The sequence below is a fragment of the Lissotriton vulgaris genome, chromosome 2_1 (genome assembly GCF_964263255.1).
Source record: "Lissotriton vulgaris chromosome 2_1, aLisVul1.2, whole genome shotgun sequence".
Classification (NCBI taxonomy): Eukaryota; Metazoa; Chordata; class Amphibia; order Caudata; family Salamandridae; genus Lissotriton; species Lissotriton vulgaris.
The window spans coordinates 353,628,298-353,916,655 of record NC_141687.1 but is presented as its reverse complement, the minus strand read 5'-3'; the positions used below and the strand labels follow the sequence as shown (position 1 = coordinate 353,916,655).

The window sequence follows — 288,358 nt, the reverse complement described above, 5'->3', positions numbered from 1 at the left end:
TTATCCGCTTTCTCTAACTCATCATTACGCCTATTCTCATAGTACTGGGCCGTAGCTAAAATCTGTGCTGACGTGGAAACAGCCCAGGCACTCTCAGAATCCTTCAACTTATTACATAATTCAGGAAGCAAATTATGTACAAATTTGTCAACAAACAATCTCTGGCCACCCTCAGTAGACATATCCTGACCACTATGATCTACGAAGGTCTCTTCAAACCGCTTGAAAAAGTCAGACACAGTCTCATCTTTCTTCTGTTTGCACGCAGACAACTTGTCCCAATTAACACGCAATTCGGGCATTAAAGTCTTCATATACGTAATAATCCTATCAGGAAGTTCTGCTACTAAAGGCTCGGGCTTAGCACCACCAACTTGTCTAGCATTAGCAGCGGCAATATTAACCCATGTGTCGCCTAACTCTTGATCATGATCCGCATGACGAATCTTTCCCATAAAGGCTGTGGAAAAACATTTCCAAACAACATGTCTATATCGGCTAAATTCATGATGCAGGAGCCTGCAGTCTGTGATAATTCCTTGTAATATCCTGCAAGATTTTTACGGGGATCAGGCAATGTCTGCTTAAGAGCCAAAACTTCGGCTCGCTTCCATGGAACATGTACCCACACACGCTGAAAATGTGGCGGGATGGCGGGATTGGCATTTGCGTCTCCTTCCCTCCAAACTGGGGGAACCTCTCTCATGGGATATTGTCTTGCCTTCCGCTTAACCTCAGAGTCAAACAACGACTGAGAAACACTCTCACTCCTAAACGATAACAATGTTGCAACTGCTTTCTCAACATCAGAACCTACAATTGTGCCTTTTGCAAATTAGAACCGTACACGATACAACTCAGACATATTGCGTTCTGAATTATCTTCCTCCAATTCCTCGCAGAGGAAAACACACATTTTCTCAAAGACGTATCTCTGCTTCGATGCTTCCCACTGATGGAAGACATCCATAATAGATTCTAAGTCATATCGTATCGGATCTGTAACCCATTTATGTGCCAAACGATCCAATATCTCTTTCCCTCTAGAATCAGGCAATTGACTGCGTGACTGTCTACGCTCTGTAGCAGGGGACATACCCAATTGTCCCAACCAAGGAGAAAAGAAACCAGAAAAGGCAGCAGTCATTCGTTGTCTGGTAGAAGGAGAAGAAGAAAGAATAAGGGAAGAATCCAGAGTCGGAGCAGGAGGAGCATTAGGAACAGACGTAGAAGTAGCAGGCAAAGGCAAAGTTGGCGGCCCCTGAGGAGGCTGCGCCAAAGGAACGGTAACCAACGGAAGAGGGGCTGGTTGTGGAGGAATCACAGGAGGCATAACAATCGGAGGTTGTACAGCCACAACTGGTGGCGGTGGTGCCGTAGCATTTTGCGCATAAGGGGGTGGTGAACTCAAGAGATGTGACATTAACGGATCTTTCTCAAGATCGTTCCTTGCTTCCTGTTCTTTAGTTGGCAAGGCTGGGTAGCATCTATCTACCGCTAACTTCTTTACTCGTTTCATCTGTTCACTTTCTTGCTCTTCTTCGTTATCCCTAAATGCAACAGCAGCTTGTACCATTGACATACCTGGTTCTCGTTTACTTTTCTTCGCTAATTTCATTTCTCTCTGTTTGGCTTCTTTGCGCCATAGGCGAAAAGAGTCAAACATCGCCGGCCGGGGGAGGAGCCAAGATGGCGACCTGAACGGACGTGTGGTCGCTCGGCTCCACCAGCTCTGAAGACCCGCGCCTACATCCTGCCTGTAATCCTGGGGGTTTTTCGCCCGACAAAGCGCGGGACACGGAGCCGATCCTGACGGTGTCCCTCTGACCTCTCCGCCCGCCCGGAGTCGTGAGCTCTGGGAGAATCGTCTCTGCCCCGGACCTCCGCCCGCTCCTTGGAGCCTGCCGGACCTCGCAAGTCTCGAAGGGATACTCTGTTGCGGTGGCTGCCTGTACCGAGGGAGTGCTCTCGCCCGTCTGCAGCCTGGCCCATGCCCTGCGCTCACTGCCCTGCCGAGACCACACGGAGCAGCTCCGGCACGCATATGTGAGGGCTCGCACGGATTCCTTTGTTTGTGGCCGCCATGTTGCCGGTCGGCTTTCTTCCCAGCTGCGCTGATTGCCGGTAAGCTCGAACTGCCCTGGCTGCCTACCACACCACCGGATGCCCCTTGCTTATGCAGCGCACAGGAGGGGGTGTAGAGTGTTGTAGGGCAAACATCCATTTCCCTGTCGGGGACTGTGACCCCCGTTTCTCCCCCCTCCCAGCACCCCGTGGACTGCTGCTAAGATGGCGATGCCTGATCACCAACGGGGCGGAAATGGCGCTGGGACCTCTTTCTGGGGTGACATGTGTGCATTGGTACAGGGGACCGTGTTTGAGCCTTCCACTGTGACTGGAGAGCCTCGAGTATCGCAGCCGGACTGCACCTACAGGGATGTGTTGAATATCCTGGATGAGGTACGGTTGGAGATGCGGCGTACCTATGCTGTGCTGTTTGAGAAACTTGATGCATGTATCCCTGCTGAGAGCCGACCGCAGGGGGTTCACTCCCGACAGGACCCAGGTCTGACTTTGTTGCAGCTTGCCAGCCCCTCGCTACCTCCTGTTACTATTGTGTCGACCGATAGAACAACTGCTGGAGCCTCTGAAGATTTGTTGCCGCTAGTCGACACTGCTGTTGCAACAGTGTTTCCCCTTTGTTCTTCGACTGGCTGCCTGCCTCGTGTACCAGCCTGGCTGCGTAGTGCATCGCTAGCCTGTTCTCCTGCCCTGTCCCCTGCTCCTTCCTTGACTAGTTCCATCTCGTCGTTCAGTGGATTTTGTCACCTATACGCTCTGGAAGTACATTTTGTTGTTGGACTACTATCTACGGGGGACGGGCGAAGCTCCCTCGGCGCTGGTGCGCCTCCCCCATCCTCGAGGCGGCCATGTTTCCACGTCGAGACGGACTGTAGCGGACTGCCAAGTTGGTTGGGTGACAAAGTGCCTCCTAGATCGGGCCAGGGCTAGACGATCCCCTGGTTGCATTCATATACTGGCGGGTGGAGGCTAAGTCAGACTTGATTTGTGTGTGGGACACTGGGTATTATTTGCTGTCTCTCCCCAATGATTATATCTCGGGTGAAGTTCTCTGTAATTGATATTGGGGTGTAGGATGCTTAATGTGCCGGCGGTGTCCGAGCGTTTACAATGTGGCTTTCCTCCTCGACTGTTTCTTTATGGGAGTCCAGGGATGGACTTTCCTCCTTGCTCCCTATATCACTGGTGAATTTTTTCTTCTTTTCCTTCTTTCCTTTCTCTATTTCTCTTCTCTTCCTATATTTCGGGTTTTTTGGGGCGACAGACACTCTGCTGGGGGGGGGGGGCAGGCCGTAGCCTCTGCATGTGTGTAGGGTGGGGGGTTATATTTAGTTTTAGTTAAGTTTCTATGGTGCCTATGTATGATCTTCTTTTATGATTTTTCCTTTTTCTGTCCTGAGTCTGCGATAGGGGTTTAGGGGGTACGGGTAGTACTTGGGGTGGTGCGTAAATGCTAGCTGACTCTCCTGTTGCTACGTACTGTACTGCCGAATTGGTGGGAGATTCCTTATTATTGTTGTTCCTTTTTGATGCTGCCTGCCCATGTGGTGAAGTAACTGTACGGACTCAGTACTCCTTGGTTCTATTCTTCACTGAGTTATCTTTGGACTAAAATCTTAAAAATTTAACCTCACTGCTCCTTTCCCTAGCGTCAGGATTCTACTCAGTATACCTGCTGTTAATTGATGACATATTGCTGACCGGCGCTGGGGGACCGTATACTTTGCTTTATGTGCATGACCGTATTGTGGCCGGCCGGACGGTTGTAGGCCCGTATTTGTATCATCCTTACTGCACAATAAAGGTTTTCAAAAATTTTAAAAAAAAAAAAACATCGCCGGCCGGGCTTTCTTCTTAAAAAGTTTAACCTCTAGATTATCCAAAATCTCTGTGTCAAAACTACCATATTGGGGCCACTTTAAAACACCATCCTTTCTGGTGTATCGGATCCATACTTCGTTATATGTGATAGGGCCTACGCCATGTTTCACATATAATTCATAGGTCTGAGTTCCAATCGGAGGAACCGGACACGAATCCTCCAATCGGGAATCCCTACTACAACCAAGACAAAACAAATTTCCAAGTCTGCTAAGACCAGGCATCTTCGCTCTCTCTAGTCTAGCTTCAAACTTCAAAGGATTATCGAATACGATAGTCTTGTGAATACACGAGTCCTTCGGCTTTGGCACTTGCAAGTTCCAAATCAAAGCGATCCCAAAGGGATACCAAACTAAGAACCAAACTAAGGACTGGGAGACGCTCCACTTATACTTAACTGAGGTATCGATGACGTCACCAGAAGACTCGTCTATCGTTTCGCTCTACCAATCATCAAGGGTCCAAAACAGGGCGATAGTCAGGGCAGCAGTCCTTCGTAGCCGTCGGGACGCGGGGAACCTCGCAGCAAAGACTTTCGGACCACGTCGACATACAGGGGTCGATGAAGTGGCTGGCCTTCCTCCAGAATTTTCACACGAAGCTCCTCACGAACCTCTGGCTTAGACCGGTACCGCTGATACAGCGCCACGTTGGGCGCCAAATGAAGTACCGGGTTTTTAAGAACCCAGCGATGACAGGGAGAACACCCAAAGACTTCGAGTCCTTCTTGTTTCAGACTACAGAAACACAGAGTCTTCTAGATGAAGTCAAAGATAGTATTTATTGGCTGCACCCAGTAACAGGTATCCTATAAGTACAACAGCATGTATGTTCTCAGGAGACTGCTCACATTTACAAAGCCAGCCTTCTCTTTTATACAAAATAATAAGCTTCAGGCAAACATTCCTTATTTTACAGTTGACCATACACATATTTTCACTACAAAGAAAAAGCAGAGTCATGATGACAAGCCCACATTTCAGTTTGTCCAGTCCATAATAAATTACCCGGCAATGCCCAGAACTTTCATCAGATATCGACGGACCCCTAATAAAAACGGGCACCTCCTCCTCGTAAAACAGGTCATAAAGAAGAAACAGGGACAGGTGTGTGTAAGATTAAACATGGTTTGTGTGTGATGAACGGTTTATGACATGTTGGGCCTTGATGTTAATCTCATTCGGCCACTGGGAAAGGAGCTGACCGAACAGGTTTGGCTTCGGGCAGTGGAGTCAGCTCGCCCAGGTCACAGAGGAGTCAGCAAAGGTGTACGTGTCCTTCAGATCGTATTCGGCCTTAGTTATTTGGCTATGAGAGGGCAATCACAAAATGGCTGCCGCTCACAAAATGGAACCGGGGGTTCAGGACGAAAACTTCGATTTAAGGGTGTTTCCTACTCAAAAGTGACGAAAATGCTTATGTATAATATTTAAGTCATTACCGGTCTGATAGTACCAAAATCGTCATGATACGACGATGTTTTATGACACGAGTCCAGTGGTTCAGTACCACAGACACCCGAGTCCAGAATTTTCAGTACCACAGACTAAGTAGTCGACCGATGAGATGGGAGGGGTCGATAGCAACTGAAAGTGAAGTTCAGATCGAGCAATCAGTGCAACGCCACCACCAACTTTCCCCATGGGTCGATCAGTGCGGAGAGCATAGTAGGACGAGGGAAGGGCCGCTAAAATAGTGGGCAGAGAATCCGGGCCAAACCAGGTCTCTGTGAGGAATAGAAGATCCGGTTTGTGAGTGTCGAGCAGAACAAATAATTCATGGTAATGTTTGACGGCAGACCTGGTGTTCAGGAGGCAGACCAAGATGTCCGGGACGACACAGGAAGGGGAGAGCTGCTCCAGTGAGGAAAAGTGAGGGGAGGGCGGGTAAGGCAGATGGGGTGTAAGTGAGGGAATGGGAGGTATCTGTCTAAGACCGAGGGTAGCAATATGGGTGATGATCGAGAATGCCAGTGGCCACGAACCTTGGAAGGAGTGTAACTGGGCTGAAGAGTAAGTGTAAAAACCGGCATAGTGGGGTGCCCCTAGCCCCGGCCGGGCGCAGACGGGCTGCCTTAGGTGCGCCCGCTGGGCCCGTCCGCTGCGCGCTCGAATGGGGCGTCTCTTTTCAAGAACTAGGTGCGGAATGACTAGTGCGCTGACCTGTAGGCCACCACTGCCCCTCCTAAGATGGCGCCCGTAACCCCGTCAGCCCTCCAGAACAAGCGGCACTCAGCCGTGCCGGACCGGGGCTAGGAGAGCGGGAAAAAGGACAAGGAGGACAGGCAGCGGCAGAAGGTAGGAGGAACACAAATAGGGATTAAAATTGTCCAACAGTTAAAAATTAGCGAGGCAAGCCCACACGCGACTACAGCATCCTCGAACCCACTGCCACTGAGTGTTCAGCGTCCGCTGCGTGCTTGCATGGGGCGTCTCTTTTCAAGAACTAGGTGCACAATGACTAGTGCGCTGACCTGTAGGCCACCACTGCCCCTCCTAAGATGGCGCCCGCAACCCCGTCAGCCCTCCGGAACAAGCGGCACTCAGCCGTGCCGGACCGAGGCTAAGGGAACGGGAAAAAGGACAAGGAGAACAGGCAGCGGCAGAAGGTAGGAGGAACACAAATAGGGATTAAAATTGTCCAACAGTTAAAAATTAGTGAGGCAAGCCCACACACGACCACAGCAGCCTCAAACCCACTGCCACTGGGTGTTCAGCGTCCGCTGCGCGCTCGCATGGGGCGTCTCTTTTCAAGAACTAGGTGCACAATGACTAGTGCTTCATGCAAGAAACAGCGGATGATGGCTTGACAAGGGTAGCTAAGATTAACCATATATTTGCAACTGGAATTAGTATGGAAGAATTTCATGACTCCCTGGCAACAATCAATTCTGCTGTCTCTTCAATCAATCTGAAGCTGCATCATCATCGTATTATGTTCATGCTGTATTATATGCCGCAGTTAATTTCAAAATGGGCACACTCCCAGGGTTCTTTGAAATCCTTTTGCCCTAAGTGTAATTTGTACGCTGCTGATCTTAGACATATGTTTATTTTATGCCCATGTCTAAATACATTCTGGTTTGAGATTGCCTCGGTGCTGAGTAGGCTATCAGGTACACCAATTCATATAACGGAAAGAGAAATAATTTTGGGCTCGGTTAGCGAGTCAGGTAAACTATCTAAATCGTTAGTCTCCATTATTATTATTGCGGCACGGCTCAGCATTGCCAGGGCCTGGATTGAGGCAGCTAGTCCCAAGATCAGTGACTTCTGGTTGTTACTTAGGGGAGTTTTTGAAATGGAATTGGCGCTAGCAAAAGCACGGGGCCTACGCTTAAGGGTTACATTTGGGAAGGTGTGTTCTAGCTTGCAATGGGATTAATTGCTGCTGTTTGCTCTAATTCTTTTGTAACATTCTTTATATATTGGGGGTGTTAATTTATTATAATTTATGTTGGTTCCATGCATTATTTTAATAAATTTGTATGTTTTCTTCTTTTATTTTCCCAATCAGCCCTGATTCAGACTATTATTCGCTTAACTGCCGTATTGGATATATATGAATATTTTTGATTAATTAATTTCAGATGTTCTGGTTATTCCATCTATACTTGTGCTATATATGTTTGGTTGCTTTTTTTGTTATGTTTGTGACAATAAAAAAAAAAAGAATTTTAATAAAGCCCATACCTTTCACCCCTGAGTGTGCCGCGCTTTTTCCTACTTTGGAGGAGGCTTTGGTTTTATGTGTTGTCAGCAAGCAGGTCGCTGACTAACGGTACACTCTCTCGGTCTGGTACACCGTGTAATGACTAGCAACTCCTTTGGAATACTTGCATGAACTGCAAACTACACAGAGCCCCCCCTAGCGGCGTGGACTGCCACCAAGGTGCAATATGGCTGCAATGGGGAGAGAGGAGGCAACAGTGCTCGCCTGAGTAAGGAGAAAGGCTTTTGGTCATCCTGCTGGGCACTCAAGCTGGGGTGCGGCCCATTTCTAAAACGTTGGGACATCACTAGGTGTGAAGAGTGCCTTGTCACTGTACAGACACCCCTATGGACTGCAATTACCAGCATGCATCTGCCTGGCAGGAGGAAAGCGTGAGTGACCAGTATAATATCCATTGGAGGAGCGCAACAACGACATTAAGGGAGCGGTTTCCAATCACCTGCACCTTGTTTCACCACCAACAGAGAGCGCAGAGCCCCAGGAACAAGCACTGATGAAAGCCATTGGAAGGCTTGAAACGCGTCTCCCATAGCGTTTCGAGGGACTGCCGGCACTACGCACATTGAATTTAAATAAAGCCCATACCTTTAACCCCGGAGTGTGCCGTGCTTTTTTCTACTTTGGAAGAGGCGTTGGGTATATATATATGTGCTCAAGGCTACCGTGACGTAGCCGAAACGCGCCATGCTGGTGACAGAGGAACAATAAACCACCTTTGAAGAAAATGCGAGCGCTGTTTTGTGGTCTGTACCTACGTTTGCAGAATCGGAGTCTAGTGCCGATTAGTAGGAGTGTGGAACGGATATATATATGTATATATATATATATATTCACTGAAAAAACCATAGGTTTCACACCAGTTATAGTTACCTGGAAATTTTACTGACATAAAACCATTGAAATTACACGTTATAGTTAGTTGGAATGCAATGCACTGCTGATGACGTCACATATTACATCACTCATGACATGGTCAGTGACATCACTCATGACATCACTGTTGAGACCATCCAGTGAATGTGTGTATTTTTAAAAAATAAATATGTGTTATATATGTATATGTAAAAGTTGCTTGAAGAATAAATGTTTTAAAAAGAGTTTACATGGATGTTTAAAAAAAAAATTGATTGGTTAACTGGCTTATTAAGTGTATCTTAGTGAATACATCTATTAACAAGTAATGTTTAAATATTTAAATATATGTATTTGTGTTTCAATTTGTGTATAAGTGGCTGCATGGGTTGGTGATTAGCTACATGTGTGTGTATATGGGTTATTAGATGTTTGTTTTAATATCATTATGAGTGTCTATATGGTTTGGTGGGGGTATTCCTTAGCACATAGATGCATGAGTGACTGACTCTCTGCTTGTATGTGTTTTGAAGACAGCATTTGTGCAGGACTGTATGGGTGGATGAGTGTGTATATGTGTGTGTTAGTGAGTGAATGACTGTCTCACTAGAGTCTTTATCAGTAACTACATATGACTTAATCTACTATATGTGAATATTGATGTATATAAGTGAATATATGTGAGAGTGAGGGATTGTAAGAGTTCCTGTTTAAATAAGTATGTTTTCTATAAATGATTGTTTTAGAGAGTCAGTATGTGTAAGTTTCCTTAGAAGTAAGGTGGTAGTGTGGGGCGCTAGAGGGCGCCGGGCAAGATGGCCGCACGCCAGTGAGGCTCTGCCAAGACCATTCAAAATTCGCCCATTTATCCTGCATTAACCAGCACCTTCGCCCTGTACTTCGGCTGAGCACACCCCGCTGACATCGGGGGCCTGCTGAGGCGTTTTGCTCTTAGACAGCGGCTGAGCGGAGCGCACCCGGAGCCGGACTGCCCTGTGCCGGGACAACGCCAGCGGAAACTTCGGCACTTGAGGAGGAGCCGTCCCGCTGCAGCCCGGGCTATCAACTCCGCTGCTGCCTGCGGGAGTGGATCTAGAGACGCGGCGCCTTGTACCTGCGGTGGCGGAGTGGCGGCGGTGCCTGCGGGATCTCCCCGGAGCGGCACCAAGACATCGGGCGGCCTGGACTCGGCCCTACTGGTCTCGGTGAGTGGGGCGGGGCGCTACGCAAGCCCGGGGCTGCGGAGGTGGCGCCGGGCCGCGCTAGGCCGCGCCGCGCGAGCTGGGGCCGGCGGGAGCGGGAGGAAGGGGCCTGCTGCGAGGCGGAGTGGCGGGACCGGACCTCTGAGCACAGCGGGAACTCGATCGGAGCTGCGAGGGTGTAGTCTCCCTACTGCGGACATTTGGCTGAGGTGCCTGGGTACGCTGGGAATTTGCGGGCCTCCGGTGCGCCCGCCATTTTGTGGCCTCATCCCCCCGGACCCTTGGTGATTGAGCTCCGGTGATCGGCGCGCTCCCAGTGCTCACAATCCTGTACGTAGGCGCTGCCAGGAAGAGGATACAGGGGCTGTAGTCCTCTCAACGTGGCCACTTCACTGCTTTTGGGACTGACACATCACTGTCCATAACTGAGCTGAGTGACTGCTCGGAGAACGATTTGGCGCGCTTTTTCCGCCGAGACCTGCCTGACCTGAGTTGGAGGTGACTGTGGGGGCCTGGGCCTACTCCATGGTGTGGAGCAACTGGTGTGTACTCTGTGACAGATTTGGGAGCCTCGCCTGGAGTATCTGCTCTGCATAGCTGTACCTTAGCCTGGGCTTATCTAGCTCGCCGTCATGGGCAGGCCGGAGAGAAACCAACCTAAAATCACCTTTGAGGCGAAGAAGACTGCGCTCATAACTTCCCAGGCACCCACTGAATCTGACCAGGGGGGGGCTGTTGGGGGTGCCCCGAATTTGGAGTCTACGCTGGTGGCTATGCAGAAGACTCTTCAATCAATTGAAGGCACCATGGAGTCAGTAAATCACCGCCTTGACCAAATGGCGACGCAATTTGACCGCCAGAACGAACGGATGGGGGAGGTGGAGCAGAGAGTATCCGCCACGGAGGATGGCCTAGCCACGGTCTCGTCTAAAGTATTCAGTATGGAAAGGGTGCTGGCGGTCATACAAGCGAAGAATGAGGAGTTGGAAGGGAGGTCCAGAAGGAACAACGTTCGCGTCACGGGACTGCCGGAATCCACGAATGTTGGGCGAATGGAGGATTACATGGAACGCATGCTCATCGACATCTTTGGGGCTGACCAACTGTCTCGTGTCTTTATAGTGGAGCGTGCCCATCGCTCTCTGGCTAAACGGCCTCCGCCGGGGGCGACGCCGCGACCAATCATGGCCAGGATCCTAAACTATAGAGACCGGGATACTATTCTACGTCTTGCCAGGGAAAAGGGCTCCATAGAATACCAGGGTAACAAACTTGAGTTCTATCCTGACTTCACCATGGCAGTGCAGACTGCTCGTAAAGAATTCGCCGCGGTGAAACAGCTCTTGAGAACTGAAGACATTGCATATGCCATGTTGTATCCAGCACGCCTTCGTACTGGGCCTCCTTCGGATAACAAGATTTTCTCTTCGCCCAAGGCGGCCATGGACTACGCTAAAAAACTGAAAAAACGTGCTAAAGAGCCGAATGGACGTCGAGATGGCGATGATGAGAGGCAGGACGAGGTTGCCTGAACTGCTTTGCGCTGCTAGCTGCGGTAGGGGTGCAACTGCGGAGTACTACACTGGGTTACCTCCATTATTGTACAAATATTGCTCGCTGTCCGCCATCCGGGCATTTTAGTGCCTGGCCCGCTTTGTACTGCTGCTGTGTCTACTATGGGGGGAAAGGTTGCTCTGGCCAGCGATGACTCTACTGATGTTGACATGTTGATATGGTTGGGCTATTCCTCATTTGGGCTCAGTGGGGGGCCTGGCTAGATGGGCATGGACCGGGGGGGCTTTGCGCGCCTGTCGCGCTGGCCACTGAGGTCATTCTTGGCTTCAATTGCTGCTCTATTGGTTGCGTACACCTCCCGGGGTGCCCAGTGCAATGTACTGTTATTTGATTGCTAAATGTTTATTCCTTTGACCACGAGTATGGGGTTGAAGGGTTGGGGTTATTGTTAATGACAATGGTCTGCGCTCTCGTCAGTTCTGGCGAGAGTGGTGTGCCACTACGCCCCCAGACATGGGAGATCCCCACATACGGTTGTTTGCATTGTTGGGGGTTGCAAAGGGGGGGGGACACGGGGTGGCTTTGGCAAATTGGGAGTGCTGAAGTGGGTGGTGGGATGGGGGAGGGGATGTTGGGGTTTGTTGGGGGGCTGTTTTTTTTCCTGGTCAAAGGGGAGGAGTCTGAGAAGTCTATGGGCTGTGTTTGGAGCTTCTGGTGGAGGTTTGGGATTGGTCACAGTGGAGCTCATGTTACTACCAGGTCGATGAGCGAGGAGGGTTGGTCTAGTGGGTGGGAGCTGGTGAGGATAAATTGGCTTTTGGGTTGCTTGAAGCTTTGGCGATATGGATAGGGGGGGTACTCTCACCTGTGTCACATGGAATGTGCGGGGGCTCAATAAGCCGCAAAAGACTCGACAAATGCTTGCCTTTTTGAACAGACATGGTACACAGGTGGTGTTTCTTCAAGAAACGCACCTTAAGGGTAAGGCGGCTGAAATGGTGGGCAAACAGTGGGCGGGGGTGCGACTGGCCACGGCATACTCTTCCTATGCCCGTGGGGTGATGATTCTGATAAAAAGGAATGTCCCGTTTGAAGTGATTCATGAGGAGATTGACCAGGATGGTAGATATATCATTGTACAGGGTAAATTGTGTGGTACGCTGATCACTCTTCTAAATGTCTATGGTCCAAATGTAGATGACCCTGATTTCTTTGCTACACTCTGGAACAAACTTTATAGCCTCCCACCATCGGCTATTCTCTGTGGGGGGGACTGGAATGTCACATTAGATTCCGAATTGGACAAGAAACACGACCGACCCTATGAGCGCAAGAAAGCGGCGGATGCGGTATGCGAGGGTATGAGTGGGCTGCAACTGTTGGATGTCTGGCGATTGCGGAATCCGGGCAAACGGGCAGGAAATTGTTATACATCGGCGCATGATACATGGTCGAGATTGGATTACTGGCTATTGACCCGTGATGTGAGTGGATGGGTGATGGGTACTGAACATCTGCCTCGCACGATTTCCGACCATGCGCCTGTTACGCTGGTGCTGCAGATACCAACGCATGCTCCTGCTCCTTTTACTTGGCGACTCTCCCCTGGGGTGTTGACTGTTCAGGTGTTGTGTGAACGTCTGAGACAAATAATTGAGGAGCTTTTCGTGAACAATGTGGGATCTGTTGACAATATGAGCACGGTGTGGGTGGCCTTTAAGGTGACAGTGAGAGGGGCGTGTATTGGGCTAAGGTCGGGGGTACTCACGTCCATCAGGGACTCTATGTCCAGGCTTGAAAGAGAGTTGTCGGTTCTGGAGCGACGTCTGGAGGAGGGGGCGGAGGTCACGTTACTGGCTAACATTAGATCAAAAGTCACTGAATATAACGACTTGGCCGACCAGGAGGTGAAATTCCTGTCCAAACGTGCTACAGCCAGGTATTATGGAGAAGGGGGTAGGCCAGGAAAGGGGCTTGCGGATCGGATTAGGGACCCTTGGGCACGCCACTGCACGGTATTAGAGATTGAGGATCAGGGGACCGTGGTGACTACATCGGATGGTATACTCGCCTGCTTTTCGAAACATTATGCACAGCTCTATGAGCAAAGGGACACGGCGGATGAGGAGGACGTGAATCGGTATTTGGAGGATGTGGCGCTGGTGTGGCTTTCCAGGGGTCAACAGGAATTCCTAATGCATCATGTTACTGAGGCGGAGTTTAGGGATGCCATAGCGGCTCTCCCGAATGGGAAGGCGGCTGGCACGGATGGCTTGCCCTCCGAATTCTATAAAACGTATGCAGATTTGTTGATTCCGCACTTGGCAATGGTCTTGGAGGAGGCATTTGAGTGCGGACGGCTTCCAGCGACTATGAGAGAGGCGCTGTTGGTAGCACTGCCTAAACCAGGGAAACCTCCGAACAAGTGCGATTCGTACCGTCCCCTTTCACTCATGAACACTGATGTTAAAATAATTGCTAAAGTGTTAGCCACGAGATTGCGTTTACTCCTGCCGGCTATGGTACTGCCGGATCAATCGGGATTTGTCCCCCTCAGGTCCACCACTCACAATCTGAGGTCGCTGTTTGCTGTGCTACATCTCCTTAACCCAGAACTGGCTGCAGTGGCAGTCATGCTTGATGCCGCCAAGGCCTTTGATTCAGTAGCATGGAAGTACATGTTGGCTGTCCTACACCGGATGGGGGTGCCTTTCTTTTTCACGTCGCTGATTGCCCTGTTGTATACTGCGCCCACGGCGAGAGTTAGAGTCAACGGTCATGTCTCCTCCTCATTTCCGATACAGAGGGGGACGAGGCAGGGTTGCCCTCTCTCGCCCCTGCTTTTTGCCATCATGATGGAGTCGTTGGCCTGTATTTTGCGGCAGAGGTATGCGGAAGCAGCGTTGAAGTTCCCTCTTAGATCGTTGGCTGTGTCAATGTATGCTGACGACATGGTCCTATATGTCAGGGACCCGGTGCTCCATCTAGAAAACATTCTCCGAGAATTCATTAAGTTTGGTCGCCACTCTGGACTGACCATAAATTGGGACAAATCCGTAGTGTTACCTCTCACGGATGCAACGCACCAGGTTCCATTGGATTTCCGCTGGAATGGGCGACAGAGTCGCTTCGATATCTGGGCATCTGGGTACATAGGGACTGTCAGGAAGTCATACGGGCCAACTATGGCGTTGCCGTCTCTAACTTGGAGGACCAGGTGGCGCGATGGTCTCGTCTTCCACTGACCCTGGCGGATCGCGTGTCCTTGATAAAAATGGTAGTGCTGCCGAAATTTCTTTATCTTTTTACGAACATTCCTGTCCCGCTGAAATCGCATTTCTTTGCAAGGATGCGGTCCCTTTTGATATCTCTCACCTGGGCCGGCAAGAAGCCACGGGTAACTTGGGAGGTGCTGATCAAGCCATATGAACTGGGAGGGTTCGCCCTGCCGGACATGAGGCTTTATTATCTTTGCGCGCAAGCACACTTCGCGATTTACTGGATGAATGCTCCACCATATACCCCGCACGTAGCACTAGAGGCAAGTGCGGTTCTGCCGTATCCACTGAGGGCCATGATTGTCAACGAACATTCGGTGTTTGAAAAGGGGGAGATTGATACCGTGCGACTCACAGCGACCGCATGGGAGTGCCTGGGTAAACGAGCTGCCAGGTTGCCGTTATACGCCCCGGCTATGCCACTACTTTATCCCTCGGCTATTTCCGTGTCGGGCGAGATCGGAGGATTACAGGTTCTGCGGGAAGCTGGGCTACAAACAATGGGGGACCTCTTTCCAGGAGCGTCGTTTCTCTCCTCCCAGGCGATGACAGCCCGTTCGACAAATGCTGCTATGTCTACCTTCGTTTATGTCAGGCTTCGGGCTGCCGTGCGTGATTTATATCCGACGTACCCGGGGGAGCCGTTGGCACTCAGGGCCTTACAATTGCTCTACACGGCTAAGGACAGGACTAAATTACTATCTAAACTATATAGAGCTGCGCAGGAAGATGAAGGAGGGGGTGCGGTCCTGGCTAGGGCGCGGTGGGATAGGAGTCTCCCAGAACCATTGAGTGATGACGAATGGACCGAATGTTGTGCTATGACCGGGGGGTATGTGATCAACGGCAATTTCCGCCTTCTGCATTATAAGTTTCTACAACAATGGTATTACACGCCGGTTCAACTGGTTCGATATGGTCTTCGGTCTACTGGTCAGTGTGTCCGGTGCGGTGCTGAGGACGCTGACTTTGTGCACCTGGCCTGGGGATGCTCGCGTGTCTATGACTTCTGGAAGGAGGTGACTGAAAGGCTGACTGCCATGACGTCGACTGAAGTAAAGCTGGATGTGCGCCTATGTCTTTTGGGAATTGCTTCTGGTGTGGCAGCGCCGTCGCGACGGCTGGTGGTACTGGCGCTTCAATTAGCTAAAAGAAGGGTTGCTATGGGATGGGGCGGGAGGAGAGCGCCTGATGTGCAGCTGTGGCTGAATGATATGGCTTACTGCAGGGACCAACTGAATTGTTACTATGAGGGACTGCCAGCGGAATCTCGCCCGGGGGACGTGTGGGCTCCGTTTACGCTCTATATGTCCATGGCTGACACTGACAGCGAAAGGAGTGCGATTGATGCATTGTCAGAAGGAGAGGGTGGATCTGCCTGAGTGGTGCCTGAGAGCGGGAGACATGACTGACTTGTGTGGAGTGTCTGCACTGTGGAACTAGTAGGGGGTTTAACGTGGGCTATAAAGGATTGGCGTGGCATGGCTGCCTTGCAGAGCCCCACTGTGGCTTATGATCGGCTGCGGAGTATGAGTACAGGTTGCCTACCCTGGTGCTGATCTTCTAGACATCTGTTGAATCGGCTGCCTCTTTCACACTATGCCTACCGGACTCGGGCTGTTCACTGGGACCAGGATCAGAAGGGTGGGGGGGGGTTGAGGTTTGTTGTTGCTTACCTTTCTTTCTGCAAAACTTGAAAATTAGACCGAGATCACATGGGGGCGATACAGCCACAATTTACGGGTGTGCTATGAACATTGCATTTAGATCAACTGTGGTGCCTTCGTGAGCTGTACTTTTCTGGTTCATGCACTTGTGCTACTGGAGTATGATATCTGGCTCATATATCTCGTATGGTACACTGATTGCGGCCGGCCCTAACAGTGGGTTGTAGGCACACCGCTGTGTATATGAATAATGTACAATAAAGGTCTTCCAAACAAAAAAAAATAAAAAAGTAAGGTGGTAGTGTGTGTATAGCTGTATATGCAAATAAATGGATGTTCAATAGTTTATTTGCATGTGTGAGTATGTGTGAGAGTATCTTTTGGATGATTGTCGGTGTGTAACAGGATGTATAGGTGTATCACTACATATGATGAGTGAGTATATGTATGAGTGACTATATAGAGCTGTTGGTCAATGAGTGGATGTGTATATAGATGGTGGAATTATTGAATTGGTTGTTGTAACTGGTATGGGTATCTCCATTTTTAAAAAAATGTTTCTATTTTGGAATATGTGTTTCCAGGGTTACATTACAGTGAAAGGAGGTCTGTCACTCTGTCACAAGGATGGTCTCATCAGTGATGTCATGAGTGATGTCACTGACCATGTCATGAGTGATGTAATATGTGACGTCATCAGCAGTGCATTGCACGCGCAAGTTATAGTGAGTCCAACTAACTATAACGTGTAATTTCAATGGTTTTATGTCAGTAAAATTTCCAGCTAACTATAACTGGTGTGAAACCTATGGTTTTTTCAGTGAATTTAATAGGTTTTTTAAATGCTAATTCCTAACTATAACTGGTGCGAAACCTATGGTTTTTTCAGTGAATTTCAATGGTTTTTTAATAGCAAATATTTATAGGTATAAAAAGTGTAACATTTTAAAACGAATTTTATATTGTATAAATATGTTAATTTTTTGTGATTTTTTTTAATTTTTGACCCCGAGGCGCTCCCGGGGCGCGTACCGGTGAACGCACTGGTAAGCGCAATGTTACGGCGCGCCCCGGGGCGCGTACCGGTGAGCGTCCGGATAGCGCTATTGCTGCGAACGAAAACCACATCGTGACGTATCGCGTAGCCGCCACGCCAAGCCTTGCGTCATAAGACACGTATCGCGTAGCCGCGAGATGCATCTTATGATGCACCGCGTAAGCGCACGAGCGTATACGATCGCGCAACGTAAGCACCCCGACGCGCTTATGCTACGTGCCCCGGAACACGCCCAAGGGCGCGTAGCGTAAGCACGTCAAGCTATGTGACTTTAAAATAACACTTTTCATTGGTTCCGAAGTTTTTTTTTTCAAAATTTTGAGAAACCCACCCATTTCTCTCACTATTGATTTGCACTTGGAGAGAGCAAGAGGTGTTCTGTGTATTTTCTCATAATTTTCCTGATCTACAGCAATGGCTGCAAGGGAGTCATCCAGCAGTGATTCAGATGCTTTTTTGCCCGAGGACCCTCCTCTCCAGAAAAAAAACCCCACTTCATCTGGAAATTTTATGACATCCCTGAAGGACAAAAAAAAGTTAATGCTGGTAAAGTAACCTGCAAAATATGTGGCAGTATTTTATCCAGAGGCAATCCTAAAAAAAAATATAGCTTTAGAAATGCCAATTTAATTAGACATGTCAAAAGAAGACACCCAAATAATTATTCCAGGGAGAGTGTCAGGGAGCTGGCACGGAATTTACCAAGAGATGGCGGCAGCACCTCCACTGGTGGAACAACACCTTCAGGAACAACACGTGAAGGAATGGTCCCTAACGTACAGCCGGTCTTTGCAGGCATTAAATTTCTATGCGTGGACTGTGACGAACTGATCTGTTATAGGGAGCTGAGCGTTGAACTCATTGCTATAAAGAGACAGGAACACCGCTGCTCTCCCAGACCCTAAATTTAAAATTTTTTTTGCTCCTGTTGAGCAGTTTTTGAATCCCTGTTTTTGTTATTCCCCTGAAAAAAATCCCAAAAAAGATAAAATTGTTTTAAAAAGTATAATAAAAATATAAAACAACAAAAACAAAAAAAAGTTCTTTTCAGAACTACCTCCAATTTATAAAAAAATGCTTTTTTTTAAAAAAAAGTGTCATTCTTTTTTCTCCATGTTACGCTCCCTGGTACGCGTACCGGGCGCTCCCCCCGTGAAAATCGAAAAATGTTATTTGTCCTACGGGACCCTTTTTTTGCCCCCACATCAAACCTAGGGGGTCGGGGGGGTGTACCCTGCCCCCTTTTGCTCATTTCCCCCTTTGATTTTTGCCACCTCTTGTGTCTCAATCCTACCGAGACACAAGATGGCGCAGCTCCGGACTGTTTCGAATGTTTACAGACACCAGTGAGCCAATCAGCTTTCGGACCGCAAGTCGCGTGGCGCGCCCGGTGCGCGCCTATAGATATATATATTTTTTGAACCTAAATTACTCAAAATCCACTGGAGCACATATCTTGAGACATAGCGATGGCACATCGGGCTACCAGTCCCTACAATTTTGCAAAATTTGATGGAAATCCATTCAGCCGTTCGGGCTAAAAGTGAGGTCGACCGCCCTATGGAAATTAACATGGGGAAAACGCGTTTTGGGACCCCCCTTTTATCTCGGCCCCCGCTTGACACATCCCCCCCAAACTTTCAGGGAAGGACCGGAGCTCGACGAGGCCATTTTGGGGAAATTTTCAGGCAGATTCGTCAACCGGCGCCAAAGTTATTCCAAATAGAATTTTGAGATTTAACATTGAAAGAAATCCTAACTATAACTACCTACTGGAAATCGCCAGTAGGTAATATATATATACATATATATATATATATATATATATATATATATATATATATATATATATATACCTATGTTTGAAAATAACTTTTTTCTATGCACTAACCAGTTGTTCCAGCAGGTCAGGGGTGTGGCTATGGGGGACTGTTTCTCCACCAGTTATGCCTGTCTGCATATGGGATACTGGGAGGAACAGGTCCTCATACCCAACTACCCGATAATCATGTGTTCAAAAGTCGTCAAATGGATAAGATACATCGACGACCTCTTGATTGTTTGGGATGGTGTGGAAAGCGAAGCTGTTCAGTTCATAGATAATCTTAATGACAACAATCTTATTCTTGGGTTTACCAACCAAATTAGCACCAAATCAATATGCTTTTTGGATGTAGAGATTTTTATTCGAAATGGACAATTGGAAACCAAACTGTTTAGGAAGCCCACAGCTGGCAACGCCGTGCTACATGCTTCAAGTCATCATCCTGCCCATCTCATACGAAGTATACTGTACGGAGAAATGCTCAGCATCAGGAGAATATGTAGTACTGACCTTGACTGTAGAGAGGCCCAGATAGCATGTAAGGCCAGATTTTTGAGAAGAGGTTACAAATTTGATCTCTTAGACAAGGCAATGAGTAGAGCCAATTCACAGGGTAGGTTACAGCTATTGACCAGTAGCATTTGCATTAATAGGAAAAGAGCCAGCAGTGAACAAACTAAGACCAGGCTGATTTTCACATACAGTTGCCAACACCAAACTATTCGCAGTATTGTGAAAATAAATTGGGCTCTCATTACTAGTGACCCAGTGCTGGGCAATCAGGTAACTTGCTCTCGTAGTATTGTTTACAAAAGAGCTAGATCCATGAATAATTGTTTGGTATCTAGTAGCCCAGAAGTTAGAACTACTGGCTCTTGGTTAAATAACAGTAACGGCTTCCTCAAGTGTTCAACATGTAAGGCATGCAGGAATGGAATCAGCAAAACTGAATATAAGACCCCTTTCAGTGAGAAACCTGTATGTATCAAATATAAGCTGACATGTAGGACTGAGTACGCGTTGTATGTGCTGGAGTGTCCCTGTGGCCTGCGCTACGTGGGTAGTACCAGGCTACAGGTGTACAAGAGAATACTCCAGCACTTACTGCCATTACAAACGGCGACACCGCGTACCCAGTCGCACAACATTTTAAGGAAAAACATAACAAAAACCCAACGGATCTCAGGTATTTTGTAATTGATACAGTTCCTCCCCAGAGGAGAGGTGGTGACCGAGTGGCATTACTACAAAAATTAGAGACTGGACACATTATTCTCTTTGATTGCAAGACACCTAATGGATTGAATACTAGTGAGGACTGTTTTACTTACCTGTGAACAATAATCAATTGTGCTTGTTACACTGTACACAGAATTAGCTGCTTCTTTATTTGACCATTTTGGTCAATTTTAATATTTTTGTATGAATTGCATTTGTCACTTTTTTCACAGGGTTTTTACTGTAATTCATGATTGTATTTATTTGCGTAATTTGCACATTGTCTTTGAATACCAATATGTTAACAAGGACTTGCCCACTTCAGCTATTTTCCATACTGTTCTTTCTATATTAAGTTAGAACAAGGTTGCTTTAGATCTGCCTGATGACACTACCCAGTCTGAGCCCGAGACCGCAGACCAGAGCCAGCCGAGCCGAGGCTGTAGCCGTAGCTGTGTCGGCGTTGGCTGACCGCCGGGAAAGAACTCTGAAAAGAACGTTGGGAGATCAGGAGCCACCAACCTCCGAAGAGCTGCACGGTAGAGCGGTAGAGCCTTGGGTCCCGCTCCCGTCAAGCTCCCGCCCCTGCTCCCGTTCCACTCTGCTCTGGTTCCCTGCAGCCGCCATAGTCGGCGCCAGCCTGCCTTGGACCCGAGAAGCGAGAAGTGTTGAGGGGCAGAGCAGCGGAGCAGCCGAGTTCCGGTCCCCCTGCAGGTAGGCTCCTGCTACCGCTGGCCCACACGTTGATCCTAGCGCCTCGCAGCACTTTGCAGCTTTGCAGGCTCGGAGTAGGCCAAGTTTTTTTACTGAACATTGATCATTGAGACAGCTTCCTGCCGTCTGTGAGTGCCTCTACCACTTGGTGAAGGGACCCAGGACTCGGAGTGCTTTCAACGGAAGCCGGAAGCTGTAGAGAGCAGAGGAGCAGAGGAGCAAAGGTGGAGCACGATCGGGTGAGCAGGGAGTCAGCGAGTACACCTCTCCCGCCACCCGCCATCCGCCACCCGCCACAGCTGGGCCAAAGCTCAGCTCAGCTACAACTGCAGAACCACCGTCCCCCCCACATCGCATTGCCACCGCTACCGCCGCAGCCGCTGCAGACAAGCAAAGGGAAGGCTTGCGCGGCGGAAGGCAGCCGGGCACGAGCCGCAGGCTGTGAGGGAGAAGCGCGGTGCAGGGCAGGGCACCGGTGGAGGCTGCCGCGATTGGGGTTGAGAGCTGTGTGCTGCCGCAGCAACGAGATTCACCAGGACCATCGCAGTCGGGTCCTCTAGCCACACCTGCCACCACCATTACTGGAACGCCGCCGCCGTCGCCGCAGGGAGAGTGATCGCGGCTGGAGGTGAGGCGAGGTGGGGGGCGTGCTGTGGGACAACCACGGGTCGAAGACAACCTGCAAGTGGAGTTGGGAGTGGAGTTGGAAGCACAGAGGGGGATGTGAAGAGGGATTGAAGAGGGATTGAGCCGGTCAAATTGCTCAGGATAGCGCCTGCTCTCCCACCCTGACCACCCCCACCCTTCCCCCCACACCACCAAATAAAATAAAAAAATTAACTAATAAATAAATAATAAAATAATCAAACAAGAACAACAGAATAAGCAGAGCCTCACACCACAATGCGGTCTGGTAGGCTTAAAAAAGAAGCAGCAAAAACGTGTAAGAAGACGAACAAAGACCTCATAGAATCACCGGGGGAGCAGGAGACGTTGCAGGTGCTATCTCCACCCTCTTCACAGCACCATGGTTACGAATCTGGCCCTTCTGGCCATACCACTAAGATGGAAACTTCAATTCCCCCTGCGACTTCCTTCAAACATCCCAATACGCAGGAACAAACTACCAATGACGCAAGAAAGAGGACTCTCAGAGACTTTTTTAAGAAACTAGGACTCAAAGTCCAAACTTTAACTAACCACAAAGAATTATCGCCTTTACCAGCTCAGTCCTTTCAAAAACCTCTTGACGCTACTCCTGTTCAGATTGAAGTACAGGTACAGATCCACGAACAGTCTTATATTCCGGGTACCATCATATCCCTAGACAGTGACTATGCAAGAGACGAACCCTGCACGTCAGAACAAAAGGGGTCAACACCAGCTACTCAGCCCGTTGGCATATTCTCCACTAAACAACAAGCCCATCAACCAAACAAGGATCAATGCCTATCGCCAATATCAATTTCAAGTGAAGACGCCCCAAGCAACACCGGATCACCCCTGCAGCAGGAAGCCAATCTACACGTAGATATCCCCTTATCTTTAAAAAACAAAATACAACTCACTCCACAAGCAGCACAGTGGACCAGGACAATTCCGGGCACTATCAAACCGTTAACCCCAACGACACCACTAGTTCAGGTCCTTCAAGAATCACCAATAGGCAAGAAAGGAGAGCCTAACGATCGCTCCATGTTAGACCTATCCTTTTTTAAAACAGAAGCAAACAAAACAAAAAATTGAGACTGAAGGCTGCGATCCCACAGCGGTTGACTGCATTACCGTCTGGCCCCAGCTTCTGCAAACCCTACAATCTACAGTATCCGCATTAAACTACCACTCAGATAAACTTGATTTACAAGTCGACCTTTTAAACACATTAGCTGTTTACACAGCAGGGATCGACAACAAACTGGAAGGCCTGAATGCCCTAATCACAAAAGCACAATCCAAAGTTAACCTGACCCAAGCGAAATGCTGCTGCTCTCCAATTATAGACAGCTTGTCTATGCTTCCCCAGTTTCTCACCATGGTATTGACAGAAATAATTTATTTATTTAAACTTATAAAGCGCGCAGCTACCCGCAGTGGGTTTCCCGGCGCTCAGGGACAGACTAAAGAAGAAGAACTTGCATGCTAGTTTTACTGATAAGAAACTTCTATTCACTGCTGAAAAAGCCAAGTTTTAATTCCCTTATGGAAACGAAAGAGATTAGTTTCCGTCTTCATGGTCACAGGAAGAGCGTTCCAGAATTTAGGACCCAGATGGGCAAAAGAGCGGCCTCCCATTTTTGCTAGCCTAAATCTGGGAACGGAAAAATCACCATTCCCTGAGGATCGCAGAGTTCGGCTTGGCTTATTAGCCTGGATGAGGCCCTGAAGGTATTTGGGGGCTGAGCCTTGTTTGATTTTGAAAACGTGACAGAGGGCTTTGAATATTAATTCGGCTCTGGATTTGAGCCAGTGAAGGTCACAAAGTGCAAGAGAGGCGGATGTTCTCCTGGGAACATTGCGGAGGAGCCGAGCAGCTGCATTCTGAACAATAAGGAAATTACCATCAGGTGCACATGAGACATCACATCGGACACGTTCGCCCACAAATAGCGTAAGCAGCCAAAAAATTTCGGACCAGAGCACAAGCGGGAAAAAAACAAGTAACGGCATCAAAGACCTACGAGCAAAATCCGATATTCAATCGACTCACGTTTCAGCTTCAGTAACATCTTCAGATAAGCGATTGGCTCCTAAAGAGTTTAGTATCTTTCATACCATCAAACCAAATAATAAAAACCATATTATGTCAATAACAGAAACAACGCCTACGTCTGAGACAAAGTTAGACAATGACACCGGAGACATGGTCCCGCGACTGCGTATAACGACTAAACCTCCTCAAAATCATCATCTAAGCAAAAGGGAAAGGAAGAAACTAAGGAAAAAACATAATAGACACAGTATAGAGGTTCCCCATTACGTCGAAAAAGACATTACACGTCGCAGCTCAACCAATTCAGTGAGCCTAGACAGCACTCTTTTACCATCACAAAATTCCCCTTTGCAGGCGAATACTGTGGCAACCAGTAAGACGCTATTGTCACCCATCCACAGCAAAACCCATAAGGACTTATCGGCAGCTAGGGGCGAGGTCCCAGTAAAGTCTCTACACCCCCGACGTCAGACAACCTTGAAAGAACCATCAAACCAGAAACACTGCCCTATACGGTCATAATCAAGCAAGAAGAAATGACAGCTACTACAAACATGGCCAATACATTAAGGGAGAACAAAAACAGGGCAACGATAGCCCAGCACGAGGATGAGCACAGGTCAATACGTAAAGAGAACTTTCAAATAACGCTATTCAAGAAACGGGACACAATACAAATAGGTAAATACCACCCAAGAATTGAGGACCCACAACCCCAACAAGTGGGCCAGAAGCAACAGTTACTCCATACCCGAAGAACAGTTGATTCACCACTGGTAATAGTCAAACAGGATTATAAGACCCCAGGTCAGGTCTCTACAACCACAACCCCAAACACGAAATTGTTATTCATTCCTGAATACTACACCAAAGGACCTCACGACATCTTGAATAGAGGGAACATTCTGAAACTTTTTAAAAATATTCCCGAACTTCACCATATTGAATCCAATGACATACTCTCAATTGAATTCACACCTACTGAAGGTAACTAATCCTCTGAATCAACGTTAATCACTTTTTCATCTACAGCAATCATGGAGCAAGTCTTATCAATGTCTGACCTATTCAATTCATGGGGAATTAAAATAGTCCAACAGCCTGAACCACAGTATCCGTCAGTCCTTGCAAAACCACCGGCCATATCAGATCGACCAGGCTCTTCAACTATCTCAATACTACGATATGCAAAAAGCCGATCCCCAGGAAAGGCAATACGCATTGGAACCGAGGAGGTTAAAACGACGGTGCCTGACTGGGGATGGTTGCCAGGGGCTCTGAACAGGGGTAACCAAAATTGAACCAGTACCCAGTCCGGTCTCTCAATATGTTCATGGAACATCAGTGATCTTACCCCGAAACTCCAATCCATCGACGTGATAAAATTCTTAAAAAACCATGAGATCATACTACTGCAGGAAACATGGTCCATGGTTAGCCTCCCAATAGAAGGATACCTGGAATACAGAGTCCCAGCCCAGAAGCTGCACAAACCCGGTCGACCCAGCGGTGGTCTCACCATCTACATCTCAGTTAAGCGAAACGTTAACATCGTAAAAATGACACTTAAGGAAGACTGGATCCTCGGGATAAGGATAGATAACACAGAACACACCGATACTCTGTTCTTGATCAACGTTTACATTTCACCAAGCACCCAGGATAAAAAACCGAAGTTTAATAATCTAATACAGACTTTGTGTGACCTGGAAAGCAATTACAACAGCCCGGCCTGTCTAGTATCCAGCGACTATAACACAAATCTTTTTCAAGAACTCCCAGAAGACCATGTAGCTCCGTGGCCCGACATCCTTGAACAAACAAAACCCCCTGGCACCAAACATAGCAAAATTGGTGAATACATGGTTCTTCAATTCAGTGCCATAGGCTACACAGTCTTGAATTGTCGCTGCCCTAAGGACAATCCACCGAACTGGACAAGGTCAAACGGGCGCATCCACTCCTTCCTAGACTACACAGTTTGCAACAAGGGAATCCTCCCCCTGATCGAGAATTATACCATCGCCGCTCGAGGTGACAGTGACCATCGTCCCCAAGTGATCACAATGTCATTTAATCCAGCATATCACGCTACAATCAGCCAAACTTCAAGAGGAGACCACTCTGAAAACCTCAAAAGTCTGAAATGGTCAGATCCAATAATACCGGCAATAATGACAAAATGTAGAGACCTGCAAAATCAAAGGATCACTAACGAACTACCACCAGTTATGGCATGGGCTCATTTCTCCGAGGAACTGCTTAAAAAGTTTCCCCGCACCTCGGGAAACACCACAAAATGCAATCTAGCAATAACAACAGATGAAATCAAGGAACTAAAATCAAAACGTAATAGCACGCTAAGACAAGTCTGTAGGTACCCCAGGGAAGCGCATAAATTTAATAAGTACAAAGCCGCCCAGAAATCACTTTGACAGGCAATATTTCCCGAAAAAAATAAACGCTCTGAACAGTTCTGGGAAAAATTGTTGCACGCGAACAAAAGTCATAATCCAAAAGCTTTCTGGTCAATCCTCAATTCCAAAATACACAAGCAAGGAGGACTAAGCAGCGCCAACATCTCTGAAGCCGATTGGGTACTTTATTTAACAGCGCACTTTGAAGAGCAAGAGATAAAAGCCGGCTCACTCGTCAACTTACCGGCAATGGCTCAACAACTCAATCGCTACCGAGCGCTGGACATTACAGAAGCGGTTCAATCAAACAAATTAGTTGAATGTAACTCAAGAATTCCGCAGGGATTCAACACTAAATCCTCGTTTCAGATTTTAGAACTATTGGACAACGCATTTACAAATCCGAGAATTACGAGGGACAAAACAGCCCGAGCTATAACAGAGGGTCGTGCTGACGGAGCACCAGGGCCGAATGGCCTACCACAGGCGCTGTTTAAGCAAGACACGGAATTCTGGGCCCATCAACTGGCATCCCTTTTTTCCCCACTGCTGGTCTAATTCCGAACTACCCAATATCCAATTTTCAAGGGAGGTAAGAGATCAGACCCAAAAAACTACAGGATGATCACCCTATTGGATGTAGAATCGAAATACTACGCCAAACTGCTCCTTCACGACCTGGCATCCTGAGCAACAAAAAACCACTGAATACCTTTTAACGAGACAGGATTCGTGCAAAAATCAGGCACAATAACCAACTAACTCGCAATATCGATCCTGGTGGACAAAACGGCTGCCTCCGAAATGTTCATGCATGCCTGTTTCGTGGACTTTAAGGCCGTCTTCAATCGTGTGCCTCGAAGCCTATTATGGCTCAAACTACGGAAATGGGGGATTCCTCCAATACTGCTACGAGCCATAATTGCGCTCCACACCAATACCTTGATCCGCATAAAACTTGGGGACGGATCACACACATCAAGAAAAGTACTAACATCACGCAGAGTGAAACAAGGCTGCGTGTTAGCGCCTCTTCTTTTCAACCTCTTAATTTCTGATCTGTCAAAGTCACTCGATGAGGTTAACTCTCATCCACCAAAACTCGCTGGGGTAAGAGTTAGTAATATATTGTATGCAGACGACCTGGTTCTGCTGAGCCACACCAGGGTTGGCTTACAAAGACTCCTCGATCAATTGTCCCTTTACACCATCAGAAACAAATTAGAACTGAATCTAACGAAGACAAGGGCAATCACTTTTGGGTCAAGGAAATACAGAGGCGGCGGTTGGTTATACAATGGTAAAAAGGTAGAAAAAGCAAACACTTATAAGTACCTGGGGGTCCACATGGACAGAAGGGGCTCCTTCCCTAAACATAGAGATGAGGTAGAAGCCAAAGCTCTGTCTATCCAGGTTGCATTCAAGACACTCGCCAGACAACTCTCAGGGCCATCCCTGACCCCTCTCATAACTGTCATGAAGGCAAAAATCACTGGCTTTCTTACCTACGGCCAGGAGATCATGCAAGGGAAGGACAACAGTCTCGTGAATAAAATAACAACAAGAATATTCAAACAAGCGTTGAACCTGCCGAAATCCTCATCCCCTGCTCAAATACGCCTTGAGTTCGGCCTTCAAGACCACCACGCGGTAGGGCCAGGAGTATTCATTAGGCTGTGTAATAAGCTGCGTAGTTCAAGAAAAGGAAGCCTGGAGGCCCTCCTGTGGCAGCAAATTTCCGTTGGTCAGCTAGGTGGCGCTATTTACATGATTCATTAAAACTTCTGGACTCGGAGGAAATTTGGAATTTGAATTCATCACAGCAGGCACTCAAATCTATATAAAGAGGAATGTTCGCCTCTGGTACTTTCACTCGGACAGAGCTCAACTTGCTAAACGTAAGCACGCCTGGACAATCATTCCATGGTTTAAGCCAGGGGTCATGGCCCCATACCTGTCATACACATGCTCCGTGTTATGGAAAAAAAGATTCATGGCCCTCAGAATGGGCAAATTGCCATTCTTGTACCATCTGCCGAGTTGGAAACGTGCAAACACCGAGGTAGCAACGTCCAAACACCGAGGTAGCGTGCAGGGGGTGTGGTAGTGACAAGGAATCAATCGAGCATGTGGCATGTCACTGTCCAGTCCTTCTCGACGACCTGAAGTCCATGGTAAAAAGCGAATGGAACAAACTGGGCATACGTACATGCAGACAAGCCATACTCGCATCAATGAACCCGGACAACCCAATGCTTAACAATCGGTTTACTAAGTTCATGACAAGAGCAGCAATAAGATTTTCAACCGGAAATGCCAACAAGTAAACATTAAATGGGATGATCTACCCCTTTGTACCGTGAAATAGCAGCCGCTCAAGGCTGCATTCTTTCTTTATATAGACAATTTACGGACACTATGCGTCTCGGGATCATTAAGTCATCATACGTAGTGTTCTTACTGTTTCAACAGATTCGTATTTTTAGCAGTACCAACTATGTACCTCCATAATCCTGGCTTTCGCCTTGTGTTCATTTTTTAGTAGACGCTAACTCATACGGGACAATAACAGCTCCTAAGTGTCCTTTTTTAACATGACTAATAAGTTGCTAAAATCATGTGAATTAATTTTATATCTTTTTTTTATAACCTCAAATGAATGCTACTTTTTATATTCTGTGATGCTACAAACGGGTGATTGTAATGATTTTAATTAATCAAACAATAAAGTTTTACTTACTCTACTCACTACCCATATGCATTTTTAAAAGCTTGAGAGATGCCTGTATATCCTAGTTATTTATTGGTTTTAACAGGATTTTATTGTTCTCACTTTTTATTAATATGAGGTCTGGTTTGGTTTTACAGCTTAGAGTTTTTTAACAGCAATATCCAGGAATATTTATATTTTAAACATATATATTTATTTATTTGTTCTATATTTATTCTAAATTGCTGTTATTTGTGATATTATTCACTCGACTCAATGGCCATTTGATTAACTGAATGTTTAAATCAATTTTGATACATTGCAATTTACGCTTTTACAAGTACTCACTGCAGTATGTTTTCTATGTTCATGCTGCAGCTGTTGTAATTACATGTCATGATTGGTTACACTTGAAAAGGAGTGTCCAGCCTTTTCAACATTGTCATGTGATCAAGGCCTCCTCAGGCTGAAACGCGTTATGGCGGTTTTGGTGTTGGGCATTTAATAAATCTAAAACGCACCAATTCCTGGGTTCGCCTCGTCCTTTGCCTACCTGTGGGAAGACGTTCTTCTGCCACATATATATATATATATATAGATAGATATCTATATATATATATATTCCACTTCCTCTGTACATCCAAATACGCGATGCACTCCGAACAAGACTTCACGCAATCCCAGAAGCTTGAAATGTTTATTTATGCATCGAGCCAAAACAAAACCCAACGCATTTCGGCGGGCACCGCCTTGGTCACGGGTAAATTAGTTAATGGCATTCAAACATTTAAACTTACGTTCATCATTACGTGAAAAGTAAACATTGTGAAATAAACAAAGAAAGTGCACTATTCGCACCATTCTTGTCGGCCATCTTTAACTAGTAAATACGAAAAGGACATACAACAGTCCTACATCCGTAGTTCTTAATCACTTAAATAGCGGTAACGTGTTGCTTTTCAAATTTATATAAGATGTCATATTTTACTTAGAAAAATCAATACATTTGTAAATTTCAGAATAGTATATCCTAATCTAATTTGCAACCAGGTACCCACGTAAGTAATATTAAAAATCATTATGGCATTCTCGTCACTTTGAAGACTGGAACATATTATTCTTCCAACAATATCCAAAATATTCAAGGGTGGATTGTATTCGTTTTGCAGGCAATACTCAATTCCTTCCAAAACAGTGTAGACACATCAATTTATATTTTATCATCATCGAATAACAACGCTCCCTTTTCTGAGACAAACCTGCAGTCTCAATCCACTTATCTATAGTGTTTACCCTAGATCCCAGCCTAATACACTGGCAAATACATTATTCGAAATTACGATATTTTCTAACATACAGTACTACCCAAGTGGGTTATTCCTTTGGTCCGATTAGCCAACTGTAATTTCAATACATCCTATATCCCAAGTGGGCATACCGCAGTGTATCAAACTGTTAACAAAATAGGCATTGGCACTATTCAAAATCACATTTCTCAATTATGGGTAAAAAACACTGAGGCTTGCATCATTCAAAATTGTACTAATACAACATATCCTACTACAATTGGTTTGTATATTAGGTCTAAATATCGACATCAAAAAAAGTCTCATATATAATTAATATCCCAAGTGGGCAAAAAACATCTTCCACAAGTAGTATTCAATCTATTATGAACATTGATATTCATGGTCGTTGCCTGTTTCCTAGTATGTATGTATGTATGTGCATTCTTATATAGCGCTCGACTTACCCTTGGGCATCTCGGCGCTTGCCTTGGGAACCCGTCCTGGCTTTTCCCTGTGAGATATCCCGTACTGGGCATCCCCAAGGTGAAAGCCAGGCATCCCGCCGCGGAGGGCCGTTGTGGAGATTAAGCAAGCTTATTTGCCAGAGCTGCATAGTGTGAACTCGTGCTTAGAGTGGGCACCGAAGCGAGAATTATCGAGTCCGTGGACAATTGGGCTCGGGACCCTGCCGCGTCGGGAATCGAACCCTGGTCCCGGGTCTGACCTCTGCTTCAGGGTATGCCTCCTCTAACCAGTGAGCCACACTTCTCCACCTACAAAGAAAGACAGATATAATGTATGGCTCAGACAGAATGTTAGCAACATTTCTTCAAACAACAGTGACAGTGAATTAAAAACACTTAAAATCAGCAGAAGCAGTGTATTAGGAGGCTGAGACAACATTACATTTGTGAAATAATCTCAACTAGGAGAGGCCATGCTTTAAGACTAAAGCACTGGATTTAGTCTCCCAGGAACCAGGACAGTTCCTCTTCGGAATTAAGGCCACCAGGGACTTTCGTATCTAGCTCTAAGATATACTTAGACTCCAACTGGTGCAATCTATGAATTCTATCTCCACCCCTACCAGAGGAAGGCACTCAATCAATCACAAAAAAGCGTAATAAGTTTTGATTGCTGTTATGCACTCCTTCAAAGTGTTGCGCTATTGGGGACAACCTATCCTTATTTTGAATTGCCCTCATATGTTCGAGAATGCGCTTCTTGGCAGCAAACATAGTACTCCCCACATATTTCTTAGTACATGGGCATATTAAAAATGCACACAATGGTCAGATAAACATGTTAAATGTTTTTCAATATTTCTTTCACAATCGACAATGTGATAATACACACTTTTAACATTCGAACTGTATTTGCACGCTTTGCACGACATGCATACATAGAAACCCTGAAAATCTCCCAGATTAAATTTAGGTTATACAATTTCATTTCTACATAATCTGTCTTTTAAAGAATTGGCTTTCCTATATGTGATATTAGGGGAATATTTAACTACATCAACCAATGTTGATTCAGTGCCCAAGATTTTCCAATGTTTTTTCAGACATTTGCGTACATTTACAGAGTTAGAGTTAAAAGTGGTAATGTACCTGATGACATTATCATCCTCCCCAGTTCTCTTCTCTTTAGGGGTTAACAGCTCACTATGGGTGAAATTAGCGGCTTTGGTGTATGCGTCTTGAATGGAATTGGGGCTATACCCCCTTTCCTGAAATCTCTGTGTCATACATTGACACTCCTTCTCAAAACTCGATTCACTGTTACAGTTTCTCCACTCCCGGAGAAACTCCTCATAGGGGATGCTGCGAATCAGTGCTCTGTGATGACTGCCTTCAGTGTGCAGCAAAGTATTGCCCGCTGTTTTCTTACGATACAAACTTGATGTTAATTTTTTGTCAACTATATTAATTTCCAGATCCAAAAATTCAATTTTGGAATCACTCATTTTACTTTCAAATTGTAGATTTATTTCATTGCTGTTGAGAATTGCAATGAACTCAGTTGCCTCCTCCTGGCTACCTTTCCAGATGATAAAAAGATCACCTATATACCGCAGCCAAGAAATTACATGGCTGCGGGATTGGCCATACAGCTGGGGCACCTGCCGCTCCCACCACCCCATAAAGAGATTGGCGTAGCTTCGAGTGAAGCAGGTGCCCATCGCTGTGCCCTGTTTTTGCCAAAAAAACAACCTCATTAAAAATAAAAAAGATTTCAAAAAGTGTTGGCACGCTTGTATGCCATCCTCATACTTTATAGACGTATATAGACTTTGCACGTCTAATGTCAAAAGTAAGAAACCTTCCTCCCACACAATGCCTCTGATTTTACTAAGAAAGTCCCTGCTATTGTTCAAATAGGAGGGCAGATTCTCTACATAAGGGCATAAAAAGAAGTCAATGTATTGTGATGTGTTCTCCAAAAGGGAACCCATGGAGGAAACAATCAGTCTCCCTGGGGGTTTCTGAGGATTTTTGTGCAATTTGGGCAAAAGATATAAAATTACTGCTTTCAGTGTACAGTTGAGAAGGAAAGAGTATTCGTCCCACTCCAAGAGACCTCCTGAGTGCCATTCTTTAAGCATCTTATGGTATAAAAGATTAGACTCTTCCACCTTGCTTTTTGATGTTTCCTCATAACAATCAGAACACTCAAGCGGTCGTGTCCCTTCCTGAATATAATCCTCTACTTTTAAAACCACGACATTCCCTCCTTTGTCAGATTGGCGGATAACAATACTATGATCCAATTGTAGTGTTTTAACCACCAATCTTTGTTGTTTAGTTAAATTGTCATGGTTTCTTTTTTTCGCCCAGTTTTTCAAATCATTAATCATTAAAGTTTCAAAAACATCAATACCACAAGGGGGCAAGGTAGGATTGAAACTAGATTTTGATTTAAAATTATTGGATGACTTAAATTGACAGTGTAGCCCAATGAACAAGCATTAATCGGTGTAGAGTCTTTATTGTCCTGTTCTAATTCTTTTAGAGCAATTAGAGTGTCAACTTCATTAATAGATTCTTCCATAGGTGCAGCTGTTACATTAACCCTTGGAAGGGATGTGCCCTTAACCTTTAATTTGTGCCATTTGCGGAGTCTTAGCTTCCTGGTAAAATGATACAAGTCAATTCTTTCTTAGGGATAGGAAAACGCAGTGGTGGGACAAAAAGAAAGCCCAAAACATAGTACATCTAGTTCAAGTGTGTCTCATTGGTTAGAGGAGGCAGACCCTGATGCAGAGGTCAGACCCGGGACCAGGGTTCAATTCCCGACGCGGCAGGGTCTTGAGCTCAAAATGTCCACGGACTCGATAATTCTCGCCTCGGTGCCTACTCGAATCATGGGTTCACACTCTGCAACTCTGGGCAATAGCTTGCTTAATCTCCACTACGGCCCTACCGCGATGGGATGCCTGGTCTTCACCTTGGGGATGCCCAGTAGGGGTTATCTCGCAGGGAAAGCCAGGACGGGTTCCCAAAGCAAGCGCTAAGAGACCTGTCGGTGATTTGGCGCTATATAAATCGAAATTAACATAACATAACATAACCGTAGTCAAAGCACGATTAGAAAGGTTTACCACACTTTTGCCGTTCTTCATTTCCCTTGTCTTTTCTGGCCCCTTGTTTCCACTCCCACAGGGATTATTGTTGCTCTTCCTTCATTCGCCCCTCCTGACTTGTTTGCAGTTGGTGGTGTTTCTCCAGTGGATATTCCTCTTCCTCTGCCTCGGCCGGTATATCCCCTTCCTCATCCTCGGCCCGATCTATCTGCCAGTTTTGCTGGCTCTGAGTTTTGTTCATTAGTTGAAATTCTACCGATGTTACTGGGGTTTTCTCGGTTAGAAGGGTTCCATCTTCTGAGATGTTACTCTCATTGACATCACTTTCAGCACCACCACTTGCCTGTGTCGTTACCAGATTCCTAGAGGCCACCTTCCGACTTGCATAGTCATATTTCCATCTAAAGGTAAGTATTCTACCCGACTGGTAGTCTATTGTATCCCTGAGAAACTTCCTTTCCTTTTTTGCAATAATTTCTTCCTCGTGTTTGTCAATTCTTTTGCGGATTTCCTCCATTTTGCTAGGGAAGGTCTCTGCATTTTCATCTTTCTGAATTTCCTCTTTTAGCTCAGCAATTGTTTTCAACACAGAGGCATGCTCCTTCCAAGCAAACTTGATGAGTATAGACAGCATCCGATTGGAACAGTCCATCAGATTATGAGCCCATTCATCTGCTAGATCCGGATCCTCATAGGAGGGAGCGATCAGGATTCTAAGCCCCCTTGGGACTCGTTTCTCCTCTTGATATTTTTCTGAAGTAATCGCTTCCCACCATTTGGAAATTTCTTTCCTCATTAGTTTCTCTAGCTTCAGGTATTTTTGATGCAAGGAGGAAGGTACTTCTGAACAGAAAGAAGAGCATTTGGCTGAATACGGTAGTGTATCTCACCAAATTCAAAAGGCCTCATTTTACAGAGGTCAAGAGGAAGAGGAAAAAGGATGAGAGAGTAGTCGTACATGAGAAGAGGATAGAGAAGAAAGGAAGAGAAGAGAAAGGAGAAGGAAAAGGAAAGGAAAGGAGTGTGCCACCATGGGATAGGCAGTTCCGACCATTCCAGTGTTACCCGGCATGTGTATGTCCTGATCGGTTTGAGAAGGACTTCGTGGGTTACAAGTGGTCAGGAGAAGTGGCTATTCATGGCGGTTTATTAGTGTCAAAGTAGATATCAAGTGATTTCCACATTCTCCTTTGTGGGGGTCGCCACGGTGTGGTCTGGAGCATGATGTTGTCAGCCCATCGGAGGTTAATCACCCAGTTTAACCAACAGGCATAGCTTGCTTTTTTGTGTCTTTCCAATTGTTTAGGATGACCTTAATGGCCCCCATGAGCAGGAGGTCTAGTAGGGCTCTGTCCGGTTCAGGGAGTTGTGTTCTTTTAACAGAGCCAAAAACAAGATAGGGGAGTTCCTTGGGCGGTGTAATGTTGAACAGTTTGTGGATGAACATAAACACTTTGTCCCAGTAGGATGAGACGCAGACGCATTGGAGGATAAGGTGGTCCAAATCACCTTCAGCATTCTTGCAGTTCCAACAAAAGCGTCAGGGCTAATTTTGTGAGAATAGAGGCGAGCGGGTGTCCAGAAGACCCTATGCATGAGGCAGTATTTCGTTTGTGATAATGTAGGGCTTATTTTGTGGCTCATACAGGATTTCCAAGTTGCGGACACTCCAGCTCAATGATGGGGAAAGAGGCAACAGAGGACCAAAAATTGTGTAGTTTTTTCATTTAGCCTGGAGGACTGCGGGCTCAGTAATTTGTACGTCCTAGAAACCTTGGTGGCCTAGTCGATTTATGCGATTTATGCTGGAGAAGAAAGAGAGAAGAGCTGGAGGTATGGGGGACAAGTCCGCTTTTGTAATGGCAGACTTAATATTTAGAAATAAATAGAAATCGGAAGCATTAATCCTAAATTTCGCCTGGATTCCTGCAAAGAGCAAGGGATATGCTCCCTCGTATAGTTGGTGGGGGAAAAGGACGCCACTCTTAATCCAAGTGGGGTTATACAACGACTTGCCGTTATATGTGATGTTAGGGTTCTTCCAAATCGACTCCCATCTGGATCTTCTTATCGTTGTGTCTAGCAATTTGTTGATTTTAAGCAGGGCCAGTTTGGTGTTAATAAATATGGATTTTGAGCACAGGATTTGGTTCGCCTTCATTGATAGGATTGAGATGGGATGAATGTCTCCCAGTACCGCTGTTTCTATATCTAACCACACAGGTGAATAGCCCGCAGGAGGGGACAGCCAATAAGAGCCTTGCTTAGCTAAGAAGGCTAATTGGTATCTCTTGAAGTCAGGAAGGTTGACTCCTCCTATGGCTTTATCTAGTCTAAGTTTCTGAAGGCTGATGCGTGCTTTTTTGCCTTTCCAGAGAAAGTTAGTAATGGCCTGGTCCACTTTATGGTGGAATTCCTGTGACAGCAACAGGGGGAGCATGGTGACCAGATAATTTACCAATGGTGTGATCATCATCTTGATGGTCTCGACCCTACCCCACCAAGTGATGAAACGGGGAGACTACCCATCTAGTTGCTTTTTGATTTTTTCGAGGGTAAGGTTTTCGTTGTGCCGGAGGGTCTCGATAATAGAGCTGCTGAATTCTACACCCAAGTATTTTATGTAGTTACTTTGCCAGACGAGTCCCGATTCTCCCAGCACCTCTTTATTGGTGAATATGTTAAGAGGTTTAACCTCTGATTTGTCGCGATTTAGCTTGTATCCCGAGTGTTTGGAGTATGATACAATAGAGTCCATTAGTGCAGCTATAGAAATCTCTGGCTGTCGCACCGTTCTTGTCGGCCATCTTAAACTAGTAAATACGAAAATGACATACAACAGTACTACATCCGTAGTTCTTAATCACTTAAATAGCGGTAACTTGTTGCTTTTCAAATTTATATAAGATGTCATATTTTGACTTGGAAAAATCAATACATTTGTAAATTTCAAAATAGAATGTCCTAATCTAATTTGCAACCACATACCCACGTAAGTAATATTAAAAATCATTATGGCATTTTCGTCACTTTAAAGACCGGAACATATTATTCTTCCACCAATATCCAAAATATTCAAGGGTGGATTATATTCGTTTTGCAGGCAATACTCAATAGCTTCCAAAACAATGTACACACATAAATTTATATTTTATCATCATAGAATAACAACGCTCCCTTTTCTGAGACAAACCTGCAGACTCAATCCACTTATCTATAGTGTTTACCCCAGATCCCAGCCTAATACAGTGGCGAATACATTATTCGAAGTTACAATATTTTCTAACATACAGTACAACACAAGTGGATCATTTGAGAGACTGTTATTCAGCATGGAAAGACTGCAGTATCCATACAGGACTTTAACCAAGGACTCCATTTCCCTGAATCCTAACGTGTTAATTCTCACTGCCCATTGGGGCACATGATGTTGCTAAATGACTGGAGATTGGGGTATTTCAATACTGTCCTGACCTGTAAGCCTATGCGGAAGATTAATTATCGAAACGCGTTGGCAAGGTCAGCTGCTTTATATATATCTGACAGCGCGTTTGCCTGTAACGATAAAAGCAAATGGGAAAGCTCCTTCACCTGAGTGCGTCTCGCTATTTGGACACAACCCCAACGAGCTGGATATATATATATATATATATATACACATATATATATATATATATATATATATATATATATATCAATGAACATTTCTTCCATATATATATGAACGTGGGGTCATGGGACTAAAAACCCACTCGCATCCCTAGACAGGGATAACAATATTTGAAACAACTCACATATACCTCATTAGAAAAACACAATGCTTCTTTTTTTTTTTAGACTGTGTGACACCACACACATTTTGTCTGTACTGAAAGTCAAAAACATACATATAATATGCTTAAAGTTAGTTCTATAACACTAAAATATGCTCGGTAAGCAAAACATTTCCTAAAAATAAAAAAAAAGTCATTGGTGTGCTTGTCACCGCGATATTAAGGGACAGGCGTTGAACAACTCCAGGAGACTAAATAAAATGTTACTGATGTGCCTATCACCGCGAAATTGAAGGACAGGCGTGGAACAGCTCCAGGAGACTTGCCACAAGAAAATACTATGCAGGTCATGCCCAGTGAAGACCGAAGAACACTCATTACTTGGCAACCAGTAAAATTCGACCAGCAGTCCGCAAGAAACAGGAAGTCCACCACAAGAGTTGTAAGTCGCAAAAATGGTGTCCAAAAGTAGAACTTACAACGGAAGGGTTGTGACTGTAGATGCACTTACTTGAATGGCTGTGCAACGTAATCCATGTAGAGGGCAAAATATCCAACTCGCTGTGTGCGCAAACTTGAGAAGTGTCAGAAACCATTATGAGTGAGCAAACTCATATTTTTCTTGTGTGCAGACACATGTTTGGGAAAGTGGTCATGACGAAGCAACATTCGTCGTACATTTGAAATCAATGCATGGTTGGCAGACCAGAGCATGATAGACAAAACGAACCAAACCCAAAATGGCGGCACGCTCAGGAGACGTACGTCATGTGGCTTACGGCACGCTCCTGCTTCAAAACGTCCAGAGGCAGGATTGCGAACTTCGCGATACAGGAGACGTCATGGAAGATCAGGAGATGATCCTCGCGACACCACGGACCAGATGAGACGCATGAGCCATGTTTGAATTTTAAAATGAAGCGCAACTGTAATCTCTACCAGCCATGCAGAAGAGAATACAAGACAAACATTTAAACAGTATAGGAAATGTATTCTCCTCACCCAGATGGCTTTCAAGTGGCAGTTTAACCAAAATCAGGCAATATGAGGTCATATTTTTTTTCTTACATCACTCGCTTGCTTAAAACTAGGCGGTTAGCATTCTACCAAATCCATTAAAATGTCTTTGTAATGGGCAAGGAAAAATGCAATTACATCAATATTGGGCACGAAGTAGCACATGATGATTGAAACAGTAAGTCCCATCAACACGAATCTGTAGAAAACACTTCCAGAGCCCATGCAGTATTAAAGTCTATAGCGAGTGCACAGCCACAAATGAAAAACTGGAAGTCTTTCGCCAAACAGATCATTTTAACCCTGCACTGAGGGCAAAACCATAAGTAGCCACAGATTACCTTGTATTGTGATGAGAAGTATACATTTGTTATGGCAGCATAGGCTTTTGTTGTGGCTTTGTAGACTTCAGAAGAGGCGACAGCATAGACAGCTTGATGACTTATTACCAGCAGATGAGAGTACACAAATACAAACACAGCACACCTGGTCTTGGGCTGTCTGGTGAAGTGGACACTGGTGGGGCAGTCAGGCATGCTTGAAATGTTTCTATACTTCAGTTGTGTCCCTTGACAGGTTTCTTATACTTTTCTTTGCTTGTAACATGTTTTCAAAGTTCATGCTTCTTTTGTCCATCAGCTATATCTTAAGTCCTCTTACTTGGCACGTTGAGTTGAAGAAAAATCCCATTAAGATCAGCGCTAAAAATGTAGTGGGCTGGTCCCACATGTTCAGGAATCACAAGTAGACGCTGCATGTGTGGCCAGGTAGAAGTAGATGAAGTTTATTAAGTTCTTAGAAGTAGATACAGTAAGCCCCACCAGGAGCAGCCTCCTAGCTGCTCAGCCCATCTCCCAACTGACAACACTCACACAAAGGCATCCAAGCATTCCACTCACACTAACATTCTAACTGGAACACACACACTGGCTGAGCAGCTAGGTACAGAGAACATAATGACATGACCTGAGGATATTACACACCTTATACAGCAAACTCCTTTTTTTTTTTTTTTTGTCCTCATCTTGCGATTACTGTTATGCTTATGGAGTGTTAGGTGTCTGCCTCATTACATTTTTCCGACACTGCCCCTAGTTCTCTCTTGATTGGGGAGTTTTGACCATTCGTTTTTTTGAGGAGTTTCCTTTACTCGTCGCATATCAATGCCTCTGGCTTGGATCGAGGGGAGCTAGCCAGCTTGGCTACTCGGCAAGTACCTTACTTGTCCACCAGAAGATAAATCGCCTTAATCATAGGACTTAAGTTTATTCTTATTTGGGGTTTAAGAAAGATTCAAAAATATCCCAAAACTTAAATCTTTTCCTTGCACTTCCTAGCTTATCAAGTTTATTGATTCTTATAGCCGAGTTTAGCCATTCTGCATGAGTTGGGCAAGAGGCTCCTATCCATTTAATGCATATTTCTCTCCTTGCGAGAGCTATTAATACAAAGAGGAGATTTTCCTGCTCTTTCGTAAGACCCCCTTCATTACCTGAGTCCAAAATCCCAAAAAGAATAAGAGTTGTACTTACAGTAAGTTGTTTGGACAGGATAGTGCTCAGGGTCTTACCGACTTGATTCCAAAATTCCTTCAAATGGGGACAACTTTTAAACATATGGATATCGTCTGACTTTTCATCCCCACATTTAGGGCATTTCCTTATTCCAGCATTTTTGAATTTGGACAGTTTTTTAGGAGTCCAATATGCCCGATGGATTGTATACAGGTGATTCATCTTCAAGGCCGCGGATTTCAAGGTTGACCAGCATTTAGCTACAGATTTTTCCCATATTAGATCTAAATCTGTTATTACAATGTCTTTCCATATTTGAGTTTCCATGTTAACACTGACATCGTTGGCGGTTATCAGCGCCCAATACCACTTAGCCACTTCTTTCGGTAGTCTCGTTGTTGTAATCATGTCATCTTCCAATTTTTCATTACCTTGTATACTGGGTAAAGTTCTGGACCAACTTAACATTTGATAATATTTAAATTTAGATAAGGTGTTATTCGACAGTTCTTGAAGTTCTAACCAAGTTTTTAAATTTGGGCCATCTAATATTTGTCCCCAGTATTTGATGTCGGCTCTTTTCAATGCTAGTGCAAGAGTGTCTTTTAGGCATTCTGGAGTTCCGGGAGATTCCCAAATAGGAGCCCACTTACTGTAGTAAGATATATGTAGAATGCCTCTAATTTGTGTCCACATCTTTGCTGCATCTCTCAGTATCTTAAGCTTTATTTTTTTGAAGTATTTAGGGTGTCCATACTTAAACAGCGCGTGATCCTCTGAATTTGTGATTGCTTGTAAGTAGGCTGAGTGGTATTCATGGTTTTTCAGTAGTGGTTTGATGTTTTTAAATTGAAAGGCTCTGCAATATTCCACCAGGTCTGGGCTGGCCAACCCGCCGTCCTTTTTGCTCCTCCTGATCTTTTTCCATGCAATCCTCGTGCCTTTTGCTGCCCAGATGAAGCTTGTTATGTCCCTTTGTACTCGAGCTAGTTCCGCTTTTCCGAACTCCATTGGAATCGTGTTGAATAAAAAGGTAAACTTTGGCAAGATGGTCATCTTGATTATATTCGATCTCCCAATAAGGCTTAATGGTAAAGAGGTCAATTCTGATATATTCTAAGATTTTATTCCTCCTGCTTTTTGTCCTTAACCCATTCACATTCCAGGATAGAATATTTACACCTCTACTTTCACTCCCCATTTGTCTTGTTCAGTAGTTTTGATTTTCTTTTTAATATACTTCACTCCCTGTTGTTTTGATTTCCTAGATTTTCGCAGATGAGGAATTTTTTGTTTTTTTTCCCTATTTTGCACCCCACCCTTTTTCGTGTTGTTACGTACTTTCTGATTTGTGCTTTACAGTTACCCTCCCCGGGGAAGCCTCCATCTTCTTCTCCTTCGGTTATCTTCGTAACCTTTTTGGCCTCCCGTCCCCACCCCCGTGATTCTTGTGTATATACATTTAGAAGGTGAAAAAATTGGGTTGGATTTTAGCTCCTACATACTATTATACATTTGTCCTTGCGTATGAGTTGAATTTGGTTGAATTATATCTGTTTTCCTTAGAGAATTGTTTTTTTAACACATTTCTTTTTTTTTTTTTTTTAGTGTGAACAATTTAGCATTTCTAACTTAGAGGTTCCTCTGATCGTATTTGATCTCTGATTAGTTCTATCAAGTTTTTCACCTCTTCAGGCTCTCTTAAATTTCGCATTTTATTTCTCCACATAATGCGTAATGAGGGGGGAAATTTCATTTGTACTGTGGCACCTAGTTGTTGCAATTCGGACATCAGATTTCCCAGTTCCCATTGTCTGGTCTGAGAAGCTTTTGACATATCAGATCTTATTTTAAAGTTCCAACTGTCTTTGCTATACGTTCCTTTTTTCAGTGCCTCTCCCAAGATCCTATCCTTCAGCATATACGTTTTGAAGTTTACTAGAATCTTCCTGGGGGTTTTCCTTTCCCTGCTCTTTCCATAGGGATCTCTGTGCACCCTCTGTATATCCTCGTTCAAAACCTCTTTGTCCGCCCATGGGAAATGTTCCATCAATAGTGCCACAACGAATGCTTTTACATCTTTACCCTCTTGATTCTCCGGCACATTTAAAATCCTTATGTTGTTTTTCCTGGCTTGATTTTCTAAAGATTCCAATTTTTCATTTATGTTTTTGCTCTCCAATCTTAAGGAATTTATTTCCTTTCTATTTTTCTCTAACCTTTTGTCCAAGCCAGTAACTTCATTTTCAACTGCCGTGACTCTGTCTGCTAGGGCGTTTAGCTTGCTATCCAATTTCTCGCAAACCTCCTGTATTTTGTTTTGTTTTGATTCAGAAATGGAGAATTTTTCTTTCATTTCTATCCATATTTTTTCCAGAAGTTCGTCTGTATGAGTTTTAGCTGGGTTCTTATTATATTCTATAGACCTTGAGTCATCGTCCTCTTTATCTCCAACCTCTTCCGTCATATTTACAGTTTCATTTACTACTGCTATGGCAGCAGGATCAGCACCCCCCTCAGCCATATGGATTTCTGTTACTTCTTCTGTACTGATTTCCTTGATTTTCCAAAGTTCTTCTAAACTCTTGTTTTCCACCAAGTTACTTTTCTTGGTTCGAGGTTTTCTCCCTTTCTTTATCTTGCTTGGACTCGGTTTTCCAGCTAGGAGGGGAATTCCTCGTTGATAACCTTTTCTCAGGGAAGGAGTATCTGTAGATTTGGTTATTTCTTCTTTCTCACTTCCCCAAGCTTCTAATGATTTTTCTGGTTGTATGGCGCTAGAAGGACCCGGGTTTAACTCTTGTTGCTGAATTTTAAAGTAAGACCTAAGAGAGGGAGTAACTTTTACTTTCACTTTTGATTTTTCCTCCTTCTCTAATTTGTTCTTTAAGAAGTCTCTAAGTTTAGGCTTTTGTTTTTTCCTGCTCACTCTCGGTGTGATGCCTTTTGGGAACTGCTCCTGACTCAGAAATTTTCTATTGCGTAGACTGTAAAAGGATTTCGCAGTGTTAGGCTGAGTTTCTTGTTGCCGAGGCTCTGATTCTATTTCTAATTTAGATTCAACTTGATTCGTTAGAAGGTTTTTTGAGTCTTGAGGTATTTTCTCTTTAGAAACCTCCTGCGTTGATTCGGTGACTTTACTCATGTGCTGATTGTTTGTGGAGTTTTCCTTTTCCGTTTTTGTGATTTGGCACGGTTGAAAATATTTATATGTCTGACCCAGCAAAAAATGTTTACAAAGTTGACAAGGTTGACTGTCAATACTGTTACCGCTGTTTAGATTATAGTATGTTTTATTGTGTAAATTCGTTTTTTGTACTTGCTGTGCTTGTAAAGCTTGTAAAGCTTTGTGAGGCGGTTTATCCAAAATCCAGATTTTTTCAATACTTTTGGTACTTAAATGCTTATTTCTCTCTTTCTCCTTGTATTTAGGGCTTGTTTCCTCTAGTCTTGCCTCTTTGTATTCCCTTGTTCTGCTGAGCGTATCACCATAAACTTTCCTCGCCTCTACCACATTACCCAGTTCTTTCCTTGTTATGCTCGTTATTGAGTCATAGTCAGAGTCCGATTCTGATCCTTCCGATCCCTCCCTACTGACCCCTTTGAGCAGCCGCTTCTCTTCTCCGGCTCGATTCTGCAGCTCGCACCCCGGAACTGAGAGCTCAGTCTTCCGGAGGCGCGGCGGCAGTGCAAACTTGCTCTCAGCGCGGCGCTCCACTTGCCTGTCTCCGCTGTGCCACGAGCTCCGAAGCTCCTCTCCGCATCACTCGCTCCCCGGCGCCCACACGCTCCGTCAACAGCCCTCGGGAATCCACGACCAAAAGTGCGCTCTCTGCCACAAAAGCGCCGTGTGTGGGACAGCGAGTCTCAGCCTCCCAGACGCCGCAGGGGAAACAACAAACCTCACCCTTCTCACCACTGCACAGCGAGGAAGAGGCGGCCCCGGGAAAAAACACCATACCAGGTACAATCCGTAGTTCAGATAAGAATGTCTTCCAAGCACTTGTTTGGTTCGGATTCAACCTCCGCTTTGCATCGCCTTCTAGCTAATTCATCTCGGGTCTAGTCGCAGGAGCCATTGCCCCAACCTCTGCACTGTTGAATCACGGGTGAACGGGAGCTCTCCGACCGAGCTTCCTACTCGGCCGCCATCTTCCCCCCCACCCCCAAACTCCTTACATATAATGTCTGCACTAAGGCAAATGGGGTTGAAAGGCTCAGAATTACACTCCCTCTATGGGACTCCATACCTCTGCTTTTTTGAAGAATAATTCAACTCAAGTTCAGTGCTAGCAAAACTCCCCAGTTGCTGCTACAGAAAAGGACATTTATTTACATTCTTTCACCCTGCCAACTATTTATTTCTTCAAACCGCCAAGTTACAGGGCTCAAAGTCTCTTAGTTGAAAGTCCAGAGGAAAAGCTGTGTTCTTTTGCAATGACACAAACACCAAACATTTCCAAAGAATGAAAAATGTCCTAGCTTCCGTAGCGGAACGTTTAACTCAGAGGCTACCATTATGCTTTCCTTCCTTCGCTTTTATTACATTATTTCAAAACAGCAGCCATTTTAGCATTCAATAATAATAAAGTAACATGCCCAGAAACACTAGGGAACCACAACATGAGTAACAGCTAATCATGTCAACAGCCCCAATAAAGTCCTTTGTCACTGTTGAAGCTCTTTCTTCGCTCAGATCACGCCACTGCACAACGTTCATGCGTCCTGTTTGGAACCATAAGCCTTTACAAAGAGATTGAAACCCGTAAATAACTGTTTTCAGGGAACAACTATCTTCCAGCTTAAACTTGATCATCAGCACTGTAACTTCAGCATAAACTGTAGCACTACACAATAACCAGCTGTAAATGTAACATTACAATCAATATTGAACTTCATAGAAACAAGCATGAATTTGGCTTACTTATCCAAAACGTGGAAAGGAGCGCAGCTGATACTGTAAGCCAGGTGGGATAATTCTGGCCTCTGAGTCCTTCATAGAATTGAAACATTCTGGTATGGAAGCTAGGAATTTTTTCATTCTATGTCAGGGCTGGAGGCGAGGCTTATGATATTTTAAAGCTTGCTTCAGCCACATCCAGCACTGGCTTAAAATAGACTCTCCTAAAGGTGGAATCTGTGGACATATCCGTAGCATTCATAATGTCCTCCAACCGGGCGCCTAAGGTGAATGCCTTCGAGTCCATTGCTCCTTTTGCTGAAGGTTCCCCCAACACCCTGGAGTCTATACCAGCTTCTTGCATGACCCAACATACCCACAGGGATATTGTGGGTGACGAAACCATCTTATGCGGTTTACATAATGCGATGAGTTGTCACTCGCCCAGCGGGTGAGTATCCTCAGTCATCTCCTCATAAGCTTTGAGGCACTATACCACACTCAGCTTGGGGACATTCAGGAATGCTGGGTAAGAGATAATCCTAGTATTAGACTTAGTTCGTCTACTGACTGTAAAGGAGACCTTGTCCGGTTAAACCACCCTGCCTTTAAGGTCAACGGGTCTCACGTCTGAGACCCATCTGCAGGACACCAGACATAGAAGCATCGCCAATTTGGCTGAAAGTTCATTCTGTGACAGAAATCTGTTACCGTGCCAAGACAGGAATAGCTGAAGAACCGAATTAGTTTCCCAATGGACCGAGTAGAGAGGTTCAGGGGGAAGCTAGAGATGGATATGTCGGAGCAATCTGCAGACAAAAGGATGCTCTCTCACCAGGGAACCATCAATCAGAGCATGACCAGCCAAAATAGTGGACCGAAAGGCATTAATAGACGAGTAGGCAAGCTCATCTGAAGCCAGGTTGGACAACAAATTTAGCACCTGAACTAAATTGCCACCCAGGGGATCCACACCACATTGTAGATATTAATGCATCCATCTCTACAACACACCATATCCAACAGCCTATGTTTATGTTTAGGTGCAGAGTGCTTTATTCAGTTCCTGGCAGCTGTCGTTTTGCTAGCAATAGTGCCACTGCGACAAACTTGTGCCCTGAAGGCTGAAACTTCTTGACCAGACCCAGCAAGCACAACTTGAGGGTACAGTCTACTGAGTCTGATGTCGGGGATCTCAGCTCCTGTACCACATGTATCCAAAACTGCTGGACCAGCCACAGTACCAGGCCAGATGCAGAAAATCTGTGTCTGACATCCTACATCTCACGTATCTTGCGTCCCCTTTCAACCCATATCTGAACAGTCTGGCAGATGTATCCTACATTTGCTGCAAATATTTGAAATGGATAATGCTTAGGTTGCAGTTTGATGTCAGCATCCTAGTCAGTGTACAACAGAATCCCCTGTCTTCCAGCATTAAAGGAGGGTCTGGGGGGGTATTCCATCGATCTAACACCTTGTTTGGTAGCGGCGGTCTATCCCCTTGAGCCGCATTGTAGAGTCTACTGATCAAATGGCAGGGAGTGGGGCTACTGAGTAAGGTCCGTAGGGTGCATAGCATATGGGGCATTTCCGGAAACAAAGCAAATAATTCCCTAATAGCTGCACGGAGACTGTAGTATGTGAATGTACAAAGTGGTGTTGCATTCTGTATGCATGTCAGGTCTGTGGAATCGATAATTTTCCCCTCAGGGTATATATCATTCATTGTCTCGATCCCTACTTGTGTAAATAGTGCATGTGCACTGACCTCTTGAGTAACTGATAGGGTTGGGGGATGACCCAGGAAAAGCGCAGGGGCATACACGGGAAGTTTATGAGCTCTTGCACTGAGAGCCTGCCAGGCCGAAGTTGTGCAGTGTATTGGGTTGATTTCGGTTTGCAGTACATTCATGCGCTTATGTGTCAAAACACATTTAAGCAGGATTAGATGGCCGTCCTCTGCCTCAACCGCCACATGGGATGTGGATGTGTGTGGATAGACTAATAATGCAGGAATTGATCTTGGGCACAAAGATGATATAAATGCAGATCTGGCACAGCGAAGCCCCCTGCGCTTATGGCAATGTCATAGTGTTGCAATCAATGCAGGGTTGTTTGACCGCCCATGCCAGCGTTATCATGTGTGTGCATATCCTTTTAGAAAAACGTTAGGGAGCACAATGGGTATATTGCTAAATAGGTATAGAAACCATGGCAGTATGATCATTTTCATGATTGCTACATGGTCAGCAAAGTACACTAACATCCTGAACCATCTCACCACCTGATCTTTCATTTTCGCTATCACCCTGCTATTGTTCTCCCTGATCACCAGGTCTGGGTCTCTATGTATCCATACCTCAGGTACTTCACAGGATCTGTGCTCCATTTTAAAGGATATTATGAAGTATGTGGTGTTGTTCTAGGTGTGAGCAGTAGTATCACTGACTTCACACAATTTATGCCCAGGTCTGAGTGTCCTTCAAACCAGATACACTCCCTGAGAAGTGGCGCTATGTGTCTTGTGGGGACATTCAGGACCCCACGCTTCCTCCCCCCTTTCACCATCCAAAACAAAGTTAATAACTTTATTCACATCAGAGCAAGCTAAAACAAAATATCAAGGAATATGTAAAACCCAACATCAGAAATGTATGACAAAAAGGCACATAAATCAAGAGACTTAAGAAACAAAATCTTGCAGTTAACGAGGAGTACGTTTCAATCAACAAGGTCTATCACCCCTTTCATTCGCAATGGCAGCTTCTTAAACAGAACTTTGATTCCCAGTGCGGGCAGTAAAAACACTGATGGTGGTGAATTTCGCCACTCTTCCCAAATTCCAGATTTTATGGTCACTGGTCTTTACTGCATTTTTTAACACTTTGATTACCTTAAAAGGTTTACCAAACTTGAAAGTACCACTACCCATCCTGGGAGACTTGATTTTTACCCAATCACCCACATTGACAACCGTACTCTTCAAACAGTTTCTCTCATCAAACCAAACTTTCCTTTTAAACATAACTTCTTTTTCTTTTTCCTTCCAGCCTTCATTCCTTCCCGCATCACTGTCCACTAGCAACCTCTTAGTGGTAACCCATGACGGAACAACTTCAATGTTAGAAACCCTTCCTTTAAACAAACGAAAGGGAGCTACTCCAATGGAAGAATGGGATGTGAATCTATACTCACACACTTTTTTCTTCATTGCTAACTCCCTCCCAGCTCTCACCACAGGTAACAGCTTGTTGCATGGTGTCTTTAAGACCCGCTCCTGAGTCTTAAGTCGCACAGGACCTAAAATGTCTATGGAAATATCTATCCATGGACCAGTGGCTTGCTCCTTAATAACCATGGGCTGTGTTCTACATTTAAGAACCCTGTCAGAAAATGCACACTCTGAACATACACGTACTAATCTTTCCACATGCACATCCACAGCAGGCCACCAATATGCCTCTCTGGTCTTTTCTTTTGTTTTTTGCAATACCCACGTGAGACGCACTTTCAATCAACGTGTCTCTTAAGACATGTGATGGTACAAGTTTGCTACCACGCATGTGGAGAGCGTCTACAACAGAAAGGTCCTCTCAAACATTCCAAAAACCCTTGAGTACTTCCTCACTTTCTTTCTTCTAACACCAAAACAGCATCTCCTGCCAGACTTTCTCTCCAAAGACTCCCAAAAATAAGTCCCTTGCTGATAACACACATATTGACTTCCTCTTCAAACTCCTCACCACCAAAACGCTCAACTTCATCTGTCAAATCATCATCTTCACCACCCAGCCTAGAATGGCAGTCTGCCAAAACATTGCTAGAACGAGACAAGTACATGTCAAAATTAAACTCTTGTAAGGTCACCACCCATTTTCTAATGCGATTTGAAACAAAGTCAATCCCCTTCTTTGAGAAGACATCCTTGAGAGGTTTGTGGTCCGTAAGAATGTTCAATTTCTTACCCCACAAAAACGTCCTCATTTTACGCACGGCCCAGAATACACCAAGTGCCTCCTTCCCCACTACAGAATAATTGCCTTCCGCACCACTCAAAGGTCTGGAGATAAACAAAACTGTTTTCTCCTCTTCATTCACCTTCTGCAACAGAACAGCAGCCAAACCAGTGGAACTTGCATCAGTCATAACATAAGAGACTTTCTTGGGGTCAAAACTACTTAAGCAAGGGGCATTGCTGAGGTGTTTCTTAATACATAGAAATTCATCCTGACCAGACTTTGACCAAACAAATTTGCATCCCTTTTTCAACAATGCTCTTAGACTCAACGTCTTCCCAGCAAAATTGGGAAAACATTTGTGGTAGAACTCAGACATGCCAAGAAATTGGACCACTTCTTCCTTGTTCGTTGGAGCCCTCAGACTGTTGATAGAACTTACCAAGGACGCTTTAGACTTAATACCTGGGGAGGAAACGGAGTGACCAAGATGTTCTATTTCTTACACATCAAATTTGCACTTGTCAGCCTGCATCATGAAGTTTTTTCAAAACTGACTTAAGTCTTGTGTCATGTAGTTCTAAATCCACACCAAAGTTGAGAACATCATCTTGGTAAACCTTGACACCATGGATGCCTCTAAGAATGCCTTCCATTGCTCTCTCAAATACTGACGCAGCAGAAAAGTGGCCAAAGGGCATTCTCAGAAATCTAAAAGTGCCAAAAGGTGTGACAAAGGCAGTCAGATCTTGGGAAGTAGGGTGAAGCTTGACCTGGTGGTAAGCGGAGGTAAGATCTAATTAACTGGAATGTTTTGCCCCTTCAAGTGAACACAACATCTCAGTTATATTAGGCAAAGGGTAGTGATCAACAATGACAGCTCAACTGGGTTATGCAAAAACAACAATTGATGGACAGAATGCAGAACAATGTCATAGAGAGAGATCTGGGCCTAAATCCATCGTTTTTTTTTGCACTCCACACCACCCCAGTTCAGACATGGCCATATGCAAATCAGCCGTGACCCTGTGCCTCATGGGAGAAGACCAGCCCGAACTGCCAACCCATGTCTTTCCTGGACCGGAATCAAGCATCCTAGGACTGGTTTCTGGCTATCAGCCGTCTTCAGCCAGGATAGCTTGACTCCAGTGGTGTGGAGAGCATGGGACTCACGTCTGAGCATACCCATCCCACTCGGGGTGACAAATGCAAAAACAACAATTGATGGACAGAATGCAGAACAATGTCATACATTCACCCCAGTACAGAGATCTGGACCTAAATCCATCGTTTTTTTGCACTCCACACCACCCCAGTTCAGACATGGCCATATGTAAATCAGCCTTGACCCTGTGCCTAATGGGAACAGTCCAGCCCGAACTGCCAAGCCATGTCTTTCCCGGACCGGAATCAAGCATACTAGGACCGGTTTCTGGCTATCAGCCGTCTTTAGCCAGGATAGCTTGGCTCCAGTGGTGTGGAGAGCATGGGACTCACGTCTGAGCATACCCATCCCACTCGGGGTGACAAATGCAAAAACAACAATTGATAGACAGAATGCAGAACAATGTCATACATTCACCCCAGTACAGAGATCTGGACCTAAAGCCATCGTTTTTTTGCACTCCACACCACCCGAGTTCAGACATGGCCATATGCAAATCAGCCTTGACCCTGTGCCTCATTGGAACAGTCCAGCCCGAACTGCCAAGCCATGTCTTTCCTGGACCGGAATCAAGCATCCTAGGACCGGTTTCTGGCTATCAGCCATCTTCAGCCAGGATAGCTTGATGCCAGTGGTGTGGAGAGCATGGGACTCACGTCTGAGCATACCCATCCCACTCGGGGTGACAAATGCAAAAACAACAATTGATGGACAGAATGCAGAACAATGTCATACATTCACCCCAGTACAGAGATCTGGGCCTAAATCCATCGTTTTTTTGCACTCCACACCACCCCAGTTCAGAGCTCAACGGAGTTCTCTTAAATCAACACAGAGCCGGGCCGCTCCATTGGCTTTACGGGCCATTATTACTGGAGAGACCCACTCTGTTGCTTCCACTTCTTGAAGTATCCCTTTGGATAAGAGTTTATACCAACTCGTTCGTCATGCTCTCTCTAACCAATAGAGGCACATTTCTTACTTTGGCAACCTTGGGAATTGCACTAGACTTTAACTTTATATGATGCACATAGTTCTTTAAACAAGCAGGATCATTTTCAAAAACAGAGGGCAACTCCTTGATACAGTCACGGTTTGAATTGTCCACCATGCTCACCGGAGTTTCTTCTTTTTTTTTTTTAAATTATTTTTATTGACACAACATAAAATAAAAGGGGGAGCAGCTATATAGAGAAATGAAAGTATATGCATTGAATGGACCATGTGAGCAAAACAGGCTTATCTGTTACACAAATTATCTATACAGAATACATTAGTGGACACACCAAAAAACATAATCTCCACATGTCTAAACATTATTAGTCCGAGTCACTATCATTTCCTGTGGTATCTGGAGGCTCACAAATATTACCACAAAACTTATTCCAAGCCCCCCAAATTTTTTCCCACTTCTTGGGGCATCCCCGGTGCAGGAATACCGCCTTCTCCGCTGCCATCATTTCGTCCATGTCTTTGCACCACTTACGGAGGGTAGGCAGTGTCTCTGAGCCCCAAAGTAAGGCAATGTTACGTTTTGCCACCATCAGGCCCAACATGACCCAATCCTGCTGACGGTGATTTAAGTTGTTTGGCTCCCACACATTCAGTAAACAGCGACGAGGCTCAGGCAAAAGGGAAACATCCATAGCCTAGGAGATTGTACGCATGACTGCCGTCCAGTATGCTTCTATGTGCTTGCAGTCCCATATGGTGTGATAAAACGTCCCCTCATCCCCACAATGTCGTAAGCAATATTTATGTGAGGTTAATCCTATCTTGAATAATGTTGTTCTTGTATAATATGTACGGTGTAATATTTTGAGTTGGACCAGTTGTAACCTCGAGGGGATGGCTGTTTCCCGGGGGGACGACAGGGCTTCCTGCCACTCAGACTCATCAAATTCACCTACGTCACCAGACCAATGCAGCCGCAGTGTGGACGTCACCTCAGGAAGGTTGTTTATCAATTTCCGGTAAGTCAGGGAAGTGGCTCTATCTGGCATGTGTTCCATCAGAAGTCTATCTTCTAGAGGGGAGGATTCCTGTAACTCAGTATCAGCCGGTATAACTGACTGGAGTGCATGTCTAATTTGGAGGTATCTAAATTTGTTGTTCTGAGTCATGTCGTACTGTGTTCATAGATAGGAGAAGTCTACTATCTTGCCTCTCTTACAAAGGTCACCCAACACTGAAATGCCTATGTTGTCCCAGTTGCGGAATCCCGCGCTGCTGCAGAGGGAGCCCAACCTGTAGGAGTCCCATAGCGGTGTCATCAGTGTGATCTTCCCTTCGCAGTGGAGGCGTCTATTCGCCTTATAACATAGTTGTACCGAGTGTCGCGTGGGCTCAATTAGATCCGGGGGCATGCGGCGGCTATAGAGGTGGAGTTTCTTCTTTTAAACAAACAGAAGGAGATTCGTTAGGATCGAGAAACGCATGCAGATCTCTTTGGTACCAGCTTATAAGTGAATCTTCTTTAATCGAGACATAAACTTTGCCAGGAATACCTCTTCCCTTGAAGTCAACTGTGTCCCAAAAGTAACCAAGCAGTTGTATAGTTACTCCCCCATAAACTTTCGGTCTAATGTCTGGCTTTAAAAGGACAACCTTGCCCAAAAGATTAGTTTCATAAAAGTGTTTTGGTACAAGAGTAATTTTTGCACCGGTGTCAAAGAGCATTTTTACAGGTGCATTGTTGACCAAGACAAACTCATGTGGACCATCACTGGTATCACCTGTAAATTGAAGAATTAAAATGTCCTCCAAATCTTCGTCGTAGAGATCAACTTCACTGATTTCTTATGACCCTTGCTTGAACGACAACATTTAGAGACACGTCTTTTTCTACCACAAACCTTACAAACAGCTTTGAGTCCTGGACATCCTTTAAAATTCGGCAAGTGACCAGGTTTACCACACCTGAAACATTTTCCTTAAAAGATTTTTGGAGGCAATGTCTTCTGAGTGGAAATGAGCTTGGGTTAAGTGGAACGATCCACAACTACTTTAACATCAGAATTCTCCTTCTTATCATTTGAGGAGTCTTTACGTATAGTATCAATACTAGCTTCAGAGTGTTCGTGCTTCTTGGCTATCGTGAGAACTTTTTGAAGTGAAGGAGAGTCTTTTTTGCCATAAAGCATCTCTTGTTCTGTCTAGCATACATCCCAACATGAATTGGTCTCTCTAATGTTCTTCCAAGGTTGAGCCAAAATTACAGGTGGAAGCCAATTTGTGTAAAATTGTTACATATTGTTCAACTGTTTCATCCTGCCTTTTCATTCTTCTTCCGAAGTGGTAACGTTCTAGAACTGTGCCTACTTCAGGAAGAAAGTGCAGGTCTAACTTCTTTTTGCAAATCTCATATTCATTTAGTGAAGCAGCCTCATCATTAGATAAATCTGGAAGATTCCCAAACGTTTTCTGTCCTTCTGACCCTAAACAATGTAGAAACAAAGAAGTGTGTCTCTCCGCACTCAAGAAAGTACCACAAACATGGGCATAATGTGAAAATACTTTCTTCCATTTGAGCCAGGAGAGTGGTGGATCACCATGGGTGGTCAGAAAGAATGGAGGAGCAGTAACATTCTGCATGGTGAAAAAAATCAATGAAGGGAAGTGCAAAATAAAAGAAAGAACAACATATAACGTAAATAATACAGCTTTATCAAAATGTGGAATGAAGTATCATTGAAACTGTGCACATAAGAATAAAAGTAAATAAACTTTTAAACAGCTGTGCGGGTTAGCGAGTAATAAGTTGGCTGTGTGCAAAACTTTCACCTTTGTTAATAGCTGTGTGCATCAGCGACTGAAAAGTTGAGTGCGCGCACTTGTAGATAGCTGTGTGCATCAGCGATGTAAGATAAAATCAGCGGTGTACTGTTATTGTAAGTATTGTCTTTAATAAGATACGTTAATGGCTGTGCGCATCAGCGACTGAAAACGCTGCAAACCCTTTGAATACTTTCACACGTGTAGATAGCTGTGCGCATCAGCGATGTAAGGTAAAATCAGCTGTGCACTGTTATTGTAAATATTGAATGTAGTAAGTATCTTATTGGCTTGTGCATCAGCGACAAATAAATTAGCTGTGCACTGCGGTTCTTTGAGTGACGTCAAGGCAACACTGGGATTACATCGACAATGCCCCTTCAAAATGGCCGCCAAGTGCGTGGTTATGCACTGTGTATAAAACGACAGGCAAGTCAAATCAAATCAAATCAAGCTTTATTCAGTCGATAAAAGCATACTGTGATATAGGAAGCATTACATCATACACCAAAATACATTTATGTACAATTATTCCTAAAAATTACTTTAAAAAAAGGCATTTGAATCTAATTTTTACATTTGTAAGATGGCACTTAACAAGTGTTTTCTATTCAGTTTCATAATTAAAATTTTCCCAATAGGCAAGATCCTTTCTTTGTTTAATGGCCGGCAATATAAAGCAAATTGCCGCATTACAAGTTGATAAGCAGAAAATGGAGAGTAGTATGAAGAGATCTACCATCACACGGACATTTTGGTAAATTGGTGCTCCACTTACTCATCATTCAGCCTTAATCTAGTTCAATAAAATCTATGTTGTGTATCTATACTAATATAATAAAGAGAGAGCCCAAACCTTTGAGGCGGGTAATCTCAGGAACCACAGCACCAATCACAACACCCAATACAGCGTTAGAAACGGCAGTTACAGCAGAAGGACATAGGCTATGTAGACGCCCACCATATACATTTAAAAGGTAAAAGAACCGTGCCAGCAAAGTAGTCCCTTGTAGGCATGTCTGCGTTGTGCTATGGGCGTGTGCTGGGGGCGTGACAAACACCGGGGGCGTGTGGTACGTTCCGCCCTACATGCCATGTCGCATATCGTGTGCTGTGGGCATGTGCTGGGGGCGTGGGCGGGGCGCGGGATTACGGAAAAAAAAGCAAGCGTTGTGCCCAATATTTCATTGTTTTTTCTTCCCAGGTTCTGTACATTCCAGCTCCGGGTGTCCACCCTGCTCCCTTTAAATACCCCTGCACCCCATAATCATAACCCACCCTTACTCCGTAAAATACCCCAACACCCTTAAACACTAACCCATCTTAACCCTATAAATATACCCTGTACCCCAAAACCCAAACCTATCCATAAACCCTAAAAATACCCCTGTACCCCAAAACCCAAACCTAGCCGTGAACCCTATAAATACCCCTGTACCTCAAAACCCAAACCTAGCCCTGAACCCTAAAAATACCCCTGGACCCCAAAACCCAAACCTAGCCCTGAACCCTAAAAATACCCCTGTGCCCCAAAACCCAAACCTACCCCTGAACCCTAAAATACCCCTGTACCCCAAACCCAAACCTAGCCCTGAACCCTTAAAATAACCCTGTACCCCAAATCCCAAACCTACCCCTGAACCCTAAAAATACCCCTGTACCCCAAAATCCAAACCTAGCTCTGAACCATAAAAATAACTCTGTACCCCAAAACCCAAACCTACCCCTGAACCCTAAAATACCCCTGTACCCCAAAATCCACACCTAGCCCTGAACCCTAAAAATACCCCTGTACCCCAAAACCCAAACCTAGCCCTGAACCCTTAAAATAACCCTGTACCCCAAATCCCAAACCTACCCCTGAACCCTAAAAATACCCATATACCCCAAAACCCCAACCTAGCCCTGAACCCTAAAAATACCCCTGTACCCCAAAACCAATACCTATCCCTAAACCCTAAAACTACCCCTGTAACCCATAACCCAAAACTATATCTGAACCCTTAAAATACCCAAACACCCCAAAACATATACCTCAGTACCCCAAAACATATACCCCTATACCCATACTTACCTTATCCAAACATTAAAAAAAACATGCTTTTACTATTCATGCATTTACAACGAATTTCGTTGTAAATGTATGCGTGGTAAAAGCATATAAAATTAATGCCATGCGTTATAATGGCATTGCGGAGTCATGGTACTATCGTAATGAAAGTATGCGGAGTGATGGTATGCGGAAAGAAAGTTGCGGAATAATGGGTGTTTATCCTCCCCAGGTAAGTACATTGGTGGCACGGCTCCCCACATCTCCAGCAACATACTCATATTTTTTCACCACCGATTTGAAAAATGCACAGGTCTCTCTCATTGATGGCCAGCACCGACATACACTTTTAGACACACCTCCCGCCACAAGTTCTAGAATTGCGAACTTTAGAGCTGGGGAGCTACGTTCGAATCTCAGCATCAGCTCAACATCCTGTGATTCCAGTCAAATTGCTTTGTTCCCCCGTGCCTACCACAAATGAATGTGTTCTTCTGTAATGTAAATTGTGCTCATGCCATGTTGTCGAGTTCGCGCTATATAATATTGCAAGGGAAACTTGAGTTCACACACTACTGAACGCGCACTCTTAAGTGCATCGGCAGTGCACTGTGAATCGGAGCGTTTCACAGGCCTGTCACAGATAAGGAATGCTATCAAAACGAAATCCTAAAAAACAATATACTACTGGCCAACAGCAATTCATACCTGGACAACGTCGGGACGGGCGGCTAGTTAGTTATAAAAATAAGATACGGCTGAATACCCAATGATAAGGGTCCTTCTAGATAGAAGTTTGTACATGATTTGGTGCTCAGAACAACATCCCTTGATGAAGCCCTAGCATTAAAAAACCTCTTATTTCTTTTTTACTAACATTTTGAATATCCTCAGGGATCTTGAGATTCGCAGCCAAAATACATTCATATAAAAGAACACACATATAGTTTAACCATGTTATTTTCTTACAATGATCCTGAGTGAGACAATCCAGTATAATATCCCTTGTGAAATGTGTCTCCTCCCTGGTCCAAATGCGATGCCACAAAGTTAGAGTGGCTGTACTAATCGGGTCATTTATATATGGTGTATCAGTCTCCCTATGCAGTATAAAAGTGGGGGTAGAAGTTGGTACTGGTAACAATATTCTTAGAAAATGCCAGCTTCCACACCACAACGGCACCGACTACGCCAGACTCCACCTCCCCTGCGAATACCACCAGCGCCATCCGCCTGACCTCCTGGTCCAACGTCAACGACGACGACGTGACACGCAAGGTCATAATCTCCATCAACTCAGGATCTCCGTCAGACCCGTGCCCACACCACGTATTCAACAAAGCAGAGCAGCCATCGCACCCCAACTACGGAAGTTCATCAACATCTCCTTTGAAACAGCGACATTCCCGGAAAGCTGGAAGCATGCCGAAATCAATGCCCTCTTCAAGAAGCCCAAGGCGGGCTCCAAGGATCTCAAGAACTTCCTGCCCATCTCCCTGCTCCCATTCCCAGCAAAGGTCATCGAGAAAATCCTCAACAGGCAATTGGCCCGCCACCTGAAAGACAACATCTTGGACCCGTCCCAGTCCGGATTCAGGCGAAACCACAGCACCGAGACAGCCCTCATCGCCGCCACAGACGACATCAGGTGCCAACTACACAACGGCGAAACATCAGCCCTCATCCTCCTGGACCTGTCGGCCGCCTTCAACGCGGTCTGCCATCGCACTCTAAAGACACACCTCCTAGAAGCCGGAATCCAAGAGAAGGCCCTTGACTGGACCACGTCTTTCCTCTCAGGCAGAACCCAGAGTGTCCGCCTCCCACCCTTCCGATCTGAAGCCACCGACATCATCTGCGGTGTCCCCCAGGGCTCATCCCTCAGCCCGACTGTTCAACATCTACATGGCCCCCCTCGCACAAGTGGCCCGCCAGCACGACCTCAACATCATCTCCTACGCCGATGACACCTAGCTCATCCTCTCCCTCACCAAGGACCCACACACCGCCAAAACCAACCTCCACGAGGGAATGAAGGCCATCGCCGACTGGATGAGGAGCAACCGTCTGAAGCTGAACTCAGAAAGGATGGAGGTACTCATCCTTGGACCCACCCCATCAGCCTGGGAGGACTCCTGGTGGCCAACCACACTGGGAACAGCACCTATACCCACCAACCATGCACGCAACCTAGGATTCATCCTCAACTCCTCCCTCTCCATGGCTATGCAGGTCAACGCCGTCTCCTCCTCCTGCTGCTACAACACCCTCCGCATGCTTTGCAGGATCTACAAGTGGATCCCGACCGAAACAAGGACGGTGACACAGGCCATCGTCAGAAGCAGACTGGACTACAGCAGCGCACTCTACGCAGGAATCCCAGCCAAACACCTACAACGACTACAACGCATCCAAAACGCCTCTGCCCGACTAATCGTCAACGTCCCCCGCCGCAGCCACATCACCCCCCACCTGAGAGACCTACACTGGCTCCCCGTCGACAAGAGGATCACCAAGCAGACTCAGCTTCTATACCCCCACATGCCAGCTCCACGCCGCCAGCCTCGCTGCGGTCCCCCGCATCCAACGAACGACCTCCGGCGGCAGATCCTTCTCCTACCTCACCGCTAAGACCTGGAACACCCTCCCTACCCACATACGGCAGACCCAAGAACTACTCGCCTTCAGAAGATTCCTCAAGACCTGGCTCTTCAAGCAGTTGCAGCACCCCCCTCCCCTCAGCGCCGTGAGACCCTCACAGGTAAGTAGCATGCTCTACAACTACTCTGATTGATTGATTGATACCTCACAGGGCTCTTCCGAAACAAGTCCTGGTGATATACTTCGACCCATATTATTTTAAGATTTCCTGTACAGGTTTTTTACCAATTTTTTGTGAGAATCTAAAAATGGCCTCAACCGATTTCACAAATTTCGATTTACATAAATTAATGTGAGTTCCATGTACCCTTACTATTAAAAAGTATCCCCAGATACGAAAAGGTAGAAGTCCTCTCTAGAGATACGCCATCGATATAATGTGTTCTATTCCTAATTTTCCTTTTCCCGCTTGACATGACTAGGGTTTTACTCAAATACATTTTTAGGTGTTTTTCTGTCATGAAGGTGGTAAAATTATCCATCAGTAATTGCAGGCCGTTTGCTGTCCTAGAAATTAGGACAGCAGCATCGGCATTTAATAATAATGGGTTAACCCGCTAACCAACCTTAGGGGCATCAGCTCTTAGATTCTGTAGTAACGAGTCAACCCCGTTAATATGTGTGTGATGTGATGTGAAGCAGATTTATATAGCGCACTACCACTCCAAGGAGCATCTTGGCGCTTAGACTCATGTATTGAAAGATGGTAACATTTCCTGTTCTCATGCTGCTGATAGAAATTTTACACAAGTGTTTTGCAGGTTGAGTCTGCCATGTTGTAGATCCATGTTTTAAGGGACTTTCTGAACTTCTGCTCGGAAGTGATTGCACGAAGTTGATAAGGCATCTTGTTCCAAGCCTTAGCACCTATTACTAGGATTTTCCCCCTTTTGTCACCAATCTAAATTTTGGGATAATCATCAGGTTGGCTTTTGAGGATCTAAGATCTCGAATGGGGTGATATTGGTGAAAGTTTTTAAACAAGTATTGTGGGCCATGCTTGTGAAAGGCCCTAAAGACAATCGTCAGGACCTTAAACAAGATGCGCTTTTGAATAGGGAGCCAATGGTGCGCATCCAGTGCTGCAGAGGCTGAAGATTTCCTTGGCCATCTAAGAACCAGCCTTGCTGCAGCATTTTGGACCATCTGCAGCCTATGCAGGGCATTTTTGTTTGCTCCGGCATAGAGGCTGTTACAATAATCCAACCTGGATGTGCTTAGCGCCACTGTCACAGTGCGTCTGGCTGGTGATGGAAGAAGATCGAAAAATCTCCTAAGACCTTTATTATATTAAAGCATGAGCCAGCAACTTCTCTTGTCTGTTGTTTGAAAGATAAAGTCTCGTCAAATTTAATTCCTAAATTTCGTGCAGCCACGATGGTGTTTGGCGGGGCCTCTGCTTCTTTTGGCCAACAGGTCCGGGGGGGAGAAGAGGTTGTTCTGACCAAACGGCAAAATTTCTGTTTTAGCAGAGTTGCATTTAAGGTGATTGTTGTTGATCCAGGCAACAGTTGCAGTCAAACACTCCTTCAGGGTCTGTTCTGCAATAGCTGTGTCTTCATCCAGGACAAGGACTAGTTGCGTATCATCGGCGTACGCTATTGTGCTGATGTTAAAAGAGGAAATGAGTTCAATCAGGAGGACCATATAAAGATTAAATAAAATGGGGCTGAGAGTAGAGCCCTGAGGCACCCCTGACTGCACCACCTTCTCCTCGGAGCGGAATTGGCCTAACATGGTGATCTGCCGTCTTTGCATCAAGAAGTTTTTGAACCATTTTAACACGGTGCCCCCTATGCCTGCATTTATCAGGCGATGTAAAAGAATAGCATGGGACACTGTGTCAAAGGCTGCGGATAGGTCTAACAGGATCAGGACTGCCCTCTTGCCCTGATCCAATGCTGCTCTGATTGTTTCTGTGGAACACAGTAGAGCAGATTCCGTGGAATGGTGGGCTCTAAAACCCGCTTGATTTGGATAGAGAATATTATTTTCCTCCAGGCAGACCGTAAGCCGCTTATTGACACAGGCTTCTGCTAATTTACAGACGGCTGGAAGAAGTGAGATAGGCCGTAAGTTAGATAGAACTGTGGGGTCCTGTAGCGCTTTTTTCTGTAAGGGTTTAACAGCTGCATCTTTCCAGTATGCTGGGACCTCTCCTGTTAGAAGAGATGAGTTGAGAATGGAGTTGATCATTGGGTTAACCTCCTCTTTAATGACTTTTAACAGTGCAGGCGGGCATGGATCGAAAGGTGAGCCTGAATTAATTAAGGAAATGGCCTGGGAGGACTCCTCCAGGCTAATCGAGGCAAAGGTTTCCCACCTTGCAACGCACGGCTTCGTATTTGGAGCGTTATGTTCTTCTTCTAACTCCCCCTGATTGATCTGAGGGAAATCTTTCGTGAGATTAGTTATTTTCTGATCGAAGAAGGTTGCTATCTCATTGCAGAAGGTCTGAGAAGGCGTCATTTCCTAGGAGAGTATTTTGGGGTTCCGAAAACTATTGACAATTTGAAATTTTTGTTTGTTTCTAGAGGCTTCAATCAAATTTGTATAGTAGGTTGCTTTGGCGCGTTTGATTGAGGCATGGTAATCCCTCCTAGCCCTTTTGATAGGTCTCCTGATCGTCATTGTTATAATGTCGGCTCCATCTCCGCTCTAATGTTCTCACTTCTCCTAAGATTGTTTTTAGTGAGCTTGTGAACCAAGGAGCGGATTTTTTCCCCTGCCTCGATTGAGGTTTTATCCCCGGGTTTTCATCTTTTGCCCAATAGTTCTCATCCACCCCTCATAGCGTTGGTTGTCAATGGTCACATTGCCTGATAGTAGTGGTCTACTCTCCTTCACCCAGCTGTCGAGGTCTGGATGTTCAATGATTTTCCCCCAGCATGGGGTAGATGCCCCATTACCTGATATCATAGTCTTTGTTGCCTTTTGTCCATCGACTTCAAAACTGAAACCGATAAACGTGTGGTCCGACCAAGTCTGAGTCAATGGGGGTTCGATCTTGATAGTGTCCACATTTGAGCTAATGCAGTCCAAGATGTGCCCAGCTTTGTGTGTGGGTTCTCCTGTTTGTATTGTCAGTCCTAAAACTTGTAGGATTTCTTTAAAACATAGCACATTGGGATCACTGACGCTATCCAGATGGAGGTTAACGTCTCCCAATAAGGTAAAGTTAGCAAATCTAAGAGTTAGATTGGTCAGGACTTCACCCACACTTTCCAGGAATTGAGTGAGAATAAGAGAGGGGCTAGGGTACAGCCTTGTCTTATCCCACAAGTAATACTAAAGTGCTTTGTGCATTCCCTAATTTCCCCAAAACGTATCTTTGACGTCAGGTGAGCATAAATTTGTGATAAACTAATAATATCCAGTGGGCACCCATCCCTTGAAGCATCTGCCATAACTTAGAATGATTTACCAAATCAAAAGCACTTGATAAATCAACAAAACAAAGGTGAAGGGAGCCATCCCTAGCGAGGGTGCATTTTCCTATCAGCAGCTCGAGATTCAAACACTGCTCTATTGTTCCAACACTCCTTCTAAAACCATCCTGGGGTACAGACAAGATGTTTTTTTCCTTTACCCAGCGTTCAATCTGGCCAGTATCATTCTGCCCATTACCTTAGATGTTGAGTCGAGAAGGAATATTGGACGATAGCAGCTTGCGCTGCCTCGATCACCTTTTTTAAATATGGGGTCTATCACACTCTCAGCCCAGGTTGCAGGTATCACCCCATTAATAGTTTCGTTAGTTTCGTTAAAAATGTATATAGGATGGGTACCCAAAAATTCATATTGTGCTTAAAAACGTCAATTGGGACCACATCCGGGCCTGCCGCTTTCTCACTGGCACTATTCGTGAGAGCTGTTCTAATCTCCTCATGGGTAATACTTTCTAGTTTAGTATTATTTAATGAAATAATGCTACTATTCTCACCTATTGTACTACACTGTTGTGTCACATTAAAAATGGCTTCAAAGTGAGTTAGCCAGTTATCGGCGTCACCAATTTATCAACTTTAGCGGATTGAGCATCTTTGAATAAAGGCTGGTTCAAAGTTTTCCAAAAAAGTATAGCGTTTTTAGTCTCAGTAGCTTTGATCAAATTGTCCCAGCCATCATCTCTAATTTCCATTTTCTTTGATTTATTGCTTGTTTATATAATTTCCGTAGGGTACTAATATCTTCCCTATTCCTAGGGATTGCTTTCAATGCTACCTTTAGATCCCTATTTAATCTAGAAAACTGATGATTAAACCATCTTGGACAATATTACCCGTTTATTCTAGGCTTACATTTTAGATCTTAAGAGATTTCAGCCAAAATATTTAAGAAGGCCATAACTATATCAGTGCTACTAGATGAGCTATATAGACATGTTACTATATGGTGATTAGTTTTTTGGACTATCCTTTCTGAAAAAACAGTAGGGTCCATTCCCGACCATTTTATAGAGATCCCATTTTTACCCTGAGTCTTTATATCAGCAGCATGGAAGCATGAATTTGCTATTCGAAATATAGCGGATTTTAATATTAGTAAAAGAGGATGATGATCACTAAGCAAGCTGGGCTGTACACTACATTTATATACAAGGGGCCTACAATTCCTTGAAATTAAAAAGTGATCAATGCATGAAGATGACCTAGCTCCCTCAAATGTGTAAATAGGACACGTTCCCTCACAGGCATCCGTCTCCATAATTTCCAAATTGTATTTATACATAATATGGTTAATAATTTCTCCATAGTTATTGTGTGAACCCTATAATGAGAAGGGTTATCACCTATCTCATCCTCATAACCGCATTGAATCCCTGGTGCAAATTTATAAAGTTCGATGTTAAAATCCCCCGCCCAGATTAAAATACAATCTGCCCCTGCAGTCTTTACGAAATTAACCAGCTCTTCCTCCATTACGAAGATGATCTCATGTCTTGAAGCGTTAAAAATATTGTTATAAAAGTTAATCCTGTTTTCCTTTCACTGAAAAAAGTAAAAACTGGAAATGTTGTGCTTTAATAAATGTTTTCTTTAAGACCAGAGGGGAAGATACTGATAATAGTACTGCCAAACCTCTGCTCGCTCTACCAGCCTTTGATGGGTTTGCTTTAGTGAAAATTGTCTTAAAGACATTAATGAAAAAGATTTCTTCAAGCCATGTTTCTTGTATTAATACTAAATCACAGTTTTGGATGCTTTTAAGCCAATTTATATCATGCAATTTGCTCTTTACCCCTGCGACGTGCCATGTCATAATATGTAGTGAATCCTGCAGTGTACGGCTGGTTAGGTTACAGTCAGCTAAGCTTGTAGGCAAGGTATTTTCGTTTCTAGGGCTTTGTATTGCTGTTTCTACAGAGGTTACACAATCACTACTAAGGCGGGACATGATTTCATTGCCTTCATAAGTTTGTGCCTGGTCCATATGAGCTATTTCTTCCGATTTACTAGGCTGTGATGTGGCTTGAGCTCTATCATCTTGATCGTCTATTTTTTAGCATACTCTATTTCGTCCCAGTCAGTCCACTCCTTAGAGGTGCAAATCTATTTGGCATAGATGGTATCATGTATTGAATTTGATTACTGGTACTAACTTGGGCTCTACCAAAAGGGTGGGACTGCTCCATTCTGGGTCTATAAAAGTATCCAAGGGGTAATGCTGTAATAGTTTCTTCATTACTATTAAATTGTAGATCCTTATTAATTGCAACCTCTCCAATAAAGAGCCCACCACATGGGACCGGCTAAAATTTACATTTTACAACTACACAGTCCCCCTCACATGCCTTTGCTGTTTTTCCCACCCAACTCACTCTTCTTACCATAATTATTTCCTGTGATAGGCGCCTAGTGCTACAAGACGTATTTACAGAATACCAATGTATCACCCTATTTTTCAAGGAATCCCAAGTTTCTTTACAGTTTCCAGACAATTTAGGTACATTTTTTAAAACAATCACATATGGTGTGGCTTGTGGGGGTAATCTATGAGAGACATCCTGCTGCATCCCGTTTTGAACCTGGCCTCCATTTTTCCTATTACCATTCCCTGCAGTTACCGCAGGATTTTGTAGAGGTGGACCATGTGCTTCCTTTCCATATATGACAGTAGGTTGTAAAAAACTGTCCCTTTCTGGTCTATTCATATTGTTTAAGCCAAATTGTACATCACTTTTGATTTTTGGTATGGCATTCTGTAACTTATTAAATATAAGGTGGCTGTAAGGCAGTAACCAGTTCCTACAATTTTGAAATGTCCTTTTGCACCATTTTTACTTCATTCAGGACCCGCCTTTCGATGGTGTCAATTTTCCCGTGCAGTTCTTTGAAGAGAGCATGTTTATCGTATGGTAACTCTACAGGTTTGAGTCCTTGTCCATTGCCAGCTAATTTTGTAGGTTTTCCCTTTTTGTGCGCGATTCTTGAAGGACTAGACCTCCTTAATACTACGCTTTGTTGAAATTTTTTCACAGGTGGCGAGTTCAATTCAAGTGTGTCCGAAACATTTGTAAATTCAAGGGGGTTGTTGATACGCAAGGGCCTGGTTTGATCACATGATCAGACTTAGTATTATTTGGGCTATTACTTATGACGATACCATTACTCTGTTCCAGGGCATAGATATGGGGGCTGAGAGTATTGCTACGTTCATGCTCTTCCACAACAGACTTGGCCTCCCTTTGGGCAGCATCTAAAGCCGTTTTCGCAGCTGCCAGTTGTTCCTCCACTTGCACAATCTCATTATTTATAATAGCCATTGCGCTTGGTGGTGACAGGTGCTGTTTTTTCAACAGTCTTTTCTTTACCTGTTGCCAGTTTACTTTTCCCCATTTTCAATTTACACCTCGGGATGCCTCACAACGATGAGTAAATATAGTATGCTCAGCTTACCTGTATTCCTCAGATCAGCATTTGAAGCAACCAAGGGGGGTGGCCCTGCCCGGCCTCTATCGGTCTCGGACGGGCCCAGCCTTGGCCCGGGCTTTGCCCGGCAGGCGGCCGCATGCCTTCTGTGCAGCAGATCCCGCGAGTTGTTAAATACGCCCCCTGGGCGCTCAGCAACGGCATCGGCGCCTCAATGCGCAAAGGACAAGGCTTTATGGGACTTAGATTCCCCTTCTGTATCCCGCAGTCGGTTGTGTTGGAGGCGATGCGGCTCCCGCGATGCTGGTGCTGCGAGCTGTTAAATACGCCCCACGGCGCTCAGCAACAGCGTCAGCGACTCCAGGCGCAAAGGGCAAGGCTTTCTGGGGCTTAGAGTCCCCTTCTGTATCCTGCAGTCGGTTGTGTTGGTGGCGATGCGGCTCCCGCGAAGTGGGAGCCACTAACTGTTAAATACCCCCCTGGGCCCTCAGCAACGGTGTTGGCACAAAGGGCAAAGCTTTCTGGGGCTTAGAGTCCCCTTCTGTATTCCACAGTCGGTTGTGTTGGTGGCGATGCGGCTCTTGTGAAGCGGGTGCCGCGAGCTGTTAAATACGCCCCCTGGGCGCTCAGCAACAGGGTCGGCGCCTCCAGGCGCAAAGGGCAAGGCTTTCTGGGGCTTAGAGTCTTCTTCTGTATCCCGCAGTCGGTTGTGTTGGTGTCGATGCGGCTCCATCAAGAAAGTGATGGGGGTAGCAGAAGAAGTCGCGTGGCAACTCGCACGAGAAACCTTGCAAGTGAGGCGGTGATGTAAAATGCAGCAGGGTATTTGCAAGCACAGCAGCGGGTCTCGTGCTTGAGTATACAGGAAGCTCGTGCATGGGTCTTGTGGGTATTTTCCCTCAGGCAGTACCCGGGGGACTCACAAAGTTAGTTAATTCGGAGTGCCATAAAGAAACCCTTCCTTTAAACCTCTAAAACAAAACAGAATCTTGAGGGTTGTGGATCTCGTCACCGCCCGTTAACAGCAGGGATGCGTAACAGAGGGAAAAGAGTCCAGGCAAAACCGGCAACCCCGATCCTCCTTACTTGTTTCGAACAGAAGAGAGATGATGATCCTTCACAATGTCAAACAAACTGAGTCACTGCGTGTCGCTTTGTAGAGATGATAACAGTTGGGGTCTCGTAGTATGTGTCAGCTTCTTGAAGATGTTGATTGGAGAGCATGGGTAAATCATCGCCAAAATGTAGAGGTGACTCTCTTCAGCAATGAGTGATGAGTGGACCCAGGTAGATGTTGAAGCAGGTTTATTCAAGAGAAAACGTAGATGAGATCCTATACAGTCAGACACCCAGTGAAACTGCCACACAAGCAATTCAATCCAGTGCCCGGCAAAAGACCCTACATTCTAGAACAATAGGAATGTAGGCCTCGGGAACATTCAGGATACCACACAGGTTTGCGTACTCCTTTAATAATTCACTATTTAGGCCATCCTGTCCTGGTTCTTTGCCATTTGGGAGTGACCGGATAGCCTCACACACCTCCATCACCTCTATGGGCTGCGTCAGATATTCCTGTTGTCCAAGTGATAGCCACACCAGCGCAATATCATCGAGGTAGGTAGCTATCTCTGTCTCTGTGGACGTCTCGCGGGATGCATAAAGGCAGGTGTAGAAGTAAGAAAAGGCTGACAGGAGCCCTGGTATACCATAGCGATCCATCCCATCCCAGTCCGTGATTTTTATCACATGATTTTGTACCCAGGGGGGTTTTAGCCTTTTGGCCAGAGTGCGACCTGGTTGCCCTCCCTCCCAGGATGTCTGGCCACGTGTTGGCAGGAGATGCAGTGCAGTTCCCATTCTGCCATGTTGTTATAATTTGTCATTTGTTCTCTAAGTTTGGACAGGGTGGCAGCGCGGGCATGTGTTCATAATCTCTTTCTAGTGCCTGCAATATTTGTTGAATTTTGTGCAGTTGCGTACACAGGTCTTGGAGTATTCCTGCATTTGTACTTATGCAAATCCCCGTATTTTGCCGGTAAATGCCTCCCAGACGGTATCTACCCCATTGACAAGATCCTCATTTGTATCAAAGTACTCTACAATAGTTAGACGCAGACTCTCTTTATATACTGGATTTAACAGTGCAGTAATGTTGAATTTCCAGATAAATTGTGTTGAGACGGGCATTGTGATAGCTATGTGTAACTTAACTGGTTTATGATCCGATTGGGTTCTGGCAATGTGTTGTATGTCTGTCATCCAGGTGTCACCTCCTTGGTCGCCAGCAACAGTCTAGCCGAGACCAGGAGGTATGCACTGAGGAGGTGAAAGTGTCCAGGCCAGCCGGGTTTCTCTGCATCCAAAGATCCACCATGTCATAGTCTTCGATGCCGTCCCTCACCACCTTGCTAGATTTCCGATCATGTCAGATTGCATGTTTCGAACTAGCTTGCATTGGATCAAGGGAGGTGTTTAGATCCCCTACCCATATCATTGGGGACTGTGGCATGGAGTGTAGTCTATTCCAATATTGAATGTAGAATTCAGGGTCTTCTATGTTTAGCCATGTGACTAGCGTGCCATAAAAATCACCCTGCAATATTACATATCTCCAATGACCGCCTGCCACTGTTTGAGTAACATTGAATGGCACTCCTCTATTGACAAGAATCAACCACCTCTAGACTATGAGGAGGCCTGACTGCATCCCATCTCGCCCCACAGCATCTTCTGTCCATTTTGTGGAATGTGCATCTTGGAGGAGAGCAATTTGTATATGGGGTCCGTCTAAGTAGGCCAACACTACCAGCGTGTTTTACGGTGGTTATTGAGCCCTCTTACATTCCAGTTTTATAGAAGACTAGCAGCCCATCCCGACGTTGTCCGGGTATGAATTGCTGCCGGCCAGTAGTATATTGTTTTGTAGGATTTCGTTTTGATAGCATTTCTTATCTGTGACGCGCTCCGATTCACAGTGCACTGCTGATGCACTTAAGAGTGCGCGTTTAGTAGTGTGTAAACTCGAGTTTCCCTACTTTATTTTTCCTTGCAATATTATATAGCGCAAACTCAACAACATGGCATGAGCACAATATACATTACAGAAGAACACATTCATTTGTGGTAGGCACGGGGAGACAAAGCGATTTGCCTGGAATCACAGGATGTTGAGCTGATGCCGAGATTCGAACGTAGCTACCCAGCTCTAAAGTTCGCAATTCTAGAACTTGTGGCGGGAGGTTTGTCTAAAAGTGTCTGTCGGTGCTTGCCATCAATAAGAGAGACCTGTGCATTTTTCAAATCGGTGGTGAAAAAATATGAGTATGTTGCTGGAGATGTGGGCCGCCGTGCCACCAAAGTACTTACCGGGGGAGGGTAAACACCCATTATTCCGCAACTTTCTTTCCGCATACCATCACTCCGGATACTTTCATTACGATAGTACCATGACTCCGCAATGCCATTATAACGCATGGCATTACATTTTATATGCTTTTACCACGCATACATTTACAACGAAATTCGTTGTAAATGCATGAATGGTAAAAGCATGTTTTTTTTAATGTTTGGATAAGGTAAGTAGGGGTATATGTTTTGAGGTACTGATGTATATGTTTTGGGGTGTTTGGGTATTTTAAGGGTTCAGATATAGTTTTGGGTTATGGGGTACAGGGGTAGTTTTAGGGTTTAGGGATAGGTATTGGTTTGGGGTACAGGGGCATTTTTAGGGTTCAGGGCTAGGTTTGGGTTTTGGGGTATAGGGGTATTTTTAGGGTTCAGGGGTAGGTTTGGGATTTGGGGTACAGGGGTATTTTAAGGGTTCAGGGCTAGGTTTGTGTTTTGGGGTACAGGGGTATTTTAGGGTTCAGGGGTAGGTTTGGGTTTTGGGGTACAGAGTTATTTTTATGGTTCAGAGCTAGGTTTGGGTTTTGGGGTACAGGGGTATTTTTAGGGTTCAGGGGTAGGTTTGGGTTTTGGGGTACAGGGGTCTTTTAAGGGTTCAGGGCTAGGTTTGAGTTTTGGGGTTCAGGGGTATTTTAGGGTTCAGGGGTAGGTTTGGGTTTTGGGGTACAGGGGTATTTTTAGGGTTCAGGGCTAGGTTTGGGTTTGGGGTACAAGTGTATTTTTAGGGTTAAGGGATAGGTTTGGGTTTTGGGGTACAGGGTATATTTATAGGGTTAAGATGGGTTAGTGTTTAAGGGTGTTGGGGTATTTTAAGGAGTAAGGGTGGGTTATGATTATGGGGTGCAGGGGTATTTAAAGGGAGCAGGGTGGACACCCGGAGCTGGAATGTACAGAACCTGGGAAGAAAAAACAATGAAATATTGGGCACAACGCTCGCTTTTTTTTCCGTAATCCCACGCCCGCACACGCCCACGCCCCCAGCACACAATATGAGACATGGCATGAAGGGCGGAATGTAGCACACGCCCCCAGCGTTTGTCACGCCCCCAGCACACACCCATAGCACAACGCAGACACGCCCACAAGGGACTACTTTGCTGGCACGGTTCTTTTACCTTTTAAATGTATATGGTGGCCGTCTACATAGCCTATGTCCTTCTGCTGCAACTGCACTTTCCAACACTGTATTGGGTGTTGTGATTGGTGCTGTGGTTCCTGAGATTACCCGCCTCAAAGATTTGGGCTCTCTCTTTATTATATTAGTATAGATATAGATGCACTTCCTAGTGGTTAAGACCTATCCCTTCATCTCGTGTAGGGAGGATTGAAACTGATGTGGAAAACAATATATCAGTGTGTGTGTTAGTTTCAGCAAAACATTTTAGGTTGTGGCAACCACATTTCAAAACATGTACCCCGCCCCGCCCAATTCAGCATCCCAAATATGCCAAAGACCTCCCTGTAATGACAAGATCAATACAAACAATGTCAGAAACCAGCGTCAGAAGTCAGAAGTAGATGCCGATGCAGCACAGTTAGAACTAATTTGGGGCAGGCAGAGTCCCAGTAACCCACCCGGTGGTTGGGAGACATGTGAATGCCTGGATTATAGGAAGAACTCAAATAGAGTGGAGTAAATACTAGCAGCGGAGCAGAGCATACATGACAGCTCTCAGGACAGTGTGCTCATGGTCAGGTTATGTGGGACGTCATCACATTGTTACAAAGTCGTCAGAAGTCTGTTGGCCTGAGTGGTCACTCCCTACTCCGGGCCATCTAAAATGTTCGAATGATGTTCGAGTCACCTGATGCATCATCACAGATACCTATAAAGGGGAAACATAATCATTAGGAGCTAACAGCAGCGCTGTTCATTGGGTGTGTGCCCAATCCCCTCCATATTCCTCTGTTTGGGTGTCAGGATTCGAACCCCGGTAAGCGCTGACCTGCTTCACTCGGAGGTTCGCGATCTAAAAACTACAATTCCCAGCAGGCTTGGGAATCACGTCGTGCGTACGACGCGTTACGCAGCAACAGGAAACAAAGCTCCTGTCGGGGGAAACATCGCAGACGATTATTCAGTGCCCTGAAACTCTGAGCGGTTGGTATAAGGAAAGGCGGTAAGCGACCCCTTTGATTTTGTGGCCAAATTCTTGCCGTACCTTGTTCCTTGTGGGTATGCGGTACTGTTTGTAGTCTTGTTCTGGATTGAGACGCGAGTGCCGGACCGGCTTGCGTCTGTGTGTTTAAAGCAACTTTGGCATCACAAGCTCTCTCGGCGGAGTGAGCTTATCTTTCCCCGTTGGAAGAGACCGGCATTTCCGCCGTCTTATTGCGGGGAAAGATTACGCTATTGCTTTATTCCTCTGTTTGAAGGAGACATTAATTTCCAGTTTTTTTGGGAGGAATTTGTATTCTTTGTGCTATCTAACAAAGGGCCAAACTTGGGCTCATATTTGTCTATTGGATGTAACTCGGAGCACTTGGTGTCTAGGCCATCCCTGCGGTTGCTGGGAACATTTCAGACAACAAGAACTGTAAAGTGGCGCAGACATCGTTAAGAGGCATTGATCTTGTCTGCTGTTTATGTTTGATTTCCCTCCACAATCCTTTGCATTTATCCTATCACAGGAAAGATAGAGAGATAAGGGTGAAATATCGGTGGGACCTTACTGATCAAGGACCAAACACAGATAGTGTTGAGTATGTTTTGGAACTTAGTTCTTAGAGTGAAATAATAGGTACAGAGTCAGAAATTTCCAATGTGTTCTTTTGTTTCCTATTACAGTTGGTAGACACCTGGTATCACCTTATTCTCTTCCTGTGTTTTGAGGCAACAGTATTTTTCTTTACAGGTAGGAGTGTGGGATAATGAATGTGCATACCATGAGGGAGGGACAAAGATAATCCTGTTGTACATGAATACTTATAGTGTGTCCCTGGTGTCTTTTGTTGTCTTTACAGATCTCCCTCCCTGCTGTCCCCATCCTTTCCTTTCCTCGCTTGACTATCCCGGCAGTCTGTGTATTACTACTTCAGACTCTGGGGCTGTCGAAAGGTGGAGCCTATATAGCATCGGCACAGTCCTGAAGATGATATCAAACAAGGGGAAAAAGGGAGGACGATTTTTAGTGGGGTCCAATGTACTTGTCCTGAAACGCAATAAACAACAATCGGTGTACAGAGTTCCCCCAGGAGAGCTTAAGAATTTTAGCTCAACCAGTATTCTCTCTCACTCAATTAGACAAGGGGTGAAGTGAGGGTCTAGAGTGCATGGTGTAGACCCATATTCCAGAATGTAAGGATACCTCACACAGGCTACCGGCAGGACTACAACTGTAGCCCCAGCCGATAGTCGTCCAGCGTCATCATCGGTATCCTGCTCCTTCGGCAGGCTGGCGGTGCAATGCCCGTCGGGCAGCGATGGGAGCTGCACTTTTGGTGGAGATCTTCTATTCTGGGCCAGCGGGTGTGTGTGTGTGAGGGGCCTAAGGGAGTGCAATCGTGAGCATGGTGGTGAAGTTAAAAGAAGTCAGTGAAGTCCTGTTGGTGATTATTTTAATAGTCAGGCTTCCTGCTTCAATTAAAAGTTACAGGGGTACTAAGGGGTGGTAAGCAATGAGACCAACCCTTACTCAACCCTTGAAGTGCAAGAAACGGTCAACATGTTTCACGCCCTAAGGGCGATTCATCAGGACCTGGGTGCTCATAAATTGCTCGGATCCTCTAAATTTAGGAGGACACCAGTATACGACCTGTGAGAGTGTCGTACCGAACTGGTTCCACACAGGGGACCTCCTGGGAACCTTACTGTTTCCTCTTGGAAACCTCACGAGCTGTCCAGGTGGGGCCGGCAGCGAGTGAGGAGATCCTCAAACGTCGCTGCAGGCGCGCGCCTCTCCCTCATTTAACCCAGAAACTTTCTGACTACCGTGCCGGCTGTCCAGATAATTGGTTTCCAGTGGGAGGGGTAGGTGCAGAGAAGCCTGCCTGCAGCGACGTTTGAGGATCTCCTCACTCGCTGCCGGCCCCACCTGGACAGCTCGTGAGGTTTCCAAGAGGAAACAGTAAGGTTCCCAGGAGGTCCCCTGTGTGGAACCATTTCGGTACGACACTCTCACAGGTCGTATACTGGTGTCCTCCTAAATTTAGAGGATCCGAGCAATTTATGAGCACCCAGGTCCTGATGAATCGCCCTTAGGGCGTGAAACATGTTGACCGTTTCTTGCACTTCAAGGGTTGATTAAGGGTTGGTCTCATTGCTTACCACCCCTTAGTACCCCTGTAACTTTTAATTGAAGCAGGAAGCCTGACTATTAAAATAATCACCAACAGGACTTCACTGACTTCTTTTAACTTCACCACCATGCTCACGATTGCACTCCCTTAGGCCCCTCACACACACACACCCGCTGGCCCAGAATAGAAGATCTCCACCAAAAGTGCAGCTCCCATCGCTGCCCGACGGGCATTGCACCGCCAGCCTGCCGAAGGAGCAGGATACCGATGATGACGCTGGACGACTATCGGCTGGGGCTACAGTTGTAGTCCTTCCGGTAGCCTGTGTGAGGTATCCTTACATTCTGGAATATGGGTCTACACCATGCACTCTAGACCCTCACTTCACCCCTTGTCTAATTGAGTGAGAGAGAATACTGGTTGAGCTAAAATTCTTAAGCTCTCCTGGGGGAACTCTGTACACCGATTGTTGTTTATTACAGTCCTGAAGATATCAGGAAGACGGAGCCTGACATTGGTTATGGCCTGTTCGCCTGAGTGGGGAGAGCTTGTTAATGTATTCCTTCACTTCCTTAGGTGTTGTAAAAACATTCATTTTGCTCTGATGGTCTATTCGCAGTCTAGCTGGGTAGAGCATTTCATATGGAATTTCCGCTTTTTGTTGATTGGTAGGTACTGTTTCTGTTCAGCCTGTGCATACGCTGTGAAATCTGGGAAAAACGCCACAGTATTACCTTTACGAGTAATGTCTCTTTTTTTGCATGCTAATCTGAGCACTGTATCATGGTTGCGACAATTTAGGAGTCCGGGATTATTGGTCATGGGGTGGCTCCCAGGGGCCGTTTTGCCGCTAAAGACCGATGAGCTCGCTCTACCACTAGCAGCTGGCGGAGGTGTTCAGAGCCAAAGGACTCTATTTTACAAGTGTTCGGTTCCAGAATCCCTCTTATTCTCAAGTTGTTACTGCGAGAGCGAGCCTCTGAATCTTCGTTTTTTTATTACGTTACTCTATTTTCTATTTTCATTAACGGGATTGCAAAATTTCTGGAAGCGAATTCAATGGATGCTCCTATACTGGCGGGTGTGAAAATCCCCATCCTCATATTCGCTGGCGATACGCTGTTAATTGCCAAAACACCGAGCGGTTTACAGCGAGCCCTCTCTCTCTTTGAGGAATGTTTCCATCTGCGGGGTTTGGAGATAAACATGTCCAAAACAAAGCTTATGACATTTAACCCCCACAGATCCTATAGAGGAGTGATGGTGCTGAATAAGTGACCCCTAGAGCAGGTAGAAGATTTTACATGTCTTGGGGTCATCATACAGGGTGACATGAGGTGGGGTAAGCAAGTAGACATGGCCACACTGAAACATCGGCAGTTGGCAGGAACTCTACTGGCTAAGTTTAATGAATCATTTACAAAACCAGCCAGTCCTGTCTTGAACATCTATATTATGAACGTTGTTAGTGCAGTATTGTATGGGGCAGAGCTCTGGGGTTTTAAAAATCTCTCAAAATTGACCTTAGCTGAATATACTTTTTTACGTAAAATCAACAACCTTCCACAAGTACACCAGTGCGGCCATTACTCTATGACATAGGCAGGAAGGCTTTGGCTGACAGTGCCAGATTACGTCCTTTGTTGTACTGGCGGAGAATCTGGTCAACTCCTGAATTGACACCTTATGTTGAGGGCCTAAAAGATTTAATAAGAGTAGATCGTTTTAAGAAAATTCAATGGCTACAGGAAGTCAGATCTATCCTAGTACGTATTGGCATGGCCGCCCTTTGGGAGAATCCTGAAAATACGCGGTTTCCCTAGAAAAAAGAACTGAAGGAAAGATACTGGGGTTGGGTGGCTGGTAACCTCTTTAGAAATAGTGATCCTTTGACATTAACAGGACAATTCTTGGATGTTAAACCAGTGCAAAAGTTAGAACCATATTGGGACACCATAGCGAAGTCTCAGGATAGAAAGTTCAATTTATAACTTAGAGTGGGCACATTACCTGTCAAATCATTCACTGAAAGATGGGACACAGCAGATGACACTTCTTGTCCCATTTGTCAAGCAAATTTGAAGTCTCTGGTCCACTTATTATTTGTGTGTCCCGCTTATAAGGTTCCACAGTGTATATGGTTGGCCCCAATCTGTAGAGTTCTGGGTACTGGAAAATGTGAGGTAGCACTCAGATTAAATCGCTCTGAAACTTGGTTACCCCTTGTCATATCTTTAGCTAAATGTAGCTACATTTCTAGGCTGGGCATGGGTTATTAGATCAAAAGAGATTGCTATATTGTAATAATTGTGTATTCCGAGCCGAACCTTCACTTTCTGGCTGTTTAAAATGATGTTGGGGCTTCTGTGTTTTTAAAAAAGACTCCTTTGTATATATCCTTGAGAGGAGATTAGAAATTCGTATTGCTGTTTTTATATAGTGGGAAATTTCATATTTTAACTGTTTTTAATATTCTGGTCATACATTTTGTATTGGATTCAGCTTTTATGACTATTTGTCGGATAAAACTATTATGACTGACTGACTGGCTTACATTATCACCAGCACGTTTTCCTTGTTGAGATATTTATTGTTCATAGATTGCATGGTGTCTTCCGTGTTGAATATACGTTGTTCTGCTTCCATCAGCCTTGTCACATGCTTGTCTAGCTTAGTTGTGAGGTGGTACATTCGCATATTAAGATGGTCGATTTTGCCATCTATGGACTGCAGGCTCTGATGCATCGCCAGCAAAGTACTTTCCAGAACAGTAGTGCCCTTACTTGAGTTATCCATGTTGTGTTTTGCATGCCCTTCTGGTGAGGTAATTGTGCCTTTTCTGGTCTCAAAGGTTACTCGTGATCGAGACTTATCTTTTATCCCCATTGGAGACATTGGTCATTGCATTGGCTTTGTGGAAGGGGATTCTCTGCGCATTTAATGCCCCAGTAGCTGCCCAGCTCACAGGGCCATGGTGTCACTCTGGGCACGAGTCTCGTTTACTCTTTTGACATCTGCTTTGTGCCCCGCTATCTGTATGCTCTGTGTTGTGGTGCTCAGTGCTGCGTGTGTGTTCCCTGCACAAGACCATGTCTCATGAGCGGGTATCTCCTACCGGGGGAGGCACCTCATGTGCGTGTTTCTCACCTATAGCCATTACTGTCCAGATTGGTGAGTACCAAGCAATGGAATCACACCAGGCTCACTAGTTTTCCCCAAAACCAGCATGCATTGGCCTTAATTATTGAATGGCAGTGCAGTCCCCAGCGTGTAGGCCCAGTTGGCAGAATCTGTTTTGGTTACTATAGACCGCTCTATAGGGTTTCACTACATATGTACATTTTCATACAGGCCTCGGGCTTTGGCGCACTTCAGGCAACTCGTGCGTGGTCCAGTTGTTAGGACATCGCAGGGGTGAGAGGGCCCGGCTCACCTTTCTTGTCATTCGCCCAGTAGGGCATGTTCACAAGCCTCACGCGCAGTGCTCTCATGAGCAGTTCCTTTGCAATCAGGCGGGCACCACACAGCTCCATAGGAGCTCATCCCCCCCCCCAGTCACGCCGGATCTCTCTCACTCAAGGGCAGGCAGCCCTTACTGTATTATGCATTCAGTGGTTCACGGCAGGCCCATCTCAGAGTTCTCTAATCCCTGCACTACTCTGCTATTTCTCTGCTAACAGCGGTTTGGTCGTTGTCTTGCTGGATCTCCTGCCCAGCCTCGGCAGATCGCAGCGTCCTAGTCAGTTTGTGTGCATGGAATATCGTGCCAACAGCAAGCCTTCACAGGTCCCCTTTCCAAGGCTCTCCGTTTACGACAGGCTGCAGCCGCACTGTACTACCATGTTCCTGACGAGCCTCACATAGTAGGCACAGTCAAACTGGATTACATTCTCAATGGTAGCCTCAGCCTTATATATCAGTAGAGCGCTGGGCTTACTGTGCTGTTGTAGTAGTTTTATAGCACTTCGTGGGCTTGGTCATATGCCACAGTTAGGCGGTTGCCTCTCACATCAAGCGCCCACCATCTTGTGAGTTACAGAGCGGTGGGCAAGCATGCTAACATGTAGGATTTCTTGCATCTCCACTATAAGCAATTCATTACTTTCACCTTGCATTCGTAGGCTCGCTCTCCACCACACCAAATTAATAATTTTTGTAGCCGATTACAGCCAGATTGCAGGATTCTGAAACAATTTTGGCTCACGGCCGGCGAAGCTGCACTAAGGTGCATCATCTTGCTGTGGACTCTCTAGTGCCCTCTTGGACAGAAGGATCTCAGCTTGTCTAAAAAACCCTGGGCTCGGCAAGCATCACTAGTAATCCACCATGCTATCAGGGCAATGAACCCTCTAACACCATCTGGTGTGGAATTTGGTCCGGAGTCAGAAGAAGATTCTGGAAGAGGGGGGAGATGGACTGGAGAATCTCAAGAAAGTTCCATCAAAACTGAAATCCAAATTTGAGATCTACAAATGGAAGTTACCAGTACCACCTCTACTTGTTGTCACCTCACCTGGGCCAACACTGATTGACAGGGGAAATGCGTAGCCCTTTTCCTGACTCCAAACTTGGAGAAATGCATCGGTCACCACTGCTTGTGGCTCTGGTCTCCAACCAAAGAACCTGACTATCTGACGGTCCAGACAGGAGACAAACCGGTGCATCTAGAACGGACACCACTTGTCGGAGAGCATGAAGAAAACCAGAGGATCAAATTTCCACAGGCTCGATTCCTGGAATTGGAGCGAATGCCAATCCGCCACCAGGTTCGCTTGGCCAGGAACATACGCCTCTGTGACCAATATGTGATGTCCTAGGCAGAAATGCCAAAAGTTCTTTGCCCGATCTGAAAAAGCTTCAAACTTCATCCTTGCCAGATGGCTGATGTCGAGCATCGCCGATACATTGTCCATCTTGAGGAGGACACAGGATCCTGTCTTTGGTCCAACACCGAACTGTGAGGAAGCTGGCAAAGAGCTCCAAACATTTGATATGGAACCTCTGTGCTTGTTGTGACCAACTTCCTCCTGTGGAGAAGTCCCCACACCTTGCACCTCAGACTGACCTGGTGGCATCTGATTCTAGAACAAGGTTTAGAGTAGAACGGAAGATTGCTCTCATTCCAGGTCTCCATGTGGGAAAACCACCAGAATGTTTGGAGACGCCACACAAACTGGTGAAACTGACGGTGAGGAAAGAAGACCGTGGTTGTTAAGTAAGCATAATTTAGACCAAGATGTACCATCCAGTCGAATGGTTGCAAGACATCCTGGAGGAGATGTATGCCCTTCGTTTTGAAGTGGCAATAAACCAGCCACTTGTTGAACTCCCTGAGGTAGATAACAGGTCTCTGGCTACCATTGCTTTTGTCGAAAAAGAACAGGTTGCTAATAAACCCGCTGGGATGCGTCACTGATGGGCAAAAGGCCCCTTTTGCTAAGAGGGTTTAGACTTCCTCATCGATGATTCTGGCAACTTGCCTGGAGAAGCACATCGGACACGGAAGAAACTCATGGTCTGAAATCCCCGGACCGAGTATAGGACCCAGGCGTCTGTTGCAATGGAGACCCAGTCCGGGAAATAATTTGCCGGTTGGCCCCTTACTCTTTGTCCGGTAGAAGAGAGAACACTCACCGTTGGTGAAGGTGTGGCTGGCTTGTCCCCTGAAGCCGCCTCAGCTGCGTAACCAATGGCCTCTGGTCAGGTAGAATGACGTCAAGCGAGTGCTGTCCTGTCATTGGCCATGCTTGAAGCCTTGTCCCATGGAGAGGTTCTGGGAGAGGAGAAACGGCTGGTAGAGCAGTGAGTGCAGCGCGCAGTTGGCGTTACCTCAAAATATAACCGCACATTGCGTTCTTCAGGAGAGGACATCAAGAGGAATTAGGGACCCCAGTGCCTTTGCTTCCTCTGCCATGTCTAAGATCTTGGTAATGAAGCCTACAGCTTCTAGAAACTTGCCTTGGCAGGAGCTCCAAGACCTAATGGCCATCCTGGGATCAATGTCGGGGGTGAGGGCAACCAGTCCATTCAAAGAGGGGCGAGGGAAATCTGTCCATCCAAAGAGGGGCGAGGTCACTCTGTCCATAGACGTCTGCAAGCTTCTTTTTCTAGGGGTTTCTGCAAGCACCCTGCCACATACATTGCAACCTTATTCAAAGGGGCTCAGTCTGCTGTCCTACAGTGTTAGATGGTGTCAGGATCTAACATATCTGACACAGAATACAAATGTCCCACGAAGAGGACAGCATCAGGTGCACGGCACCAGGGCATGGAGCGCCTGCCTCGCTGTTACAATACGCAACTAGATCCTCCCCCTCTGGGTTATCCAGTGAGCCGGGCTGTGAAAGACTTGGAAAAACATCAGAAATCTTAAGGGGCCTTTCCGGGGGTGCAGCCAGGGGCAGGAAGGCCTTCTTTAGGCATGCAAACTCATGGTCCACTTTTGTGTCACGTTTCCTCTTTGGTGCAGGGGGTCTGGTCCCGGGGGGACCTGATGAGAAGCTGGGGACCCAGAAGGCCCCAAAGCTGTCAGGTCAGGTCTAGGCACCTTTGCGCATTCATGCGTAATCTGCCTTGAGAGGAGTTGTTCGAGGGGGTACTTAGCCTCAGAGACTGCCCAGTAAATGGGGGCAAACAACTCCTCTTAAAAATACTTTTCACACTGCAAAAAGGACAGGACATATTCCTCAGCATAAGAGTTCTGAGCCACCTGCATGTCGCTTCCTTTAGAGTTAAATCAGCAGAGGCAGCACTGCTACTTGTGGTACTGGCAGTCACAGTAAATATGGGACCAACGGCCTCACATGTTTGAAGGGTTTAAGCCCTGGTGGTACTATCACGCAATGCGTTTTGGCTTTGGTACTGGGGAGCCAGTGGATATGGAGGGGCCAGGTGCCTCACAATTTTAATGGGAATAGAACTAGGGACACACACCCAATTTGTTAACCTAGGGATGCCTGGGACTATGTCTCCACAAAAGGCCTGCACAACTGTGCACAATTATACAGACCTTGTCTAAGAGCTTTTAGTGATACCGACTCCAGGGGGGTGTCAAAACAATGGGGGGGGGAGGATGATTTTATAGACCCCCAGTCGCCAGGCAAGGACAATGCTCATAAAGCTCTTGTGGCACGTATCTGAACAACTGTTTAAAGAAATCTGAGTGACGCACTCCTCAGAGCCACAGAGCTGTGCTGTTGACAGCGCCCTCTAGCAGGCAGAGGACTGCACCACAGTGTTCAATACTGAGAAAATGAACCAATTGATAAGATGCACATTAGCGGTTCCGCGACACACAGAAAAAATCCCTGAGAAGCACAATGGGCACCAATTACAGAAGTATCACATCATTACATTGTAAACACAAAGAGAGAGCATGAAGCATGACTTAATTGAAGCTGCTGAGTAGCGAAGAAAGAGGGCGCCCCAACAGTGACAAAGGACTCTATTTGGACTGTTGACATGTGATTGGCTGTTAATGATGTTGTGGTTCCCTAGTGTTTCTGGTTATGTAAGTGTATTTTAGTTGAATATAAAAGCGAAGGAAGTAAAGCATAATTCTTATCTTCAGTCCCGACAGAGAACCTCGTTTAAACTTGTGGCACCGCGAAAATATATGCTGATGACACTCATTTCTAGTGCATATATTGCCTGCATCCTGATTAAGTATTACAGGACTGGGATATTGGTAACATTTTCTCAACCAGGACCCTAACAGACAGGGAAACATATGTGGTTTTCACCCTTATTCTGGTGAAAACTCACCCCATTGTGTCTCTTTGCGTCTTCCTCTGAAAGCATGAAAAACAAGAGCATTTGCTAGAGGAAGGTGGAGGGAATAAAAAAGTGATGGCCAAAGAGCTCACCCGGGCCTCCTCTATTAAGATTTTGCTCTCCCTGACTGATGAAACGGCTGGAAAAATCTTGAAAACTGAAATTCCTCTTGTCCCTTGGCTTCTACTCACTATGAAGATGTAGAGAAGCACTCTCATGCTAACCGCATCAGCTTGCACTGGCAGTTCAGGATCATGGACCTGTGTAAGATGTGTGTAATCAACCCGATCTCCCTCAGTCGCTGACAAACGTCAGTTTTTTACGCAGATTATCTGATGCAGATCTACAGCCCTTCTTCAGCATTTACCAAATTCATCATCTATTCCATAACATACTAGGTCAAATGTCTCTTTCTAAGGTCATGCTGTTCAAATCCCATCAACAATGTTCAGAAAAGAGGACTGTCCGATCCCCCTGGGATTTGCATTGGTGTCAGGTGCCCATGATCCTTTAGTCTGTGCTTCTTGCCCCTCTAATAATAATAATAATAATAATAATAATAATAAAACATTTGTAAAGCGCCTGGCTGCACAAAACTGTGTGTCCCCGCGCTAACTGCTTACAAATCAATCTAGAGGAGTGGAGACATACGGGAAGTGCGATCAGTGATTATTTCGTGAATAAGAGAGTTTTCAGTTTTGCCCTGAATAGTATTTCGGAAGGTTCCATCCGCAATTGGAGTGGAAGGGCATTCCAATATTTAGTAGCCAAAAAACGGAAGGATTTACCTCCCATTTTAGCTCTAGTAATACGGGGTAGTTTGAATTGCATCATGCCTGATGATCTTAAGTCTCTGGTCGGGCGGTGGATGGTCAGGAGACTTCTAAGATAGATGGGGCCTTTATTGTGAGCTATTCGATGGGCATAGCAAAGGCTTTTGAATCGGATTCTCTCCTTAACAGGAAGCCAATGCAGCTTGGCTAGGGCTGCTTTGGTGGATGTTTTTCTCGAAAGACCTAGTACCCATATGCTATCAGGGAGCAGGAAGACAAACTATATCTGGATAAGGTAGGTAGACACACTCCAAAACGATCCCTCTCTACTCTTTCAGATAAGTCTCCCGAGTTATCCTCTAGGGTGTCCTCTTGCAAAAAAAAAAATAACTCAGGAAGGAGAAATACTCTTACTGCCTAAAGAAATGCTCTAGGACCACTCAGAGAATAACCACCATCTTCAGAGTCGATCCTGCTCCTCCAGAAACTTACATTTAAGTTCCTGTTTCATCTGCTGATCCATTGCAGGTGGAAATCTTTCAATACACCATGCAGGATATCTACAGGACTGGCCATTCTCCCCTTGGGTGAGTGCTCATGGGTAGGTCAGATTCCACTTGCTCTGTGATTCCAGCAGCTTCGACACAACCTGACTCTGTAGTTCCATAAGCTGCAGCCTAGCCATGGATTTCATTGAAGCTCCTGGTCCATCTGTCTTCAATGCAGCTTTCAATGTTGTTCCCTTTGCTGCCTCTGGAATAGTTTTCGTAGCCATCTCAGCTCTTAAAAGCCTGTAGGAATTAGCAGCGTCACTAGTGAAATGGATCAAGATTTCTTCAAGGACCAGCATCTTGCTGACCCTCTTCCCAGAGTGCAGAGGTTCACAGAAACTGGAAAAATCTTTGGCTAGGATTCAGATGCCCTGTTCATACCGTAACTGGATTTTAGGCATATGGAGAAAGCAGATTCAGAGGTATGCAAACTTCTCCCCTTTTCTCACAAAGATAATGGGCTCTTCTGGTATCTTTAAAATGCTAGAGGATTTAATATTTCTCTAAAAGGCGATATCCTTAATTCTTTGGGCCCTCCTTCTGAGAACGATTCCTCATTTACATCAGTTGTGTGCAAGCACATCTTAAATTGCCACTTCTGGAACCAAAATCCAACATCATTATGGAAATCCTACAACTGTCTTTGGCTGCCCCAGACCCCCTCCTCTGTTAAACAAAGTTCAATTACTAGGACCAAGACTGGCTACCTGAGAAAAGCACTTATTTGGAATGCTATAACTAATAATTGCTGGCTCGTGGTCGGGCTGAATATGATGGTCTCAGGAGTCTGTGAGTGACATTTGGGGGGGATATGGGGAAGTCCTGTAACTAGCACGGATGGTGTCGTTAGTATGGGCGCTACTTCTACTATAAATCACCCTTCCATGCTTAGCTGGCCTGTTGTGCATCACTAGCTAACTTAACTGAATTGTTAGGCATAACTTATATTGCCTGACTCACATTTCCAACTAATTCAAGCGAAATGGCTTGTGGAACAATTGCTATTGCAAGATGCCATCTTACCCAGGAGGATCATGACCGTTCTTACAGTTGGCAGGTGAGTAGATTGAAAAAGAGGAGCAACTGTTGAAATGTCACTACTCTCTGCAGGTTCTGGTATGCTTACCCCATGACAGCATGTGAGATTGTTCCTAGGCGAGGCTGAATATGTCGAGGCTGGGGGTGGGACTTCTTTACATTTACTGGAGCAGGGTTAGAGCTATAGGAGTGTGTGCTAATTCCCTATATTATGGGCTACCAAAACAATCCTTGGCCTGGCTACAAGTCGTTATGAACGACGCAGCCAGACTAATTTTTTTTTAAAACGAGGCGGACCCGCGCTACTCCTCTGTTGCAGGACCTACACTGGCTTCCTATACTACAGAGATCCAAATTTAAAGGCCTCTGCATCGTTCACAAAGCCATCTATGGCTCAGCCCCGAGCTATATCAAGGGCAGACAGACCAAATACATACCTAGCAGGAGGCTCCGGTCAACAGAAGCGTGTCATCTGGTATGCCCGTGTTTCAAGCGGTCATCGATGGGGGGGGGAGAGCTTTTTCAACCGCAATACCACCAGTTTGGAACAGGCTTCCGGAAATTTTGCGTAAAGAAACCAACCACCTTACATTCAGGAGGAGGCTAAAAACTGTCCTCTTCATGGAAGCCTGGAGTTCCCCTTAAAGCACCCCTCATGGCTTTTTCTTTTCTTTATGGGCTCCTCTCTGACAGCGCTTAGAGACCGCTTGGTGATAATGCACTATACAAATTCCCCATAACATAACATAACATAACATAACATAACATAACATAACATAACATTGCTTCTTGCGGTTGCTCTTGATCAGCCAGTCGTCGAGATATGGGAAGACATGGATGCCTATTCTGCTTAGATGAGCGGCCTCCACTGCTAAACACTTGGAGATCCTTGGAGCAGTAGTGACTCTGAAGGATAATACAGTGAATTGGTAGTACTGTTCACTTACCACACATGGAAGGTACTGGTGATGAGTGGTGTTTATGAACATGTGAAAGTAGAAGTCCTTGAGGTATAATAGCATCATGAAGTCCTATTGTCGGAGCAACGGGAGGAGGGTCCCCAAGGTTGTCATTTGGAAGTGAGTGGTTTGATATCCAAGATGGACTAAAGGGGCACCATTATTCTCTGGTATAAGGAAGTACAGTGAGAAACGCCCATTCCCTTGGTCGGGGGGAGGTACTGGATGGATCACACCTTTTGGTAGGAGCGATTGAACCTACTCTTGAGAGTAAGGAGATGTTGACTGAGAGTGTGTTGTGATGGTATGATTTGTGGGGTTGATACACAATTCTAATTAGTAGCCCCGTTGGACTAGTAGCACCCACTGACTGGAGGTCATTTTCACCCAACATGAGTGGAAATACTCTTGTTTCCTCCCAACAGGTGTTATATGATCGGCAAGTGTGTGCAAGTCAGTGTTTGGCAGTTGATGCTCCCTTTCCAGAGCCTCTTTTGCCCCTGCCCTTGCCATTGCTGCCCTTGTAACTCCCTCTTAAATAACCCTACCTGGCTGGGAGTTATAGAAAGTCTGCTGCTGGCGGAGGTATGTTTGGGGCCTCTCTAGCAGGTGTGCTCCTGCCCCTGCCCCTGCCCCTGGATTGTTGCCTGTGAAAGGATCCCTTGGAGTGGCAGACTACAGAACACCTAGACTTTGCAATCTCTGTATCCTTTGGGGTCTAATAAGAGGTTTACCATTAAATGGGATGCTGAGTATGAGTTGCTCGGCCTACTGACGAGGATTTACCTGAGGGTAAACTGGAGGGTCCCCCTGCCTTTCATCACATCATGGCCTGTACACCTGAAGAAAGAAAAGTAAACAAAGCATTAGAAAGAGAAGAAAGACTATGAGAAGGAAGTGACAGAGAAAGGAAGAACAAACTAGGAAAAGACACTTACTCACACACACACACACACCCGCACACGCACGCACACACACCCGCACACGCACGCACACACACACACACACACACACACACACACACACACACACACACACACACACACACACACACACACACACACACACACACACACACACAAAAAGACTATAAAAACTGGTCCTTAGGACTGCAGGATAAGAAGGAGGAAGGAGCCAAAGGCACCACCTCAGCTCGACTAATGTGCAGCCAGAGAGGACCTTTGACTGGAAAGCATGGACCAGGGAGTACGCTATACAGAGTACTAGGAGGAAGAGAAAGTTGCGACCACGGATTAGCCTCAAGAAGTCCCAGTCCCGCCACGACCAGGGGAGGGCTACGACTCCGCAGGTGCTTTTCACGGTTTGAACTAAGGGGGTGGGTGGGGCAGTCCTGAGGATAAACTTACATCAGACTTTCGGCCAAAGGCAAAAGCTCACAGCAGTTTTAAAAAGTGGAGGGTAGGGCGAGAAAAACGCTACAGTTGTACAGGGAGGAAGACAGGGAAAAAAGTAAGAGGTGGAAGCGAGGGGAGGCACTGCAAATAAGGGAGAAATTCAGGCAGAAAACCAGAATTGCTTGATTAAAATATTAAACACCACAAGTATCCCCAAACTGCCAAAGAAAGAAATAAAGCACGATCAATAGAAAGAGAGTGAAACAAAATCTGTATTAGATTTTGTTTTCCTTATTTTACTATTTACATTTACCTTCTCCTTTGTTCCAAGGGCTCTATAGCCTAAGGTGGTGCCAGGAGGGAACGAGTCAATCATGGAAGTCGGAGGTAAATCCTGTGGAGTTTTTTTATGATTAAATTGCCCAAAAGACAACCAGATTGCCAATAAAACCCTTCTTCTCTAAAATACCTCATCCTGATGTGTTGGCCTTAATTCTACTAAATTCAGTTCCCTTGCATCAAAGACCTCTAGTTAAAACCATGTCATGCATATCTGCAGAGCAGGACATTGCTATTCACGCTGGAGGAGGTGGTGTCCGCTCTATCCAGGAAACAGTAGATATTTGCATTGTAGATAATGTTCCCCTCTCTAACAAGCTTCTCTTTGCTCTACCTGTGTCAGGAAGTGCTCTACGAGCGCCCCCTTCTCCTATCAATGAAACCAGTTATACCTTGACAAAAACCGACCGAATTGACTGTGCACCACTTGGGAGGTTGTGCCAACTGCTTCACATTTGCTAGCGGTGCAGTGGCGCTTGCTTTCTTTCCTAGGCATTGCCTGAGCTGAGACACTCCCTTTGGTGGTATGAATCACTATGGAGTCTGGGAGAACTTGAACTCTAAGGTAGAGAAGGTCATTGGGAGAAGCCTTGCGCACACATTGTGTGATGACCTTTGCCCTGCCTGATTGAGTCTTTAAAATTGTCAGTGGCCAACTTGAGCACACTCTTGAGTGGCAAGAATTGCACACTACATTCGGTCTTTGAGAGGGTCTTCACCAGAAAGTTATCTTTGTCTTGTAGGACTTGTATGTCGACTTTGCGGTGGTGAGTCGGTCTCTCAATAACTGCATGATACGCCATTATATTGTGTAATGTTCTTCTTATGTTTAGAATGCTAGTTGTGTCATGTTCTAACCTGTAGCATTCTAAAGAGAATCTTGGTTTTAAAAACGAGTAAGTTACTGTTGCCAGCCGGCTGCTGCGCAGCACCTGTGTCAAGAATAAACATTTATTTCTACTCTCATTACGATTGTGGACTTAATTACTACAAAAAAACATGGCGGCGAGCGACAGGTGTCTGCAGGACCCACGGAAAAAGATAAGGAATCAGCTGTTACCTGAATTGATTCGGTAAAATTCCAGCGTCACATGAGCGGTATGTTCATTCACAGTTTGTCAAAGTGAATAAGTGCTCAAGACGGTCAAGAAGCAACGGAGGAAAATCGCTAAGGTACTGTACTTGTTGTTGTAGAATTGCAGCAGCAGTGGTAAGCGGCAAGAGGAGAGTTACGTGTGTTCTCCAAGTCACAGCGTGGAGAACAGAGTCAGCGTTCCAGTTTATTTTCATAACAAGCTGCCATCTTTGATGTACACGCTTGCGTGCAAGAGAGTCACTTCAAAGCAGCGTGTAAAAACTAGATGCATCATTCACGTTCAGCGTCAGCAGCGTCAGCGCCATCTTGAGAGTGGCATTACTTCTTGTCTATGGGCAGTAGTGCGGAGCGTCACTGCTAGGTAATTTGGAAACAGACGGAAGTGAAGTCTGCGCAATAAAAATCAAGCGTGCGCATTATCGGTGACACACACACCACTTGTCTTGGCAGCGGAGATGCAGCTTTACTGAGAGCGTTTAAGTGAAGTAAGCTGTTTAAATACTTTTAGAGAGGGCCAGTTATCCTGCGTGTTTGTTATCAGTGACACGCACACCTTTTCATCAATTTCAATCCAGTTTAAACATATGGCAGATCTGCATGTCTATTGTCGGTGACACGCACACCTTTCCATTAATCTCCATAAAGTTAAGTAGGAGGAAGAAGTAATATTTTGCTTTATTACTGTGTGCACTTTGTCGGTGACACGCACACCTCTCTGACTTCATAGAGTTTCGATAGGCGGAAGAAAATAAATTTTGATTTATGCTTGCGTGCACTTAGTGACACACACATTTTTTTCTTCGACTGATTTGTTTATTGAAGATTGTTTTTTCCAGTGAAGAGCACATTCTTAATCTACCTTCACATTACATTTTATTGTAATTTTCTTTTCATTGTGTAACATGCAGTCTGTTTCTCCACCTCCGCCTTTCCTTGAGATGCCAGGGGAACCTCCCATCTCATGGAAAAAGTGGCATGATGCTTTTGTCACCTATCTTGGTGCTATTGGTGCATCATGTTACAGAGCAGAGAGAAAAAAATATCTTTTGTTACATGCACTTGGGTTTGAAGGGAGATCAATATTTAAACATTTACCACCTTTAGTACGTGCCTCAGAAGAAGAAGACATTGATGAATTTGTTGAAACAGTAAAGATGTTAGAACTACGTTTTGACATACAGCCCAGTTTAGTCGTAGTTAGGCATAAGTTCTTTAAGCGAGAACAAAGACATGGAGAGAACGTGGAAGATTTTATTTCTGCCCTGCAAATGTTCAGTGCGGAATGTCAATTTGAGGCATTTAGAGATCAACTGATAAGAGACCAGTATGTCTAGGCGTCCTTGCCCTGCAAAAAATGCCACTTGTAGGATGTGTGGAAGGTTAGGACACTTTGCCAAAGTTTGTCAGAATGGGAAGCGCAATTTTGCTCATCCTCAGGACAACAAACAAGGCACAGGTTTTCCTTCTCCTGCTGCAAATGTCTCTGTGTCTGAATACAAGTTGGATGATTTTAGCAACATCCAGGATGATTTAAGAGACATGGTTGTTGTTGTTGGAGATATGTATGATGATGCTGATGTGTTTTCTGAATGTGTGGATCCTTACATCAATATTGAAATTGGTGGAAAGAAAGTTTGTTTGTTGGTTGTCTCTGGTGCGAGGATAACCATGTTAACACAAGAATTGTTTCAAGAGGTTTGGGGCTGTCATGAGTTACAACCTCCAGATAGATCCCTTGTTTCTTATGAGAGTAGAAGTATTGAACTAGCAGGGTATTTTGAAGACACTCTTGAATTTAGAGTCAGGAAAATCTTTGGTAAAATATATGTGGCCATCAAAGGTTTAGACATTTTCGGGTGATTTCACCAGGGTCTCTTTAAGATGGTACTTCGGCCAGGCACAAAAGATCCGGTGTCTGTTGTTCATACTGATGATTTTGTTGACAAATTAGTTGAACGTTTTCCTTCGGTATTTGGTGATGAACTTGGAGAAGTAAAGGGTTTCACTCATACTATCAGGGTCAAAGACAATGCCATACCGGTTAACCACAGGATGAGAAATGTTCCTTTTAGCGTTAGAGATCAGTTGGAACAGGAACTCAACAGTCTTTGCAAGAAAGGAATAACTGAACCGATCGAATCGTCCCTTTGGCTTTCTCCCTTGGTTGTCGCCAAGAAAAAAAATGGAGATCTTCGTGTCTGCGTTGATTTACGCAGCCTTAACAGAAATATCTGGGTTGATTCTCATCCTCTCCCTAAGATCTCTGATATGTTGTTTCTGATTGACGGTTCCAAGTGGTTTAGCAAGCTGGACTTCGCTTCCGCGTATCAGCAAGTGGTTCTAGAGCCTTCCTCTAGGCATCTCACTGCTTTTGTCTCTCATGTTGGATCCTTCCAGTATTGCAGCATGCCATTTGGGTTGGCCTCTGCGGAAGCAGTTTTTCAGAGGATAATGTCTAATCTCCTCAAAAACATAAAAGGCGTGGTTGTGTTTCAGGATTACCTGTTAGTACATGGTGCATCATGCGACTCACATGATGATACATTTTTACAAGTACTAGAAGCTTTGCATGATGGTGGTGTTGTCCTGAAGAGAGAAAAATGTGTTTTCAGTGTACAGAAAGTGGAATACCTTGGTCATGTTTTATCTGAACATGGGGTTGAACCCAGGCCGGGCTTAGTCAAGGCCATAGTGGATAGTCCTCCTCCCAAGGACAAAGTAGGCCTTAAGTCATTCATTGGTCTATGTGAGTTCTACTCACGGTTTATACCAGACTATGCCTCCAAAGTACAACCTTTATCTAATATACTCAAGAGTGATATTCCATTTCTTTGGGACTCTCGCTGCGATTCCGTTTTTGTATGGATAAAATAGCAATTGGTTAGTCCAAAGATACTTAAACCTTTCAATCCCAACGCTAAGTGCACCATTACTGTTGATGCAAGTGGTCTAGGTTTGGGTGCTGTCCTCACCCAAAATGTCAGTGGACATGAGCATACTCTTGGATATGCTTCCAGAGAACTACGTGGTTCAGAATTCAATTTTGCGGTCATTGAAAGGAACTGTTGGCCTGTTGGTGGGCCATAAGGAAGTTTAGCCCTTACATTTGGGGAAAACATTTCCAATTATGAACTGATCACATCCCTTTAGTTTCCATTCTGTCGGGTGATAGATTGAAGGAACATTTCCCAAGAATTGCTCGATTATCTACAAAGTTATTGCAATATGATTTTGAGATCTCATATATATTCCAGGCAACAAGGATATGAGAGCTGATTATTTCTTAGACATCCTGTGGAATGTGATAGTAAAAATGATTGTGATGAAGAATATGATGAGGATTGTTTTGTTGCTTCCCTAGGGTTGGATAACATGTGTGCCATTAGTGAAGCTGAATGGAGAGATCAACTTTCCAAGGACATTTTACTTGGTGAGGTTATCAATTGTGTGAAGAATGGATGGCCAAGGGAGAAGAATTCTCACTATTCTTTGCAAACCTTTGTGTAGGTCTGTCATGAACTCTCTGTTGAGGATGGACTCTTAGTACGTGGTGATAGATTGGTACCTCCAGATGTGCTTAGAGTTAGGATTGTCAAAGGGGCACACGAAGGTCATCTGGGTAAGACTCTTACTAAGAGAAGAGTACGTGAACACTTCTGGTGGCCGCAAATGGATAAGGATGTTGATGTGGTTGTTGAAGAGTGTGTTGTATGCTCTAATGTGGAGAAGGTTCGCTCACCTCTTCAACCTATTGAGTTACCCAACAGACCTTGGGAGAAAATTGGTATTGATCTAGTTGGACCTTTTTATATGCTTCCATCCACTTCTAGATTTGCTATTGTGGCCGTAGACTACTACTCTAAATGGCCGGAAATACGTTTCATTAACAAACCTAATTCAAGAAATGTCATTGATTTTTTGAAGGATCTCTTTTTGCGAGAGGGTTTTCCCTCCACAATTGTGAGTGATAAGGGGGTCCAATTTGTTAGTCAGAAGTTTAATTGTTTTCTAGACCAAAGTGGTATAACACATTCCAAAAGTGCACTCTATCACCCACAGGCCAATGGGTTGGTAGAGCGCATGAATAGAGTGCTCAACAATTGGGTGCAAATGGGCTCTTGCGGAGAAGTGTAATGTCCAAAATGCGGTTGGATCCATGTTATGGTTCTATAACCACCACGCCCCACTCGTCCACAAAAGTGTCACCTTATGAACTGTTGCGAGGGAGAAAACCTTGTTCAAAGATCTGTCCTGGAGGGATGTGCAAATGGGTGAAATTAGATATTTTGATTGATGTGGATGAGTTTGTGAGACATAATGTGACTCAAACTCAATCTAAGCAGAAATTGGATTTCGACTCCAGGAAAAGATCTGTCTCACAATCTTTTGTTGTTGGTGACTCAGTTCGCATTAAAATCCCTGTTCAAAGTAGGAAAGGCAGCTCTAAATTCTCTGAACCTTTCACTGTGGATAACGTTTGTGGTAATGCTATAAGAGTCAACTTCAAGAACTGGTGAAACGTCTCTAGGGTGGTAAAAGTTGCTAGACGTTCCAGTCAGATTTCTGATCCGGTTTGTGATGAAGAATTGTCTTCTTCATCTTCTTCTCTTCCCTCTGTGGAGGTTTTATGCAGGAGTTGTTGTCAACGTTTTATTTCTGCTAGGTATTGTTAAAATGTTTCTTTTATCATTGTATTTTATTGGAACTTAAACTTTACTGTTAGAATAATTTTGTACTTCATGTTGGAACAATATTGTACTTTCTTTCTTATTCTCTCTTCATCCCTATCTTCCTTTTTCTTTCTTTTTTGTACGCTTTTCTTTTTCCGCTATTTGTAAGAAGAGGATAATGTAATGTTCTTCTCATGCTTAGAATGCTGGTTGTGTCATGTTCTAACCTGTGGAATTCTAAAGAGAATCTTGGTTTTAAAAACAAGTCAGTTACAGCACCTGTGTCAAGAATAAATATCTATTTCTACTCTCATTACGATTGTGGACTTAATTACTAAATATTGTCAATGATTTGACGAGGTAGGGCTCTACATCCTGGTTGTCAGGAGGGTCAACATTATAGTCATTCCAGGGGTCATCCCTGCACCCAGCACCAGTGGGCTAGTCATCTTTGTCTCTCTCCGTATGGGCTGCCTCACTCCAAAAAAGAGGGGAGTGACCTTTTCAGGAATTCAGGTGGAGGTGGTGGGGAGTCTGAAAAAAGCGGTGGATGGTGGGTGTGCGAGGCTGGGGATGAGGGTTTGTTGCTTGATCCCTACACTTCCTGAGCACTGGGTGTTGGGGTGTTTCAAAGGCAAGCTCATCTTTGTTTTTTTCGAATCGGGTAACATGCTGCATGGCTTTGCTTCAGGCAGTTTAGCCGAAATCCTGCATGATTGGGGATAGATTAACAGGCGCCTTTGTCTGACATTGAGTTATTTGGCCGGTCTCTCAAAGGAGGAAGCATTTGAGGTTGGAGTTGAAAAGGTCCTCAGCATCGTCCTGGTGTTAGATTTCTGATGTGCTTTTGGAGCAGATTTTGGCTCCAAGGAGGCTCTATGCTTTTTGGGTGGGGGCGGTGCAGAGCGATGTGGCTCCACATCCTTTAGAGGGTGGTAATGGCTCGGCTCAAAACCTTGTCTCTAGGTAAACTGGAACCAGAGAATGGCGGTAGATCGGAGGAACACCTTTTCCTTGGCTTGCTCTAGCCTCGTTGACCAACTGTTGGGAAAGCGATGCTCTTCCTTAGTATAAGGGTGTGTGACTGGTTGGGGCTTTGCCCTGTGGGATGGGGTAGTGCTTATACCCATCAGGTTCTTCTTCATTCATGGTCCTGTAGGTGTTGTTCCAGTAGGATTCACCTCCTCTCCCTCGGAGGCACTTGAGGATAACGTCTTTGCAGCTTGGCGTTTGTTGGGCCCCCGGCTTCTGCAGGGGTCCACTACCTCCTTTGCTAAGTCTAACGAGCCCTGCCTGCTGAATATGTATGGGGTGCGGATAACGACCCCTGCTGCACTTGTAGGTGTGCCCAGCACCTTTCTTTGTGGTATCTTAGTGTCTTCATGCACTAAAAGGTGAGACAGAAGTTGTATGTGGACTCCTGATTAGAGGAGAAACAAAGATTACAGTTGTCGTGTTGGTCCACCTAAAGATACTTGGCATTGCACGGTGGGCAAAACTGAAAAGGTGCGCGTTTCATCTTGCAACACTCACAGAGACTCGACCCGTCAAAGTCCAGGCATCTTCCAATTGGGTAATGAGTTGACAGAGTGTAGAAGAGCTTTGTACCACACTGAGAAAAAAAACAGGTGAAGGTAATTTTCCTGGTTGCTGGAGACGAAGAGTTGTAGTCCGGCCTGAAGTTGCAGCGTGAAATGTTGGTCTTGGTCCTGTAACTAAAAATCTCCAAATGCAGTGATGGGAAAAATACAATGGAAAGTCATGCCCATGTGTATTGAGGACCAAGGAAGGAGTCACAGGACATCCTGTGACTCAAAACTTTATCTATGAAAAACAAGTTCTAATGTTTGAACCCCAAACTAGAGGGCAAGAGGATTCAAAGCATGTGTATCTACAGATGAAGGTAATTCTTTCTTAGCGCTGAATCTCAAAACTCAACTAAAATTTCTACCTTGAAAAACACTCTTCCTGCTGGCACTAACCTCTGGTAGGTTGGTGGGTGAGACAGGCCTTTTTAAGTAAAAAGCCTTAAAATCCCAATAAGACAAGGTTATTCTGATAACACAGCACTATTATATAGCAAAGTGCATACAAGTATTCATTTAAATGAATAAGATCTGCTCCAAACATTTTTTGTAAAACTGGAGACCTTACTGTACATAATGGACTTCACAAGATCTTTAAAATTCTATTTAGAGAGAACCAAGGGCCAGATATACTTAGGAAATTAATTGAGACTACCAAATAGTGAATTTTTGTGATTTGGTTTTTGGTAATCTCAAACACCAATGAAAAAAATGTCTTTATGACATATTTTGCGATTGTCGTTGTGTTGTAAATAGTCCTGCATTAATATTCATGATGTAGGTCTCAGTTTGTGGCCCATTGGGAATCACAAAAATCACAGGGATAGTGGCCTGCTGGGGTCAGTGGACCGCCACAACTTCGATTGCTTTTCAATAAAGCAATATTTTTCTTTTGAAATTCAGACCGTTACTTAAGGAAAATAGGATGCAGTGCAAAATGAAAAATGTGAAGTTTTCTTTAAATTTTTTAAGAGTAGACAGTGTTCTGTGGGACCACTGCCTGCTCTTAAAAAGGAATATATTACTTACCCTGTAAGCATATGTTCGTAGTATGTAGTGCTGTAGATCCATTGCTCTGCTTACTCCTGCCATCTATTATTGGTTCTGTAGTTGTGCAATTTGTTTTTTTTCGAAGAGGTGTTTTGAGTCACAAAGTAAAGTGACTTCTCCTTTTGGTGATGGCATCAACTCCATTGTTAGACTGTTTTTGTGCAGCCGGGTGAGAAAGGAGTGTATAGTATTTGTCAGTAATGAGATGACCATGCTAAATGCCTGTATAGAGAAAACAGTAAATGGAAAAAACTGCAATGGCCACAGGTGTCCAGGGAGGAGGGTGGGAACATGTGACTCTACAGCACTACATGCCATTAAAGGGTAAGTAACATATTCTGCTCGATGGCATGTGTGGCTGTAGATACACATGCTCTGCATAGACTGTAAGGTAGTACCCCTCAGAAGTGGTGGCTAACCTGTGGGTGTTGCAGTTGTTTGGAGAAGGGTACGTAGCACTGCCTGGACTACATTGACTTGCTGGTGTGCTAACACATCCACACAAAAATTGTTTAGTGAAGGTGTGTGGTGTTGATCATGTAGCTGCCTTACATATGTCAGCTATGGGAATGTTTTAGAAGAAGGCCATGGTTGCTCGCTTTTTCCGAGTAGAGTGCACTCTGGGAGGAACAGGTAAAGGTCTTTTAGCCTTAGCAAAGCACGTTTGAATGCATTTTACTATCCATCTGGCTATGCCAGATTTGGATAATGGGTTGCCTTTGTGGGGAGGTGAAAAAGCAACAAAAAGTTGTTTAGATTTTCTGAAAGTTTTAATTCTATTAATATAGAACATAAGTGCTCTTTTAACATCTAATGTTTCAAGTGCCCTTAATGCAACAGAATCTGGTCATAGGGAAAAAAACGGCAATTCAATGGATTGACAGAGGTGAAATTGAGATACCACTTTAGGAAAAAATTTAGGGTTGGTGCGAAGAACCGCTTTGTCTCTATGCAGTTGAAAGAAAGGTTCTTCCCAGGTTAACGCCTGGAGCGCACTAACACGCTGAAGTGAAAGGATGGAGAGTAAAAATGCCACCTTCCAAGAAAGAAATTGAATGGGGGCATGAGTTTAGGGGTTCACTTGGGGGCCCATGAGTCTTGCGAGTATGTAATTGCTTCCAGGAAGGTGCTGCTGGAACTCTTGGTAGAATAACTCGTATGAGCTCCGGCATGAAGTCTTTAATCACTGGAACCTTGTACAAAGAAAGGTGCAGTCTATTTTTGAGATAAGCAGCCATTGTCGCAAGATGTAACCATATAGATTTGAGTGCTAACCCAGTCTTTTGTAAGTGAAGTAGGTAGCACACAATGTCTTGCACCATGGCTTTAAAAAGCTCATTTAGGTTTGAGTGACACTAGCAGCCAAAACATTTTCACTTTGCTGCATAGCAAGCTCTAGTGGTGGGTCTACACATTTCTTTCAGAAGTTTCATACCTTCTGATGGTACGTTAAGGTAACAAAACTCTATGACCTCAGGAGCCAAATTGCTAGGTTGAGAGTTTTGGGATCTGGGTGTCTGATTTGTCTATGGTTCGGAGTGAGGTGGTCCGGCCTGTTGGGGGGCTTCTCATGTGGAACCACAATGAAGTCTAGTAGTGTTGTTAGCCAGGGTTGATGAACCTATCTGGCTGCTACTGGGATCATTGTTAGAGACATCTGCCTGAGCTTCCGAACTAGAAATGGAAGGAGAGGAAGAGGTGAAAAAGCATAGGCAAATATGCCTGACTAACTCATCCATAGCGCGTTGCCCTTGGATAATGGGTGTGGGAAGCTGGAGATAAAGTTTGGATGTTTTGTATTTTCTGCGGTGGCGAAAAGGTCTATATGAGGGAACCTCCACTTGTGGAAATAAGGTAACAAAACTCTATGACCTCAGGAGCCAAATTGCTAAGTTGAGAGTTTTGGGATCTGGGTGCCTGATTTGTCTATGGTCCGAGTGAGGTGGTCCAGCCTGTTGGGGGGCTTCTCATGTGGAACCACAGAGAGGTCTAGTAGTGTTGTGAGCTAGGGTTGATTAACCTATCTGGCTGCTAATGGGATAATTGTAAGAGACATCTGCCTGAGCTTCCGAACTAGAAATGGAAGGAGAGGAAGAGGAGGAAAAGCATAGTCAAATATGCATGATGAACTCATCCATAGTGCGTTGCCCTTGGATAATGGGTGTGGGAACCTGGAGATAAAGTTTGGAAATTTTCCTTTTTTCTGCGGTGGCGAAAAGGTCTATATGAGGGAAACTCCACTTGTGGAAATATGAGAGGAGGACTTGTAGGACGAGTTCCAATTTGTGGGCTTGTTGCTGCATCCTGCTGAGCAGGTATGTAAAGTTGGTGCCTGTTCATGGAAGATATTCCGCCAACAGGTTAATGTTGTGATGTACAGCCACTTCCAGATGGTCTGAGACACGTGAGACAACTGTGGAGACCGTGTCCCCACCTTTCTGTAGTAAGGATCTCCGTACACACAGGAATGGAACTTGATGTATCAAATAATAATCTAATCAAATATGCTCTGCAGTAAATAAAGATTTATTCCAAGTTGTTGACCCACGACCAGTACAGCAGAGATCTCAGGCAAGAATGACAAGAGTTACCTTCAATTCTATAATTACCTAAGTCATATAGAACATTACACAGAAGTACAAGCAAATAAAATAATTAAACATACATAAGTTGCCTACTACACATCTCCCTTTTTTTAATGAAAAGAAAAGAGAAAACAAAAAAATATATATAAAATAGAAATAGCTAACTGCAAACTATACAAATCATATTCTATTAATGCATAACAAAATCTTGAAAACGAGAAGGTACGTGTTGAACTCTACACACTCTATGTAAACCGCACCCATCCCCCTTCTCATTATGAGTTGTTACAGGAGATTGAAAGGAACACAGCACAATTTTAGATGAATCACCATCAGCAAGAACAGCCCTTGAGTTATCTGATGATATTTGATGTTCACGAGAAATTACACTAAAATTCTCACAACCCCAAACCAATCAGAATCAGAATCTCTAGAAACACCAAAATCATGTTTACTCTTGCAAATAATATCAGCTTGTTCAGGTGTAGCTTTGATAAGAGCGTTTTTGTTCCGCCAGCCTCTGTCCTTAAGAAGAGCAGCAGCACGTGAGGCTTTTAACACTTGCACAGGAGCTGAAAATTTCGACTGTCCCTTCGAAATTTTCCCTGGTTTCCGGATGATTACCCAATCTCCAGCAAATAATGGTTTATCACAGACATGCATACGTTTGTCATAATTCTGTTTGTAATGCCTTGTTTTCTTTTCACCTGATCACGCACTTTGTTCAAATCAACAGGTAACTGAGAATCATTTTCCAATAACCTTGCAGGACTAAGTTTAGAAGTAGGAGTGCGACCCCTAAGTAAAATAAAAGGTGAAACACCGGTTGTGCTGTGAGGTGTACAATTATAATTCCAAACTTTTTTGCACAAAAATGTTGGAATATTCAACCCACTGGCACAAGCTTCTTTCAGTAATCTATTGGCCCGCTCTACAAGACCATTTGAAGATGGACTGTAAAGTGGAACCAACGTGTGTTTGACATCAGACTTACTCAAAAAAACATCAACATCTTTAGCAACAAAATGAGACCCATTATCTCTTACAATTTCTTGTGGTGCACCTTCAGAATAGAATAACCTCTGTAGAAATAATATAACAGACATAGCATCGGGACTTTTAACAAAAGCAAAATAGATCCACTTCGAGAAGTAGTATATGGCAACAATAATATACTTTTTCTCAGAACTAAAAACAGAAAAAGGACCCGCAAAGTCCAACGCAATTTTCTTCAAGGCTCCATTAGGCCACTCCACTGGATTAAGAGGTAAGTTGGAAGACTTCCAATGTTTGTCTGAACAAAGACACTGGGTACATTGATTGACAAAAGATTTAACTTGACTATCGATACCTGGCCACCAATAGGTTTGTTTTATCTTATTAACAGTAGCGGTGGGGCCCGGATGTCCTTCATGTGCCAACGAAATTATACGGTCTCTGATACCTTTAGGAGGAAGAAATTTATCTTGTCGTACTAAAATGTTATTGGAAAAAGACAATTCAGAAGCTACCTGCGCAAAATATCTTTCTTCTATGGACACATTTTTTACTTTTTGTAAACAATCATCCAGCTCAAAATTGCTTAACCAATCTTCCTTGGTAATCTTGAAGTCTTGTACAACATCATCAATAGTGAAAACACATTCAACCTCAGAATTACACAGTTCATGAACAGGAAGTGGAATACGTGACAAGCAATCAGCTCTTATATTTTTCCCACCGGGTAGATATTTGATTTCAAAATTAAACTCTTGAAGTCTGGCCAGCAATCTAACCAAACGAGAAGATGCTTTGTTTGAAGAGCTTTAACCTAGCATATAAATTAGGGGTTTATGATCAGTTAACAACTGAAACTTAGAGCCTCAAATATACATGCAGAATTTTTCAACAGACCAGGTACAGGCCAAAGCCTCTTGCTCGATTGTGCTATAATTTAATTCAGCAGGAGACAAAGTGCGTGAGGCAAAGGTTATGGTACATTCCTCACCTTTGATCATCTGGCTGAGCACAGCTCCCAAACCTTTAGAGCTGGCATCGACTGTTATAATACTTTGAATACCATGAGTAAACGGTTTAATAGCTGGAGCTGTAATAATCACATTCTTAATGTCCTCAAAAGCTGTTTGAGTTTCAGAAGACCACAGGAATCTAACATGTTTCTTTAAAATATTCCTAAGAGGTTGAATAGCAAAAGCATACCCCCTCACAAATCTCGCATAGTACTCACCTAAACCCAGAAATGCCCTTAAAGAATCCTTATCAGTAGGACAAGGGGCATTTTTAATAGCATCCAACAAGGAGATCTTGGGTTTAATACCTGCAGCAGACAAATTGTGACCCAAATAATCGACATCATTGGCTAAAAAATTACATTTCTTGATATTGACAGTGAGAACCTGAACTTGTAATTTGTTCAAAACCCTCAATCAATATATAATGTTGATCTATGGCTACAGAATGGATCAAAATATCGTCCTGAAATTCTTGAATACCAGGACAATCGTCAAAAATAGTATCCATCAGCCTTTGAAAAATACTGGCTGCGGAAGCAAGACCAAAGGGGAGTCTTTTATGCATGTATACACCGAAAGGCGTAACAAAAGTAGTCAGATGCTGAGATTTTTAAGCTAAAGGAATTTGGTGGTACGTAGAGCGTAAGTCTATGGTAGAAAAGAACTTACTTGAACCTATATTAGATAGCAAATCGTGAATTTTAGGTAACGGATGTGCATCTACAACTATATTACGAATCTCGCCTGAAGGTTTACGTGCGACTACCGCTGCCGAAACCCATTCAGACGAATCCACAGGACAAATAATATCTTGAGCAACCAATAGATCAATGTGTTTTTTAAGATCATGTCGTACAGATAGTGGTACAGGCCTTACTTTTTGAACCACAGGAGAAACCTTATCTTTTAATTTGATTGTGTGTTCAAAATTTTTGACCAACCCAATTTCCTCCCGAAAAACATTTTTATATTTTTTAAAAATCTTAGATAAAGTAGGATCTTGTGAGACACTCTCCTGAATAGCCAAAAGAGGTAATTCACCTAATACTACTGGCTCAGGATGACCAGGTTTTAAATATATGCCTAAACTAGCCTGATCAATCCAACCTAATATGTCTCTGCCATTAAGTGCCACATACACTTTAGTATAAATGATTCTGCCTTTAAAATTAATAGAGTCTGAAAAATACCCACGCATTATAATGTCAAAAACGCCAAAAGCTTTTGGGTTGACATCAGTAGGAAATAGTTGAGTATTTAACCACAACCTAAAAAATGTTTTCTCATCCAGAATTGTGATGGGCGAACCGGAATCCGCCATCACTTCCATACTGATATTCCCAATTAAAACACTACAAATAGGACCTTTAACTTTGTGATCATCAAGAGCACTTATTTGAATAGACAAAGATGAAACATTCAGGGCATCACACAATTCATCTTCTGTATATATCATATTAACCTTTGTCTTATCCTTAGGTGCATGACGAACACTATAGAAATGTCCAATTTTTTTGCAATTGGTACACCTTTTACCTTGTGCAGGACATTTTGGATTGTTGCTGACATGAAAACTGGACCCACACCTAAAACAGAAAATATTAGGTTTACGTTCAAATGCTTTCTTATCTTTATATTGTGAAGAAACAGCATTAATGTTGCAATCAGTATCATTTCCTTGTGTAATATTTGCAACAGTGGAAGAAGTAGTGATAGGTGTTGATTCCGCTAAATTTTTTGAAGAACAAACAGAACATTCAATACTTTTAGCTATAACCATTACTTCCTCTAAATTCGGATTTTTGCAAGTCAAAATTCGTTCTTGAATCTTTTTGTTGTAACAATTGAAGACAAGTTGGTCATAAAGAGCAGTGTCAATGTAAGATCCAAATTCACATTTAGAAGCTAAAACACGCAAAGTTGCCAAATAATCTTCAATTGATTCTTCTTGTGACTGCTTTCTTTTTAAAAAAACATGACGCTCAACCATGACTGATGGTTCATCCTTATATTGTTTACCTAAACGTGCTAATGCTTCACTGTACACATTCCAGGATTCATCATCAGTAGGATTTCGAACCACAGCTAAATTGTCAAACAATTGTTGGCCAGCGTCACCTAGATGATTGAATAAAATAGCTCTTTTTCTGGATGCTGAGTAATCCAATGCATCGATTGCCTCTAAATAGTTGGTAAACACACGAAGCCACTTATGCCAAGGAGTGGGAGGTTTTCCATGTATATTCAAAAACGAAGGTGCTGCAACAATGCCATTGCTTGAATTTGAATTCGCCATGTTTTCTAAAAGAATAAAATTATAAAGCAATATAAATCTTACTTATTAATTCAAATGACCATGTCCAATACAGCTGTCCAGATAATAAAATCGATGTGAGAAGAATGAAAGAAAACCGCTGAAAATGCCTTAACTGAAATTGCTTACTGCACTAGTAAATCAATGCAGACAAACCCAAAGAGTTAAAAATGGCCGCCAACGTGATGACGAGATCACGTGTTTTACGCTGAATGCGACGCAACAAACACAACGTCATACGCTATTGCAAAAAAAAAAAAAACACTTGCGCATATAAACGAGAGTTGCATGCGCACAGAATGGAGGTCTCGTTTAAAGAATGCAGGTAAGCCGTTGTTTAACTTGACGGTTAACTTTCAGTAGAGATTGTCATTGAAACAAATAACTCACATTTTCCGTATCTCCATATGTTGAAATTGAAAGAACTCCTCTGGCAAAGTCGAAATATATCTTACTTGTCGGTGGGTCCAATTTTCACAATGGTTCCAAGTATTAAAAAGGAAATCCGCTAAACCCGATCGTTGTCATATAATGTAGTAAGGATCTCCGTACACACAGGAATGGAACTTAATGTATCAAATAATAATCCAATCAAATATGCTCTGCAGTAAATAAAGATTTATTCCAAGTTGTGGACCCACGACCAGTACAGCAGAGATCTCAGGCAAGAATGATGAGTTACCTTCAATTCTAGAATTACCTAAGTCATATAGAACATTACTCAGAAAACATTCTTTAAAGAAGTACAATCAAATAAAATAATTAAACATACATAAGTTACCTACTACATTCCCCCCCTGTTTTTGTAGGAATACATGGCTGTCAGTCTCCGTGCAGACTAGGACAACCTTGTGAGTGAGGTGAGGTAGGAATGCTTTCAATGCTAGGTGAAGAGTTTGAAGCTCTAGATTGTTAATATGGAGACTCCGGTGCTTGGCATCCCAGAGACCCTGCACTGTGAGGTGTTGGAGGTGTGCACCCAACCGTTTTGTGATGCGTCCACTGTGATATAGATATGGGGAACAGGGTGAGAAAAGGCCATCCTTTCAACAGATTGGTGGTATTCCATCATTACGGAGAGCAGTGAGTGTGGCAGTATATCAACACTAAATCATGTAATTGACCCTGTGACTGAAACCATTGTTGAGCTAAACACTCGTGTAATGGATGCATGAATAGGCATGAATGGGGTAATATGAAATTGCAGGAAGCCATCATTCCTAAAAGATGCATGACCGTCCTCACTGTGAGCAGTTGGCTTTCCTGAAACTGAGGTAATATTGCTTAGAAGTTCTGGATTCTTGCAGGACTGAGATATGCTAATCCTGTTTGTGTATTTAGGATTGCCACTAAGTATGACTGAATCTGTAATGGATGCAGGTGAGACTTGAGAATGTTGACAGTGAATCCTAAACTGTAAAGTAAATCTATTGTCATTTAAGTGTGTTGATACTGGTCGGGAGAGTTGGCTTTGATAATCCAACCATCTGTATATGGGAAAAACATGGATGTTTGTCTGCGTAGATGAGTTGCTACCACTGCTAGGCACTTGCTGGTGAACACTTGGGGTGTGGTGGTCACCCCAAAGGAGAGAACCTTGAACTGGTAGTGTTTGCCACTATGACGAATCATTAGCATTTGGATGAGCTGGGTGTATGGTTGGGTGTATGGTTGGTGCATCCTTTAGGTCTGGTGTTGCCATAAAGTCCCCCTGTTGCAGAAGCGGAATGACATCTTGTCAGGTGTTCAAGTGGATGTGTTCTGATAGAATGTATTTATTTAATGGCCTGAGGTCTAAGATTGGCAGTAAGGACCTGTCCTTTTTGGGGATTAGGAAGTAAAGCGAGTATACCCCTGTACCCTGATGTTGAGGATGGAAGGGCTCTATAGCATCTTTGAGGTGAAGAGCTTGAACTTATTGTTTGAGTAATGTTTGAAGCTCGTGATAACCTGTGAACGATATTGGGTGGTGTGGTAATGAGCTCTATGCAATAGCCATTTTGGATAATGGATAATACCCATTGGTCTGATGTGATAGATTGACATGTGGGTAAGAAATTTTGAATTTTCCACCCAACAGGTGTTATGTGATCTTGGGAAGAAGAAGGTAGTCACTGCTTGGTGGAGTGTGTTGTTCCACGGGGAAAGGCATCCTTACCTCCACCTCTGGCATTGCTACCTCTATAGGAACCACAATAGTAGCCCTTTGAGTATGAGCCCTGACCTTGCTGTTTTTGTTGGGAGATGGATTTTGAGGCTCCACAGAAACCTGGATGACGAACGAAACCACGAATAACATTGCTTTGGCCATCTCAAAATCCTTAGATATCTTTTCTAATGTGGAGTCCACCTGAGGACCAAAAAGATGTTCCTAATCAAAGGGCATGTTTAACACAGCAGGGTGAACTGCAGGTTTAAACCCAGAGATTCTAAGCCAAGCGTGACACCGAAGTAAAATACTAGTGTTGACTCCTCTTCATCATCTAGTGTACACCATATTGAGGGGTTAGAAATAATTTTCCTCTCAGACACTAACTGTTGGCCATGTTTTTTAAGTTCCTCCGGGACATATTAGAGTAGATCTACCATTTTGTCCTAGTGGGCACGGACCTAGTGTGCTAGGAGAGCTAGCGTTTGGCAATACGCCAATGGTTGGCAGCCCTAAGCTGTAACCCTATTTTACCGCAACATCTATTCTTTTCCTCTCCTTATCAGGAGGTGGGGTGTCTCCAGTGGTCTGAGAGTTAGCATGCTTAAGTGCTGTGGTGGTAACTAGGGAGTCTAGCAGTAACTGTCCTTTAATGTAAATAAGGTCAGATGGTACGGGTTAATATTATTTTTATCTACCCAACGTGTTACAACGTAGCCCGAATAGGATCTTTAAACATGTCACCAATATGTCTAAGCATGCCTTTTAACATGGGCAGGTACTGGGTTGCCCATCGTGTAGTGGAAAGTCTGTTGAAGAGGAAGTCATCTTCTAAAGGCTCTTTACGTAGCTACACATTATGAAATGCAGCAGCCTTTGCTATAAGCTCCTGGTAAGAGGTAATATTTTCAGGAGAAGAAGGGTGCACAGGATAAAGATCAGGATCAGTGTCAGCATGGGGATCAGTGCCATAGGTTTCCCAGGGGTCATCACCCTATGACCCCCAAGCCCACGAGTATCTGACAGTGGAGACCCTTGTGGTTTGTCATCTAGTGGCTCTCCTGTAGGAGATGGTGTGGAGGGTTCTACCCAACGTGTTACAACGTAGCCCGAATAGGATCTTTAAACATGTCACCAATATGTCTAAGCATGCCTTTTAACATGGGCAGGTACTGGGTTGCCCATCGTGTAGTGGAAAGTCTGTTGAAGAGGAAGTCATCTTCTAAAGGCTCTTTACGTAGCTACACATTATGAAATGCAGCAGCCTTTGCTATAAGCTCCTGGTAAGAGGTAATATTTTCAGGAGAAGAAGGGTGCACAGGATAAAGATCAGGATCAGTGTCAGCATGGGGATCAGTGCCATAGGTTTCCCAGGGGTCATCACCCTATGACCCCCAAGCCCACGAGTATCTGACAGTGGAGACCCTTGTGGTTTGTCATCTAGTGGCTCTCCTGTAGGAGATGGTGTGGAGGGTTCGAAGCGTTTTCCATAATCTTCCTTTTAGGAGGAATTGGCATGTCCAGACCTTCTTCAAAGGTAAGCATCTTTTAGGTGGTGGAGGAAAGCAAGCTGTGGCCTGTATTCATCCAGTATCATCCTGGAAATGATTTTCTTCTGGCATGTGTCCATTTTTTCCTGTAACTTATGCAGGATTGGTTCGACTTATGGTTGGGAACTGGGCTTAGAGCTCAGCTTCGACTTCTTTGACTCCGAAGCTTTCAGCTTTGAGGTGGAAGATGTACTCCTTGTCAAGGTGGTTGATGTTGACTGCCAGCTCGGCACTGAAAATCGACCCGGTGCCGGTTGCTGTTCTTGGTCCGATGAAGTCAAAGTAGATGGTCTCGGCTTCGTATGTGCTTTCGGAGCCGTGCCTGAAGGAGGGGCACCGTATTGGTTTTTCAGTGCTGACCATGGCTAGAAAGCAGTGGTAACCCTGGGATTCTGAGACTGGAAGTGCAGAATGATTTTTGGGCCTGGTTGGGCTGGTGGGTATAAGCCGGGGGAGCCATACTCACATATTGTTGAGCTGGCATAATATCCTCCATTTCAAAGTCAATTTCTAGCTCGGAGCCGGAATTTTCATAGACGGAGAAGGTTGCCTCCTCTCCGACGATGGCTGCTCCTGGGCATGCTCCTCACCAAATATGTAGGGAGTATCATTGGTGGCTCTGTAGGACATCTTGAGGCAACGAGCGCTACAATCCTAAAGGGTCTTTTTAATGCGAAATGGCCTGCACGCAGTGCAGACCACTTTTGAGTGCTCGGGGGATAAGCACCAGTTGCACACCGTAGGCTGATCTGTATGAGGATACTTTGAGTGGCAACACGGGCAGAACAGAAAGGACATGCCTTCCATTATCAGCCGAGCATTGTCGGAAAAATTGGTATGGATGTTGAAGGTAGGCTCAAAGGGCGGCGCCCCGACTTTGGTCAAACAGAGTTAAACAGGTGCGATTGTCAAAAGGCAGAAGTAAGAAACGCCAACGGTAACACTACTAACAAAAGGATAGGAAAAAAGACCAAAGGCCAAACCGTAATGGAGATGAATACAGAGCAAAGGCCAACAAGTCCGCGCCTGACGGCAGAGAGAAAACAATCTACAAATGGAGTTGATGCCCATGAGCATTATCACTGAGGATGAGTCACTGCATCTGGTGACTTGAAACACTAATTCTAAGAAAAATACATTGCACAACTCCAGACCCAACAATAGATGGGAGGAGTATGCAGAGCATGTGTATCTACACCCAGATAGGCCATTGAATATGCTTTTACAAACATTCATAAAGGGTAAGGAGTGCCCTGGAGACCCCTTCCTATTTGGAAATGGGTTACCACCTACTTAAAGAAGGTGGGAAAAAGCGAATGTTTTGCAACTGCATTTCAATTGCAAAACATTCACACATACCACTGTAATTAGGAAGGGATGCCCTAAACACATCCCTTCCTAATACCGCATCGTAAACCCAATTTTCAATTCGATAATGGGTTACCAAATCTCAAACTGGGCCTTTGTACATTGACAAATGCCCTTTTTGTTCGCAAATGGCCCGAATCACAGAATTGTTTGCAAGTGAAAAAAAGCTTTGTACATCTGGCACCAAGTTCTTCCATGAGTCTGATGAGATTTGTAAGGCATTTGGAAATTCCATAAAAAAGGAGAAATTGTCCAACTATGGTACTACTCTCTGAATATTGTCAGCGTTTGCTTTGAGCTACTCCAAGCTAAGGAAGGAAAGCAGTGGAGGCCCATTCAACAAAAGAAATTTTCCATATAGCAATGACAGTATTACTCTTAGCCTGGATGTATTTGCAGGCATCTGCAAGGCCAGAAAGTGGACATCCTGTTACGCCTTAACTTGGATGTATGCTCCAGCCTTTTTCCTTCCGTTGCTTTGTAATTCATTCTCACCTTCCGCTGCTTCTTTAGTTGTAATTAAGACATGTGCAACTAAGAAAGATATAATACTTGGGGAAGAAAAAGCTGCTTCTCTGTAACTTCACCACGGATGTGAGTTATAGATTTGCATGCGACATGCCCTATCTAGCCATTTGTGTGGCTCAACTATTAACTTCCACCTTTGGTGACAAGAAATTATAATCTATATAAGATCTTATGGGGCTTGAGGTTCACAGCCTGTACACCTCATTTGCCCTACTTTGAGCCTTCTGATGAGGTGCACTGGCAGTTCATTGTATCATGTTATATGCAAGTATTTTCTTAATGCTAATTTAACGTTCTCATGGAGGATTGCCAGCCACAGGGAATAATTCAAGTCTGTAACATTAAAACGAATAAATAATCATCATTGTTTTAAAGTAAAGTATAATGTCCTAATGTTTTGTCTGTTTTTACCCTTCCTTGTACATTTTGTTTGTTAATAGTTTTGAAGGAAAGTTTAATTTAATAGAGAAAATCTGATATGGTATTGTTACTGTAATCAAATAAGGAACAAATGCATGCATGCAATCCGTGTATTCATTTTGTTGTTCTTTTAATATTACAGTACTGTAACTAGTGACATCATTGTGAATACCTTGAAATCAAGGAGAGGGGCTCAGTGTATCCAAAGGACAAGAGCACCTATACTGACAACGTCAAAATTCAAATTCCCTTTGGATTTTCAGCTTTCTATAGAACTCACCATTGACACACTTCTATTATTCAAAATATATTCAAGCTAGGAACACCCTCATAGGAATACACAACCACAAATTAAAAAAAAAATACAAAATCTATTTAATATGACAACAAGAAATAAGTGCATTTAGAAATACATCATATGGTTAAAAACAATTCACATAATAAAAAACATTACATAAAAATCAATCTGACAATGAAAAGATCACCAAGTATTAATTAGCTTGAATATATTGTAATTTTGACGTTATCATTGTGCATACAACACAGACTAGTGCTCCAGAAACAAAGGTATATTTTCCATATAGCAATGACAGAAAATCTAGGCTGTAAAATATTTCTCCTAAGGCAATCACCCATTTCTATAGTGGATTATTGTATAACAATTTAGGCACTTTAGGACGAATTGTAATTATTAGGAATGTGTATATTTCATTTATTAATTTACTGGGGTGGAATGTAATAACATGTATTATGATAAGAAGAAATTAAGGTGGCGGACTGAAGACACCACAGAGCAGAAGCTAGAAGGAGCTCCCCACTCACCCTACTCAATAGACTTACTTGACAGACTCTCTGTTTCCTACGCTTGTTTTTTATTTATGGACTAACACAGATTACACGGAGTAATGGTTTTCTGAACTCACAGACTTTACATTAAGTTGCCGCTGATCGCATTAAACTTTTTTTGCCTCGCGCTCTCCCTCGACGCCAGGCTGGGACCCGGAGGAATTTAGCTGTGGCTCCCGCGGGGGTTGCGGACGCCGAACTTGGGACATACCGTGAATGCAGCGGCTGCTTCAGATCTCTCTGCTGACCGCCCGGCAAACAGCTCGTCGGCGGCTCGATATTTGGCTGGTCTGGTCTTTGGTGCCTTATGGCTCTGTTTGTTCCAGCAGCGGAGGGCTTAGTGAAGGACATATCAAGGGTGTTCTGGGGGCTACTAGCACCAATGGCTCCCAAAAATGTGCCATGGTCCACTCGCGCAAACAACAAGAATGCCGCGGTGGTACCATCTACTACAACAGCAATGGCGGTGACGGTGACGGCGGTTGCTGCCAGTTCAATAAGTGCTACCAAACCAGGCTCTACGGCTCCCGCTTCTCAAACGGGGACCTCAGGGGTCCTGGACACATCCGGAGGAGGAACCACTCTAACTCTAACTCCATCAGGTAAGCAGATGTTGCCACCACCCACGCTTGTCGTTTCTGGGGCTACCAACATGCTACCAACATCCATAAGGCTGGGACTCTGAAAAAGGGGCCGGATACAGATACAGAGACTATTGATCAGGTTAATAGGGATATTGAGACTGAGGGTGAGACTGAGGGTGAGGTTGAGGCTGAGACAGATGGTATGATTTTGGATAGCAGTATCTGCCTTCTTCATTCAACTGAACCAGCGCATCACGCTTTTTGTACCTTAGAGAAACCTAAGCACTATAACAACCAGCCAGAGACTACCCCTCAGTCGGAGGTTATATCTCAGTGGGAGAGTACTTCTGATGTGTTACTAAATTCGGGCGATACGAGCATAACGAGCTAGAGCGTAGTAGCTGTAGCTGATCATACTATCCCAGAGGACGCATGGGCAGGTGTGGCAGCCGAATCTGCAGAACCTTCTGATATACTGACCAATACATCTGCTGAGACACCTGCCGATCCTCCTGATGGCCCGTTGACCACAGGAGCTGATACCTCTACTGAGGAACATGAGGAATGCGAAGAATTTGAGGATTTAGCTGACTCTGGCTCTCCATTAAATACAGCCAAATATCTGACTGATAGAAGAGATCAAGCCAAACTTAAGTCGAAATCCAAGAGTAAAAAAGGGAAACCACTTGGTTTAGCAAATGCACCATCTTTATCAACTCTAATTACTGCCCCACTTCGCAGAGAATAGCCCCCTTAGGAAATGGATACAAGCAAAAGGGATGGTGAAAAATATGACCCTGACCCTGAGACCTTCCGGTTCGAGCCCATCCGATCACGACTCCACCACAGATTCCTCTGCCTCACAAGGCGATATCTCTTCTACTGGCATTATATTGCAGCTACCAACTACCAATCCTCCTTCCTCAATGGTATCTCCTGATGTTGCTCCAAGAGAGACTATACCATTAAGTCAGGCACTCCCAAATGATACTAACCCCCCCCCTCCAGTTTAATCACTTCAACCTTTTTGACTTCAACCTCATTAACCTCTGTGGTAGAAAACTCTCCATTTACCGCTTAAGGTTCAGCTAAACCGAGGGCACAAGAAGCAGTCAGTTCTTCTCTGGATATTGTCCTACAGACCCTAACTAATCACCGACAAGAAGCACAAGAACATTTTTTACAATTGCGAGATAATAACAGCAAGCTGCAGAACTCTTTGCAAGAGATCACACAGAAAATGGGGGGGGATCTCCCAAGAAATGGAGGACCTGCAATGCAGGGTGGTCAGCATTGAAGAAGGCTCTTCTCGTTCTGAAGCTACTGTGGATCAACACGAGGCCCAGATTGAGTCTCTACAATTAAAAATTGAGGATTTAGAAAAATCGCCAAAGACGATCTAACTTGCGTTTATTTGGTATTCCCGAGGGGGCGGAGGGATCTTACCCGAGGGCATTCGTGGTTAATCTATTTCAGAAAGCATTCCCGGATCTAGCTGACTGAGACTCCCAACTCCAGAGAGTTCACAGATTGCCACTTGTTCTAAGGAACAAAGAAAGTAAATTTCCCCGCCCTTTTCTTGTTTACTTCGGGAACTTTTTTCTGAGACAGGCTGCCTCCTTTAAAAGTAGGTCTAACTCCCCTGTTACAACGGAATCTCTATCTTTCTTTGTGCAATCTGATCTCAGTAAATCTACCATGTATAGGCGTTGGAAGCTGCGAAAACGTATTGATCCATTTAAATCTCTTGGTGGGCAAGTGTTCCTGCAGGTACCTGCCAGCCTAAAAGTTATTAAGGGGGGGGCGTACGTACTACCTCACTGATGAAAAGGAGGCTGAGAGTCTGCTCTCTTCATTTACTTAATTCAGAGTATGAATAATTGAACTTTCTAATAGTGAATGTTACCTGGGTTTTTCTCTTTTGATTTGTTCTTCTTTTTTTTTTCTCTGAATATATATTTTCGGGTAGGGTTGGGTAGCAGGTTGAGCCCCTTGCTGCTCCTAGGGTAGCTGCCAAGTCAGCGTCAGCGGTTCACGGAGGGGTGTTCCCTCCTGAGGGAGGTGAGGGAGTCAGGGGAGGGGGGGTGGTTTCTCAGTGGAAGGTTGGGTGGGCTGGATTTAAAAGAAAAAACGACTCGGTCAGGGGTTTGGTGTGATGTCTCAGTGAGAGGTTTATCCGTTTTATTTTTGCAGAATGAAAAGAGACATTTAAAAACATTTGAATGTTGTTGCTAAAATGTCTGGCTTGGAACGTTGCAGGTCTCAATAATAGAAATAAAAGACGTTTAGTTTGTGAAGAGTTAGCACTGTACGACCCGCATTTTATTTTTCTATCTGAGACCCATATTGCTTACAAAGACAGGAAGCTACTGGGGCAACTCGGCTATGAGTCTATTATTTGTTCTACTTTCAATGCCTCAACTAGGGGGGGTCTCTATTCTTAAAGACCGACGCCTTAGAGTAGAAACCCTTAAAACTATCTCTGATAAAAGTGGGCGATGGGCTATTGTGCAACTATCAATTGAAAGATGTAAGCTCATATTTTGTGTGGTTTAAGGCTCTAATTTTGATGATTCTTATTTGTTTGATCAACTGAATATTGAACTTTTGGATTTGGAGGGGGAACTAGTCATCATGGGGATTTTAATTGTATTATGGACTATCAATTGGATACTACTAGACACGGTTCCTTTCAACGCATGCACAGATCTTGGAAATAGGGCGTATTCATAATATTAGAGATGTTTGGCGCAGCATCCACCCTAATTTGGCCGGCTATACTTACTATTCTGCCCCTCACAAATTGTGCTCTCGCATTGATATGGCCTGGGCATCTGAGAATATACTAAATACTAGCTCTATTGCGTTATGCCCCCGAGTTACTTTGGACCATAATCCTATTTTGCTCTCGTTTACTATTCTTCAAATCCATATTATCCCTAGGATGTTCTCCTTCCCCAGGCACTTATTTACTAATACAGAATTTATTTCTCAACTCAAGACTCATATTTTAGACTTTATCCAAAATAATCTCAACTTGACTTCCTGTATTATTGTGTGGGATGCCTGTAAAGCTAGTATCCGGGGGTTTACCCAGCAATTTCTTTTTAGACAAAATTCTGAACGCCGAGAAATTAATAAAAACCTAGCTAATAACATTCTCTCAGCCGAACTTTTATTGGCTGACGCTCTACGTACAGGTTCCCCCAACGTGCTTGAACTCTGACTTAATCTAGGACACTTAAAAGCTGCTCTAAAATCTATACTTCGGGAAAAAAGCAGTATAAAGTTACATAAATCTCATATTGCGCAATATGAAAGTGGAGACAAAGTAGGGAAACTCCTAGCTTATAAGGTTGCTGACGAGAGAGCTAATAATCTGATTAAAAGCTTAAAAGGTCCTAATAATACTATACTTGATCAACCCTTACAGATAATAGAACAATTTGGGGATTTTTATAAGAAATTATATACGCCAGAAAACTTCCCTACTCCGGCTAGTATCCAGGCTTATTTGGATCGCCACATTCTAGAAAAATTCGATCATTTAGGACTTAACCAACTTTCTGATCCTGTCAGCCTATTAGAGATTCAACAAGCAATTTTGGCTCTACCAGCAGGAAAAGCAGGTGGGGAGGACGCTCTACCTTTAGAGGTTTATAAAACCTGTATTGATGAGTTAGCCCCACTCTTTCATCAAGTTATTTGCTACATCGGAGAGAATGAGAAGGCAACTAACTCCTGGAACACCGCCAAGCTAATTTTCTTTTTGAAAAAGGATAAGCCGGATAATGAATGCGGTTCTTACCGCCCCATTTCGCTTATAAATACAGACGCAAATGTATTTGCAAAAGTACTGGCCACACGGTTGGCTCCATTGATCCCTAAGATAGTCAACACACAGCAGCACCGGTTTGTAATCGGCAGAGACACAACAGCTCATATTAACATGGCTATTACTGCCTTCGATATAGCAGGGACAAATCCCTCCCCACTCGGTATGATCCTTCTGGACGAGGAGAAGGCTTTCGACCGAGTGGGGTGGGATTATCTCTGGTCAGTAATTACAACCATGGGCTTTAGCGGTCATTTTGTATTGTGGATTCAATCCCTATATGACAACCCTACTGCGAGAATCAGCTATGCGGGCTTGACATCAACTATCTTTTCCATACACAGGGGTACACGCCAAGGGTGTCCCTTGTCGCCTTTATTATTCGCTCTTATAATGGAGCAATTTTTTCACGCTCTGCAATCACAATCTTGTATAATACCTTTCAGCTTTGACCCCCACTCACTGAAAATTACGGCGTATGCCGATGATATTGCTATTTATTCCACGGATATTGTGAAGGCTTTACGTGAAATAACTTTGGAGGCAAGTGGGTTCGGCGCGGTCTCTGGTTATAAATTAAATTTAAATAAAACTCAAGTCATTGCTAACTACAAACCATCAAGTACAGTGTCGGGTTTATGTCATACTTCTACATATTTAGGCGTCAAACTATCAGCAAAAATTACCGGGATAATCACAATTACCTATGACACTTTGGTACAATCTACTATTTTGGAACTAAAAAAATGGCACAAACTCCCCTTAAATATCATTAGTCGAATTAATCTAATTAAAATGAAAATACTCCGCAAATTTCTTTATTTATTTCGGTCAATCCCCCTCTCCTTTAGCAATCTTTTTTTCAGGAAACTCGACGGAATTTTTAGTAGCTTTATATGGGGATATCGCAAAGCCCGTCGCTCTATGTCACTACTTAAAAATTCCTTAGATGACGGGGGACTTAACTTCCTGGATTTTAAATTATATTTTTGGGCAACTTTCATCAGTCGCTTACGTTGCTTACTCAACACTGATAATCAATCTTATTTTTATATTTTTATGTTAAATTCGGACGCTAATATGTTTCTTTTAAGAGTCAATGACCCCAAATACTTTAAAAGAGTCAAATTTAAGACTGCCAGGGATTCGGTTAAGATATGGCTCAATATATTGGCCTTTTGTAAAACTTATTTTTTTCACTCTATATTGGTTCTGTGGGGTAATCCCGGACTCCCTGGGATATTCAGTGATAACTTGACAAATACAAGGCGCACCCATGGTATAAAGGTACTTGAGGATCTATTTGGCACCCGTGTTTTTTTAAGCTTTGAGACACTAACATTTATATAAAATCACAGAAACCATGAGATTTAAATATATGCAAATTTATGATTTTTTTATTCGTAAAATGAGATTACAAGAAGTATTTGATTCTGATATTTGGGATTAAATGAATCCTTAATTAGTATAGCTTACAGTTGTCTCATTACCTACAAAACCAATGACTGTTCTAAACTAGCTTTAAAATGGAATGCCATGTTGGGGCTTAATATTACCCCTTCCATGATTACCGCATCTCTCCATAACATTAATCATTTAGTTCAGTCCTCAAGTTTAAGGCTACAGCAATTCAAAACTACCTGCATGCTTTACCATACACCGGATGGGATATCCAAATATGCTAATAATACCTTGTATAGCGATCGAACCAAATGCCCGAAATGTAGTCTTGCTGCAGCAGATCTGGAACATATGTTGATGTCTTGTCCCGTGCTATCGGAGTTCTGGTCTGCATTGGATAAAATTCTGAAATTAAAACTGATTCGCCCCCTCCCTCCTCACAGCATCCTCTGTATTACTTGATATTCATACTACATCTATTTCACAGCAAGCCATAGTCACTATTGCATTATCGTGCGCCAAATTAGCTGTTGTACGGGCGTGGATTTCCCCTAAACCCCCACATATCATGGAATGGTGGACAATGATTAACGATATATACTCCATGGAATTGGCCTTGGCTAAAACAAGAGGCACTCGCTCTTTAATGACATGTGAAAGAATTTGGGGTACATTTAATATTTGAATGTCTGGTATTTATCCTGATGAATGTATCTGCAGCGATATTGGTCTTTCATTATTGCTATGTTTTTGTATCTGTTTTTATTGCTCCATTCTGCCAGTTAGTTCTTCATTTTTTTTATTTGTTATGGACCAAATACCATTTTGCATTTTGTTTTTTTCTTCTCTGTTTCCTCTGTACCGAATTGTGCAATAAAAAATGTTAAATAAAAAAAAACATGTATTATGATAACGTTTTTATATAGGTTATAGCAGATTCAAAAATAATATTTAGATTTCCGCAGAAAGTCATGAAGAGGCCTGAAAACAGCAGAGAGAACGATGAAGATCATTATAAAGAGATACACACTTTGATTTCTGTGTTTGGTGGCACTATTGCTTCAAACACTATGCTCCTTGTTCTACGTATTCCTCTAACCCGCCCATTAAATCCGTCTCATCCCTAATTACTGATACCTGGAGTTACCGTGGGATTACAAGTAGGGCCTTTAACGTCCACTCAGAAATTAAAAATTACTAGAAGAATTTGTAATTCTATGTCCAATTCCGCGAGTAAATATTCATAGTATTTCCCCAGCAGAGTGCTTCAGGAGAAACAAAAGAACTTTTATGATGGTCACATAAGAATTACAGGTGCATTTATAATTGGTTCTTACGAAGTAACTGCAAAACTTGCCTTTTGATGAGACTTTCAAGTATAGCCTTTGTAACTGGGCTTTATTCGCGTAAAATAAGCTCACATTTCTAATGCTATCTCTCTGTTGATATGTTGCCATTCCTTATTATGCAAAAACAAAATGTTCAACATACATTTCTGCATTATTTCGAGACGAACAGTCATGGATAATTTCTCTCCACTACGTAGATACCACATGCAAATCTGTGATAAAAGACTATGGGTCAGATATGCTAAACAATGGTACCAATTTGTGAGCAGTGTTTTTGCAATCAGTGTGGTATTTTGCGGACAAACCTATGTACTAAACCTCGAATCAAAAGACAACCAAGTTGCACAAGCACCCTCCACAAAGTCAATTTTCAAAGACGCATTTCCATAGGATAATGGTATTGTTCCAAGGTTGTTACACCAACTTCAACCGTAGATTCAATAGGAGCTTCAAAATATGGATCCAAAAACAAATGTTTTACTTCAAGTTCTTTATTAGTCAAACATAGTAAAAGTTTTCCAGCTTTACACTGCCGACACGTGTTTCGCCCTCTCCAGGGCTTTTTCAAGGCTATCTTTGTTAGTCTATACAGGTCTGGCGTCGGAGAGGTCTATGTTTCAAAAGATACAAGTATGAAGCGTCGATATTAAAGATCCTATTAGGTGTGGTGATCACAGCGAGCTATTTCAGATATAAGTTCCACCTTTGTGCCTTCAGAATATTAGGCCCCACGAAGAGTGTTATAAGACATAGGGACAGTTGTAGAGATATGCCCTTTACGTTCGTTCTCACCAGCGTCACGTCTCCACTGCCGGGCACTTGCATTAAGTTGCATTGTTCAAACACCCCTGGTGGTGGGTGTTTTATCAAGTTCGCAGTGCACCTCTTTCTGATACTTCATGCATAATATGTTCAGTGAGAATAATCTTTACAGAAGGTGCGGACGTTTTCTCTGAGTGAGGAACACTACCACTAAGTTTTGTTGTATAACTATGTACTAAACCTGTCCCTCCCAAATAGTGATTCGTATGTAGTTGCATACGCAAACTGCGATTCGGTAACGTGCTACTGAATCACAATTCGATTTGGGACATACCAAAAATCTATTTTACTGTAAAAAAGGGTCTAATTTTGTACCTTGGATCCTTTGCAACTGTAAATACCTTAGTACATTTGCTCTAGATTCTAAGAAAGGATCTCAGTGGTGATCGGGAAAACGGTATTGAACTACTTTGTCTGCCAAAAGTGGCTTACGACTAATATCAATCAAGAAATTGGCTGGATTGGATACTCGAGCTCCATACGTCTGCAGAAGTACTTTACTAACATCGTTAATGTTCCACTCAAAGATAAAGCACAGAATAATCTTTGAATATTGGTATTTGTAGTCCATATAGATGGAATCCAAGGTAAGGGAAGGCGTTTCTGCATAGTGAACAGCACTGGCAATCTCACTCTCCCGCAGATTTATTCAGTTAAGCCCACCAACGCCTCGCTGACTTCCCAGAGTTTTCTGGCGACTGCGTCATCTCTGGCATGGCTCTGCACCTCCGTCACTTGGCAGTTGGCAAAGTAGCGCCCACTGAATGGTTCGATTCCCTCTTGCACGGCGCAGTGGATTGATGTCTGGGCTCCGTTCTCACTGTCTCGGAAGAAGAGACGGCAAATGGCACCAATGAAAACTTTCAACAACCAGGGATTCACGTAGCGTAATAGGTCGGTCTTGACTGCCCCTGCCAGAGAAAACACACGGTCAATTGGGAGGCACATTGAACAAATTACTTACTTTCGGTAATGATGTGTCTGGCAGAGACATACTCTAATTGTAGATTCCTTACCTTGGAATTTCGGCCAGGCGTCAGTCTGGATCAGGAGATCTTTAATTAGCAGTACCCCTGCGTGTCGGTAGGTGGCATCAGTTGACTCCGCGTCTTGTCATCAGCTTCGTGAGTGCCAGAATGATGTTGCTAGACCTACATAGATGTTCCCCGGGAGCGCTGACGTACGTTCTTAACATGACTTTCCACGCCAGAAGCGCACAGCCATGAAAGACACTAAACCCTGATGCGTCAAAACTATGGCTCTTCAGCGGATCCCGAGAAATAAGTTGGCAGAGCGGGAGGATGGAGGGGCGGTAAGGAATCTACAGCTATATCTCTACCATACCCCAGCAAAGCCAACCCAGGAAGAGGGTCTGAGAACCAAGATCACACATGTGAGTCTTGGAGGACTAAAGAGGCAAAGTCCCCGTCCCTCCGGAATTGGCTGTCCAGGCAGTATGGTCTCGTAAACATGTGCAGGGATGCCAACGTTGCCCCCAACAGATATCCGGGACTGGGACTCTGCGTGCTAACGCAATGGTTGCCGCTGTTGCTCTTGGGATCCTCACGGTTGAGTAGCGCGCTTTATAAACCCCCTGATTGATTGATTGATTGATTGAGTAGAGAGCACGTAACCCCACAGGAGGTTCCTTTTTTGTCAATGCGTAGCACAATTTAATGCAGAGGACAAACCGTCAAAAGATGGTCTTTTCTGTACTGCCCGACCTTTCTTGGCACACACATAGCCAATAAAGAGTTGATCATCCCCCCCAAAGTCTTTGGTATGATCAAGATAAAGAGACATCGCACGTTTTGGGTCCAAGCAGTGGAGTCTCTCCTATTCCTTGGAGGGATGCAGGAGTGGGTAAAATGTGGGCAGCGTAATTGATTGTCCCACATGAAATGGATTGACCACTTTAGGGAGTAACAAAGTCTTTGTTTGAAGCACCACTTTATTTGGATGGACAGACATATAGGGAGGCTTGTAAGACAGAGCTTGGAGCTTGAGAAGAGGTGATGGCAATGAGGAAAGCAGTCTAAAGGGTTAGAAGCCTGAGAGGGCAATTATGAAGAGGATCAAAGGGAGTACACTTAAGAAAAGTCAAAACCAAATTTAAATCCCATTGGGGCATTACGAAAGGAGACTGAGGAAACAAGTGAGTACGGCCCTTAAGAAACCTATTAACAATGGGAGATTTGAACAAAGAGGGCTGATCTGGAAGTATCAGAAAGTTCGATATAGCTAAAAAATAATTCTTAAGGGTGCCCATAGCAGAGCCCTGCTGGGCCAAAGAGAGTATGTACAACAGAACTTCTCAAAGAGGGGCAGAAAGGGGATCAAGAACCTTTGCTGTGCACCATGCCACAAATTTGTTCCATCTACAGGCATATACCGTATCAGTGGAGGGACACCTGGCTGCCAAGATGACATCACAGAATTCGGGTGGAAGGTTGAAAGCAGTCAACTGCTTCCACTCAGTCTGTACGCAAGGAGGTGGAGACTGGGCAGGTTGGAGTGAACAACCATCCTCTTCTACTGCAACAGAAGATCCTCCCAAAAGGAAAGCCTGATCGTAGGATCGATGGCCATGCCGAAAAGGTCAGAATACCAGACTCTTCATGCCCAATCTGGAGGCACAAGAATGACTTGAGCCTGGTCATGCTTTATCTTCCTAAGCACTCTGGGCAGAAGAAGTATAGATATAAATGCGTAGAGGAGGCCAAAGCACCACTCGCGATGAAAATCGTCGTCGAGCGAGCGCCGCCTTGGAAACTCCAGAGCGCAATACTGCTGACACTGCGTGTTCTCTTCAGAGGCCAATAGATCTAACCAAGGCTCTAGCCACCGCTGAAAGAGACCTTGTGCCTCTTTCGAATGGAGAACCTATTTGTTATTGACCGGGCACCGACAGCTGAGTTTGTTCACTCTGGCATTCAGAGAACCCACCAGGTGGAGAACAACCAGGGATATGCCCTGATGTTCCAGCCGTGTCCAGAGGCAGAGTCTCCTGATAAAGGGTCCACGACTCCACCGTGCCATATTTGTTGCAGTACACATGGCAATGGTGTTGTCTGTGAACACCTGCACCACTTTCCCTTTGAAAGAGAGAAGGAATGCCTTCAGTGCGTGTCTGATCAGTCTGATTACCCAGAGCTCCCAATGGTTGATATGGAGACCCAACTCCGCCGGAGACCAGACGCCTATGATTTTCACCTCTCCCGAGTGGCAGCCCCATTCCAGTAGTGACGCATCAGTCACCACCGTCCGATCTGGTTGGGGAAGGGAGAGGGATCAGCCTCTGACCCAATCTTGGTTCGTTAATCATCACTGCAGTTGGTGCGCAGTTCCTTCCGAGATCTGGACATAGTCTGAAAGATTCCCCTAATGCTGCACCCACTGGATTCTCAGGTCCTACTGCAGAGCCTGCATATACCATCTGGTATGATCCACCAGCAGGATGCAAGAGACGATTAGGCCCAGCAGCCTCAGAATAATTCTCACCAAAATCCAGGATAGAGGCTGAAACATCGGTATCATAGCCCGAAAATCGCGGACTCGCTGGTCGGGAAGATAGGCCCGAAACTGCATCGTGTCCGGAATCGCTACGATGAAAGGGAGTGTCAGGTGTGACTTCGGCATGTTGATAGTGAACCCCAGCAAGTGTAGGAGGCCCGCCGTAGTTTTGAGGTGGGAGATGGCAGCCTGGGGCAAGCCTGCCTTGAACAGAAAGTCGGCGAGATAGAGGAAGACTGGTAACCCTGATCTATGCAGATGAATTGCGACCACCGCCATCACTTTTGTGAACACCGGATGGGTAGTGGTAAGGCCAAAGGGGAGCACGGTGAACTGAAAAAGCTTGTAGCCCACCGTGAACCGTAAGTAACATCTGTGAGTAGGCAAGACAGGGATATGGAAATAAGAATCCTGCAAGTCCAACGCTAACATCCAGTTTCCTAGGTCGAGGGCAGAAAGGACCTGGGCCAAAGAGAGCATTTTGAACTTCTCTTTCCGAAGAAAGAAGTTGAGGGTCCGGAGGTCTAGGCAGGCCTTCCTCCTTTTTGGGCACCAAAAAGTAGCAGAATTAACAACCATGTCCTACTTCTGGAACAGGGACCCCCTCTATGGCGCCATTGGCCAAGAGAGCTGCATCTTCATTGCGGAGAAGCGCCATATGATCCTCTGACATAAGGTCATAGGAGGGGGGCTTGGACAGAGGATAGCCTCGAAGAGACGGGAGTAGCCCTATCGGACTATCTGCAGAACCCACCTGTCCGGCTTGATGGACTGCCAGCAGAGGAGGTGATGGCGAATCCTGCCTTTGGCTGGTCCAAGATGGGCCTGAAATGTCCGACTAAGAGGGTTCAGAGGAAGTAGCAGAGGGGGAAAGGGTGGACTGGCCCTCCCGCTGGCTCTCTGACCACAAACACCCTGGGTTCCACATCCGCGGCCAGGCAGAAGCTGGACAGCTTGCATGACTTGGTAGCTGGGCTGGACAGGACATGGCTAGGCACTCATTCTGTAGCCACGAAAGGGACCAAAGGCAGACTGAGGGGGACGGATGGTAGACATGAGCCCCAAGGATCTGGCCGTAGCTCGAGATTCCTTGAAGAGCTCAAGTGCAGAGTTTGCGTTGGTGCCAAAAAGGCAAGTGCCATCAAAGGGCATGTCAATCATGGTAGATTGGACATCCCCTGAAAAGCCAGAAGTCCTCAAACCGCTGTAGAGTCGTAAGGCTACAGACGAGGCAACCATTCTGCCCAGTGGGTTGGTGGTGTCCAGTCAACGACAAATGGTGAATTTCGCTGAGTATCTCCCGTCCGCAACTGCCTGGGAGAGAACAGCCCGGACCTCCTACGGGCACTGAGGCAGCATCATGCAACCGTATCCCAGATGGTGTGGTAGTATCGGCCGAAGAGGCAAGTGGTATTCACCGACCGCAATGTCAAACTGGAGGAAGTAAACATCCTCTTTTCAAGATGGTCCAACTTCTTGGAATCCCTATCGGAGGTTGCAGAAGGGAATGCACCTTTGGAAGATGAGGCTTGGACAACCAAGCTCTCAGGGGAAGGATGCAGCTTAAGGAACGCAGGGTCGCTGGGCATCAGCAGTGGGCGATAGTCCTGTCCAAAGGAGCCCCTGTGCTGGGTTTGGACCAAGCGCCCATCAGTTAGGATTCATTAAATGACGGAAGAGGTTCGTAGGTAGAGGCCGCAGGCTGAAGCACCTCGGTCAGGAGATTAGCCCCGACTTCCACCGAAGGGAGCTCAAGGATAAGGAGCTCAGCTGCCCTTCTCAGCACCACTGCGTAGGAAGCGCCCTACTACGTAGCCACAGTAGGGGGATAAAGCAAGCCAGTGTCAGGGGACGTGTCTAACCCACTGGCCTCACCCAGGTCCATCTGCCATTCCATGGGGTCTTCAAGTGTGGTCTGTTAAAAGGTCCAGCTGCCTCTCCCAGTCCTCTTCACCACCTCTTGGCACAAAATAAATACCAGGGATGAACACAGGGACAAAAGTTCCTTCCGTCGTTAGAATCAATGTCAGTCCGGCTCCATATTCAGGGACGAGAATGAGATCGACGCCGACCGGGGGCACGGTTGGACGGTTGGACGGTTGGCGTCTGGAGTGTCGCCACTAGGATCGACAGTAACGGATCCATGTGGGCCCACTGGAGCCAGGGCTCAAGGCGCCTATATCAAAGGCCTGGGGCCCCCAATCGACGTCACAGAGCCAGAAAGCGCACCAGCGGAAGCAGGGTGCCCAAAGATGAGGTGCGGGGCCTCATAAAACATTTGGAATTGGGCAGGAGACGCTCCGGCTCCTGGAAAAGTGAGGGGGCGCAAAGGCATCTCAGAAACATGCTCCAGGGACGAAGGCCTAGAGCTTTGATGCTCTGTGTTCTGTGTCGCATCAGCCGTTAGACAGGGTGAAGTCGAAGAACAGCTATGCTTCTTTGACTTCTTCTAGTGCTTACCTGTGCACACTGAAGATCTCAAATGGGGATAAGGAGTGCAGGCTCCGTGGCCATTCTCTGGACCTTCCTCTTGATCAAGAACGGGAGCCACGCGGAGCTGAGCACCAGGCCGCCAGACAGCTTTTGGGATAGCTCCCGCAAAGTCTTCGGATTCATGTCTTGGCACTCAGAGCACGACTACGAGTCATGGTCAGGCTTCAAGCACCAGAGTCACATGAGGTGCGGATCCATCACAGACATCATCCGATTATAGGATTTGCAGGGCTTGAATCTGGCCCTATGTTGGGATATCTCCACAACACCAGGAGCCCAAGACTCAGAAAAAATCTCGACAAAAGTTGCAAAGAGGTGAGCCAAAAAACGGCAAAGAGCTAGATCTGTGCTCAGGCTGGCACAGAAAACGAAGGAACGGATGTCAGCACACCAGGTCGGCATCTATGTAGGTCCCGTAACATAATTTCAACATGCACAACGCCGATGATGTACGCAGAGCCAACCAATGCAACCTTCCGACGCGCAGGGGTACAGCTATTATAACATTTCTGGATCCAGACTGATGTTTGGGGAAAATTCTAAGGTAAGGAATCTACACCTGGAAGTCTTTATCAGGTACAGATTTAAAAGGAAAAAACAGGGGCAGAGTGCATCATCATAAAGCAAAAAGACACATAGAAAACTACATGTGTATACAACACATAAGCATAGCTCCTGTAGATTTATCCAGTCAAGCCCACCTTCTAATATGTACATTGTTCCATGGTTGACCCAATTTAGTCTCCAGTGCCCTCTTTGCTCATGCACCAGGATTATGCTGCTGTGTCTGCCCCAAGGTTTTTTCCACTATTGCTTTTGCCCCAGCTACCCATGCTGATCTGTCTTTTCTGTTTTTTATTTTTTTATTTATTATCTTCACAGCAGCAAAAAAAAATAACACATAATGCAAAAGAAGAAGAGAGTTTGAGAGAATACACAATTAAAATCCAATTCACATGTTAATACCTATCTGTTGTTTTTTTAACCCTTTAACCGTAAATAAACTCCATTCTAACTTGTATTAATTATACATTTTAGCCCGCCAGTACTCAAAAGCAGGAGGATCTTTCTGCAACCATTCCGTGGCAATGCAAAGACAGCCTACAGTCATAGAAAAGAATATCAATTGTCGATGCTTATATAATGCAGTCACTTGATTATTAGATGTAGGCATCCCCAATAACATAATGACGGGAGTCATTATCAGCCGAAAATTCATTACATAGGACAAAAATTGCTCTATATACCAAATAAATCTAGAACAACTAAAACAAATATGAACTTTATCTGCATTATCCTCCCCACAACGGAAACATTTTCCATCAAATCCAGCCCTCCATTTAGACATTTGTGCGGTGTGTAATATAAATCGAACATTGTTTTAAAACATTGTACTTTCAAATTGGCTGGCATTAATATCTCCATGGAACTCACTATAATCTTCTCCATAGAGATATTTTGTTCTCCCAAAATCGTAGACCATTTAACATTGTATTTTTCAAAATCATCTGGTTTAAATGACAATAATAGCTGATATAGCGCACCAATTCTCGCCTGTCTTCGCACCAATTCTCACCTGTCTTCTTACCAACTCTGTAACGGAATGGGATATGATGTGCTATTTTTTGTACGAGATAAAAAATCCTGAATCTGCAAGAATTTAAAAAACTGCACCTTAGGTACATCATATTGTTTAGCTACTTCATCAAAAGATTTACATACCCCCTCAGCTGAGAAAAAATCACCTAACATAATAATACCTTTCCTTCTCCAACCATATATTATATTATCACTAAATATAGAAGGCAAAATCTTACCAGCATTCAAGGGGCTATAGTATGATATTGTACCCAAAGGTTCCATTTTTTTAATTCTTTTCCATACTCTATACGCACTATGTAGAGCCTTAAATCGAGTACGCTTGAAATAACTCCCATCATGATCTGTCTTTTCTGTTAGGAATAACTATTACTCCTGGGCCTTCTCGTTCAAGGATTACCTAATGGACACTTGCTATAAAGCCACAATTCCAGTGGAATATTCTTGCTTACTCACTGGTCATATCCTGTCCCCCTCTTCAATTAGATTTTAACCCACCGAGGTATTTAAAAGTTTCTACCACATCTCTTTTCTTTTGTCTCTATCTCAGACTAAGAATGAAGTCTAGCTTCAGCATATTTAGGTGATCATTTCTCCAGGTGCTTCCACTGTTTTCAACTTTTGAGCTTTGGCCTCCGGTTATGGACAATGCTTTATGTAATGCCATAATTGGGCAACAATTGCTAGAGGGGACTTTTAGAAATACATGTATTGTTCCAGCCAGACATGGTAACCAGAAATGGCCATAATGCTACAGCATAGCTGGCCTCCACAACTGGATATAATGATACACGCCTGCAAGAACAAAGTGCTTAAAATATTCCAGGTGTTCCCCCACTCCCACCCTAATAATCTCCAGAACTGGGTCCTCAGAAATGGACATAATACACCAGAAGCAGACTCTGTAGTGAACTCAATAGTTCAGATGTGGTACCAGTAACTCTGGAAAGACCTTACTAAAGAAAGCTATATTTTATGGCACTAAGTATTAACAATATCGGTCCGGTGTCTCAAGTATATTAAAGTTTTCTTGGGTTAACGGGTGGGTAGTGAGCAGACTTTGAATCCCTGCCATGGCGTTAGTAAGCACGAAGGCCCTAGTATGATAGACTAATGTCAGGTGACGCAATAGATGGAAAATTCCCCAAATGCCAACTCTTCTCACAGTCATGTGAATGTCTGAAGGAATGCAGCGCTCATGTTACGAAAAGATATAATAACATGAGTACCGGGAACAGAGACCGTGCAAACCCAAAACAACCTGCCTAACAGGATTCCGCAATTTCAAATACTCTTCTTATGCAGGATCAAAAGTGCACAAGCACAGAAACATACACTTTCTACGCATGCATACAGAAAATATAAAAACAAGAACAAAATAAACACATTACACAAATTGCACACACCAACTACCTTACACATATGGACACAAAAAGACACAAAATACACATCCAATGCTTTATGTAATGCCACAAATGGGCAACAATTGTCGGAGGTAGTCTTCAGAAATATATCCATTATTCCAGCCAGACATGGTACCCAGAAATAGTCATAATGCTGGAGTATCTGACCTTCACAACTGGACATAATGTTCCACACTGCCTGTAGAAAAGTAGGATCTGCTTTCATGGTTACTTCCACTTTTTGCTGGTGTCACTCTGTTTTATGACTAGTCTGACTGGGATCCTGCTAATCAGGACCCTAGTCACTGTGCTTTCTCCCTAAATAGGACAGTGGTAAGTACTTTAGGACCTTACCAATGGGCTACTGGTGACTCCTTCTAAGTCCCTAGTATATGGTACTAAGGTACGCTGAGCATAGATACACCAGGGGTCTCCCAGGGGCTGCAGCACGTATTGTGCCACCCATGAGAGACCACTCAAACTGTGTCTACAGGCCTGCCTTGGCAGCTTATGTAAGCTGGTGCTAGCACCACTTAAGACAGATATAAGTTTTCTTATATCTAAGGTCACTACATTTAACACCTATACGTCACCCCAAAGGTAAGCCTTTGAATCTTAAAGGCAGAGTGGCAGGTAATAAGTGTGAGGGTGTCCTGCACGAGCAGGACACCCCCTACAAACCCCGGAGTCAATTCTACAGGCTTTGTAAGTGTGGTCAGCCATTTTGATACATATAGTGGCCATGCGTTATTATGCGGTGGCTAACTATATATTGGCTCTGCCAAACCTGGGCATGTTTGTTATCAAACATGTTGGAATCATACCCTCAACACCGTTACCAGTGTTGGAGGTATGATACAATGCAGAAGGAGGCTTCTACGGGAAGCCTCCAGTGCACTTGGTACCAGCCTTCCAGGGTCTACCAGCAAGCTAGTGTTGCTGCAGACCCCAGACACGATTCTGCCCTTCTGCTGCTGAGCTGAGCTCAAGCAGGGGAAGGTAGAACAATAGGTTTCCGGTCATAGGGCGGTATGACCACATTTCAGACAGGACTTAGTGTATTGGGATGGGGCGCTTGCCAGTGCCACCAGACTACTTTGAAGGACGCATTTACTGCCCTCCTTGCATAGTCCAATTGGAACCAGTACAGGAAGCCCTTGGCTCCCGCTCCGGCACAAAACTGGACAAAGGACATGGGAGTTTCCTCCCCTCTGTCCAGCCCCTCCTCTGGGAGGGAACCTTGAATCATCCCAACCCTTTACCTAGGGTACTTCAGGGCTTACCTGTGAGTGGCTTTTCAGATTCAAATTCGAAACCACTTCAACTTCGACTGTCTGGGCACCTTGGACTTCGCCTGGAACCGAGACTGCACCAAGGAAGACTCCTGCTTCTCCTGGTCTCACTGTTCTGCAAGTCTTCTTCATCATCTGTGCCTGTGCTTCATCCAGGTTCCTCCCAAGGCCTGCAGGCATCAAAGAATCTCCCTTGCACTCTCCTGCATCTGCAGGTACTCCCACGAAGCTGACCGGTCTCCGAAAGGCTCAGCAACACAGGTGGTGGTTCTGGAGCTCCCTTGAGGCCTGGCGTGTCTCTTCCTGCCAAGATCTACGTCTTCACCGAATACTCCACACCGTGGACCTGCATCTTTGGTGAGCTGCTCGAGATCCTCTTGCGCTTCCTGTGTCTTCAGCCTATGGGTTCTCTTGAGGGTCTTCTTTGGCTTCAGTGGGCTCCCCTGCTTGCTCTGGGCCTGTTCTGACTCTCCTGCAATTGGTGAGTCCCTTAGACCTTGCTGGTCCCAACGTTTGCCCCCTTTTCATTTACCATGTCTGTTGCTGCTGCCAAGGTTAGTTGGTGCTCCGGCCAGACACTGACCCCCTGGTGCTTGACTTCCGACTTGTGATAGTTTTGACACACTCTTGGTCTTCCACAGCGTTACCTGGTCCTTACAGCTGCAGCAACAAGGTCACGGTCAACACTCTTGCATCATCCTTCATCGGTGGGCATTGCTCTTCAGTGCCTCCTGATCACCTCCGAGTGGCATAGACTATATTCCCTCTGCTTGTAAGTCCTTCTCGTCAAGAATCCATCCTTGGATTCCACCAGACTCTTCCACCTTCTTCACTGTGGCATCTTTTCCGAAGTCCTCCATTGTGGTCTATGGCGGTATCTGACGTCACTTCACACCTTTGCACCCAGCTTTCCTGGTGTAGGTATCCTGGTTCCTGGGGGTTCCATTGGTGTTTTCCACAGAGTATCTTCAGGACCACTGGGAAGGGTCCTTCTTCTCGAAAACTGCAACTGTAACTTTCCCATTCTCTTGCATTAAGTACGCAGCTATGTTTCCACTCTGCACACAGCCTCCATGGGGTTCCTGGGTACTTACCTCGGGTGGTTCCTTGTGTCCTCATCTCTTCTAAGTTTTCTGGTCCAAGTCCCAACCTCAGTTGCAGTTCGCATTCCACTTCTTTAGCATATGATTTGATCTCCCCCTGGAGAACACTGTGTATTTGTGCTTACTTACCTGTTTACATTTAAAGTATTGTGTGTATTGTGTTTATATCTCCAGATAGGAGATATACCAATGTGTTGCTGAGTGTGTATAATAAATAGACATTTTAAAACTACACTGTGAGGTTCTTTTTCATTTAACCTACACTACATTATTAGATCTGGTACAACAAGCTGGTTAACACTCCTTCTGGACTAAGCCTGAAGGCTGCTCTCCATAGCTACCACTTAGAGAGCTTTCTATGGTTGTCTAAGACCACTAAAATTCCCATAAGGGTTGCCTGGGTTAGTGCAGGGTGCTTCGCTTAAAAAAGTGTGCACCATATACTAAGCCAGCCTCCTACACTGCCCTACTCACCACCACTGCGTAGGAAGCCTCCTTCTCCATAGCCACGAAGTGCGATAAAGCAAGCCAGTGTCAGGAGAAGTGTCCAATCCACTGGCCTCACACAGGTCCATCCGCCAGTCCATGGGTTCTTCAAGCTTGTCTGTTAAACGGTTCAGCTGCCTCTCCCAGTCCTCTTCACCACCTCCTGGCACAAAATCAACAAAAGGGATGAATACAGGGACAAAAGTCCCTTCCTGCGTCAGAACCGGCGTCGATCCGTCTCAGTGTACACATTGGGGTTGAGAATTGGGTCGAAGCCGATCAAGGGCATGGTCAGTGTCGGAAGCGCCGCTGCCAGGATTGACGATAATGGATTCATACGGGCCCTCTGGAGCGGGGGCTGAAGCCGCTGGCGTTGAAGGCCTGGGACCCCCAACCAACTCCATGGGGCCTGAAGGTGCCCAGCGGAGCCTGGCTGCACAAAGATGAGGTGCAGGGCCTCATAAAACATTCGTAATTGGGCAGGAGATGCTCCGGCTCCCGGAAAAGGGGAGATGCGCAACAGCGTCTCAGAAAGATGATCAGGGGACGAAGACTTAGAGCGGCGACGTTCTATGACCTGTGTTGCGTCGGCTGTCAGACGGGGTGAAGTCGAAGAACGGCTATGCTTTTGTTACTTCTTCTAGAGTTTACCTGAGCACCCTGAAGGTTTTGAATGGGGTGATGAGTGCGGGCATCACGACCATTCTCGGGACTTTCCTCTTGACCGAGAACTGGAGCGACGCGGAGTCGAGCACCGGGCCTCCAGAGAGCTTTCAACACCGCTCCCTCAAAGCATTTGGATTTATGGCCCAGCACTCAGAGGACGACTTCGAGTCATGGTCGCGCTCCAAGCATCAGAGGTACACAAGGGGTGGATCCATCAAGGACATCATCTGATGACAGGATCCGCAGGTCTTGAAACGGTCCTACGTTGGGACATCTCGACCAGACTAGGAGTCCAAGACTCCGAAAAAATTTAGACAAAAGTTGAAAAAAGGTTAGCCAAAAAACAGCAAAGTGGTAGCTCTCTCCAGATCTGCACTTAGGCTGGCGCTGAAAAAAAAAGAACGGACGTCAGCGCACCCAGTTGGCGTCTATGTAGGTCCTGCGATATCATTCCGGTGCACACAATGCCGATGACAGACGCGGACGCGTCCGACTCAACCTACCGACACGCAGGGGTACTGCTAATGAAAAATTCTGGATCCAGACGGACGCCTGGAGGAAATTCTAAGACAAGGAATCTACAACTAGAAGTCTCTATCAGATACAGATTTGCAAGGACAACGAGCATTAAAAATGTAATAGGTCTCGCCTTTCATTAAGTTAAAGCCATTTACTTTGCTATACAATACCATTAGCAAAGCAAATGGCTTTAACTTAATCAAAGGCGAGACCTAACGCATTTTCAATGCTTGTTGTTTTATATAGCGCAAACTCGATCGGAAGGTATCAGAGCCCTTTGCATAACATGAGCACCAGTTGCGTTACAGACAGACAAATTCATTTTGTTAGGCACGGGGAAATGAAGTGATTTTCCCAGAATTTCAGGATGTTGAGCGTCCCTGTCAAGATTCAAACCTGGTTGCCTAGCTTCGAGGTTGACCGCTCTTGCCGTTAGGCCTCATCCTCACCCTATAGATGGTTGCTTAATATTTTTTATTTATTTTTTTATTTTTATCTTTTTATTGATTTTCAGGAATAATACATCGCAAAGACAAACAAACAAAAAAAACAACAAAAAAAACTCAGGTCATTGCACTACAGCATTCATCAACCCAGTGATATCTTTACGGGAATGAAGATACACATAAATGGCATATACATACCAGTTACATTGAAGTAGTAAAGGATCACAAATCATCTATATCATGAGGCGATCAGATTAGTATTCAAGTACTGTGTTAAATATTGCCAATAGTCTTTCGGCCTAGATTGGGCAGGGAGTTCCTCCTCATATGTCCTTAGGGTGTCCTGACAGTGGGCCATATCACCAAGCCAGTTTTTAATAGTCGGGGTAACTTTACTGTCCCAGCACATATTCGCCTCTTTGCAAGTAGTAACGCAACAGCACAGAATTTACGTTTCATAGCACGGACATCTTTTAACAATCCTAGGAGGCATACCTGAATAGTGCATTCAAGGGCTACACCCACCATTTCTGCCACTGTCGACGTGACTTGTTCCGAATACTCGTGTATCTTTAAGCAAGACCATGCCAAATGTATGAAGTCAGGCTGATCGTGGCCACATCGTTTGCAGCACGTTTCCGTCCGAAGGCCATACTTGTACAATTTGACAGGTGTGTGGTACATTTGGTGCAAATACTTGAAATGCACGAGCCGTAAATTACCATTTGGCATTAACATCCAAATTAAATCACAAGATATTTGCCAATCTTCCTCCGAAAGAAGTGTGTCTAGCACTGAGCACCATCTGTCTCTGGCTTTATGGGTGTTACCATTAATTTCATTTTGCGCTACAATATAGAGGCGGGACATTAAGTGCGCAGTATTCGGGGATGTTAGTACCAGTTGTAGCGAATCGAGTTGTGGTGGTTCATCTGGATATGTGGGATATAATTGTTTGATCGCCTCCTGCAATCGATAGTGGGTGAAGCGAAACATTAGGGTCTGATTCTGTACATATGACAAATCTTGTGTTGTTATGAATTTCCCGGCTTTATATAGATCCCCTAGTGTGTCCAGACCTACCTGTCGCAATAGTCCCATGTCCACCTTCTCATTTGTGACCGATATTTCAGGGTGAAAATGAAGTGGCTGAGCCGGTGCATCTAGTAGGAGTTTGTTTGCCATCTGACCAAGCCTGAACCATGCGTTATTTGTAGCGTCAATAGTGTTAATATCCTTAGCGTGCAAGGGTTGGAAATTGAGTGTAATAATTGCTGTCAGTGGTATGGGTAATGCATCTCCTTCTTCTACCGCTGAATGCGTCAGGTATGGGATTTGGTGATACCAGTATGCGGCAAATTGTGCTTGTGCACATAGGTAGTACAATAAAAAATCTGGAACACAGAGCCCTCCTTTGGAGTATGGGAGTGTTAATGTGCGTAGACCAACACAGGCCTGTTTGCCTGCCCAAATCAGCCTGGTTACTACTGAAGTTATTCGCCGAAAAACCTCCCTCGATTGGGGGATTGGGATATTGTTGAATAGATAAAGGAGCTTGGGGAGGATGACCATTTTGACAATCGCTATTCGGATGGTTGCTTAATATAGAACGGTCTTGTGACAACTGCCAATCGTCAATACTCTTTCATATAAAGATCACAAGAGACAGCGTTCACGCCTACATAAACAATCTATAGACTGACATAACGAAAAATCTAGCAATAAAAAATACAGGATGCAAACGCTTGAGAAAATACAGAGCTGTTGTGTGAAGGAAGTCAAGTGTTATCCCTTGGACAGTAATCTGCCACAGAGCTTTCACTTTTGAGTTATTACGTAATGAGGGGTCAGGGGTTTCACCTGTAGATTGTTGGTTAGTATAAACATGGCTTGTGATGGTTGCCGGCCTTATACACAGGGAAGGGGCAGGGTCTGCCCTATAACCTCATTCCCAGCATCCTTCATTTCTGCTGGGGCCTTGGGGTGTGCACGTGATTTTTAGTGGCTCGCTGCAGTAAATGATGCATTCTGATTTCTTGACAATTATTTAAAAAAATCAATTGTGTATTTGTTTTCCATTCGATGCCGACCATTTGACTTTTGTTACTTTTATTAAAACGTGCTGGTGTCGTCACCGTCAACAAGGTGTAGGGGAGGGGGCCTATGGGAGTGAATGCTGACGAGTTTGCAAATTTATTTCGAGCAGCTCAGGAACCGAGATCTGATGCAGGCAGAGTAGCCAACCGAGTTAACTTCTCCCTTCTGTACAGAAATCCAGCGATGTAAAATCGTCTCCGTGGATGGGTACAAGGGGGATTTGGGGGGCAACCGAGCCGCGAGGTTTGCCCCCGGGCAGGTTTGGGAGGGGGAAGTGGGCGAACATGGGAGCGGCCATTTTGCTGCTTTTGGGCTGCCTGGGAATAGCCCAAAGGCAGCTCAATATAGCCCAACAAGCCCAATGAGGCTATATAGCCGGGGTCCACTTCCTCCCAGCCACCATTTTAGGTATTGAAACCTGGTGGCTGGGAGCGCAAAAAGTAGCTTGTTGTGCGTTTTGTGGTGCGGTTTTGTTACGTTGCTATGGCGGTTGCTGAGGACGTTCGTGTGTTGGAGGCCATCCGCCTGCTGGGCGAGGCAGGGCGGATGGACCTCTTGGTAGGGCCGCGGGCGGCGCGGCCGGTTCGGCAGACCTCCTTCGGCGTGGCGCGGCGGTGCTTGCCTGCTCGCCGCCGAGGAAGGTGCCCAGATTGCTGGTGAGTCTCCGGGGCAGCGCCGATGCTAGGCGCACTGCCCCGGGAGACAGAGGGGAGCGGTCTGGTGGAGAGTGGGCGAGGCGCATCACCAGGGGCGCCTCGCTGCGTCTCGGTGTCGGTTGGGGGCAGGCGGGAGGGTGGGGCAGCGGGCGGGAGGCACGGCTGCGAGGCCGAGCGGCCGCGCGGGCGGGAGGCACGGCTGCGAGGCCGAGCTGCCGCGCGTAGAGTCGCGCGGGCACTGGAGATTGTGTCGGGGGAGAGCGGGGGACAGGTGAGGCCTCGGGTGCGCCCAGGAGGCTGGGAGGGCGAGGTGAGCTGGAGCGGGGGAGGGGCGGAGGGAGAGGAAAGGAGATTGGAGCGAGGTCGGGACGAGGGGGGAGAGGGGGGGAAAGAACAGGGGTGGAATGGCAGAGGGAGGCTTTTGGAGAGCCCGTCGCCGGCCGGCAGGGGGCAGGGGAGGGGGAGGGGTAGGAGTGTGGGGAGAAAGGGGGTGAAAGGGGGAGGGGAGGGGTCAGCAGGCAGAGGGCAGGGAGAAGGGGGATGTCCTTGGGGGAGCGGGCGGGGGGGGGGAGATGGCTGAAGAGCAGGGGAGGGTGGGGGGAGTGTCCCTGCTGTTGGTTGACTCGGAGGGTAGTGAGAGGGAGTGGGACGGGTTGGATTTGTTCGCGTCTTGGAAAGAGGGTCTCTGGGAGGCGCGCATGGCGGCGGCGGAAGGGGCATAGCAGGAGGGGGATGTGGTGGGCCCGGCTGGGTGGGGGGGGTCGGGACTGGGCAGGGTGGCGGGGGGAGATGGGAGGGTCGGGGTGGGCCGGGGAGGGGCTGGGCGGTGGAAGGGGGGGCAGGTGTACGGGGGCTTAGCTGGAGCGAGGAGGAGGATGAGGGTGGGGCAGGGGAAGGCTGGGGGGAGTGGCACCGGGCGGGGGCGCGCAGCGGCAGGGACCCGGCACACCAGCAGTACCTTTTTTCTTGCAGGGGGAAGGCCGGCGCGGGGGAGCGGACTTGCTAAGGCTTGGGGCGGCCCGGCGACACCAAGGAGAAGGGAGGGCGGAGCTTCCTGCGGCGAGCCTGGAGACAACGAGGGATCACTGCGCGGCTGGCTCAAGAAGGCCCCCAGCGGGCTCACCGGCCCCCGCACCCACAGGGCCCCAGCGGCCTGGGGACCAGCAGAGATCCTGGAGCACCGGCAAAGAGGACTGTTTTATTTTGAGTGGGGAAAGAGGCGGATGGAGGACCTCTGGTAGGGTACAGTCGGCGCCACCACCAGCGCGCCGGAAGTATTGGTGGGGTGGGGTACAGTTGACGGAAGGAGAGGAGGACAGTCCGGAGGAAGGGGAATTGAGGGATGGGCCGAGCGGACGGGGGTCCGGTAATGGTGTCAGTTCTTTTTTACAGGTGTCACGGGGCCTGGGAGCTGCGGCGGGCCGGACACAGTCGGGAGACAGGCCGGCGCTACACAGGAGAGGCGAGGAACGGCGAGAGGAGACTTTGTGTACAGGTAAAGGAGAGGAGGCGCCGCGTATGGTGTCGGTAGGGGTGGGGGGGCGAGGGGAACTGGGGGGGGATAGGTTATGCAAGGGGAGGTATGTGGTAGATCGGTCGTGGGGACGGATGTGGCTGCGCTGGCGCCTGGAGGGAAAAAAGCAGGGGGCACGGGTGGCGGGGGCCCAGAGGGGCTGCCGGCGGCAGGCAAGGTTGCGAAGCCAGAGGCGGAGGGGTGTGCGGGCAGCGCAGCGGCCGGGGGCGCGGCGAAGCCTGAGAGTAAGGAATTGAAGTTCAAGCGGCTCCCTTACATGGGGGTCACGAAGCCGCTAGGGGCGCATTTGATGGCGGCAACCAAGGAGAGGATATGGAAGGGAGAGTATGTGGAGTTGTTGAAATTGTTGCACCGTGAGGTTCGGCCAAAGGAAGGGTCGAAAGAGGAGGAGTACGAGCTGCAGAAGCGTCCGAGGGTGCCACTGACGATAGAGAATTGGACGGCAGCGTTTTTGATTTTCGATAGTGTGTATTGTGAGAAATTCCCGGATAGGTCGGTATCCCTTTTCAAATACATGGACATCATCCGGAAGGCTCAGATTACAGGAGGGGGGTTTGCGTGGGCGCAGTACGACGAGGAGTTCAGGGCAAGGATGGCGTGGTATCCGGAGGCAAAGTGGGGCGAGCTGGATTGCGATCTTTGGCAGCACACGATGGGCTTGGCGGGGTCGGGCAAGACTATCTTTACCGCCAGCGGGCTTCCGATCATATATCAGCCCTTTCAAGGGCACCCCACCCGAGGAGGGGTGGGGTCCGGAGCTGAGAGCCAGCCCAGAACCGCAGGGCCCTGCTGGGATTTTAATAAAGGGGCATGCGCTAGAGAGCATTGCTGTTTTAGACACGAGTGCTCTGGGTGCGGCAGATATGGGCACCCAGTCCTGCGCTGTTGGGGCCCAACCGGACAGCAGCAGGGAATACACATGCGGCAGCGGGAGCAGCACGCCCCGGGAGCGGACAGCCGGCAGGCAGCGGCTGGGGGGGAAAAGGGCCTGGGCCAAAGGGCTCGTACGCCGGTTAGACTGGACAGGCCCTGCGCACTTATCCGGACGCGGGGGCCGCGGAACGTCTGCAGGCCGGGTTTCGGGACGGGTTTCTGTTAGGATACGAGGGTCCTCGGGTGCGGCGGTGGGCGGACAATTTGCGTTCGGCATGGAAACAACCGGAGGTGGTACAGAGTAAGCTGGACAGGGAGGTTCAGGAAGGCCGCATGGCGGGGCCTTTTGGGGACTGGCAATGGCAGAACTGATAGTGTCACCAATAGGCGTGGTGCCCAAGAAGGAGGCAGGGCAGTTACGGCCTATACAGCATCTGTCATGGCCGGACGGCGGGTCGGTGAACGATTATATCAATGAGAACGAGGCCACGGTGGTGTACTCCTCGGTGGAGGCGGCAATGGCTTTGGTGGTGAAGGAAGGACGAGGTGGGGTGATGGCCAAGTGCGACATCAAGTCGGCTTTCCGGTTACTGCCTGTTCACCCAGACGACTGGGGCCTGCCAGGGATCCAGTTTCACGGCTGCTGGTATGTGGACAAGGCGCTGCCGATGGGCTGCTCGATGTCCTGCATGGTTTTTGAATGTTTTAGCACGTTCCTGCAGTGGTTTTACGGAACGCACAGGTCACCAAGGAGTCACGCACTACCTGGATGACTTTTTCTTGGTCGGGGCCCCAGACTCCACGAACTGCCAGGTGGCTCTGGACGAGTTTCAGAAGATCATGGTGGACCTGGGGGTGCCGTTGGCACCAGAGAAGACAGTGGGGCCAGGCACGGCGCTGTCATTCTTGGGTATTGAGATTGACTCAAGGTTGATGGAAGCACGGCTGCTGGTGGACAAGCAGCAGCAGATGCTGGGGCTACTGGAAGGGATGGTGGCCACGAAAAAGGTGACAGTGTTGGAAGTGCAGGTGTTGTTGGGACATCTAAACTTTGCGTCCAGGGTGGTGCGGGTCGGAAGGACGTTTTGTAGACGGCTAGACCGGGCATTGGCGGGGCGGAGGCCTCCACACCACCACGTGCGCGTGTCGGCAGGTGTGCGGGAGGATTGGCGGATTTTTCCTGAACCAGTTCAACGGAGTGCCCTTACAGCGGGACGTGGACTTGGTTTGTGATGTGCAGATCTTCTCGGATGCGGCGGGCAGCAAGGGCTTCGGTCTCTACTGGAACGGGAAGTGGTGCGCAGAGAGGTGGCCCCCAGAGTGGTCAGGGGGCGGGAGGAGCATTGCCTTCCTTGAGATTTTTCCTTTGGTGGTGGCGATCTGGCTGTGGGGGGCAGTGCTGGCACATCGACGGGTGACTTTTAATGTGGTCAACATGGCGGTGGTGCAAGTAGTGAATCGCCAGTTCGCCAGAGATGAGCAAGTGTTGAAACTGTTGAGAGTGTTTGTGTTGGGCTGTTTTTGCCATGACATTGCTTTTCGCGCTGTGCATGTCCCAGGAATTGACAATGACATTGCGGACGCTCTGTCTCGTTCGCAGTGGGGGAGATTCCGTGGGTTAGCCAAGGACGCGGAACGGGACCGACACCACTTCCGTGGTGGATAGGGGCGGCGTCCGAGGCGCATCGTCGGGGGTGCGTGAGGGGGGCCATCATGCGCTTGGGTAGGTGGACCTCGGATTGTTATCGCCGTTATGTGCGCAGCGCAGACCCAGCAGGAGCGCGCGAGGTAGAGTTGGGGGGACAGTGTTGATTGAAATTTGTTTCCCATTTCAGGTTCGGTGGCGGGCCCCATGTCCCGGGACATGTTGGTCTGGATTGTGGGACATTCTTTTGTGAAGAGGGCGAACTTGCAGGCACAGGATAGCTATTTTGAGGATAGTTTGGGGTTCAATCCGGATTTTTTCCAGGTGGTTTGGTCAGGGAGGGGGGGCATGAGATGGAAAGAGTTGGTCACGACATTGAATGGATTGGTGTGCGGGGGGCGTTGCCCTGACGTGTTGGTCCTCCACCTGGGGGAGAACGACTTTGTGCAGGAGTCGGGTTTGGTGCTGATTAGAGCGATGCGGCGGGATTTGGCAGAGCTGCGCAGGTGTGGGGCAGGTTGTGCGGTAGTTTGGACCGAGTTGGTGCCGCGTAGAGTGTGGCGGGGGGCGGGGAAGCCGCAGGCGGTGGACAAGGCAAGTCGGAAATTAAATGTGGAGATGGTGTGTTTCTGCCAACATTTGGGCTTTGCGCGCATATGGCACAGGGACATCAAGTACGATGCGCCGGAGATGTTCAGGGGGGACGGGGTACATCTCTCCCGCATTGGAATAGATCTGTATCTGTTGGAGCTTCGGGAGGTGTTGGCGAAGTTGTCGGGGGTTCGCCGGGAGTAAGGTCTCTACAGGGTTACGCGGAGGTGACGGAGGGGGGGATTGAGGGGGGCAGGGAAAGGGGGGAGGAGGTGTAATCACCTACCCCACTTTCCCTGGGTGGCGGAGTTTGGGTTGATGTTGGCCAAGTTTGGCTGGAGTTCGGTTCTTTATCATTATGTTTGGGGATTTGGGGAGCGGGGAAAGGGTAAACAGTTTTGGAGTTACATTAGAGGGGCTTAGTAGTCTGTAGGTATTGGCAGGTTTTGGAGTTAGGAGGTAGGGGAGAAAAGTGGATACTATGAGGATGTAATGGAATTGTATATTTATATATTCAGGGTGGGGGGACTGTATCATGTGGGGATTGTAGGGGTGGGGGAGAGAAAACCTAAGGGGTCAGGTAACTCGATGTTTAGAGAGGTTATAGTTTTGTAAGGCGGTTGCCAGTTTTTAATGTATGTGATGTGCACCTGTTTCAAATAAAGCGGCCTTTTACACACACAAAATGGTAGTGGTTCTTGATTGCCCCCTTCATCCCTCCCAAGGGGGATTTGGGGGGCAGCCGAGCCGCGAGGTCTGCCCCCCGGGCAGGTTTGGGAGGGGGAAGTGGGCGAACATGGGAGCGGCCATTTTGCCGCTTTTGGGCTGCCTGGGAATAGCCCAAAGGCAGCCCAATATAGCCCAACAAGCCCAATGAGGCTATATAGCTGGGGTCCACTTCCTCCCAGCCACCATTCTAGGTATTGAAACCTGGTGGCTGGGAGTGCAAAAAGTAGCTTGCCCCTCCCTCCCACCCTCAGGATTTGGCTGGTGGTGGGTTTTTAATTGCCAGTATGGGTGTTAGGGAGACGGCGTTTGGGACAGGTGCACAGAGGGAATTCTGTATGTATTTGTCGCTTTGAACAGGTGCAGGCGGAGTTTGGGTTGATGTTGGCCAAGTTTTGCTGGAGTTCGGTTCTTTATCATTATGTTTGGGGATTTGGGGAACGGGAGCGGGGAAAGGGTAAACAGTTTTGGAGTTACATTAGTGGGGCTTAGTTACAGTTGCAAGAAGGCAGATAGGTCTGTAGGTATTGGCAGGTTTTGGAGTTAGGATGTAGGGGAGAAAAGTGGATACTATGAGGATGTAATGGAATTGTATATTTGTATATTCAGGGTGGGGGGATTGTATCATGTGGGGATCGTAGGGGTGGGGGAGAGAAAACCTAAGGGGTCAGGTAACTCGATGTTTAGAGAGGTTATAGTTTTGTGAGGCGGTTGCCATTTTTTAATGTATGTGATGTGCACCTGTTTCAAATAAAGCGGCCTTTTACACACACAAAATGGTAGTCGGTCTTGATTGCCCCCTTCATCCCTCCCAAAGGGGTTTTTATGATTGGTGCAGAATACAAATCTACATTGTATGGGGTTGTACGGTGTTACGTTTACACATATTTGCAACACAGAGTGGCAAATCGGGTATGTGTTCCTTTTCTGTATTTTGGTGGTGAGGGAAAGGTTTAAGCGGTTTATCAAACTTTGCCCCTGGTCGGGCACACAACATTTCTGGGAGCAATGGCCTGTGTGCGGTTGAGTGCATAAAATATATAGAGTGTTTGTGCCACCTTAGGACTGCCTGTGCTCCTCGGATACAAATCTAAACAAGCATACCACGTGTGCAGTTGCAAACCCACACACGCCTGAAACACCACTTCGTCTCTGGGGGTTAAGTGCCCCCGAAAATGTGATTTATTAATCGCTTCCTTCTAAAACCTATGCCTGTCTCGGCAGTCCGACGTTAGCAGAAATCAAACTGACAGGTCGAAACCCCGTTTTTACCTTTCACTTCCAACAGTTCTTTACTCTGCTTTCGAGTGGTAAATTATACCCTCTGCCCAGAGAATTTGTGTTTTGTTTGGTGGTCTTAATACGAATTCATGTCTTTCTCCCATTACAGTACTTCATGTGCCCATGCCAGTAAGTGCCTGACACGCGCCGCCAAAAATTAAGAACTATATTTAAATTATACTGTATCGGTGAGGGGGTTTAGATTATTCACAGAAAGTGATGGAGCTCTAGCATGTGCGTATATGAGCCTTAACTGAGGCTAATAAGTACATGGTGCAAACAGGTCAGGGGAGAACAAACCGAAGTGAAACAACCCCTGCACAAGTGTGGATGTCAGCCCACACGTACAAAATGAACAAAAAGTTCTGTGCACACGTCGGAGTGTAGTGGCTTTTAGTGTAAAAACCAAACTTCTAATACAATGATCTTGTAGAAATAATGAAGGTTGACATCTTGAGTTTTTTACAAGTAGATGGATTTATAAGTCAATCCAGATCAGTACAGAGTAAAATAAACCAGCCAACACGTGTTTCGTCACAACGTGATACAATTGCGACTCTTCAGGGCTGGGAAGGACACAAAAATAAACAAGTAAAATAAAAGAAACAAGACGCTAAAATAACTTTGTTGTGTGAAACAAAAAATTAAAAAGGAGAGAAAACACGCAACAGGAGCGATCGCAAAGGAAACACCCTGCTGAAAGTGGAAACCCTACAGTGCAAAGGAACATCGTTGTGACTTCCTAATACATAGAAAACCCAAAATTGTGCGAGGGTATTATGATCATTGAAGGCAAATAAACTTTTGGTGGAAGAGCAACAAAATCGGCTAACTAAGAGAAGATAAAAAAAATAATTTTTTCGCACTAGAACAGCACGCCCAAAACAATCAGTGCTTCGTTTGATGAAGGTTTAAAGTATCTGCACCTAAGAGAAGACCAAACTATACACAAATATGTCATGCTTGCAGACGGGATTTGTTTAAGTGGTAACACATGTATGTTAAAAGTTAAAGATTTAAAAGAATACCAAGAATAAGCCATCTGAAGGAGTGGTGCATGGCCACGTATATGTCTAGATAGCATGCTATCAAGTTCTTGCACAAAAATGACTAAAATTGAATACGAAACCTCCAAGTGAAAAAACATTTTAAATGAGCTTCGGGTCTCATTTTAAGTCCTCCAAATAGAGCTACCCCAATGCTTATACAAGAGAGAGAATTTACATGCGATGCCTCCAATAGAGACCATAAAAAACCAAAATAGAGCATAAAGTCATACATTGCCAGGGTGCAGGCCGTCAATGAAAATGAATCTATGTGGTAAACCTGCATCATATGACTTAATGTGAAACCAAAACGGTTATTATCCTTATTTTCTTCCTGCTACCTTCCCCGGGCATTTATTTTGGACCCACATTAAGTCCATCAACCTTCGCCATGGGGTACATTCTGTGCTTTTTTCAGCACAATCCGTTCCCTAAACAGCTCACTTTATGTTTTTATTAATAGTCAGCTCACATTTCTCGATACGACAGCCTTCTTCCGTTTATTAGATTTTGTTTTTCCCATTAAACACTCACAACACGTTATCCATGTTCTCCCTTTTTCTGTTTTGCGGACACTTGTAAAATTGTGCTGACACTTCATTTCCTGGTTTTTGCGTTTTCCCGTGGACACGTCTGAACTGTCACGTTCTAGTGTTCCATCGATTTTCATTTAAAAGACTTCCGTTTCCTGTGTTGGCTCCAAACCCGGAACAACAGTACGGGTCGCGAGACGCACTGCAACTACAGCACAGGTAAGCCTTGCCAGAACCCCATGGATTCTTGGTGTCCCGATCCTAGGATAGTGTATTCAGATTTTACTCCACCATCATCTTACAGATCCACCACCGTTGTAGTGTAGCTCCTATATTCCCAATAGGCTCTGCACATTGGAATAGTGCATCCTGTAGTTTAGACGTAGGACTGAAGTGTGCCAGCTAGCTCAGAGGTCACTAGAAACTTTCTCGAATGAACAAGAAGGGATTCGTTTCTGACCACCGTTTAAAACATGACAACTTTGTTTCCCAAGAATAAGAAATCAATCTCTAGAGTCGCGGAAACAATAGTTATTTCACTCAGTCAATCGTGCATGCTTAATTTCACCAGAGGTGCAGAGAAATGGAGAGACGGGCGTTTTCAATAAAAAGGGTTTTTATTGAACAGTCTTCTTTCTCAAGCATAAGAAATGAACTGCTACAATCGCAATACTTAGCATGAGGTAAAGTGCATACAGTAAAAAGAGTATTACAAAATAATATTGTAACAGGATGATATGGTTTCTAAGGCATAGAATACCTAAAATGCATATGATAGATACAGTGACAAATAATGACTAAAAGTACTGGTGTTTCTAAAAGACCTAACCTAGGTCTAGTACAAGGGCAGAAGTATGTGAGGTATAGCTTAAGTTTAGTATTCTTTTGCCAAGAATCTACTCCAAGAATTCTCTTAGGGTTTAATGAGCTCCGTACCTTGGTTTTAGAATGTAGGAGGTCTTGTATCTCTCTCTCAGGACTCGATTTCCCAGCAACCCGCAAGGGTAGCTGGAAACACGGGAGCTGGATTTCTCAGCTGGAGAAAGTACAGCGTCTTTCAGTGCGTCAGCTGGAGGGTCGGCTTCCTTCGGCATTTGCTGCAGCAGGGCGTCGGGCAAGTAGATAGTGGAACTGCTCCAAACCACTGTGTGTTTGTTTGGACAAGTGTGGGCATATTTATAGCTTGAAGGTGCCGAGTTTGACGTAAGATTGGACATAATAACGTCATTAGAGACTTCCTTCTCTGAAAACTCCACAATTTCTTGGATAAATTGATATTCATGCAGGGGGAAGTCCCTAACTACTGAAGGCGGGTTTTTCCAAGAAATCGTTGTAGATTTTTGGAACTGTGGAAGTAGCCAAGCCGTATTAGGACTACTTGAGCTATGTCTTAATATGGTTCTGATTTCTATGCCTATATTAGGATACAGTATTTTATATCTATATAAGGGCATGAATCGGGAAAATTACACAAGGGTCCTAAAACGCAATACAACAACGTAACGGACGCACCCGTCCATTACAATCTTGTCTCTTGACCCGGAGACGTGCGGAGATGTTGAATTTATATCTCCCTATCTTTAGCCTGGATCGCTCACTCCTTTGACCACAACCAGGTTGGAATTATCACTGGTGTGTTGGTAAGCACTCACAGCCTTTTTTCATATTACATTTGTCTTGTCAGTAGATTTAGCAACTTGTAGAACCATTCTAAATGGGTCATATTGTTCTTGCCTTCCCACAGATTTATTTACCGCCATATTATACCAACAGGTAAATCCTTAACCTTTATGATTTTTTAATTAACGCTTAGCTGGAGCGTTTATAGACTCAATTCACACGGGTCCTTGTTTCCCTTTTCTCTCTCTGTATACTATGTTTTTGACCTCGACATACCCACCATGGTTCTCCGGACGCACGGAATCATGAGATTTGTGCCTGTGGGTTAATATTTATCAAACAAGTCCATGTTGGTCTCTTGTCTCTCTTTATCTTTTCTATTGTTCTCTCATATTAACCATTTTGGTTTCACATTACGTCATATGATGCAGGTTTGCCACATAGATTCATTTTCATCGACAGCATGCACCCTGGCTATGTATGACTTTGCACTCTATTTTGTTGTTTTTTGGTCTCTTTTGGAGGCATTGCATGTAAATTCGCTCTCTTGTATAATCGTTGGGATAGCTCTATTTGGTGGACTTAAAATGAGAGCTTGAGCTCATTTAAAATGTTTTTTTTCACTTGGAGGTTTCGTATTCAATTTTAGTCATTTTTGTGCATGAACTTGATAGCATGTTATCTAGACTTTAACGTGGCCATGCACCACTCCTTCAGATGGCTTATTCTTGGTTTTACTTTAAGTCTTGAACTTTTAACATAAATGTGTTACCACTTAAACAAATCCGGTCTGCAAGCATGACATATTGTGTACAGTTTGGTCTTCTCTTAGGCGAAGATACTTTAAACCTTTATCAAACGAAGCACAGATTGTTTTGGGCGTGCTATTCTAGTGCGGAAAAATTATTTTTTATCTTCTCTTAGATGGCTGATTTCCGTTGCGCTTCCACCAAAAGTTTACTTGCCTTCAATGATTACAACACCCTTGAACAATTTTGGTTTTTCTACGTATTAGGAAGTCACTACAATGATGTACTTTTGCACTATAGGGTTTCCACTTTCAGCAGGGTGTTTCCTTTGCGATTGCTCCTTTTGCGCGTTCTCTCATTTTTCTTTTTTGTTTCACACAACAAAGTTATTTTAGCGTCTTCTTTCTTTTATTTTACTTGTTTATTTTTGTGTCCTTCCCAGCCCTGAAGTCACAATTGTAACATGCTGTGACGAAACACGTGTCGGCTGGTTTATTTTACTCTGTATTGATCTGGATTGACTTATAAATTCATCTACTTGAAAAAAAATTGAGATGTCAACCTTCATTATTTCTACAAGATCCTTGTGTTAGAAGTTTGGTTTTTACACTAAAACCCACTACACTCAGACGTGTGCACAGCACTTTTTGTTTAGATTTAAATTATATTTTGTGCATTCGTGAGCGGCGATGTTCATGGGTGGCCCGTTTTGTGCCCTTGTTTATTTTCACTCCATAGTCATATTTTGCTAGTTGTTATATATATATATATATATATATATATATATATATATATATATATATATATATATATATTGCGCAAACTCGACCCGAAGGTATCAGAGTGCTTTACAAGATCATTACACACCAATACATTCATTTTTTAAGGCACGAGGAGATTAAGTGATTTGCCCAGAATCACAGGATGCCTGAGCCTTCTGCCAGACTCGAACCTGGTTCCCTAGCTTCAAAGTCGGCGCTATAGTCCTTAAGCTGCATTTTGACAAAAACCAAGTTTGACCATTGTAGCGTAATAATTTCACAGACAACTCGAGCTATCTCTAAACCTGCGCTAACAATGTATCTCAGCGATTTTCCAGAGAAGACCTGTAATAATTATTCGTTAATATCCCGTTACGTGTTTTGCTCGTGCCTCAGAGTAATATAAAAGATTCATAAATGCACGACAGGTCTGTCAGCTGACTACACAGTCTGTTTTGTATTGTATAACATTAATTCTACTGCGTAGGTTAAAAAATTAATTTTTTTAAAGAATGGCAATTCTTTTTCTTTATACCGGATTGCCATTGTATTAAACGAAGGCGACCCATGTAGGGGAATAGTTAACACGCACAGACTCACTTCTGCTGAACTTTGGGAATCAGGAACAAAGCCATAGGGATCTCTTGTCTTTATGGGGCCTTGTGTTATTAACACATGGCCCCATAAATCTTTAGAAACTGCTTTGCGACAGCAGCAAAGCAGGCCACCAAGTCCGGCTCGTAGGCCAAAGGGCGTCCACCAAAAACCCTAATTTCCAATGGCAGGCCACCATTTAGCATAAAAGGTGATGCCAGCCAATGGAAATAAGGGGTGGAGCTTAAAGACCCCTTCTGAAATCTCCTTCATCACAAGAGTCTTGCAGACCGTTGCTGTGCAATGCTACGCGAGACCTAAAAAGGGGCATGGCGCATCATCTTAAAGCAAAAGGAAACAATGGAAACTAAACGTGTATACAACACATACGCATTCTTTGTAAAGCAGAAATTATTAATGACTATATGCCATCTTAGACACGTAGCTGATAGCCCAGGAGACCTTTCCAGTACACATTTTCCCTCAAAACAAGGCTGAGCAAACCTAGTGTTCAGGGCTTTCTTTGCTCATACACTAGGATTGCTCTTCAGCATCTGTGACAAGGTCTGCTGTAGCAGTTCACCACCATGGTGAATATTCCGCTCTCAGATGAAGCATTGAAAAGAACTAAATATGGATATTTGTATTCCATGTACATGGTACCCAAGGTACGGGAATGTGTTTCTGCATACTGTACAGCCCTGACAATCTCACTCTCTTGTAGATTTATCCAGTCAAGCCCACCTTCTACCATGTACATTTTTGCACGGTTGATCCAATTTAGTCCTCAGTGCCCTCTTTGCTCATGAACCAGGATTAAGCTGCTGTCTCTGCACCAAGGCTTTCTCCCACTATTGCTTTTGCCCCAGCTACCCTTGCTGATCTGTCTTTTCTGCTAGGAATAACTGTTATTCCTGCGCCTTCTCGTTCAAGGGTTACTTCATGGATACTTGCTATAGAGCCACATTTCCAGTGAGATATGCTTGCTTACTCCCCCGTCATATCCTATCCCCCTCTTCGATTAGATTTTAACCCACCGAGGTATTTAAATGTTTCTACCACATCTCTTTTCTTTTGTCTCTATCTCAGACTAAGAATGAAGTCTAGCGTCTCCATATTTAGCTGAGCTCTTCTCCAGGTGCTTCCGCTGTTTTCAACTTTTGAGCTTTGGCCTCCGGTTGTGGACAATGCTTTATGTAATGCCATAATTGGGCAACAGTTGTCAGAGGGGACATTTAGAAATACATGTATTGTTCCAGCCAGACATGGTATCCAGAAATGGTCATAATGCTACAGTGTATCTGGCCTCCACAACTGGACACAATGATCCACGCCCCCAAGAACGAGCTGACAACAATATTCCAGGGGTCTCCTCCCTCAATAATCTCCAGAACTGGGCGTGGTCTTCAGAACTGGAGACAATTTACCAGAAGCAGACTCTGTAGTGAACTCAATCATTCAGATGTCGTTCCAATAACTCAGGGAAAGCCTTACTAAAGAAGACTCATTTCATGGCACTAAGTACTAACAATACCAGTCCGGTGTTTCCAACACATGAACACTTACTTGGGTTAAAATATGGGTAGGAAGCAGACTTCAATCCCTGCAATGACGTTAGTAAGCACGAAGGGCCTGGTTTGACAGACTAATGTCAGGTTAAGCATTAGATGGAAAATCCCTCAAATTATAACTCTTCGCACAGTCATGTGACTGTCTACAGGAATGCAGCGCTCCTGTTACGGTAAGAAATAATAACATGAGTACCGGGAACAGAGACCGTGCAAACCCAAAACAACCTGCCTAACAGGATTCTGCAATTTCAAATACTCTTCTTATACAGGAACAAAAATACACAACCATAGAAACATACACTTTCCACGCACGCAAACAGAAAACATACAAACAAGAACTAAATAAACACATGACACAATTTGAACACACCAAGCAAATACCTTACAGATACGGACACAAAATGCACATGCACACGCTGCACAACACATACACAGAAAACAGATACAGGGCTCGACTGTTCGCTATGCACATTATATGAGAACAATAGAAACAAGAAATAAAAACACATACCCAGCATACCTAATAAACACACACCAGCAGGCTTTTCCATCTAACATGATCACCTTCCTCAGTGATGTACAAGAAATATACATTGTAAACAGACGGTCTTAGGGGGATTCCACTGTCTTTAATGCCGCCCATATATACAGCCTATAGCAAGTGTCTCACATTCCACAACAGTTATGAGACTTCTAGATCCAGAAGACCCACAACAGGGAAACAGTCTCAAGGCGTTTGTATCTCCAGCCTAGATGTAGAAGAGAACGCTGAGGAATCAGACAAGGCCATGGAATTAGGAAAGCAGAAATGACGTCAACCCAGACCTGAGGTGGTTGTCCTTCAACCAGAGTGACATTGACAATTGGTTGGATAGGAGGGGCGCCTGCGATAGAATCTCATTCTGACTAAACGTGCACCGTGGCACACAGGGACTTAAAATGCTCTTGGCCTGCCTGTCGTAGAGAATGACAGTGATAGAATGACACATTTCCCAGCTAACGAGAAGGAACGTTTCATTTCTATTAGGGACACTGGGGTGAGGATCATGCATATCTTTCTTCACATTTATTAACCAGTAGACGTCAAAGAACATAATTAATAGTACAAAAAAAATCATGATTAACTACATTTCCCATGAACCTCCAGGAAATTAGTCTCTATAACAACCCTTGTCCAATCACACGTAACAGTCCCGTGTGTGGGTGTGTGTGTGTGTGTGTAAGTATATATATATATATATATATATATATATATATATATATATTTCTTGGATTCTCCTTGCTTCGACCCTCCCAGCAGAAGTCACGGCACAGCAAGCAGGTAGGATTATTCAAAAGCTTATTTATTCACACACCATGTGCAAAATAACGTGCATTAAATCGGTCGGCCTACGCGTTTCGTCAACAGCTTGCCTTCCACTGGACCTATATATATCCTGCCTGACTATTGCGCACCTGGTTTAAATAAAGATTTCATTGAAAAATACCTGTTTGGACATTCTTACAGTCTATCGCCCACCAAAATCCACTACATTGTTTAATGATCTACTGACCCCAATTGTCTCAGACATTTCCACACACTATCAAAGGGTTCTTATAACTGGAGATTTTAACATCCACTGGGACAACCCATGTAAAGACGGGGCAACGCGTCTGTTGGAAAATACTATGACCTCACTTAGACTTAAACAACTAGTAGAGACTCCTACTCACATCAAAGGTCACACGCTGGATCTTGTCTGGACTTCTGACCTGACCGTAGCACTGACAGACATTATACCTTGCATATGGTCAGATCACTATATGACAAACTGTGACATTCCAGTGGACGGTTTTTCGTCCCAACCTTCATCTCTTAAATTTAAAAAAGTCAGACAATGGAAAAAAATGGACTCAGAAACTCTGTCAGATACTCTTCTTAAAAATTTACAGTTTCACAATGCACATGGGGACCTCGATCAGGAATACCTCTATCTTATGCAAAATCTTGGTCAGGCTATCGACCAAATAGCACCTGAAAGAAATCAAAAAATAAACAGAGCAGTTAAGGGAGCCCCATGGTTCAATTCCGCTTTGAGGGAACATAAAATCAAATTACGCCTGTTAGAGAGACGTTGGAGGAAATCAAACGATCTCGTCGATAAGGACCACTATAAAACGTTTCTCAAATCGTACAAGAACTATATTAAATTAACTAAAGCGGAGTACTATGAAACTCGAATTAAAATGCGGACAATGTTCAAAAAGAAACTTTTAGAATCTTAACTGAGTTGAGCAAGAAAGTAGATAGATCAGAATCTCCCATTGATTGTAATACTTTCCAACATTACTTTCTCGATAAAGTACAAACTATCCTGATTGACATTCAGAATACCTCGAGCAATTATCCCTGTCTTCCACATTCCCCACTCCCTCCGCCAAAATATACCATCTCTAAATTTCCCCCGATTGATCTTAAGATCTTGGAACAGCTTATGAATCGTACAAAATCCGGCTCCCCTGCAGATCCTTGTCCTCCCAGTATCTTTCAGCTGGCACTTCCTACTTTGGGAAGTTTTTTTGTTTCCTTACTAAATAATTCATTAGATTCTGGCCGGCTGCCATCTAGCTTTAAAGAAGCTCGAGTCAGGCCCCTAATAAAGAAGCTGGGAGCTGACCCTACTATTCTAAAGAATTACAGGCCGATATCTCAACTTCCTTTTTTGTCCAAGATTTTGGAACAACATGTTTTGTTGTCTTTGTCATCTTTTCTGGAGTCACATCATCTCCTCCACGAACGTCAAGCTGGGTTTCGTGCGCATCACAGCACCGAACTAGTGATGCTCTCTGTGCTTGATGAGCTTAGAGGTATGGCTGACAGTAAAAAACCGAGTGCCCTGATATTATTAGATCTGTCAGCGGCATTCGATACTGTCAGCAATACCCTGCTCTTGGACAGATTCAATTGGAGGATTGTACATCAAACCTGGGTACTTTGAGATGTAGGGTTCCCCAAGGATCCGCCCTGTCCCCACTCCTTTTTAATCTTTACCTGCAGCCCCTAATTGCCTCTTTAGCACGCATGGGTTGTAAAACCTATAATTACGCGGATGATACTCAGTTGTTATTCAGTATCGATAACACTGCATCGGCGCAGACCCATGCTCAAAGAATACTTAGTTATACAGTGAATTGGATGACAGCAAACTCGTTGAAGATCAATCCCGAAAAAACGGAGGTCCTGGTGGTTTCATCAGAAGTATCCCCATGGGGTGATTTGTTTTGGCAGCAAGATCTTGGCCCGCCCCTAAACCCTGCACCAACGTTAAAATTCTTGGCATTAAGATTGACCATGAGCTGTCAATGGTCAGCCAGATCTCCTCAGTGGTTGGGACCTGCACTAACTTAATTAGACAGCTACGCAAGTTAGTCCCTTTGCTTTCTCCATCTGCACTTCGGACAATTGTCTCGGCTACAATCATTTCGAGACTGGACTATGGGAACGCCCTATATTTGGGCCTTCCCCAAACCCTGATAAAGAGACTGCAGGTGATCCTGAACGATGCAGCTAGGCTGATCTTTCGGCTACCTAGACGCACTCATGCATCACCATTGCTGTGTAAGCTGCATTGGCTCCCCATAAAACAACGGGTGGAGTTTAAAAGCCTGTGTATTGCCCATAAGGCAATTTATGGTAATGCTCCGGCCTACATTAAAGAACGCCTTGGAATTTATAAACCGACTCGATCACTAAGGTCTTCAGATACCCAACTACTGTCCTGCCCTCGCTATAAACTAGCCACAAAGGGCAGAAGATCTTTTTCGGTGGTCGTCCCACAAGTTTGGAACAAACTTCCCGAATCTCTTCGTAAAGAATCTAACCTGTTGCGTTTCAGGAAATCCTTGAAAACATTCCTGTTCAGAGAAGCTTTAATCTCCACCTAGGGGTATAGTTTTATCTTTCTGTAGTGTTAGCTTAGCTTCCTTCTGTCATAAAGCACCTTGAGACCTGTAGGTGATTTGGCGCTATATAAGCTGTAGTTAACAATAACAATAACAATAACAATAACTGTTGCCAGTGGTGAGAACAGCTATTCAAGTGTCTGTGTTTCTCCTTGTGGTGGACCTAGCACCGGAGTGGTAATTGGAGATATATATATATATATATATTCACTGAAAAAACCATAGGTTATAGACTATATATAGTTAGGAATTTGCATTTACAAAACCTTGAAAATTCACTGAGAAAACCATAGGTTAGAGACCATATATAGTTAGCTGGACATTTTATTGATATAAAACTAATGAAATTCCATATATAGTTAGTTGCACTAACTATATATTTCGCGCATCTGCAATCCAATGCTGATGATGTCACATATTACATCATTCATGACATGGTCAGTGACATCACTGATGACATCACTGATGACATCTCAAATGACATCACTGATGACATCACTGATGACATCATCCAGTGACTGTGTGTTTTTTAAAATTTTAAATATGTTTTACATATTGAAGAATGAGTGGATGTATAAGAGTATGGATGAAGGATTTGATTGTATCAGTGAGTAAGTATGTGTTAGTATATGTGTAAAAATGTAAGGTGTTCTGTGTTTAACTGTATAGATGAAGAAATCAAAGTGTGATTAATTCTTTACAGGACTGACTAGGTGTGTGAGTAACTCCATGGATGAGTGGCAGTGTGTGAGTGTCTGCATAGGTGTATGAGTGCATATGATAGTGTTGTATGATGAGTGACTGTATGTACGAGTGATTGTATGGGTGAATGTGTGGGTAGACGTAGGAATCAGTGAGTGCGTATGTAGTAAATGTTATTCGTGTGTCAATGGTTTCAAAAATGTTATGTTAAAATGTTAAAATATGTTTATATAGCGCTCGGCTACTCTAAAAGAGTGTCCCGGCGCTTTCCACATAAAGCTACAGTGTATAACAACATAACAAGAGAAAAACAAAAGCCCAGGGGAGAACAAGGAAGAAAATCCACCTAAACAGAGAGGTTAAAAAGCCAAGTCTTCAAATTCCTTCTGAATTGAAGCAGGGTGGGAGTGCTGCGAAGTTCCAGTGGAAGCGAGTTCCACAGCTGGGAGGCCTTGAGGCTAAAGGAGCGCCCCCCAATCCGGGCCTTCCTCACGCGAGGAACCACAGCCGTGAAAAGGGATTCCGAGCGCAGTGAGCGAGCAGGGCGATAGAAAGCCAATCTCTTCTGAAGATATCCTGCGCCTGAGCCAAACAGAGCTTTATGCACCAGCGTCAAAGATTTGAACATAATCCGTTTACGGATAGGGAGCCAATGCAGCGTCCGCAGAAGGCCAGATGCCCGTGCGCGTCTATGCAGACCAAAGATAGCGCGCGCTGCCGAGTTCTGTGTCACCTGCAGACGCTGGACCAAGTACTCTGGAAGACCCAGGAAAAGAGCATACTCTGTATTTTACACTAGGTGTAACAGAGGTTATATTAGAGTGTAAGGAGGTGCATTGTATTATCACATGAAGTATATCATCAGTGGTGTGATCATTGATGTTAAATGAGATGTCATCAGTGATGTCACTGACCATGTCATGAATGATGTAATATGTGACATCATCAGCATTGGATTGCGGATGCGCGAAATATATAGTTAGTGCAACTAACTATATATGGAATTTCATTGGTTTTATATCAATAAAATGTCCAGCTAACTATCAGCCATATTCATGAACCTGAATAGCGCTCGCAAATGGCCAGATTCTGAGAATCTGGCCGTTTGCGAGTGCGATTTTTGCATTTGCGATGCATTTCATCACCCTATTAGAAATTGCGAATTCGCAATATTTGGTCGCAATTTACCACGAAATCTGACTTTGTGGTAAATTGCGATAAACGATTAAAAATCACTTTTGTGCATTTTTTCTTTTGCATGTTGCACACACACATGTCCTCTGGACATGTGTGTGCGCAACACCTGTTCAAATGTACATTTGAGGGGTGCTACAGGGTGTCCTTTGGACACCCCTGGCACCCTTCAAATCGCAATCTTATTTGCGATTATCAAATTGCTAATCGCAAATAAGGAATACTCCCCATTCATTCCTATGGGCCTTTTGGCCCATAGGAATGAATGGGGAGTTTTTCCTTATTTGCGATTAGCAATTTGATAATCGCAAATAAGGAATCAGTAGGAATCGCAATAATTTTTGCGAATCCTACATGAATCCCGTTTTGCGAGTCCTTAATAGCGAATCGCTATAATTCGCTATTAGGGCCTCGCAAAACGGGAGATTGATGAATATGGCTGTATATATGGTCTCTAACCTATGGTTTTTTCAGTGAATTTTCAAGGTTTTGTAAATGCAAATTCCTAACTATATATGGTCTATAACCTATGGTTTTTCAGTGAATTTCATTGTTTTTTTAAAAGCTAATATCTATAGCTGTAAAATAAATTCTTTATGACGTGACGTATCACGTAGCCACGTGACACGCCTCATGACGCGTCGCATAACCGTGACGTATCGGCTCTGCAGCGCAAACAAAACCCGTAACGTAAGCGCGCCGGAGCACGCTTACAGATATATATATTTTTATAACCTTAATTAGACAAAATCCACACGTGCACATATCTTGAGGCCTTGCAAAGGCACATCAAACAAACAGTCCCTACAATTTTGGCAAGTTTGGTGGAAATCTATTCCCTTAAATTTTATTTTACTGTTTCTCTTGGTTTTCCCCTTGTTACGCTTACCGGAACGCTACCCGGTACGCGAACCGGACGCTCCAAAAATACAAGATGGCGAACTCCTGTTACGCTGCCGGTTAGCTGCCCGGTTCGCGTACCGGGAAGCGCCTCTACCGCGAAAAATCGATGGTTTTTTTTTTTTTTTGCCCCGCGGGGCACTTTAATAGCCCCCTCATCAATCCTAGGGGGTCAGGATGGGTCTACCTTACCCCCTTTCCTTCATTTACACCTTTTTTTTCCACCTCTTGTCTCTCGATCCTACCGAGAGACAAGATGGTGGCCGATCCGGACTGTTTACAATGTTGACAGCCAATCAGCTTCTCCTCAGACTCCCATTACGCTGCCGGTTCGCTGCCCGGTTCGCGTACCGGGACGCGCCTCTACCGCGAAAAATCGAATTTTTTTTTTTTTTTTGGGCCCGCGGGGCACTTTAATATCCCCCTCATCAATCCTAGGGGGTCAGGAGGGGTCTACCTTGCCCCCTTTCCTTCATTTCCCCCTTCGTTTTTCTCCACCTCTTGTCTCTCGATCCTACCGAGAGACAAGATGGCGGCCGTTCCGGACTGTTTAGAACGTTGACAGACACCGGAGAGCCAATCAGCTTCGCTTCGCGAAGTTCCTTTACGCGTCAGGTACACGAACCGGGGCGCTAACTGGAGCGCTGTCACAGATATATCTGTTTTTTAAAACGTTAATTTCTCAAAATCCACTGGAGCACATATATTGAGACATAGCAAAGGCACGTCGGGCAAACCATATCTACAATTTTGCCAAGTTTCGTGTAAATCCATTCAGCCGTTCGAGCTAAAAGTGATTCCAACCGCCCTATGGAAAAATGAATGGGAAAAACGTGTTTTGGGACCCCCCTTTTTTCTCGCCCCCCCTTGACGAACCCCCCCCCTAAATTTTCAGGGGCTGCTCAGAAACAAAATGTGCCATTTTCCTGAAAATTTCAGCCAATTCCGTCCACAAACGCCAAAGTTATTCGACATAGGATTTTTTTCCTATGGGATTTCTGAAAATTCTAACTATATATACCTACTGGCGACCGCCAGTAGGTAATATATATATATATATATATATATTTATTCCTGTTCCTCTTCTTTATTGGAGGTAGGTAACCTTTAATGCAACCCCTATTAAAGTTTCTGTTCAATATCTTACAGAAGAAAAGGTAAGACATTATCCAGATCTTTACAGTGAGCTCTCATACCAACTGCCAAATCATTACATGAATTTATCAAGTTATCACATCGCTAAAACAAGAGTCAATGCTTTATTAGACCAAACTGAAAATCCTTTCCTGAGATGATTGAAAATCATTTCGCTTTACTACTTACTGTTAAATCGAACTATCCTGGGGGATGAGGAGATCTCTACATGATCTCTCCTGGTGAGATAATCCTTGCCTCTTTGTACTTAATAGAATTGAAACTTTCCTTCTATTCAAGACCGAAGGCAAGGATTATGCATGTTTAAAGCTAACTTACCACCAAAGCAGCAGCATCAGATATAGGTTTGAAATAAAACTTCTTAAAAGTCGACTCTGATGGCCAGTCCACAGCATTCATAATGTCCTTCAATCTACCACCTACCTGGATGGCCTTAGACGCCATGGCCCCCATAGTATAAGTGCTTACAATAAGCCCACTGTCTGTGTAGGTGTGGACGGATACCAGTTTTTCCACAGGAAACAGGGCAAGGAGGAATCAATTGATGATTATGTATGAGCATTGAAAAATTTAGCCATAAATTGTCGTTTTGGGAATTCGCACGACTAATTCATCAGGGACCAGTTTGTCATGCAAGGCTCTAACACTAACATCCAAGACAATCTGTGGGCCAAGGGTGAATCCCTCTACGGACCATTATAGACATTGTCAGGAGGGCTGAACTCACTGATCGCTGCGCCAAAGCCATTCTCTCTGAGACCAAAGACCAGAAAGCGGAAGGTACTGTGACCAGGGTGGTTTAATCCAAATCCGTATCCAAACAGAGCACAAAAAATAGTGGTTACAATCCTGCTGCCATCAGAATACAAAGCAGCAACAAGAGAAGTTGCTACAGGTGTGGTTGCTCATCCCATATTGCTGACGATAAGAAGCGTCCTGCTCGAAGTGTTAAATGCTCCTTTTGTGGTATCATAGGGCACGGAGGTATCAAAAAGTATGCCATAGAAAATCAAAAATAACAGTTGATGGACAGAATGCAGAACAATGTCATATATTCACATGGAAACAGTCCAGCCCGAACTGCCAAGCCATGTCTTTCCTGGACCGGAATCAAGCATCCTAGGACCGGTTACGGCTATCAGCCGTCTTCAGCCACGATAGCTTGACTCCAGTAGTGTGGAGAGCATGGGACTCACGTCTGAGCATCGCCAGCCCACTCGGGGTGAAAATTGCAAAAAACACAGTGATGGACAGAATGCAGAACAATGTCATACATTCACCCCAGTACAGAGATCTGGGCCTGAATCCATCGTTTTTTTGCACTTCACACCACCCCAGTTCAGACATGGCCATATGCAAATCAGCCTTGACCCTGTGCCTCATGGGACCAGTCCAGCCCGAACTGCCAAGCCATGTCTTTCCTAGACCGCTGCAGGCTCAGTAAAACTGGTCGAGGTGAATGAGGGTGCAAATGTTAATACGTCCGACGACGATGAGGTGAACATGTTTGTCCTCAACAAAGAAGACAAGTGTGTTTTACAAGTTAATGATGCCCACCCCCCCAAAACCAAGGAACCTGTATGCGACATGACCATGGGGGGTGGGGGGGGGGGGGGGGGGTTATGATAAGCATAGTTGCAGACTCTGGTTCCCCCTACACCAGTGAACAGCAAAGTCTGGGAGGTTCCACAACTAGGGAAACAGATGGAAAGAGCTGACAACACCATCAAAAAATTCACAGCCGATCCCGTAGAGGTATGTGGTATTAGAAAACTAAATGTTGCCTTCAAGGGGAGAGAGTCCTCAGGTAAACTATACGTATCTTCTGTGGGCCCCTCCGTTTTGGGATGGATGGATCAAGGCAGCCTGGGAATTATTCTGGATCTCGGTAAATCCAATCCAGTCTTGGTCATTCAAAACGATGAGGAATACAGCAAGGCTCTATTAAACAAGCCCTCCACTATGCGTAAACTTAAGCGACCTTAATGATAACATTGTAATTGAGGTAGTATTCAAAGGAGGGGAGGGCGATCAATAGATCAACGGGGCACTTATTACCACTTAGAAAAGTGGAAGGTCCAGTATCAGCTCGTGCCCACAGCAAGTACCTGGGACCAAAAATGGGTTGCTGAACCGTTCCTGAGTGAAGAAATTATATGTATTTGGCGTGACCGGGGGTGTAAATATAACACCCTTGGGCATCCATTTTGTTGGATATATTTGCCTCACACACCCGAATGGGTGTCATGCTTCATCATAGGCGTTGCTCCTCGAAGGAAGTTAAGATAACACTACAGAGGTAACCAAGACACATAACACCTGTATTTTCGCACATGACACTAGCATGCTGTTGAATGAATGCAATTTTTAGAATCTCCACACCTGATAGGTCGTGATGAATTGCGGGGTATTTCCTGATGTGAGAAACATGTTGACCAATCTCTTCTCCAATCTCATCTAGGGACACTGTACTTAACATAGTGACACCCAGTGAGTTGGATTCACGTTTTTAACCGTAGCGGGAGACCCCCAGAATAAAGGAGTGTCTTTGGTACTCCCTACTACATTTTAATCACTCTTCAGGCTATCTGCCCTATTTCCCACATACCCGCACTTCACCATAAGGCAGTTGGATTCAAAAGATCTCCGCTAAAGAGCCCCTCTTGGAGGTGAGCCCGTCGGGGATTGCACCGCCTCCCCGACGAGGAGCAACGCCTATGATGAAGCATGACACCCATTCGGGTGTGTGAGGCAAATATATCCAACAAAATGGATGCCCAAGGGTGTCATATTTACACCCCCGGTCACGCCAAATACATATAATTTCTTCACTCAGGAACGGTTCAGCAACCCATTTTTGGTCCCAAACATTGTAATTGAGCAATTCCCTCTCCCTAGAATTAACGAGCTGTTGGAAAGCCCTGAAGGAGTAAAATGGTTTTCTACCACAGACCTGAAATCTGCTTACCACCAGGTTCCCCTGCATCACAATAGCAAGAACCAAACCACATTCATAACCCCATTTGGGTGCTATCGATTCACCAGAGTTCCATTTGGGTTGGCATCTGCTGCCGCAATGTTTCAGAGATTGATGCACCACATCTTCATGGGGTCACAGACATTTGAATGTTCCAGGATGACATCCTTGTGATGGTAAGAACAAGGGAGGAGCATGACATGAAAGTTAACCAGGTCCTCGGGATCCTGGATGCCAAAGGTTTAACGGCTGAGCATAACAAATGCAAATTTGCTTGCACGAAAGTAAACTACCTTGGACATGAGATTACAGGGGATGGAATCAGACCAAAGAAAGAACTGTTAGATGCCATACTAGAGCCACCTGTGCCGTGCAACAAGGAAGAGTTGCGTTCTTTTCTTGGCCTGTTCGAATTTTAGGCGAAATTTATGAAGAATTTCTCATGTAAACCTTATGAGTTAAGGCAATTGCTCAAGCATAAAAACAAGTTTGTGTGGAATGATACATTTCAAGACTCATTCAGTACCTTAAAGAAAGAAATGTGTTCCGCTTTACCTTTGCAAGGCTTTGACTCCCTGCTAGAAAACATCATCACGACTGATGCCAGTTGAAAGGGTCTGGGTGCTGTTCTTACCCAAAGGCACGCTAAAGGGGCAGAATGTATAATTGCTTTTGCTTCCCGCTCTTTGACTCCTAGCGAAGAAAAATACTCCATCATAGAGCCGGAAGCACTAGCATGCTTTTGGGGGCTTGAACATTTCCAACAGTTTGTCTGGGGAAATAAAGTTACCCTACGCAGCAACCACAAACCTCTGACAAAGGTGTTCACTACGAGAGGCCTGAATGCAGCTTCCCCTAGGCTGGCACCGCTATCTGTTCGCCTATTCGATTTCAACTATGTTGTCCAGTATGTACCCGGTGTCAAAAATGTAGTGGCAGACTTCCTGAGCCGCATGCCTGTTGGTGTTTCAGATCACGATAACCATGATGATGTAGAAGAGTTATGCTTTGCAAATATACGTGAATAGTTATGTGGGGTTTCGTGGATGAATGGATGCTAGAGCAAGCACAGACTCTGTTGTATGCGAGGTGTTAAATATGCTGTCCAAGGGTTGGACCAGTAAAGGTAAAATGACAGATGCTTTACGCGTTTTTGGGAAGTCAAACATAGATTGTCGCAAGAGAATGGATTGCTGTTGAGAGGTGGTAGAATTGTCCATCCCTACAATTTTAGAAAGAAAATACTTGAGATTTGCCAAGAAGGGCATTTGGGCATTGGGAAGACAAAGAGCAGAGTCAAAAACTGTGACTGGTGGACAGGCATTAGCATAGCTGTTGAAAGAGTAGTCAGAGACTGCACTTTATGCCTCGATTCTGACAAAAGCCAAGTCAATTTCAGACCTCCAATACATCCCATCACTTGCCCCACCATGCCTTGGGAAAGAATTGGGGTGGACATTACGGGACCCATTCTTGAACAAGATGAGCAAGTGTACACAATAGTCCTCATTGACCATTTCTTTAAATGGCCAGAGATCAAGTTTGTCACCAAGCCAGACGCCCTCAGTGTCATCAGTTTCCTAGATGACATGTTCGCCTGTGAATGCCTACCCACGCTCATAATTAGCCATAATGGTCCCCAATTCACCTCAGACGTGTTCAAGACCTACCTTGACAGAAAAAAGATAATTCATAAAACTACCTCAGTCTACCATCCCGTGGGAAACAGTGCCGTTGAACGCTTCAACAGGGTCATCAAGGGTATTATCCAACTGGGCAACAATAACAAGCTGGTGTGGAGACAGGAAATCCTTAAAACACTCTGGGCTTATCGCACCACACCGTGTAGCAGTACTGGCACAGCCACTTTGAGCTCATAAGAGGTAGAACTCCCTTGTCTAAGGACAATGTAGGTTGGTTGATGGCTGCAAAATGAGTTCATTGGTCAGCTGATCAAGTGAGGAGTAAGTTGGTTGAGGCACAATCCATTTGCAAGGACCAGTATGACAAGAAACAGGGGTGCAGACCTGCTAAGTTAAACATTGGGGACATGGTCAGAGTTAAGAGGAGAGGGCACACTAGCAAGGGGATGAACAAATTCTTGCAACCCTTAGCCGTATGCAAGGTGTTTTGCAACTCTGCACTCCTTAGTGATGGTAAGGTGTGGCATTTCTCTGCACTCTCCTTATACAAAAAAATCCGGTGGATTTTGCTAGCTCAAATCCTGACAGTCTCTCCAGGGATAACGCCGTCAACAAGAATTCGCGCACCGCCATCAGGGGTGGTGCACTTAGTGGTTTGTCAGATGAGGAAGCTGACTAGGAGTCTTATCCCACTGATAGTGAAGTACATGCCTTATCCTCACGGCCCAGCTCTACTCCCATACCGGATACCCCTAGTTCCAGAAGAACGAGTAGAGTAGGTAGAAGGTTGATGCCTCCATTGAAACTCTCGGATTATGATTTAGACTAGTACATTCTTGCATCCCATTACTGTTCTATGCTCATGCAATGTGTCATATTTCTGTGATCTCACTCTCTCTCTCTCTCTCTCTCTTGCTTTTCCCTCATCTCCTAAGTGGGAAGATGTGTTGCGATCTGTACACTTCTGTCCGCACTCGGACACCGTATTGTATCGTGCTCCCGTCACAAGGTGTCAGTTCTAGAATGTTGACAGTTGACAGCTGACAGCTGACAGCTGGTGACTGACGGTGTGGCTGTATCTCAGTAGCTCTGCACCACAGCAGAGCCTATGTTGGTGTTACTACAATAAAGAAGATTTTCACATTAATATTGTACCAGCTTTTATTCCGTACAATCATTCCCTGCTTATACCATGATCCATTTTACCCACCTGGTAATGGAAGGAGTGGAAACCGCCTTGAAAGGTTTCTTCAGAGCAATAAGGAGTAGTATCTCCCCTGCTGGCCTAATCTCAGCTGTCATATCCTTGTATGCTTTATTGCATCTAAACCCACTCAATTTTGGATAATCACTAAAAGCAGGATAGGATACTGACTATTCGTCTTTGTTATGTTATGTTAAGTGAAACTTCTTAAGCGCACTAACACCAGAGGTTTCTTGGCGCTAACTGACAAAACAAAGACAGAATCCCAAGGCAGAAACTAACCGGTGCTGGAGAACAGAAAAGTTTTTAAAAGCTTCCTGAATTGGAGTAAGGAACCATTAGATTTAATGACTATTGGAAGAGAATTCCAGAATTTAGGTGCAAGGTGGGCAAAGCGACGGCCCCCAACCTTGCTGGTTTTGACTTTCGGAGTGACAAGTAGGTGATGATGAGCTGACCGAAGGTTACGTGCAGGTTGGTACGGAGTGATCAGTGAGTTAAGAAAGGCAGGACTGGTGCAATGGAGGGATTTGAACGTAAGACAGCCCAACTTAAAGGCCGCCCTCCGTTCTACTGGCAGCCAATGGAGTTTATGAAGCAAGGGCTTCGCAGACTGCCATTTTGGGACTTTAAAAATAAGACGGGCTGCCTGGTTCTGCACAACCTGGAGACGGCCCACAAGAGAACATGGGAGTCCGTGATAAAGGGAATTAGAAAAGTCCAGGCGGGAAAGAACCAGGGACATGACAACCTGGGCCAGTGCCGCATGTGGTAGTAGGTGCCTGATCTTCCGGATCTTTCGGAGCTGGAACATACATGAAGAGATCGTGGCACCTACTTGGGCTTTAAGCGAGAGCTCGGCATCGATTGTCACTCCAAGGCTCTTCACCGTCTTGGCCGGAGCAGGAGGGGGGCCAAGCTCAATGGGCCAGAACTGCGGACCCCAGTAAGCAGCACTGGAACCAGGGAGAAGGAGCTCAGTCTTCCCAGGATTAAGTTTTAGTTGGTTGTGATTCATCCACTGCTGAATGTGGTCATAATAGAGTGAAAATTATTGACAGCTTGTGGGGAGTGAAGCGGGAGGACGATCTGCAGATCGTCCGCATAGTTGAAAACTGTAGCGTCCCAGCTTTGAAGTGAGTGAATGAGGGGGCGGAGGTACAAATTAAATAATAAAGGGGAAAGAGAGGAACCTTGGGGGACACCACAGGTGATGGGGGTTTTGGACGCAGTGAATGATCCCAAACGAACGGCTTGGGTTCTGCCGGTAAGAAATGACTCCACCCACCCAAGAGCGAGGCCCTGGATGCCAGCCTGTTCGACACGGTGGAGAAGGATGTTGTGATCCACCGTGTCGAACGCGGCAGATAGATCCAGAAGTACCAGGGCCTGAGGGCTTCCCGCATCAGCATTCCTCCTCAGGGTATCCAGAACAGCCAGGATTACAGCTTCCGTGGAGTGGGCCGGTCTAAAGCCCGCCTGATTGGGTTCAAGGAAGTGTGAACTCTCGATGAAATTAGAGAGACATCTAGTGACGTGAGTTTCGATAAGTTTAGACAGGTAGGGCAACAGAGATATTGGCCGATAATTGGTGAGTTCTGTAGGGTCCACGCCAGGCTTCTTCAAAAGGGGCACGAGAATGGCCTCCTTGAAGGAGCTGGGAACCGTGCCACTGGAGAGAGATCTGTTCAGCAGGGGTAATATACACTCAGGAAATTTTAGACAGATGTCTCGCAACACCGAAGGAGGGCAATGGTCATTCGGGGAGCCTGATTTTACCCGGATAGCCAGTTCCGCTAAGGTGGTGTGATCCAAGGCAGGGAACTGCGTGAAGAACAATGGGTTATTACAAGAAGTGTCAGGTGGTGGTGGCTGTGGAGGGGACATAATCGAATCTTTTATTTTGATAATTTTTTCAATGAAAAAAAAATTGAGGGCATCACAGGTCTCTATGGTAGGGGTTTGAGCTGGGAGGGTCCTGTCGTCTGAGGTAAGCTCATTCAAGATCTTAAATACCTCTCTGGATTTGTTATTAGCAGAGAGAATTCTGTGGGAAAAATGCTCAGATTTTGCTGAAATGATGGCCTGCTTATACTCTTTGCGGGCAGCTACGTATCTCAGTCTGGATGCCACAGAATAATCGCGTCTCCATATGCGTTCCCGCTGACGAACCTCAAGTTTGTACTTCTTGAGGTCGTCAGAGAACCACCTATGGGAATTGGAGTGTCTGGTGCGAGGAAATGTGATTAGGGGGGCGAACTGGTCACTGGCTGTCTTCAGCCAGTGGCCAACGTTAGAGTCCATCGCATTAATATTGTCATGGGTGCAGATGGTAGGACGAGTATTGTCCAGGGTCGCTAAGAAGCCTATGGAATCATAGGCATTCCATTTACGTGAGCGGCCGCCTGCCATCAAGGGAGCCATGGTCTGCCCCATAAGGGTAATGGTGGTATCAATTATATGATGGTCTGACCAGACACATGGGGAAATAAGAGGCTGGGAAAGAGTTAAATTGGTGGTCCAAACATGATCAAGTGTGTGGCCTTTGATATGGGTGGGCGAAGAGATATGTTGCGTTAGGTTCAGGCTGGTAAGAGTCTCAAACAATTCCAGGGCGTGAGGCCCAGCGTTGGCATCGTTAAACCAATAATTAAAATCCCCAAAAAGGGCAAGACTAACATGTGAGGTCTTTGTCCTGCTCAAGATGGTAAATGCCCTCTGGTGTGAAGGCCTAGCTAAGCTATCCAACACCCTCACATCTGAAACTCTCTTGTATGAAATCAGACATAAAGAAATAGCCAGCTTTGCAAAGAGTTCCTTTCTGCAAAGATACTGGTTATCCTGCCAACTTATGAGAAGTCGTAGAACCAAATTCACATTGCACGATCAGGAATACCTGGGTGTCGCCGTCTTGTGAGTCTAATACCCTTCATTAATTTACAAATCCAGCAATATTCTCCCACTGGAACATCGTTAATGTGGCCATGGCCAGCAGAAAAGGCCAATCTAAAAGAATTCACAGTACGATAGGCTAGGCTCGACTGCACCAGTTCCGCAAGAATTTAAGGATAACTTTAATCTCTGCACCCATGATGTTTCTCCACATAGCAACGTTCCCATTTTCTCCATGCCGATCGGTACCTCTTGATTGTGCCTGTGGACCACACATCTTGGATGAAATGTGCACCTTCTTCTGAAAGCCGATTGTTTTTCCAGCATCGCTGGAAATTCTCCACCTAATAAGTTTGAGATGTCCCTGCAATACTAGCGGATGCTGTCAAGCACTGGTGACCCCGTACAATCGGAGGGAAGAAGGGCAACTCTATTGGAGGATACCATGAGGATTCTATCTGGGTTGGGAATGATGCCTGTGACTTTGGAGTCACTAAAACCAATTATGCTTTCTGATGCCTGACTTGAGCCGCTATTCTGGGCGTCATCAGGTAAGGTGGAAAGGCATAGGGTTGGCCTTTCGACCAGTCCTGCAGAAAAGCGTCCACCGCTATCGCTCCCGGACGACAACCTAAATATCGGGGTAATTGAAAGTTCAGTCTGGACGAGAACAGCTCCAAATCGCATGGTCCCTATTCGTGCATTAAGGCTAAGAAGATTCTGTGATCCAGTTGCCAATTGGCTGTAATGTACCTGGAATTCCAGTCCGCCATTGTATTCTGGATCCCTGAACAGTAGTCTGCTGTCACCAAAATCTGTAGTTGTAGGCAGTAATGCCAGAAATTCTTTGCTAGCTTTGACAGAGCCTTCGAGCAAAGTGCCCCAAAATGATGTACTGGGCTGCTGATACCTTGTCCATCCTCAATAGAAGGCAGCAAAAGAGCGTGTCCCTGGTGCATCTTTTCATCGCAAAGGATCTAGCCAGAAATTCCAAAAATTGATGTGCAACTTTAGTTCCTCCCAAGTCCATCTGCTCCCCATGGAGATGTTGCCACACCTGGGTCCCCAGCCCCGACGGCTGGTATCCGATTTTATAATCATGTACGTTGTTAAACTGAAAATCGCTCCACTATTCAGAGGTCCCCATGTGATCTATCCACCACTGGAGTACTGTCCTGGCCTCCGGTGACAGGGAAATCAGCTCTCTGTATGTGAGGCTTCTCTTGAGCTGTGCTGCCTTCAATCGCTGTAGTACTCTGTGGTGTAATGGGCCCGGGAAGATGATTTGGATTGACAAGGATAGTAGTCCCACAATCCTGGCCAACTAGTGGAGAAAAATTCTGTCTAGTCTCAAAACGTTTGATAGATCCTTCCTAATTTTAGAGAGTTTTGGCTCTGGCAGGCTCTGAGTAGCTGAGGTCGAATCTGGGAGAAACCTCAGGAAGGTCATCCTCAGAGACCTGTAGGACATCAATATTCATGTTCAAATTTGATATTAATTGGAGCCGAGACTGATCCATCGGTAGGATGCAGTCCAGATAAATGATCAGTCAAACTCCCTTCGTTCTGAGAACTTCCACCACTGGGCCGATGAAAGGTAAAAGGGAATGCTTAGAAGTCGTAAAACTGTCCCCTCCACAGAATTGAAGGAACCAGCAGTCAGGAGAGTATGAAGGAAAAGTGAGGTACGCATCCTTTAAGTCCAGTCTGACCATTCAATCCCAGCCAGGAGGATATCTCTTATAAGATCTTGAAGTGTTGATAAACAAGCCATTTGTTGAATTTCTTCAGGTTTATGACCGGTATGAAGCCTTTGTCCCTATTCTCTACCAAGAAGATGTTGCTCAGAAACCCTTTTGGGTGCAATACTGACCTGCAAATCGCGGCTTTGGTCAAAAGGACCATCACCTCAAAATCTATCAGGCTCATCTCCCGGGATGAGAAACTCAAAGGTCTCGGACGTCAAATGCAGCAATGCAGTAAATTGCTACAGATATCAATGCAAATCACCCAGTAATCAACAAGTGTAGTGGTTCCCAAACTTTTCCGACCCTCGGCTCCCATGACCTATTGCCCGTGGCTTCCCATTTTGTTACTATTTTTTGTTGAGCGGTGGTGGTCTACTTAAATTTTCCCTAATAATTGGGATGAATTAACTGAAGGTATTGTACTCATAGATGTAACAAAATAAAAATATAAATGGTTGCTTCATAAAAAAACTTTAATTGTTTAAGTCAGAAACAATACTCTTCAGGACTTGGTCTACATATGAATTTTTTAATAAACTATTTTTCGTTTTAAGAAATTGCCCCCAGCTGGAATAATGGCCTGATGTGATTCAAGTAAGAACATATTACTGGATTGTTGAATGAATATACTGATTGGTGGTATGCACCTGTTACAACGCAATTTTTACTCCGCACTACCACTACAACGCAGGCATTACAACGCATACCGTTACAACGCATTGCGCTGGGGGGCGCTCTAGGATAAGAGGTAAGTTTAATTTACTATCCAACACCTTCCCTAGGGTCCACGGGGACTGGAGTTAGAATAGTAAATTATACTTACCACTATCCAGCACCCCAAAGCAATATGCGTTGTAGCGGTATGCGTTGTAAATACCGCGTTGTAATGGTATGCGGAGTACAAGTATGCGTTGTAACGACATTCATCCGTAGCTAAGAGACGGGAGCAGGGCGTGAGTAATGTGAGCAAGTAGTGGACTTAATAAGAAAGTTGACATCCATTGACGGTAAATATGCAAATATGTACTGGTGTGGCTCGGAAATTGGGGAGAGAAAGAATTCCATATGTTGGACTCTCTAAACTGCAAGTACTGGGACAGAAGTGAGGAGAATAGAACAAAGTTGTTAGCATAATAAGCGCTAACGAGAGAGGATGAATGTATAAATAATGGTTTCTCAAGCACCCTGGTGGCTGTAGGAACAGAGATCTGTTCAGGTACGGTAAATATAACCTTAAATGCACTGCCCTGCATAAATATACTCTTAATCCCCTCTTTCTGCGGGTCCTGGTCAGGAGCAGAGCACTTCACATAATGAGATTTTGGAGGCAGCAAACCTTCCCTGGCCCTAAAAGCATGAAACTGCTTATTCTATCATCGTCTGTATGTCACCTATTGTAGAAACCTGAATCAATTAGGATTCATCTAGTTCTTCACAGGAGGAATCAGCCACAATGTTCTTTCGCTTGTCCATCCTTATTGCTATCACTGTATGACTGTCTGCAGCAAGGAAACTTAGTGCAGGTTTATTTTAAATATGCCCTACACAAGCATCTTCTGAGAACACTGTCATCTTAGAGTCCGGCAGCAGTCAAATTGAACATGAACAGTAGGTCAGTCATTTGTTAAGCGCACTACATGCCCGTGAGGGTCTCAAGGCCCTTGGGGGGGAGGGCTGCTACTGATCGAACAGCCAGGTCTTTAGTATCCTCCTGAAGGTCAGCAGGTCTTGGGTCTGTCGTAGGCTCAGTGGGAGGGTGTTCCCTGTCTTGGCGGCAAGGTGGGAGAAGGATCTCCCGCTGGTGGTTGTTCTTCGGATGCGAGGGATGGTGGCGAGTGATAGGTCTGCGGAGCATAGCTGGCGGTTGGGGGTGTAGAAGGAGAGCCGTCTGTTGAGGTAGGCTGGGCGGGTCTTGTGGAGTGCCTTGTGTGTGTGGATGAGGAGCTTGAAGGATATCCTCTTGTTGACGGGGAGCCAGTGCAGGTTTCTCAGATGGGGGTGATGTGGCCATGTCGTGGTACATCGAGGATCAGGCGTGCTGAGGCGTTTTGGATGTGTTGTAGTCGATTGATGAGTTTGGTCGGGGCTCCCGAGTAGAGGGCGTTTCCGTAGTTGAGTCTGCTACTGACGAGGGCCTGGATGACTGTCTTTCTTGTATCTGTCGGGATCCATCTGTAGATCTTGCGGAGCATGCGGAGGGTGTTGGAGCAGGAGGAGGAGAGGGCATGGACTTGCTTGCTCATTGAGAGCGTTGAGTCGAGGATGATTCCCAGGTTGCGTGCGTGGTCGGTGGGGTTCGGGGCTACCCCCAGTGCTGTTGGCCACCAGGAGTCGTCCCAGGCTGAAGGGTTGGAGCCGAGGATGAGGACCTCCGTCTTGTCCGTGTTCAGCTTCAGACGGCTGATCTTCATCCAGTCGGCGACGGCCTTTATTCCTTCATGGAGGTTGGCTTTGGTGGTGTTGGGGTTCTTGGTGAGAGAGAGGATCAGTTCAGTGTCGTCGGCATAGGAGATTATGTTGAGGTCGTGATGTCGGGCGACGCGTGCAAGCGGGCCATGTAAATGTTGAACAGTGCCGGGCTGACAGATGATCCTTGGGGTACGCCGCAGATGATCTTGGAGGCTTCGGAACGGAACAGGGGGAGGCGGACGCTCTGGGTTCTGCCGGAGAGGAAGGAGGTGGTCAATTCCAGAGTCTTGTCTCGGATCCCTGCGGCGTGGAGGCGTGCACATAGTGTGTGGTGGCAGACGGTGTAGAAGGCGGAGGAGAGGTCTAGGAGGATGAGTGCTGCAGTCTCCCCGTTGTCTAGCAGGGTCCTGATGTCGTCGGTGGCGGCGATGAGGGCGATCTCGGTGCTGTGGTTGCAGCGGAACCCTGACTGGGAAGGGTCCAGGATTCTGCTCTCTTCGAGGTATCGGGTTAGCTGTCTGTTAACGATTTTCTCGATGACCTTGGCCGGGAAGGGGAGCAGAGAGATGGGTCGGAAGTTCTTGAGGTCTCTTGGGCCTGCCTTGGGTTTTTTGAGTAGGGTGTTGATCTCTGCGTGTTTCCAGCTCTCTGGGAAGGTTGCAGTCTCAAGGGAGAGATTGATGACGTTGCGTAGGTGCGATGGAGCTGCTTGCTTTGTTGAAACGTGGTGCGGGAATGGGTCTGACAAAGAGCCGGAGTGGATTGTGCTCATGCTCTTGATGGTGTCATTGACGCTCACGCTGGTCCAGGCTAGCAAGGGGACGTGGTCGATGGTGTGCGGAGGGTGTGTTGTGTTGCTGTCTGTTGGGGCTGTGTGGGTGTTGAAGCTGTCGTGGATGTCTGCTACCTTGCGGTGGAAGAAGGTGGCGAGGGAGTCGCACAGGACTTTTGACGGCGGGATGTCGTTGGTGTTGGAGAGTTCCTTCACGATGTTGAAGAGCTCCTTGCTGGCGTGTGCGTTGTCGAGGCGGTCTTTGAAGGAGGTCTTCTTGGCAGGCCTGATAAAGTGGTGGTGGTTGCGGACGGCATCCTTGTGTGCTGTGTGGCTGTCCGGAGTTTGTTCACTGTGCCATTTCTTCTCTAGTTTCCGGGAGGCTTGCTTGGAATCTAGGAGTTCTGCTGTGAACCAGCTGGCCCTCTTGCTGGTGTCTCTCCAGGGGGGTTTCTTCAGCGGGGCGAGGGTGTTGCCGCAGTCCTCGATCGAGCGTCTGAAGTTGTGGGCAGCAACGTCAGTGTTGGAGGGTTCGGTGGGTGAGCTGAGAGCAAGGTTTGCATGTAGTTGGTCTTCGGTGATTTTGCTCCAGCGGCGGTGGGAGATCTGCTGGGTGTGGTGGTGTCTGGTGGGTTTCTGGAAGGTGAAGTGGATGCAGCGGTGGTCGGTCCAGAGGAGTTCGATGGTGTGGCTGACAGAGACGTGCGGGCTTGAGGAGAAGACGGGTCGAGCGTGTGGCCGGCGGAGTGGGTGGGCGTTGTGACGAGTTGTCGCAGTCCGAGGTTGGCGAGGTTATCGATCAGGGTTGTGGAGTTGTTGTCGTTGTTGTTCTCAAGGTGAAAGTTCAGGTCTCCGAGGAGGATGTAGTCGATAGAGGTCAGGGCGTGCGTGCTGATGAAGTCAGCGATGGAGTCGCAGAACTAGGGTCAGGGTCCGGGGAGTCGGTAGACGAGGGTGCCTCTGAGGGTGGAGTTGGGGCCTGTGTGGATCTGGAAATGCATGTGTTCGGCGGTGCTGAGCACGTCGTCTGTGCTAGTCAAGACCCTGATGCTGTTCTTGTGGTTGATGGCGATTCCTCCTCCGACTCCGTTGGTGCGGTCTCTGCGGGTGATCTTGTAGCCGTCTGGGATGGCTATGGCGATGTCGGGTGCGGAGGAGTTGTTCAACCAGGTCTCTGTCAGGAAGGCGACGTCCGGGGAGGTTGTGTTGAGCAGGTCCCAGAGCTTGACGGCGTGTTTGCGTGCGGAGCGGGTGTTCAGTAATATGCATCGGAGGTGCTTGAGGTCTTTCTCGGCGGGTGGTTCGTCGGCTCTGTGGATGGTGTAGCTGCAGTTCCGGCAAGTGAAGGGACCGTGTGTGCGTTTTGGGGTGGCCTTGAAGCAGTTGTAGGTCCGTCCGGGTTAAATGCGTGCAGGGTGCTGGCGTCATAGTGGCGGCGGTCATCATGGCGGGTGCGGAGGCCAGGGGTGCTAGCGCTGGGCACGGTCTAGACGTTAGCGGGCGCAGACGGGCTTGCCGCGCGCCAGCGGTGCGACTGCGCAGCGGCCGGCATGTATGGGGAGGTGGGAGTGAGGAGCAGCTGGGAGGCGGGAGGCGGGGGCCGCGAATGGGCAGTCAGGTGGGCGGAGCCGCAGGGGACGCAGCGGCGGGGGCGGTGAAGGACGACGAAGGAAACCGAAGGCAAAGGGCACAACAATTGAGGGGTAAACGAGTGGCAAGAGGTCAGAAAGGTCACAAAAGGGCAAAAGGTCACAGAAAACGGGGGAAACGAGTGACACAGAAGGCAAAAGATCACAAGAAAAGGGCAGAAGGTCACAGAAAACGGGGGGAAACGAGTGGCACAGAAGGCAGAAAGGTCACAGAAATGCAGGAGCAGCTAAGCAACAGAACGCAAAAACTGGCAGAGAGACACGAGGGCCGCAAGGGGAGCAGAAGGAAAAACCGGGCAGAGAGACACAGGGGAGCAGAAGGGAAACCGGGCAGAGAGACACGGGGGCAGCGAGGGGAACAGAGGGAGAGAACGGGCACAGATCACGTACAGGCAGCGGGGGAGAAGACAACAGCAGTCACAGACACAACAATGAAAGTGCAGTCACTACAACGGAAGCAATGAAAGAAAATACAGGCAATACAATGGAGGATGAGCAAACCTACGACCTACCACTGGCCTCCAGGGATGAGGCGCAGGTGGTAGCCTGCGGGTGGAGGAGGGCCTCGAACTTCCTCAGCAGCGACAGCTGGGGCAGGGACACACAGGCGGTGCTGTGCGGAGGGGGAGCGACCTACCTGGAAGGGTCAAGGGTCGCTCCCTAAATGCACCCGAATAAAGCAGCATGATGCAGTCCACAAAACCCCAACAGTTGAATGCTACCCAGTCTTGTTGCACTGCTGATCAAGTGCTTGGGCCAATTCCAACATTACTGTAAAATGCTGATCGCAGTAACAGCTCGGTCATCCATTGTGCGACCTTTTACACCTGTACCCACTCTAGTTAACTGACTCTTTACAGCAGACTATCTGCAATATACTTATTTATACCACAAATAGCAAAAGTTTAAAACTTTTAAACAATCAAAATTGCCTCACCGTCAGAGAAAACAAAAACAAAATGACGTGGGGATGGAGGGCTTCTGTTTTTATGACCTTAGTGGAAGTGACAGTGTGGAAGCCATCTTAAATGGAAATAATGAACTTTGTCTTGGGGAGAGCTTCTGTCTACAGGGAGCTCAACCTGTAAGCCGGAGTATCATGTTATTTTCCGAAGAGCAATCATTTTGCATTCAAATATGAGCTACTCATTTGTGATAAATAAACTAGCCCTAATGTCTTCAATACAAAATGTTGTCATTTCCCGAATAAGAGTTTCAAGAGTCCAATAAGTGCCACAGGAGACATTGTAATACTTGCAGGGATGGAAGAATGCTGAATATTAGAAGATATTAATCATAAAAAAAGTTATTTACACTACATTTTTGAGTTACGTTATATTTATAAAGATAATGGGCTATGCCTAGTCTACAAACCACAATATATGCAGAAATGCTTCCTAATGAAAAGTTTCGAATCTAGATATACATATTGCAGAAACCTAACCAGCAAGTTGAGAGAACTGAAATGTGTCACACCCAATCCATCAACCAGGGGTTTGTAAAGCGCGGATACTCACCTGTGAGGGTTTCAAGGCATTGGGGGAGGGGTCCTGCTGATCCATCAGGGCGTGGAGGTTCAGTCGAAGAGACATGTCTTGAGATCCTTCCTGAGTTGGGTCAGCGACAGGGAATGCCTGAGGTGGAGGGGCAGGGTGTTCCAGGTCTTGGTGGCGAGGTAGGGGAAGGAACGTCCTCCTGTTCTGGTCTTCTGAATCCATGGGACGGTGGCCAGGGCAAGTTGGGGGGAGCGAAGTTGTCTGGCGGGTACGTTGAATGAGAAGGCAGTGGTTCAGATATGCTGGTCCTGCGTCATGGGGAGCCGTGTAGGCGTCAGGTAGGAGCTTGAAGGTGATTCTCTTGTTGACTGGGAGCCAGTGGAGTTGTCTGAGGTGTTGAGTGATGTTGTTGCAGTGGGGGATGTCGAGGACCAGTCTGGCTGCAGCGTTTTTAACGTTCGGTAGTTTCTTGAGCTGTTTCTAGGGTGATACAGGCATAGAGTGCATTGTCGTAGTCGAGTCTGCCAGTGAAGAGTGTTTGGGTGACAGTCTTTCTGGATTCTGGGAGGATCGATCTAAATGTCTTTTGGAGCAGGAGGAGCGTGTGGAAATAGGATGAAGATACGGCGTTGATCTGGTGGTTCATTGTGAGCCAAGAGTCCAGTGTGATGCCGAGGTTGCACAAAAAGGGCTCTGCAGCAGGTGTCTACCCCCTTGAGCTGTCTGCATACACAAACGTGCGTACGCACCCACTGCTTTCTTAGAAGCAAACCACCACATGCTCAGTAAATATACATAATAATAATATTTAAGATCACAGCCAGGTTGGACACAGAAGCAATTCTATCGAGAGAGGCATCTTTATAACCCCCACCCCCTCTGCCGTCTAGCAGTCAGCCGTTTGGGATGCTTTGCCAGGGAGAGAGAATGAGAGGGAAGGCAAGGTGACTTATTGTTATCGGCATTGCCTTCTTAATTACAGATAATGACAACAATAGAAAACAGTCCAGGAAGTTCAAGGCCAAGCGGATTCAGGTAGAGCAGGAACGAAGAAGTGTTCTCTTCAGAGATGCCTTTCGCCGCCTAGTGGTGATTGCTACCAGAGAGGCCAAGGAGAGAATGGGAGAGAGAGGGGTTTCAACTAATCAAGACCCCTCTATAGCAGTGTAAACATGTGTGCATGTATATATATATATATTTTAAAAAAGCCTTCCCTTCAGAAAGAGGTAGACAAGGGATTGAATAGGCAGAGTCAAGGGGTTGATCTTTCAGGTAATTGAAGATTGTCAACCCTTCCTTGATTGAGCCACGGTCAGTGCTTCCCACCACTCAACCATGCGCATGTCAACACATTCAGTGTTCTGACCTCCACGCCTACATCAAAATTACAAACTTGTACATTCATACCTATCTTTCATATAGAGCACGCGCACCCAACCTGGGTATCCAAATGGTTAGATAATCAGTTTATTACCCAGAACACAAGCACTCATTTTATTGGCCTCCCAGAATTTGACCTGGGACTTTTAAGGAACACCGCAGTAGGTGCAATAATGCAGAAGACTCCAGACTATCTCAGATCAGGGGTTTATTCCTGGAAATGAGCCCACGGACAGGCAGCGTCTGACACCTCCGAATGATAAGCATCAACTGACCATCTAGAACTGGATACACCAAATCTGGAAGCGGAAGGTAAATCAAATACACACAACAGTGGAATGTGGAACACATACAATGCATGAGACCATACGTCATGACATAATGAAGGAGAATTGAACACATAGGCACCAAACTATCTGCAGACCAGTTTACAGGCTATTAACGGAATAAGACTTGTAGTTCAGATCAGATAAAGTCCCTGCACCTTCGAGTCTGAGCTGCTGAGAAACAGTGGACTGCGGCACAGACAGAACCGAAAGGGAGGTTCTTAACAAGGTCAGGGGTTCACAGCTTGCATTCTGCACAAACGGAAGCTGCACAAGGCGAGAGCCCAGAGACTAGGTGCAGCACGTAGCACAAAAAGGACAAGAGCCCCCTGAAGCACAGCTACACAGGTCAGCCACTTACATCTGTTTGTGCGCATCAAAGCAGAGACATCATCAGAACCACAGCACCGAACCCGCCATCATCGCCGCCACCGACATCAGGACCCTGCTTGACAACGGAGAAACAGCAGCCCTCATACTTCTGGACCTGTCAGCCGCCTTCGACACGGTCTGCCACCAGACACTACGAACACGCCTACACAACGCCGGGATCCAAGAGAAGGCCCTGGACTGGACCACATCCATCTACTCCGGCAGACTGCAGAGCGTCCGCCTCCCCCCCTCAAGCTCCACCGCCATCAAGACCATCTGCGGCGTACCCCAGGACTCCTCCCTCAGCCCAACGCTGTTCAACATATACATGGCTCCCCTCGCCTACGTCACCCGTCAGCACGACCTCAATATCATCTCCTACGCCGACGACACCCAGCTGATCATCTCCCTCACCAAAGACCTTCACACCACCAAAACCAACCTCCACGAAGCAATGAAGGCCGTCGCCGAATGGATGAGGAACAGCCAACTGAAGCTGAACTTTGACAAGACGGAGGTCCTCATTCTCGACTCCACCCCTTCAGCCTGGGACGACTCCTGGTGTCCGACATCACTGGGAACAGCCCCGACACCCACTGACCACGCACGCAACCTGGGGGTAATCCTCGACTCCACCCTCTACATGACCAAACAGGTCTCCTCATCCTGCTTCAACACCCTACGAATGCTCCGCAGGATCTTCAAGTGGATCCCCACTGAAACGAGAAAAACAGTAACCCAGGCCCTCGTCTCCAGTAGGCTGGACTACAGAAATGCCCTCTACGCAAGAACATCAAACAAGCTACTGAAACGGCTGCAACGCATCCAGAACGCCTCAGCACGACTGATCCTCAACATCCCCCGCTGCAGCCACATCACACCCCACCTGAGAGACCTACACTTGCTCCCCGTCAACAAGAGGATAACCTTCAAGCTCCTCATCTAAGCACACAAGGCCGTCCACAACGCCGGCCCAGCGTACCTCAATAAACGACTCAGCTTCTACGCTCATACCCGCAAGCTCCACTCTGCCTGCCTCGCCCTCGCCACAGTGCCGCGCATCCGAAGAACAACCGCCGGTGGCAGATCCTTCTCCCACCTCGCCGCCAAGACCTGAAACACCCTCCCCACCAACCTACAGCAGACCCAAGACCTCCTGGCCTTCAGACAACTTCTCAAGACCTGGCTCTTCGATCAGTAGCAGCACCCCTCCACCCCTCCTCCCCCCAGCTCCTCGAGACCCTCACGGGTAGGTAGCATGCTTAACAAATGTCCTGATTGATTGATTGATTGATTGATTGATTGATCACAAACATTCCTTATTCTGCAGGATCGCCTCCAGAAACACTGTAAGATAAGGACCTTGGGCTGAGGTAGCCGTTCGCAGGAGTGGAGGCCTGCACAGAGACTGCAGGAGATTTGGTTGCGGCGCCTCGCTAGTTTTTGCCGGCGCACTGATTGGGCACCGCTGAGCTAGAGAAAAGTAAGTAAGGAAAGGCAAATGACAACTGATGAGCAGTGAAGAAAGTGGAACAGGAAGGGACATCATACATATACATGCACACAAGGGACTTTTACGAGATTTGACAATGGTTGTTATGGATACCTATTTCCCAGTGGTGGAAAATATAGTTCATGTTGTTTTTTGTATTAACCTCTTCCCTGCGCCGTGAAATCCACCCCTATGCGGGAGGGCTAGGGGGGGAGTCGCGCTTCGGCGCTCATGACGGCTCGCAGTCATGCCTCACGGGCAGTGTGTGCTCATGACGGCATGGTGCCGTCACAACCCCGCCTGCACAGGCGAGGAATTAGTGCCGCTTGGGAGGAGCGGCAGCGCATGACGGCTCCACGCCGTCATGAGCACACGCCTATCTTGACTCATGACAGAGTGGAGACGTCATGAGCAACGAAGGGGTTAATGATGTTCTTTGAAGTCTGCTGGTTAATAAAGGTGAAGAAAGATATGCATAATTCTCGCCTCCGGTTCTTGACATAATTTTTATTGGTTTTATCACAAAGATAACTACGAGCTTGAGCTATAAGATTTTAAAGTGGAATCTGGATGCTACAGGTAGACCCTTGTGCAGCTATACCATAAATGGTGGTCATGGTGCCACAACAACACCCAACATCAAAGAAAACACCAATAAGTCACATCAGACAGAACTGTGCCCATGCAAATCACATACCACAGGCATACAGGTGGCTGAACAATATCAATGTCTACCAAGACACCACCTTAGAAACAGCACACATTAAGAGAGACCTCTGAACATAGATCCAAGACAACCTGTATAAACAATTAACTCGTTATTAGCGCAGCCTACAATGCTCTCTACCGTCGAGTAATTGTTACAAAGATACATCTGCTGGGCGCTGTTGTACCACCCAAAAACCTAAATAAGCAATGGGACTGCCCCTGGGTCTCACCCAACCACAAAAACATTACAAGTCATTAAAGGTGGCATATCCTACTGACCCTTCAACACCACAAATCTAAACATGACTCAATGGGAAAAGTCATACTTCGGACTAATGAAAGGCACTAACTACAACAACATCTGAATTGCCGAATGTAGGCTTCACAAAATCTAATTACAACAACAACGAAAATGGCATTTTTTGGTTCAGACGTGTAAAATCCCTTCTCCAAAGTCATCAGTCTAGGCTTTCGCTAATGGTCTGTGCAGAGTGGAGGCAGCAGTGAAGGGAGTTAGAGGCATCTCCTAAGGACAATTCAATTAATTAAGCCAAGAGTTAGAAAGATATCTTAGGAATTTCCCATCCCCACTTTCAGGAATAAAGGCAGGAACCGTTTCTGATGCAGAAACCAAAAATCACAATGCCTTCTCCATCTTTCCCAACTGTTCCACTTCCCAGGATTATTACTCTTGCAAAGGAAGTGTGGTAGTGTTCAAGTCAGAAATGGGAGCTCTGTAGTGAGGCTTTTAATAATTCTTAGGATATTTGAGAAAATGATCTATGGATTCCCACCACTGAACGGCCACCTGTTATGACCCATCCAATGAGCTTTCGCCGTTAGATATCTGGCAAACACATCAGTAACCGTGGTGGGATACATAAGATTTCCTTGCCTGCCTCGGTCTCTATAGCCACCTCATTCATGCCCATTCCTTCTTTGCTTTTTCCTCGTAGAGTAAGGGTTTTAAATTATTTTAACCATTTCCTCGTCTCCATCTACTCTTTCTTTCTTTTCATTGTGACATGCCTAACACTTAATTCTTTTTTTATTAATTTGAAATTACTTAAATAATGCCACGCTTCCCTAATTTTTTTCTGCTTTCTGTTGTTATATTTGCAGGTGGCTTATTTTGAGTTTCATCATTCGTAATATTTTTTATCCTATATTCCCAATACTATTTCAAACCTTTGAAAATACTTTTTTTGCCATTCATTTTATTGTTTTGGTAAGTTTAATATACTAAATGTTTATCTCGACATTTAATATATGCGTGTCCCCATTTTTAGGTCTCGCCTAGCGACGCAGTGCATGCGTTGCTCACTTGCGAGACTAATGTCGTCGGTTTTGCTTCGGAGGGGGGGTGGAAGCTCCACCCATGCTTCTGATTCTTGCGCGTCAAAAATGCACACTTTTAATTGGTAGGGAGGCATGTTTTACCCTCCCTGTCTCCTGTTTGCCGTGCCTGCCCGGACAGGAGAAGTGCACGCTCACTGTGCGCGCGCATGGCGAGCCTACACTTTCTTTTCGCCGGTGTCTTCTTTTCATTAAGGCGTTTCAGCACAGCGCGCGCATGGCACGCTTTCACTTTCTTCTACTTTATAATACTCCTACTTTAGTTTAAGAAAATATTCTTACGCTCCTCATATGACCAGACTGAAAATTGCAGCAGCATGGGCCGGGATGTCAGCTGAAGGCAGGCCAGTCACTTCCTTTGAATCTGGGCCTCCCTTGCGCCGCTGCAGCAGGAAGCTGTCAGTTATTATTACATGCTAAGCTGGCTGTGTGGAAACACGAGTTCCCTTTAGCAGCAAGTCTGAGCATTCCCTGGTCGGTGAGGGCTCGGTTCTGAGGCATGGTGCTGTGAACACACAGGAGCCATGGGGTTGAAGGAAGATTTGTATGGTAGAGTGACTACCAGGAGAAAACGGCAGCACAAGGCAGGGACTATAAAAAAACTGATCATCTCTGGACATTCTCCAGTCAATGGGGTTTCCGAAAGCCAGGGCGTAAGAGGCTGCCTCATAGTTTTTTTCTCTCTGTATGTTCTAAACACAGCTGTGTACACCAGCTGAGCTCGGATATTCCAGGGAGTATCGCTGAATTTTATAGATATATCTTTATATGACAAGATTGGGATGGTACAATGATTGTAAAAAGGCGCGCAACGCCCATTGGGCTCAAAGGGCTTCAGCCCCCCGCCGTGTGTGTCAGCCTGGGCTGAGGCAGCTTCCCTGGCACACACACAACCGCACCTGAGTACTTCACAGGTCGTTAAAAGACCATTAACTTGTTATTGGGGCTTTGTTGTTCTTTCACCCCTTCTTAGGGCCCCTGCATCTTTACTCTGCCAATTGCTGGAAGAATCAGCCACCGTCAAATTTTCATTAGCCCCTAAAACATTTCACTCTAGTTGCACCTCTGATTGTAACCATACTGTCTCTGGAATGGCACTGCTATTGTTGCCTGTGATGTGCACTGATGGGTGCCTCGGTCACTTGTATTTATAAACATAGACTGATTTTGCTTGCATGTATGATGCGTGCTCTGGGCCAGAGCCACATTTGAATTACAGGAACAGCATCACTGGGTGGTATGGAATGCAGCAGAAAACGAAACAGTTATCTAAAGTACTCAGGCATCTAAGTGACTTCCATTTTAGAGATGCTCTGGTTGTGTTACTTGTGTTACGGTGGTGGGGGAGCAAATGACTACAAGAGCGAGGTGTGTGTTTGTGAGACTCAGTGCCTAGAGGTGTGTTTCGATTATTCCGTGTTGAGAGGGCATAGAGGGGCTGTGGAACACTGTGTATGACTTTACATGATGTATGATTTTACGTGTTTGTGTATAATAGCTGCAATATGCGACGGTATGTGCTGTGAAATGCTTCGCGAAAATATGTGAGTGTGTGTGTGTAACACAGGTGTGTGTAGTAATGCTGTGCAGAGGGGTGTGTGTGTGTGTGTGTATGTATATGGGAATAAGTAAGGCTCTGCAGAGGAGTGATTGTGAGTGTTCAGAGGGGTGAGTGTGTGTGATGTCAAGTCAAGTCAAGTCAAGTCAAAGAATTTATATAGCGCTCTACATACCCAGAGGGTCTCAAGGCGCTTGAGGAGGGGAGGGGAATTACTTGTCAAATATCCACGTTTTAAGTTGCTTTCTGAATGCTAGGTGATTCTGGGTAAGGCGAAGGTGAGTGGGAAGGCAGTTCCAGGTTTTAGCTGCCAGGTAGGAGAAGGATCTACCTCCCATGGTGGTTTTGTTGATGCGAGGTACAGTGGCAAGGGCTTGGTTGGATGATCGTAGCTGGCGGGAGGGGGAGTAGAAGGACAGTCGTGTGTTGAGGCATTCTGGTCCGATTTCGTAGAGTGCTTTGTGTGCGTGGGTTAGTAGCCGGAAGGTGATCCTCTTATTGACGGGAAGCCAGTGGATGTTTTTCAGGTGACCAGAGATATGTTCTTTACGCGGGATGTCTAATATGAGCCTGGCTGAGGCGTTTTGAATTCGTTGGAGTTTTTTCTGGAGTTTAGCGGTAGTACCGGCGTAGAGGGTGTTTCCGTAGTCCAGTCGGCTCGTGACCAGGGCGTGGGTGACCGTTTTCCTAGTTTCGGTGGGGATCCAACGAAATGTTTTTTTGAGCATGCGAAGAATGTTGAAGCAGGATGAAGAGACGGCGTTGACTTGTTTGTACATTGAAAGTGAGGAATCCAGGATGACGCCCAGGTTCCGTGCATGGTCTGTCGGGATGGGTGCTTTTCCAAGGGCTTCTGGCCACCAAGAATCGTCCCATGCGGAGGGGGAGGTACCTAATATAAGGACTTCTGTTTTATCAGAGTTCAGTTTCAGACGGCTATGTTTCATCCATTCGGCGACTTCTTTCATTCCTTCGTGTAGGTTAGTTTTGGCGGTGCGAGGGTCATTGGTGAGTGATAGGATCAGTTGAGTGTCGTCCGCGTAGGAGATGATGTTGAGGTTGTGTTGGCGTGCGATGGTCGCGAGGGGGCTCATGTACACGTGGTGTAATTGATGCTATGCAGAGAGGTGTGTGTTTGTGTGCGTGTGAGATGCTGTGTAAGATGTGTGCATGCGCGAGAGAGAATAGCTGAAGAGCAGGGAAGCTCGTGTGCTTGCAGCACAGAGGATGCAGTGTCACCCACTGCAGCAGGGTTTCAGAGGCAGGGGTGTCGGTTTTCACTGTGGCGATGGAGTCTGGATGTGGTTGCTGGCTGTGCTCATTGATAATGGAGCACTGAAATGAGTAATAACATGCTTCCCTGGCGTTGAGAGACTTGCCAAGGCAGGGTAGGGGCGTCCATAATCTCCCTGTCCAGAGAAAGACAGGACCCGAAGGCATCTGACATTTCACCTCCAGCCGAAAGGTGGTCAGGGTTAGTTAACTCACCAGACGCCGCACCACAGCGTTGACATTAAGAATAATGATGGCAGTGTGTGGTATCGGCTGGACTTTCTGATTACAAAACTGGCCAGTTTATTTTTTGTGAAGTGCACTGAAAACAGGATTTATCATTAAAGATATTTCAATGTAGGGAAAAGCTTTACAGTAGTCATCACTTAAGAATAAGCCATCATTCTTTTTTAGGTCTCGTGTAGCGTTGCGCAGGGCTGTCCACAGGGAGATCTGTGACACACACAGTCCTCGTGAAACAACAGAGGTGAGCTGTACCGCGTAGAACTGCTGGTACGACTCAGGGCAGGCAACAGGAAGAAAGGGGTTAAGAGCAGGATTTTGGTCCGGTCTATTCCGGTGCGGGGAACCAGTACTCACAAAAAGAGAGAATTCCTTGTTATTTACACATTTGCACAAACTCCTCTGAGGCCTATGGGGAATGGAGGGCTTTACAGGAGCACTAGATTTCATGACACATTTTTTTTTCTTGCCACAGAAGATTAAACGGTGTGCCTGGAATCACACAGCTTGGCGCACCCGCGCCGAGACTTGATCTTCGTTCTCTGCTGTAGGATGTTAGGCCCGCAGACTGCCATCCTTGGGTGGTGTTTAGACTGGCTAGATAGAGCCCCAGATTTGAGAGAGGGGCATTTGTGGGTTTTATCTGGCGTAATGGTCAGAGCTGCCGACTTCAGAGCTAGGGAACCAGGTTCAAGTCTTGGCGTCGTCTCCACCAAAAAAATAATGAATGTGTCATTGTGTAACGTAACTGGCAGTGTGCCCCGGTGCACTAGAGACGACCTTGCACTAAAATACCTACTGTGAACTTCTACATAAAACATTGAACCCCAGCTAGTGTATTTCCCACGTTCTTTCGCTGCAATTTGCAACAGCCTCGGAAAACAAGCATTTGCAATGCAACAGGTCTCGCATTTACGAGAATTTGAGCTATTGGCATTGTAAATGACAATGCCATTTACTTATGTTTTGGTTTTTGAAACATAATTAAAACGCATTGTCATTTGCAATGCCAATAGCTTAAACTCGCGTAAATGCAAGCCCTATTGCATTGCAAATGCTTGTTTCAAATGCAATTGTTTAAATATAGAATTTATTTTATAATGCTACATTCTATTTTTTTGGGTCATTGTTTTTTCAACTTAAACTGGGAGATCCGCAAAAATACCTTTTTTGCCTTTCTTTCACGAGTAACAAACTAAATATTAGCTTGATAATAATTGTTTTAATGTAAATATGCTATAATTCAATTAATTTAATAGCATTTACATGAATTCAAGTATATATTAGCAGTAGTTACATACATTGTAGTCCATTAGCATGTACCAGATACTTACCCACAATCAAATGGTGAATAAACAGATGGTTAACAATGAGATGGCAGACAATGAACAAAAATCTAAAAACTGTAAAGGACAAAAGACACTCCAAATTGCACCTCCTGTTAATTCTTTTTTTAATGTATGATGCAGATTGTGTGCAACAGAGTGTGATCCCCACTGGTCTTAAGACTCTTTTATACCTAATTTTGGTGAGTGTCTATTCAGTTTGTACTACTTTATGTGGGCCCCAAGAGCACTCTCCACTCAACAGCTCTTCGCAAAACCTTCTCTTATGTTCATTCAATGAACCATTTGTAAGTGTTGTTAGTAAAATACTTCTATATTCCACAAAAGTCATTGCACAACATTATCATTTGTTTTCAATTCCAAATAAGACTATTTTAGACACATCTCATCACAGCTCATAGAGCCATCCAAGAGAAGGCTGCAGGGCACCCCACTAAGCTGCTGCAGCAGACTATCCTCCAGGCATATTACTAAACTCTTGCCAGTGTCCCCGAGAGCTCCTGCAGGGACCTAAAAAAGCTGCTGCACGAGCAATTCAGAGCTACTTCAGCGATACAATTGAGGTCCTGGAACTACTCCACTTAGCTCCTGTAGCATCAATGCACACTTTTCCATATGAATAAGTTACTTACCTTTGATAAAGCTCTATCTGTTAGAGACTCTAGCCGCAGATTTCTCACCTTTTGAGGCTTCGCCAGGTATCACACTAGATACAGGAAATTCTAAGCAATACCCCTGCGTGGTGGCAGGTGCCGCTGCATGCTCCGCATCGATGTCGCTCTGCACCAGATGTGATGTGCATGTGTCAATATTGGTCACCGCAGATGATCTCCTTGGGTTCAGAGGTGAAAGGTGGGAAGTGGATTCTCTGGGTTCTTCCGGTGAGGAAGGTGGTGATCCATCTGAGCGTTTCCCCTTGGATGCCGATGTGGTGGGATATGCTATTGAAGGCTGCAGATAGGTCGACGAGGATCAAAGCTGCTGTTTCTCCTCTGTCGAGGATGGTTCAGATGTCATCTGTGGCTGGGATCAAAGCGCTTTCGGTGAGGTGATTGCTGGGGAAGCCGGATTGGAGGCATCGAGTAGCTGATTCTGCTCGTGGACATATATTGAAACCCAAGTAGCAGTCTGACAAATGTCTAGACAAGGCAACCCATAGGGCAATGCAGTGATAGCAACTCTGGCCCCAGTAGGAAGAGCTTGTAAGCTCTTAGGGGGCAGCTTTTTGGGAAAAGCATAGCAGATCTTAATGCAAAGTATGATTCAGCGCAAGATGGCCTTCCGTTGCATACCTTGCCTTTCTTTGCTCTAGTGAATCTGGTAAAGATCTTGTTGTCCACCAAGTGGTCTTTGGTACGATCAATATAGCAGCTGAGGGTTCTTTTCGACCAAACCGGCAAAACCTTTTCTTCTCCTTAGATAGGTTAGGCAGAGTAAAGAACACAGGAAGAGTGATATTCTGACCAACATGAAACAGGGTCATCACCTTCGGAAGAAAGGCAGCTCGAGTCCCGTGGACTAACTTGTCCGGGTAAAACATAGTATAAAGCGGGTTAACATAAAAGGCTTGTAACTTGCTGACCCATCATGCAGATATTATAGCGACAAGAAAGACTGTCTTGTGGGTAAGGAGTCTGAGAGAACGATTGTGGATGGGCTCAAAAGGAATGTGAGGACCAAATTTAAGTCCTATTGAGCCATAACTAAAAAACTAGAACAAGGAAACATATAGTGTGACCCTGTGAGAAAACACAACACAATATGGGCCAGATGTAGGGCACCAAATACCGGTCGGTAACGGCCGATTTCAGCCGTTACCGACCGGCATTTGGTGTTTGACATGTAGGGGGCCTTATATTTACAGAATCGGTATATTTACCGATTCAGTAAATTTAATAAATCCAGATGTAGGTGGCACTTCAAACAGTGCCACAGGCCATTACCGATTCGTTATGTACCATGTAACTATTGCATGGTAAATAACGAATTCCTGTGTACATGCACATCTGTGCATGTACACCTGTGCCATGTGGCACACATACATGCCCTAAGGGAATTGTCAAGGGGAACAGGGTGTCACTTTGAAACCCTGTTGCACCACTGATTTTGGCTTGTGTGCCATGTGACACACATACATGCCCTTAGGGCATATCTCTTCAAACTGTGGGGAGTGCCCCCCTGGGGGGCGCCGCATCCCTTCAGGGGGGCGCGCACTTCACCCCACACTGTTGCTTCCAGGCCAAGACATGCCAGCAGCTGCTGGGGGCTCGCTAGGCTGCGAGTGCCAAGAGTCACAGTTCTTAAAAGGCTAGAGGCAAGACGATTCCGGAGGGGGTAGGGGGTTTATTGTCATGGAGATGCAGGGGCTCTAAGAAAGGGTGGAAAACAACAAAGCTTCATTAACCCTTAAATGGTCTTTTAAAGACCTGTGAAGTACTCTGGGTGCGCAGCTCCAAAACTGTCTGTGTGTGTGCCCAAGCTGTCTCAGCCCGGGCTGACACACACGAAAGGGGGGTGGGGGGCGATGGGGGTGGGGAGAGGCATGCTGAAGCCTTTTGAGCCCATGGGCGTTGTGCGCCAGTTAAAACCCATGGGGCTTATTTACAAGCCCCTTGCACCACTTTTGCGTCACTTTTAACATAGAAAAAGTGACGCAAAAGTGGAGCAAGGGGCTTGTAAATCTGCCCCCATGTGCATATTTACATACCTTTGTAAAATGATTAAAGAGGCTGTTTGTTTTCTGGTTCCAGTACTCCCTGTGCCCCCACTCTGCCTATTCCTTACATTTTACTTTTTACTGCCTTAATGTGAGAATGCATTTCATGAAACGGAATATAAAGTAGGGTTACCAAAATAAAAATGCCAGCCATGTGCTGTTCAAAGAGTCTGCAAAGGCCCTGTATTGACAATAAATAGGGTTATAAATAAAATAGTATGTATTCTTTTGTAATTTGACGTTTCAAATCTTTGTTCCCTTTAATTATAAGTCATAGATCATTCAGGCAGCCTTAGAACACAATTAAAAATACTTTCTATGTATTTTTGCTGTTCCAAGTGTGCACCGATCAGTGCTGAAAATAGGCTTTAAGGGACTGCTTACTTTTGTACCTCTGGGACATCAATATAATGAGCTGGCAACCCTAATCGCAAGACTGGAAGTTTATTGCAGGATGGGCACAATATTTATTTCAATCACCCTCGATCCCTGGACCTTGCCATAAAAGCAATAGTTTAACTTATATCACAAACCCAATGCCAAGCCTCAATAACATGCTGAGTAACTTCAACTGTGTCTGGGAATGCACCCTGCATTCAGACAACTCACTCCTCATTCTCGTCCTTCACTTTCAAACTCACCCTGCACTCACAGGGTTCATAATGTACTCACACTGATCACTATGCACTTAACCCACCCTCTCACCCTGTACTCACAGTGACCACACTGCACTTATGCCACTCACCATGAACTTACACCGTTCTCCCTCTATTTACCCTGCGGTCACATGAGCACACCACACACTCTGCACTCACAGTGATCCCTCTGCACTCACAATACTCTTGCGCTGTTTACCCTGTTCCTCACCCTGCAGTCACACGAGCACACTACTCACCCTGCTCATGCAACACTTCACTCACCTGTCCCACTCATTTGTGCAATAAGTGTTAGGGCCAGCCCTGGCTGGTAATCTTAGTCCCCCCCGCCCGAAGTTCTGTCTAGTTGCGCCCCATGTTGCTTCCCACGTCAGAAGTACATTTCACTGCAAGGAATTTACAACGGTTACATCCTTCCTGAAGATTCCAATCTCTGGCAGCTAAAAGTGAAGAGCTTTTTGTATTATTTTTTTAAAGCCTTGCTCCTTTCCCCTTCGTCCCAATACTAGTGGGAACACTGGATATTTCAAGGAGGAGTGGATTTGGCATTAATGCCATAGGTTCTGCCTTTGGTTCTGGGGACCCAGGTTCGTGTCCTGGGTTCGACTCAACATCGTGTGATCCTGGGAAAATCACTTCATTTACCAGTGACTTACTAAAAATTAATTTGACCTTGATTAAAGTCGCTGGTGCTTGTTTAACATGTTCCAATCCCTAGAGCTGAGTCCACAAGTCAAATATAACTAATAATGTGAAGTGTGCCTACCATCTGTCCTCGCTTCTTTCGTAGACCAAATGTAAATGTTTTCTTGTGCAGCTATTTCTGAAGCTTTGGAAGCTGTTCTTCTTTATAAGCCAACTATGCTAACAGATTGACTTTTGATGCTACTAGAGAATAAAGATGTATATATCCTCTTGAATCACTTATATCACATGTGTATGATGTAAATGTCCCCTTGGCATTCTTGGAAAACTGCGGCTGGCCTCCTACTGACTTGGCAACACCTGGCCATACTCAACATAATCATGGATTTTTCGATTGTGTCAGAAAGCATGTTTTGTGGAACTTCTTTTTCTGATATCTTGTTTAGGGGCAAGGATGTGGCACAACAGCTGGAGCTGATGACTGTAGACCTGGGAAACCAGGATCAATTCTTTATGTCTGCTCAACATCTTGTGATTCTGGGCAAATCACTTAATCTCCCTGTGCTTACAAAAAATGAATGTGTAATGTAAAAGATGCTCCTGTAAAGCTCTCCAATACATTTAGGTCATGTTCGCCCTATATGAAACTACAAAAAATATATTGCAAAATGTGGTGAGCACTCCCGTTTCCAGGCACTGCTCAAAAGGATGGCAGAAGCAAGAATCCATCCACATATTGTCTCTTTGGAGAAAAACAAGCACTCCCACTCCTGTGTTTTGGGAGTATTTTTGCTAATCTATCCTAAATTTTGTGTTTTATGTGAAAAATAAAGCAACAATGTAATTTTTTGTGCTTATTTTTTTCTTGGAGACTTTGCATTTTAACTTTAGAATAGGCTCATGCACTACAAAAACTTCAGTTTAGTAATCACTCTTACTTTTTATTTTATATATTTTTTGCCCTATATAACCTGGGCTCTGCAGGAGGGAATGGCCATCAATGATGCAGAGTACCAGCTTCCAGAACTTTTATGTCAGGTGGTAGTGGCGGTGGGGGGGCTCGACCTGTAAAAAGGTTTAGATGGGGCGGCTCGGCTGACTAAAGTTTGAAGACCTCTGCCTTAGGGCATGTATGTGTGCCACATGGCACACAAGCCAAAATCAGGGGTGCAACAGGGTGTCAAAGTGACACCCTGTTCCCCTTGACAATTCGGTAATTACCGAATCCTACCGATTCGGTAAAAAATACCGAATTTTTAGCTACATCTCATTTACCGAATCTAGAATACCGAATCAGTAAAACTCTGTATTTTAGAGTCGGTAAATGAGGATTACCTACATCGGGCCCAAGTTGATTTAAATAATGACAGCTGGTCCAACAACCTTAAAAGGAGGTCCTCTTAAAAGTGCCCAAAGCAAGCCCGGGGCAATGTAAAAATATAGAACTTCAAACGACTAGGGATCGAGCGGGTTGAACTGTTTAGCAATGCACCAGGCTACAAAGTTATCCCAGTAGCAGACGTATACAGATTTGGTTGAAGGACGCCTGGCTGCCAAAATGATATCCATGACTTCGAGAGGAAGGTCAAATGCACTAGACTGTCACCGCTCAATCCCCACGCATGGAGGTGTCGGTTGCGCAGGTTCTGCTGCAAGAACCTGCTCTGCAGCTGTGGTAGGAGATCCTCCCAAAGGGGCAGCCTGATTGGAGGATAGATGCTCATGTCCAGGACTTCGGGACAGCATACTGTCTGTGCCCAATGCTGAGCTACTGGGATGACTTGGGCCCGGAACTCGGGGCAGGAGAGATATTGGTGAGAAGGCATACAGGAGTCCTGAGTTCCGCTCTATGTTTAATACATTTCAAAGCAAGAGACGATTTGGACACTCCAACATGCAGAAGTGCTGACATTTGGCATTCTCAGCAGTGGTGAAAAGATCGAGCTAGGCTTCTCTCCATTCATGGAAAAGACACTGAACCAACTCTGTGTGTAGCTATCATTTGTGATCCGCAAGGCGTCAACGGTTTGGTCCATCCGGTCTGGCATTCAGGGAACAAGCTAAGAGGCCCGTCACCAGAAAAACACCCTTGGTGGTTCCACTACGTCCATAGACGCAAAGCCTTTTGGCACAGGGTCCACGATCCCACCCTGCTTGTTGCAGTACCACATGGCGGTGGTGTTGTTCTGAGCACCAGCTTCCATTTAATGGAGGGCAGAAAAGCTTTCAATGCCAAGTCGATGGCTCTCCGCTCCAGAAGGCTGATGTTGAGCCGGGCTGATCTCCACCTCTGCCAGATGCCTCCACAACCCAGAAGTGGTGCACAAGTCACCACTGTGAGCTCTGAGTGGGGTTGGGTCTGCCGCTGACCAAATCACAGTCCCGCTACAACCATTGCAGATCTTTGACAGTCTCCGCCAAAATCTGTAACATACCATAACAATCTCCCAGGTGCTGTGCCCAAAGGGACTTCAGATCCCAGCGCACAGTCTGTATATGCCACTTGGCAGGCTTGACCCACAGAATGGAGAAGGCCATCAGTCCCAGCAGCATCAGAGTCATCCTCAATGAGATCAAGGACAGAGGTTGAAACATCGGGATCATAGGGGAGAGGATGTAGCCTTACGGCTAGAGCGGTCGACCTCGAAGCTGGGGAACTGGGTTCGAGTCTTGGCAACGACGCTCCACATCCTGTGATTCTGGGCAAATCACTTAATCTCCCTGTGCCTAACAAAAATTAATGTGTCCTTCTGTAACAAAACTGGTGCTATGTAAATCACTCTGATACCCGATGTCACTGGTCTAGTTTGCGCTATATAAAACTCTAAAAAAATTAGTCTGAATGTCCTGGACTCTCCGCTCTGTGGAATAGGCATGAAAAGGGACCGTGATCAGAATGGCTCCAATTAACAAACTCATTTTTGACAGAGTCAGATGTGACTTCGACACATTGATTGTGAACCCTAACTATGCCAGAAGGTTCACCATATTCTGAAGGTGGGTTATGACTGCCAGGGGCAAACACGCCTTCAGCATCCAGTCATCAAGATAGAGGTAGACTGGAAACCTTGATCTCTGAAGATGTGTTGCAACCACTGCTGTCACTTTTGTTACTCCGGAAAGGTGCCAAATAAAGTTAAAGGGGAGAAAAGAGAACTGAAAATGTTTGTGGCCTATCATGAACAGCAGGCAACACCTGTGGGCTTGCAGGGAGGAGGTGTGAAAATAAATCCTGCAGGTCCAACGTTTCCATTCAGTCTGCAGGTTTGAGGGCAGACAAGCATTGGGCTAGGGTGAGCATCTTTAACTTGCCTTTCTTCAATAAGGGATTGAGAGGGTAAAGGTCTAAAATGGGACGGAGAAGCCTGTCCTTTTTCAGCACCAGAAAGTAGCGGGAATAACAACCACAATGGACGTCTGGTGCTGGGACACACTCTATGGATCCTTTGGCCAAAAAAGCCTGGACTTCCTGTCACGAGTGAGACCGAGGGTCCTCAGTCAGCCATTGTGAAGATGGTGTAGGTGCATTGGGGGTTCAAGAAATGGTAAGGAGTAACCCAGTGGAATAATTTGTAGGATCCTACATGTCCGAAGTGATCGCTTGCCACCCTAGCAGAAAATGTTGGATCCTGCCTCCAACAGAGTGAGTGTGTGCACACTAAAGAGGCTTGTAGATGGTTGCAGCTGGGGCTGTAAAAGATCAGGCTGCTTGCTGTCCCTGTTCCTCTCCCCCACGAGTACCACGACCATGGCTACTAAAGAGCTGGGAAAACTGTTGCATCTTTTGGGGGTATTAGAAGCCCCTACAAAAGCCAAAAAAGGGAGTGAAACGGCTGGTGCAGCTGGCGTGGAGGGGCAGAAAGGCCCAAGAAGCACACTGTGGCCTGGGCATCTGTGAAGCGCTCCAGAGCCGAACACACTTTATCACCAATTGATTGGTAAACACCGAATAGCATGTCAAAAAGAGTGGCCTGAACACCCATTCTCACGCCCGCGAATAGCAGGTGGATTGCATTCATGCTTGTTTGGAGATGACCAAATTGGTACCAATAGCCCTGTCAAGGGCGTCAGTAGTATGAAGTCAGCAGCAGATGGTAAACTTGGCCGCATCATGACCATCCTGCATGCTCTGGTTTCCTCTGGAATCATGGGCAACACTTGGGCCACAAAGCCCCACAATGTTTGGGAATACCAGCATAAAAGGCAACTGGCATTCACTGTAGGCCAAGGATCTGACTAGCGTGGCTACTTTTACCCAGAAGCCTCTGCAAACATCAAGCTTTGGTAAGAAACATGCATTTTCCTCACATTTCTGTAACGGTAAGACCTGGAATCTGCGGGGAGACACAGGTTTTCTACCAGCCTGAGTTCCCATATGTCTACAGTAAGAATTGTACACTACTAGTGTGGTGGGCCAAGAGACCACAACACGGCGCTAAAGTGCTATTGAGTGATAAGGAATAGGGGGCATACTGTGGAGCCACCCATGCAAACCTATGAACCACAGACATGTTTTTAAAACTAAACAAACAAGGGAGTACAATATGGTGAACGTGGATCCCAGGACTTCTTTCCCGCAATGCACTGCAAGCCTCAAACTTTGTATATCTGTAGGTATGTATGTGGTGTTTATATAGCGCAAACCTAGCCAAAAAGCAGCTAATATCTGTGCAGGGAATAAGGCAAAGATACAGTAAACGTGTGATTGGAGGGGCAGCTTTTTTTTAGGAGCAATAGAGGACAATTACCATTTTGCTGCAGAGAGTACAAGTGCATCTTTATCCCATTGATGCCACTAAGTGTACGAGACAGCATGTATATGCATCTGAGTACCATGCATGTCCTAAGCAGCTAGGCACTACTATAGGAAAATGCTAAATGTTAAATATATTTATAGAGCGCTCGATTACCCGAAGGTGTACTGGCACTAACTCTGTTATGGAACATATTGAGGACAGTACTAGTTCTTAAAAAGCCAGGTTTTCAGCTCTTTCCTGAAAGCAAGCAGATTAGGAGAAGATCTGATGTAGAAGGGCAAGTGAGGTCATGACATTTTTTCCATGCCAGTATAAATTTGGTAACAACGAGGGTTTTGGCCCCATGGAAAGCAAAGTTCTGTTGGGTTCATACCATCTAAAGTTAATCCTCAGGTGGTTAGGACCTATGTTATAGTGTGCCTTAAAGGCAATGCAAAGGGCCTTAAACTTAATGCACTGATTTACCGGTAGCCAATGAAGTTTCTAAATGGCTTCAGCATTTTGTATAGTTTGCAACTTGTTCAGGTGTTGTTGTGGCATGTTGCGATAGAGTCCATTACAATAGTCCAATTTGGACAGGACTAAAGCAGTGACAATGGTTTTTTTGTGAGTCAGGGGAAAATTACTCTGGCCACCAGAAAAGCGAGTAGAAGGACACTCAATTTCCAAACAGAAAGACTTCTGATCTACTGGAGTCCAATTTTAGGCAGTTGTTGCTCATTCAGGAGTAAACTGCCTGCATACAGTCATGGAATCAGTTTTCTGTGTCAGTATCAGCATCTCGGTTGGCTAAAGACCCCACAATTTGTGTGTCGTAGGTGTAAGAGGTAAGTGAGAAGCCGAAAGATCTTATTAGCGAAGCAAAAAATGACACTTTAAACAGAATGGGGGCTGAGCGAGTATCCCTGTGGAACCCACATGGTAAGGAGAAAGGTTCTGATAGGAACAGATCAAATGCTACTGACTGTTCACGGTCTGAAAGAAAGGAGCGTAGCAGAGTCAGGACTGACCCACCTACTCCGATCTTTGCCAAACATGATGGACCGTATCAAATGCGGCTGAGAGGTCAAGCAACACTAAAGCTGCTTTGCTGCTGGTATATAATATCTTCAGATGACATGAGAGCAGAATCAGTGCTACCCACTGCGTGGTGTCTAACAGCTGATGTTCCTGAATAAAGTCAGACAGCTGTGTGTTCTTGGCCTTTTCAACTAGCTTGGCTTGAGGAGGAAGACAAGAGATGGGGAGGAAGACAAGAGATGGGGCGGAAGTTGTTGGGATCAGTTGGATTAAGGCATGATTTTTATTAACGGCAGTAAGGAAGCCACCTTCCAACTTTGGGGAAATGGCCAGATTTAAACATTGCATTAAATAAAGTAGTAAGATTGGTGGTCATGATCTCTGGAGCCATTTTGACCACACTACAATAGAAAGGCACGTTTAGTGAAGATTTACAAAACAGCAAAGATGTACATAAGAGCACTTTGTCTAATGGCACAGTGACAACTGCATGGCACCATGTTTTCGAAGTTAAAGTTTTTGTCGTTTTATGTCTTTTATATTTCTTCATCTCATTATCATCAAGTCTTGGGTGGTCCGGCATTCGGATTAGAAGTTGTCTGTCGCACTGTTTCATAGTGGAAAGTGATGTAATCTGACTTGTGTCCGAGGCTGTGTACAGTCTATGGCACATGCACATCAGTGGACATCATTGCTTAAGCGCAGAATGTTGTGAGTATTTCATTTTAGTGGAATGTTGGTATTGTCAATCTGTGAACTGCTATAAGTTAAACCGGGAAGACACTGCTATAGTGGAAGCAGAAGGGTAAATTACATGCACCCTATGTGGCGTTGAGTGTGCTCGGTTGAATCTTAAGTACTCAATTTTTAACTGAAAAATAGTATCACTTTGTTTTCATCGTCCAAAAATGCCAAAACTTACTGTAACAATTCATCAGACACTAAACAAATATAATCTCAGATGCTAAACCTATTACCCAAATCCTTTAGTCACCGAACCTACAGTAAGAAGTTAAATGGATATCAGTAGAAACGTGGGTACTGTAAACTGTGTTAAATGCTAAGGAGGGTGCTTACTCTGCACTGCACTGTTTCCAGACAGAAAAAATCTTATGGGACAGAGTATTAAAATATATCTATTAGGAGCAATGTACACTCTATACTAACCTAGTCCAAAGAGAGACTATTCGCTTAAAATAACCATTGTCTGAAGGTGCTAAAGATCACACTACCTGTAGCCATCATACTGTGCTGAAAACTTAACAGACAGCCCTTCACTGGCTTCCGGTAAGGGAACAAATTCTTTTTAAAGCCTTGTGTGCCAGCCACCGCATTCTTCAGAGGAAAGGGCACAGCTATCTGTATGACCTAGTCACCCCCTAAATTCCAATCCGTCAATTGAGATCAAGTGGGACAGGGCAGGTTAGCATTCCGACCATCAGAAGAGTAAGCATGGTTGGCCGCTCCTTCCGTTTTCTAGCAGCCAAACACTGGTATAAACTTCCCCTGGGGCTCCGATTGGAGTCTTCGGAGACAATTTTTCGGAAAAAACGAAAGACCTGGCTCTTTCCATCTTTAAGCCCTCACATCTAGTTTCTCCCTCTCTTTCTCCTCACTGCCCGAACATGGTCTAATCTGCAGCAGCGCGGGGACACACTAGCTAGTGTAACCATGCGCTTTACAAACTTGTTTATTATTATTATATTATTATTATCTTCTGAAGCAAAGTAAACACATGTTATGCAGAAACTTACTGACACGATTCGGTCGAACAACTCAAGACTGCTTACAATACTTAGCAAGTAGTAAGTAGAATTTTTTCCCAGTTGGAAACTTTTTATGTAGTACCAAAAAACTTATGTTGAACATACTGAAGTTATCAACTATCACCTTCACAGAGTTACTCTCCAATGCAAATATTTATAACGTGTTCTTTTCCTCTACACACCTATGATGCATTAGGAACACATGTGTCTTGTAAACACTCCATTAGCTGGACAACGGATGTACAAAAGTAGGTAGAAGAGTAACTTGGTAGTTACCTGCCACTGTGTTAACTATAAAACAAACTAACACACTCATTGGATGATGTCATCAGTAATGTCATCAATTATGTCATTTGAGATGTCATCAGTGCAGTTATAAATGAGGTCACAGAACATGTCATGAGTGATGTAATATGGGAGGTCATAGCAAACACAAGGAGATGATGGACGGAGCGCTGAAACTTTTCAGACACACTCATCCGCAGTCACAGATATGGGTTGAATCCATCATCGTTCTTTTGCTCACTATGCCACCCCAGTTCAGATACAGCTATATGCAAATCAGTCTGACCCTGTGCCTCAACGGAACAGTCCAGCCCGAACTGCCAAGCCATGTCTTCCCTGGACCGTACACAAGCATCCTTGGACCGGTTTCTGGCTAACAGCCGTCATCAGCCAGGCTAGCTTGCATACAGTGGCAAAGTGAGCAAGGGACCCACGTCTGGGCATACTCTGCCAACTTTGGGCGAACAGAGAAATCTGATGAACGGAGCGCTGAAACTTTTCAGACACTCGACCTCAGTCACAGATCTGGGTTGAATCATCATCGTTCTTTAGCTCACTTTGCCACCCCAGTTCAGACACAGCTAAATGCAAATCATTCTTGACCCTGTGCCTCATGGGAACAGTCCAGCCCAAACTGCCAAGCCATGTCTTCCCTGGACCATAAAAAATCATCCTGGGACCGGTTTCTGCCTATGTGAGGTCATAAGCAGTTCATGGCGGGGACACAAGTTACAGTTAGCTCTGCTTATTATAACTGGTGAAGTTCTGTGTTTTTTGAGTTAAAAACATTAATGTTGTCACTGACTATAACATATTCACATTACTATAACATCACTTTAATCTTTGTTTTTTCAGTGAATTTCTAACTTGTTTTAAAAAGAAAAAAAATCTATTTATCACACCTAACTATAACGTTACTTTAACCTTAGTTTTTTATCAGTGAATTTCGACTTTTTTTTGTACGTAAAGTAATATTTTATTACCATACGTGAAGAGAACCTTCCGGGTGTTGGCCTCAGGGCCTGGCCTGTGGTAAGCCCCCAACACACAGTTAACCCCCCTTTTTTTTCAAACATATTTTATTCATTTTAATGTTGTGCATACATACAACAGATCGTCCACATTTTGACATCAATAGTATTCTTTCACACAAGTAGCACATTACTCATGTTTTTGCAGTTCGTACATTTATATCCTCCCCAAAAAAATCATGGCTTCTAACAATATCATAATATAGGTACTACAAATGATGTTATTTACGAGCCACATGCTCAACTCCATCCCCTTTCACCCCCAAGTGAAATAAATAAAAGCTTGCTTATGTGGTCAGGATTACTTGATGTGTGTGCCATATGTTTGTAGGATGGGGGGGAGGGAGAGAAGGAATAAAAGGAAGGATAACTGGCCGGTAGGTCAAAAGTAACAAATCTGTTGTGAACCATTCTATGTATTGTGGTCAGGTGTGTCAGGGTGGGCCGTACTGTAAACTCCCTCTAATCAGTTGTAAGACATGCTTTAAATTGTTCCAATAGGTGGTCCCATTCCTCCAGATGTAGGGCCTCTCTTTCTGCTGTGGCCCAACGAATGACTTCATCCCCCCATGCTCCTTTCCTTGGCGCTGCATGGGATTTCCAGCACTGTGTGATCAATCTGTTGGCCAATATTAGAGAAAGATCTGCAAAGCCGTGCAATATCAAAGATTTTTTGGGGGAGTGGGGATAAGCCCATGAGGCATGCTCTGATAGTGGACCAATAAGAATGTTCGGATAATTGTGATAGTCCTGCAGTAACTTCACTCCTATACCCTTGTAAGGGGGGACATGCCCAAAACATATAGATGAAACGGTATCGGGCAAATGACAACGAGGACAGTCTGAGGAAGCAGAAGGGTAAATTGCATGCACCCTATGTGGCGTTAAGTATACCCTATGCAATATTAGAACATTGGAATGTAGAGCACTCCATTGAAGACAATGGAGTGCTCCATGCTTCTATGGCCGGTAAAGGCCCGCAAAGCAACATTCCAATGTTGTTTTCACAAAGGCTTCTTGGAGCCCGAGGGTATTTAAAATCCCTTGCACTCCCAGAGTCCTTTGTTTAATTTGTTAGAACAGTCTGCCCTCTAGTGGCAGGATGCTCGAATAGCCTTATAGCCCTTCGTAGCTGGACTATTCCAGCTCCTTTGTTAAAGTCACTCGCCTTTGGCTCAGGCCTTTTATGCTGGAACGGCTTTTAATTGCCGGTATAGCCCACTACAGCGGGCTCTAGGGCTAATTTAAGACCTGTATGAATTTTAAATCCGACATTACGAGAGACTTGCTTGGGATATTTAAGAACCACTGCCCATTCTTTGTCCGTAAGAGCCCTAGCAATGTCTGTCTTTCACTTCTGCCTAAGAGAGACCAGCAGGACATCTAAAGGTTCCCTCAATCCCCAGTGCAACTGTCTGACCAAGTGGCTTCCGTGACCCATTATGTGTAGTGCTTGTAATTGTTAAAAGGTGGGGGGGTTCTCGTTGCTCCACTAGCCAATGTCGGAGTATAAATGTGTTATTGTGACAAACACAATGTGGTAGGTACTGCATGAGTTCACGCATACTCTGCGTTGGGCATTAGGATTCAGTCTGTGAACAGGGAGCCCACCGCCACAACTCCAGCTTCCTCCCACGGCTCCAACCTACTGGCCGATGGAACCCCCGCGGGGAATATTTGGGGTGTATGGGGTGGATACATTGGCATACTTCAGTGCTAGTTTCCAGTAGTGGAGCGTCATCTGGAGAAGCAAGGGGACATCTTCATTTTCTTGGATTCAGGACAAAGTAGGGTCCGACATTTATAAAGCGCAAACGGCTACCTCAAACAGCCCCGCGCTATAACACTAGGAGTCACACAAAGATAACAAGAAAGCAGGCCACAAGAGAACTATTAAATGCCGCCTCCTTACTCTTCTTCACTTTAAAAGCGATTTTCCCTCCTGGTAGTGCTCAATGTGTCTCCCATTTAAAAAAAAAATTTTTAGCGTGGAGGTGCCTGGGCTGAGGTCAGTGTTTGTTCTGCAGAGGGAGAGGCAACCTAATGTCTCCCACTATCCTGATGATTCTGGCTCCTTCCTCATGTCTCCTGAGTCGCTTCAGGGACTTTCCTGGTCAATTAGGCTCATTGCTACAATCCACAACTTCCTGGATTTGGATTTACACTGCCTCATGAATCTGCTGCTCTGCTTTCAGGCTAAATCCACAGCTACGAGGCCACACTGGCTTTCTCAAGTGGGCAGTCCATGATCTGCACTGTCTGCAGAGGCTGGTTGTTGGGTTTTCAGCCTGTCCCGTCCACCTCACCGGTGCATATTCCATGCTCAGACAGTCTGATACTGTTACAGATAACTGGGGGACTTTGTTGTTGGGTTTAGTTGATGCGCAGCAATGCAGCCATTTAGATTCGGCCCCCCTCTCTCTACCAAAGGATTTTTGTTGTTTTGATGTAATTTTGCTCATTAAATTTCTCTACTTTTTTTAATTGGTTGGAGATTTTTACTGCAGCGTCTTTACAAGAGTTTTCTTAAGGCTAGGAAGGATGCCTTGAATGAGAGGGAATGGTAGACCCTATAATGTGCAGTAATCTCAAACTATCGTAAAATATTCTGTGATACGGTGAAAACCATTAGACCAAGGGGAGCCCTGGTTAACTCCTTCTTATAGTGAAATGTACCGGGCCCAGAATGGGTCGAATATTTCAGTGCCATTTATTACACAGAACTGAAGGAGAGTCTGGGGGAAAGACTTCGGGGCAAATTAGATAACTCACCCATATTGCTCAACCTGAGGTAGAAGAAGCCATCAGGCAAAGTCCAGGTGGTAAAACCCCAGAATAGGACTGGGTCTCGATGGGAATTATCAAATGTAATATACATTTGTGGGGTCCTCTAATCACCAATGTAATTAATCTCTCATGGAGTAAAACAATCCCTCGCTCATGGGCACTTTCCACCATAGTCCCTATCTTTAAGAAAGGAGATCGCAGGATAGTGAAACGTTATCGCCCCATCTCCCTTATTGGCAGTTCTGTTAAAGTAATTGGAAGGATAATTTTTAACCGTTAAAAATCTTGGGAACTTAAACAATATCCTGTTCCCACACCAATTTGGTTTTCGTTGAGGCATGGGTACAGTGGCAAAGTGCCTGAAGTTGCACTTGATAGTTGGTAGGTACACTGTTGGCATGTGCTTGCCAATTAATCTGCCCTTTAGGGAGCTATAGACAGCATTTGATTGTTTAAACAGAACTAAACTATGGCTGAGGCTCCTAAATCTGGGGGTTGAAGGGGCACTGGTGAATTTTCTACACAGCAGCAACGGTCTCTTTTGGCCCGGCAGGTGAACTGTCGGACATCTTTCCAATCGCTAGAGGGGTGTGTCAAGGTTGTTTCACGGCCCTTGTGTTGTTTATTATTTCTTCCAATAACTTGAGCTTCTTCTTGATTAATGCAGTTAGGGATACTCCAAGGATACTATTAGGAATACCGCAAGGATACCATTAGGGGTACCCCAAGGGATAACCTGTCTGTAACGGCGCTACTATATGCAGACGACGCAGTACTCTTATCAAGGACCCCAAAGACCCTTTGAATATTAGTGGAATCTTTTGTGACCTTCATGGGCAACCTGGATCTGCTTACTAATTCTGGGAATTCACGTGTTATGGTGTGTGGTCCAGGCAGGGAAAACATCTCTAAGGTACTGGTTGGTGTTCAATCTTTGGGTAGTGTGCTGATGATTTTAGTTATTTGGGGATTGCTTTTGATTCTATAGGCTCATGGCACTTGCAGATTAAAAGCTCTCATTTGAAGCTTAGCAGGGGTATTGTTCCATTTACCTCAGTCCACAGGTAGGGGGATAATTTCTCCCCACCTGAATATTTATAAGTCCTGGTGTGGTACTGCCGCTCCGTGTGGTGCTGGGGTATGCGGTTATCAAAATGTTAACGCCCTGCAAGTAGAAAACAATCCTGTATGCAGGCGGCTTGTTTGTGTGCCCCCATTAGCTCTCCTTTCATCATCCACTCTAGGTTAAACCTGAAGTACATAACGGGTAAAGCCAGATTGGGCCCTCTTATGCTTTGGATTAGCATCTATGTTAACCTGGAAGCCAGTTTAAGAATGGATATAATATTAGATTGCCTTAAATTGGTGGGGTTAGGTTTTTAAAACCCTGAAAGAAATGAGCCTGTTCGATATGTTCAACGCATCCGCTACCTTAATTAAGATGGACAAGCAGAAAGCCAAGTTCAGCTCCTTGAGCACTGTCAAACCCAAAGACTGGGCATTGAACTCACTAAAAGTTCCATTAGAGACTACTACACCTACCTGGCTTCAGGTGGTCCAGCAGCTTTATATTCAGACTTAGAACCTACACACTGGGAGAGATCTTCACTTTTTCGTTCCAGAGCGGGCACGGTGTGGGGTCCCTTGATTTTTTGAAGCCTTATAGTACCCAGGAAAGCTCTGTGGTATTTTACCCTTGTGATGGGTTGTTGGAGCAAACATTAACGAATTTTATCTTTTTTGTAAATTTGATAGACCATTCTTCCTATCCTTTTAAAGCCTATTTTAAAATATTTTGTGTTCCGAAAGTGTAGGGTAGCATTACTCCATCTCCAGTGGTTAGATAGCATCTAAGTATGCTTCAGAGTCTGCTCCTTCCTCAAAGCAGCAGCGAGGGGCAGGAAATCGATGGAGGGCGAAGTTTAAGAAAGCTATGCTTCCGCCCCTAGCTTATGTTTAACAGTACACAAGGAAGACCGATTTGACAAGCCTATATTTTTTCTGGCACATGCTCTCTAAGTAGCATGGGATGCTTATGGTACCAAAGGGAATGCAATGATTGCCGGGCTGTAATGGGATAGCTCCTTTTTGCTGTTTTACAGGTACTGTATAGTGCTGTATTGGGAAGACTGCTTTTCTTATGCTGCTATGTTGGATGTACTTTGTTGTGACTAAGACTTATATATTTTATGCCGATGTCTGTGCCAACTAAAGTATGCGATTGATTGATATCCTCCTTTAACTTACACTTCAGAAGGACCACGCTCCATATTTGCATTCAATTAGGAAAGCTATTTATTGTTTTATAAATTATTTATTATATAAACTGTACTTTTATGATTTTATTTGAAATCGAATAAAGTTACCAAGATTGGCTGAGTTGGAGGACTGCCTTTACTAACCACACCTGTCCAACACAGTTTCATTCTCTGGTTTATGACTTCCACAGACTAGTCAGAATGTGAACCTGTGGTATTTGCCTGTGTTACTATGTACTAGCAAGCTGCTTTCTAGTGGAACATTCATTCACTGTAAATCTAGAATGTAGAGTACTTGGTAGTGGTTGCCAAGTGCTCAGTAGCAGTTGCCGTTGGGTGTCCTGTGGATCGGACCTTGCTGTACCTGAAACCTAAATAAAGAAGTGGTCCTTAATCAACCTGTATCCTGTACTCCTTCACACAACCCAAACCACACTTCAACATTTTCAATTTAACCAACAATCGCAATTACTACATCTGAATTTTCTGACCCTGGGCAAAAGGTTATAATTTCTGGTTTTTTCCCCTATCCATTTGCTTTATGGTCCAGCCTATGCCTCATTATATCTCAGGCACCAACCCCGCATACTGTACACATCTAACATGACACTTCCGTCCACCTACCACCATTACCTTAAAAGAACTTCAACTATGGCTTTAACACCCACACACAACCATGTCACTTGTATCCCTTGCAATCTCTATCCATCACATTTTCCAACTTGGAGGGGGTGGCCTTCTGAAAGTGACTGCGCTTTAGATGGCCAACAGTTGAGCCCTGAATAATGTCCTCTTTCCCTGAACATCCCACAACCCTACCTGGGTGCACGGCGTAGCAGGTGATATCCGTTCCCTGGAGCCTGGTAGCCAGCTCCCTCACATAGAGGATGTTGGCCAGCTTGCTGTCACTGTATGCCTGGAAGTTTTGTTTCCAGCCTTTTGCGGGGACTCTCACTGCCCCAAAGTCAATTTTACCATTGCGGTAGACGTCGGAGGCAAGGACCACGATGCGACTGGGGCTGCTGCGTTTTAAGTGCCCCATCAACAAGTGGGTGAGCAGGAAGTGGCCCAGGTGATTCACGCCGAACATCATGTTGAAGCCATCCTCCGTGACACCATCTGCAATGATGCCTGGAACGAGAAAGTGCGTGGTTAATGCACGTGTGGTGTGCAGCTGTTTCCCTGCATGTACCACCTTGGTGAGGTGGCCAGTAGTAGGAGTGTGTTTTTCATTGCAGCACGGATACCTGTGCAGGAACCATCTGCACATGCGCAGTGCCTTTACTGCTGGATGTACAGCAGGAGGACTATTTCTACTAGTCACCCTCATTTCACAGCTGTAAAGGCCCTAAATACACGCCTGTCACAGATTTGCTGGCATGGCTCGGGGGCACGAGTTTGCGACTCACCTGCGTTGTTAATGAGGATGTCCAGTCGTGGCTCCGATTTGAGAAATGTTTCTGCAAAGGAACGGACCGAGGCCAGACTTCCCAAATCCAGCTTCATGAAGATGACCTGCTGGTTTCCAGATTCCTGTGGAGAGAGAAGGATCTACTGAAGCTCTCCTTCCAGTGGTACACATACTTTTCCAAGCATCTTGAGGTGGTCACCTGCTGATTTAAATCTGCATGGCTGCATGCGACCCTCGCCCTCCCTCCGCCCGCAGCTGTGGGCTCCCTTCGCAGAGGCGACACTATGCAGCAATGAATTTGTAGCAAAACTCAATGTGTTTTGGGAAAATGTCTGGAACCATTGAAAATAAACACATTTAGATGACGGTATTCTATGTCAAAGTGCAGAGAAGTGCTTTGCAAAATAAAATTTCGTCCTGGCTTTCAGACTCTTTTCTTAGAGGCAATCGCACATTAAACAGCCCAGTGGGTGAGAGTGCAGAGACAACCTTTCAGGTGCAAATGTGAGCAGCTCACTGCTAATGGGCTAACATTAACACTGCAAATTGTGTCATTTACCAGAACATGGTGAGCAGCAGTAGTCAGAGCATCTAGAAGACACACAGAAAGGAAAAATGACGTCCTCTCAACACTATTTCCGATCACGTTCGCGCCCTAGAGTTTGATGCTATGTAGGTGGCACGCTTACACCACTGTGAAGAGCTCTGCACATACTGCAGTTACTCCCCACCACGGGCTTGTGAGCAGAGCTTTGGGCCCAGCACTTATTCTTTTACAAATTAAGCACTGGATGGTGTACAGGGCTAATAATGGTTTTTCAATGTTCAGGGATGGGTGGTGTACAAAGGAAGTAAGGGATTTTTTTTCTTAGGGAGTCCTGGATGGGCAGTGTCTAGGGCTAGTATGTTTTTTTGGGTTTTGGTTTAGGGTTGAGAGATGAGTAGTGTATAGGAGTAATACGTTTTTAAGGGTTCAGGGCTGAAAAGAGTAGGGGAAGAAAGGAGTGTTTAGGGTTTATGGATAGGTGATATATATGGGCAGGATGAGTGCTGTATGGGGAGTAATGAGGGCTATTAGGGTTCAGGGATGAGTGATGTATAGGGGTCGTCAGGGTTTTTTAAGGTTTATGGATGAGTAGTGTTTATGGGTAACTAGAAGTGGGATAATGTTTTTTTGGGGATGCATGGTTGTAAAGTTATAGGTGAGGCATTTGCTAATTTATTTTATGGGTTTCAGTTGGTTAGATTTCTAGTGATTATACTGTAGGTGTAGGATGAGGGTGTTTCAGGGTGAATGGTTATTTCTGTTTCACTTTAAACGTATTTTAAAATAAAACACATAGCAGTCAACATTTCGTATCATGATTTAGGTTTATATACATTCAGCAACAATTTTTCAACATCTTTAGATATTTTCACACTAATATTGACGGCCCTTGTTTCACAAAAAGTAAATTAACTTTTTTTATAATATAAATATAAAAAACGTTATTTTATTTTTAGTTCACGAATTTTTTGTTAAGATAAACATTTTATAACGTGTACAAGAAACACAGTAGAATTACAAGTTGAAAAAAAACACATTTAAAAAAATAACTTTTTTAAATATTTAAAAAAAAAAGATTCCTATATGTTTCCATTCAGTACAATGATGGGAAATGTCCTTGTTTTATTTTTAGAGATGCCTTTTTTCATGTTTTTTTCATTTATACTTTTATTTCAGTAGTTGGTGGAACGTTGTGGCTGAGGACTGAGTTTTGCAGTCACTGTGAATGGTAGGACAGTTCTAAATTTACAGTACATTTGTGAAGTGATGTATATTAAATATAAGAAAAGGATATTTGTAGTAATTCTTGATGTTTATTGTAAATATATTATTGGGTTGAGGTTATTTTTCCAGAGTTTTTCTCTTAACAGGTTGCTGGATGCAATGCCTGCTGACATTAACAAAGTTGTGAAAGTGCTTTTTTTTCTTTTAAGAAACGTCTCCATTTTTCTCAGGTTTTCAAAGAAAAATATTTAGATTTTTGATCTGATTTTTTTTATGTGGGATTTTAATGGCATTCACGTTGGAATTCCTTGTGCTAAAGGATGGATGATGGTGCTTTCTTGATAGTATGTGCGGAGCACCAAATTTAAATGAATTCCTACCCACTTTCTTTTCTACTTTAATGAGCGTTTTTTTAAAGGATACATCTTAATCCATATTATTGTGTTTTCAAGGGAGGTTTTCAAATAAAGATATTAGATGTGTTTTAGAATCTTTTTCCAGGTCTCCATGGAGCATTTCTTTAGCACTTTGTGCATTATTTCGAGTTTTTGCCTGTGAATAATTGCTGATTTGATTTCGAAACTTCAAATGGTAAATTAATTATTTTTTGGGTGGATTATGATAAAGACCTGAGCTGGACCCAAGTGTATTTCGTTACTGACAGTTGTTTTTAGTTAGGGTTTACTTTATTTTTTAAGCCAATTTATTCTTTAGGTACAAGTAAATAGAGAATAATGCAAATGCTACTTACCAGTATGCATCTGTTCTTGGCATGTAGGGCTGCTGACATTCATATCTGTGCATAGATCGCCGCCTAGTGTTGGGTCCGGATGATTGCACATTGTTGTCCTGGAAGAGTCTTCGAAGTATCACGAGATAGGTGGCTCCTCCCCTGGACTACAGTGCGCATGGGCATCGCCTCCATCCCCAGATTGTTTTTAGCCATTGGCAGAGATGGAGTGAAGAATGTGAGTGATGACCATGCTATGAGCATATACATATATACCTATGAATGAAATACTGCAGCTGCTACAGGCGCCGGGGAGGAGGGTGGGCGATATGAATGTCAGCAGCCCTACATGCCAAGAACAGATGCATACTGGTAAGTAGCATTTGCAGTTCGAGGCATGTGGGCTGCTGAATTCATATCTGTGCATAGAATACATAGCAGTCCCTCCATTAGCGGCGGCCGCCCGTGCCAGCTGCAGCAGTCTGAAAAAGTGTTTTTAGAACAGCCTGACCAACAGCTGCCTGCTGTTTGGAATGCACGTCTACACAGTAGTGTTTAGTGAAAGTATGTGTGGTAGACCATGTGGCTGCTCTACAGATATCTTCTAAGGGAATGTTACCTAGGAAAGCCATAGAGGCCCCCAACTTCCTGGTGGAGTGGGCCCTCGGTGGGATAGTGAGAGTGCGCTTAGCTTTAGCGTAACAGATCTGAATGCATTTCACTATCCACCTAGCGATCCAAGCTTTGGAGATAGCGTTTCCCTTGTGGTGTGTGGCAAAAGCAACAAAAAGCTGCTTGGTTTTGCGAAAATCTTTTGTCCTGTCTACATAGTACATCAAGGCCCTCTTAACATCAAGGGTGTGGAGCATCCGCTCCGCCAGCGTCTCTGGGTTTTGGAAAAACACCGGCAATTCAATTGTCTGGTTTATGTGGAATTGTGATACCACCTTGGGTAGGAATTTAGGGTTAGTGCGGAGCACCACCCTGTTAGCATGTAGTTGGAAGAAAGGTTCTTGGATGGTGAGCGCCTGCAGCTCGCTAACCCTCCGTAGCGATGTGATGGCTACTAAGAACGCAACCTTCCAAGTCAGAAACTGAAGCTCACAAGAGTGCAGTGGCTCAAAGGGAGGACCCATCAGCCTTGTAAGAACCACATTGAGGCTCCATTCTGGAGCTGGTGGGGTCCTTGGTGGAATGACTCTTTTGAGTCCTTCCAGAAAGGCCTTGATAGCAGGCACCTTAAAGAGTGACAGGTGTTGCCTATTCTGGAGGTATGCTGCCATAGCAGACAGGTGAATGCGGATGGAAGAGTACGCCAGATTGCATTGATACAAGTGGAACAGGTAACAAATGATGTTTTGAATGGAAGCATCTAGCGGGTCAATATCGTGGTTAACACAGTAGATGACAAACCTCTTCCATTTGGCCGCATAACAAGCTCTCGTAGTGGGCTTCCTTGCCTCCCGAATGATGTCCATGCAATCAGGAGGAAGATTGAGGTAGCCAAACTCTAGGACTTCAGGAGCCAGATCGCCAGGTTGAGCTGTTGCGGATCTGGGTGCTGAATGTCGCCATGGCTCTGCGTCAGAAGGCTGGGAGTGAGATGAAGCCTCTGATGCGGTACCACGGACAGTTCTAGAAACGTGGTGTACCATGGTTGGCGAGCCCACGTTGGAGCAACCAGGATGAGAGTCATCGAGTGCTGCCTGAGCTTGCGTGCCACCAGCGGTATCAGAGGTGCTGGGGGAAAAGCGTACGCAAATCTGCCTGACCAGTTCATCCACATCGCATTGCCCTGAGATTGCGGGTGTGGGAATCTGGCGGCGAAGCTTTGGCATTTTGCGTTCTCCTTTGTGGCGAACAGGTCTATCTCTGGACGACCCCACCTTTGGAAGTACGGTTGGAGTACCGATGGATGTATCTCCCACTCGTGCATTTGATGGCTGTGCCTGCTGAGCAGATCCGCCATTTGATTGTCCTTGCCCGGGAGATGCTCTGCCATGAGGAAGCTGTTCCTCTGAATGGCCCACTTCCACATGCTCTGAGCCAGATGAGACAGCTGCGAAGAGTGTGTGCCTCCCTGCTTCTGAATATAGTACATGGCCGTCATGTTGTCCGTCCGGATCAACACGACTTTGTTGCACAGATGTACTTTGAACGCCTTCAAGGCCATGAAGATTGCCATCAGTTCCAACACATTGATGTGCATCTTCCTTTGCTGTAGTGTCCAGAGTCCCTGCACCGTGTACTGGAGTACATGCGCTCCCCATCCCTGGAGAGAGGCGTCCGTCGTCAGGATAATCTGTGGCACAGGCTCCTGGAATGGTCGGCCCTTGCAAAGGTTTTGTGGATTCCACCAATGCAGAGAGTTGTATGCCCGACTGCTCACCAACACTAGGTCTGTCAGTTGCCCATGAGCCTGAGTCCACTGACGTGCCAGGCACTCCTGAAGCGGACGCATATGTAGTCTCGCGTGCGGGACAATGGAGATGCAGGAGGCCATCATGCCTATCAACTGCATGAACACCTTCGCTGGAAGCGAGTGTTGAGGTCTGAACCGCTGGATCAGCGCCTGGATACTGGCGATTCTCACTGAATTTGGCTGCGCAGTGGCTGCCAGAGTGTTTATTGTCGCGCCCAGATACTGTCGCACGTGGGCGGGCTGGAGATGGGACTTTGGATAGTTCAGAGAGAATCCCAGATCGTGCAGGAGATGAATGGTGCGTGACACATGGTCGACGCACTGTCGTTCTGTCTTTGCCTGAATGAGCCAGTCGTCCAGGTAGGGAAAGACGTGGACGTTCTGGCGACGGAGATGCGCCGCCACAGTCGCTAGGCACTTTGTAAATACCCTTGGCGCCGTGGTGACCCCGAACGGCAGAACCCTGAACTGGTAATGCTGGTCTAAAATCGTGAATCTGAGATACTTCCTGTGGGAAGGATGCAGGGGGATATGAAAATAGGCATCTTTCAGATCCAGCGTAGCCAGGAAGTCCCCCTGCTGAAGCAGGGGAAGCACCTGCTGCAACGTGAGCATATGGAAGTGCTCCGAGAGGATGTACCAGTTTAGGGGCCTGAGGTCCAGGATTGGCCTGAGGGATCCGTCCTTTTTGGGAATCAGAAAAAACAGGGAGTAAACCCCTGTTCCCCGCTCTTGCAATGGAACGAGCTCTATCGCCCCTTTTTGCAGCATGACTAGAACTTCTTGCTGCAACAAGGTCAAGTGCTCGCCTGACATAGGACGGCTCCTTGGGGGTATGTCCGGTGGAATGGAAGTAAGCTCTAGACAGTACCCGTACTGGATAAGAGACCTCACCCACCTGTCCGTGGTGATGGACTTCCACGCCGACAGGAACTGCTGGAGTCTCCCCCCGACCAGTGTTGTATGGTCGGGGGGCAGTGACAAGATGTCACTGTTTGTTGGTGGTGGTGGACCTGGAGCTATTGTTTCCACGTCCCCTGCCCTTGACGTTATTGCCTCTGTAACCACCTCTACCCTTGTTGTTGTACGAGGTTTGGGTGTTACTCTTGTAATACTGTGTGGACTGCGATGCCTGTCCCCTTGAGGTGCCTCTGGAAGTTGAGCGGCGAAAGGAACCACTCCGAAACTGCTGACTTTGTAAAGCCCCCATAGACTTGGCAGTTTCCGTATCTTTTTTCATTTTCTCCAGGGTGGCATCCACCTCAGGGCCAAACAGGTGGTCAGGGTTCACTGTTTGATTCAGTATTGTAGATTGGATGTCGGGTTTGAACCCTGAAATTCTAAGCCAGGCATGGCGTCTAAGCAACACACTGGTATTGATTGCCCTGGAGGCTGTTTCTGCCACATCCAGTGCACATTTTATGGATGCATTCGTAATGAGCTTTCCTTCCTGAATCAGCATTTCTCCTGCCTCCTTGTATTGGTCAGGCAAGTGTTGCAGTATTGACTCTAAGGTGTCATAATGGGCCCTATCATAGCGTGCAAGTAGGGCTTGTGTGTTGGATATTCTCCAGATATTGGCTGCCTGTGCAGCAATTCGTTTGCCTGAGGCCTCAAAGATCTTAGACTCTTTGTCTGGGGGAGGAGCGTCACCAGTAGTTTGAGAGTTCGCCCTCTTCCGAGCGTTGGAAACAACCAAGGAGTCCAATGGCAAGTGTCCCTTGATATATGTAGGATCCGTGGGCGCTGCCTTATATTTCCTGTCGATGCGAGGGTTGACCACACGCGCCCGGGTGGGCTCCTTGAAGACCTCCGTTGCATGTTTAAGCACCCCTTTAAGCATCGGCAGCGTTTTGACTGACTTTTCAGCTACAGAGAAAGTGTCAAACAAGAAGTCCACATCCACGGGGTCCGAGTGCAGTTCGACGTCGTGGTTAGCCGCAGCTCTTTCGATCAGAGCATTAAAGGCCGCTGAGTCCTCCGTCGGGGACGTTTTTGCCGCAAAAAGTTGCGCGTCCTGGCCCGACTGCGGGTCCTCTGGGTCGCCTCCGGCGGACCAAGGTTCGTGCTCCTCCTCCGGATCCGAGTACGCCGGATAGTTGTACTCGGCGTCTTCCTCGTCCGCATCGCCTGCGGCGGAACGCGTTGGCGAGTGTCCCAGGGCTTGTGGGGACACAGGTTCCACCAGCGCCGAAGATTCCGGAGAGTCCCTTTTGTTCTTGAGAGGGATCTTGAAATGTTCCAACGCCGGCTCCGTCGTGATCTTCCTCTTGAGGAGAGACAGTTTCCCGGTGTTGGCGTCGATGATTACCTCACGACGTTCCTCTTCAGCAAGCGGTTGGAGCCGAAGCTTCGACACCACCAAGGCAGCTTTCGGTGCCAATACCTCCTTCGAGGGTCCGCTCTGTTTCGGCGCGAAGGCCTTCGGCGCCGACTTGGGAGGAAGGGTGAAACGGATAGGCGTTTGCTCCTTCGCAGGCTTAGGCGTGAGCTTAGGCGTCACAGTGTCCTGAGCGGGAACCACACTGTCCTGTCGAATCCGCTGCAGGGATTCCGCCACCTTCTTCGTCAAGGCCGGAGAGGGCTTGACCGGCTCGAGTGACTTCTCAGCGTCGAGAGCCTGATCACCAGCAGGCACCTTCTTCGGGGCCGACGCCCCATGCCTATGTGCGTCGTCGCCCTGACGCTTCTTAGGAGCCGTCTTCGGGTCCACGACCCCTTCCGGAACCGACGCAGCCGCGTCGGACGATTTCGCCTTCGGCGCCGACCCCGAGGGCTTCGGGTCGGCCATCTTGGCGTGGCGCTTCGAGTCGGTCATTTTGAGTTTCTTGGAAGTTGACGCCTCCAGAACCTTCTGCACCAGCGCCACTTTCACTTTCGGTTTCGCATCCGAGGGTGCGTGACCAGTGGGCTTCACTTTCGTTTTCTTCAACGTAAGTGGCTTCTCAGAAATGTCCGTGACCGGGCCCGGAGGCGGGGACGTAGGACTCATAATTAGATCTTGGGTAAGGCCCGAAGGCGATCCCTCGACCTGGGCCGTATGAAGGGGAGTATCCCCTGAGTCTGGTTGGGGATGCTCTTCCTCCGAGCTATCCTCCACAGTGGCAAAAGCCTGATAGTCGTCCCCTACCTCGTCGGTGACTTCGTCAAAGTTCTCCTCACCCGCGTCGTAGGTCTCCCCCTAAGACGCGGGACTAGAGTCCGAACCTTGCGCGTCGTCTTCTCCCTCGACAGATTCCTGGAATATGTCGTCTGGTGGGGGCGCCGCAGCCGATAACTTAGCCTGGAGCCTATTGGCCCGACGAATCTTCAAAGTCTTCTTGCACCGGAATTTCGAACACGCCATGCAGCTGTCTTCGTGGTGATCCGGTGACAAGCATGTATTGCACACAGGGTGCACGTCGAGGTGTGAATATTTGGAGTTACACACCGGGCACTTCTTAAACGGAGTTCGCTCCATAGCAAAAGTGTAGTGTAGGCCCGTCCGCGCCGAAAGCACGTGGAAGGGCAGCAAGAGATCGGAGCGGAGAGTCAGAAAAGAAACCCGTACGCAACTATACCGACGCCCAGCCTAAAGACCTTTTGGTCTCGAGTAGAAGTTGAACAACGATCGGTTCCGACAGATGGAACCGAAACACATCCGAACCCAATGGCGGAAAAAAACAATCTGGGGATGGAGGCGATGCCCATGCGCACTGTAGTCCAGGGGAGGAGCCACCTATCTCGTGATACTTCGAAGACTCTTCCAGGACAACAATGTGCAATCATCCGGACCCAACACTAGGCGGCGATCTATGCACAGATATGAATTCAGCAGCCCACATGCCTCGAACTCACAGTTCTAAAGCACGTAAGAAATGTTGTGCAGACGGTCTACCCTGCCATCCATGCCCAATTGCTAAAGTCTAAAAAAACAAAAATTGGTTTGTGTTTTTTTAAAGAGACTTTGGATTTCAGGCTACCTGCAAAACATTCTGCTTCTTTCGTTTCTTGGAACCGTTTTTAAAAAAAACTTTGGATGTGGTCTTCCAATTGAGGATGGAAATTAATTGTGGCAACCTTCCATGGTGTTGTTTGTTTTGGTATTACCATCTAAGCACGTTATGTAACCGTTCCACAATTCAATGTTAAAGTACTCTTACCTTCTGTCACTCAACACGCTTAGACCACCAATCCTGATATCTTCAACATAATTTAGCTCAAGTACCAATTCCTCTTCATTGTTAGAAAAATAGAGCTGCTTTGAATTAATGCGGTGAAATGATCGTTAACTACTTCAGTAGGTACAAAGGCCAATGTTGTGAGCTTTCTAACTTCATACGGTAGTTTGCTGTCTGTCATGTAATCTACACATAGTCATGTGCTCTGTATGTTGTGATAAACAGTCTTGGGAACATTTAAGAAAACGTTCCTGTATTTTAGCTTTAGTGTGAATTTTCAGGATGACTTTGAGCATTGCCAATTTGTAATTGATTTTTATTTGCCAGTTACTTTTCTGTGTGCTTTTTTTCAAAATACTCTAAAAAAAGTCAGTCTAGGTTGTACATTGTTTCTAAGGCATTGTGCTATATACTAGGGGTAGCTTATTATTTATTTATTTGACTGTGTATGGTGTATATCTGGCAGATTATGAACAAGATTTGAATTTTCCATCCATCATCCAAGTATGACTACAACAGAGGATGAAGAGTAGAGACATCCGGAGAGGGGGGTTCCATGGGGCTTGTAAGAACGAATGCATAGAATCGCAAGTGGCGACCTCTTGAGTCAGAACCTACAATTATAACCCACATCAGCAGCAGTTGGGGGGAGGGGGGGGGGAGTTACTAGGGATCCGCTGTAGCGAAAGGAGGGGTGCCTGCGGAAGGGAATTGTGGCTACAACTGAAGGGAGAGGATATCCGGGCCACGACACTTTGGGTACACAGGGTTGGGCCATCAATAGTCCCCAGAGAACACCACCACGGGAGGGCACTAGAATAGACCGAATAGCGCGGGCACTGATGCTACTGGTGTCACCCACAATGGGTGGCTGACTATAAATGGCGGTGAATTGGGGGGGGGGAAGTTTGGAGGGTAAAAAATGCAGATACTACATTATGTTGTTGACCAGACATCTCTATGAGATGGCCACCATGACATCTTTGCTGGAATATACGGATACGCCGCCCAACCTCCGGGATGTGGGCTGAATGGCTGTGTGCAATTTTATTGACAAGAATGTGCCTTGAGATGTCAAGAGTGAGAAGGTTGACCTACTTTGCTGCTTTGTTTCTAACTCTGCAATAAAAACAGATTTAAAAAAAAAATCGTGCAAGTATGACTACGTTCTGTTAAACAGAGAAAATTAGTAGACATGTGTGAGAGTCATGGTTATCAAAAAGGAGAAACAGTAATTATTAAACTTTTATGAAGGTGCTTAGGAATGGTATTATCCTTGATTTTTTTAGCTTGGGATGAAGAACTCTATTTATTTGCCTTTTCCGGTTTATAATGCATTTCAAGGCAGTTCGGTATAGCTGATATTCCACCTGCAACATGCTGGGAAATCTTTAAGTCAATGTTTTAAAGAATAGAGTCAAGATAGATCACTGGACGTGCTAACAATAGCTTTTATTTCTTGAACCTTTTCTCTGCCGCATTTTCAAATGCAGAGGCAGAGTGGTTATGCATCGAGGTCCTCTCTTAAGAGTTTCCCTGCGTAACCGCTCTGCCTCTACAGTGGCCAGAGAACAATTCAACACATTTCCAGAGAGCCTACGCTTCTGTAATAAATATAATCTCTGTGTAAAATGTGTTTTTAAGGTTTTGTCTTCCTTAGCCAGTAGGATATATTTTGAAAGAGATAATCAAATCATTATCAAGTACGTGATTTCTAGACAAGAACAACATACCTGTAAGTGAAAAATTCAATCAATTTAAAAAAAAATATTTTGTGAAAAATATACCAACCCTAACCTAATCTATTATTCTTTCGAGTGATAACTGCCAAATGTTTTAATTGTTTCACTTTTTTGTGTGTGGTGTGGGGGGCTTTAAAAAAAGTACGGCACTTTGAATCTTTTGTCTCAAAAAAAGTGAAAAAAATATTATAGAAATATTTAAGACAATGGTATGCTATATTTAGTTGATCAATATCCATATAGTTTTACTTCTGAAACTGGGCTTTCCCCCAAGCCGGATGTAGATGCCACTGTTAGTAATCAGAAGCAGTGACAGGTTGCTGCTTCTCTCTTTAGGAGTGTTGATAAGGCAGAGTAGAATTGCTGACAGTGGCTTATACATATTGTTGTATGTAAAATAGTTTTTTAAAACAAATTACTTGTAGGTTGTTTTAATACTTTTTTTGTAAAATACGGACTAAACTGAATGGGTTTGTTTAACAATTTATAAATTACATTTTTCCTGATGTAAATGATGGTCCCTCCATACCATGTTATCGGTTAGGAAAAAACGTAGTCTTTACTCTTACTTCATTTAATGCTTCCAACATCATTTCAATACAGAAAAAAAGTTATTTTTTTTTAAAATAAAATTTTTGTTGTTGTTATAGTATATTTAGTTATTTGTGCGACGTAAAGAAAACGGGATTTAAAGGTTCCCAATTTAGGGATAAAATACATTGGGTAACACCACTTCACGAAGTAACATTGTGAAGTAAAGACTAACTTGGTAAAAATACTGCGATTTAATGACGGAAAACCATTGGTCTCGCATAAAGCTTTGGTCAGGTGTAATACCTTGCGATGGTGAATGAAGCAAGTGTTGCGTTGTGATCTGATTTGGATACGTGTGTTGTAGAAGGGTGGTTTAGGAAATGCAGGTTTTGGAGTATTTTTTTGTGAGTTTAGAATAGAGTGATAATGTTAGAAGTAGTCATCAGTAATGAGGTGAAGGCGAAGCAAATAAAGATGTGTTTGGATGTAATGAGGGTGGTGTGAATTAGTCTTTCAAGTACCATGATGTGTTGAATAATGTGTTATCATATGCTGTAGCGAGGTGCGGTGCATATAAAGTGGTGGAGAATGTAAAGGCCTTAGCGCAATTGTTTTCATGCGTGTATGATATGACAAGGCAGGTTGTGGGGAAGGTGGAGAGTGGGGTGAAATGTGTAAACTCGCCTAGTTAATCAGTAGACCTATCCTTTTTGCTATGTCCACTTTGTTCCATAGTCTATGGCTAAGTTTTGATTCTGTATTCACTGGGCAGCCAGCAAGGCTCTTGGGCCTGCTTCATTGAGGGCAGGAGTGTAGTAGAGATAACATTTAGTCTACATTTGAGCTTTCCTTTTTAACTTGCCATCTTTTTCTGATGGTGGTTTGCACAGGTTTTCTCCTAATATGAGGGAATGCCACACATGCATTTATTCCTAGCAGATATTTTTGCACTGTAGTCTGCACAATCAGTTCCAGGGTCACAGATATTAAAACATGATGCCCTTGTGTAAATTTTGTGCTCGTATGATATGACTCTTTCTCTTTAGGCTAAAAACGTTGTTTTAAGCCTCTGGCAAAGTATGATTAGGCTTGTGTTTAATTATTTAAACAGCGTTCATGCTGAATTTGGTGAGAGGCACTTCATGTTAAAGTTATTATGGAAGCTGTTGTGACTGAGGTGCAGCTCTGCAGACCCTGACTTTCATCCCGAGAAGGAAGATAGCCGTGCAAGAGAAGTGTGCATCCCTGCACACTCAGAAGGGGTGCATTTGTTAATACACTGAGGCCGGCTTCCTGACACATTATACCAAGGTATGGGGTTAGATCATTCCAACATGTCTGGCAGAAGGGAACTTCTGGTATGCTCTTGCTAGGGAAGAGATACTAGAGATAAATAGGAGTAACATTAGGAACAATTAACATGGTTTAGTTATTTGTGTTTTTCACCATTATAATAATGCTTATATCAATGATGTGTTTCATCTGCTTAACCGCATGCGCGCTAGCTGGTTTTCCCGATGCGCGCTGAAATTTAAAAATCGCGGGTAACGTGACAAAGCCAGCTCGTCATGCGCGCAGCGCAGGTAACGCCCATGACGAGCTGGCTTTGTCATCCGCATCGAAGGGGTTAATAATCGCTGCTCATGTTTTATAACAAGGATTTGCTCTTGCGAATAAACATTAGAAAATGTATTCCAGTGTCTTTGTTTGTGACACCTTGGACATGCAGGATTCAGTGTCTATATTTCAAAGTTTTGCTGACCTAATACGCAATCCTACTAAATTTATAGGAACAGTATATCAAGAGAAAAGGAAAAGAGAAAGGGTAAAAGGAAAAGGAGAAACAATAGAGAAAGGATGGGAAGGCGGAAGGGGTTGAGAGTAATAGAAGGAAGGAAACTAGAGGCCACACGTGTGAGCAGGAGGCAGAAGAGGTAGAAATCAAACAATGATAAACTGGAAATAGATCCTGGTGAGTGGAAAATTGAGGGATAAGAGAGGAGAGAAAGAGTGGCAGATTAAAAGTAAAGAGGAAAGGTAAGTTTATTAAGTGACAGACACAAAGGCAGGGGAGAAAAAACTGGGAAAGAAAATGATATAGGGGTGTGAGACAGGAAGGGAAGAAAGGACAGGGCCGTAAGAGTAAATAAATGAAGAGGGTAATGAGGAAAGAAGTGCTTTGGATATGCTGTGCCTCATTCTAGCATGATGCATGAAGGTCTCCTTGTCCCATCACTGAGATACCGTGGTTACACTGTATGTGTTCAGGTCTTACATGCTGATTCCAGGGGACAAGTACAGAGGATCCAGTAGCCACAACCACGCCCACTTTGGATTGTTGCTATGAAAACTGGTGAAAGGATATGAATTTTCAGTCGAGGAGGCAAACATAGGCAACTATATCAATTCTAACTGTGCGTGTGCATGATGGTGCAGAGATTGTGTCTAATGTATACTGTTTATGTAGGGCAAAGTGTGAATTTACCTTGGTTTAGATGTTGATGGGGCAAAGCCTAGAAAACTAAATTGCTTTTAGCTGTGTTGGTTCCATGATGGCACCTAGAGGTATTGCTAGTGCCTAGTATTTAAGTAGAATAAGGGGTGACTATAAATTGATATAAATGTGCTAGTTGGGTGGAAAATGTCTAACCAACAATTTGTGAAAGCTGTTACATACAGACTAGAGCGCTGGTACTCAAGTGGTCAAACTGAAGTCAACATAACATTGTCACGGATGCAGAACTGGGCAGCCCTAGGAATGATGATTACAAAGCGTAATATAGCCCAGCATTAGGGAACAGGGTTGACTCCCACTTACCGAAAACGGGGATGTGATATGGACATTGCAATGGTGGCGGAACTAACAGTTTATATGCACAGAGGCTGCACTAGGAAATGGTCAAATATATGGGGTAAATGGAACGAATTCCGAGGCAATATATATTAACCCCTGCAGGACGATTCAATTTCTGATGTCAGTGACTGAATAGAGAGAATGTACGGTTATGCTAGATTTGACTCCATTGTTCCGTGATATAATGCGATGGGTAAGCCCGCTTTTATATGATAAGGATAACAAATGTGCATTTCTCAACTTGCAATGCATGCAAGATATGCCTCTAAAGTTTACTGTCATTCTTGGTTGTAATGATTATTGTACATATTGCAACGTTAAAAGATCAATAAAAAGTTTCATTAAAAAAAAATAACATTTTCAGTATACTGGCAGAAGATTTAATAATCTGAACAAAGCTGCAATTTTAACTGGCTCTGGCTTCATGCCAGTGACTGCAAATCAAATTAAAATATGTACTAGCTCTATTGGCCAAGAAAGCTGTATTTGTCTGCTATTCAGAAGAGGCCTTTGTTGCGTTGTCTTCACTCAAGGGTTTTTTGGGTTGGATCGAGTGTTCAACAATCATTACAAACTTCTCTGCAGCCCTTACGGTTCTGGTGAAATAGGCTTCAGAAGTTAGTGATGGGCCTTATTCCTAAACCACAGGTCACCGGCCCTATTCACCAAAACTGTGATTCCACTGGATGCCGGAGGACTTATGAATAAATACACTCTCACATGGAATATTTCAAACTCAGCTGATCAGTTATTTATAAAATACAGACCCTTGGAGCTGGCCTACTCGGGACATTGTAGTTAGCGGCTTCATTATCTACCACACAGTCAACTTGAGGACTTGGGATTATTTTGGCCCCTAAATAGTCTACCATATCCCCGACCACCGTGCCCATTTCAAAGTCTCTCTAGACTCTGACTCACTGCTATTTTAGTGTTGCAATAGTGCTGATATCAAGTCCTGGGGCTTATTTTCCACTGTAAGTATGCACATTGAGACAAAAAACCCACTGGAACAAAGCATCTATAATTCCGCAAACAGTGTGTCACAATGTATTTATTTTGGCACAAAATGTTCAAGGGTTAAAAAATCCAGGTAAAATAAACTTAGAAAGGTATATAAAAACATGGGGCAAAATCATTAAGAGGGGGCAGGTATAGACAGTACAATAAGGGGTCAGGGTTATGTTACAAACAAAAATAAAATAAAAAGGGATCAGAAGTAGGGACAGTGGTGTTTCTCATCATGAAGAAAGCAACAAAAAATGGAGTGGGAGCATTTAAAGGATGCCAATTGAAGTAAAGCAAAATAAAAGATCATTTTACATTGGATTAAAACAATTACATGAATCTAAAAAAATAAAAAAATAATTGACAAGATAAAGATCAAAAATGTTTTACCCTGGTATTAGCCTTTTAAGATTAAATACAAAACATCAAATTGTCCTGAAATGAACACATGCAATGCATGTGTACAAAAACTGATGAAATATTTTACGCCAAACAGAACTTTGCATCCCTCTCTGTTACTCTATATCTAATATGGCACTTAAAGGTCCTATTACAATACTAAGTTGACACAAGCGCCTTCCACATATCAGGCTTCAATAGTTCAAGTAATTTAACCGCCAGCCAAAGAATTTTAGGATTCTTATGTCACAGTGCCACCACTATCCATGTTGCTCTAATCTAAGCAGGGAAAGGACTGTTGTGATTCAGCTTCAATTAAAGCACTGTACCGTGTTATGAGGTGTTCCTGACAGAAGAATTCCCAGAGGGATGGAGCATTGGTGACAGAAATAAAGCCCTTCCAGAATCAGAACATATGCTGATAAAAGCAGTAGTCTACATGCATGGTTGCCATACGGAATAGCGAAAGGGGTTGCACAGTGAGGGCAACAATGGTATAATGTGCTGACCAACAGCCATCTTGCTTTGAAATATCTTCCATGGTGCGCAAACCTTGCGCAATCTTAACTTCCTGTGATCGGTTCCTTTCCAGGTAAGGTTAGGCTAAGATAGCATAAAAGAACATATGGAAAGAAAAACACGCTTTGCCTGGCAACATTCAGAGTTGGTGGGTTTTCACATTCGTTGTAAAGTCTGACCCTGGCCTCCATGCATTGTGCACATTCCTTGGTTTTGCCATTACCTTAGTTAGTGGGTTTGCTGTATGTAGCTTTGCTCATTCTCTCTCTCTCTCTCTCTCTCTCTCTATCTCTCTTTCTGCTCTCTCTCTCTCTCTCTCTCTCTCTCTTTCTGCTCTCTTTCTCTCTTTCTCTCTGTCTCTCTCTCTCTCTCTCTCTCTCTCTCTCTCTCTCTCTCTCTGCACCTCCATATCTGTATTTTGGGCAGAGCCCTGGCTCTACTTGAAGACTTCCCACCTCCTCCTCCTCAAGCCACAACACCCTTATTCTACATCTTCTTTATGCTGCATTCCTAACCGGTATATTCACTATTAGTTATGTATTCGTTGTTTCAATGTTCCCAGCGTTTGAAGTGAGATTTTCTTGCTGACCCTACAGATTCCCCCTCTTCTCTTGGTTTGTTTCCCCAAAAACCCTGTGCATCATTAGCACAGAAACCAACGCTTTGCTGGGCACTCTGTTCTGAGGTTGACTGCAGGTTGTATAGCAGTTCTGGCTTGGAAACATTTTTCACTGTCCTCTTAACAAAAGCGAAGGACATAAATCAAGGGTAGTGAAACACAAGTGAATTTTACAGATTACTTGGGCAAACCTAAAAACTTTCCAGTGGTACCAAGGGCTAGTAACCATGGCAGACCCTGGTCAGAAGCAAACCCCAGAGCAGCCAGAATCTGCCAAGCCTTAATTCTGTGAAGAAAACAAAGATCACCATGGAAATTCAGAGGAGCCGAACTTTAACTCGTCCCTGTGGAAAGAACCAGATACACCAGAGGAACTGGCATCCCTTGAGATATTATACGAGGGACCAGTGCAATCTAACAATGGCAGAAATGTTACCCAAACTCTGAATCACTGTAATTCAGTCATCACCGCTGGGTTTAAGATAAAAGTCAACTAAAGATGAGGCTTTGCTATTTTGAAGGAGGACTTATGCATGCCCTTTCAAATGAGGACAGATATTCCAAATCCTAAATAAATGACAAGGTTTTCCTCAAAGCCTTGAACAGGCCTCTAATAAATCCATTAGAGTACAAAAAGTGTCACGAGATAGGATGCCGATAAAATTTGATAAACAATAGACAAGACTGAAATCTCGGAGGGCAGTATCCAATGACTTGCTTCAAACTGACTCCTTCCATTGCTTGTCTGTGCCCAGGGTTTTAGCTCTGGCAACATTAGTTTCTGTGTAATGCCAATAAAGTACATTACTTTTTTCTTTTAAAGAGTAGAAGAGGGATGTCTGGTAGACCGCCAACCAAAGCTCACACACAATACCCTGCATCTGCGATGCCATCTTGTGCAAAGTGCTTACGTGGATAGCACACTTCAGGTGCCAAGGCTCCACTTTTTTTAAGCACAAATAAAGGAAATCGCCAGATTTGGCAAAAAATTGTCCGATTTTGTGAGATTAGGGCTTGAGCCCCACACAGATGTTTCACGCAGCACACTGGGGACGATAGTCAGAAGGCCTCACCTTGCGGATGTCATAGACTGCACTCTCACTCCGCTCCTTGCTGCGGCAGGCCAGAAAGATGCGCGCTCCTCTGCGGGCCAGATCAATCGCAGTCGTTTTACCAATTCCTGTGTTTCCTCCTGAGAAGTTAGACAGAGGATTCAATTATGAAATCTGACATCGCTTATAGAATAAAAGGACAGTGATGTCAAGTTTCACTCCCACCAGCCCCTAACTCCCCCACAAGAGACCAACTGACAGGAAGATCGATGAACGAGCCACAACCAAGATCCCAAGATTGGTAGGGTCTCTAGTGGAAACTAACTCTCCATTTATTGCCTCTGCCGTGGAGAAGGTGAATGGAGTTGATGAGGAGGGATAAAGTCATGGATTGGAAACCAAGGGTAGTGATAAAGAAAAAGTTTGGAAACTGAAGAATGGGAAGCATCAAGGAGAGACAAAAAGGAAATATTGTGATTTGGACAGACGATTGTTAGAGATGTGCAAAGTTCTTTTCCACCACTGAACTTTTAGGAGCTTCCTAATTTTAGCCCTTCATAAATTTGTACAGGTTCCTGGTTTGCGTTTGCACATTTTTTTTTCAGTATTGCAAGCTCATTTTTCCCATGTAAATGATTTTCACTTAATCAGATCCAACCACTCTGGTAAATGTATGTAGATTTTTTTCTCTGCAAGTTTACCTTTTGCAAAGCTTTTCTGTACTTATGGAATTTGTTTGCCAGGCACAGGTTTGCACGCATATCATTAGAAATGTCTTCTTTAAGCTGCCTATTTCCCTGTATATTGCACACAATTCCGCACAATATATCTGGGAAGGGCAAAATAATTTTTGAGCACTGAGAAACTTATCAAGATAGCAATGCCTTTTTCAATCCACTTCCCACCCCTTCCCACCCCTTGCAGATGACTTAATATCGCAGATTTCTTTGCACTTGTGGTGGAGCTATTCGTAGTAGTAAAACCGGTTACACCTGTGGGGAATCGGTTTGTGTAAACCTGGCAGGCGTAAATGGAGCTATGTTTGGCCACAAAACGTGTTTACAGCCAGAAAGATCTGTGCATTCGGCCTTTGGTGAAGCATAGCTTATGGTGACCTATTATGTTAGTGTTTATTTAGGATTTCTGTGACAAAGTCTCAAATCTCAAGTGCATTATACGGAAGTGACGAAGCAAAAAACTCTGCAACCTACAGTTGTTGTTTTCTACAGAATTCCACGATGATTGACGAAACAAAGGGAACTCTGCAATGTTGCTCATTCCTAGTGACTGTGCTGAATTAGCATCAGTAGTGAGTGAAGTGGGAGATGTAAACGGGCTCACCCCACTGTGATGATCTTTAACAGTAATAGTGCAATAATATTAATTTTAAAAGCTGCTCAATGCAATGTGCTGTAGAGCTAACACACCCTAAACAGTGAGTAAAGGCAGTTGTGCAGGGCCATAAGTATAACAATTACATATACTACAACCTATATCCAACATGGTTATTCATTGGTATCGAGGAAGAAAAAATTAAATGCAACTCACGGAAACATATTCAGGCTTTATAAAAGGACCCTCTCCCACTCTATTCAAGGCATGCTTCATCATTGGGCTCATCCTAGTACCTACAAATCAGGGTGGGCTCAACCATGTACCAGGGAGCAATTTTAGATATTGTTTTTTTTTGTTGCAATTTATTTTCTTGATTATTCTTTATATTGGCAGAAAGCAAATTAGGATCATCGTGCATACACGGTTTCAAAAACATTGATAGCTGGGTGACCACCCTACCAGGGGATCCTTGGAACACTTCTTATAACACAGAGCGGCAATTTGCAGGTTTCTAACAGAAGCAAATGTTTGTACTAACCCAGCCTTCATCTCAGGTGCAACATTTCTGATAAACCCAGCGGGCGGGCTTCACCTCAGCGGCGGGCGGGCTTCACCTCACATTGCCCAACCTGTATCCACTCCTGTGCGATCGTAGGAGTGATCCCTGTGTAGTTGCTACCCTCCCATCATCTTACTCTTTTTTTTTTTTTACACCAAACAAAACATTTTAACTTATTGGTGCTATTGACCGCATCCTCCCGCTCATTATACATGTGTGTCTTTGGTTGAGTGTTGAGAGAGGTTTTCATGTATTGCTGCGTCCCTCAATCCCTGTCCCCGGCCGAGGTGCGTCTGGGTGGGTGGAAAATGATGCAATTGGGGCATAAGTAAAGAATAGATTAGTGAAAAGGGCATATTTAATCTATAGGGTCTCCGAGGCTGTGGAACGTAGGTTAGCTGGTGGCCGACACCCGGGTGCATGTTGTGGGCCAGGAAATGTGATCTCAGTGAGGGAGTGGCCCGAAGTTGTGGTCATTATGGAGGTATGGGAGGGGGAGAAGAGCATCGGGGAGTCCCTATGTGTGGGAGTCGGGGTCCCATTCCGTGAACGTTCAATGTTGCTCCCTCCAGTGTGGTCTATCCCCGGAATACTCTCCAGCATAATTCCCCAAGTCTGTAGATCTCCCTCAGCATTTTCTGAACGGACCGTGCATAGACAGCGTTCTTCCGCTAAGTCCCCCACCCCGTCGGCCGTGGGGATCGGCAGCACACCCAGCAGACAGTGTTTGACTGATGGCTCAAATTGGAGCTTTGTTGCCCTCCGCAAAGTATCCAGCACTGTACTCCAGTAAGATTGGATCTGGGGCAACCCCAGGTCACACGTATGAATGAAGTGAGCTGGGGAGGCTCTGCACCTCAGACACTTAGGTGAGTGCGAAGGGGGGCTTGGGGGAGGGCAGCCGACCCCTGGGAGGTCTCCTCCCCCGGGCTGTTTGGGAGGTTTGGGTGGGGGCCATTTTAGAGCAGTTTCCAGTTTTGGGCTTCTTTGGGCTTCTTTTGGTTGTTTTTGGAGCCCAGCCTATAAATGTGTTGGGCTCCTCCTCCCGGCCACCATTTTAGGCTTAGGTGACCGGGTGGCCGGTTAGTTTTGCAGCTAGTTTTTGTCAGTTAGTTTTCGTAGGAATTTTCAGTCGCGAATTTGTAGGTGATTGTTTATTCAGATTTCGTGATGGCTGGCGAAGATTATCGTGTGCTTGAAGCGATACGCCTGCTTAGCGAGGCGGGCCGCTTAGATTTGGTCATAGGTGACCGAGAACAGGTCGGGCCCCAGCGTCCCCAGCGTTTGGCGTCAGCAGGGGTGTCGGCGGTTGTGTTGGCATGTTTTTCTCCTAAACGACGGCGCCAGGAGGCGGTAAGTGAAAGGGGCCGCTCCAGAACTAGGAGAGCGGTCCCGGGTGTGAGGGCTCGCCGGGGGAGTGGTTCGGGGCCCTCTGAGCCGGTGGGTGCGGTGGGTGCGGTGGGGCTTGCTGTTGGCGGGCCTGGGATGGTTGGTGAGATTCAGGCTGCGCCGGTTGATGTATCAGTAGCAACATTACGTGACAGAGCTGCTTCGGCTCCAGTATTACGAGGTCGTCGTGCCTCTAGACAGCGCGGTTGCACGCGCCGCTCTGCCTCGGCCTCCGCGGTGACGGTTGGTGACGTCATTAGCGGGGGAAGGGCGGAGGCCATCTTGGAGCGCGAGGCAGTGGCTTTTCGACCGGTGCAAAGCGGTCAGGTTAATCCTGTGTCCGAAGGGTTTTCCCATCAGGGTGGTCTCAGGCAGGCTGATTTTTCGGCGCCTGTGGACGTACAGGGTGAAAGTTTACTTACGCCTAGTCGCATACAGAGAGTTTCTTTTCCTACAGGTCAGGAGACTGCTGATTTGTCTGAGGATTTTGGGGGTACTGGTGCAGATATGGGTCATTTTAGCCCCTTATTGTTTTCTCCTCCGGTATCAGTTAGGGGTGAGGTGATTTCTGTGTGCAGTGGTTCTGTGGGGGAGGGTGAGTGGGCGCAGATGGGGGGCCTTGAGGTTTCTTCTCTTTTGTATTGAGGTATTGGGCATAAGGCTTTGGTATTTCCCCAGGTTCCCTCTTTGTCTGAGTCGGGAGACAGGCGTGTGGAAGGGTCTTTTCCTGTGGCGGAACATTTGAGTGAGCCTCAATCGGGGGTCAGGGTTCGGTCCTGGGGCGGTCTGGATGTCTTTCCATCTTGGGAGGAGGGGCTCAGGGACGCCTCGGTCCTGCAGAGGAGTGGGGATCTTGGGGGTATGCCTGCTATGTCTGGTGCGGTGAATTTTCCAGGTTTAAAGGTGGGTGGGAGGGATAGGGTTTTGGGTGCTTTGGGGGGGACGGTGGTTCAGGGTCCTCAGGTACAGGGTCCGGCGTCTGAGTTTATTCAAGCTTTGTTGGATTGTAGTACTGATGAAGAGGTATGCGCCCCTTCCCCCTCTCCCCCTCGGTTGAGCGCTGTTCTTAAAGGGAAAGACCCTGTTGGTTCAGTCGTTTTTCAGGAGAGTGGTCAGGGTTTTAGTAGGGCGGCAGGTGAAGTGTCTTCAGCTTCTGGTGTTTTATGTAGTAAGGGACCCGGCACATCAGTCCGGCCTTTTTCTTTGCAGGTTAGAGAGCGGTCTGGAGCAGCAGACTTGGTAGGGCGGCATGCAGCCCAGTCGCGCCAAGGTGAAGGGAGGGTGGAGCCTTGAGCGGCACGACCCGTACCATCGAGGGATCCCGTCGTGGCCACCACAAGCAGGTTCAGCGCGACCTCGATGGCCCCAACGAGGGAAGTCACCACAGGCAGTGTAAGTAGGTCAAGCGCGACCTTACTGGCCTCATCGAGGGATTACAGCGCTGTTCATAGGAGCAGGTCCGGCACGACTTCTCTTGTGCCTCAGGTTCTTCAAGGTCACAAATTGGTTTTGCTGGTTGAAAAAGCTTTTGTGAGTGGTAATAGTGGAGGAGGGTACCGGCAAGTACAGTCGGCCTCCCCGCCACGGTCACAGTTAAGGGTTGGTAAGGCCCGTGGACGTTCACATACATTTGAAAATGTTCAGAAGAATGTGGTGTTACCTGCTCTTCCCCAGTTAGAGGAGTCGTTAATTCTTGATTATGATGAGGATAGCCCTGAGGAGGGCGAAGTGCGGGACGTTGTGTCTGGGGGGGGGGGGGCATTTTCATGTTTCTCGTAGTTCGTTACAGGCACCGGTGGTGCAGAGGCATGCGGAGTTGTCCAGACCACGAGTGCTTGGCCCCTCGGTGAGGGCTCCTCGGAGGGCGGATGACGGTTCGCGTGTGGCATGGAGAACGGAGCCAAGTCAGCCTCCTTTGTTGCGTCCAGGTGAGAATGTGGAACATCATGTGCAACCTAAAATGGTGTCTGTTGGGATTGGGGTGGATTTGGTTTCTGGTGGGGCTGATGGTAAGTTGTATAAGGGTCGCATTGTGAAGGACCAAAGTGTAGGTACTGCTGATGAGGATAAAGGTGTAGGTGCCAAAGTGGACAGTGGCACTTCCACAGTTGGTTTGGACACGTCCAAAAATGTCTTACATAGTAAGGAGTTAAAAATCAAAAAATTGCCCTATATGGGTGTTACTAAGCGCTTGGGGGCTCATTTAATGTTCAATACTAAAGAAAGGATATGGAATGGTGAGTACGTGGAGCTGCTGAAATTGTTACACAGGGAGGTCCGGGCCAAAGAAGGTTCTAAAGAAGAGGAATACGAATTGGCCAAGCGCCCCAAGGTCCCTTTGAATATTGAGAACTGGACGGCGGCCTTTTTAATTTATGCCAGCGTCTATTGCGAGAAGTTCCCTGAGCGCTGTGTTTCATTGTTTAAATATATGGATGTTATTAGGAAAGCACAAATCACAAGGAATGATTTTGCATGGGCGCAGTATGATGAGGAGTTCAGGGCGCGGACCCGGAGGCAAAATGGGGGGGAACTAGACACAGATCTTTGGCAGCACACTATGGGTTCCTCTGCTAGTGGTAAGACTATTTTTACAGCTAGTGGTTTTCCTTTGGTTTATCGCCCCTTTTCAGGCGCGACCCACCCGGGGAGGGGTGGGGGCCAGTTCGCCAGCGCAGTCCAGTTCAGGCACATGCTGGGATTTCAATAAAGGGGCGTGTAATAGAGAATTTTGCAAGTTCCGTCATGAATGTTCCCAATGTGGAAGGAAAAATCACCCCTTGTCGAGATGCTGGGGGCCTAGGCCTTCCGGTGGTCACCAGGGGCCACAGCAGGGGTCGGGATCTTATGTTGCACCACAGTCACCTCCAGCTCCCAGGGGAGGGAAATCTTCATCTGGCGTTGGGCCCAAAGGCTCATACACCGGTTAATGTCCTTCATTTGGCTGCCGCTTTGCAGGATTATGAGCCTGCTGAGCTGCGGACGTTTTTATTATCAGGTTTTCAAGACGGTTTTCATCTGGGTTACGAGGGTCCTCGTCTGAGGCGTTGGTCTAAGAACTTGAAGTCAGCAAGTGAACATACTGCTGTGGTCCATGAGAAGTTAAATAAAGAAGTGTGTGAGGGCAGAATGGCAGGTCCTTTTGATGATTGGCCTTTAGAGAATCTAATCGTTTCCCCCATTGGAGTGGTCCCCAAAAAGGAACCTGGGCAGTTCCGGCTCATCCAACATTTGTCTTGGCCAGAGGGTGGGTCGGTAAATGATTTTATCGACAATGAAGCTGCTTCTGTGTCCTATTCGTCTGTTGACGTGGCTATGGTATTGGTAGTAACAGCAGGCCCTTCTGCTTTAATGGCAAAATGCAATATTAAATCGGCATTTAGACTGCTTCCAGTCCATCCTGAGGATTGGAGTCTTCTGGGTATCCATTTCCTTGGGAAATGGTACGTGGACAAGGCATTGCCAATGGGCTGCTCCATTTCATGTGCATTGTTTGAAACATTCAGTACGTTTTTACAATGGCTTTTCACTCAACAAAGTGGACATTCGTTGGTCACACATTACTTGGATGATTTATTTTTTGTGGGTGCGGCAGATTCTTTGGACTGCCAGAATGCTCTGTTTACGTTTCAAACACTTATGGATCATTTGGGTGTGCCACTGGCTCCGGAAAGAGCCTGGGGCCTTGCGCGACCTTGTCTTTTTTGGGAATCGAACTTGACTCACAGACTATGCAGGCGCGTTTACCACTGGACAAGAAGCGGAAAATGTTGGAATTGGTGGAGGTGATGTGGTCTAAGGAGAAAGTTTTGGTGAGGGAGGTTCAAGTTTTGCTGGGTCACCTTAATTTTGCATGTAGGGTGGTCAGGGCGGGCAGAACATTCTGTAGGCGCTTGGGGAGGGCTCTCTCTGGCCATTACTTGCCACATCACCGAGTTCGATTGTCAGCAGGGGTCAAAGAGGATTTGCGTATGTGGGTCACTTTTTTGCATTCTTTCAATGGTGTGCCTTTATGTAGGGAGGTTGACTGGTTGTGGGATGTTCAGATTTTCTCTGATGCGGCTGGCAGCGATGGTTTCGGTTTGTACTGGCAGGGAAAGTGGTGTGCACAACAGTGGCCGGAGAGTTGGAAGAATGGAGGCAGGAGCATTGCCTTTTTGGAATTGTTCCCGGTTGTGGTGGCAGTTACTTTGTGGGGCCAGGATTTGGCTCACAAGAAGGTTCTTTTCAGAATTGATAATATGGCTGTGGTGCAAGTGATCAACAGACAATCTGCTAAGGACATGCAGATCCTCAAACTCCTCAGAGTCTTTGTGCTAGGTTGCCTTAAATTTGACATTTGCTTTAGGGCCCTGCATGTTCCTGGTGTGGACAATGACATTGCGGATACTTTGTCTCGTTCACAGTGGGAGAGATTCCGTGGGCTCGCTTTGGAGGCAGACGAGGAGCCGACTCCCATGCCGGAGCATCTGTGGACGGTAGGCAACACAGGGTTGTTCAGCTGGTTTTAGGTTCTTTGGCTCCCTCTACTAGAATTGCATATGAGTTGGCTTGGAATGAGTTTTTGTCTTCGGGAGCTTGTAAGAGGGAGATTCTTTGGCAGAGGTCAGAAGATGTGGTTCAGTTCATTTTGTGGTTAATGGATAAAGGTTTATCCAGAGTTACAATTGCTGGGAAGTTAGCGGGTGTTTCTTTTATGGGTAAGTTGTTCTGGGGCTATGCTCCGTCGGCTGGGGAGCTGGGTAGGAGAATGTTGGAAGGGTGGTCTCGGGAGCGGGGCAGTGTTCAGGCGCTGAGGTCCCCTTTGTCTTGGCAGAAGTTGTTCAATATCATATCAGTGTTGCCTGTGGTGTGTACTGATAGGGCGGAAGCTTGTCTTTTTGCCACTTTGATGGTCTGGATGTTTTTTGGAGCGTTTCGGGTGTCTGAGCTGTTGGGCAATAAAGTTACGAAAGGTATTTTGTGGGGGGATGTTCAGTTGTCAGTTAGGGGAGTTCATATTTGGCTGTCTCATTCTAAGACGGATCAGAGGAATAAAGGCAAAGGTATTTGGTTGGAGGCGGTTTCCCCCCCGGAGACTTGCCCTTTGCGGTGGGCCCGATGCTGGTGGGAGCTTTCGGGTGGTGCTGTTGAGCATCCTGTTTTTCAACACCTGGATGGTTCTGTGGTGACCAATTATCAATTGCGCATGGTGCTGCGTAAAGCGCTGCGTCATCTTGGCACACATTCTTTTAGAATTGGGGCCGCAACTGAGGCTTTTAACAGGGGTTGGTCGAGGGAAGACATTATGGGCTTGGGGCGCTGGACTTCAAACTGCTTTCAGCGCTATGTCAGACGGGAGGTTGGGGGAGCGCTTGCGTCTGCTTCTGTTTTGCCTCTCTGATACTTCTTTTTCTTTCAGGTTCCGTGGCTGGTCCTCGCGCTGAGTTCTTGACTGTTTGGATCGTGGGGCATTCATTCATAAAGAGAGCGCAACTTCAAGTTCGTCTGAGTTATTTTGGCACGATGGTGGGGTTTAATGATCGTTTATTTAATGTTGTTTGGAAGGGGAAGGGGGGTATGTTGTGGAAAGACTTGACTCCAGCCCTTAATTCTTGGTTGGTAGGTGGGGTTTGTCCAGATGTTTTGGTTATTCATCTTGGGGAAAATGATTTGGGTTTGGTTAAGGGTGTTGTTCTTCTTCATGCTATGAAAAAAGATCTTTCTTTGTTGCATCAGCATTGGTCTGGGTGTCACGTCCTGTGGACTGAATTGATTCCTAGGAGGGTTTGGAGGAATGCTGTGAAGCCAAAGGCCATTGATAAGTCTCGTAGGAAAGTCAATCTTGAAGTTTCTCGGTTTTGTAGGGATTTAGGCTTCGGTCGTATTGTACATAGTGACATTCGTTACGATGCTGTTGAATTTTTTAAGAGTGATGGGGTCCATTTATCTAGAATGGGGATGGATTTATATCTCTTGGAACTGCGAGAGGTATTGTCTCGCGGTTTGACGATTCAAAGTTTCTTGGGTGAGTAGTGTTTCTCGTTTGGTGTTTTTCTGCTTCGTCTCAACCCCTCCTCCCCCAGTTGTTTAGCTTCTTTGCGGGGGGCAGAAAGGTGAGGGTTCCTTCGGCCTCTTCCCCCACTGCTTTCTGGGTGGCGGATTATTTTGGTTTGCCAGTTTTGGGCCATGATGGGAGCTGATAGTTTTTGAAGCTGGATTTGTTGGGGGAAGTTGTACAGGTTGAGTTTGTGTTTGGAGACATGGGTTGGGGGATCTGGATTGGCTTGGGATGTAATTGGGGTTTTGAGTTATGGCTTTGGGAAATGTTGAAGTTATAATGTTGTTGTGGGATTGTTGTATGGTTTATTATGTGATTGGGTATGTACGGGTGGGGGCGGGTTGGATGAAGGGTGAGGGGCGGGGGCGGGTTTTGGGGGTTTGAAAAATATACAATCATTTGGTAAGGTTTAGATTGTTAGGCATTTGCCGAGGTTATTGTTGTGTAAATGTGCACCTGTTTCATTAAAGCGGCCTTTTTCACACTCTACTGGTTTCTTGGTCTGCTCACTCTCCCCCACCCCTCCCTCCCAAGTGTCAAACTTAGATAAACGCAGAGGAGTCATGTAGGTGCGATGGAGATAATTGAACTGTGTGAGCTTAAAACGGGCATTGCTCACAAATGTCTTAGACCTCTGCAAATGTGCATTTCCATCCCCCCTCTGTTAATGACGCAGGTAGATCCTCCTCCTGCCTGGCCCGAGTCTCTGTTAAATCAAGTCTACGATCGGTTTACAGGGCCTTGTATAGCCGAGATATTAATCCTAGGAAGGAGCCTGGGTGTAGGATTGTACACAATTCGCTCGATTCCTATGGCTCGTTTAGGAACGTAGTCCAGATTTCACGGATCGTGTGAGTTATCTTCGCATACTGGAGGAAGTGGCCTTCTGGGACCCTATAGTGTTCTTCTGCAGCTTCGAAGGGCATCAAGGAGTCGTTGAGGTAAATGTCCCCTACCGAAGTGCAGCCGCCTACATACCAACTGGCCACATCCATTACTGATTGTATATGGCAGAAACTGGGAAGCCAATTCAGGGGGAGAGCGCAGGCATGAGGGGCCCTCCGCGGCATAAGTGTTACTGCTCGCTCCCAGGCAACCTGTTTGATCACAAATAGGCAGTGTGGGGTGGTCTTCGAACACATCATTAGGTACCTAGGAAGGTCCGTTTTAGGGCACCCGCCAGCAAGTAGCCTTTTTTTCCATGTCCGGGCTGTCCTGGCACCACTGCGCCGCATACTGGAGAAGACCCGCCATATAATAGATATAATAGAGGCGTAATCTGAGAGCCCTAGGCCACCATGCGCCATATCCAGCCATATCCAGCTTAAGGAGATTGAGTTTGACTCTGCTCCGTTTCCCGGCCCAAACCAGTGAGACCAGAAGACTGTTCAGAGTGGTGAAGGTGTCACTCAGAATACAGCAGAATGCGTACTGTAGTGTATATAGGCAACGGGGAAGCAGCACCATCTTTGCCAGCGTCACCCGTCCCATGACCGACAACGGTACTCAGTTCTAGAAATGTATAGACTCTTTCAAACCTTCAAGGGTTTTCCCCATATTCAAGGCATATTGGGCTTCGGTCGAGTGGGCTATATGCATCCCGAAATAACATAAATGAACACTATTCCAAGTTAGCGGGGGTCGGTGCAATTTAAAAATATCTAATGAATACCCAGTTATTGCTTTATTAGCGGGCATCCACAGTATAAATAAACACAGAATTTGGACATCTGTGGGGTATTATGGCCCAGTGCCATTTCTAGTGTCAACATGTGTGAACCTTTATTTATCAGCCACTATTCAGGGCTTTCATCCGCCTCAAGTTGACTATGATTTGGATGAGATGCTTTTTGCTCAATAAGGTGTTGTTTTCCTGGACTAGTGATATGGGCCTAGCTTCTGCTTTGCTGAGGTCGGTTTCAGGAGTATGGTGCGAGTATAGACGCTCTTGTATTCGGGGTGGACTATAGATCTATCTTTACAATGTTGTCAGCAACACACAAATCTGGGATTGAAGATGGAGGCATTTGTGGGTGAGGTTTGTTGTTTGATGATGTTGAATAGATTGTTTGGACAGTTTCCATCTTTGTGTAGATTTTGCAATTGGTTTTAAAGCAAGTTCAACAGGCAGTAAGAAGCTCAAAAACCAGCCGCACCCTTCTAGCCTACTGGAGAAATTCCAGGGGCCTGATAGGACCAGTCTGGGCCTTGCTCCAAACACTGAACTAGTGTTGGTATGTGTTGTGGACGATCTTTGTAGATTGGTGAAAAATTGTTTTGTCACTCCACGATATTATTTATTAGAACTTTCAGCTGCATTTGATCCCATCACTCATGGCATGTGAAATCGCCAGGCTCAGGTTAAATGGACTCCCGAGCATGGCTCCGAAATGGCTGACCTCTTATTTGCAGACTGTCATCAAATAGCGGTGTTTTGTGGATTTCTATGTCATTGCCCCTTTCATTTAATATCTCTATGTGTCCTCTCGCCCAACTTTAACGCAAATCAGGGAAACATTCTACATGTATGCAGAGGACTCCCAACTGATCTTTGGGTTTGTAAGGGATTCCACTGCTTCCCCAGATCTATCCCATAATTTGTCCTGTATGTTGGCACATGTCGCAAAACTGCTTGAAATTAAATCCATCAAAAACAGAACTCATTTGGGAAAGAGAACTAGGACCAATTGAAGAGGAGGACTGGAGGCAAGCACTGGTGTCTCCGAGAGAGGCTGCCATCACATTTAGGTATCGCCTTATACAGCTCCGAATACTACATCGCTCATACTTGACTGGGATTACTCTGGCGAAGATCGGGTCTAGCTCAGATGACCTGTGTTTTAAGGGATGCGGGCAGTCAGCTAGCTTTTATCATATGATTTGGGAATGTCCTATGGTGCAAAACAGATGGGACAGGATTGTGGCACATCTGCGGTCTGCTCTAGGTAAGACAGTCACGCGGACGCCACGACTGGGTTTGCTAAACATATGGGACGCTACGTACCTTATGGAGACGGAACAACAGTTTGCAAAGTTAGGATTCACTTTATTTAAGAGAGAACTAGCTAGGGGCTGGGGTAGTGCCAGACCGCCAGGGGTTGCAATATGGAGTAGGGAATTGGATAAATGTATGGTGGCCGAGAAAGAAGTATTTATCGCATGTGGGTGTCCAAAGAAATGGATAAGAAATGGGCCAAATGGAATTTATACAGAGGTGAAATATGTGTGTCCCCATCGGTAGACTTAGAAATGCGGAGGGTCAGAGGGAGAGAGCAAGAAATGTATTGAATCCTTGTATTGAATATATTGGTCACTGCAAAGGTCACTATGATTGGTAATGTGAAATAACTGTATCAATGTCAATGGTCTGTCACTATTGCAAAGTTAAAATGAAAATATAAAATAAAATAAAAAACAGAACTCATTGCTGTCCTCCTCCACTGTGCATTCAATCCAGAATCTCTGGCCAGACCCAAACTAATGGGAACCTGTCCCCACCCCCTTTCCTCTGTTGTGTGTATTCAGGGCAATAATCTTAATGCCAAACTTTGTTTTTGCTCTCATGCCACTGCAATTAAAAATACCTGATATTCCAGCTAAATACATTTCAGAATATCCTCCTGTTTAATGACAATGGATTCCACATTTCTGTCATCGGTCCATTCCTTAAAACTGTCTCTGTCAGTAACTCCTCTCTTCTAATTGCTCCTGCCAAATTCAATCAATCAATTTAAAATAACTCAACACAGCATAGAAACTATCACATTTCTCCTCTCCTCTAATATTAACCACATTGCCATCTGGTTCATCAGGAATAGTTTTTAAGTTTATAGACCATATATCGGTCTTTCAATATTTTCCAGATTTTTTGCTGCTAAATTTAGCTAGCATGTGGCTTCCCTTAATCTAAGGTCTAATGATCGGGTTCTTTTCACTGCTCTGAGTATAGCAGTCAGTGTTGCAGATTGCACTTTTTCAGCAGCTGGCTGAATCGTCACTCATTAACTTCCGAAAATTATTTACACCTTTTGGTTTTCAAATTAGCTTCCACGAATGCAGTATGTATGGGCTAGGATATCACAGCACCAAGAAACGTCAATACACATAAACTTTATAAGTAAACAACAAAACCACGATGTGGACATTAACTGTGTATAAGAGCCTCGTGAACGGCTAGGAATTTTTGTTTTAACCTGGGTGCCTGAAATAGGTGCTGCAATATATGTGTGTTATTCACAACTCATTTGTAATGCTTTTTATGTTGAGCCTGGGCAACACATGCGCAGCTCTGCGAGGCTGGCTGTATTTGGGACTTTGGACACGCCCACCGCTTTTGATTGGTTAGTTGGCCTGCTTCTTAAAATTCCTTTTCTATGGTTGGTTAATATTGTGCATCTATCCCGCCTTACGGTGCTTAGTTCCCTCTCAGCTGACATCACCAATTGATTCTTTTAGTTGGCCAGCTCTGGCCTTCTATTTATGTAAACAAACTTGAAGGACAGGCGCTGCAGGCCGCAGTTCTTTCTTCGCTGTGCGTTTGATCATTGTTTCATCTGCAGTGGTGGATAACGCCCTCCCAGCTACCCTGCCAAACGTTACATGCCATGGAAGACAGTTGCAATTTTACAGAGCATAAAAAACTGCTCTTCCTCCTGGCCTGCTGGAGACTGTGAACCCTTTGAAAAGCACTTGCTTGCGCTGCCTGTTAGCAGAGGGTGAATGCCACACACCTAATTGTGTGTCACCACAGAAACTTTCCTCTAATTCCTGGTTGCTAACCTGCAGTCTTTAAGTCCTCTCTGGCCCCTATTCCAACACACCTCCTCTGTCTGACAAAGAAAATAATTTGCTTTTTTCCCCGATCCAAGGTCCTTTTTAGGTCTCGCCTCAGCAGCGCGTGCGCTGTCTCTTCGAGACATGCTGTACCTAGGTATGGACTTGAAGCTCCGCCCATCTATTCAATTGTCTCATGTTACTGACCTTTCTAAATGGTTGCTTTTGATTTGTCAAAGGCTTAGTAGTCCCTCCTTAGTAATGCAGTATCTCCATGTGTAACCTCCCATGAGGACTGGCCCTCTTACATGGATTGTAACTCGATATGTTTTAATTATAGCCTTAACACTATTTTCTTAAATGGTTTTCTGCTGCCTGCAATAGCAGGCAGGAAAACACTATTTAAGAGAACAGTGCTCGATGCTGTAATGATTTTTTCTTTTAATATGATTAATTTAACAAGCTTGGCAAGCCACGGCAGCAGCTGTTTTATTTTGTTATCACACATTTACGTCCTTTGACAACAATTGCAGCACTTGCGCTTTAGCTTTAAAAATTGTAAGCTAAAGCGCGGGGTGCCGTGATTGCTTCAAAAGTAAAGAAATACCGGGCGTGGCTTAGCAGCGAATGGAGTAGAGAGGTGTCTGTGCCCCCGCTGCCTATCAAAGCAATTACTACAGCACCAAGGGATTGGGGCACCCTCCCAAGGGTACCTCAATCATCCGAGGGTTTCGCGAGCAGGTCCGTCGTGCAATATCTCCTGTTCAAGCTCTTTAGCCGGACATTGCCACCGGGTCAACTGTGAAGCCGAGGCCTCCATCTTAAGACACGCAGCAACGTTACTGAACAGAGAGCACTTTGGAGGCCTTGCTGTCCGATATTGGCAGGCTGTTTTAGTGCGGCTGACAGTTGGAAGGAGAGCGATCGAGGCAGAACCATCGGCGGAATAGTAACAGAGGGAACCCGGAGCCCCCGCAGCAAACAATGCAGTCTCTCACCTGCGGTGTGACCCGAGGCTGCCATCTTGAGCTACGCGGCAGTGCTGCAGAACAGGGAGCGCTTAGGGACCCTGCGGCTTGGCACTAGCAAGCTGCCTGGGTGTGGCAGGCTGCTAGAAAGAGGGCAACCAAGGCTGCATCATCGGCGAAGGCGGTACAGAGGGAAACTGGTGCCCCTGCAGTAAACAGTACAGATTTCCAGTCAGCGGCCCCGGGCGCAAAGGTGACCTCGGACGGAGTGGGGAGCCTGAGACAGCATGGAGTGGGATCTGCGGCAAGAAACAACCTCGCACTCAGAGTGTACTCCTCAGCAATAGCACAGGGGCCTGCGGCGAATCAGCAGGCCCTGTCGGACGGAGGTATCCGGCCCGGTGACTGCAACTGGAGAAGGTAGGAGAACTTCGGCCTGCACAGCCTACGCGGCCATAGATCTTGGGAATTGGCTCATAGCATAAGAACATGTACCTGTGAGTGCCCCCAAAACAGCCATCGGCTGGGGGGTGAGAGACTAGAACCCCCCCTCCACTCACAGATAGCACCCAGCCCCTTCAGTGCTCCCTGGGCCATCTCAAAAGCTCCACACCGCAGTTGGCTTTCATCCCGGGGCAGCTATCCACATCTCTACCTGCCTTGGAGTAGCCACTGACCGGGGTGGCCAGGTGTTAGGGGCCCCGGTCATGCATAATTAAACGGGGCAACAAACCTTTATTGGGTTGCCCAACAGGGCTAGACACTGATAAACCCCTAAAAGAGAGGAGACCCCGACAAAAGGGGCCATGATGGACATTGCCCCACAGAATTGTGCCACGCACTACCAGGGGTGCGGCCCGACAATCTGCACAGAGTCTCCAGGTGGAACCCCAGAACCCCGAGGCAATAGCAGATACCTCCTGAGGGCCAGCGAGCCTAGAGCGGAGCTCTGAACCAGACCTTGACGAGAGGCGAACTGCGAAACATGGGCCTGCGCCTTGCGAGATAGGGACTCTCTGTTGAAAGCTGATCTCCCAGATACTGCAAGGAGTGATAGACTGCTAGTTCGTGCAGTGGGATAGCCACCTTGCCCCTGCCCACCCATGGATAATTAGTACACTTAGTCTGCTACCAAAACCATCAGACTGAGCCACCCACTCAGGGAGATATCTCTACTTAAACGTGGACTCCATCTCTGAACCCGGGGGTTGTGACTACGAGACTGCGCAGTGGGCATTTAGCCCCCCCCTTCTGCCTCCCCCTTACAATACACTTTGTCACTGTTCGAAATATGAATATCCCTAGTTCCAGTGGCACTTTAGAGCCCCCCTGCTTAAGCCTGACCCACCTTGAATTATGCTCAAACGTTGCCAACCTCAGCGGGGTGCCTCTCTTTGACACTGGGCTCCGCCTGGCAGCTGAGGGCACTGACACCCACTGCGCCTTAATACATTCAGAAATAAACTTAGGCTACTGCATTATCTGGCTGTGTAAGTGAATTGGCTATAATTTTTAGGGGCGGGGCACAACCCATGGAATATGCCGTACACATAGGCGGGTAAAGACACTGCTCCAAGCCTACCCAAAGACATCAAGTTACTTCCCTGTGGCACAAGATTAGTTCTCCGACTCCTGCTCCCATGGCATCACTATCAGAGGGACGACTGAGCCACTCAAACAATCCTACTTGAATACCTTCCTTCAAGAAATCAAATCAGAGATTGGCTATCTCAAAAAACTCAAGAAAGATATTACTGAGATTGGCGAAAGAGTTGCTGACTTAGAATGAACTGTAGATACCTGGACGGAAGAGCAAGAGAACCTTTGGAAACGAATGGCTGCACAAGAGGACCAACACATCAAACTCCAGATAAAGCAGGAGGACTTAGAAAACAGAAGCAGAAGAAACAACCTCCGGATCAGAGGCATACCTAAGCTAGCGGAGGGCCAAGATATCATGGCATTTACAGCGGAACTGCTTCACGGCATTAGAGGGGATAATGATGTATCCCGCCAACTCTAGATAGGGCTCGTCAAGTAGCTACCCACCCCCCTGAACTTGTGCCAGACATCCTAACTAGGGTACACTTCTTTACGGAAAAAGGAGCAATACTGCAGGCCTCACAAAACAAATCAGAATTGACATACAAGGGATACCTAATTCAAGTCTATCAAGACATTGCCCCAGTAGAGCTGCGAAGGCTCAGAGACTTTAAGCCAATCACAGATAAGCGCCGCGACCTGGACATTAAATATCAATGGGGCCGCCCTATCTCCTTAATCTTCACCTGGGAGGGCAAACGCCGGGTAATGCCCCCCTTACAAGAAGCCAGGCAACTCTTGCAGCTCCCCATGTCCTCTAGCGATGCCAGTCCATCCTCTCTGCAACCCAACAACTAGGGAATGTGCATGCCCTGAATGGTCCACGGTATTTAGGCTGCGACAGGGAGCCAGGGCAAGTGAACAGTCCTCCCCTAAGCAAGACATCATAAAACACCTCCAAACCATGGAGGGCGGGAAGTTGCACACTCTTTCTTCAGCAGCCTCTGAATAACACAATCTACTCACTAGAAGTACCTGAGACAGACACTTCAAGTGAATCTCGATCGAACCATCAGCTTAATAAACTAGTCATACATATAGAGAAGCAAACCTAAAGTACCGATCCAAAAGCGAACAACCATATGAGTGGGACCCGCATTTATAGTCTGGCACTCGCCATTGTTTGCAGATCTATCCTAGCTAAACTTCCAACAGAGCTCTATGATTTCACGCGATGAGGGGCCATTCCACTTGCCCGGACACAGGGTGGCAGCGGTGTATGGAACTTTTGAACCGAGACGTATCCTTTCTTCTGAGCCTGCCCTAACCAATCCTACCCCTAAGAGAGTGACATCTCTGGAATGAACCGTGCACAAGCATTGGGAACGTGTTGGCCTCTTATTGTTATTAATCTTTCTTTTCTCCCTCTCTCTTTTCCCCATTCTCATTCTAGTGGGGGATGGGAGAGGCACATAACTCTGAATCGGTCAGCCCTCATGACAGGATTATGCAAAGTGAGTCACATTGAGGATCTTACCTACTATAATAGGCCTAGCTCCTATTATTATGGACTAAGATAGAAACTCCGGGGGGAGATCGCTGCTGCTTGGGATTAACCCCTACACAGACCAACTCCATATCCCTAGAAACCACACACCATACTAATAATGGCCACTACTCCTAGTGTCAAAATTCTTTCCCTCAATGTAAAGGGCCTTAACCCCCCCAACAAAAGAAGCTAGACCTGCCGCTACTTATTACACCAAGATCCAAATATAATTTTTTTAGCAGGAGATGCACCTCCTACAAGCTGATACCCACATTATGGCCCACAGCAGGAACCCAACGTAATACTGGGCATCCTCCCCAATGAAGACAGCCGGGTCGCAATATTATGCAAGGCAGGAATAAGTCAAGGTAAACTACGGTGTGGTAAGAAGCAGGGAGGTTAGATACAGCAAAGTTGACGTACAAATTGGGGCACAATAATTCTCCCTTCTCAATGTATATGCACCTAACCAAACACCAGATCTCTTTCTTGGGGATCTACTGAGAGACCAAGTGATGCATAAAGGAAACCAAATCATACTTGGAGTAGATTTTAACTTCGTATGGGACCCAGAATTGTACTGTAGCCCTAGTTCCTTTCAGGGACCTGGGGCAATGTCTGCTGCACTAAAGCGAGCTATCACAGACCTCGGACTTATGGATGCCTGGCAATACCACTCTCCTGATGCACAAGATTACTCTTACTACTCACATGTACACCGCTCATATTCCCACTTAGATTATTTGTTCCTCTCCCATTCACTATTGCGGACATAACATCTGTCTCCATGTCTGACTTCTCCATCTCGGATAATGCCCATTTGAAATTACTATTGCAAAAACACACTCACCCATCCCGGCATGGCCCTCATTGGAGACTACACCCTCATCTTCCGCAAACCTGTAGAGGTGGCAGAACGCCACATGGCGATATTCTGCCTATTTTACATCCAACGACCTCCCTGAAACCCCATACTCAGTCATATTGGACACTTTCAAGGCGACCACCAGGGAAGTCAACACATCTATTGCTATAGCGCAATTTGAGAGGCTTGACTGGTGGAGGTCAAGCTGGCTAGTGACATAATAGCTCTGGAGAGACTAGACTATTCGGCACCGTACTGTAGCAGGGTTTCCGTTCTCCCACAGAACTGTGCATAGAGATCTAGAACCTCAGTGAGTTAGGATGATCCAAAAACTCATCTCAGTGTCAGAAATCTCTTTACCTAGCTAGCTACAGTGTCTCATGGATCATTATGGAATGATCCATGTCTTAGACAAACCAGAACATGATCTTTAGAATACCTCAGGAGTCGTGGAACACATGAACACTCTTTCGTTAGATAATCATTTCAAACCAAAACTGAGAGTCAAAGAACACAAGTGCAAGTTTGAAATATTTATTATTCAATGCAAAGTTCTCAAACGCAGTATCTTGTATAATACCAAAATGCAGATTATAAAAATCAGAGTCAGCAGCATAGTCACTAATCCATAGTAAGCAAAAGGTGCTAGCATGTTATAATGCAATTTCTATAGAAATCTATATCACCTATATTTCGCGCACCCTATCTAGCATATTATATTATATCTAAGAAGGTCTCATTCGGGCTTTAGCAGGGCGGCCCCATACCTCTCAATGTCAGTAGGAGCAGTTCACATCAACAGCTACCAGCTCTCTTCATGCGCAGCACCAAGTGTCTGCGTTCATTCCGTGTAACTCTATCTTAAACCCGCGTAGAGCCCAAAATGTTGGCATCAACATTATTTGTGTTATGTCTAATGTCTAAAGTGGTGCGAGGATCAGACTTCCCAGCAACCTTGTGTTAGGTTAATCTTAGAGTGTGCAGCTCTCAGTGTGCAGACAGTTGTACCAAGTGTACAAGGCAAAGCTGATAGCATAGGAATAACATATTATTCTCAAATAAAACACCTCACCGCTTCTAGGGTGAAAGCTACAACAACAAGTACGTGTCGTGTGCAAAACTGAAGCCGAAGGCAAAACGGCTGTTTAAACATGTAATACACTCATGCTAACTTAACGCAATATATGTAATGAAGTATCCATATGACACCCCCCCATTGGTCCGAGCACCGCCAATCATAAGGGAAAAGGCAATACTAAATCAGATACAAAATTTGAAAGCAAAATTCAATAATCTTGAGCTAAAATAAGCTAAAAAATATGTATGAATGAATATGTATGAATGAATATGTATGAATGCCTACAGTGGCCTCAAATCTAAAAAATAACAAAAGTCTTGAACCAAAAGTCTTCCGCTAGGTCCAAAAATTATGAAATGTATGACCAGGTCGCATCCTTTCAAATGTTTGTAAGAGAAAAAACCAAGGCACTTATCCGATATCCAAAGTCATGTGCCACCTAGACGTTATCTCCAGCGACATCACGTCAGTGAACTCTCCATCAGCTGAACATAGTCCATCCCTCCAATTCAGCGAGGGGAAAGTTATATTTCACAACAAAGCATTCCTTCCAGGCAACTCACGATTGGAAAGTATATGCAAAGAAAGTTGCAACAGCCTCCAGTATGAAATCACTGCCATCATCCGAAAATAGTTCAGCCATCCAATTTAGCAATGGGAAAGAACATACGTGCTCCTCCAGCATCGGATCCTCCTGCAACGTCAGAGGACAACTCGGTGGGTTCACCAGATCGCTGTGTGTCAGAAAGGCATTCGCCGCTGCAGAGATCTCCCATTGGCCCAGAACTCCATTTATCGCTGCCAAGGCCATAACTCTCTCGCCAGAACAGATCAGCTCGTGAGCCACAACGGGACGCATTAGCTGATCAAAATCGACGTCAGGAGCAGTCCTCAAGCATAGGCATAAATCAATGGCCCAATCGAACTCGCAGCTCAGGCAGTGAAACACAGGTTGGACACACGTGAAGTCGGTGAACCGAAATGACAATCTATAGGCCGTGCTTAATGCTGCAAGCGGCAATGTTCCATAGTAATTGAGCATCCGATTACGACACAGGGTCAGGAGACGTTGAACGGCGTCTTGCGCAGGATGGGCATCCATGTTTTATGAAGAAAAACACCAACAGAAATCCTGCGGCCACAGCCAACAATACAGGTATTCCACCAAACAAACTCCCAAAAATAGTGTGGAAAAACGTGGGAACGATACCAAAAACTTTTTCAAACGTAGTCACGAGGCCACTGCTTACTAGTTTAAAAAAATGTGCCAGCCCAGTCGTTGAAGAAGCATTAAAAATCTGGTGTACCAGCTCGCAGAAATGAAATGGCAAATCAGTGTTTAAAAGCGCCTGCACCTCTGTGCGGGTGTTAGCTATGTGAAGGACATAAGTTTCCCGGGCCGAACTCAGGGTCACTTGTTTTTGAGACAAAAGAGCCCTTATTCTGCTTAAACCATTGAATTTCGCTTCCAAGGTTGGGATCCGTGGCCAGATGGAGACATCTGAAGAGCCATGCGTGGGTGGGTATAGGACGTTCTTGCAGCACACTACACGCTCTGATACAGTAACTATATAAGCCACACCAATTAATAAACCACAACATAATTTGTTGTTTAAAAGCAAATAACTACCATTTGTTAATAAAGTAAATGTGGGAACTACTGCTGGAACTGGCGTGCCTTTTAAAACACATGCTAAATTTGGGCGGTCCTGATTACAAGAACCGTGTAACTGAATGTGTCTGCATATTAATGAATGGTCAGGTGACTGTGTGCATTCCTCACCATTAAGATTCACTTCTTTTCCATCTTTCAGACATCTGTATGTGTATGGTAATGACCATGCCTCATGTAGGAATGCATTGCCTAGTGGCTCATATCGTCCTATAGCAATATACCGCATACAGTTAGTAAATTTATATAAAGGAAATGGTAATGTAATTAAACCATGAATAAGCCACGTGGCAGTGGTTGTTTCAGCAACAGAGAAAGGTAAGGATTCTAGCTTCTCAATATGTAACATAGAAAACGATGCATCACGCATTGAAAGCATGCGCTGTTTATCAGTAAGATTAAAAGGGGCAAAAAGTGATGAAACGTTCAATGAGGTCCAGGGAACTCGACCAGCCTTAATTGTCTGTAGAGTCCAGGCAAACTGCATTACAGAACGTAATTGATTTTGACCATGGTATAACGTGGACACTTCATCATGCACAATATCAACAACAGAAGAAACAATATTATCCAATGTGTAAATTCTGGAAGAAAGCGTGTTAATACTATTATCGACCACTGCAAGCACTTTTTCCAAATTGGCTTGATCAATAGCCCTCAGGCGTTTAGCTGCTTCGACCCTTGAAAATTTCCAAATTTCATTGTAAATAGCATAAATAAAACGTTTAGACCTACCCATAGTCGGGCCTTTTATAAAATCATTTAACTCTATGTTCTCATTCAACTGGGACAGATGCAGTTTAACTGCAGCTAAAGTGGAATGTTGTAACCAGTTCTGACACAATTTGCCTACTGAATAAGTTGTAACAGTGTGATCTGAGTCAAACCTGGGATCTGGCCTGATGCGTGTAAAACCCTCAGACAAACCCAAAAAACGACTTTGGCAAGAATCAGAGCTTCTTTGCCATAAAAGCCACCCATCCGGATCAAAACTGGAAATATTAAAAAAGGAATTCTGCAAAAGTGCTTGTACCTCACTTATGGGCAATGTAGTGAAATTACTCCAACCTGAATATTCTTCTAAATCAGGGATAGTAGGGGTATTTAATTTTTTAGATGTAGCCAATCCAAAACATGTTGTTTGGGAAATAGTCGAATTTAAAAACAACATGTGATTCGGGATGAGACATGCACGATGCAAAGCCTCAGGGCCTTGTACCTGCCAATCTTTGGTACCCCAAACCGATTTAAGGTCAATAGCATCCTTCCATAACTCATAGCCATCCACAGATAACCTTTCTAGAAAGGACTTTGAATACAACAATTTTGTGTCAGTCAGTCTAACTTTTGGCATGGATTTCTGTTTCACCTTGAAGTAAAAAGACTCAGGATTTGATTGATTAAAATCTGTAAAGTAAGAGTATTTTCCCAAAAAAGTACTTGAGCTCCCCTGTAAAGGAGCAGGGCAATGTTCCCACTGAGTGTAATTCACAGGAACCCGCCTGGAACTTGTCTTGTGCAAGAAATGATTTCCATAATGTTGGTAACAAAATAAATCACCATAATTGACAGAATCTAAATACAAATCCTCATCATCAAAGGTCGCATAATATTTCAAATCAGAGAACAATGTTTCTACTGTCTGAAGATCCCAATCATCAGAACGAATATTTTGCTTAATCACATCTCCCATGTTTACTCTAAGCACATTAGGAACATTAATAACTTCTGTGGGGCCATGTATCTGAAACCTAACCGCATCCCACACAATCCCATCAAGGACAGGCCAAGCAGTAATTTGTACTGAATGTAAGTCTCTCTTTAGTCTGTGTGCTGAATGCGAGGAGGAGTGAGGGGCCAATGTTCCATTAAGGTACCGAATTCCTGTTCTTTCTTTCACATAATGGCCATCAATCAGGCGGAAAAAATAAAACACAAAACCAATTGACATAAAAAGATAAAATGAAAATAGTATCAGCCAAACGTAGGTCCAAGGAGGGATTAAAAAATGTTTTTTAAATAACGTGGCATATTTTGCAATAGTCGATGGTTTCTTCGAAAGTTCCGAAACAGAGTCAAAAGAGAATCTGGACTGGTTAGCCAAACGAGCATTTAGATCAGACATAGATAAATCAGCAGGATCTGCATATGTCCGCTCATCAATGTTAGCAAGAGAAATAGTATTTAATAAAGGATTTGATATAGCAGGCATCTCGAGGGACACCTCCTGATCTGCACCAGATGTAATAGCCAGCACAGAGTTCCTCACCATGGAAGGACAGGATGTAGCCGGCGTCATACTATGAAGAATCGGCCACCCTGTGTATCTTGACATTGTCAATAGAAATAAATCTGTTTTCTTTACGACCTGGAAGTGGTGGTAAAATGACTGTTCTTGTGCCCTTCACTCCAAGGACTCGAACCGGCGTTCTAAATGAGGGACCAAACTCTTTCTTGTTATTGATCTTCTCTCGCACCAGTTCTCCAACTTGGGGTAGCCAGCCAACTACCGGGATCTGTAACGCATCATCCGACGTGGAGGGCAAGTGTTCCTTCGTAAGACTGTCTCTGGTCTTTTGTAGATCCTGTAAAACATTGCAATGTTCATCTACGTCAAAGGTCGCGGCCTGGGCCTGGCAGTCTGCACCATCAAGGTCAGGGACGTACATCTTGATACCAAAGAGCATTTCGTATGGGGTCCGCCCACCCAGAGACCTTCTAGGGAGATTATTAAGCGCACGCTGCACGCCATAGAGGTGGGTCAGCCAATTTCTACCAGTGCCTATAACACGTGCTGTCAAAGATTGCTTTAAGTCGCGGTTCATTCTTTCTACTACAGAATTGCCCTCAGGCCTGTAGGGGCTTGAAAACTTCACCTGTACTCCCAACGAAACCATAGCATCCTTATACGCCTTAGAGGCGAAAGCCGGACCCTGGTCCGAATGGAAAGTACCACAAGCAAAGATTCCCACAAAGACACGCAAATCCTTAATGACAGTTCGCGAATCAGCGCTTCGATGCGGCCATACCCACACAAAGCGTGTGCATGAGTCAACTGCTACTAAGATGTATTTATACGCAGTATCAGAAGAAAAAGGACCGCAGTGATCCAAATAAACACAACCAAGCGGTTTATTAGAGATGTACAACTGTGTCTGAGGCGGACGCGCAGCAGTAGAAGGCTTAATCTGCTGACAAATGTCACACATAAGGACATAATCGCGCGTCTGTTTGTACAGTCCCCGCCACCAGAACCTCTGTTGTAGCTGTGATACAGTGGCTGAGACGCCCGCATGCGCAGACGCCACACCTTCATGAGCCGCTGTAATCAGAGAAGCTCTGCGATCCGAGTTGGGAACCAGACGCTCTCCAACCTCAGGAATTTTCACATAAGGAACCTTATCGGGACTTAAGTGGTATGTGTACTTCGAAGGGAACCCCGCAGGATATTTACCTCCCTTCGCCGTGGCAGCTACTGCCGCCAAGATGTCGTCATCTATTTTGCTCTTGGACCTCGTGACCGCTGCAACTAAGTATTTTGATACCGCAGACTTCGCTGCCTCATCAGCAAGCGAATTGCCAACAGCGTGGACTCCCACGCGCTGGTGGCCGAGAGTATGAATCACAAACACGAGTGGCAGGTTCTCTTTAAGTTCCGCCACTCGGACCCAGATCATTTTATGTTTTATTGTACTACCTTTGGAATCACGAAAATCATTCTGAATCCAAAAGAACAAGTTCTCATTGTAAGACTGGACACAATAGTAAGAATCACTTACGATTAAAGTTGTCACACTAGGATCTGCGTACTCCAATGCGAGCATAAGAGCACGGAGCTCTGCTAATTGTGCGGTGCAGTCTCCAAGCGTCTGCGTGTGCACGACACTGGACTTGAACTCATCGTTCACCATGGCACCGACAACAATGGCGCAAGCGGAAACGTAGGCATGTTTAGAGCCATGCGCAACCTGCGCCGAACCATCCGTGTAAATGATACAGTGGAAATCCTCCAACGGCCGCATTGCTAAAGGAGCAGGATGAACAAATTCATACTGTAAATACTCCTGCGACCGTAAAGCGGCGTCAAAAATAAACGTGACATCCTGAGATGTCAAGGATGTAGCCCACTGAATCCACCGAGGGTGCAAAGCTTTAGAATTCGGTACACTGGCTTTCGTGACCGCCTCCAATGCAGGACACGGGGTAACAACCAACATGCGCTTTCCCTGCGACAGGGCTCGTTCTTTAAGAATTGCCATCTGCACAGCCGTTAACACTTTCTCCACAGTGGACAAACGCAGTTCAGCCGAAGTGTACAAGTGTGATTTGTAAGCAATAGGCACAGTATCCCCCTCATTAAAAGTCAGGTACGTGAAACCCACCGTCCCAGGGATAATTCTTATCACCAGGTTGGTCTGGTTATCACGGGTCTGTAAGTAGTCAGAAGTGAGCAAATCAGCCTGCAAAGAGTGCAAAATGGCAGAATGCTCAGGCAGCCAGCATGATTTGGAAAAAGATGGTTGTACCAAGGCATATAAAGGCTTGATACGCTGGGCATATTCCGGAATGTATGTCCAACCGAAATTCAAAAAACCCAGTAAAGACTGCAATTTTTTCAGCGTTGTCGGAGAGCGCAACTGCGCGCACTTCTCCAGGAAGTGAGGAGCTAAACCCTTTCCCTCATGGTTAAGTTCATAACCCAGAAACAACACTGTGTACTCCGCAATGTGTGACTTTGCAAAGTTAAACTTGTAACCCATGTCTGCAAAGTTACAAATTATGCTGTTTACTCGACACAGATGCACCCAAAGCTCGTCGTCTGTGAGATAAATGTCATCCACATACGAACATGCAACTGGATCGAAACTCTCCAAAAGAGAGACTATGCGGGCGGAAAACACTCCAGGACTATTTTTATATCCCATTGGGAGTCGTTTAAACATTTTTTGTACGCCGCCGCACGTAAAACTGGTCCATTGGGAACTGAGACCATCTAATCTATGTGCATAAAAACCATTGGAAATGTCAAGCGTGGTTTTGAACCGTTTACGCTCAAGACTATTCACTAGGGCAGAGCCGTGAGTATTCTGTACCGCACAGTTACGGCAATGCGAGTTCAAATGCCGGTAATCCAAAACCAGACGATATGATCCGTCCGGTTTGTTAACAGTAAAAAGGGGATTATTCATTGGTGACACACATGTTTCAATTACACCTTGATATTCCAATTGTTCAAGGATAGCCGCGACCGAAGCTTTAGCTTCACGTCGTATGGGGTACTGGGGTTGTGGCTGAGGCTGTGACCGTAAAGGAATCTCATGGCTAGGGGACAATTTATCCCAGCCACACTGATTTCGGTACACAGCCGGCGCAAGCGCCAGAGCCCACTCTTCTGCAAAATGCAGCGCTTCCACTCTCGGTACAGTGTGCGCGAAACTGGGGAGGATTACCTCCTCCCCTCGCGGAGCTGCGAGAACAAAAGGTGGGGGCCAGTCAGCCTCCGAAAGCAAAATGTCATACGTATCTGAAAGGTTTTCCCAGAATACCCCTCTTACTTTTCGCTGCATGTCACCTTCAATTAATAGGACAATTTCAAAAAGTCTTTCAGGGGGAGCAACATGTGTATCAGCTGTTTCGATTACAACATAAGTGTCAGTCGCTGTCACCTTCAACAGTGGACGGAGGGCCTCTCTCACTATGGTAATCTCCGCCGCGCTGTCCAGCAAGGTCAGAGCCCACGTCAGATTCCGAAGCCGCGTTCTCACTATCTGGGGCATATCGATGCGCCGTTAAGGCAGCGACTTTCTTCTTGGCAAACTGTGGTCTCTTTGGCGTAGAGTCGTCCCGCTGGTCCCCTTCACTCCGCGTGCGGGGCTGGCCACGTCCTTGCTGACCACCCCTGCCCCTGCCGCCCCCTCCACCACCGGTTGATGGAGCCGATGAGTCCTGAAAGGAACGAGGAGAGCGTTGGTCAGATGCCTGATATCTGTCAGGCGATTTAATCGTAGCGCGATCGCGCAATTCATAAACTCGCTCTGACTGCGCAGGTTGTGAAGGCGCCGGACTAGAGACCGGTGTCTGTTCTTGCTGTTGCTTACCCTTATTCTGCTTTTTGGGCCAAGTTTGTTTTTTGGACTTGGGCTGTCCACCTGTTTCCGAAGACTGCCCCTGGGGCTTCTTCTTTTCTTTTTCAAGAAAAACCTTCGCACCCTTAGAATTGCGGCCAACCATTTTATATGCCGCCACAATAATTCTTGCCAGCTGACGGGGTTTCTCGGCATCGGGTACTAACGCCAGACCATTGGCCACCTGAAAGTTCACTGCATCCCCTTTTACATTGGCAAGGATAATACCGCAAACTGTCTCAAATGAACCGTTCAGGCGCATACCCAACTCAACCGCCGACTCTGGTCCGTGATCATCCTGAACACGCTTGAGGATCTCAGACAGGTTCGAAACTGAAGGTGTGCCAAAGCACCTCGAGTAAACCGCTGCAAATGTCTTACCCCATGTTTCACAGTCAGCAAGTTCCGGGGCTATTTCCTTCGGTAAACTAAGCGTAAGAATCCGGTGTTTTTCACTCGGAGTCGTATTAGGAAACACAGCCTCTAACTGGTCGAATTTCTCGGCAAGCCAGTAAGGAAATTCATCCGTACTATCTGGCTTTCTGCCCATAACGGAATTCACCAAGACAGGACTGATTTTCAAACCAGCCTGTTCTGCTCGAAGCTGCGCACCTGCGGGGGCTGCGCCTTGAATATTACGACTAATGTAATGTACAAGCGCTCTAATCACTGCAACCGAGACCTCATGAAGACGTCTCAGGTCCGCTACGTTACACGTGGCGCGATTAGGATGAGGAGTAAATCCACCCAAGGCGGGCCAATTTGTGCCCGGAATGGACAAAGGACCTAACCTCGTAGCGTTCAAAGAATGGGGTAGGGCGCCACCAAACCAAACTCCGTGCTGCCAAGCGTCTATAGGTACTTCCAGTGCCCTGTACGGAGCATAAGCCGCCGGTACTGCCGAGGCAGTGTATGAATGGAAGACGCCCGAATTAGCGTCCACAGCCGGAAATGTTACCCAGGAATAAAATAATTCGTACGGGTACGCATGTTCCGCACTCACCACTAGAACCACAGCCAAGCCGTCCACAGGGACATTGTATGTCCGCAAGTGGTCGCGAACCGCGATGCGGCTATGCTGCGCAATTTCCACGGCCATGGTAGCAAAGGAAGTGAAAAGAGACAAAGAACAGTATGTAGCACAACTGGGTAGTAATTCAAAGAAACCGTTTACAGAAGAATTCAAGCTTGAAAAGACCTATTTCAAAAATAGGTAGGTTTTTCCGACACCACCGTTTACCGGAAACGGGTATGAAGGTGTTAAGGTTTGAATGATATACTACTCGAGTGTCATGAAATACTGCCAACCAATCCGTTGGGCGCCATGTAGCAGGGTTTCCGTTCTCCCACAGAACTGTGCATAGAGATCTAGAACCTCAGTGAGTTAGGATGATCCAAAAACTCATCTCAGTGTCAGAAATCTCTTTACCTAGCTAGCTACAGTGTCTCATGGATCATTATGGAATGATCCATGTCTTAGACAAACCAGAACATGATCTTTAGAATACCTCAGGAGTCGTGGAACACATGAACACTCTTTCGTTAGATAATCATTTCAAACCAAAACTGAGAGTCAAAGAACACAAGTGCAAGTTTGAAATATTTATTATTCAATGCAAAGTTCTCAAACGCAGTATCTTGTATAATACCAAAATGCAGATTATAAAAATCAGAGTCAGCAGCATAGTCACTAATCCATAGTAAGCAAAAGGTGCTAGCATGTTATAATGCAATTTCTATAGAAATCTATATCACCTATATTTCGCGCACCCTATCTAGCATATTATATTATATCTAAGAAGGTCTCATTCGGGCTTTAGCAGGGCGGCCCCATACCTCTCAATGTCAGTAGGAGCAGTTCACATCAACAGCTACCAGCTCTCTTCATGCGCAGCACCAAGTGTCTGCGTTCATTCCGTGTAACTCTATCTTAAACCCGCGTAGAGCCCAAAATGTTGGCATCAACATTATTTGTGTTATGTCTAATGTCTAAAGTGGTGCGAGGATCAGACTTCCCAGCAACCTTGTGTTAGGTTAATCTTAGAGTGTGCAGCTCTCAGTGTGCAGACAGTTGTACCAAGTGTACAAGGCAAAGCTGATAGCATAGGAATAACATATTATTCTCAAATAAAACACCTCACCGCTTCTAGGGTGAAAGCTACAACAACAAGTACGTGTCGTGTGCAAAACTGAAGCCGAAGGCAAAACGGCTGTTTAAACATGTAATACACTCATGCTAACTTAACGCAATATATGTAATGAAGTATCCATATGACAGTACCAATCCAATAAACAACCGCCTTGGTATGCTACGGGGTGTCAAGTAAGAGTACACAGAACAAATAGGGCAGAAAACACACACTACTGGCACTGAAACAAAGGTATTACGATAGGGGGACAAAGTTGGATTCATCTTGGTGTGTTGGCTGAGACGGAGGGCAGCAAAGGCACACATCGCTAAAATTAAAATTGCAGAAGACACATGGGCCATTACTGAACAGGAGAAACTGTAAGCCTTCCACACGTTTTATTCTACCCTGTATGATAGAGGGCCCTCAAACCCGGGCGAGATACATTCAATACTCTCTAACTGTTTGTCAACCCACTCTAAACAAACAACACGCACAACTCAAAGAGTCAATCCCACTAGAAGAGCTCCAACAAGATCTGAAAGACCTGCCAGTAGGCAAAACACTGGGCCCAGATGGCCTGCTGGTCCACTTCTACCGCATGTTCCTCCTGCAAATTCAAGACCAACTATTGCGTCTCTTTAACTCATTTACAGACATTACGGGCCTGACACCTACTATGGCCATAGCAGAAATAGAGCTTATCCCCAAACCTGGCAAGGACCAGGCCCTATGCTCTTCGTATCGCCCTATTTCATTTCTCAATACAGACACAAAACTCTACACAAAAATTCTGGCTAACCGCCTAGAACCAAATCTCCCGGGTCTAATTGACCCAGATCAAGTTGGATTCATTCGACAACACCAAGGGGCTGACAATGTGCGACGGATAGCCCACTTGGTAGAAAAGGTGCACAGTCGGAACATCCCGCCTGTTTATTATCACTAAATGCTGAAAAAGCATTTGATCGGGTAAATTGGGATTTCTTGAAGGAAGTTCTCCAGGGAATAGGACTGGAAGCCACAATGGTGTCCAGAATAATGGCGTCATACATCTCTCCCCAAGCCCAGGTCAATGTTAATGGACAGCTCACGCAACTGATACGCGGGGGCACTAGACAGGGCTGCCCACTCTCCCCCCTGCTCTTTGCTCTTATAGTAGTGCCATTAGCCATAGTTATTCGACAATCAGGGGACATCAGCGGTATCCCATTTGGGGGCACCGACCACAAGATAGCACTATTTGCAGACAACCTACTAATTACTTTATTGAGACCCAACACTTCTTTGCCGGCCCTTATAACAATCCTAAAATCATTCGAAGAGGCCTCTGGCCTTAAAATTAATCTCAATAAATCTTGGGCATTGAATATAACCATCTCCAACGAAGATATCCCGGAACTACAATCTCTCACCCCCTTTAAATGGGCAACACACTAAATAAGATATCTCAGGCTTAATCTAACTTCCCACATTGTCCAAGTGGTCACAGGCAAGCTGGCCGGAATATAGAAGAGCAGTCCTGTAGGACCTGCGAACCTGGAAGTCACTGCCAATATCATGGCTAAGGAGATTCAATGCAATCAAAATGTCCATCCTAACGAAAATACTATATTTCAAACACTCCCCACTTCAATACCGGAAACCTCCATAAAACGCTTAATATGAGACCTAGCCACTTTCAAATTTGGAGGAAAATGGTCATGATTCCCAAATAAACTCCTTATGCTACCTCGAGACAGAGATGGGTTAGCGTACCCCAGTCTTCTAGAATACTATTGGGCGTCACATTTCCAATACATCTCGGAGTGGGTAGTCCCCGAGAGTGAGAAGCATTGGCTACATATGGATCGGGCGGTAGCCCGCAGACCCCTGTGGGACTTAGAATGGCTTTCACAGGTGTCTCGACCGTGCATCGCATACATAGCCACCCCCACGAAGACAGTGTTGGAAATCTGGGCTAGGGTTGCAATCTCCAGGGGCCTTACTTGCTTTCCATCCCCCAATACACCCTTGGCACGCAACCTGAACTTCCCACCAGCCCTGCAACCAAATTCCTTCTTAAAGTCATCAGAAGGTGAGTGACATAAAATTTGGGATCCTTTCGAAGACGACCAGTTTAAAATATTTGATCAGTGTAAAAAGGAATTCCACCTATCTGAAGAGGCTAGACTACAATTTCATATCTGGCATTGGCTGCACACACCAATAAATACCCAAGAGGTGACTCAGCCTTCTTACCCCCCTTGAAAGCCTGGTGCATTTCGGTGATGGGCACCGGGGCCGGGTTTCTCGCACCTATCAAGTATTACAATACTCTGCCCCGAATAAGTTCTACGGGTACCAGACACAATGGCAAACAGACAGCACAGATGAGGTCACCTCTAAGTAATGGTAGCAACTCTGGTGAGACATACCAAAAGTACTTAAAAGCATACTGCAGGGGGAAACCGCATACAAACTCATGACAAAGTGGTACTATACCCCTCAAGGACTACATCAAAATGTTCCCCAGTTCTTCACCCAATTACTGGAGCTGTCAGTACGCAATTGGAGATTTCCTGCATATATGGTGGTCCTGCCCATTGTTGACTTTTTATTGTAAAGAAATCCTAAGTCACATAAAAGACGTATTCCGGACAAAGAACCAGGTACTTAGCTGAAGGGACGTAGTAGGCTACCTCATTCCATCAGCCCCTGTTTCAGTCATCCTGGGAGTTAGGCCCTCAACACTTCTTGCCATGACTAATGCAGACTGGCACATTATATCCCATATGCTTGGAGCAGCCAAAAAGTTAATAGCTTTTTACTGGAAGAAAGCATCTACACCACCCATCGCCATGTGGTTCACCCGCTTATGGCATACTATAGCAATTGAACTTCTCAAGCCTTGAATAACATGCACTAAACCTACATTCACAAGCACATGGCAACCTCTAATAGATCATTTCTCCAAATTAGAATATACATGCTTCACCCCACCAAAGCTTCGAGCCCTTTACTATTTGAGGACATCCCACCAATCGAAAACATCGACATATCACATGAGATGCACCACTCGGATACCACGGGGACCCCACCACCTAGTCCTTAGCTTTAAAAGGGAAACCTTGGGATCCCTCCACTGGCAGTATCCCCCACCCCCTCTCCCCTGGAATCCCCCTCTTTCTTAGTATTACATTTCTTATTTACTGTTGGTCTCTCCTTTTTGCAGATATGTGTTGAAAGTAAGATATATAAGCAATTTGATATATAAGAATGATGTAGACGCAAAATTTATGTGAGCTTCCAAGGCCAATATTATGTGATATTGCATTTTGTCTGAATGTCTTCATCTTGCTTAGTCAATTGGAAAACCTTTTCCTTTTCTTCAATAAACAGATTTGAAACAAAAAGTAAAGAAATACAAACAAAATGCTTTTCTATTTCTTTACTTTTGAAGTAATTGCGGCATTCGCACTTTAGCTAAAACTGTTTAAAGCTAAAGCGGAAGTGCCGCAATTGCTTTTGCTTCTTTTGAACAGTAAACCAAGGTCAGCAAGTATGTTTGTGCCTCTGTTGATCGGAATAAGGCAATAGTCCCTCAGCCAGCTGGTTGCACCTCGAAATACAAACAAAGAGCAAACTGTTTGTGGACCAAATTTAACACTAACCTATAGTAGTCTGCATGGAGACCAAAATAGGACTATCTAACCGATGAAACTGCTCCAAGGTTCCCATCCTATTGGAACCAAGGCAGTCTTAACCCTTTCGATGCTCATGACGAGCTCAGCTCGTCATGAGGCACAGTTGAGCTGTGCTGATGACGAGCTGAGCTCGTCATGAATAAAGTATTCAAGGAATTTTAGCACAGGAGGGGAAAATGCACAGCAGCCATGGTGTTAACAAGGTGGTACCATTCCCTATCTTTTCAAAATACTGTCAAGAGTTACTTCTTTTACCATAACTTTATTTATTCGCCCTTTGAGTGGACCCCTGGGAAGTATTTTGTTTTACGAACCAATACAAAAATAAAAAATAAACATAAATAAGAATAAACACACTCTGGGGTTACTATAGTCCTGTTCGGACTTTTGTGTCTATTTGACAACCTTTGCCTGACAAAGTTTTGTTAAAACATGGCCGCTCTTTCAATGAAATGGGAGATGTTTAAGTTTGTCTTTCTTCGCTTTCTACATTCCCTACAAGAAACAAGACGGGGATCTGCTGGGTTGCTCCCTCCTGTTCCGCTTGCCGCATTTCAAAGTTGTCAAGCACTGCGTTTCAACACGGTCAATAATGATTTCAATTATTAGGACACTGAGCTGCATGCCCAAATTGAACTTTCAATTATAGTGCTTTTGATTGATGGCTATTGTAAATTTTAACAGCCGCAAACAGATCACTTTGCGAAATAAATTAAATCTATATGTTGCCTCTTTGGGGTACAGTTTAGCTTATTATCATTTGGTTCCTCATAGTCCTTCGAGTCTCGTGTGGGACCTGTTTGTGTGCTCATTTGTGGAATCTTGAGTAAGGTCACTCCACCTTCTCCCTGTTGGTCTTTCATAAGGTGGGGTATTGTTCTCCTTGATACCCTTGGCATAGCCTGTTGCAGAGATCTCACAAGGGGTTTGTCTCAGCCTCTGGCTGTGCGAGTTATCACCTTTCTCGTGCTATGGTGGTAGGACAAACCATATCGGTATAAGAGAGCAGTTGACCCTAATAGACCCTCGGGTGCACATTAAGTTTACTGACGGTTCCATCAAATGTAACTAAAATGACACAATTTTAAATTCATTGGGTCTCGCCTACGCAGCGCGCATGCGCTGCATAGGGGACCTTTAGCCGTCGCTCTGCTCTTTTTGGAGGCACACACTCGTGCTTGTGGCGGCATCCACCTTGCCGGAGCGAGCAGGGGCACGCCACAAGCGCAAGTATGTGCTTCCAAAAAGAGCAAACATCTGCTGCTTCGCGCGCGCATACAAATGCATTCCCATGGTGTCTCTTCTATTCTGTGCACTCCCCCCACCCCTCCCACTTGTTGTTCATTTGTTTCAGGCTGGAACTCTCGCGCTTGATTTCCATGCGGCAGTGTGTTCTAGTTTAGCTCTGGTGGCAATTAGTTTTTCATTCTTTGCCCAAATGCCAGCTGTAATCTCTGCAGCAGAGCCTCGCCGCGCCCTCAGTACATCCATTACTTTGACAGAGAGCCCCAGAGGATGTCTGCCACTTTCTGATCCATCTTTGATGCGATGGAAGGTGTTTGGAAACTGTTGGTCCTTGATTCAGTGGCATTGTTTGTTGGCCCTTGTGCGGATAAGAGTTTTACAATTTAAACATTTTCGTGGGAGAAAGTTCACTTTTTACACACTCTCCCCATCTTCCTTTTGTTCCAGCATCTTTCCAGTGTTGCTTTTACTAGATCACAAAATTTCATTCTGTGTAGACCTCGAGAATTACAGTACAAGCTTCAGGTGATAAAGTTTAACACGGCAGTGCATGGTTTACATTTACAGTCTCCCCAAAATCTCTGCTAAACAATAACCCAATATGACTAAAATATATATGCAGGGTTTACAGGATTATGGTATATTTTTGTCATGTCTGTATTTATCCTATTTTATTTACTAGCTTATTTTATCATCTTGTCAATTTTATTTTTTGCTTTTGTGAAAAAAGCTATAACTAGTGTATTTCCTCATCTATCTAACCTATGAATGTACTTGCATAACTTAATGCCTTATTGGTTTTAGGTCGTTAAGCACCGATGTCTGATACAGCAGTGGTCACGGGAATACATGAGCTTTCTAGTACAAATACATGTCACTACCTGCAGAGATTAAAATCTCTGTTTTGCTTCCTGTGCAGTCTGAAAGCCAGTACAGCTATCGGCCAAGAAGGCATGACTGACTGCATTGAGCATCACCCCAAGGCCCATTCCCCTGGTTTATCCGTATTTAAAATAAATGCAGGGACATAGATGGCTTTCTGTCTGTATTAAATTGTAAAACTCAATAAAGACTAGAAGCATATGCATGTGAATGCAACAGCGCAATTCCCCTTTAATGCCATACATAGTGATGCCACCATCTGCTGGAGTACCCAGTGGTGCGTGATAAGCTTGTTGTCGGCTGTGCATCATTAATTGATTCCTTAATGCCATCGTGTTTATACAAAGGTGTTTGCAGCTTGGCTGGGAGGGTTAGCAAGTGTAGCCAGTGTTGGCCAATTTTGACTTCCCTTTTGCTAGAAATGGCAGTGGTAGTCCCGGGATTGTCAGTTTGTTTTTAGGTCTCGCCTACGCAGCGCACATGCGTAGCATAGGAGACCTTTAGTCGTCATTCAGCTCTTTTTCCAAGCACATACTCGTGCTTGCGGCGGCATACAGCTTGCGAGAGTGCGCGGCGGCGTGCCACAAGCACGAGTGTGTGCATTGAAAAAGAGGAGACTGCGACACGCACACAATTCCATTGTGTATTGTTTTGAAACAAAGGGTTTTGTATTTCTCTGGATAATAGGGTGTATCTAGAGTTTATGCAGGATGATTTAGTGTATTTTCTATTTCATAGGAAAGGCAATATTTTCAGGGCTTCTGTATATATGTTGCATGTAAAGATAGAGTGATATTTTCATCAAATGCTCACAAAATAAGGACTTTAGTCCATGGAAGTTATGTTTTCGGAATGTGGAATTTCAAATGCATCAAAAGCATCTATAGCATGACGTAGAGGGGATGCTTCTACCATGTATGAAGGAGACACTTCGGGGTACACATAGTGTTCACCTAATTTGGGGAGAGTTTAAATTAGTACCCAATTACTTGAAGATAATCCTATCAAACTGCATCGGAGGCAGGCAACCAGCAAACTGCACAACAGCAAGCCAAACAAGCATTGGCATAGCCAATAGGTCTCGCTTTTGGGACCTTATAAGTATTTAGTTAAGCAGCACAATATCCTTAGTGCAAAAAGATCCACTGTTGCATGGCTAAACACTTATAAGGTCCCAAAGGGGAGATCTATTGGCTATGCCAACGCTTGTTCTTTTTGCTTTGAGCACACCATCTTCGTGCCAAACACAGCCGTGCATGTGGCTTCGCTGATTTAAAGCCGTTCTGTGCTATCTTTCCATGACATCAATCTACAGCACACGGTTCAGCCCCAGTGTTTGTCTGGAATGGAACAATTCATCCTTTGTTGCGGCGAAAAGCTGCTACACACCAATAAAGGAAGCAAGCAACCGGTCAAAGGCTGAGCTAATCCTGTGTACAGTTGGCGGGGGTCAGGCAGCACGTGAGTGGGGACCTCTTCCTTGCTCTGGAAATGGCCATTTGTCCCTTTGACGCAACCCTGTGACCTTCAGCTGCACAGTGATGTTCGTTCTCTACGAAAAAAAGAACTTGCTTGGGGGGGACAGATGGATGTAAAGAAACTGCTGCTCACCTGGTGGTTTAATGTAAGGTGGTAGTCAAGCTAAGTTTGCCACACGCTGGAGTAGCCCAAAGTCCTGTAAAGAGGAATAAAGGGGTACAGGAGGAGCAGAAACGGAGTACAAACGTACTCCTGCATGCACCAGCCCACACTTGTGCGTTCGATCCACTAGCCTCTCTAAACCTTCTTAACCCATCCTCCATAAAGTCGGTCTTTGTGGATCAGCGTCCAGGTGGGAAGCCCAGACCCTCTCCCAGTAATACCACTATTACTCGGTCTCTCTTCTTGCCGTGCATTGCTGAACTAGCCTGATCTTTAGTCTTGGACAGGTGTCTGGGCTGACCCAAGCGATGCAGTTCTCTTAGAAGACGCCTTAGAAAGTGTGAAGCTTCTTGAGTTTGAACGATGGAAACTCATGTATAAACGTTTTTGCTGAGCAGCATGGGTGTAAAAAACACAAAAATAAAAAAAACTATGAAGCGACCAGCATTGATTGTGCTATACACCTTGGCTCCCAAAAAATGACAAAGTTAATAGAACTCGTATAGGTGAGACCTATTGCCTTTGACAAGGCTTATTTTTTCTTTCCTTATTCCACAAGTACAGCTCTTACTGGTGTAGTTCTTGCCCCTTACAAACACCACCTCCTCTTGCAGGCTCTGTTGCTGGTTAATTTCCCCAAACTCTCCCAATGCTGTCCCCTTCTCCCTGGCTGTTCTTTTTTTATTTTTTTTTTATTTCCTCCCCAGTCCCCTTTGTTGCTTCCTTGCCCACCTCCCCCACCCACTGCCAGCTTTTCCTCTCCCTTAAGGTCCTTTACGTTTTTATTTTTATGTAAAGTTTTTTAAAGAGCCTGGCAGCTGCCACTTGCTGTTGTGCTACTCCGCATGCCACCGTCATTATTCCTCCTTTTTGCCTTCCACACGAGTCACCATAACACATTGGTCTGTCAGTGTCTGCAGCTATGGTTTGACGATTATCCCTCCCCGATGTGACCCTGTTCTGAATAATCCCGACTTCCATCCTGGACTGAAGGATAAAGATTATCACAGATGGGTTACTGAGCGAACTGCTATGTTGGCTGATCTCTAGACCAAAGGTAAACCTCTCTCCTCTAGTACTATTGCCCGTCGCCGCTTTGCATAGGATACGGACTACTATACATTATACAATTATTGCACTAGGCGTTCTTGCCCTCAGGCCTGATGGGTCCTTATGCCTACTGAGGCCTACTTGCGAGTTACCACCGATCTAGGAAAGGATTTACTTACTTCTATCATCTTCTCAAGCATTGTCTCGTGCCGTTAGACCTTGATATGCCCTTAAATGGGAATATGAACTGGGAGTCATATTTGATGACAACTCATGGTCACATATTTTGGCACAGGCAATGACCTCTTCCATAAGCTCATTTTATTAAGAAAACAGTTAAAAAATTCTCTTGAGATGGTATCTCACACAGGGATGTGAAATTCCTATAGCCCGATGTCTAGGACATATTGTTGAGGTCAAGGGCAACAAGTTTTTATGTGGGTCCCATTTATTGAAGAAAGTCTCAAAAGTACACCCATGGTATATGTACTTGCATTAAGCGCAGCTATATGTATTTTGTGAATTCCCAAGAATTTACAGAAGTAAGACAAGAAATAGTACTCCTCGAAATATCTGTGAACTGCATTTTCGCATGAGCAAATGTCCATGTGTAGTTTTGCTCATGCGAAATTCTGAGTGTTTGCAAGTTCACTTTCCTTCAAACCACATTTTTCCCAACTCTGGAAGAAGGTTCATGTCTGCCATTGCCAGGGGTAAATTTCCAACATTTCTCAGTATGGGAACAGATTAGAGAAGAGTTGTTGAAAACCCTTAAAACATGCAAATTAGTCAGTTTGCACAAACTCAAAAGGGTATTCTAACCCTGTCTGACAGCACCCTATTGAACCCACCCACTCACTGGTCCGTCTTCACGCCTATTCAGGAAGCAGAGATATTCATCTGATCGCCAACGCCAAACCGTCATCCCACTCCCTGGATCAGCTTCCTATAAATCTGACCAAAGACCTGAAACACACCCTAGCCCCAATGTGGTGCAAGATCATCAACAGCTCGCTGAGCTCGGGAAATATCCCGGATTGCCTCAAGGTCGGCCAAGTCACGCCGCTACAAAAAAAAAAACAGGACTAGACACGGAAGATATGAACAACTTTAGAACCGTATCAAACCTACCTCTCATCCAAAATACTGGAAAAATCTGTTCTGCCACAGTTAACCCAACACTTGGAGAACATCAAGCTCCTTGACCCACACCAATCGGGATTCAGAAAGGGATGCAGCACTGAAACTGCTATCCTAAAGGTCATAGACGATCTACACAAATCACTTGACTCAGACCAATGCTGCCTTCTCATTCTCCTTGACTTATCGGCCGCGTTTGATACAGTTGATCACACATTGCTCCTCAAAGTCCTTCAAGAAAGAGCAGGCATGGAAATGATGGTACTAAACTGGTTCGCCTCCTTTCTACACAATCGCTCGCAAAGAGTAAAAATCAAAAACTTTGAATCCGACCCCCTACCCGTCATCACAGGAGTCCCACAAGGGTCAGTACTCTCTCCCCAACTCTTCAATATCTACATGGAACCCCTCACCACACTACTCAGGAATTCCAACATCCCCTTCCATCTCTACGCTGATGACACGCAGCTTTCTCTGGAAACCACCTCCATGGACGACATGATCAAACTTAATGACACGCTCAAAGCCGTTCAACAATGGCTCTCACAGAACCACCTGAAGCTTTATCAAGAGAAAACTGAAGTTCTACTCATCTCCAACAGAGACGAAAACCCCCAAATCAAAGAATGGCTCAAAACCATTGATGCCCTCAATGGCACCCTCAAGCTGAAGGACTCGGTTAAGTCCCTAAATATCACCCTAGACCCCAAACTTGACATGAAAAAGCACACTGCGTGCTCCGCCAAAAGCGCTTTCCTCAATCTGAAACTTCTCTACAAAATAAAACCCTTCCTGCCTCCAAAAGACCTACAACAGGCCACTCAAGCAGTGGTGCTCTCCAGAATTTACTATGGGATCGCAGCCCTAACCGGATCAGCTAAATCGCACCCAGGCCCCTTGAAAACCACCCTTAATGCCGCGGCTAGAATGGTCACAGGAACCAAGAAATTCGATCACATTTCTCCCGCGCTCAAGGATCTGAAATGGCTCCCTATTGAACAACGAGCCAACTTTCGAACAGCATGTCTTACACACAGAGCCCTTCACACAGGCAAACCAGAATACCTGGCCGCAAAACTCAGAAGGGCCGGCCAGTCCAGGAATCTCAGAAGCTCCGACACGCTTCCATTGAAATCTCGGAAACGCAAAACTACAAGTAAATCCTTTGCGGGTAATGCACCCAAGATCTGGAACGCCACCCCCCTCCCCCACATTAGAATGACCTCCTATTTCCCGAAATTCAAGTCTTTACTCAAAGCCCTCTTCCTTGATTGCACCTGAACTGATGGGGAAAATCATAGAACCCCCCCTATAGACCTAATGATCTGTATGATAATGTTATTTGCAATGCTCATCAGTTGTCCAGATGTGGATTCTATCTTCGCCACTAAGGCACATTGTTGTACATGTTGTGAAGCGCTCTGATACCCTTGGGTCCAGCTAGCGCTACACAAAACTTATAATAAATAAATTAATTAATAAATAAACACTACCTTCAGCCCCAGTATGTAGATCTGTGGAGACGTGGCAACATGAGGGGATTGTAAGTATTCAAACACTACTATGGTATTAGCCATGGCATAATCAGAGAGGCTATATCAAAGCTCTTATATATGATATTTCTGCCATAATTTGTTGCTGTACTACATTGCACCGATGGGTAAGTGGATTTTGTTACAGGACATGTAGATTTATGAAGAAACCTGCCCCATGGACAAGTAGATATTTTATTAAATTCCACACCCCTGCTCACACCAGTATGGCGTGTGGCCATCTATGGCTCCAGTCCACAATGCTTGCATTTCAAGACCAATCAAGGAATGATGTGGTGGTTTTGCAATAGAGTTTAATTGTTCTTTAAAGATGTGCTACAGCAAATTAAGACAATTACAAATATTACCCGAAACATGGACAACTTTACTGCTAGGTAACATGGGCAAACACTTGGACAATCCTCTGACTACCCTGGGAGACCAACTTCTTACTCCGTTCCTCCTTGCCACACCGATAACAATGCCCAACTGTGGCAAGATCCAAATGTGGTAGTCCACAGTGTGGTCTTTATATTCTATGGAAAACTTGACAGCTATGGTAAGGAACAAGGTCCCTTAGTTTGAATGAAAATGGACACCATTCCGTACAGGTAAAATTGCCCTGAATCTTAGCTGCCTACCGAAACGTATTCAAGCTTCGATCTTTGTGACCCAATCGCCTCTGAGAATTCGGTCGAGGAGGATAGGCCCACGTCTGAATGATTACAACCCCGGTATCCACAATGGATGAGGTGAATTAACCCCCAATAACCTTCACACTTCAGATGCCTGATGTGCACGCCATTGGTTGATGGGGGTGTACCTAGCCTGGGGCACTTCGTAGTAGGAGATGGCTAAACAAACTAGTATTACCCACATAGATCGATACTCCTAAGTCAATTCCATGCTTTGGAGATTGCACCGTAAACATTTTTTCAGCTTTGTTCCTGGTCTTCTTTCCATTTGTTCTGTAATGTTCTTGTTGTCTTACATCAGTGTAAACCGTGGCCTTTTTCACTCTATTAGACTAATTGCCGCGCTCTGATGCACGCTGTATGGATTTAATGGAACAGTGATCAGTTTAGGACTTTTTTCGATGCAATTATGTGACTGATGCTTTGTCTATTGGATTTTGCTCCCTTAAGTGCATTGTGTATTGATTACCTCTCCATTGAAATAATTAACGGAAAATATTGATGATCTTATTAGTATCCATTACGGAATATCTGACGATAAAGGAAATCTACACTTGGTCAATAATAATACCATGCGCTATTTTGTTATCGACTATAAATACTGATTTGAATGGTAGACGCATTGTATTCAGTGATATGTGCATTGTACTACCCGTTTCCTTTAGTGGAATATAATAAAAATCTTTTTTTTTAAAGTCATTGGTGCAATTGAATCATAACCTCTAGAGAGGCCAAACCAAATTCTTTATTACAAATATGTGCTGAACAAATTCCGAGGGACAGCCAACAGCTTTCTTAAGAAGGGGAGAGAGTGGAGCCATACGGCTAGAGCGGTCAACCTCAAAGCTGGGGAACCGGGTTCGAGTCTCGGCAACGACACTAAAACATCCTGTGATTCTGGGCAAATCACTTACTCTCCCCGTGCCTAACAAAAATGTATGTACCCTTGTCTAACTAAACTGGTGCTATGTAAAGTGCTCTGATACCTGTTTTCTCGGGTCTAGTTCACGCTATATAAAACTCTATAAAATATATATATATATATATTTGCTCCTATAAATAGTGATGATTGTGAGGAGTAAATGTATGAGGTTTCAACATTATATACTTGTTCCAAGGCCCCAGCCATCCTCAAAATGGTGAGAGCTTGTACTAATTCTTATACCCGCTGGGTCTGTAAAAAACAGACCAACTGAACTTCGAAATTTTACTACCACAGAGTCACCATGAAATATAATGCTCACATTCCCAACCAAAGTACCGGTTTTATTGTTACAATGTCTTTGTGGAGAGGGTGTATATGTAGCAGCCCGGTAGCCAGCTAATGTACACTTTTATTCTTCAGCTCGTATCTGACTGTGAAAAAGGAGAAGGACATCCTTTAGACCAACAACATAAGAATGTATTCTCATGGGGTAATTACAGTGACCGTACTACAGGACTTGGAGGGAAACGAACAACGATCGGGTCACGCCAAGTACCCCTGGAAAGAATACCCTACTGCTGTTAACATAGCTATACCATGAGCCCTATATGCCCGGCTTTTTAACTAACCCGTGTCATCATAGGATCTAGTTATTTGCTTTATCATTGTCTTCAGATTCAAAACCCTGTATTTGCCACTTGTTACTTCAATTTATCTTTGAATTATTAATAAACTGTTCCACTTTACATGAATCAGTTTCAAATGCCTTTAATCTACACACCACTGATGCACACATTACCCTTAGGGACCTCCAAAGATGCTAAACAGGTATGTCATTTCTCAGACAGCAAAACAGAAATTTCCTCCTTTTCAAGAAGTCCCAAATGACAATTATTTGATCCATTCACACTGGCGAGTTGTTTGTTTTCTGGTTGCGTAATTTCAGCAACATTTTTTTGCTGGTGGCAAGCAGGCCAGCGAGGAAGGAGAGATCTTGGTGAGAGACAGATTACGATCCTTACCGCCTGCAATAGTTGCAGACTTTCTTCTGCCCCTATTTGCTTTGCCACAGGCTGATAAACTATAACACTGAAAAATAATATCTCAGAGATGTGGCCCAGTCCTGCTAATTTCCGTCTCTAATGGGCACATCTTGGCCCGGTCGCGTCACGCTTTATAGATCCAAAGCATAATCTCCTTCAGTAGTGGTACAGATTGGGCATGAACATTCTGCTTCAATTAAAAAGTTTGACTGAAACTAATTGTACATTACAAATAAAGTACATCATTTAGTGATTGTCTGGGAATCAGAAAAGCAAAGTTAACTTCTACTAAGTACTTGTCAAACATGTCAGATGGTAAACAAACCATCTGATTAAAATAACTTAGCAGGATACTGGGATTTTATTTGTTTTATGAATGCAGCAAGTATTTGCAAACTGCACGTTAAAAATTGTGTTTTCCTTCTGATATTTTGTTATGGTGTGCTGGTTTGCTTCCAGGCATTCTTTATGAAAAGTGCATTTCATTCCTTTGTGGCCTGAACGGAGACAAGCCCACTTTTCTTCCCTCTCAAAGTAAGGGGTCAAGCATCTAGATGCTTAGACAATCGCAGGGATCTCTCTAGTGTAAAGGGTTAAATTAGCTTGCACATAGGGAAGCTCGAGCCAATTAAATGCTCAATGGATAATGCATGGGCCATTAAAAAGAATTATTTTACAAATGGGCAGGCACTGCGGCCAAATATGCAAGCAACTATTTAGACCCAGCATAGTGCATGCTGCCAAATTCTGGATGCTTGTTTTCGGTCAAAGTAGGACCTGGCTTGGTAGTGCGTGCTGGACTGTTCCCATGAGGCACATGGTCAAGACTGATTTGCATATGGCTGGGTCTAAACTGGGGTGTCATGGTGAGCAAAAGAACAATGGATTTAACCCTGATCCATCGACTGGGGGAATATTTTTGATTTGCTCTGCATTCCGTCCATCATCTGTGTGTCTTTTGCTTTCTCGCTCTAAGTGTGCCGGGAATGCCCAGATGTGGGTCCCGGGCTCCCTGTATCACTGGATTCAAGCTAGCCTGGCTGGTGAAGAGTGAGTCCCCGAAACCCATCCCACGATGCTTGATTCCAGTCCAGTAGGACCTGGCTTGACAGTTCGGGCTGCACTGTTCCCATGAGGCACAGGGTCAGGATTGATTACCATATGGCTGAGCCTAATCTGGGATGGCATGGTGAACAAAAAATGATGGATTTAACCCAGATCCACTGATTGGGGGTGAATGTTTGATTTGCTCTGCATTCCATCCATCATCTGTGTGTCTTTCGCTTTCTAGCCAAATTCTGGATCAGATGCAGTCTAAAAGACAAACCCGAGCACTCAAATATTCAATACGCAATTTCCATCAGAAATAAAACTAGCCTGGAAGGTGGTCCAGAAGAGTGCAGGTTTTTACCCACTTTCATTAACATTTGATGCTATGTGCTTGAGCCCTGAAGGCCAGAGTGTCACCTACAAAAACTACTACATTTTTACCACTGAAAAAAGAACTGGTTGGATGGGAAAGTGGGGAGGTTTTGGCGTAGGGAGACCCCTAATCATGGGAGCCACTAGCTTTAGGACCAAATATATATATATTTTTAACTTTATTTTGCATTTTAGTATACAGCAAGCAGTACACTTTGGACATATCAAATTATTTGGCACGTAGAATGTAAACATAAATCAAGTTGTTGCAGGCTCAGTCCATGTCTTGTTCCGACTTAACAGTACATACACCATTCCTTGTAGCTTACAACATAGTCTCAGTAATATCAGCCTCCGCCTCTATTTGACATAAATAATTCTTAACAGCATGACTTGCAAACTATATGAACTGCATGAGTACCCATAAAAATAGGTCTAATATCCTGCGAATTTGACTAATTGTCATGCACATTGGGACAGCCTAACCCACCCCAAATGGGACTATGCCCTGTTCCTTTTGCCTGGGGGGTCTTGTCGCTGCGCGGCTAGGTAGGATCTGAAAGGACCCAATATATCTTTGTGTCTGGAGGTGGGAGGGATAGTTGTTGCGTACAGGTCGCAGTTCGGAGAACAAGATGACACGCTCCTCAGCCATCCCGTCACTGTGGGTGCTGCCCTGCCCCCCCCCCCCAATAGATGGAGACTTCCCTTTTAGCCAGCAGCAAACCAATGGCAACAAATCTACGAATTGCCAGAGGGAACTGCACTATGTACCCCAACAGGGCAATTTCTGGCAGGGGAGTCATTGGTACCTTAACCATGTCACTTATCTTATGGACCTCTACCCAGAATGTATGTATACGCGGACAGGTCCAGGCGAGGTGGGCCTGTGGAGCATTGCATCTTGCGCAGCGATGTGTTCTGCAAGGGTCTATACTGTGGAGTCTGGATGTGGTAATATACATTCTACGTGGGAACTTAAAGTGGATCAATTTGTGGCAGCTATTTGCTTTAGGACCAAATATACTGGGATCCTCTAAATATGAGAGCATCAGCCTTGTCCACGTTCACCTTCAAACCAGTTCCTCTCATCTAGAGGCCATCAGCAGAAAAACAATTTTTAAAATGGTCTTTCCCTATCCGGGGGCTTATCCAAGTGACTGATTAGCTGTGACTAATCAGCGTAGGTCTGTATGCCAGCTTGTGTCAAATCTTACAAGACACAAAACTACTATTTTTACAAAGATGTCAAAAGGAGAATGCATAAAGTAGGGTGAAATGGCAAAAACAATTTGAAAGCTTGACTTGAGCTTGACTTGATAAAATAGTTGTTATTACTACCAATAGTTTCGATATTACATTTAGACAAGAAAAAGACAGGGTATGAAATGCAATGAATTCAAAGTATTGTTCTTTGAATATCTAGGTGGGCATCTTGAGGACAGAGAACACCTGCAAATGTTATAACGAGAAGGGTTTTGAAAGTGGCTGTGCTGGCAGCAGTAATGTAAGCTCCCAGTCAAAAGAACACAACGAAGCAGGTAAACCTGCCCAGCTATGGTACTCATCATCACATTACTAATCAGCAAGTCCCTGCTCTCTACGCATCAATTCAAAGTACACGAGCCTGTAAACGTAACAAGCATAAGGAATGTCAATCATTCATGAGGGTTACATTTTTTCGAAGCAATCGGTGGGTAATAATGACGCAGGCATGAAACACGGCGTCAAAATAAGACATTTACCACAGACCGCTGTAAAATGGACATACAATAAACGCTGCTTTAGACACCGCAAACTTTGGAGTTAAAAAAAGCAGGTTGCATTACAGAAGGATGCACCACATTCCTAGTTACTGCAACTGAAAATGTTGATCAACTAGTCTACCATAGAATATATAACAGAGTGAAGCGATGGTACTGTATGTACGGGGTAGGGCAGCGGTTGTCCCAGATGTAGTGTTCGCGCTGGACGTTGACACTGAAAAACACTGTCCAAGCCATCTGGACGCCTGCAGGAAGTTGCCCAGAGTCGACTCACCTGTGATGAGCACTGTCTTCCCTTTTAGGCTGCGGGCAGTCTGGCATCGCGGTCCCTTGATGAAGTTGTAGTAGATTAACACGTACGCCCCGACGGCCAGTCCGGTGCCCAGAAGGATGGTTTCCATCGCTGCAACTACCACTTCCCTGGTACCACTGTGCACAGTCCGTGTGCACTCCCAGGAGCAGTGGCTCACACTCCCTGGCTGCTACGGATATTAGACTAGATTACAAGTTGTACTTCCTGAAAAGTAGCAAACCACCCTGCTGGAGTAGGTGCGCCGACCAGCCCTGGTGATGCTGAATTGGAGCAGCCCGCGCCGCGATCCGCACAAGCTGGGGGCGGGTCCAGAAATGGAATACACTGCACACGCTCCTGTCCGCTGGGATTGCTGCGTCCAGGAGTCTCACTGATCTCGGATATCCTGTTTCCGCATAGACCCGCCTCTTTCTTAGCATGCGTGCGAATGAAGTCCATTACGCAAGCCGACGCGGCCCATGCGGAAGAGGACTCTGCACCTGCGCAGCGCAGATCACTGTCCGAAAAAACATTACCCACTTTAGAACATCGTGAAGCTCTGGAATAGCCCTGTTTAGAGGCTACACTAGACAATGTGAGACCCCGGCTTCCCAACTTCACCACACTGTGTGATCCTAAGCCACTCACTGTTTCTCCTTTTTCATCATGATCACATATTCGAGAGCCTTCAAATATGTGAGTTCATCATATGCCCCGTACAAAAACATTCTTGTGTTTTATTTAAGCGACAATATTTTCCCTCCATCTATAATAAAAATCTAAGCTAATTAGAGAGTTCACGTGAGAACTCTCCTCTCCAAATATTGGACTTTTGTGACTGCTGGTGGACGAGTTTCACAAAGGATACAACATTTGCTGGCTATCGCGTCAAGAATGTTCACTTCTATTTTAACGATATGGAGGCGAGGACTATGCTCATCTTTCTTTACTCAAGAAAATCACAGCAGCCAATGAAAAATTATACATTGAAAAAGTATACTTCCTGTAGGCCACTTTCTCCACCAATCATTGGGGGTGTGAACAGTGTGTAAACGAGAGTCGCTATAATTCCTCCTCTTTCTTTCTCAATAATCTTCAAAAGTCATTTCAAGGAAACCTGCCCGGAGTGCCAATTTTCTGCTGCTGAGACCACCTATTTTCAGGAAGAAAAAAACCTATGAGAGAGCGTTCTCTGGTGCAGCCCCTAGAATTTGGACTCTCTCCCTGCGAACATCAGAAACATTTCGAACAGTGCATCATTCAAGAAAGAAACTAAGATCTTTCTCATGAGCAAATTCCTCCCATAGGTAGGCAAGTCGCAATCTGTGACTATACAGTGGGGGTCTATTAGATAACAAATCGGGATATCTATAGAAAATGACACACGGTAAGAGGACACTGGCGGAAGGCAAGAGACAATCCAGGAGAGGAGAGAATACAATCAACTACTACCTCAGAACAGTATTATTCATGTCTTGTAATTTTGTAGCAGTCTTTTATCGTTTCCTTTATTATCTACCAACATTGCTGTTTTTATCCTATGCCATGTGATGTTAAGCGCTCTGATACCCAAGGGTCTAGTTAGCGCTATAGAACACTGTTTATAAATAAATAAGCCAAACTCAAATCCTTGATGAATCAGGACACATACGCTAACCGGGTGATCTATACAAGCAGCTGAAAGGAACTCTTCTCTGTGACGCAACCTCATTCAATGCCAGCAATCAAGCCACTTCAAGTTACCTTAGTATCTGTACTTGGAAAGAAAACAACATTAGTAGCACAGTATCTACTCATCTTGTATAAATTATCATCAAGGGCGAGAACATACATAACATTCCAGTAATAACAATAATACCATAAGACATATATTAAGTCATTACATCTATGGGAGGGATAATCCTCGCTGCAGTGTCCTTAAAAAAATGTAAATTCTTGCCGCAATAGTTTTTTTTTTAATTTTAGGTCAGGAATGGAGACTTCGAATTATGCTAGTTTAAAGTTGTGCCACAATATTAGATGCAACATCCACCACTGATTTGTGTTAAATACTTTAAAAGTGAAATCAAATGACCATTCCCCTGTGGCCATAAAGTGCTCAAGCCGAGAACCATTGGAAATGGTTTTGGAGGCCATAGCTCCATGCACAGAATGCACTCCAAAATGAGACACATCAATCCCGGGTGGGGACATTTCTGCAAAGAAATAAGTAACTGATCAGTTTGTAATTCACAAGTATGTTCCTCATAACATTTCAAATATTTAACCACACATAGTTTATGATAATGAAAAAAGACAGGGTAAACAATGCATCTTGAGTCATTCCAAGTACGTTTAGAAATGGCAAAAGACACCCCGGAGGGAATGAACACTTTACCTGTTTAATGCAAGGCTCAAACATACGTAATCTGTCTGACAATTGCTTATGGGAAAGATCCTCATAAGCAGCCCAGGCTCTGAGAAAACGTAAGACCGCTTCTACATCCCATATAGTTAAATACTTAAGTTAAGGAGGACGTACCATCCTTATACCCCGCAGAACTTTACACACAAGTGGGTGTTCCGCCCACAGGCTTGCCCTCCAGATGAGGGTGACCCACAGAAATGACAGAATGAAAGTTATTTACTGTCCTTTATGCAAAGCCCTGTGTGGAAAGATCAGACAAAAAATGTACAATGATATGGATACCAGATCCCATGGGATCCCCATCCTGTTCACCGCACCAAGACACCCACTGATGCCTGGCAGATTTGTAACTCTTATGCGTAGAGGGAGCCCAAGATTGGGATAAGAAGAGCAGAGTACCAGTTAAAACTCCCGGGATCTGCCAACATCGCCTGAAAGTCACCACACCCTGAGGCACAAGAGCCCCTGAATCACTAGTGGATAATGAAGGCCACCTGGATTCATCAGAAGGTCCAGGCGGGTCTGCAATTGGATTGGATGGGCACAAGATAACTCCATCGCCACTGGAAACCAAGGATGGGCTATCCAAAGAGGTGTAACCAGAACCACCTCCGCTGCCTGTCTGCTCACCGGTGCTAACACCCTCTGGATAATAGAAAATGGAGGTAAAGCATACAATAGACTTGTCAACCAGTCTTGGAGAAATGCATCTGAACTCAGTGCTTCAAGATCCAGTTTCCTACTGTTAAACAGTAGGAACTGCACACTGAGAATTGAGGCACATAGTTCCACTCTGCAGGGACCCATCCCAGATTCAAGAGATGAAGCACCTGTGGATGTAGTCTCCGCAGAGAAAGCAGGAATTCAATCTGTTCTCACATTGCCAGGTATATATTCCGCTGACACAGAAATCTGATTCAGGAGGCAATAATGCCAAAAATCTTTGACAATCTCTACCAGAAGGCATGACTTTGTCCCGCTCAGGGACTGATGTATTGGACCACCGATACATTGTCTATCCTCAATAGGATACTGCAGCTCTTTTTGCATGATGACAATGTACAAATCACAATGGACCATGCCAGTAACTCTAGGCAATTGATTTGAAGATAGAGTTCCCCCAGGGACCACCTGCCCCCCATCTATACAGAGCCGCAACAGGCTCCCCACCCCAACAACTGGTGTCTGATTTGATTACCGCCTCTAGGACTGAAGTAAAAATGGACCTTCTGTTTCAGGCAACCTTGTGTTTCAGCCACAAATAGATCTGCTCGGAGTAAGTCAGACCTTTGCAAAGGTGAATCATCTTTTCGATAAAGGGCATGGTAGTGTAAGGAACCTGGAAAAATGGCCTGGATGGGAGAAGCTAATAGACCTACTAGACAAGCAAGAGTCCTCAAGGATATAGTCGGAGAGGCATGGGCTCTCCTCAACTCCTTTTTGATGGATAATCATTTCCGTAAGAGAAGTTGGGCTTGGACTTACTCCACTAAGAAGCCCAGAAAATCCAATAATTGTGATAGAATCATAACTGACTTTTCTCTGTTAAGGACAAACCGACAGTCCTTATGGAAGCAGCCCATCCAGGACAAATGAAGTAGAACAGTCTCTATGTCTTGTGCCATGATGAGATTGTCATCTAAGTATATGATCAGTCGTACACATCGCTCCTGATGATATTGAACAACCGGTCGAGGAAGTTTGGTGAAACACCACTGAGCCAAGAACAGGTTGAAGGGCTTGGCGACAAACTTGTACTAGCGATGACACCATTGGCCCTAAAGAAACCTCTGATGTGAAGTGAAAATGGGGACAGCTAAATACTCTTCTTCGAGATCTAGATGTACTAACCATTCTCCTTGCTGGAGAAGATCACATAATAGATTTTTCCCTCCATCTTGACATGGTGATGCACAATCCAGGAATTAAACTTCTTTAGGTTGAGCACTAAAGAAAAACCCTGAACCTTCTTGGGGACCAAAAACACCACGCTGGCGAACCCTCTCGGATGTAAGAGCATTTGAGTTACTGCCCCTTTGGCTAGGATGGAGTGATTTTCCTCGTCTATGAAAAAGATCTATGTTTGGGAAACATTGAGACGTAAGGGCAGTTTCTGTTGACTCTGTGTAGGATGCTGGCTTAGTATATGGTGCTCACTTATGGGGGCGTGGCTTAGCACGCAATGGAGACGGACGCACCCGGGTAGAGCTCCAGCCTAAGCTCCCCTACCCCGGGTCCTTTCTCCGTTAATAATTATCCTTCTGGCCCGAAACTGCTGGTGGACCCACCCGCACCCATTCTCCACCTGCTGCCCGAATTTGGTGAACATCGGTGACGAGACCCCGCTCCGAGGACGCCAGCGGGGCTGAAGCCGGCCTGCCGACGACCCGGCTGGGAAGCCTCACTGTGCAAGGCCGAGGCTTTTGGCGGGCTGCTGGGCCCTGGTGTGCGGCCTGCGGCGGGCGCCGTCGGAGCTGGCGCAAACCTGCGGGGACGACTGGGCGGCCCCTGTCGGTGCCGGGCTCGACCCCACGCCCTACCCAGCGCGTAGCAGTGACGCCTGAGGACAGGGGCGGCGCGGAGCCGTGAACAGCAGTGGCTCTGCCCAGCAGCGGACCTGAAGAGCTCCGCGGACGCAGAGGTGAGCGGGAGCCTGGAACCGGGGGTGCAGCGCCAGGGGGAGGACGACACCCTTTGCCGCCCCGCCACGCGCTGCCCCCACTACGCACACCCAGGAGGAGGGACCCGCACTTGGAGGCGCAACAGCCGAGAGACACCTGGGGTCAACTACATAACCCCCCCGCCCACCCTTGGGCCTGTGAGCCCCCCCTATGGACAGAACCTATTGGGGGGCCGCAGACTGCAGCAGGCGACACCCGGACACGGGCGGAGACGCTGGAGAGGCACTGAGGTGGCTGGGGACGCCCGCTCGCTCCCCCCGCGCTGGTGCCAAAAGGCGCGAATTCCACGAGGCGCTGGGGACGGACTGAGGAGCCCTTTCGCCCCTCCTGAGGCGGGCCGCCGACCCACTCCCGCTACCCACCGCCGAGCTGAGCCTGCACGCCTGGGCACCACAAACCTCACAAAATTGGCAGGCGCGGACCGAGCGCCCTTGTGGAGCTACAAGCAGGCCCCACGACCCGTCTGCACGACACTCGCCCCCGAGACCTGGAGCAGCTGCCACTACAACGGAAGGCGCCTGCTGCACACCGCCCGGAGGCCCGCGACAAAGACCCTCAGGCAACTACACAGAACGCATCCCTCATCACGGAGGAAGCCTGAGGCCTGCGGAGATCATCCTCCCTCAACGTGTACACGTTGCGCACCGCAGCCTCTCCTCCACCTGATAGCGGGGATCGTTTGCACGCCCTGCCTGGCCCATGTCTGGAGGGGTGATGACATGCACTGGATCAGGAACCGCGTCGACGAAGGGGAAGCAAACGAAAGCGGCGCCTAAGATGGATGCAGAGCACGTGGCGTCGGAACTAGACAGTGTGCTGGTGGCCATGGAAAGGATGGAAGAATCCCTCCAACAGACGCGCACTTCCCTAGAGACCAGGATAGATGGGGTGGCCATTGACCTGACCCACCTTAGAGCCGACCACAAAAAACTCCAAGAATGCACCACGACGCTAGAGAGCGCGGTGACAGCCATCGAACAGAAGATGACCCAGGCAGATAAACACATACAAGATCTCCTAAACAGAGTGGAGTTTCTAGAAGACCGCGCTGAGGATGCGGAAGGACGGGCACGAAGGAACAATATCCGCTTAGTGGGCATTCCGGAGAAATGGGAAGGGACGGACCCTGCTCGCCGCGTAGAGGACTGGCTGCGTGACCTGCTACCAGAAGGCACGCTCTCACCCCATTTTGTGGTGGAACGAGCCCACCGAGTGCCCACAAGACCACTACCACCTGGCTCGAACCCCAGACCATTCCTCATCCGGGTACTCAACTACAGGGACCGCGATGCGATACTACGCGAGTCCTGGAAGCTGGGGGAAGTCAGCATAGACAATGCTACAGTGATGTTCTTTCCTGACTACACCGTGCAAGTACAATGGCAGAGACACTCATTCCTGGCAGTGAAGAGGCGCCTACGCCAAGCGGATCTTAAGTACTCACTGCTTAGAGTGGTCGCACAAGATAAGACGCACTTCTTCACGAGCCCAGAGGAAGCGGAGGCCTGGCTGGATGGAGGGATGCCAGACACACCTAGGAAAGCATGAGGAACCACCACCACGGAACGAACTCGGGGACCGAGAAGACGGCGCTGCTGCAGGACGCCCTCATCCCTACAGAATCGAGACGCGGCAACACACTCTCCGTCCATGGATCAAATTCTACAGGACCAACGAGATGCCCTACGCAGGGTGGTGGAAATCAGCAGTTCTCCATCCCAATCGCCACACCCGAACGCCAGCCCGACCGCATCTCTAACGGACGATGAGGCGGTATACGGCCTACCGGACACCCAGCGCTCCGAGGAACTTCCAGAAATCACGCCTCAGACAGCAGACCTTTTCGGCTAACCAGGGGCCAAAAATCACCACGCCTCCGGAATGCAGAGCGGACACAGCTGGGCACCTGCCTAGCTGCCCGCCCCCTCACAGGTAACCTGTGTGCCTATCTATGGACGCAGACTCCCCAGCCTGAGCGATCAGGGACGAACCAGACACTGTAAGTAACCTTTTTGCTTTTTACACTCGACCCGACCACTCTCTGGCAAAGAACAAGTGACAAGTCTGAAGTGTCGCATATACTTGCCGCCACTGCCCTGGCTGCTCAAGGAGAGGAATCTCCCCTGGGGGCCCTACCCCCACCACTGACACTTGGGGAAGCCACTGACACTATACCGAACAGCGGGGTGTGGGCACCCGCCGGACAGCAACAGCCTCTTTACCCACCCGGGAGGGATGCTACACTCCCCACGAACCACACTGTAACTACTACTCTCACACGAATAAGTCACACGATAACTGTATAGTTTACGAGCTCATTAGAGCGTTTGGACGGCGACATATTGTGCAGCCGACCTTTTGGTATTTTCGATTGTGTTGCCATGTTGAGGCTATATGTTTTCCCTCTCTTCCTTACCTCTGTGTACCACTGGAGATCATTCCACACTGTGTTTAAGACTGGCAATCTTTTTGCGTTGAGGATGGGACACTGGACTTGGTGGGGAACTGCAAGCGGGGCTTTGAAATGCTGGGAGGATGGGGGATGCTACACAAATGGTAGATATGGCTGAAATACGAATATGCACTTGGAATGTCAGGGGAATGCACACACCGGCCAGGCGCTACCAGATCTATTCATACCTGAAAAGGCACAAGATAAACATAGCGCTGCTCCAAGAATCACACCTGAATAAGACAGAGGTACACGCATTACGCCGCAGATGGCGTGGCCAACTCTATGCCACAGACTACTCCTCATTTGCTCGCGGCGCACTTATATGGGTTCGTCCTGAAACCCCCTGGACAGCCACTGATACCACCATAGACCAGGAGGGTAGATTTGTTGTCGCGCAAGGCAGACTGGATGGGCAACAGGTGGTTCTAGCGTCCCTATACTCACCTAATATAGATCAGGGAGTCTTCCTGACGCGCCTCTCCACCGTAATGGCGACCTGGTACGCGGCTCCATGGATACTGGGCGGGGACTACAATTGCACACTTGACACAACACTGAACTGCTCCTCCCCACCCGCACTTAATGCGCCCACGCGGGGCGCCACAAAAGCATTACTTGGGTGGGCTGCGCAGTGGGACCTCCATGATGTCTGTAGATCGCGCAACCCCGGAGCGCGGATCTACTCCTATTACTCTGGGGCCCACAATCTACTTGTCCGCCTTGACAGGTTCATGGCATCCACCGAACTCCTACCTCTGGTAACAGATGTTCTTTCGCGACTCCCTCCTTACACGCACTGCCCAATACTTCGAGGACAACACAGACATGGTGTCCTCCCCCAGGTAGAATGGGACGCTTTCAAGGTAGTGATCCGAGGCCACTGCTTGAGAACACAGGGACACATAAGGCACCAATTGGAAGGTGACCTAACTAGACTAGAATCTGACTTGCTCGACAGAGAGGAGGAGGCTATTGGGGGAGATGCTGACTCGTTACAGGGGGCACAGGCAGAACATGCGCGACTACTGGAACGACTACGCAACATCAATTACGTAGCGCACTCAGCGAGAACACACCACCTGAGTGACAGGCCTGGCAAACTCCTGGCCTGGCTGATATCACAGGAAAATCGCTCGACCCCAATAAGGCTATACATGTGGAAGGGAGGGGCTTACTATACACTCAGCGCCATATACACGAAGCATTCACCACCCACTATGAAACACTATATCGCTCCCAAGCCCCTGCCCTGACATAGCTGACTACCTTTCCCCTCTGCAGATGCCACAACTCACAACTGCCCAGCAGGACGAATTGGGAGCCACGCTCGACCCAGACGAAATCCGCGAAGCTATATTTAAATTGTCCAACGGCAAATCCCCGGGACCGGACGGGCTCCCAGCCGAATTCTATAAGGCTTGCTCTTATATCCTCGTCCCGGAACTCCTGAAAATGTGAGCCACTGCTGCGGAAGACGCGGCCTTACCCCCAACATTAAATGAGGCCACTCTGATCTCCATCCTTAAACCTGACAAAGACAGCACACGGATGGGCTCTTACCGTCCCTTAGCGCTACTAAACACGGACTACAAAATACTGGCCTCCACATTAGCCCGCAGACTGGCCCCTTACATACCCCGACTGGTACACCAGGACCAGAACGGTTTTGTCCCGACGCGACACACCTCCCACAATATCCGCCGCCTCTTCCGGATACAGAATTATGCTGTCCAGCAATGGCCCAGAGCAGGATGCCTGATATTAGACCTGGAAAAGGCCTTTGACTCGGTTGAGTAGCCGTACCTGAGAGCGGTTACTGAGAAGTACCAGCTAGGGGATGACTACACAGCTATGGTGGCCTCCTATATGACAAACCAACAGTTCGGGTCCGCACGGGCGCACTGCTCTCGGACGTAATCCGAGTGCGAAGAGGCACTAGACAAGGCTGCCCCTTATCACCCATACTGTTTTCATTGGCTATGGAACCCCTAGCCACGATTCTCAGGACCCAGGGACCGGAATGGGGGATACCACTGGCGAACGGCCTACATGCAGTGTCACTCTACGCAGATGACTTACTGCTGTACGTTAGAGACATAACTGATGTCCCTGCCTCCCTAACTGACGTCTTCCGGACATTTGAGGAGATGTCGGGTCTGCGAGTCAACTGGGCTAAATCGGGTGCTTATCCCTTCAGCCCGGACACACCTGAGTGCGACATCCACCTGGGCGGAGGGAGATTACAATGGTACCCCACCACCTTTCGGCATCTAGGGATACGAATCTATCGGGACCCAATAGACGTCCTGGAGGGGAATCTGCGGACGATCGCCTCAATTAGGGCACAAATCAGCTTCTGGAACACCCTGCCCCTCAATGTTCCTAGCCGAATAGCACTGACCAAAATGATTGTGCTGCCTCGGTTGCTGTACTATTTCGACAATATTCCCACGTATGTGCCCAATAGAATATTTCGAGACCTGGAGGTCCTGCTGCAAAGCCTCATCTGGAATGCGGGCCGCCCCCGAGTGGCACTGACCAAGCTGTACATGCCCACTGATTCGGGAGGCCTAGCGGTTCCCAACATGGAGTTGTACTACCTCTCGGCACAACTGCAATGGGTAACGGGGTGGCTAAGCGGCAACCATCTGGAGAACACTACCTCGGACACCGCTGCCTGGACGCAAACCCAAATTTGCACGCTGTTCCATCGCTAACCAGGGCCCCCTGCCCCTCCCAATTGCACCTCGCAGTAGCACGCAAGTGCTTCCTGAGATGTCTGCGACTCACCCGGGCAACAACACCATGTGCCCCGATATTGCCCCTACAGGGCACTCCCGGCCCGACAGGAGCGCTAACTGACACATGCCTGACCGCCTGGACGCAAGCAGGCGTGGACACGCTCAGTGATCTGTATGTGGATGGAGAGCTGCTCACTTTTGCGAATCTAGCGGCTGACACAGGCCTTCCAGCTGGCCAGTTCCTGTTACATGCGTCCCTCTTGCGTACATTACCACCTCCTGGGGCGACATGACAGAGGAACCGCCGATGCACACCTTTATGCAATATCTGCATGTTATGGGCAACGGCTCACACATCATACACTGGCTAGCGCAAGCCCTACAGACACACTCGCAACCGTCAACGATGCCGCTACAGGAAAAATGGGCAGCGGACAGGGGACGGGACTGGACTGAAAAGGAATGGGAGATGATCTTAGCCGGACCGACGAACATTCCACGCAACCCCCGCTTTAAAATCATCCAATTCTACATTTTACACCGAGCTTATCTCACGCCCGACAAAATTAACAGGTACTTCGCAATCACGACTGCTGCTTGTCAACGCTGCTCCCTACATGGGGCAGACCTCTTGCACATGCTATGGCACTGCCCTAACATACGAACATACTGGGATGACGTCACAGCGCTACTCACACACAACACTGACGGACTGATGCCCCACACATGGGAGGCGTGCATCCTGGGCTTGTACAAACGCACAAAACTCAACAAAGTACAGGCGCGCTTCTGGGATATGGGTCTCATAACGGCGAAACGCCTACTTACTAAACACTGGAAAGCCACGGCCACCCCACACATTCAACACTGGTACACCCCTTTACCAACTGGGCGTGGGCGGAAAGCACAGTCCTCCTCTGGGAGGAAACCGCAGGACTTCGAAAATTCCCCATCGCTCAGCTCTGGGACGACCTCCTTACGACATTCCAGCGCACCTGCCAGGAGCAAGGGATAACTTAAAGCAACAAGCCCCGTCGCCACTACGGCGCCAACCAATGACCACAGTGACCACAGCTCTATATCCCCTCCCCCGTGTCCATTGCTTCCCTAGGCTCTAAGCCTTCAGCCCCATTCTAGCGGGTACTGAACACTATGCCTCTCCGTCATACACCTGACGCCTACCCCACGCAGCGCACCTACCACCAACCCCACCTCGGCCTACCCAGGCACACGCTAACAGCCCTCCCCCCCCATCTTTCCCCCCCACACCCCCACTTTTCTCGCAATACGGAACACTCTGCTGCACCTCACCTCGCACCAGCTGACCCCCCACAGGAACCCATACTGATCTCCTCCCCGCCCCCCTCCCCTGACCTCACTTGCCTCCCCACTTACAGAGGGTTTTTCTTTCCCACCGTTGCATAGACATAGGGGACAGTTAGTTCACTGGTCATGTTTCCCGACCAGACCCCCTCCCTTATTGCAGATGAAGATAACTGATGCATTATACAGCTAGCAAGGAACGACCCCCTTACTGAACGCATGACGCCTGCGGACTGCTGAGCTGCGACAGCGCCCAAGGACTGCAGTAAGATGTGGGCTCGCACCGAAACCACACCCACATTAAGCCACGACCAGGATATGCTATACACCTACCATCACCCCCCGTCTTATATTTTTGCGACCTCCTAATCACAACACTGGAGAGACGCATATACACCATACTACTGGATGCCCTGGTCTCCATACACAATGGCTGCAAACAAGCTATGCCAAGCTTAATCGTTTGCTCCTATGCCTCGGTGAGCTATACCACTACACGTTTTGCCACACCCGCGTCGGCATTATACGCACACGTCTGAACCACCACCTATCGACAGCTCCCCCACTATTGCTTAACCACAGCGGATTCCCAGGTCCTCAGTGGGGACTTGAGCGCTGACCACAACAGCATTAATGCTTGACTAAACTTGCAACATCCTAACTGATCTCCAGTATGGGTTCCAAGAGGGATTGGGCACTGTAGAACAGGCCCTTAACCTGACTCTCTTAATGGGCAAATACGCAGGGGCAAAAGGAGGCAATTTGTATTTAGTTTACGTTGACCTCAGTGCCGCATTCGATTGCGTGATTCACTCCAAATTGTGGGTAATCCTGAGGGTCCTGGGGGTTGATCCCCCCCTTCTAAAATTCCTCCGAGAGCTTTATACCGACGCCAATGCGTGCGTGAGGTATGGCACAAACGGCGAACTATCTCAGTCATTTCGCGTAGCAAAAGGTGTTAGACAGGGGTGTGTCCTTGCCCTGTTTTTATTTAATATCTACACTAACGGGTTAGAACAGGCGATGCTGGAAGGCAGCCAGGACCTTCCATGCATAAACACTCGGCCTATTCCAGCCCTATTGTACGCCGATGACTCTGTCATCCTGGCGAGAACATTAAAACAGCTCCAATTACAACTGGACAAGTACTGCCAGTTTATGCTCTCCCTGGGATTAAAAGTTAATAAGAGCAAGACCTTCGTGATGCATATTGGCCCGAAAGTGAAGAAACCGAAACCTCTCTTTGTAGAAAAGGCTAGATTGGATTATGCTAGGGAATATCCCTACTTGGGTATTCTCATTGATGACCAAATAACCTGGAAACCCGCCATTGCGAGTAAAAAGTTGTTATTCCAGCGAACAACTGCGGCGCTGATTTCTTTTTCTAGGAAACTTGGCAAACCCGCTCCCTCCGAGTTGCTCAAAAACTACCACGCTAAATGCCACAGCGTTGCAACTTATGGTGCGGGAGTTTGGGGCTACGCTCCCTCTGACGAGCTCCAAAAAATGCAAAATGGGTTTCTAAAATACATTCTTGCCCTTCCTCAAAGCGCCCCAATCTATGGTTGCCATATCGAGCTCGGCTTGAATTATCTATCGGATACCATCAGATACCAGCCGATCCTCTTATGGCACCGTATTTGGACTAAACAGCAATGCCACCTTACACGCTCTTTAATAACCGATTGCTTATCCTTGGCTCACTGGAAAAAGATCCCATGGTTATTGTACGTTTTTAACTTTCTGAAAGATCTAAATTGTTAATATTTTTTACAGATCCCTCTTCACTGTTTGATATATCCAGGAAGGCCTTGAAAAATGTGTGTATAAATCACCTTAGAGATCTACGTTTATGCACAGAGATAGGCAAACGTACAAATACTCACCTACTGATGATACAAACTTCACCTGGCATTCAGTTGTATTTGTCCTTCTTTTTGTCAAATCATGAAAAGTTTGTCTTAACCAGGTTTCGTTTTGATTCCTTTTTCCGTCTTGTTTCCTTTCCTGGGGTTTCAAACTGGTCTCACGAATTGATTAGATGTCCCTGTGATGGAATTGCACATCAGTCAACCCTACATGTAACATTGTTTTGTAGCTATTACGAGACCCCACGCAAACGTTGGATTAATCCTCTCCTCCGACAAATGGGCCTGAGAAGATGTAGGCAGCGGCGTCACTAGGAGGTGCGGGGGGTGCGGACCGCACCGGATGTCACTCTGGTTACGCACGCTGGCTCGCCTCGCTGTGTAAGACAAACACAGCTCTGCACTGCAGCCTCACCTCTGCTCTGCTGCTTTATGTGGTGTTGGGGTACGAGTCTACTTTACACTTTATTTTAGGACAAGCTCACGGTGCGCACCTGCTTAGAATACAAATTAAAACACTGCAGTCAGTGCAGTGCACGTCGCCACGCACGCATGCACCACCTACTATAGTGGTGATTTGATGAATGCTGGTGCGATGCTCGGCGGCGTACAGTTTATGGGTCCCAGGGCCGTCAATCTTTGGCGCTACCAATGATGGCCCTGGGACAGCCCCCGCGCGCTGTGTTCTTTTGACGCGTCACGGCGCTCGCGCGCCTGCACCACGTCTGTGGAGACAGTCTCTGCAAGGCCTGGAGTGTGTGCGCTGCTAGAATAAGTGTCACCTCTGTCGGTGTTTGATATTGCGAGCACCGTTGTCTCCCTTTCATCCGGTAATGGGTTCGGAGGCCGAGGTAAGAGAAAAAACATTTACATGAAGTTTAGAAAAGTGCACACAATCACAACGCAATCGCATGGAATAGATAGCTTCATCTTCTCCTATTTCATGGAAACCTGCCAGAAGCTGTGAAGACCTGTCTCCTTTTACTTGCAAAAGGAAAGTACTTCTTTTCGGCTGTAAAGTTCAGGCTGTTTTGCAGGGCCGGAGAAGCGACTGATCCTCCAAATGCGAGGCAGAGGCTTCTTTTTCTAGGCTCTCAGTCCTGTCGAGCTGAGTGAGTAAATACACTCTGGCTCGCTCTCCTGTTTCCTAGAAGTCAGTGGAGGAAATACAGATCGTGCTGCGTGATGTTGGTGGGGGACATGATCAAACTCGAACAAACACGCAGGACAATCTCGCCTCTGTTCGCTTGCACTACAATACTAGGAAATGCCCCCGATGCTGCCATTGCATCCGTTTCAGCGACAGCGATGATGCGCTTGGCCTGCCCTCGCCCAGCCGTCCCTCCTCCGCCCTGGTGTGGGTCTCGAGTGCTGCTTCTGAAAGTCTAGATGCAGGGCACAGAAGTGTCCAGGCTGATGAGAGTTATTTCCGCACCTCGGGCACTGGTATGCCATTGCCGGCTGTCCCGAGAGGGTACACACGTTTGCAGAAATAACACCTTGCTGCGGCGAGTCCTTCTTTCATTTCTATCTTCCAGGGATTGTGCTGTGATTGCGGTCGATACTGTTTTGTGACTTAAGGATGGCTTTAAATGCTGCAGTGAGGCTTGCTTTGGGTGTCCACCTGTGTACTACAGTTAAACTACTTATGATCCATTGCATGTGTACTCGCAGTCGCAAGCATTTTCCCAGGGAGCAAACTTGTAGTGTATGTGGCAGAGGGCCGCATTGAAACCAGCATGGTGTCAGTTGAGGGGGAAGGTGTAGGTAAGGTGGGTGTAGGGGGGGTGAAACATACATCTAGTGGCTGAATTGCACTTTGTAAAACCAGAACATTTGGATCAATCCTGGCTTCCCCACCTTATCAAACTGTGTGATCCTAGGCAATGGTTTTATTTCATTTTCCCTCCTTTTACTTCATTATCACATATAAGAGGACCTCCAAATACAAGACTTCAGGATTTGCGCTGTACAAAACCTGTGTTTTATTTAATAACCTATAATGTTGTTTCTGTGTAATAGCAACGCAGGCTGCCCAAAGGATGCACATAACAACTGACTTGCCTCTTAGTTCTCTACTGGCATTGGTGTCAGGGTGGGTGGAAGCGTGAATGTTTCTAAATTCATGTTTGAAAACCATCACTTTTAAAAATTACTTCTCAATGAACTGATATAACCGTATGTACTAAGATGAAATGGCATAGCAAGTTAACAAAATACACTTTTTGAATTTACTGATCATAATTTGCTGCAAGATTCAACCAACATTAAAAGAAATGATTGCCTATTTACTTAATGTATTTTTAAGGTTGGTGGAGTCGAGTAAACAGCATCCCATTGCTACTTTGAAACAGGGATCCACATGTAAAGGTCAGGAGGGCCTCATGTGGCCCCGGGGCCGTACTTTGAAATCTTTCATCTTTACAGGCTTCCACTCTTTGAGGTTATTCTTGATAAAAACAGCTGTGCATTGAAGTGTTATTGCAGCTTCCAACCCCACTGCCAGGGCTCCCTCTCTGTTTAAACCCAAGTGTTTGTCCATTTACAGAGGGATTAGAGCACAGTTAAGTATGGCTTTTGGACAAACAATAGTGGCGTAAACACAGCTCTGTTTTTGGTACTACCCATGCATGCAGCTAGTTCAATGCCGCACTAATTTCAAAGCATGTGGGCCCTTGAGGTACAAGTTTCTGCATGTTTGTGTATCACTCTTGGCAAAAAGAATGGTGTCAGCAGTACAGCAAGGGTAATCCATGAGAGCGAGCTCTCTGTCCCAAAACGAGGACCCCACAAGGATCTGTACGCGGCCGCTTTGACCAGTTGTGTTGGTTTGCCCTGGGTGGTTTGGTATAGAATCAGTGCACAAGTCCCTTTGAGTGCCGATTATGCTAGCAGGTTAAGTCAATATTCAACATTGTAAGATTTCCAGAACTCTTTAGAAATGGGTCTGTTTTTGTCGAAACCTGTGTGCTGCAGTTATGCACATGAGGTATAGCCTTATAAATCAGTGGACGAAAATGAAGGCCTTGAACTGGAAGGGACTGCTGGCATAGTTCCTTCGCCAAAACCCATAACATTTCAGAGCCAACTGGATTAGGTCTTTTTTTGGGGGGGGGGCTTTAGAGGCAGAGCAGATTTTTTGTAAGGACGAAAGGCTTCCTATCTTGGATCTCACTGGACGTGGTCCTTGTTGTTTTTGAAGCCCGCTGGGGTATTAGTACAGTGCCCCCTCACCAGTCTACGGGAGACAGGCAGCTAGCTGGTGGCAGCTATGACTAGTGAGTGGAACAGGGGGGCTTATTTATAAGCCCCTTGCGCGACCAGTGCGTCACTTTTAATATGGAAAAAAGTGGCAGACTGGCGGCGCAAGGGGCTTGTAAATAAAATAAGCCCCAGGGTTTTTACTGGTATCCTTGGTATCTTCAGGAGAGGAGTCAATTGACATCCACTCTGTAAAATATGCTAGACTCTCCCTTAACTAGTACTTTATGCACTCCAAATGCATTTGTGAATAGGCCTCGTAACGTCTTTCTTGCTAGTCCTTTTTCTGTGCTAATCTGGTGTTGACAAACCTTTGCCCAAGGGATACAATGACTTCTCTCAGAGTGTGCATGTGCCGGTTATATGTCCATGCAGGTGGGCAAGTCGTAGGCATCTTGCGTAGGCCTACATGGTCTCTGTCTCGCTCTACTATCTTGAGTAGACACTATGCAGCTGTTAAGTCATTACCAAATATGGGACCTAAATTTACAAACGTTACTAAGGAAGTCCCGTTATTTGCCATTTGTGTTCACTGGCGGACTCGGAGCGGAGGAGGTCCATGCGGTAAGTCGTGAGGGGGTGACACCATGAGTTACCCGCACCGGGTGACACCAACCCTAGTGACGCCACTGGATGTAGGCCTGCGCTCCTGGCTTTACAGTTTTTAGAAACTCAATTTGTTGCTAAATGTATAGCTTGTTTCTTAAAAGCATGCTTGAAAATCCGCTTACAATCATCATCTGAGATATCTTTTTAATTCTTATCTAAACGATATCAACTGTCTTTTCTTAAATTGAAACGCTTTTAACCTATCTGTTACAAACGTGTATGTGATAATCTTTTTTAGAAGTTTGATGTAATTATTTTTACTATGTACTTTTTATGATTGTAAAAACTCAATCGAAATAAAGACTCTTGAATTGACTAAACTTGCAATGTTTATGTTAATAATAAAAGATAAAATGCAGACCTATTATTTATACAACTGTCTACCAGATTGTTGTACATGCATGTCTATGGGTATCGCCGCCGGACCCCCGGGTTACCTGCTAAATGGCTGTGTCATTCAATTAAGGATCTGCTTGACTATATATGGCCTGACCGGCCCTTGCATGCCACGAAATGTACACTGTATGACAAAAATATTGTGCACAATAAAGGTCTTCCAAAAAAAAAAATATATGGTGCTCACTTATGTAAGTGTAGCACCGTGCACTAATCCAGACAAACCTCATGGTGATTTTAGTGGTCTTAGACAACCATAAAAAGCTCTCTAAGTGGTAGCTGTGTAGAGCAGCCTTCACGTTTAGTCCAAAAGGAGTCAGAGCTGCAGGTGAGTTGACGGTGCCCTTGAAGTTACAGCTTTGCGGATCAGGTGATGCTGTGGAAGACCAGGAGCTGTTCAAAAGCTGTCCCACGTCGGATGTCAAGAGCCGTGGAATCTTGGCAATGGCAACCAACATAATTATTGAAAAAGGTGCAGTGTCAGTACCAGCAAGGTCCAAGTGACTCACCACCAGCAGATAATCCAGAGCAGGCCCAAGCAAGCAGGGGAGTCCACTCGAGCCAAAGAAGACCCTCAAGAGCACCCACAGGCTGGTGAGACAGAAGTTGCAAGAGGACCTCGAGCAGCTCACCAAAAGATGAAGGGCCACTGTGCAAGGGATTTGGTGCAAGCAAAGATCTTGGTTGCAGGAGATGCTTGAGGCTGGAGCTTCTTGGAGCCTGGAGGAGAGAGTCAACAAGCCTTGGCAACGGTAAGAAGACGAGGTGCACAGGCCTACTGCTCCAGCGGTTCTGTCAAGGGATATTGGCTTCAAGCTTGCTGTGAAGACAGTGCATGCCTCAAGGGAGTTGCAGAACTACCACCTGTGTTGCTGAACCTTTCGAAGTCCATAGGAGCTCAGGAACAGCAGACCATTCAGCTTCATTGCAATGCTTGCAGATGCAGGGGAGTGACTCCTTCACTTCAGGTGTCTTGTGAAGAACCTGTTTGGAGCACAGGCACAGACGTTGCAGAAGACTGGCAGGACGACGAGACCAGGAGCAGCAGGAGTCTTCCCACTTGCAGTCTCGGTTCCCAAAGCAAAGTACAGCAAAGTCCAAAGTGAAGATGAAGTGGTTTAGGGACCCATCCACAGGTAAGCCCTTAGATACCCTTAGAAAAGGGTTGGGGCGATTCAGGGGTCCCTCCTAGAGGAGGGACTGGACAGTAGGGAGGTTACTCTCATGTCCTTTGTCCAATTTCGTGCCAGAGGGGGAGCCAATGGCTCCCTGAACTGGTTCGAAGTGGAGTGTGCAAGGAGGGCACAAAATGTGCCCTTCAAGCAGTCTCAGTGGTGCTGACCAGTGTCCCACCCTGTCCCAATACACTAAATCCTGTCTGGGAGGTGCTGTGACAGGATACCTATTGTTCTGCCTTCCCATACTCGAGCTTGGCTCAGCAGCAGAAGGCAGAAACGTGTCTCTGGCCGGCAGCAGCCCTAGCTTGCTGTCTGGTTCTGGAAGCCTAGTACCAGGAGCACTGAGGGCCTCCCGGAGGAGCTTTACAGTGAATGGAATCATACCTCCCACACTGTTTACAGCATGGGAGGTATGATGGTGTGGGAAATATGATTCCAACATGTTTGATATCAAACATGACAGGGTTCGTTACAGCCAGTTTAGAGATGGTTATCGCATAATGATGCATGGTCCCTCTATATGTCGTAATAGCTGCTGCACTTAAAACCCGGGAGAATGGACTCCGAAGGTTCATGCAGGGGCACCCTCACACTTAGGACCCAGAATTCTGCCTTCAAGGTTGAAAGGCCTGCCTTGGGGGTGACTTATAGGTTTTAAGTGTAGTGACCTCAGATATAGGGAAACCTATATCTGTCTTAAGTAGTGCTTTTCTTAGAGCGGACGGTTCCATTCTATTATAAAACATAGTTGTGTGGCCTGAAAGTATCTTGAGATCTGGGGTAGCCCCATATCTCCCTCCGCCTTAGGTCTAGTGATGCCTTGATCGAGTGGGCCAGTTGAAGACTGTTTGCCACATTTAAATCACAGAAAGAGAAGCGTTGCCGGACTCCATAGAAGTAGAAGAGGAGCAGGTGGTCTGCTGCGATAGGGCCTTAAGCAGACAGGCCGTGACTGTGACCGTCTGTCAGTTTGAGAAGAATTAATTGAGTCCCTGAGGTGCTACTTGACGCACTGTGAAGTTTGGGAGAGTAGTTCTTTATTCACCCTTGTTCTGAGGAGGCCAAGATTCCTGGAGGCCAAAGTGCGTCCACATCGACATGTCATTATGATAAGAGGAGTCTTTGTGATATTTTGTACCTGATTTAATTGTATGGGTGTACACAATCTTTGAACTTAGGTTCAGAACTTATTAGAACTGATTGTGCGAATACACGACTTCCTCTTAAGTGTACCACCTGATCTTATAGGGGGACACCTCTTTGATTTTGTATGACCTTTTGGGTGAAAATAAGAAAACAAAACTTATTAGTTTGTATAAGAATATTGTTTGCTGTTAGTATTCATTGTTTTTATTTGATTACAAAATAATGATGTGTATATATACGTGTATTTTGTATGACTAATAACATTATATATAAAAAAAGAAAATACGACTTTGAAGTACAGATTGCCATAAATAAAATTGGTGATCATGTTGACTACATGGCATGTGATCATTGTGTTAAAAGTTAAAAATTAAGACTGAGAATTGTGTTCTCACTGTAGGGGGAATTTATAGTCCCTGTACTCATAGCAAAGTCCGAGATTGATCCCTCCCTACCACTCTCTGTTCTTTGCAGCTTTAGGTCTAGTGATGAGCTGCAGACCAAGGCGCGGTTGTTTGCTACCCCAGTCAAATCGATTTTTGGCAAGTTGTATGTTCTGTAGGGTCGATGGGGGTGGGATCAGAGGTATGGTCTGAAAAATTTAGATGATACGCGGCAGAACCGTCATCTTGACAGCTGCGATGCGGCCTGCCTACGATAGGCCAGAGGGGTTCCAGGTAGCAGGCATCTTGGTGGTCTGGTCTGATCTAAAAGAGGCCTATAATTAGCCATCAGCGTCCTCTCTGGAATGTGGGCCAGGAGGATACCCAAGTATGGGATCACATCTGCTGCCCACATAAAGGGAAACTGTGAACACAGTGCAGCGACAGAAACTGGGGCGACTGCAGAGGTTCAGGATTTGGTGAGTTTTACCTTGAACACGGAGACATCACTGAATTCTTTAAATTCCTCCACGAGTGCTGAGAGCAAGGTCATTGGGTTTATCAGGGATAGAACAACATCATCCATGTACATGCTAATCGTGTGTGTGTCAGATCCAAGCTGAATCCCAGAGATCTGCAGATTGTCTCGAACTCTTTGCGCCATGGGCATCATATGGAGCGCAAAGAGGTGCAGGAAGAGAGGGCAACCCTGGCACGTCCCCGTGATATGAGAAAGAGAGTGGAAGCGAAACCGTTAACCCTAACTGTCACCCTCGGGGCGCTGTAGATTCAGCACGTCTAGGCGATGAACCTGTCCGTAAACCCAAACCGGCAGAGCATGGCAAATAGAAACGGCCAGTGAATCTTCTTGAATGCTTTTTCAGCGTCGATGAAGAGGAGAAGGGCTTCTTTCAGCTATTTTCGGATGAAGTCCGTAAGATGGATGAGGTGCTTCATGTTGTCTCCAGATTGTCTCGAAGGGATGAATATTGCCTGGTCTGTGTCTACTAAGCCCGGCACAATTGGATTGAGATTCGTTGCCAAAATACCCGTGAACAGTTTTGCATCCGTGTTTAGCAGGGAGATGGGTCGATACGACCCACATTATTTGGGATCTTTATTAGGCTTAAGGATTACATAGATGGAAGCCTCCGATATCGAGTTGTGTAGGGACCCTGAGTCTAGGAATGAGTAGAACAGCCGGGAAGAAGGGAGGCTAAGTTCTGGCAGAAAGTCTTATATAACGAGGGGAAAAGCCATCTGGGCCTGACACCTTGGAGGGTTTAAGGCGTGCAATCGCTGAAACCACCTAATCTACTTGAATTAGGTGATCTAGCTGGGAAGCCGACTCAGATGGGAGCCTTGCTAATTAGACGTTCCGAAGCTAGGTCTCTATGTCTCCAGAGGGGGAGTCCTCTCCCGTGTATAGCTTGCTATAGAAAGACTGTAAGGCCAAGGCTATCTCGGTGTCCGAGTGCGCTTCTTCTCCAGTAGAGGTGCGGGTCATACCGATTGAACTGTATAATACCCTGCTGCACAGCCTGTGTACTACCATATGGCTTGATCGATCGCCAATGACAAAAAAAGTTATGTTTAAGTCGCAGCAATGTGTATTCTGCTACAGTGAGCGGATGGCTGGGTATCAATTGCACAGAGTTGTGACGTAATCAAAATTCAAGAAATCTGGTTGCTCCAAGGATAAGGTAACGGCAACCCACCATATACCAGAAGGTATAGACAAACTCTACACCATTTAAACAAAAGAATGGGGATATATCCTGAGCGTATTCCACAACAATCAGTTAAAGTTCTTAATGAGTCAACACAAATAGTCTTCTTAGTCTTCTTTTATTTTTTTTTAATTTCTTCAAGAACAGTCGAGATCCAGGCACTGCATGACAAGATGCTGTTTCTCTAGTTCCCTCCACACTCGGGGGGGGGGGGGCACATGTGTGCTTGTGTATCAACTCAAGCTCGGAGACCGTTGTCTTAATCTGTTGGCACTTTTCTGTATGCAATTTGTTCTCTGCCGCCTGTTACACTGTTCAGTCCTTAGGATCGGTTTGTTGCTTATAGGGGTCCACCTCTTGATATACCCAAGCCTAATTGCCGTAATGGCACAGGTCAGTGGGAGGATCAATGGAGGTAAGGAAAGGAAGGGAACAGCAGGGAGGGAGACCTGAAAATACAAAAGGACAATATAAGTAAACTCCTTTACTACCACTAACCTACTAACCTACGAACCTGTAAGGCCAGCGATAGCTCATTCAATATTTATACCTGTAAAGTAAAAGAATGGCACTCGTAGATTAAGACTCATCTATCACCTAGATAGGTTGGTAGAGGGTTCCTTTCAGTGTTATTGTTTGGCTGTAAGGTGGGATACATGTAAGAAACTAAAACATTCATGGAACACAGCACAGCATATCAGAATCTGCACATTAATCTCACTCGTTCATTATACAGTGAACGTATGTCTACCCAAACACCTACCCTTATTACACTCCAATATGCCTCACAGGCATGGAGCGTAATCCTATACCACTCCAACATACCCCTGTTGAAATAGAGCCATAAGAACACAAACAAAATCAATAAATCTTGTCCCATGACAGGTAATTTTCAAAAGTATACGCCAAATGAAATCTTGTCTTTTAAAATCCAGGTTAATTCACCAGGACTTCCGATTGATTTGGAATTTAAAAACATTTATAGAGCGCTCGTATACTAAAGCAGTTTCTTGGCGCTGGGAGCTACAGTGGTAAAAACAAACAAACGGGGGACGCGGCTAACCAGTAAATGCTTGCTGGAACAAGAGGGTTTTTAAGGCCCTACGATATTCCATATAGGATGGTAGGAGTCTAATTGAAGG

General features: G+C 45.6%; 1 protein-coding gene and 1 pseudogene across 1 annotated transcript; one reads left to right on the top strand and one right to left on the bottom strand.

Annotated features, from left to right (window-relative positions):
• Positions 1 to 110,701: 110,701 nt before the first annotated feature.
• On the bottom strand, positions 110,702 to 265,462 carry DHRS13 (dehydrogenase/reductase 13). Its single transcript, XM_086955137.1, has 6 exons — positions 265,021 to 265,462; positions 217,717 to 217,835; positions 199,884 to 200,007; positions 199,294 to 199,605; positions 116,202 to 116,931; positions 110,702 to 115,516 (listed from the first exon to the last, which is right to left on the bottom strand). The coding sequence occupies exons 1-5, from the start codon at positions 265,145 to 265,147 to the stop codon at positions 116,666 to 116,668; spliced, it is 948 nt and encodes a 315-aa protein (XP_086811263.1). The 5' UTR covers positions 265,148 to 265,462; the 3' UTR covers positions 110,702 to 115,516; positions 116,202 to 116,665.
• Positions 257,990 to 258,678, top strand: LOC147730332 (uncharacterized; annotated as a pseudogene).
• Positions 265,463 to 288,358: the final 22,896 nt, after the last annotated feature.

Coding starts and splice junctions, on each gene's coding strand:
- DHRS13 (XM_086955137.1), bottom strand. CDS start 265,147: ATGGAAACCATCCTTCTGGGCACCGGACTGGCCGTCGGGGCGTACGTG. Junction 200,008..217,716: donor CAGTCTATGACATCCGCAAG/GTGAGGCCTTCT, acceptor CTCTCTCCACAG/GAATCTGGAAACCAGCAGGT. Junction 116,932..199,293: donor CTGCTACGCCGTGCACCCAG/GTAGGGTTGTGG, acceptor TTTCTCTGGCAG/GGGCAGTCAAGACCGACCTA.